Source organism: Gymnoscopelus braueri (assembly GCF_963280865.1).
Source record: "Gymnoscopelus braueri genome assembly, chromosome: 19".
NCBI classification, from domain to species: Eukaryota; Metazoa; Chordata; class Actinopteri; order Myctophiformes; family Myctophidae; genus Gymnoscopelus; species Gymnoscopelus braueri.
The window spans coordinates 31,398,860-31,642,457 of record NC_137621.1 but is presented as its reverse complement, the minus strand read 5'-3'; the positions used below and the strand labels follow the sequence as shown (position 1 = coordinate 31,642,457).

The following is a 243,598-nucleotide window of genomic DNA, read 5'->3' as shown; positions in this document are numbered from 1 at the left end:
CATAGTTGTCTCTGCCAGGCCGAATGTTTTATCCCCTGTCTGTCTGTCTGTCCGTCCGTCCGTCCATCCATACGTGTGTGTGTGTGTCATTATGTCTGTGAGCAGCTTATCTCCAGAACCTTTGGACCGATCGGCGTGAAACTTTGCATGCACACTCCCTGGCCAGAGCAGAACCTCTTTTCACATGGGCCTGTTATAGCGCCACCAGTAGGCCGAATTTTGCAAAAACGTTTTTTATATATTACTCTTACAGATTCTGTCCAAACATCACGCCAATTGGTACACATTATCTCTGTACTCATGTGATCAAGAAGGGTCTGTCCAATTTTGGCTTTCAAAGGAGTGGCCCGTTTTGAACGAAATGCCTCAAATCATGAACGCAGCGTCCAATTGCCGTGAAACTTTGCACACACATTCCCAGTAGGCCAAGGTAGAAATGCCACCCTACATTTTTTAAATCGCCTCATGGTGGCGCTATAACAGGCATATTCACGTTTTGGCCTATAGCTCTTGAAACGTAGGTCAAATAATAAAAAAAAAATCCCTTGGATTCCTTGGATCATTACGCAACTTCCCAAATAAGCCACGCCCATTTCCACCAGACACGTTTTCCGCCATGTTGCGGTTATTTGCAAAACACACCTTTTGCTTCTACTCCTAACAATTTTGTCCAAACCTCAACCAAATTGGTACACCATATCTCTGTAGTCATGTGATCAAGATGAATCTGTCAGATTTATCGTATTCCATTCCGATTGACTACGATCGGCTTTCAAAGTTTGCAGGAGCCCATTTTGCACGAAATGCCACAAGCACCGCTGGACCGAACGGTGAGAAACTTTGAAAGCACACTCCCAGTAGGCCAAGGAGGGACCTCCATCCCAAATTTTTCAAATGGTCCTGTTATAGCGCCACCATAAGGCAGATTTTTTTGCTACTATTCCTACAGATGTTGTCCGAACCTCACACCATTTTAACACCTTATCTCTGTCATCATGACGCATCTGTCAGATTTCTCATATTCCATTACGATTGGTTATGATTGCCTTCCAAACTTTTCAGGAGTGGCTCGTTTTGCACAAAATGCCACAAATCATGAACACAGCTCCCGATTGCTGTGAAACTTTGCACGCACACTTAATATTTTAGATCCCACTCCAAGTAGCTATGACTGCCTTCCAAAGTTTGCGGGCCCTGGGTAGGCAACCCGGCCTGGCGGAGACCTGTGCTTCGAGGAGCACACTTTTCTAGTTTAAAATAGATTGTCTTTTGATAGAATTTCACAATATTGCTCGGCATATAGTCTAAAATACGTACATTGCAATCCATTGATAACTGTGTAGGACTGACATTTTTTTCAAATTCTGTTTTCTTTCCTCAGTCTGTGAGACAAGTTCAGACATTGAACCTCCAAAAGAAGATGTTCCAGAGATGGTAGAGGCACACAATGAAGATGAAACACCATTAGAAAATGCTGAGATAAATGAGAAGGAATCAGTTGATCCCGACCAGGCAGCACCACCAAATATGAGTGAAACTGAGGTGAAGCTGAATGAAATCAACGAAGGTTTTAAGAGATTCTTTAGTAATATTGGATTGAAATTGACAGTTAAGAAAGACTCGGGCACAAAGGCGGAAGTACCATCAGATGTATCCACTGAACCAAAAGAGGTAGACCCAAGTGACAGAAACGATGCCAAGGACACCATCGAGGAAACGAGTGATGAGATTGAAGAGACTGTTAACGTGGCCCAAGATACCCCTGACAATGATTCAACAACATGTCCAACCATGACAGACATGACATCATGGGAGTTTCAGGACGCTGAGGAAAAGCCCACAGAAACAGCAGAGGCTAATGAAGAAACTTCAGCCAATGAGGTTGCAGAGGCACCAACATCAGCAACTTCTGAAGGTGAAGGGGATGCAACACCTGCAGAGGATCCCGAAAAAGAGCCAGAGGAAGCCCGACCATCTTCTACCAGTCCTAATGAAGATGAGGAGGTCATGTCTCCCATTAAAAAGTTTTTCACTACAGGAATATTTGCTGGTTTGCGGAAGAAGAAAAAGGCCATAGAACAGGAAAAAGCTAAAGATGAGGTGATGGAGAAAGAACTTTTAGACATGGGGACACAGGACGATGCAGCAAAGACAGAAGGAGATGGACAAGACCAAGAACAGATCAAAGACATCACTGTTGAGGCAGCTACAGTTGGGGAGGAAAAAAAAGAAAGTGAGCTCAAAGTGGAAATCACACCTGTGGACTCTACAATGAAAACACATGTTCCTGAAGTTGAAGAACTCCAGAGTTCTCAGGAGAAAGTCAAAGTTCAAGGTAGTCCACTGAAAAGGCTGCTGTCTGGGTCTAGTCTTAAGAAAGTCTCCAAAAAGCAGAGAGGAAGAAGATCAAGTGATTCAAAGCTGACTGACTCTGGTGAGCATGATTCTGATCACCTCCTGTCATCTACTGAGTCAGCAGAAGATCAGAGAGGTAAGAGTCCTGCGCGTTCCCCTGAAGAGGCAGGAGAAGTGGAAGACGGTACCTGGGCTTCCTTCAAAAAACTTGTCACCCCCAAGAAACATATGAAAAAGGCCTCCCTCAGTGATGAGGAGGCAGTAACCTCAGGTTCACCGGAGGACCCCAAGCTAAGTGAAGAAGGACAAATATCCGATGCCACCACAGAAGACACAAAGAAAGCCACATGGGAGGCATTCCTATGTGGATCTGGAAGGAGAAGGAGTCGAAAAACATCTGATTCTGAGGATGAAATACCCAAGAATGAAGGGGGAGAACACAGGCCTGACAGTGAATCAAGACACAATGCAGAGTCTCCTCTAGAAAGTTCTCAGGAGGGTGAGGGCCATCTAGCCTCTTCCCCTGACCAAGCAGGAAGCCCTTCAGAAGATGATGGAAGTTCAACTTGGAAATCCCTTAAAAGACTCATGACCCCAAAACGGAAAGCCAAAGATGAAGAGGAAAAAAAAGAACACATACCATCTGATAGTGAAATGAATAAAGATGAATCCTCCTTCTCATTAAAGAAACTCCTCCCAGGACGCAAAAAGAGGAAGTCTACTGAAAAGCATGAGCAAATATCTTCAGATGAAGCTGACAGGGGAGAGGGATCAGATGATGAAGACTCTGAGACTCCAGCTGTGGTTCCTTTGTCTGAGTTTGACAAAGAGGATCAAGTACAAACTCAGGCACTCATAGAAAGTCACACACCTGAAGCAAAAGAATCAGAATCCCAGCAAGACCTCTCCAGGCAGACAAATGAAGCAGCTCTCCCTAGTGAGCCAGTGGTAGCCGAGACAGGAAAGGGTGAAGATAGTGACATTGTTTTGGAAAATCAGTCATCTGCAATTCCTGCTTTGAATGAAGACTTTGAGGATCTGACAGAATTAAGCAAACATCAGCAACTTAGTGACATCCCTGAGGAAGGCGTTATTGAGGAAAGCATGACAACTGCTGCCGAAGAAGCAGCAAGAGATGATACTATAGCGGAGGATATAATTGAGCTGACATCTGAGGCCATTACTGCACAAGAGCCTGTAGACAGCACACAGACAGATGAAACCGAGATGGTATCAGCAGTCTCCCGGCTGACAGAGTCTTCAAAAACATCTGGAAACACAACACCAGTACCAGCAGAATATGATGTGATGGAAACAGAGGCTCTCCTACAAGAGGTTGTCGAAGCCATCAATGTAAACCCAAATGCTGTGGCACCGTGTGCACAAGATCCAAGTGTAGAAAGAATATATGGTTCTGTCTCTCCTCAGATACAAGAGACATCCATACTACAAGAAACAACAAATACAGAAGCATTCCACAAATCAGAAGCCCCCATTGCAGAAGACATTAATGCAGTTGATGAAATTGGTGGAGCCCAGCCAGAAAGTGTATCTGAAGTCACTGAAGCAATTTCCGAAGATACCACTGAAGAATTTGATACGGCTGTGATTTCTGTAGATCAAGTACAGCCGGCTGACGTTTCAGAGATATATGAAAGTGTGAAGGAAGAATTTATGGATAAAGTAAATGATGATGCCCCCACAGAGCCACTGCCTGAAAATGAACATGTTGACATGGCTACAGTCAATCAAGGAGAAATAATATCCACTGAGGTGGACTCTCATGAAGTGGACTCAACAGCTGCTGTAAAATATGGAACTGTGGATGAAAATGTCGTGCATATGGCACAAGCTCCTGAGGAAAAAGATCAGATCAATGACAAAGCCCCTGACCAAGTCCCACAACATGCAGAAGTTGAGGATGAAGACCAAGTAGCTGAGGTGGTGGGTGAAGTAGAGGCATTAACATTGCTTCAAGTAGCCAGTTTAATTTCAGAGGAGGGTAGTGCTCAAGTTCTTGAAAAGCAGGTGATATCAGAAGACATAGCGGCCCCTGACAATGCAACCGCCTCAGTTACAGATGAGCCTATACAGGAAGTGCATATCACTGAAGTAAATGTTGAGGTGAAGGAAGGCGACCTGTCAGGTGCTGAGATGGAAGCTGCAGAAGCTGATGTCATGGCTGAAGTCGACACTGAGTTGCAGACACTCACAGTTACACAAGTATCCCTTGAAGATTTAGGGGGTAGTAGTGTTGAACTTGAGAAGGAAACTGAGATTCAGACAGAGCAAATGGTGGAGATGAAAGAGGATCAGATTTGTGTACCACAGCTTGCACAAGTACAGGATGAAGACCAAATTGCTGAAGTGGTCGATGAGTTGCCAGCAATAACCGCTGTCCAAGTTGTTTCTGTGAATTCTGAGCCAGGTAGGGCTGCAGTGCTTGAGCAGCAAGTTATATCTGAAGACATCCCAGAAACTTGTGGAGAAAATGTTACCGCTTCAGTTAAAGATGAAATTGAGAACAAAACTGCGATTCTGACAGCGCAAGTTTCTATGGAAAAAGTGAATGACATAGAACAAATTCCACAACATGTCCTAGTTGTGGATGAAGGACAAATAGCTGAGGTGGCAAATGAGCTGCACGGAGTAACATCTGTTAACTCTGCCACAGAAATGTCTGTGGCAAGTAATGCTCCAGTGTTTGAAAAGCCTGTTATTTCTGAAGACACGCCAGTGCCCGACACAGAAAATGCCTCTGCCTCAGCAGCAGATGAACCTATACAGGAAGCACATATCACTGAAGTCAATGTTGAGGGTGAAAAAGAAACTGACCTCCCAGATGTTGCGGTGGAGGCTGTGGAAGTGGTGCATGCCCCAGTGATGCAAGCACTAACTTGTGATGTAAAATATGTGATGGCTTCTATGCCTGATGCTGAAATAGCTGACACGTCTGATATCACTGAACCACTGACAGAGGTTGTTGCGACTGAAATACAGTCCCAAGAGGCAAACGAATGTGTGAGTGATTTACCACCATGTTTGATGGTTACATCAGCACAAGAGAGCGACGTGGTTGTCATGATGCATGTGCCATCACAACAGGTTGAAGACAATCATAGAATTCAAGTGCAAGTGGTGGATGTTGACATGAAATTAGTCAAGCCAGTTGTTGAGTCAACTCTTGATGTAGGAGTAATGGATACTGCAGGAGTGATAGACATTTGCAATGACATGGATGATGAGGTAGATAAACTCTCTGCTACTTTACAGACTGAAGAGGAGATAACTGATGAGGCAAATAAGCTTACTATTGCTCAGGGAGTCATCCCACATGAAAAGCCAAACTTGCCAGAAGTTGTAAATGAACCTATAGTTGCTGAATCTTGTGAAATGTCTGAAAGTAAATCAAGGGAGCCTGCTGGTGAAAGACAAGCTGAAGAGATTGCCTCCATTGATGCACACAAAGAGGAAGCTAAAGTTGAGCTACAAAAGGAACCTGATGTAGATGTAGCAGAGGATTCACAATGTACACCAGAGCCATTAGTTGAGGGGGAAATGAAGGATGTTGTTGTGGAAGAGGACACACCTCCAACCACCTCTTACCAGGTGGATAAAGCAAGCAACGCTGAACTAGTAGTACCTCAAAGCTCTGGATTAATCTCATCAGGCAATATGGAGGCACCTGATAGCCTTTCTTTAGAATTTAAACTTAACATACTGTTTGGGCAGACAAGGGATTCAGCCCCTCAACCATCTGTAGCAGAAATAACTGAACCCATGAAACAAGTAGAAGTGTCTGACGTCGGGGTTCAGGCAACAGAGAAAATAGAATCAATCAGACAAGCAGACGTTACAGAACAAGCCAAGACCCTGGTTCCAGAGCAGTCTGAAGCTGCTGTCCAAGTGACAGAATCAGCTGAACTAAAACAAACAGAAGTAAACAAAGGAGGAGAGAGCCAGAAGCAGCCGGAGATATCTGAGGTTGCTGTCCAGGCAATGGAAACCACAGAACTGGTAAGGCAAACGGCACCAACGGAGAGAGCTGTGATCTACAGTCAACCAGTAATGTCTCAACTTGGCATCCACACAACAGAAACGGTAGATCTAGTACAAGAAACAAAGTCAACAGGAACAGCCAAGATCCTGATTCAACCAGAGCTATCTGACGTTACTGTCCAGGCAACGGAAACCACTGAATCCATAAGTCAAGAAGCACCAGTAGAGAGTGCTGTGATCTACAGTCAACCAATACTGTCTCAATTTGCAATAGAAACAGTACAATTAATACAAGAAACAAATTCAGTGCAAACAACCGTAATCATGAACCAACCAGAGCTGTCTGAGATTGGTGTCCAGGCACTGGAAACCATCAAACCAGTAACAGAAACAATAGAAAAAGTTGAAAAAGTCTTGAATCAACCACTGCTGGCCGAAACCTGTATCCAAAAAATTGAGACAGTGCAGCCCGTGCAACCAACAGAGGAGGAACCTGAACAGGATGTTTGGCTGGACGCTGAGGAAGATATCTGCGATCAAGGGGGGACAGGGAACCGAGGGATTAAAGCTGTGGAATCTGTAGAAAGTCCGAAGGAAAATTACCAACCAGAAAAAGACATACTGGATCATGATGAGGTGGCTCAGCTTTGTCACACGCAGGAGGAACAGAGACAAGAAGAAACAGCCCAGATAGTACAAGCCATTGAAATGAGTTGTGAGAGTGAAGAAGAGTTTGCCATTGCCTGTGAGCCTCTTGAAATTGCAGCCGCAACAGAGACAGCACTCTCTACCACAGAATTCAACTAATTCCATCCAGCTCTAATGTCACCATCTGGTAAGTCCTGTGTTATATTGTCCTATATTTAATTTACTCTATACATAATCTATTATTTATCATCATATCTATAATCATGTTCAAATAAAATAATGTTGTTCTTCTGTTTTTTGTATTATGTTTTAGGCTGGACAATTGAAAAGACAGCAGGTCTCCAAGCCTCTAAAAGAAATTCACAACAGACCATCATGGAGAGAAATCATCATCGGAGGACAGCTGAAGGGGGGAAGCCATTACATTCAGTCATCCCTAATACTCAAAAGTATTTTCCTCTTTGTAAAATAATTTCTATGCATCTTAATGACTTTTATTCAAATGGTGGGCTTCTTGAGTGGAAGACAGAGTAGACGAAGCAGTGACCTGAAGTGCTCAATTACTCATCTTCTCAGGGGGTATACACAGTATGTGGCTTCAGCAGTGTCATGCTGGAGGACAATGCTGTCTAACTGCACAGTGTACTCTTTCAATACAATCACACAATTGTATTTGCTATTAATGCAGTGCAATAATCATTCATATAAGTAACCGTATGCACTACCTGTAGTTCCGAAATGTTAGGGCTGTATTTGAGACCACCTATAATGACACCAAGTCAAATCGAGGGGGGGCCCAGACCTAGTCAAGACTAACTCAAAACCGAGGATATTATAAGAGTGTCAAAGTCTTCAATGTTCTAACAGTCTGTAATCAAAGTAGTAATTATGGACGTAATTCAAAAATAAATCAGAGAATGAACCAAAACTAAAATAGTGCCTTTAAACTTACTGTACAGTAAAAGCAGCTCCATTCAGTTTTGGAGAAAATCCTAAAATTACAGGCAAGTCCGAGATCATCAGAATGTGATTTTGAAACCGGACTCAAGACTGGTCTGAGTACTACAGCCCTATGAAATGTTTCATGTTTCTTTTAAAGGAACTACAGCTGTGTCTCATTCTCACTGTACAGTATATATGCAGTTAGTATTTGTAAAAAGAAATATTAATCTTGTTCATCTTTGCTACCCATACTATGTTTTATGGTGAACTGTTTCAGATCAACTTTTGTCAATGCTCTGACAACACACACAAAGATAGTTTACTAGTAGTTTATTAGATAACATCATGACTGTTTTGAAGCTGCACCAGGATAGACTGACAGAAATGTGTTTATGTATCTTTATTCATAAGTTCCACTGTTCCACAGTTTGCATCAACAGCATGATGACAAATGTTTGACTGCTTAGCTGGCATGGCGCAAAGCTGTTTAAAAAATAAAATGTAATATTCAAAGTATTTTTTAATCATGATACACATGCATAGTGAATACATAGCAATCTTTAATATCTATTTAATCAACAAAGCCTTAAATGCAATGATGGCAGCTTGATTGTACCAGTTATATCTCCTTGTTCTAGCCTGTATTACTTGCTGTGCTTCCAGTAGCAATGAGATTGCTGTGTGGAACAGGTCAATGAGGCATTTTACCCAGGAGAGGCCTTTGAGTTGGCTGCTTTTCCTCCTTTTGATATTTTGTATCAGTTATGAAACTGACATTTGTAGAAAATGACATTCCTGCTGAAATTACATAATGTAACTAATAACTAAATGCCAAATATAAAAGTTACGTGTGTGTTTATACATATTTCCAAATGTTGATAAAATCAAATGTAGTCATAGTAATTTTATTTGAATAAACAACTATCTGAACAAGTTTGAGTACTTCTTGCAAATATCTCTCCCAACATCCCTTATTTTGGAAAATGAATGTCAATTTCTGGCCAAGAGACTCACAAATTATTGCTGGACACATAAATAACATACAAATATATTCAAGGTGAACTTAGCCTTAAAAAATAACTTTCACATATTCAAAACAAATGGCAAAATGTAAACTTCACAGCTTAAAACTATACCACACAGAATTATCTTCTGCAGAAAAATCTGTGAAAAATCAGTAGAAAGAAATATTAATGTTTTGGTGTGGAAAGTTATGTACATGAACTTCACAGACATTTTATCATTTCCCATGTCCGTCCAGAACGTGTGGTGGTAGAGCCTTTCAGAAGATCACTCTTGCAAGTTCAAACATGACCTTCAATAAAAGCAATAAAACACATGAGTTACAAATAGGAAGTTAGAGGAGTGGGCTTAGGAAAGCTACCAATTCATACTGTAGCCCTCGATAGGAATATCCAGACAAGGTACAGTAACTGAAACTGATTGAGTAGCACTATCCCATTCTTCAAAAACTGTATGCCCATGGGCAAGGCACTAAACACCCAACAGTGTCAGGTAATCAAGGGTCAACAGGAGAAGACTTGTACAGTGCAGCTTCCATGTTGAAATACTTGAAACTGTAATGATTGTGAAGGAAGGCATCGTGAAAAAACAGATGCATCAACCACATAATCCCGGTTCCATTCGGACCCTTCCCCTCGTGGCCCTCCTTTTCCTCTATCTACTTTATCTAAATAAAGCAAATACAAATGTAAACCATTCAGCACTATTCATACTGTGTCCGTTAAGTAATTTGGTCATTCTTACCTCAATGGTGATGAGGATTATAATCATCCACTCTAACCTCACGCTGTGTTTCTCACTGAGGTGGTTCCGCATGAGATCTGCCAGTTCTGTACAATGCTGAAGTTTCTCATTCACAACCTGAAACAGGATAATAATAAAGCTAAGCTAAGATCTTATCACAATTGCTGACTATTATCAGTTCTCCTAGTGGCCCTTGAGACTCATCACAAAGATTAGATGCATATCATAACAGAATTATAACAGAAGAAAGGGAAGGAAATGTCTGGACCTACTATATAAAAAAAGAAAAAGAAAAGTTTTCATAAAATGAATTCATAAACAATTAATGTAATTCAAACTGCGGTAAATAAATTTCAGCCGTACATTTTGTCTTTAGTCTTTTTATTCTAGGAGCCACCTTGACACTTAACAAACCATTACTCTTTTCCCATACTAAATAACATTCAGCTGGTAAAACCAGTGACGAATGAACCCATCACTCATTCTGATTGGCGTTTCCCTGACCCGCTGCAAGCCCCTGTAGCTTTATAACCAAAACTTTTGACGTGTTCAGAAACTGAGTCATGAGATCATCGTCAGATCATCTGACTCACAAGGTTAGATAGATATACAGTTGTATACAGAACAGATGCTGCACAATGACTGAGGAAATGACAAACCTTGACTAATGAATAACAACATGGCGCTAAAACGTTGTCATAATCAAATTTCCGTGACTTTACCATGACATGTAGCACAATCTCGATGACCAATCTTTGCTTCCATACCGAAGCATTCATTCATTTGTTAAGCAGTTGGTTCTAAAGGTCTTGTCTTGGATGTCAACAACCATCACATGATGCTGGTCAGGTTACTTACAGTACATGGACAGTAATTTTACAATTAGGGTTATTACTTTCCTCAGAAGGGTAACCCCATTTAGCAGTTAAAAACATTTCCAACACTTTTATCAGTCTTTACAACTTTTATAGGCCTGGAAAACTTCTCTTTAATGTTCCATGACTCCTCCAGCTTTCCCATGACCGTAGGTAGGTATTGTAAACAGTACTCACCTTAACCCTGCGGTCGATACTGAGAAACCGGCACGTCTTATCATAGAGCTGTTCCAAGGTCTCTCTGTCCCAGTAGAAATCAGGTGCGATGAGCAAGTCGGAGCTCAGGTTTATGCAGAGCCTGTGGTTTCAAAGTATAACATACTGTAAGAGGTTTTGATGTGTTAACAGAGCATTGCTACCAATGATATGATATATAAGATACATTTACACAAGAGTAATAAAATAGTTGTGGGCCAAACATTGTTTGGAGATGTTACTTACAGGTGCCAGGTGGGTGATGTTTGACATATGGGACAATACCATCAGTATGAGAATGTTTAGACAATCACCAGAAAGTTTTTGATGTCAAATTATAATTTTAAAAGATTATGTATTACACGCACACACGCATGCTGTAAGTACTGGAAGTTGATGGTAGGTGTTGCGTTCCACCTGAGCAATCCATCTCCAGGGGGTCTAGCACATTAAAAAAAAGGGTATAGACTCCCTCATTAGGCTGATAACGACAATAAAGCCATGAACTTCTTACTTACGTACTTACTTACGGTGCAATAGAACAAAGTAACGCCCACCTGGCACTCCAAAGCGTGTTAAAATAAGTGTAAGCAATTATTTGCCAATGTGACACCCAAACATACAAAGGGTTTGGTTGTTGAAGCCTCCCGACTCAAAATAGAAATGCTCTAAATAGATATCCTGGGAATACTGAACTAACCTTAGAGCAAACAGTTCTCCTATCTTCTGCATGACCTCTGCCCGAGACAACTTAACACTTTTACCAGACTTAAGCATCTGTTTTGACAAAAGAAAAGAAAGAAGAAATAAGGCAATTAAGTCAGTAATAATGGGCGAAGTGAATTTCTGTCCACATACAGTGCTTGGCCTAGGCACAAACATCCATTACAGATAATCAATTATTTATAATTGTATGGAGGGTCGCTTTTAAAGTGTACACTGTACCTCTGGGATTGATTGAATTGACTCAACAAAGTTATCTACAGAGATCTCCCATATAGCAAGTTTCACTGAAGGAGAACACGAGACAAAGAGAAAGCATTGAGGTTACGAGTACAGTACACCACATGGTATCTTGTTTTTACACATTGTTGTGTGCTTCTAACCTGATAGAGAGAGAGCATTCGAGAAAGCAAACTTCTCCAACACAGCTTCCTCTTGATCCATCTCGACATTCAGGAGGAAATTACCTCGCTCAAGCTTTGTATTCCCCCTAGACAAGAAAATAAATAAATCCTCACATTTCAAGTTTGACAAAAGGGAAGGGCCAAAGATCCACTTTAAGGTAGATTTAACATTAACAAACACCAATACACACATTTCCTTTCATTTTCCAGCATGTACTGTACATCATGGAGTGATCAATACAACGTACTCTCCAATTTTGTAGCTCATCTCTTCATTCTCCCAGTGGACCAATGCTACCTCATAGGGCTGGATCTCATGGCGCTCCAATATTCTCATGACTTTCTTCTTCTGCAAAGACAATGGGGCAAAAACATAATTTGCTGCGGTGAGGAAAAACAGGTGACCGATATACTTGAGGTGTTTAAAAAGATTCAACTGCTATAACAAACAAAATACACTACAAAACTTTATTAAACAAGCAGAATTTTTTTCAACTGTGTAATTTATATATTTTATTTACCGTTTTTTCTTCAACGTTCCAGAAAACTACTGACCCTTCCCTGAAATTGCACAATAGCCTTGTCAGTCATCCCTGACACAACAACCAGAATAACAACACTGACTTTTGTGCAGTATTTTCTACACCTGTGCTTCTCAACTTTTTCTGGATCAGGGCCCACTTGAAAGTATTCAAGCTTGGATCAGTGGAACTAATGTAGTATACTTTATTTAAGTTCCTATTTATTGGTATCACAAAGAAGGTTCCCCCAAGGTTTAAAAGGATATTACATTTAACATTTTTAAATATTAATTATATATTATCATTACAATCTTAGTGTTTTGCCAATTATTTGGGCACCCACTTTCACAGCCGTGTATTCCCACAGGATTTGGCATCTGCATGAATCAAAGCCTTTAGGAAATAAACACAGGTCTACTTGAAACAGTCCTACCTGAAGAAGAATATTAGTGCAACGTCATCTGCCTTTGCAGCCATGTCTGTGCTTATCACCAGTATATTTGAAGCATCTGAAAATAGAAATGTGACATCATGGGATAAATGTTGAAGACGCTTTTTTTTTAAATTGTTAACATCCCATATACTGCACAGATATATTATTTAAAAAAATAATAATAATACATTTCAATAATAATAATAAATATATTAAGCTCTTTTTGAAAACAGTTACAAAGTGCTTTACAATATAAGATGAAATACAGCCATGAGGATAAACAACAAGTCAATTAAAATTCAAGTCAAGTCAACAATAAATAATAAAATATCAATTTGAGAACAAACAAATTGTGCAAGGTAATTATATGCACAAAGCCAATCAAATCTAAAAATATGTTTTCAGAAGTGATTTAAAAGATGACACTGACTTTGCTAGCCTTAAATCCTCAGGCAGAGCATTCCAGAGATTATGGTGATGAGGCAAGTCTTGGAAACAACCAAGGGAACCCTACCTGAGGATCTGAGGCTGCGCACAGGCGCACAAGATGTAGCTGGGATGCTAAAAGGCATCGGTGTAATATGGTATATCTATTAGAGTTTGTGAATAGCCTAGCTGCAGAATTTTGCACCAGTTGAAGATGGGAGATAGCCTTTTTGATAAAACTCTTGGTTTCCAGCTCTTTGACATTGCAGCAAGTCAAAATAACAAAGAACAGCGTAAATAGAAATAATGAAAATACAACAACAATAGCAAAGTGAGGTGTCTTGATAGGTGCCTGTGTGTGGGATGTGTTTAAATAATATAATGTGTGCCGTCTTTACGGTGCTGTACGTGTACATGTACGTGTACGTGTGTGTGTGTGTCCTTGTGTATATCTGTATGTGGTTGTTTCTCTGTTTGTGTGTGATTATGTATGCACAGCTGCCTCTGAGTGAGTGAGTGTGTAGATAGATACCTTTATTGATCCCATGGGGGGAAATCAGTGTGTGATGTGTAGGTCCTTGTGCATATGTGTATGTGGTTGTTTATATGTTTGTTTGTGTGTGATTATGTACGCACAGCTGCCTCGGAGTGGGTGTGTGCGCATGCGTGCGAGTGTGTCAGGCAGTTCATGCTTCCCTTTAGCATACTTCATGGTTAAAACCTCATTGAACTAAGTGTTATGGATGATGTACAGTACAAGTCTTACCTCTAGGCAAATCCACTTCATGAAAACCATGACCCCTCAGGTCGTGGCAAAGGGTTGGCAGATGGTACTGATCAGCTGTTGCAAATGCTATACACTGCATCATATCCTACAGGTAATGACAGGTTTGACTGAATCAACTTATTGAAGTAAAAAGTGAAAAGATAATATCAGTATCAAGTAAGATGGATGACTGAATTACCTTGTCCTCAGGCTGATTGGTTCTCGACGGTTGTTTAGTCCGAGGCCCTTTCGGAATCCTTTTTCCAGGGAGTGCAGCTGATTTCAAACCCGATTTTAAGACCGTTTTCGCAAGATTTGTGGAATACAGACGCTTCCTTGTAGTCTGCACGCTCTGTGCGCATTGGAGAAACATCCCACGGTCAGCCAATAAGGTCCTGTGGTGGCACTGCGACCCATGAAAAGCCTGTGTAACATATCTTATGTAATATTGCCATGGGTTATGAATGTTTAAAGAACAGTTCCTTGGAAGGGTCACTGATGTCATAGCCAAGGTGGAGGAAGTCGAAGGTTGAGATGCATACTTATGATGCTGGTCAGGTTCTGAAAGACTGGAAAGGGCAAAGGAACGGATGGATTTCCTCTCCAAAGGCCGTGGAACTCCAACTTTGCACCATAATGTCCGTATAAGCATCTTAAAGGGACTGTTCATAGAAGAGAGGAAACACAGGGTGACAGTTCTTCATTAATATTGCATCATGTAAATGCCATATTATAGTAGCCTGGTAAACCCTCCCTCCGGAAATCTCATTTGCATTTGATTTCAGGAAGGAGTCTGGCATGATCGCCCATTCGGAAATGTGGCTGTGGGCTGGAGTTGGGCGGGAGTAATACTGTTGACTGACAACCCCTTCAGCCAATCAGCAGTGTTCCCCTTCAGCCAGTGCATTTTTACCACCATGTAAATGCCATACTATAGTAGCCTGGTAAACCCTCCCTCGGGAAATCTCATTTGCATTTGATTTCAGGAAGGAGTCTGGCATGATCGCCCATTCGGAAATCTCATTTGCATTTGATTTCAAACCCTCCCTCCGGAAATCTCATTTGCATTTGATTTCAGGAAGGAGTCTAGCATGATCGCCCATTCGGAAATGTGGCTGTGGGCTGTAGTTGGGCGGGAGTAATACTGTTGACTGACAACCCCTTCAGCCAATCAGCAGTGTTTCCCTTCAGCCAGGGCATTTTTACCACCTCCAGACTAATGTGACGCAACGGGACTTTTGAGACGGCCATGCCCAAAATAGGTTGTCTTATTCGGTTAAATGCGTGTCACTGCCCGTGTCACCCGGGCGGGGCGGAAAAGTGTCACTGCCACTTTCTGTACGGGCGAGGGGCACGACTTGAGTGAAGGACCAAATTTACCCAAACATCTTGTCATCACAAACGTCATAACAAATTGACACAGGGAAGCACAAACGAATGGGGCACACAATTGACAGGTGCTTGTGATTGGTGTGGGGTAATGAATCACTCCATCTGCCAATTGTGTGTCCCAAACATTTGTGCGTCCTTAAGGAAGTTTACATATATTCAGCCCTGCACTCATTCCAGGCCCCTCACCCGTACAGAAAGTCGTCCGTGTGCAGCTCGTGGAAAAGTGGAGATATTTGACTAAACACACGTTTTCTGGCAGAACTTTCAAATGGATATGAAACTAGAGGACAATATCTGACTCCAAGTCTTAGGAATTAATTATTGGGTGAGTACAGACGGAGTTTAGAGCACTTTTACGGCCGCGCAGATCATCACTACACAGGGCGTCGTCCAGGGTGATCTATGACTGTGTATTTGGAATACATGAAATGTATGTAAGATCACAGACATTCTAGGGCTAGCCAGACTCCTTCCTGAAATAAATTACAAATGAGATTTCCGGAGGGAGGGTTTACCAGGCTAATATCATAGTGCCCCTGTGGTCTTTACAGCAGTGGTTCTCATTCTCAAACGTTTTAATTTGAAAGACCCCCATAACTCTCAGAGTTACAAAGTCCTGTATATTGAGGGTCCCTTTGCAACCCCCTCAAGGAACCCTGAGGGTCCCTGGAGCCCACTTTGACAACCACTGGTCTAGCAGTCTTATAGGATTATTACATAAACATAGCCTACATTTTACGGTTGGCATATTTGAACATCTTCATTTTAAATGAAGCAAATAGTTCAGTTCACATACTGTCCACTGCACAGCCAGCAAAATCATACAAAAACTGACCTTGCATAATCTTGAAATGTCACTGAATAGCACATTGCTACCACAGAAGGAGAATTCCTCCCTGACACAATACAGTGCATTTGTGTGAATAAGTAACAGATAGTGACATAGAGTAAAGAGCAGGCTCCATTAGAATAAATAATAAAGGTGCTACTATAGCCTTAGAATAGCTGTGATATTACATACATTTCATGAGCCCAGCAAACAGTTCCATAGCAAATGAAAGAGCCGACACAAATGACTCACCACACCAAGCTTCAGAAACGACACACTTTGCTATAAATGCCGCGTTAAGTTAAAGATCTGATTCTGAATGACATTCTGTCAGCTTCATTTCCAGGATAAACTTCCGTTGATATTAATAAAGTTTCGTTTGAACTTCTTCTTTGTTTATTTTTATTGGCGGAAAAGCGCATACTGCCACCTACTGGGAATAGAAAAGAAAAACCTACTTACAGTGTACTCCTACTCTATGACTCCTACCCAGTAATGCTAACTAGACCCTACCTACCATAGCCTTCATTTAAATTATAGAACATATCGCTGTGTCCTTGATCAGTTTCCAAATGCTCCCTTAGTCCCTTCATGTCACGCAGAGCAAGTCTCCTTCTGACACTCATCCTGATCCAAAGTCAGTTTGTTCTTATAGCACCCCCTCTGGTAAAACATTGGTACATGTTTTCTGTTGCTTGGAAACTTCTTCAAACAGTACCATCAGCACATTTTCCTTAACCACCTCTAATTATGGAAGCTACTGAAAAACATGATGAGGTAGGTTATAAAAGGTTATAAAAAAACGATTTTACATGTGTGCTAACTGGGTAGGCTATTGGGGTCAAAAAAAGAATTATGTCAACAAATTGTAGGCCTACACTTTATATGTGCACAATAGTTGACATGATTCATGAATAATCATAACGACATACATAATGTAAGTAGTAGGTGAAGGTTATTTTCAGTGGGTGTAACTAAGTACATTTACTCAAGTACTGTACTGAAGTACAATTTTGAGGTATTTTTACTTTCTTCAGTATTTCCAATTTTCAGTACTTTTCCACTCCATACATCTCAGAGGTAAATATTGTACTTTTTACTCCACTACAATTATTTGACAGCTTTAGTTACTTTTGTAGATTTATATTATTATCACGAAACATACAAGCTAGATCTCCTATTTTCTAAATATTTGTATACACTTTGAACTTGTGAAATGGGACATTCTGCACAATGATAAACTTCTGTATACAGTATATATATATATATTTTTTTTAACTGCATGTTTTGCATAGTAGTGTATATTTGTATTTGTATTGTACATGGTTTGTCATTAAATGTTTCGATGAATTGAGTGCAAAGGACCCCAATGGAAACAAGCCATAGGCTTTCTTGGGTTTAAAATCCTCTTAGCAAACCTTGTATTGAACTGTACTTTCCTGTGCTTTTTTTCCTTTTTTTGCAAACTGCTAATAAAGTATTCAATCAAACTTTGACTTGTGGTACTTTAAGTACCATTGATGCCAATACCTTTTTTTTTTACTGAAGTACATGTAACAGAGTACTTCTACATTGCAGTTCATTGATACTTTTACTTAAGTAAATCATGTGAGTACTTCTTCCATCGTTATTTCATAGGTGGACCAGTGCCATGAGAGGGACAGGCTGAGGATCAGGCTGGCTGTGTTGGAGGAGAGTATTAAGTCCTATGAAGTGGAATGTAAAGCCAGCAGGCAGACAGTGATGAGGCTGGTGACAGAACTGGACTGGGAGAGGAGGAAGGCTGTCAGCAGTACCGAGATGCTTGATTCACTCAAAGTGGTGAGCATTGCTGTATTGAAATTTAGAACATGAAAAAAAAGTGAAACTACAGTATATATAATAATTGCCAGAAACTTTCAAAAATAGTGAAAATAGCAGATCTACAAGCTCACAACGCGTTGAGATGTGACACGTTGTGAGCTTGTAGATCTGCAATTTTCACTATATTTGAAATAGGACTCAGTGGTTAATTCATAATGTATTTTTGTAACCCATGAGTTATACAAGCTACACAAGCTTGTAGATCTGCTATTTTCGCCAAATGTTTGCCCCAGAATAGGGACACTATAGGGTTCCAGTGGTTAATTGTGCAATGTGTTGGCCAGGAGTTTGAGGGCATGGTGTTGGGGAAGAAGAACACAGAGATGGAGAGGCAGAGCCTCACTGAACAACTTGAAGCCAGCAAGCGTGTGATCGAGGCAACCCAGCGCCAATCTGAATGTTTGGAGAAACAGGTGGAGGAACTTGAAAGGAAGCTACACATAAGCCAAGATGAAACTCAGTTAGCTCGGGCGCAACTGCTGGCACTTCTGGAGAAAGTTTCTACCCTGCTGCAGCACAGTGATTCTGAGGGAGACATCCCACCCACAGAGAAGGACATTCTGCAGAAACTGGAAAACCTCTGCACCCGAGAGGGAAAATCACAAACGGTATAATATTATAACCTGTGACTTTTATAAAGAATACAAAATACAAGCACTCATAGATTGGTCAAATTTCAGTATGACGGCTTTGTTGACTACTGTCAAGTCACAATTTATTTTGTATGTGCGCATTGTACGGTATGCGTTTTATTTCTTCATTGATACGTACAGTACATACACAGATAGATGGGCATTTTGTTAATCCTCACTCGACCAGAGAATTTGAATTATTTTTGTTGCTAGGTATGTTTTCACATATAAGGAAATTGTCTTACTGACATTGGAGCACTACACTGAACATAACAGTATTAATATTTACACAGCAAGTTTAAAAATATTAATGTAAACATAAGGATAGATGGGAACTATATGCAATGGACAATATAATGTAGAGGCTGATATTGACAACATGGCCGCATAAATATGGAGTAGAAACCCCCCCCCCCCTCCTATAAACTACAAGCTTATGGGGGTATACAGTAAATGTGCAGTATATATCAGGTTCTACAGGGGTAACATTATGGGCCATTACACCTTGAATATTGTGCTGTTCACCAACAATTTCTGCCCTATAATAGACAGAGGAATTTCCACTCTAAAATCAGCAGCTCTCTTAGAGATGAAAGTTCAGTGAAATTGTATTACAGCCTGTTCTAACAAGTTCTCATTAATTGTGCTGTTGTTTTTACTGTTTCCACATTTCACTACGCAATAATGAAGGTGGTTCCATGGGGAGTTATTACATGGCATTGTGTTTAGGGACTCATTATTACGGCTTTGCGCATTCTCATTAATCTTTGCTGGTCTAAGCCAAAACCAAGCATTGTAACTACAACTTCAAGGGATCCTTATAGATTTTATTCCCCAATAACTAACCCTGCAGACCATGGCAGAGATGGAACTGAGGCTGTCCCACGCCTCAGAGGAGCTGGCCAGGCAGACAGAGCTTCACCACAGTGCTCTGCAGAGGGCTCAGCTTGCAGAGCAGCAAGTCCAGGACCTGAGGCGGAGACTAGAGCAGCTTGAGGGCGAGCTGTTGTCGGCAGACGTTCATCGTGATGGACTGAGCCACGGCCAACAACATGTGAGTACACTGGCGGCAGGCCCATGGGTCATGATGTAGTCGAGTTATCACGTCCAGATCTAATCACGCCAGCTGGTTTTGGAATAACAAAAACATTCACAGACTATTGTTGTGTAAAAGTTTATGAATTAACAATAACTCTCATTCATGTACAGTATTCAATATATTTATTACGAAGTACAATTCTCAGTGTTAATTCCGTGTTAATTTAACGCTGAGAGTGTATTACTGTGATTCTCCTTTTGCAGTATCAAAAGTTCCTGGAACAGTTGTCAGAGACCATGAAGGTTGACAGCATTGCTGTGGACCTTGGCTTCGATATGAGGCTAAAGCTACTTCTGTCCCGAGCAGAACAACTTGTTAAACAGGAAGGGACTGCTTTGGCAGAATCCCAAACTCTAGCCTACAGCCTGCAAAGAAAGGTATTATTAATATAACCTATTGCCACATATAGTCCAGAGCTATGCTGTTGATGTTAACCAGGGTTGTTTTGTTGAGCATGAATTCTCTTTTTCATTGATACCCTGCTTCACATTCAAGTTACACACATTCACAGCAATTTTTTCCCATGATGACATGCCAAAAATACGGACACTACGTTGAAAGTGGTTAATTGCCTAGCTCAAGTAGCCTGGTATCCAGCCTGCTTCGCTACGTTCGGCTGACTTTTTTTTCTCTCTTCGCGAAGAGAGAAAAAAAAGTCAGCCGAACGTAGCGAAGCAGGCTGGATACCAGGCTATAGCTCAAGGGCACTTCTACAATGGGTATTGAGGGAGGGGTGAGTGTTGCTGAATCAAATCTCCACCCTTTTCCTGCTACAAATCTATCAGCTCCTAAAACCTTTGATTTAGGACCACTGTTTACCCAAATTGAATGTGCATCATGGTTGCTTTACTTCTGGGGTGGAAACACCAGTCACAAAATTCACAGTCAGACCTTTGACCTAGGATTGACGGTATAAGGTGGGTATCATCTTGCAATGACACTGCAGCTTAATGTAATGTAATGATAGTTACTTAACCACTTTCAACCTGGAGTCCCTACTTCTGGGCATGTCATTATAGGTGAATTTAGTTTTTTATTAAATTATTTTCAAAATGTTCAAAAATAGCTAAAATAGCAGATCTAGAAGTGATGCATTGTGAGCTTGTAGATGGCCGATTTCGCTATTTGTTTTAGAACTAAGTATTTAGGGCTTAAGTGAATAATTGTGTCAGGCTATTTTTTCTCACTTAAATTCAAAGAAGTCACGCACATCCCAAAAAAACTTTTGGAGGCAGGTGCTGGACCCTAAATGAACAGAGATCAAAGGCACAAAAGTTGCCTGATGGATGCCTTAATAAATGTCACTTAAGGTCGCTAATGGTGTGCGGACATATTTTGTGCCTTTATTCTTCCTCCATTGACTCATTTGAACAAAAGTCATTTTGTGTCACTGATGGCTTCTGTGTCACAGTTTCAGATGCCTCAAAATAAAGGAGCAGTGTTCTGGTGCTACCAAAAAGCAACTATTTTCTCAGATAAGGGTACTTTCCAAAAGAGAAATCAAGGCAGTAAAAAGGATCCCATGTCATGATGAGCTGACAGCAACTACAGAGAATGTAAAGCAATAAATGTTGAAATAATTTGGTGCTCTTTTGTCATTGAAAGAAGACAAGCTTAACATGTCGATCATGTCTTTGCCAAACACGAAAAACGTGTCTTCTTTCAATTAAATGAGCATTACACCATCTCAGTTGCAGTGCATTCTGGGGGGGTTGCGGTCATCCCATGGCATCAAAGGAATACAAATTGGAGAGTAGATATATTTCAGTACCACACAGAAAAGTCAGAGGGAACTCTTAAAATAAAATGAACCTGTAAGAATAAGGGAAAATGTATATATTTACATTTGCAACCTCCCTGTTTAACAATAGTTAAAGACACAGAAAGGTCGACTGGAGGGCAAGGAGCTCCACACAGAACTTCTGAGGAAGAAGGTGGCAGAGCTAGAGGAGGAGAAGAGGAGCCGATCAGCTCTGTCTGTGGAGCGTGATGATGCTCACCTGGAGGCCAGGAAGCTGCAGAAGAAGGTGGAGCGTCTCCAGGGCGAACTCAAGGCCGCCAAGTTCTGCAACACTGAGCTCCAGGCTCAGCTCTGCCACACCAACGAGCTCAAGGTAGTGGGGAGAACAGCTTGGGTCCACACTCCATCCAGAGGCAGAGTCACAAGGCCAATAACCTTGTGACTTACATGCATTTGTGTTATACAGTATACATTCATATACTGAACATAAAGTATACTGTATTATATATTCAAACCCTGTGGTCAAATACTAATGCAATGTGAGAAAATAATTTCCTTCCTTGATAAAGTTGTTGAACGTTTTTTGATTCAGTGTTTGCTCAGACATTGACAACTGGTTCTTTGGTCCTTGCTGTGTCATTGACATTGCTAAGCTTAAAGTCATGGAACAGAGTCAGGCCATGCAGGAGCAGAGTAAAATGCTGGAGGACCTGGTGGATGGGAAGGCAAAAGTAGAGAAGACCTTGAGCTCAGTTAGCTCAGACCTACAGAGCCAAGAGAAGGCGGCGGAGGAAGGCCAGCAGCAACTTGTCACACTCAGGCAGACCCTAGCTCAGCTCTCTGAGAGGGAGAGAGAGGTATTGATTGATTATATTTTTGCATTAAAATATGTACATTTGTACAGCCTAGAGCTTGAACACGTTCAAGTGGTCAACACTTGTTTACAACATGGTATGAATATAGATTTCTAAACACATTAATTCAAAATCTAGAAAGCCATAACTTAAAAAGAGAGGGATTATTTTTTAAATTGTTAACAAGTCATATACTTTTAGTAAATAACTTTGATTATGTGTCACTTCATACACACTTGGCACTGACACCTTTCACAAAAGTTTTACTTCTGTTGATTTTGTGAATGGCTCTATACTGCACATTTTGGTTTTTAATCCACAGCATTTGACTTTATTATAGACAGAGAAGTCATTTCAGATTCACAACAATTTTTTTCTCTCCCTGCTTTAGCTATTTGACTTCCGCAGGGTGGTTTCGCAGATGCTAGGCCTTGATGCCACAGCCTTGGCTCTTCCAAATTATGAAATCATCAAGTTACTAGAGAGCCTCCTTCACCATCAACACTACCACCACCTTCATCCCCATCACCATGCCCTGCCGTGGCACTGTCCTACCCACCAGTACCCCTTTCTCCCCCAAATCCAAGCAACATCCCCATATCCTGACAGTTCCTCCACCTTGAATGCTTCTACCTCTAGGTCCTTTGGTCCTGATGATGCAACATCTGTCCATGAAAGTTAAATTACTATCATAACTACAGTATGGCTTTGAAATTATTCACTGAACAAGCATGAAAATGAATAAAACAATGTGTGTGAAAGATCAATAAAAGACTAAATCAAAATAAGGATTTGGCATTCATTGTTTGTGATATTCAGATATACAGTACATACAATATTTCATATTGATTTTGATCATTATATACACATCATGTTAAATACTCCAGGACTGTTATATTATTTGATACTGGACGGAGAGGGCCATACAAAATATACAGTAATTCTGTTCTTTCCTCATGATTCTGAATGTTGTCATGTTTCATCTTGTTAAAAAAATAAAAACGATGTATACAGTACATGGTTCACTGAATTGTAAATGTTGGTACAGTCTTCAAACTCTTCATAGAGAATGGTTTCCTTTCTTCTTAAGCAATCAACACACAATTTGGCTTAAATGGATATTCAATCAGTCATTGATATAACATGGAATTCATGTTAAAAATAATTGAATTTTGATGACTGACACACTGAGCGATATGTAAGTAAATAAAATCAGAGGTTAGAACGGCATGCCAAAATACAAGTAAAAAAATAATTGCAATATAAGATATATTAAATGTTATATTACAAAATTTCTGTTGTTACAAGCAAATTCACAGGCTATAATTAATTTCTGCTTTTAACTTAGCTTATTTTTTCCCCAACAGTTCCTTCAACAGTCCGTGTCCAAAGAATGTAGGTTTTCATTATTTCTTTTATTTTGTGAGGGGGATTCTTAGTTTTTCACACCAAAGATGCTTCTTAATTGACACAGAAATATACAGCGTTAAGACAGTGAAAAACTTGTTCCTAGATGCTACACAATGAGATTAACTGGAGATAGCAGCTGTTATTTTGTCAAAAACAAACGCATGACCGAGATTGAGCTCAAGTGTTTCCTGCTGAAGTAACAGACCATTCTCGAAAAGTCCAATATCGATTGTTAAGGTCAAATCAAGAGTAACCCAAATTGTTTTAAAAACTCTGCAGCAGTTCTGGATAGCTGCACACACAGTATGTTCCTCAGAGTTCATTTAACTCAGTGACTGTAAAAATGGACCCTTATAGTTCATTCTTACGCTCTCCGAGTTAAATGAGAACTGAGAATGTTGCCGTGTGGATATCATTCATTGTCCGCCTTACACAGGAGGCGGCCCGTTGGTGTAGCTGAGCATGGGGTAGAAGGAACGAGCAAAGTTGTTGAGCCGAGCACAGCCGGAGTCTCCGTCAGACATTGGCACCAGGCAGGACAGGCCCACCAGCAGCAGCAGCAGGAAGATCTGGAGAGGGAGTGCCACCCAGAGGACACGTCGCAGGAGGGACCATCTACGAGCCGGGGAGGACGGTGACGTGTCCGACTCAGAACGGGAGGAAGCGAACCCAGCGTCGCTGCGAGACCTGGTCACGTGACACCGTCCGGAAAAAAAAACTGGTTTAGTTCAACACACCAACAAGTTAAGGTCATATCCGTTCCCTCCGTCAGCCATTTGAGTCATCAAACTCACGATGTCAGGATTACAATACACTGGCAGCCGGAGAGATCGATTTACTGTGGCTACAAAGATAAACTCATATAACATCTACAGTATCAACGTACTGTAATTTAATAAACCAACTCCACTCAAAATTCATTCTAATTCAATTGCCATTTTCCCAATAGTGGGTCAGTGTGCAGTGTACCAATTTTCAATCCAAATAAGATTTCAGTTCCAGCAACTAGGGAACTGTATGTCTGTGCTTGCCAAAACTGGTGTATTTACAAGGCAATGGTGGGGACACCTGAAAGCAATGTTTACACAGTATTTGACATTGGTGATTTACACACAGAGTGGTTGGCAAAACACAATAACAAAGACAGTCACAAAGCAAATCTCCAGGCATACATACAGTACAATCCTACATCACAAAACAGATACAGTATGTATGTGAGGTAGCATTCCCTTGCAGGGGCGTTAGGATAAAAGACAAAGGGCATGCTGCAAGTAGCAGTTGAATATTCTGATATTCATAGAAGCTCTCTTTGGAGGGTTGTGTCCATTGAAAAATGCAAAGCATGCCAAGACAAGTAGCATAGCAATAAAAATAAATAAAAAAGCTATTTAAGGGTAGAGTAGCTTTCCTCAGCTTTTGTTAAATATATTATAGTTCACCATCTGAATACACCACCACCCTCCATAAAAACTGTTTTCAACTGAAAGAGGAATGTTTACAGTGCAGCTCACGGATACCTACCGACTGGGGAAACACAAACACCTGCATTTGTACTTACTAAACAGACACAGAGGCCTGGTATACTCTCTAATTGGGTTACACTAAATCGATATCCGATTCCAGGAACGCAGGGACGACATTGACGCCTGTTTTACACAGGTGGTCCTAGGTGTTTGCAAAAGTGCCTGACCCCCCCACTAACATTTTGACAAATGGAGACCTGAGAGGCAAGAATGGCAGATAAAGGGGGGGATGGTGAATAGTCAGTGAGATAGAAAAAAGAGAGCAAGAAAAAGAAGAAATGACACACAAGAGAGAGAGATAAAGAGAAACTGCAGCCTTTGCATTGTTCATTGCAGACATTTACTGGCTTGGCGATTTGAAGGAAAGGGTGTGTGCGCTCAGTTGTTGCTCAGCAGGGAGTGTTAGATCAAGAGTTATTTATGCGATATACATAGATAATAATGCCCTCTGGTTAGCGGTGTTAAGCAGCCGAGGGCATTGGCAGAAAAGAGGCCTTGCACCATTCCTTATGAATCTCTTATGAAGGATGTGTGGGCTACCACACTTAGCTCATCCCCTAGCCTACACATAGTGTCTAGACTTAGAAGATGATGGAATTCATTGTCATGAGCTATTAAACATGGTATAACTACAAATAGGGAATATTATTTTAAAAGAAACAGTTATATGAGACTCGGGGTCATTCAAGGTTAGTAAGCAGTGAACCATTGGGGTGGAGGGGGCTCCAAGTGCATCATGGGTAGAGTTCCATTATCTTCTGGGTGTTCTAGAAACCAACAGAAAGGTACCTGTGGTGTGAACCGCTCACAGGAGGTCCAGGGAGTGACAGACTACATTTGCCCCGTTGCTGTTTGCAATGAACACGGGGGAGTAAAAGAAAGAAAGTATGTTTCAGTCCAGGCAAATAAAGACAAAAGCTACCGATGAAAGAAATCCCAAAATGAATAAAGAGCAGCAACAAAATCATACGTGAAGGTGTCGGTGATAGATAGTAAACCGTGATTTATCAGGAAACTGGCTTTCCAAAGTGCACGGCTACTGTGACGTGTTTGTGCTTGAATTAAGTGCTGTTACCAACGAACCCAACTCATACCGAAAGCTGAGACGTATGCCTTACGATGTATGATTTGCCTTGGTAACAGACTTTTAGTGACATCAAGCACATCTTAAAAGCATTAATATGCTTATTTGGATTGACAGAGATAAGCTTGTTGAAATGAGCATATTAAGATTTCATCTTCTGATGAAACAATAATCTGCTCCCTTGTTTTACAGATAAAGATATACATGTTTGGTTGACATTTCTGCATTTTGAGCAGTTTTAAATAGCCAACATTCCAGGGACAAAGAGGGAAACCAGAGTGTGAAGAGATAAAAGGAAGAGTCCTCCAGGACCTCAAATTCATGGGGTAGAATCATTTTGTGTGGGAAAAACTAGACCGATAAAACTGAAAACTAAAACTGAGTAACAAAACAAAACAAAAGTCATACAAGAAAAGGATGAAATAAAGTGGGGGGAAAAAAATCTCCAGTGCTCTGGTGGGGGCTTGCTCTGGGAAGAGACAACGTGCAAGAAGAATAAAAGGCTGGGGGAAACAGTTCAGAGATCAGAAGGAGTGGGTGTGTGACATGTGAAGAGGGGAGTAGAGGTGTGGAGAGATGTGAGGTGAGCTCCTGGGATGAGAAGAGGTGAATCTGGTCTTCAGCTGATGCAGTCAACGCACCGGTGATGCTCTGTCTTACATGGAGGGGGGGGGTTTAACCAAACACCTTGCTTCTCAGTGACGGTGCATGTGCCATGTGCAGCTATACGTTACCGATCGTCGTCGACTGGGCGTGCTCCTTCCTGACAAGGGACTGATTGAACCAGAGGTGTCCAGGTCATCAGCAGATGACCACGAAGACAGATCCTGAGGCAAATGGAATAAGAAATAAAGAGGGGTAGAGAAGGTGGAGATGATGAGTGAGATGAGTGAGAGTGAGAGAGAGAGAGACATAGGCATCAAGAGCCATCAGCGAAAAGGAAGAAGTTTAGATGCCGAACATGGACGTGGATAAATAAACAATATGCATTGCATTTAGTCTGTACTTGTGTGCAACAGCATTGATAACAAAGATTCCTTCAAGTTCTCTTTGCATTACACTCAATCCCACAAATCAAAAGAGGCACACCACAGAATTAACACAAACAATGCAAATGACGGCCAAACGGCTGATTACACTGCAATAATGTACAGCTGAAAAACAGACAAAATATCATTAAAAAATTATAAAAATTGTTAACAAATATATAACTTACAAATAAATATCATTTACAAACCAACAGCACACTGTGTGTGTGTGTGTGTGTGTGTGTGTGTGTGTGTGTGTGTGTGTGTGTGTGTGTGTGTGTGTGTGTGTGTGTGTGTGTGTGTGTGTGTGGGGGGGGGGTGTATGTGTGTGTGTGTGTGTGTGTGTGTGCGCGCATGCAGCATTAAGTAGTTCTGACCTGTTGACTGCTGGTGATATCCAAAATCTTGGCCAGTTCCCGCAGGTCTCGAGTCACCTCCTTCAGCAGCAGTTTGAGGCGGTTCCCTATGACGTGGACCTTCTCCTTGGCTTCCAGGCAGTCACTGCCTTGGGAGTTCACCAGCAGCTGCAGGGACATGTCCTGGAGAGATGCTACCTTCAGCTGGGAGTCCAGCAGCTCCCGTCGGATTTGCTGTGGGAATCAAAAAGATGAGGATTAGAAGAAGTGGATTAGAATTAGAGACCGACAGTAGCTGAGCGATTAGTGCATCGACCACATCATAGCAACGTCCCCAGTTCGATTAAACCTGTGATGTACTGTCTACCTTTGCTTTGCTGTCTCTTTTATCTAAAAGCAAAAAGTAAAACAAAAAAGGTTTAAAATTTCAGTGGTAAGACAAAGAAACTCTGGACCAAAAAACACTTTATGACAATACAAAAAGATTTAAAAAACAAACCAATACTGTGGCCTACTGGCAATGTGCACAAAATAATTGGCACTGGTCGGTTCAGTGGTTGGCGAGATTAGCTTCGGAAATACAGACAGACACAGACCAACCCTAATAGATGGCTAGACTCCAGCAGGGCCACGCTGTAAAAACCCCTTCATACCGTGAGTGTTTTGTGATGGTCATGTAGAGTGTCGCTGTCCTGCATGGGGTCGATGGGAATGATCTCATTCCTCCGGCGGTCAATGTTTTCCAGCCACAAAAGCAGACCATGACTCATCTCATGGAAGTCCTACAAATGAAATTTGCATAAGGAATGTATATAGAGCTTATACTTTACGCAGTCGAGATTTAATAATCACTACACTTAATTAAACACCTTATGAAACTTTAATTATGAGATCATGTATTTCTGTGATCAACAATACAAACAGAAGATATATAGGCATTTGAGTAATTTTTTTAATCGGGAATTAAACTAAACCAAATTCATATATAACTCAGTTTGGGGTCAAACATTTGTCTTACATGGCACTGCATGAGGGCTTCCTGAAGAGAGGACCTCCACTCCTCCAGTGAGTTGCCCAGTTTGTCCCAGTGGTGGTTCATATCTTTCAGTCTGGCCTGCAGCTCTCGTGACTCCTCTGAGTCAGGCTGCACAAACTCTGCACTGCACAGGTTAATGGACAGAACAATAGCCTTGCGCTTGTCGAAGGACTTCTGCAGCTCCTGTAGACAATCAGAAGAAGTCGTTAATGAAATGGAAACTGCACAGGGTGGAACTAAAAACTGTCTAGATGCACAATGGCTGTAATAGAACACAATAATAGTTGAGAGTTGAGAAATTAGGGTCTCTCAGATGATCCGTGTGCTAGGGCTTTTTCCTTTTTGAGAAGGCCATGAAACTTCATAGACTGTAGATCTCTAACTCAATATCTGACATAATGGCTTAATTTGGTCAAAGGTCAAGAAGGTCAATTATTAATTAACATATAACTTCACTACTGTACTGTTCACTGTAGAACAATGAGTGATTGTAAGCTTGTCTCAAGTCATTCCCTTGGATACTGAGGTCATCTAGCGATGAGCCACGTAGCTCAACTACGCACACCAGCTAGTTTGCTCTCGTTTGCGTTGCACTTCTCATACTTTGAAAGCACATAGACATGTATAACATTTTAGGAGGAGACAGAAAGCACAGTAAAGGAAGATTATCAAAGAGCTAGAGACACTATGAAATTAGTCTTGGGTTACCTTGAGTTTCTTGATGCGCTGCTCTATCATCTGGAGGTCGGTGCTGAGGTCCAGCCTCCGCTGTTCCTCCAGTTGCTCCTCAGTCTGACCGAGCCACGCCCACACGCTGTTCAGGTCAGAGATTAGCTGCTGCCACTGCTGCTGGTTCTGCTTGGTGCGGAGCCCTTTGCTGAGGTCCTGAGCCTGCAGCAGCTCCCAGCGCTCAATCACACCTGGGGTACAGAAAAGTAAAGAGGGACAGCTGCTAAGGACTTCCTGAGCATATTATCATAATATAAACACAATGTAATAAATATAATCAAAATATAATCAGAATCTCTTTCTTCTGTGCGGAAATTAGCGCCACCTGCTGGGCCATTAATGAGAACTGCAGCGTTTTCAGTAGTTCCGCATTAGCTTCATTCTGAACGGAAAAACCTTGGTTCTTGGAATGTGTGAATTAACACACATTCACGTTATTATTTAAACCCTATACTATTGACCATAGCCCAAGGGCTCTATGCAAAGCCCCCTCATGTTTTCGCTCTACACCAAATCTCTGGCTAAAAATAGCCAAACTACAAGCTCACGAGATGCAATGTAAGCTGAAAGTTAGCCTCAGAATATGGACAACCTGGTCATGACATGACAAATGACATGACAGCAGTACCTGATGTTTGTGACTCTGAGCTGCTGGCGTCTGCCAGTCCAGACCCAGGGTCCTCTTCCTCCTTCAGCTCGAATCCCATCCTCTTCACTGCATCAATATTGCCACGGCACTCTCCCAACAACCGCATCTACAGGTCAGGCAGTAGATAGGTAGATATTTTTTTATTTCTGTGTCCTGCACACAAAGTGCCCAACCCTCATGGAGTATAATGTAGCTTGTCAGTGAAATTGCCTTGTAGGGCTGCAAATTATAGATTATTTTCTTGATTATTTTAGTGATTCCCTTTTCAATTAATGGGATAATCAAGAAGCTTTATTTGTATTACTCTGATTAACTTATACTCTTTTTTAATATTTGTCGTATAATGGTGTTGCACAAAAATAGCGGAAATAGACACACTATAAGCTCACAACGCATCATATTGCAACGTGTTGTGAGCTCTATTATTTCTAATCGATTCAATGGATTAGTTCAATTAACTATTGCACTCCTATTGCCTTGTATAAAGTCAGTGGCACGGACGGCAATGGGGCTGTTTGGACATAAATTATGGTTTTGTAAGGGTTGATCAAACCCGATACCTAATAAGGGATGTATAGGGTTTATGAATAATACGATTATTTAGACTATCTGCACATTGGCTATTTTGATGTAGCCTGGTAAACCCTCCCTCCGGAAATCTCAATTCCATTTCATTTCGGAAATGAAATGGAATTGAGATTTCCGGAGGGAGGGTTTACCAGGCTAATTTTGATGGGCCAGGTGTAATAGAGCATTGATTCTTAAAGTGGGGTCCGGGCACCCCCAGGGATCCTTGTTGGGGTACCAGGGTGTCCCCAGCACCCCAAGTTTGTTAATATAGTGTCACAATCATTAAAACCACTTTAACCATGTTATACTTTGTCTATTCAAAAATAGCAGATATACAAGCTCATAGCTTGTAAATCTGCTATTTTTGAGAAATCTTGAACATTGTGCAAATCTTTATAAGCGAACATGTTTTACTCAAATCTTTGCTTCTGGGGGTCCCTGGTACAAAATGGGGGTCCGCAGCCAAATACACATCACTTTGGGGGTCCTTGACATGAAAAAGTTTGAGAACTACTGTAATAGAGTATCACTCACGTATCCCATGTATGACGCATCCAACTCCGTACTGCTGGTAGGGGTGCGACTGCCTGAGTGATGCAGGTGGAAGCGGCTGGTATCCACAGAGCCAATGTCTCCTGCTGACATAACATCAAGGGGTCATACGATGGAGGATGTGACCTAATGTTGCCTATAAAAAGGTTCATCTAAATGTGTTTACACATTTTTCAGTTCAGCATCTCCGGGAACAGGCAAGTCAAGTTTGCTGTAAACCAGTGGTTCTCACAGGGACCCTGGGAGCCAGATTACTGCTAGTGTTCTGTTCCACCAGGAAGTTAATTGCCCTCACCCATTGTCCCGGCCAGGTCATAATTAGTTATACAATGAGAATGAAAACCAGCAGTACTGCGGGTGCCCAGGTACCCGATGGTGAGAATATAGGAACAACACATCAATCATAAAATAAAAGTGTCCAGTGTTCCTTGCAAACGTGAACATCATGCTTATCTGAAACACAGTATGCACGTGAAAAATCTCAAAAGAGGTTAGCTACAAATAACAACACTCTAAGTCAAACAAAAGTCAGAAAAAGCAGGTTAGAAGAAGAGTTGGGATGAATTCCATTTCAATTCAGCCCATTTTTGGAAAATACTTGAATTGAACTGACAAAATAGAAATGGAATTGACCCTAACCCCATGTTAGAAACGTGTTGCTTTGTTACAGTGGCTGTTGCTCAATCTGTGTGTGTGTGTGTGTGTGTGTGTGTGTGTGTGTGTGTGTGTGTGTGTGTGTGTGTGTGTGTGTGTGTGTGTGTGTGTGTGTGTGTGTGTGTTAGATATGAAGAGAAAACAACAACAACACAGAAATCAAAGTCCAAATCAATGACCAAGCCAGTGAGCAGATTATTATTGTGTGATTTTAACTCAGATAGGTGGCTGTTACTTCTAGTCCCCAAACACTTGTGGCATGCTGGGGAGATTTCTGTTGCCTACCAGTGGAAGATCTCAGTGTTTGTTCTGTTATTTTAACAAATTCCTCAGGGCTCTCTGGGATGACTACACCTGGAAGAAACATTATACAGTACATACATTCAACATTGGGGTATTATTACAATAATGAACGGGTAAGATCAAGGGTGTAGACAATGTTATGATCAAACAGGAACGCCAGGTCAGAGGGTTTTTAGAGCATCAACACAATACTTTAGACAGTAATATGGCTTAAATTATAAACTTAAAGCAATACTTTTCATTGGTTGTCAAGACCTATTAGGTCTCACTGAATTGTCCTATGAAGAAAACCATTTTGCATCTATAAATAAGCAAAAACAAGGCAAGATATCTTTGTACTGCAAATACTTTTTTTTTTCTTAGACAGAAAGTGATACATGGCTACGGAGTCAGTCTTTTTTTTTTTAAGGATAATTCCTTTTAACAGGACGTTCATGAAAGTCCTTGCGGGCTTGTTTCCAATGAGGGCCTGTGAGCAATTAGGGGTTAAGAGTCTTGCTCAGGGACAAATTTCATTTCATCGACACATATGCTGGCGTGGCCTGGAATCGTACCTGGGGCAACCAGGGCCTCTGGCTCCCTAGGCGGGCTCACTAACCACTCAGCTATGGCCGCCCCTATAAGTAATGCTGCATATATGGCCGCCCCTAAGTCAACATAAATTATGTCACTGTTCTAAAGTTAACAACATAGTTCCGTTTCTTATTTGATTCATTACAACCTGGGAGTTGTTTCAGTTGATCGGTGTCTCTGAAAAATCCTGTTTACAGTAAGTCCTTCCATGAAGAATTGAAACACTTAAAAGGCTGTCAAAAGACACTAGACGTACTGCAAAAGTAATTGCATCTGCTTCCAGTATCTCAGCAACCAAAACATTCTTGGACAGACTGAATGGACTTCCAGCATGTAATGAAGCAGCTTATCCTTCTTCAAAATCCCATGCGACGTCCCTCAACCTGAAACAGGACAGGGTGTTTGTGCATACTGACCTGACATGGCTGAACTGGAGCGTTGGAGGAAGTCCCCTTCCTCGCTCTGCTGCTCTCTCAGGGCCCTGCTGGCACTCTCCAGCCCACGGCTCAGGTCGTAGTCGTGGTCCCACTCCAGGGGGATGGAGTCCACGCTGGCCGGGGTGTCTCTGCCGGAGCGCTCGGTCCTGAGCGGGGCTGCCAGGGAGGTCGAGCGGCTGGAGGAGGGCAGGGGGGAGAGGAAGCCGTCCCCCAGTCGCTCGCTCCATGGCAGGCTGGACAGGTCACCGTGATCGTCCAGCTCCAGCTCGCGGTCTGAGAACGACACCTCTGTGTCATCGTCAGTCAGCTGAGGAGAGAGGTGTGACACTGTGTGCTTTACATATCTGCAGATAAAGCGTTCAGCGCCTGACCTCGGTCCTTCATGCATAACAGCTGTTCTTTCAATGTTTTATCTCCCTTTGTATATTTGTCAATTTGTCATGTTTTGTCTTGTGTGCAATGACTTGTCTCAAAAAGAAGTGAAAGTGTTCAGCCCCGAAACGCTACCATTTAAATGAAAAAGCATCCTAACATCCTTAAAAAGTGCTTAGGTGAACAATATGCAGAACCTTCTGGGTCCATTTTTACACTCAGAGTTCAAATCAACACAGAATTTTAGTCAATACCACAAATGAATGAATGTGCGATGTAGAATAATCGGTGTGGTGCTGTCTTACAGGCAGGCGGATGAGCTTCTTGTAGTAGCGCTCCACTCGTCCAAACACCTCTTGACAGTAGCGCTGCAGCTCCTCCAGCTCTTCCTCGATTACAGCAGCGTCCAGGGGTTCGCTCTTCTCGATCAAAGCCTCTCCCTGCTGGAAGATGTGCTCTATCTTTGCCGTGGTCAGGGAGATCTCCTGCTGGAATGCCTGAGGGACAGACGGATGAGCTTTAATCAACTCTGTGGCTGTGGCCAATGCTACGCATGCACACGCATGCACATGTGAGCGTGCACACATATGCACCCAAAATCATTTAGTAGATCATTTTAATGGTTCATCTAAGCCTAGTTGCCAGATATGTTGGGTTCTACACATGTGGCCAATGGCCATATATTGCCAATTATCAGAAAGTTTAGACAATTACAGGAAAGTATATCATGGCTTCAGATTCAGCTTGATTCTGACTCGGGGGTATTCATTATTTTCAGATATACAGTATAAGACTGTGGTTGTACTGGTCAGCTCACAGGTTTTAATGTGGTTGTCTGTGTGCAGGGCGTTGCTAAAAATGAGCAGCTGTGGGTAATTCCCTGGGTAGGTCCAGAAAAAAAAGATACTGTTGCTGCACACCTTTGATGTAGCGGCCTCATCACTATTCTAAATGAATACCCATAATAGAAATTATACAGTATTAACGGTTATTTAAGCTAACATTAGCTACAAGCTATCCTTCTAAACATGGATTTCAATTTTCTTTCTTCTAGGCTTCTCCCACTTGCTGGAGTAGTAAGGTCAAAAGGTTGACGAAGATAGTGTTTCTACTGTATTTAAAGAGGCTTACTTACCCTTAGCTGTTTGATCTTGGCCTGAATGTCACACTCAGAGAAGTGTTCAATATTGGTGAGCTGCAGGTCCATCTCTGTTAGCCACACCAGGACACTGTCCCTGGCTGTCTCGAACTCCTCTCTCTGTGTAATAAAGTGCTGCATGAACAGAAACGAGAAACTGCAGTTAGAACCAGGTACACTTGTACAGCACATGCTTCTACACGCGCTGGGCAAGACATAGCCGTTTGAGTGTCTAAACGGAAGTACCGGAATTTGGCAGAAGTACCGCCCAAGGAAATGACATTGACGCTTTACAAATCTGTTTACATTCTCCGTGAATGAAATGAGTGTTGTGATTGGTCAAAAAATATAATTTCTGGGGGAAATGCGTACAACGGAAGTCCCGCCCCAATAGACACTCTCTGCTTTAGGTCATGACCAGGCTTTTCTCTTCGCAGATGAGTAAGGCTGGGAACGAGGCTAACTTCTACCAGGTATTCTAAATGGCTTGGATCTGCTAAACAGCATTTTTTGATTGACAATTAACTTAATTGGTTATTATCAAATGTATTGTTGTTATTATTAGCTCCTGTAACGGATGCTATAGGGGCTGCAAACTATTCTGAAAAGGTGTCAAGAGATGTAAAAAAAAGAAAATGTTTTTTTTGTCTTTTTCTGCATCTGCACCTAATTTTGACCTTCTACGCTTTTCTACCAGAATAATCAAGCCTTGTGGAGACAAAGACTAATATACCTTAAGCCTGCGGAGAATGGATGCCACTCTCTTCTGCAGGTTGTCCCATCGCTGATTGGCGTCGTGGGCCATTTCCCTCAGGCGACAGGAAGAGTCTGTGCGGTTTTCCCTGGCAAGACGACGGTACTGCTTGTTGATCAGTTCCAGGTGAGTCAGGCTTTCATGGACCTGCCTCTGAAAGGCCTTAACGTGCACATAAAAGAAGCTCATGAGTTCACAAGTTGCCAATGACATATGGTCCATCGGGAACAGCTGCAGTTAGAAGGTAAACGTTCTAGTGATAATCAAAAGTACTGCAAACATGCTATTAACCCATTCAATCCGGGAACGCATATACTGTGTCATTTTAGATTTTTTAGCTATAACCATTATTTTACACTTTCTATTCAAAAATAGCAGATCTACAAGCTCATAGCGCAGCACTGAGTGCCGCGCTACAAGCTTGTAGATCTGCAATGTTTTGGGAAAAATTGTTAAAATTATTTGTGCAAATCTTTGAATATATGTGTATTTTAAAGCATTTAAATCTTTGTTTCTGGGGATTCTACAAATGTCTTCTAAATCCTAACAGTTTTTTTGCTATAATATCAGTGGTTCTCAAACTTTTTTCATGTCAAAATGATATGTATTTGTCTGCGGACCCCCCATCTCAAAATATTTTGTTCCAGGGACCCCCAGAAGCAAAGATTTGAGTTAAAAATGTATATATATTCAAAGATTTGCACAATTCTTCATTTTTTTTCAAAAATAGCAGATCAACAAGCTCAAAGCACGGCACTCAGTGCCAAGCTATGAGCTTGTATATCTGCTATTTTTGAATAGCCAAAGACATCGAAAAATGACACAGATGCGTTCCCGGATCGAATGGGTTAAATAAACAGCCTTGTAAGTGGAGCAATTTTGGCCCAGACTGAAATGATGACTGACTAGTGATGGTTTCCACTGGGGTTATCAATGCTAAAAAGTGAATGAACTCAAGATAATATAAGGTGCTTTCAGTAGAGTCCACCGGCTTACTTTTACAGGTAAATAAATAGGTTTGAAATAGACGTACCTCAAATTTTCTTTTCTTTCTTTTTAAAAATGTTGTTCTGATTTTCTACAGAATCATTCAACATCAAAAGTTGGTACTATGCAGATACGCAATAGCTTCCACCAGTGCAAACCATCAAATACAAAAATTGTGATAAACAGATTGAATTAACACCCAAACACTCACCCAAACATACAGGAAATACAGGTTAAATAAAAATAAATATTAAACAAACAGATAAACACAGACAGATAAACAAAACAAAACAACATCAGTCAAACAGTACATATCCATGACACATCTATATTCCGCGTAACGGCACAACACCCCTGCCACAGCAAGCCCATCACATCAACGTTCCACCAGAACTCACATATCCTCCATCAGGGATGGATTTAAATTATGGACAAATTGAAAGAACAAGACCCCATACCTTCCCACACCTATTGGAGGAGCCACTTAATGAGAATCTAATCTTTTCTAGTTTTAGACAGTACAAGATGTCTCTTATCCAGTGAGTGTGACCGGGGGAAGTAGGTGATTTCCAATTAATCAAAATGAGTCTGCTAGCCAATAGAGTGACAAAAGCCAAAACATCCTTAGTTTCCAGTACCTCAAATTTTTTTAGCTCTTCCTTGGCTACAGTGTAGAGAACTCCAGAGGATTTTGGCAGTGCAGCAGTCTTCTCTGAAGTGGCCAGCCACTCCTCGAAGCGTGCAAAGTCATCCAAGAACTTCTGCCATAAGCGCCATGTCTCCTCAATCCTGGCAAAGAGCACAGCAGATGTGTAGGAGTGTAATGCAATTAAATACAGTATATATAAAATGATGTATTTTTTAAAGTGTTCATTATGTAATAATCGCTCATCCGCTTGAGTGCATTAGCTTCTTACTTGAGTCTCCTCTCCATAGACAAGGCACAGATGCTCCTCCAGCGGCGGTCAAGGCTGCGGGTGGCCTGCTGGATGGAGTCACACTCCGCATCGGTGGCACAGGCGTCACAGTCATGCAGCAGCACCTCACACAGGTTCAGGACAGACGCCACCCCAGTACTGTGTTTCTCTATGTCCCGCTGAAGCTCCTGTGGAAAATCAAGAGTGCCAATACATAGTACCAACAGATAAAAAATGATCAAATCTAATGTGTGATTCACCTATTGTTAGAACAGCAGTTTTTGATAGAACACTTTTTGGTCATAGACATACTGTATGGTAAGTGGATAAGGTGTGAGAGGCCAGCATGAAAGTCCATAACAACAACAAAAATATTTGGATGCAAAAATTTTCTTTTAATTACAAAAGTGACATAGTGAAATAAAGTGACACTAAGAGTGGACTTTTCGGTCCTCAGACCATCATCAACACTGAATGCAGGTTGCCCATGTTGGCTATAAGTAGGCAGTAGGCCTATTTGAGGTAACCAATGGTAGAGAGGCTGATCGAAGAGTGCCATCAATCAGCCCATTACCACTGTTGTGGCCCAATACTAGATAGATAGAACTTTATTGATCCCATGGGGAAATTCAGTTGTCAATGGCAGGCCAGCAGTAAAAACAGGACAGACACAGAAAAAGGAGATGCAGCTAAGGGTAGCGAAAATAATACTAATAATGATAAAGATTTAAAAAAGGGTCAGCAGGCAGAAGTATGAGTTTCGACATTTTACCTGCTGTAGATCAAGCTTCCTTTGGATCTCCTGGAAGTCACAAGTGTCGTAGGTGATGGGGTTAGACAGCTCTGTCTCGATGTGGGCCAGCCAGGAGCGCAGGCTGCTCATGTTCTTGTCCAGTTGCTGCACAGCCACCAGTGTCTCCCTCAGCTTCTTAACTCTAATAATACAATGAATACAACTCTATACAATGAATGCAACCCTCTATGATAAATGGAAATGGAATGAATGAAACTATATACAATGAATTTACAGTAACTCTATACAAGCAACTCTATTCAAAGAATGAAACACACTGACTGGAGTGGGACAGGCAAAATATGAAATTCTACTCAGGGATATTAAAATAATATATTAAAATATTTATTATAGAATGACGATTCTTATTGACTTTCAACAACAGCAAGTCAACAGGCACCAAACTGGCGCAAAATACATGAGTGTTCCTTTGAGCTTTAGGGTTAAGGTGTGTGTCTGTGTTTTTACCGAGCTCCGATGAGGTCCAGGAGATGCTGCCAGCGATCGCTGACTTTGCCCAGTTTCTGCTCAATTTCTGAAGCTTTGGTGTGATGGCTCGCCCTGGCCAGACGCTCTCCCAGTTCATGCAGTTGCTGCTTGTTCTCCTGTGCCACAGCTACCTCCTCCTGATAATCCTGAAGTACAGTAGTTTAGCACAAAACAGTGAGTACAATGTACAATAGGAGAATGCAGCATAGGCTAAACTAGTACAATGACTTGGTGTATTGGAGCACTGTGTAAAATACACATGTGCATTGACTGACACATTTACCTTTCGGAGTTTCTCAATCATCTCCTCAATGCTGATGTCTCCGTTCTGGGAGACCTTGTTCTCCATGTGGGTGAGCCACTCGCACAGCTCCTTGTATTTCTCATTGAAGACCGACCATTCATTCAGCTTCTCACTCACCTGCTGCCTGCGCAATGACAGCTGGAGGGGCAAAACATCCTGTATTGTCAATGCTATAGTATACACAGTATATGCATACATTCAGTTACACGCAATCATTCACTCACTCGCTTGTTCATGCACGCGCACACACACACACACACACACACACACACCTAAATTACAATGCATTTCTACAAATTTCTTTAGATTTCTTCTACAGCAATGACTTGCCTCATTAAATGTAAGTAGTGATATAAAGACGTCCCAGTATCGTGAGTGATCACACAGCTAGCATTTCATTTCCTGTGTGTGACTCGCTCTGCTCTACACAGGATGCAGCAGTTGAAAAATCCATGTCCTGTTTAGCATTGAGGTTTCTTTCCGTTTGTATACCTCAACTCTACTGACACTGTCCCCAATTTTTCTAATTTGAATGAGGTCTAAGCAACTGCTTTTGGATATGCATTTGCGTACTGTAATAGTGATTAAGTTTGATACTGTTTACACGGTAACATGAAGTTTCAGATTTTAGTTGCCTGCAGCTGATGGTATCAAATAACACATTTACATGGGAGATTTTTAGAACATAATTTGAGAACAAATTCATTGTGTAAAATCTATAATTTCTGACTATTAGTCAGTGTGTATTTGCCCCCATTTCAGATACCTTTTGATCCCATGTGTCAAGCTGATCACTGAAGTCAATGACGATGAGAAGGTGCTGCTTAAAGCTACAAGCATTTTTGTGGGACATCAGTGCCACCATCTGGTATCACATGTAACTGCACACACTATTGTCTTAAGTGTTCTTCATAGTAAACTAAAACTGAAGACACTCATCCCTAGTCAGAGTCATCCTAAGCTTTATGTTGGAACATTTTAACCATTTGTTTGCTTTTGACAAATAATTAGATTAGGTTCATTTGTGGCACAAATGTGGGTGATATTGACTTTCCTTTCATTAAGAGCTATATTGTTAAAAGGGACTAGGATCAGTGCTTGTCTAATGTCAGAATTAGGAGTTCAAATCTGACTAGGGCTCATAATAACTCACAATACTCATAATACATAACAGCAAATGAGTCTATCCAATGGCATTTTTTTACCCGTTATAACATAGTTGCTTGTGTATAGCATAATATACCTGGTGACAGATTTCTTCCCACTGCCGATGCAAGAGCTCAATGCGCTCCTGCAGAACAGACAGGTCTTCAGCACTGATGTAACAGGACAGAGACTCTCTCAGCACAGTCAGGTGGGCCATGTCCTCAGTCCAGCCGTCGAATGTGTTCTCCAGGTCCTGATATTAATAATAATAATAATAATGTCTTAGTGTTTGAGTGTTCCATAATCCGTCACTTGTCTACTTTCACTTTGCTCACATGCCGTATGCACACATAAATTCTTAGAGACATAGTTAATAACACATCTATCTATTAATTTACGAAACGTCTGTCTGTTGGTCTGTCTGTACCAGGCATAACTTGAGCGCTGTCCGACCAAACGTTTTCTTCCAAACAATATAAGTAGTAGCGTGTAGTGCACAATGGAACTCCATTTGTGTATGCTCATGTGTATTTGGATTTGAAATGGCGCCCAAATAATCTCTCACTGCTGTCAACCTTGTTCTGAACAGTGTGGTACCCTGTGGTTGTGGCGCTTCCTAATGATATTACATTACATCCTCACTCTTTTGCACTCACTGTCTGTAAACATACAACTGCATGTCTATGAACAACGATTTTACAAAAGGGTCTATTTATGGTGAAACACTGAACAGCAAACAGATGCTGGCATCTGTGCAGGGTCAGTGAAGGCCAGGTATTATTAGGTTAGTCCCTAAAAGGTAAAGACTTCTGTTTTCTGTAATTCCATGATACTTCCGGAAAAACAGCATTTACAGCCAAGGCCACAGTTACTGTAGCAAGGGTTAGAAGTGCAAAAAAAAAGCAATTCGTTTAAAAAGTAGAGCAGGCTACCTGGCAGCGCATCTGCTCAGCCTGCAGGTCCTCGTGGTGATGGGGAAGATGCTGACACAGCTGCCGTTTGAAGGCTCGTAGCCTCTCCAGGGATCCACCGATACCTCTCTCACACCGCTCCCAGTCCTGTACACAGCACACACAAATGAAAGGTGAATCAAAGTTCAAATAAATCGCTGCACACTCCATAATGTTGGCAGTGATGTTTGAAATAAGTGAGCATGATAGAGTGTGGGACTTCTACACTTTATTTATAGTAGGCCTGTCCCCGACTAAGGATTTCTATGGTCGAATCTGATTGGCCAATAGTTGCATCATGATGTACATACTATTTTTGGCAAACTATTAGTTAATTAATATAACAAACTAGGCCAATTTCTCAGTCGAATAATTAAAAAATATATATATATTTCTTCTTTTCATAATTCGACTGAGAGATTGGCAGTCGACTCAGACACCCCTCGACTGATTAGTCGACTATTCGAATAATCGAGTAGGTATCGTAGCGACGCATTGAAATGACAACAATGAGCATGGTAGCAATGATGACATATCCAGACTCAGGCCGGTTATCATGTGTTGGGTTTGGCGCTGGCTCTGTAAACAACCTAGCGTTGAGCGGATCCGTGGGGTTCCCCAGGCTATTCTTCACACCATGCTTTCCCCAAACCGTAAGAATTCACCTCATACTGTATTTGTAAACCACAAACACCTATCTGTGTCACCTAATGTACCTTTAACAAGGTGGCTAGCTCTCTCTTCTGTTCATCCAAGCAGACGTTGGCATGCATCCAGCGGTCCTGGATGTCGGTGAGCTCCCCCTGCAGGGCCATCTCTGCTCGGCTGTCTGCCGACAGGAGGAGCTGCCTGCCCGCCTCCACTGTCAGGATGTAGCTGCCCTGCTGCCGCTGTAGCACCTTCTCCTTCAGCTGCAACAGTAAATAAATAATGAGTCAGTCAGTGTTGGAGATTAGTGAATGTACACTACTGCAATCAATAGACAGTAATCAAGTGTTATATACTGTCCACAATCACAAATGGGCTAAAATACGTATATTTCTTTTTAAAACATTTGCTGTTTTTTTTTAGGACAGTGGGGAGAAACAGGAAGGTGAGAGCAGTGAAGTGGGATTCCAAATAATGTATTTTCACTACACAAATCAACATTTCAATACCACAAGACCATTATCATTTACTCATATTGCTCTGATGGAGACCCATCGGGACAGAAACATTGATCAATACGGGGAAAATAATGACCTTTCTGTAATGCAGTCTGCTGACTATTTAATTATGTTTGACAACCATGTTTTCCAAATAAGTATTTTTTCTTGTCCCTCAAAACATGTTGGATATATGTATGTACTAATAGTACATCATCTCCACAAAGCATGACAGTATCTGTACCTGGACAGCATCCAGCATGGAACGGGCCTGCTGCAGAGGAACAGTAGTCCCTGCCTGCAGGGCTTCTGCTGGGTACGAAACCTCCACCAGCCATTTACGTAGTTTCTCCACCATCTCCCTGTAGCGCTGCCACTGGCGGATCAGCCCGTCAATGATTCCCCGCCTCTGCTGGGCACGCCTCACAACACCCTGCCACTGGTTACTCAGCAGTGCCAACTTCAAGTTGAACTCATGTCTGCAGGAGAGGACAATAGTTTCATGATTCATATAGGAAAGTTATGAAATACTGTTAGAAATAGCCGGTACAACACAATGCATTTGTTATGTATTATTGCACCTGGGTAACATATAAAGACTGCATGTACTCAACTAAATCAAACTTTACTTTGCTATGCAGCTGATGAGGGTTCATTCATTTTCTGAGAATGATGGCCATTCAACAGCAAGTCAAAGCTAATATTTTCCTGTTAATCATTGGAGTGTCTTATGGCGAACAGACTTATGAAGAAGTGTGAGTGAAGTTTGGACACTGTACCTGTCATCTACTTGTCCCTGCTCTAACATCCTCTGTCCATCGCTGATGATAGAATGAAGAATCTGCTGACGACTAAACATCTCAGCCTGGAACAGCTATAAAGAGAAGGGACTCAATAGTGTCATTATTACAGGCAAATAATAAATCATTCACTAGCTGCTTCCACTGGACAACTTTTATGTTTATATACTGATTTCACAGGGTCTAAGGCTACAGTCATGCTTGTCAATGAATGTGATTCAGTTCTCATCATAAAGATTTTATGAGACATACCGAGCGTCCGCACTGGTTCCGCAAAGGCCTTTTGGAATTGTATTAATTTCAGTCGGCATAAATGTTACTTTTATACACTCGATATACATTCGATAATTAAGCAAGCTTGACCAGAACAATATTTAAGAGCAACATGAGAGCAAAATGACATATTTCCGCATATAACATGTTACATTATGCATCCAGGTATGATTAAATGTAAAAGAAATTGCAGTATAATCATAGCAGTGGATAGATAGTTAAGACTATCATTGACTCAAAACTCTAACCTCATGGGCTTTCTGCTGTTCCATCAAACTCTGGTAGTTTCCAGAGATTTCCACGGCCAGGTTCTCCTCTGTCTGCACCAGGAACTCCATCCATGTCTCACACTTCTCCAGGAAGGTCTGCTGTTGCAGCAGGAAGGACTGAAGTTTGCTGCAAAGTGACAAAAACTGATTGAAGGGATTTGTTCAAAATGAGATGCCAACAATCTTACGTAACGACAATTCTCACAAAATAATTGTTGACATTAACTGAAATCTCATTTGTATAAATGAATTCAAGGGATTATTTCAGATCAGAATAAGCAGAGTAAGCATGAAATCTAGTCAACAAACAACAAGGTAAAGTGTTTGTGTTTGTATTTGTATTGTGTTATGTTTGCATTATGTCCTACCTGAACCTCTCTGAGGTCTGGGCTGAAGCAGAAGACCAGCTCCTGTTGAGATTCTGCATACGTTTGATCTCAGAGTCGTTGAGCGGCAACCGGTAACCAAGCTCATTAAGACGCTCCAGTTCAGGAGACATACTGCTGAATTTCAGTATCAGTCTCTAAAGGAAGACAACAGGAGAAGGTGGTATTGCACTAAACCATCAGTAGCAAATAACAGACAGATGTTAAGGTTGCAAGTAACAGACAATAACAGACAGATAAAGTAAAGACAAGATTACCTTGAGGTCCCCCATGCGGTCCTGGATCAGTGACAAATCAGTGGAGCCATTGGGATCCTGGACCTTTAGACCCTCCTCAGCCTCCACTATCCAACGCCCCAAAGAATCCAGCTGGTCACTGAAAGTCTCATAGTCATGGACTCCAGTCTGGGGAAAAACAAATAAATAGAATCCCAGCATAATTACTTTGCACACATGACAAGCATTTCCTTGCTTACATTATTGGTTATTATTTAGTAATGTTTAGAAAAGTAAGTAAAAAAATCCCAAATTTAGAAGCAGCAGGGTAAAAAACAAAAAACAATCCACAAATCCGTGTGTCAGCACCTGTAGCGTGGTGAGTTGCCTGGTGAGGGACTGTTCCACGGAAGTCAGGCGCTGGCTGAGAGACAGGTGGTCTGACTGTACAGCCGATGCTGCTGAGGTGTCCACCTGCTGTTTGAGCTGGTCGCCCAGCTCATGGAGGACCTGCAGCGAGGCCAGCACTGGAGCCTGAGACCGCAGCAGTTCCTGAGACAGACGAACAGTTTACATCTTAGCTGATGCTCTGATCCTGAGCAGATCATAACGAGTGCAGCTCAATTCCTGCATCAGCAACATTTACAAGCAACCAATAACGTATAAATATACAGTAAGGAATACAAGAACAAGTGCATTTGATCCTCAACACAAGTCAACTGATAAGGCTATAAATATCAATATGCTTTTCATTCTGTATATGTTTAAAATGAATAAGGTACCATGAATGTGTATGCAATTAAAATCCATCCCTCACTTGTGTAAAATGTTATCAACTTTTGAAGACATCCTCAGTGTTCTTAGGAATTTTGTTTCCATTACTTCTTAGCATATCACAAGACAATATCCCTGCCCTTTACAAATAAGTAAACATGGTGAGTGCAATTTTAAAAGCACAATGTGCCGTAGCTTAACTCACGCTGCATTCATGGATCCAGTCGGACACCTCCTCGTCAGCGATGTCTTTACTGCAGGCTGTCTTAAGGAGCTGGTCTGCTTTCTCCTCCTGCAGCTGGACATTGGTGGAGCTCTGCTCGTACAGCTGCTTGTAGTGCTGCCACAGCTGCAGCAGGGCTTTACTGCTCCTCAGACGCTCCGCTATCTCCTCCAGCAAACACGTCCACCTGAACACAAATACCAGATGGTTGACAGTCTTTGTCTCTGTGAGACTTGTAAGGGTCCATTTGGCTATATTTGTACACTCAGTCACATTTTACAGTGCACGCACTCACCTTGCGTTGACATCCTTTAGTGCATTGTTGAGGGAGTCTGATACTGAAGGATGGCACTCCTTTAACAGTTGATGCGTCACTGCTCCAAACTTCCTCAGACTGCTCTCCTGTTTCTCCAAATCCTCTTGCAGGTTCTTTACAATCGACAAACACACCATAAAGAACACAACTAAACCAACCACAGCACACAAAATGGCTAATACAGTAGAGGGACAGATCTGAAGACATGATTCCTGTCCAATTAAGTTCCCGTACAACAATTGGATGTGATTGTGATTGGGTTTTTATGGTCACAGTGATCTGCTTTTGGTAAGCAACACACTGCTTTCCCATGTAACCATATACCAAGTTTGGTCATCCTAAGCCTTATGGCATATAATAGCATACAGGTATGTGCTCCAGACAAGATCTCAGATAGACGTAAGGACAGATGGATGGACCAGGTGTAAAAGTAAAGTTCTCTTTGGACGACTGGTGGGCATCTCATAAATGTACAGGAAATAGGCTTGCTGCAAAAATCTTTTACACCTAAATTGTAATTCCCAACTCACAGAACTTGATATGCAGACACTCAAACTGTAGGACATAGACAACACAGTGCAAGACATGAAAAACACACTAGACCAAATGATCTCTTATCCTTGCATCTCAAATCATACACGCATTCACTCTGACATACATGTAGACTCTGCACTTGGAGCTGGACCGCCTCCAGGGAGCCGGTGAGGAGGCGGAAACGAGATACGGAATACCTCCCCTCCATCAGGTAGCCGTTGATCTCCTCTGAGGCCCGCTTGTACAGACTCCACTGGTCCAGCACTGAATTCAGGCTTATCTTCAGCTGCCCGATCTGTGGAGAGACAGTTGATCACATCAGCCCCAATATATACACCAAGTGCAAAAGAGTACAACAACAGAAGGAAGCAATTGTTGTTCAATCAAGGCTGTTCAATCATTCTTGTACCTCGGGTACAGTAAAAACATGCAGTGACTGGAGGATTAGGGCGCTTACCAAGTGGTCCAGGTTCGCCCAGGTGTGATTGACACCCTGCAGCGTCTCCATGACGATAGCACAGGCCTCGTCTGTCTTGCTCTGAACGAGTGCAACGCCTTGCTCCTCAACCCTCTCCAGGTCCCTCTCCTTCTCCTTCAACAGCTCCTCCATTTCCTGAAAAACATTTGAGAAATCAGTTAAAGGTGCTGCTTGTTTACCATAGAGTACAACAAAATGCAAACAGCAGTGATCTCTTTTACAGGTAAAAGTTTATGAGTTCAGGTTTGGATTTCAAGTATAAATGAATCCACTACATTAAATGATTTATCTGAAAATAATGCACAACCTCCAGGTCTGTGAAACACATTGTGATAAAACAAGGATAAATAAAGGGAGACGCTTGCCTGGCAGTCTTTGAATGCATTCTGTACTGAGTTCAAGTCCTCTATTCTATGTTTCCTCTTCAGTCTCTCCTCCTGAAAGGACATCCAGGACTTCAGTGCCTGGACACTGCTCTCATACTCCAGCCACCTTTCCAGTAAGTTCTCCAGGAACTGGATCTGAGAACAGAACATGCGAAAACGGTTGTGATTCTTAGTTTGTGTGTTTTCACCATAGCTAACAAACCACTCTAATGGCACATACCAAAATAGTGCAAAACATTTGCCAAGAGAGAGTGAAAACTTTTGCAGAGGAAGTCCTGCAGCAATATTATCTGTAAAGCACTGGCAACATGCTGCAATACAATTGCCATACTGTATAAACCAATGTTTGCTGATTTCTGTTTCACTTACTTATATATTATTAAGTAGGCAGACTTGTGTGTGGGGGACATTGATTTATTATGATGTTTTTGTATTGTGCTGCTGATGTTTACATCTGACTCTTGCTTTCTTCTAATTCATCAGTGGTTGTGTTCTCACCCTCTCTGTGATGCGGCCCTGCAGTATCTGCCACCGACGGTTCATGGCTCCCAGCCTTTCAGCGAAGTCTGTCTTATCACTGCGCTTGCTCTCCACATCCTGACCGCTGATCTGCAGCACCGACTGGTTTACAAAGTCCACCGTCAACTGTTTACAGCTTACATCCACCCTGAAACCCTGAGCAAGCAAATGACAGCCGATGCAGTTACGATTACAGATTTAAAATGTCAGATTAATTTCATAGCCTCAGTTTGTATGGATTAGCAAGTGTATACAACATATATTTGAATAACGTTCTTAATCAAAATTGTGGGCATCTAAAGATATATATTTGGCAATTTTGACATGTTCTGTATGTGGAAAAGGACCACCTACTTAAACATTTGTTTTCTCTAGTGTTTCAGTATGAAGTATGTTATCCCCTCTGATATACAGAGATATGATACTGACAGAGAGACAATATACTATTGCCTATACTATTTTATACCCAATACAATCAATCAATCAATCAATCAATCAATCAATCAATCAGAAAGCACCAAACCAAACCAGAGTGAAGAACACATCTCTGAACTAGAAAAAGTGCTCCTCGGAGCACAGGTCTCCGCCAGGTCAGGTAGGTTATTGTGGCCTCCTGGTGGCGCTATAATAGGCCAATGTGAAAAGGGTGCCATTTCTTCTTAGGCCTTGCACGGCAATCGGACACTGCATTCATGATTTGAGGCATTTTGTTCAAAAAATGTGTTTTGCTAAATTAGACCTGCTGGTGGCGCTATAACAGGCCAATGTCAAAAGGGTGACATTTGCTCCTCAACATAGTGTGAATGTGCGTGCAAAGTTTGACCGCAATCGGATGCTGCATTCATGATTTGCGGCATTTTGTTCAAAACAAGCCACTACTGCAAACTTTAGATGTCAATCTTAGCCAATCAGGATGTAATGTGAAAAATCAAACACATCCGTCTTGATCACATGACTATAGAGATCATGTGTACCGATTTGCGTGAAATTTGGATCAAATCGGAAGGAGTAATATACAAAAATGGGTTTTACATAAGTCGGCCTCCTGGTGGCGCTCTAAAAGGCAGATGTGAAAAATGCAGGGCAAGGGTTTTTCCTTGACCTCTAGGGAGTGCGCTTACAAAGTTTTACACAGATCAGTGCAGTTATAGGTAAAAACACGAATGGGCCTGTTATAGCGCCACCATGAGGCTGATTTCAACATTTTCAAGTGGCATTTCTTCCTCTGCATAGTGGGAATATGCATGCAAAATTTCAAGGAAATTGCATGCTGTGTTCATGATTGGTGGCATTTTGTTCAAAACGGAGCACTCCTGCAAACTTTGGAAGCCATTTTTAGCCAATCAGGATGGAATATGAAAAATCTTTGCACAAATCGGCCTCCTGGTGGCGCTATAAAAGGCCCATGTGAAAAATTTGGGGCAGAGGTTCTGCTGTGGCATCCAGGGAGTGTGTGTGCACAGTTTCGCTGCGAGCAAGCCAACGGTGCCGGAGATTAGCTGTCCACAGACAGAACTAGAAAAAGTGCTCCTCGGAGCACAAGTCTCCGCCAGGTCAGGTAGGTTATTGTGGCCTCCTGGTGGCGCTATAATAGGCCAATGTGAAAAGGGTGCCATTTCGTGCCTTGCACGACAATAGGACACTGCATTCATGATTTGAGGCATTTTGTTCCAAAAATTTGGTTTGCTAAATTAGACCTGCTGGTGGCGCTATAACAGGCCAATGTGAAAAGGGTGGCATTTCTTCCTGGGCCAAGTGGGAATCTCTGTGGAAAATTTCACGGAAATCGCATGCTGCGTTCATGATTTGAGGCATTTTGTTCAAAATGAACCAATCCTGCAAACTTTGGAAGCCAATTTTAGCCAATCATGATGGAATATGGAAAATCAGACAGATCCGTGTTGATCACATGGCTATAGAGATACTGTGTACAGAGTTTTTTGGACAAAATCTGTAGGAGTAATAGCAAAAAATGTGTTTTGCAAAAGTCGGCCTCATGGTGGCGCTATGACAGGCTGATCTGAAAAATGTGGGGCAGAGGTTCTGCTGTGGCATCCAGGGAGTGTGTGTGTGCAGTTTCACAGCGACCAGACCAATTAGCTGGTCACAGACAGAAGGACGGACACACACACACACGGACGGACGGACGGACAGGGGGCAAAACATACTCTCTCGCCATGCCTTTCGGCCTGGCGGAGACAATTAACAGATGACTGTATAAACAAAACCCAACGCTGGGGCGGCGGTCTACAGTGCCTTCCCAAGGTAGGTACTAATTGTATTTGTACGTACCTTATACTTCTGCAGGTAGTCCTGGATGACCGTTGACCCCACAGCACTATTTAGGTTCTCCTCATCCTCCTCTATGACATTTTCCATCAGGGACATCCAATTAAACAGCTCGGAGATGGCATGGCGGGAGGCCAGCTTCTCCATTTGCACCTGAGAAAAAAACAACACCATCAGAACAGCAGCATATCAACCTTCCAGAGCAGGGACAGAGCATGGCCAGAAGGCAACCTTTCACGAATAGCGTCTAGTGAAATGAGAAAGCAGCAATCTTCTTTGCACCGGGAACCAGCTAAGCCTGTTCATTCTGGCTGCATGTGACAGGTACTTAGCCTGACACTCAGCCTGAATTTGTTTCACTCCATTATTCAGTCTGAAAGCCCTCTCAGTGCAGCCGTTTTCTGAGATGGGGGCGTGGCCAAAGTGGGACTCTTTAGCGATTGATTCATACTGGATTAACCCAATCCCGATTGGGCCGGGCCGCCGGTTAGATTTTCAACCGAGAAAAACCCCGCCTGCTACAGCGTCACCAGCCCCTGAATGCGAGGCTAGCGATTTCAGGGGCTGGAGCCAGGCTAGCAGGTACTATACCTGATGCAGCTTCTCCTGGACCACTGGGATGCGTGTAAGCAGCTCTGCCCAATGGTTGTCGACTCGTGCCAGTTCAGACCGAAGCACTGCTGTGTCCACTTTCTTCAACCGCAGCAAGTGGTTGCCCTCAGTTACCACTGAACTCTTCAGGCAGGACTTGCCCTCAACTTCCTTGGAGAACTCCTGCGGACAGAGAAAGAGAGGTCAGCTCATACATGCTGTTGTTATTAATGAATTTCTTCCATGGTTAATTGATTGTTTAATAATTTTACATAGTGTAATGCCTTAGTGCACTGATTCACAGACCGCTCCATAGATCTAACTGAATTGACATTTCATACTGATATGCACACAGAAGAACGTCTATATTCCTCACCAGGAATGCAGACAGATGGTCTCTGACAGTCTCCAGCTCCTGTGGAACCAACAGTGCCTGGGTGTTCCAGAACTCCAAACGCTCCAATGCAGACTGCAGCCACTCGTTTAGCTCAGCACTCTCCCTCTGATACCTGGGAGGAAAGAAAAAATACCATCACAATTTAAGCACAAATAAAACTGAATGTGATAATAACAATATCGGAGTTGGGAAGTGCATATGCACGGGTGGTGCTATTATGAAGGTCTCAGGCTTTTAAACAAGCCATGATGTGAGTCAATTCAAGAAAGAAGAACATTTAATGTTGGTCATTTTATAATAACAACAGATAAAATACAGTAAGCCTTTGGTTCACAAAACTGGATCCACTACATTTAAAAACATCAGGGTAAAATCAAACTTAATGTAAAGTTCTGTTGTCTTTGACCTGGTCCAGTGCTTGAGGATGGCCTCGAGGCGTTGGAGTTCCTTGTTGACCTTGGTGGTGTTGCTGAGCCAGTGTTCCCCGAGCAACGTGAGCTGGTTCTCCAGGCTGGGACAGCACACTGACAGCAGCAGACGCTTGCCTTCATCCAGGACCTGGTACAGCTTATGTTGGTGCTCTGTCAGTCTTGCCTTAAGACCCTAAAAAGAGATCAGAAGAACACGCTGTAAATCAAGAGAGTGATGGCTAGATCAAATAGAGAAGAGTGAGTTTGAGACAGAAAGGGTGAAGCTAACATCGCCTGGTGGTCAAATGTGAGATTGCAAGAATTCCACATTTAAAATGCTACCGCTCGCGCGTCTACTGTTTGAAACTCAAATGCAGAAGACTTGAGCACCAAATTTGGTGCTCAAATGCCGAAGAAGAGGGTACTTCATGCGCTGGGTGAGCAACTTCATTGAAATGAATACGTGCTCTCTAGATATATTATAACTCTATGGACAAAACTGATAATAAGCATTATGGGTAAATTAGGGTAAAAAGAGATTAGATTCTACATATATGCCCAGGATGGAACAAAACTCACCAAAACCAAATCTCCATTTTCTGCACACCGGCTGTATACCGCTGTTGTAATACTGTAAATCTCAACCAGTATTCAAGTTTAAATATATTGTTGTAAACATGATACAAACCTGATACAATGAGATCCTGTCAGAGAGTTTCTCCTCTGTTTCCTCCAGCAGGTCAAAAGCAGGGAGACTTCCCTCTACTGACTCCAGCTGTCTGTTTAGGGCCTGGTAATCCTGCATTAGACGGCACCATGTCTGAAAACACATGTACAGAACAACACATGAGGCAACTCTGAAGCAGGGTTGCCATGTCCGCTTATTATAAGCGACTTTGGGCTTGTTTTTCTGTAAAGTTGCTTGAAAATATCGGTAGTTGCGGGTTGCGTTTTTTGGGGCTTGTCTCTAAAGTGTAGTTGGTTATTTTGGGCTTGCTGTGTAATGCTGTTTAAACCAGTGGTTCTCAATCATTTTCATGTCAAGGACCCCCAAATTGATATGTACTAGTCCATAACCGTGGGGGGATATGCGCACATGATCTGGCAACCCGGGAGGCAGTTCGTCCCATAGCTCGCGGGGCCATCCCACAGCTGGGCAGCTGTAACCATGGCGACATTCTTTTACACAAAAACGCTAATAAACAGCTGAGATTTGGTGAAATCGAAAAACGGGCTTCGCTGTTCCGTGCACATGGTAATGGTCAAATCAGATCAATTGCTCCAGCCACTGAGGAGAACCGGGCAGAACAAATTTTGGCCTCACCACCTCACCACCTCACCACTACAGAGCTTTGTAGAATTATAGTAGGATTTGTCTGCAGACCACCATCAGAAAATATTTTATGCCAGGGACCCCATACAAGATTTGTGTTGTTAAAATGATTCAAAAATATTAAATTTTTTAAACATTTTCTCCAAGATATTTTTTTTGTGCAAATCTACAAGCTCACAATGCGACGCGTTGTGAGCTTGTAGATAAAGCTTGTAGAAAGCTATTTACAAATAGCCGATGTATATAGGTTTAAATGCCTCATGTAGCCTAGTCGCCTCTTTTGGTCTTGTTTTCATAGACCTGGTTGTTTGTATCTCTCGCAAAACCTGGCAACACTGCTAAGAAGCTATGTGTGGCATAGCCCGTAGCACTTGCCCTAGCCTTGACGACCTTGCAGGATTATGCAAAGGCTAAAATGCAACTTAGATAGCATGTTATATAGACAGATGCCAGGTCATTGTTGACCTGGTATCCTATAGTGTGTATAGTTTCAATGTAGGCTGATGATAGGTTCTTGGTTTACGTATGCATTAGTTATTATTAGATTATTGGTTAACTTAAGTATTACTTTATTATTAGATTACTATTTTAATGCATTTGATGTATTATGTGTATTATGATGTATTATGATGTAATATCTTGTGTCCTTGCTTACTGTAAGTCGCTCTGGATTAAGAGCGTCTGCTAAATGCCTAAACTGTAAACTGTATAGTAACTTTTAAAACACATTTAGCTTTTAAAAACCAAAATAAATTAGTAAAGGAAAAATGCAAGGAGAGGAAGAAAAACTAAAGTCTAACTCATTTATTCAGCAGTGGATGCACATGCTGTGTCAGCTAATTTAGTGCTTAGCAGATTTATCAAAAATTAAAAAAAACTGTTAAGCACTAAATATGCTGACCCAACTGAATTTTAACATTTGGGGTCTCACGGATAGCTTCTCATATAAAAATACATGGCCTTGATCCTCTACATTTATATGTAGGCCATCTAAATATAGTATGCATTCACCTAGTAACATTATCACTTGGGACTTGCATATATCATCAGGACTATTTACTTTCTGGGTCATTTTTGGGGGATTACTAAAGGTTAGACATACCAGAAGGTACACATGATGTTGAACATTATTTAAACCTGTAGTTTTCTTTTTTTAAACTAGCTACAACAAATTAAAAAAATATATTTAGAGAAAAGTGAAAAAGAAAGTTACATGTAGGAAGTAGATTTGAGATATTTCCATGACATTTCTAGGGCTGGGAAAAGTTTTTAAATTGCATTCACTTTTCCAGACGTGTTATGAATGTCACATAGTATACAGTCATAAGAGCTGTACTTCCATGCTCACAGCTACTTAGTTTGCAGGGGGATCCGATTATGCTTATGGATACCAAATAACCAACACAATACAGTATAGAACAAACTGTAGAGGCCCTCATTACTTCCTCTTCCATGAAGGTATAAACAGGCGGCATAAGGAAATTATAGTTTGTTTTGTTTTTTTTAATTTTTATCCCACGATTTTGTAACCCTATTTTTTACACCCAGTGCTAATTGTCTATGTAATCCTGGGCACTACCTTCCCTCTGCCAACCTAGGGAGGCCAGGGCCGAGCTCATGCCTCCTTCAATGCATGAGAGCCAACTGACCTTCTTGTCACCTGACAGGGGAGAGTTTCCCTGGTTGGACGTAGCGCGTGGAAGGAACACGTTATTCCAACCAGTTCCCTTCCCCTCCATCAGGCGCCCCGGCTGGCCAGGGGGAGGCAGTATAGTGACCAGGATTACTGCATGTTTTTGTGAGGGTACGGGGAGAACATGCAAACTCCACACAGAAAGGCCCTTTCGCCAACCCCACCTAGGGTATGGGCACTGATGACGCGGAGGAGAGAACACGCCCCCAGCGCCCACAGCGTCCCCTGCGGGAATCGAACCCAGGACCTTCTAGCTGTGAGGCGACAGCACTACCGACTGTGCCACCGTGCCCCCTAGGAAATTATAGTTTTAGATATTTATTTCTTACCTCTAGGATGCACTCCAGCTCTACACCTCTATTGTGAGCCTCTTTGAGGACACCCTGAGCCTGGACCAGAGTCTCCTCCAGGACCTGTCTCTCCTTAGGCAGCATCAGACTACTGATCTTCCTGAAGAACGTTTCTGTTAGGATCATATGGGACTCCAACCCCTGGAAGAACTCCTGAAGGACAAAATCAGCAACTTGCTTACTTACTGAATTCCTTAAACTCAGCAACACACAACCACAGACATGACAAATATGGTACAACATTTTGGGTGTACAAAGTCCTAGGTCATGTTGAACAAATGAATAAATACCCACTCTCTCATATGGGATGCACACACAAACAAACATTTGGGAATAAAATGTAAATAATATATGAATTATTCATGTGTTGTACTGCCAGTCAATCTTTATTATCTTAGACCATATCTTTTTTATACTGCAATATTGCTTAAAGCCTTAAACAAAACTTACATCTGAACTTGAATGTTTACTCCACAAGTCTCTTAGTCAAGTCAAGTGTAAGTTTTACTTTACCTTATGTTTGTCGAGTAGATTCTGGACTTCCTCTGCGGAACTGGCGATGATCCTCTGGTTGGTGGCCATCTTGTCTTGAGCCGTGTCCACCAGGTCGGTCAGGTCCTGAAGGGCCCGCTCATATTGACCCTTCAGAGCCATGTTCTGGTTCAAGCCACTGCGTCGTGAGCCCACTGTCATCACCAGCTCCTCATAGCCATCCTGGAATACATACGGGAAGAACACAATTTGTCACAGTCATGACTCCATTGATTTTCATGTTTACTGACTAGAGTTGCTGATCTTCCAAGGACATTTTGGTAATTTGGTAATATTTAAATTCTCAATGCAATGAGAATTGGTCGGGGAGGGGTGACCGCGGGGGGTGCCGCGGGGGAACCCGCGGGGGGACCGCGCTACAGGACGTGCAATAACCCCAAGTTTGCAACTACTTTCGTCTGCGCCCTTCACCGGGTATGGTCTAGTAGTCTGAATTGCACATTATAACATTATTTGACACAAGGTTGCAACAATGCAGTGTTGAATGTATTGTTTCTCTCCTTACAAAATAATGAATGGTTGGTGTCAAAGAGAACACTGTAAGTCAAGTTCAGTACCTGTAGCTTCTGCAGCTTGTTGGTTGATATTTGATCTGCTTGTAGAGCTGCTCCTCTGGTTTTGAGCTCAGAGATCTTCTGTTCAAAGTCTTTCAAACTGCTTTCTGCATCTGCAATGACCTGAAAGAAATTACGACACTGTTGAATGGTTGAAATATTGTTTTTGTCTTCATTCCCTCATCTCGATGAGAAAGAGTATCGTCAATGTACTGCATCTGTACAAGCATTTTAAAAGGTGGGTGATTCTTACCTCCAGCTGTTTAGAAGCCGACTTATCCATGGCCCCGGCTAACGTCTGTAGAATCTGGCACTTGGTTTCAATAAGAGCAGTTTGGAGAAGTTGTAGCTCTGTCTGTATTTGCGAAAATAAGATTTCTTCAGAGCATGGAAACCTCCACTACTTTACAAATGATAGGTGTAATACAGATGGCCCATATTATATAGAGAGAATTCCCACACACATACAACCTATGTAGTTCTAATTGTGTGTTTTGGTCAAAGATTTATGTGTTGACAGACCAAACTACATAATTAAAGAAGTGCATGAGTGTAACATGCTTGACAGAATTATGATCTAATTTCCTCTCAATCATAATGTGACAGATTGACATAAGACAGAAGCACAAAAAATGCAAAGACCTGGTAGGCTGTGAGCTCATGCATCCTGGCCCTCATGTGTTCACAGCGTTCTGTCAGAGCTGAACCCAGGGCACGTAGTCTCTCTTTCAGGCAGTCCAGGGTATCTTCCAGCAGGACCCGTTCCTCCTGCTTCAGCCCTGCTGGCACAGCCAGCAGAACCTTGCTGTGTCTAACCTCCTCAGTCACATCCCTCACATCAGTACCCAGCGTCTGCAGAGAAGAGAGAAGTTTAAAACCATTCTGCAGTATTGTGTAGGGGTACAATGCAAAAAAACAAAGGCACTGTGCAGAAATGTTCATCCATTTTACTGTATAAGTTATGGTAAGTTATGCTTTGTTGATCCCTGTAGGAGGGAAAACTATTCAGACAGACACTGGGCAGCACCAGAGGATCTGCTCCAGCTCTAAGGCTGGTGCCTTAGAGTGCCTCTCTCTTAACATGCATGTCTTTTGGTGTGGTAGGACACCAGAGCACCCAGATTAAAAACATTTTAAATTGTGGAGAACCTGTAAACTCAACACAGAGAGGCCCTGTTTGGGTTAAAACCCTAGGATATCTTGCCGTTAACCCCATGATCCCTATTCTGAGCATGTCATAATAACCAATATTTGGCAAAAACTAAAATAGGGAAACAAAAACAGCAGATCTACATTTGGTGTAGATGTAAAGGTGTAAAGGAGGAGGCCAATTATAGACCTCCAGGGGACCCCTGTCAACGAAGTAAGTTTTACATGTAAGTGGTTAAGCAACAGTGCTAACCCCTTAGCCACCCAGCCAGTATAGCTATGGTATATTGTACCTCCTGATTGTGGAGCTGCATCTCAGCATTCTCAGTCAGCAGCACCGACCCAGAGAACACAGTGCTCTCCACATCATCCAGCCAGGTGGACGTGGACGTCACGGCAGTGAAGAGCTGCTGCTCCATCGGCGACACTTTTCTCTCACCACCAACAGGCTACGTACATGAGAATGTTTCAACAATTAACTTTGTGAAAGTCAATCTTTTTTTTCTTTCCTTTTCCTGTTTATACAAGACATGTTATACAAAGGATTTTGTTGGCATTACTGGTAAAGAAATAATCTAACCTGGGTCGATATCTCCTCCATTGTGTGTCTAAAAGTGTCAAATAGAGACTTCAGTGTGGTTCTGTCACTGGCCTTGCTCTCTCCATTAAACAGTGGCCCAGCTGTGCTCACCCTGGAACTTCTGGAATAAAGCTGTGACAAGTCAAATGGATTAAAGCCTGTTATTGCATACATAAAAGTAATAATAATAATAATGATAATAATAATAATACTGGTATTAATGCTACCATTACTATTATAACTGCAACAACTAATATTACTAGTAGTAGTACTGCTACCTCTATTACAAAACCAATACTAATAGATACAATACTATCTTGAGTGTATTTTAAGGTAGTCAGAGACACTTTACCCCACTTAGGCATATAATATATGTTTACACACTGACTAGGTTATAAGCAACTAAGCAATAATTTTATTTTGCTACAGGGTTATTACCGGCTGCTTGTATTCAGTTTCCAGGGTCTTCTGCAGCAGCTGTAGTTTGGTTTTGAGCTCTAGTCTTAAAGTCTCCCATCTCTGCTTCATCAGCTCCCGTGCTGCCTGAGCCTCCCTCTCAACCAGAGCCTCTGGATTGAAGGGCTCTGTTGTACTGCACCGTGAAACAACATTCATGTTCAATAAACCAGTACCAATGTATTTTTTTAAACGTGTATTCATACAAATTCCAACAAAGAGCTAGCACTGCTTCAGTCTGAAGAGACACAAAAAAATATATTTTAACATTCATCTATGAAAATAATTTGACTCATATCTGGCTTGTTTTTGGAATAACTTGTTTTTCCACATCTGGGAGTTTAGACAAATGTGTGATGAAACATCTTTCGTTACTAATATGTTGAGAAGATTGACATTAGGTAGATTTTGCTTAGATGCACCTGAAAGCGTGTTTTACATCAATTGTCTGTCTCCCTATCTCGAAGAGAGGCAATCACAAAGATGTCTGAACTACAATAAAGACGACGGCGCATCTACAGTAGTGTCTATTTCGGGGCACTGTCAGCTTCAAATAACTTTACTGACATTGTCAAACAGTAGGGAGACCACCTCCAACGACTGCAGCTAGTTGTATTGTATTAACATACTCTACCATACAGATTGGTTAATACAATGTTTTATTCATTGATATAAGTCCTGGATTGTAGCTTTAAGTTCATAAGGTCATAAAGTACCTGGCGCTGCTGGGGGATGCCTGCTGGATAAGGATCTCTTCTCCTCTGCTGGCGACTGACTGAAGCAGCTTTTTCTGCTCTGCTAGTTGTTCCTCCAGCTCCTGCAGGACAAAGCAACACAGCAACATCTACCTATGCTCATCCATTTAATGCTGACAGTTGTCATCGATGTTCTTAAGTTCTACTTGTAGTGGTATGATACAGTACTATTGCAAGTACTGACCATTTTTGCTTCTATATACATTCTGTAGCTTCATGCCAATTAAGCTAGAAGAGAATAAGAACTTAGTATACAGGCCCATAAAGTTTTATTTTACTACATTAAAAAAAGAATAGGCTGCTATGCAGCTGCAGGAGCCACTGCAGTAAGGTAGATCATTTATGGTGTCGTGTACGGTGGCCACCAGTGTACATAAAAGTTGAAATATACTAACATTCTGGGCAAAATTACCAGGAAACATACCTACCAGGTATCAAAAACTGAGACTAAACATACCGTAAGTACAAATACAGTAAGAGATGATGCAGAGGTATTAGATGACCTATAATGTTACTCACTACTCATTAAAACATTATACAGGGTATGTATCATATGTTGTCAAACTGTACCCTCTGTCTCTGAAGGCTGTCTTGGTGCTGTTGTGTCCGTGTGGAACGGGCCTGGGCCAGCCAGTCCTGAACATTGGGACTCTGAGACAAGCTGGACTCAGATTCACTTTCCTCCTGCTCTTGCAGAGAGCCCTGGGAAAAGACAAGCCATTGATTTTATTACTGAAGGCATTTCGGTTTTACACAGAAGATGATTTGGTGGCATGTAACAAAAGTTCACAGTAAAATCCTATGTAATTAATTCATTAATCTCAGAGACTGTACAAATGGACCAGTAAGGGTCCATTTGGTTACATTTACACAGTCTCAGAGATGCAAATGTATAAATGAACACTGAGGATTTTACTGTGTTGCATACCACAACTAATCTAGGATTCCTTTGCGCAGTCCAAGAATATTACACACCATGCATTCTTTCAAAGTCAGCTCTTCAGCCAGATCATTGTCATCATAAGCAGTGATTCAACTGATTCACATTTGCAAAATTGAACAACATTCAACTTAGAAATGTAACATGTGAAATCATTTACTCAGTAGGACTGGATATTCAGTGAAGGAATGAAGTCAAATCAAAGTTGTTAGGTCGACTAGATGCTGCTGATTGGCTAATGGAGTGGATATCTTATAACATCGACTCATCATACTGTAGATTGAACTATTGCAACATACATGGAATAATACGTGTTGGAATGATATTCCATGTGTTATACATATTACGTTAAACTTGGCACTAATGGCTCTGCTCTTATGATGCTCCCTGAATTAGACAAGCAGCATGCTAAGCTAAACCAAACCAAACCAGGGAGAGTGATGCTGACACCACCCATGGGTATGCAAGAGCGTGCCCAAAGCAAGACATTTATTTTCGGTTTAATCTTTGAGCCATGCAAGACTGAACTAGAAAGGTGGAGGCCGGGGTGGTGCAGGCAAAGCTTTGCCAGCAGCAGTGTGTGGCAGCATACTGAAAGTGTAGCAGAGATCAAATGTACGAGGGAGCCATATTTAAATGGACCTGCCTTGTTGTGAGAATGGGTTGTGATTGGTGTATAGAAATGCATGGCTGACAGTTGATTACAGCTGGGGCATATGACTTCCAAGTCCTGCATGAACTGTAAGTTCATGAGAACAGTAAAGAACTGATAAAGCATACAGGTTCCACAGAGCTTAATAACACAGAGCTTAATAACATTACATGTTCTCTCGGCTGGCCTTTGAACTCTTCCCATGCTAGGGCGGCCTGCAGACAGATAGCAAATAAGCTGGTCATTAAGTCAATCTAATCTCTTACTGTAAATCAGTCATGATTAGCATGGTCTGAATGGTAATAAACACAAAAAAAAATTAAAAAAATACATATACCCAACCATTTGGTGGGTGCTTTTATCCAACGTTACCATACAATATAATTATAATACAATTCTCTTTTTTAAATGTTAGCGTCATGATGACATCATTTATCTATCCGGGATGATAAGAACCTGGAGTTAGGGGCCGTGTCCACCAAGGCGTTTTTTTACCGGCTGAACACGCAAAGCACTCGCCTAAAAACGCTTCCAAACGCCCGAGTTGAAAATATTTCAGCTCTCAGCAAGCAGATAAAAACACTACGAGCGCAAAATAAACATTCAGCGCCTCGTCACGCTGCTGGGGTTTCCAAGTACGCTGTGCCCCCATTGTAAACAATTTAAAACATATGCTGCGATCAGGAAAAAAAAACCTCTTGGTGGACATATGGACTTATGTAGCCATTACCCCCCTCCGTATTTCAGGTGTGAAACCAGCCACCTCACCTGGATGTTGATCTGTTTGTCTTGCAGCATCCTCTGCAGCTCCAGCAGACCGCCTTTCAGATGTCGTAGCTTCCTGGCCAGCTGCTTGGCTTCCTCCTGGGTCTCTGCCCGTCCCTCCAGCAGCAGGCTCTCGCTGTGCATGGACAGCTCGGACAAGGCCAGCACCTTCTCCTCGATCTCCTGCAGCATGTTCTGCAGCACCAGGAGGAGAGAGGCCAGTTCAAACATGGCGTCTCACACCCACCTCCACCACAACCAGTGACTATAACTCCTCTTTCTAAAGGTTCCTCAGAACAGACCCTCCAGGCACCGCCAGTAAACGAGGGGGGCCAGGGCCGGCTCAGACCCCCCCCCCCCCACCCCCCCTACACCAGCAGTTCTCCCTGGGCACGGGAAAGGGAGAGCAGTCCCTGTGCTCTCATCCTTGGCCTATCTCTTCTGTGTCGCCTCCAGTGCAACATATTGCCACTAATCCTTTACGCCTCATGCTCTGCATGCAGCCTACGCTCCTGGACAAAACCAGAAGTAACAACTGTGTGTGTAAACCCTGTGGTGTTTGTAATGAGAGATCCAATCCAGTCCAATCACAGATGCTCATCAGTGACAGTAATTCCAATAACTGAACGAACAAATCTCTTTGATTTTGCTGTAGTGTAGCCAATAACCTGTCATCAGTGGCTTCAACAGGTTACTCCAAGGTGCCATAACTGTCCTGTCATCTAGGATTCGCCTACTTGAATTATTCTAGCAGGCCCGGCCCAACTCTGTCACCTACACCAATCTCAGCAGTGCAACCTCACAAGTGTCTTGAAGCCACCGCCTCTAAACCCACCCCTACGAAGCTAACTGGCTCCCTGCCCATAAGGGCTTAATCTGCTTAAGCCTAGTGTCACAGCCGCTTAGGAGCCTAGCCATCTGAATGCAAACCTCTAACTCTGCTAATACACTTGTTTACCCTCTGACAAGTTCCTGCCCCCTTGGCCGCATCCATACATCAAAAGAGGAGATAAGACAATTTGACATAAATGAGGTGTAAATAATGCAGCTGTTGCTGCTGATGTTTGTTTTGTGCATGGACCATCATAATCTAAAAGCTCAGATGACTGAGCATCTAGATGATGACCATTCAGTCTCAAATGTCACATCTCAACTCTTTTAATTAGTTCCTGTTTGTTCCATTTCACTCACATATCTTGTATATCAGCAGGCAGGTTTGATACCACTTACTTTCCAGTCATACTGTAAAAGTAATTAGAAATTTGAAATGGCCCCCTCAGTTCCAATGAGAGGGCAGTAGGGGGCGCTCCTACCTGACATTCTGAGAGCTCCTCCTCCATGTCTGCCTCCTCCTGAAGATTGGGCTCCAGAATGCAGGTGATGGTGCTGCGTGCATTGGCTAACCATTGGTCCAATTCATCAGCCTGACTGTGGTAGCGCTGTATAGCCTGCTCCTGTTGCTGGCCCTCCAGTTGGTCACTCATATGCTCCTGGGACACAGCACAGAACATATTGTACATCAGGTTAGATTTCAGACAAAACAGGAATATGTGGGGTTCTCCATGACAACTACTGTAACTCAGATAGTGTCAGGTGAGAAATTAGTGGCTAATTACAGTAGGTAATATTTATTGCACTGTTTTTGTCCCTTGTGGCCAACTCCGCCCAAGTGTAAATAGCCTACATGTGAATACAATTTCCACTATGGTCTGATTTTGTCTATTTGTAAAGCACCTTTCTTACAAATTAAAAACATGCAGCTCAAAGTGCTTTACATTAAAGATAAGGGGGAAAAAACAAGAAACATACATTAAAGGGAAGCAAACAAGAAAAACGAAATACTTTGCATTAAAATAAGAAAACAAGACAACGGAGCTAGCTAAACACAAGTAAAGCACATAATCAATAAAGAAATAAAAATAAAAGGGAAATAAAATGAAATAACATGCTTTAATGGCAAGAAATGATGCTATAGCAAGGCTTGGTTAATACGATTTTAAGTTTATGTTTTTAAGTGTTGTTTAAAGACTTCGACAGAGCTAGTCTCTCTAATGTAAAATGTATAATTTGGGAGCATAATTGAATTATATCTCCAATTTTCTTTTGGGTAGGGGTATGCATATCTAGCAAGCCTGCAGTTGAGGATCGATGGGCTTGTGAAGGAACATAAAACAACAAGGAGTCTGTGATGCAGGCCAACCCTAACTCATTTATAAACAAGTAGTAGGACTTTAAAATTGACTCTGAAAGACACAACGAGCTAGTAGTCTAGCTAAAACTGGAGCGATGTGTTCCAAGCCTTATAGATTACAAGTGATGAAATTGACTGAATGTATACATACACCATTGGTTAATTTGAGCTGCCTGGCCCTTTAGGCTCATCCTTAATGGCTTTGGGGCAATATTTCATTATTTGTGTCTTATCCTCAATTAACTTGAGACAGTTCCTGCATAACTCATCCATTTGTTGATTGCAGACAGACAGGTGGTCAGAGAGCTTTGTTTGGTTCAACAGATATGTACAATTGTGTACCATAGTTATGTAAACTAATATTATGTTCTCAAATGACATCACCTATATATACTGTAGCATATATAGTGAGAACAGCAAAGGCCCAAGACCTGGTGCAACACCAAAGGTTATCACATGACACATGGCCTCTGACTGATGTCCTGACGTATGTTTAGAACCAGGTTAGAACAAATTCTTAGAAGCCAAACCAGCTCTCAAGGCGTTTTATGAGGATTTAATAGTCGACGGTATCAAATATTGCAGATATTGCAATATGTAATATTTGCAATATACTATATTGCAAATATTGCTAAAATGGTGTTTCAAGTGACTAACAACTACAGTTGTTAGTTTTAAAATGCGTCAGATTTAAGAGGCTACCTCCAGTAGCTGCCATCTCCCTGAGGCCTTCATGTGGATGGTGGCCATCCTTTCAGCCAGGACAGCGAGGGATGACTGCATGGCCAGCTGGTCAGCCATGTCTGAGTCTGCACTATCACAAGCCAGTTCTTCTGTGGAGCTCGCCTGCAGCCTGTCTATCTCTTCCTGGAGACTGTCAATCTCTTTCATGACAGCCTATACAGAAAAACAGTGTGACGTTAGAGCTCTAAAACACTGGTTCTCAAAGTGGGGTCCGGGGACCCCCAGGGGTCCTTGAGGAGGTTCCAGGGGGTCCCCAGGAAAATGGAAAATTTTAAATACTTAAATCCTATAAAAATGTTCGGCTATTAGAAAATAATAGCCTAGGAAAACAAACTCACAAGGTTGTTGCATTGCAGCGTGTTGTGAGCTATCGGCTATTTTCGAAGAAATGTAGTCAAATTTTTACAAAATTCTTCTCGTATGGGGGTCCCTGACACAAAATCTTTTCAGATGGGGATACACAGCCAAATACATATCAATTTGGGGGCCCTTGAGATGAAAATGTTTGAAAACCACTGCTCTAAAAGACCTCTCACTCAGGATGCACTGACACAGATTGTATAACTCACAACTGAACATAAATATGATTTGACATGGTGAAAATAATACTCGCATCGCATCGACAAAATAACACCAATACCAATGTAACCCTTTTCCACATAATAGTGGAGAGTGCATCTACTTAAAGTACATAAGTAAGTAAGTAGCCTAATTTACTGAAATAGGTCTAATTGAGTTGTAAAGAAATGGAAAAGAGCTCTGATGAAGTATGTACAGTAAATAAACAGAAACATATGAGAGTGCCATGCACTGGTCATTAAGCTACAGTATGCAGAACCATTATGGTCAGTCAGTGTTTCACCTGATGGCCATCCATATGACTCTCTGGGTTCTTCTCTGGCTCCACAGGCTCACTGAGTTTGGCCTCCATTGCCTCCATCCTGGCAGAGATGGACTGGAGGGATCCCTGGTAGCGCTGCTGCTTCTCCAGAGCTTCATACAGTGACCTCTGCTTTTCACTGATCTGTAACCAGATAGATGGGATATTGCCATGGTGGGAGCTTGTTCTACTAATCTAATTTATCAGCCGCTTGACAGGTATAATTCTGCTAGGGGTCCTTTTCCGTCCTGTCTGTTAAAGTTGCCGGTGGAATCTGGAATGCGACAGCTACTGTAGACAATAGTCATTATATTCCTTCTCTGAACTTAACAGTGTGTCATGAAATAAGATGGTAAAACAATGTGGGGAGGCAGAGTAGATACTCATGTTTCAATCAAAGATTCTGTTGGGTTCCTTAAGATTATCTGGAATCAATAAACCACAACGCTGTGGTCTCGTAATAAACACATACCACGTTCTTCAACGTCTCCCATGAACGCTGCAGGTCATCTAGGTGAGCCACAGACTCAAATGTGGGATCATATAATTCCTGGATGGGAGCTCTTGTGAGAGTTCCTTGACTCATCTGAAAGAAGACACAAAATAGTCATATACTGTAATGCAATGTACTGTACGGAGATTGAGCGCCACAGCTTTTACTGTGTTGGTGTCCCTATTTTGGGCATGTCATTATCTAAATCTTTTGAGATTTTTCAAAAATATCGAAAATATCAGATCTATTTTCGCTACTTTTGCACGACACTGTCATAGAACGAAGCATAAAATAAGCGATATAAAGATGAAATATGTATGTATGCAACAGTCTACCAGAGTTACCTTTAAAGCCAATAAGATGACAGTTTGGGAAAATGTTAAATCATGAATGTAAGAGAGAGAGAGAAAGCAGAAGGATACCTTGTTAACAGATGCCTCAGTGTGAGAGACAGGAGAAGGGGAGCGACAGACAGGCGGAGAAGAGACCTCACTGTTAGTGCCCTCCTCCCCAGACTCCTCTGTGACAGGAGACAGGAGGGTATGACAGCGACCGGCAGTCATCTGTCATAGGAAATATTCAAAGACCATAATAACATAGCCGCAGCCATTTTGTTGTAGTAAGAGGGAAATGCCCACCAGACGAATATGGTCAGTAGCAACACAGACACAAGCAATCAGGGAATTGAAAAGAAAGGTTTACTCAAAGCCAGAAAGGTTAATATTAACTGCATTTTTAAATATAAGAGTTTTTATTAAGTTCACATTAGGCATTCAGGCATTGAGAAAATAAATACAGCATTGGTTTCAAACTATTTGAAACCAAGCAAAACAATATTTGTGTGGTATGTATGTATGTATGTACATATTTTTTTTTGGGCGGTCAATAAGTGGGGTTGGGACACCTCATTAGTACACCCTTCGCTGTACTGTGATTGGCTCATACATTAGTACACCCCTACATTAGTACACCCCTAGCTGTACTGTGATTGGCTGACTATTGGCTGACTCTATTCAGCACTGTGATTGGCTAGCGAGACACATGATGAAATGAATAACCTATAAATAGGACTATGCACTAAAAAATATATATATTTTTTTAAGTGAGCTTCCATCCCTGTGATAACCACTGTGATGACCACACCGCCCACTTCACACTGGGTGTGATTTTTGGGCGGTGAAACCGCCCCTATAAGTGAGGTTTGGAAATTTGTACAATTATCCTGCGCTGTGATTGGCCAAAAAGTACCCCGCCTAACCCTGCACCGTGATTGGCCAATCACAGTCTATTCAGGACTGTGATTGGCCAGTGTCACATGACACATGTGCATAGCCCTATATAAGAAACCATAACTTAAAAAAACCCATAAATTTGTTTTTTTTAAGTTATGGTTTCGTCCATCATAAAGAGTGTTTCAATAAATGTATTTATTTTTTGTACATGATTGGTTGACTCCATTCAGTATTGTGATTAGCTAGCAAGACACCGCCCACTTCACACAGGGTGTGATTTCTTTTTATCTATATATATCTATATCTATATATATCTATATATATATACTTGTGCACATTATAAACTATTAAAAAGAATTGTGAACAAATAGCATCAATGTTAAATATCTTACTCTCTTACCATGATAGCTTGTGCTGAAGATTTCTTAGGCTTCTCTCCATCTGTGTCCTCCAGCCCTTCAGGCAGTGCCTCCACATCCGTCACAGTCAGCAGCATGGTGGCATGCTTGGCTTTCACTGCCAGCATTTTACACTTGGAATTCAGGGATGCAATCTGCTCCTGGTAACCTTTGATCTTCTGAGCCAGCTCCTGTTTCAGGAAAATTACCAGTGGAAAATAATGGACAATAACATTATTTGTTTATTTCTTTATGACTTATTTACAAAATCATACTCCATTTCATACTGTAATGGCTTGTAGTTTGAGGGCGGTAACGTTAATGCTTATCAGCAGCGCAAACGATGGGTTCAGAAGTTTGACTGATCCCACTGAATTGGTACAGCTGATGCACATGGGTGTGTGGAGCTTGACGCAGTGCATTGAGGTCAGCGCCCAGACAAAGTTCAAACTACCTATATGAACTTTGGTGAAATCCCTCTGGTCCAATAAAACAGTCCCAATTCATCATCATCATCATGCCCAAAATAGGGTTTTATAAATATTAACCAATAAAAAGTATTAACAAGAGCTTGTAACTAATAAATAATAACTACATGGGATCCATTTCCTGAAAAGTACGTTTTGGTCATACAAGGTTTACACTCAACAGCGACACTATACTTTAGATAATATGTTAGACAGAACAGAATGCAGCATACCTCATGGTGGAGGATCTGGGCCTGTAGTTCCTGGATGTTACTGGTGGCAATGGGAAGGTCCTGGATGACCCGGTGGGCTTCCTCTATCAGCCCCTGGAGGTCTCTTACTTCCTGTTCATACTGCTCATGCTGTACCACTGCCTCCTAAAGGGGACACAATGAAAGGTTTAGTTCTAAAATGTTATCTAATATTTAAAGAAAATGACAAAGTCTTGTTTAATAATTGAGAGAAAACAGCGAATATCCCCCGTTTCAATTATTTGTATTTTTACAAATGACAAAGTAAATGTTTACTTTCCAAAATTATTATAAAGTGTTAAATAATAGAACAAATCATCATACATTCTTTATGTGTTATATAATTGTCATAATATTATAACTGCATGCTGACACGATGTGACATGATTCATTTCACTGCACCTTGTCATATTAATATTATCATGCAGCGATGGCTCCCTCTACTGTACCTGCAGGATGTTGCACTGCTGAATGGCGACATGCTGCAACTGACTGGCTTCCTGCTGCAGACGTAGAGCCGTGCGGCAGATGGCGAGGTTAGGCATTACTTCCTCTGGGACCCGCAGAGCGCTCTGACACAACTGCACCGCTTGTACCTGCTGTTTGAAGCCCTCCATGTCAGCCAGCAGACGCTGCCAAAATAACAGACTGAAAGTTTAGATTCTTCACAGTTGAAATGAGTATTCCTTTTAACCCTCTTCTTAGCTCTCATCTGCTTTTTTAAACTTCTTATATTCTTTATTACAAGACAATTCCTTAAAATGACTTTTATTCTGTAAAATGAAGATTATTGCCTGTTCACTCCGTATTTTTTTTTTTTTTTTTTTCCCTTTAAATTTTTTTATCCCACGATTTTTGTAACCCATTTTTTTCACCCGGTGCCAATTTCCTAAGTGATCCTGGGCGCTACACCAGCCCTACACCAGCACTACACCAGTCCCCCACAGTAGGGAGGCCAGGGCCGAGCTCATGCTTCCTTCAGGCATGAGAGCCAACTGACCTTCTTGTCACCTGACAGGGGGGAGTTTCCCTCGTTGGACGTAGCGCGTGGAAGGAACACGTTATTCCAACCAGTTCCCTTCCCCTCCATCAGGCGCCCCGGCTGTCATGGGGGAGGCGGTATAGCGACCAGGATTACTACATGTTTTTTGTGAGGGTATTAACTACCCTAGGAGACACGGGAGAACATGCAAACTCCACACAGAAAGGCCCTTTCGCCAACCCCACCTAGGGTATGGGCGCTGATGACGCGGAGGAGAAGACACGCCCCCAGCGCCCACAGCGTCCCCGGCAGGAATCGAACCCAGGACCTTCTAGCTGTGAGGCGACAGCGCTACCGGCTGTTCACTCCGTATTATATACAGTATATTTTCATCTAGAGTCAGTAAGACCTTTGATTGATTGATTGAATACTTCATTAACTAAAAAAATTAAACAGCACAAAGGTACAGTAAAGCATTTAGGCTAAAAGGATAACACAAAAAAGTCCTGGGGACTAGTTTCCATTGTGGTCCTATACCTCACAATCAGGAGCCTGATCAAAAAATGTATCAGTGCTTTGACATCGCCTGTAGTCAGTCAAGTTCAAACCAATCTGCATACATTTGATTAGAGTAGGAGCTTATAATGGACTATTGCTGTTAAGGGAGTTTTATATTCACCTGTCTTTGAGTCAGCTGCTCTTTGAGGCTCTGGCGAGCCAACTCTGGGGAGGTCAGTGTAGCTTGGACTTGTTCAATAGCAACATGTAAGGCCTTCACCTCGTACTCCAGCGCCTCCATACTCTGCAGGCAGATCATGCCAGATGTAAATCATGTATTTATTAGTATATTAAATATTAACTGAAAAATAAACGGGCTGTGCGGCACATGTTAACAGTTATCAGGAGCAGTATCACATTTTCTAAGAAAGAAAATAAGAATGAATGAAAATGTACAATTGCCACTACATTATCAGTTCAAGGGAATTAACATGAGAGAATAAAAACTAGACACACATTGGAAAACAACAGTGAAAACGACTGCATGGAGACATTAGATCCATAATTGTGTTTCTCTGTACCTTGTCTGCATCCTGCAGGCTCTGGAGACGAGTCTTGATGCTCTGCTGGAGCTCCTCAGTGTGGCGGCTGAGCTCACACAGCTGCTGGCTCAAGGCCTCCACCTGCAGCACTTCAGAGAGGAGCTCCACCTTCTCCCCCATCGACTCCAGGTCTCCATGGAGCTCCCGAGACTCCCGCAAGACGGCCTGAACACAAAGGGCAAAGGATAATGAAATGAGACAGGTGGGTGAAAGGCCTGGTGGTTAGAAAGACTGTCTGCAGGTTCAATCACAGATTAGTTGCTTGTAATGATCACATAATTCCATGCAGGTTTTCTTGTATAAGACCTTTTAATTATACATGATACTGAAGAGTTCTAAGGAGAATATATCTCAGATTCTCAAACGTTGCAGTGAACTAAAGTGCTCGCTTGCTTGGTGAACATGTGTTAACTAGTAAATGTATGGATTTTAAGCTGACTCGTACACTACTGCTCCATGCTTCAATCTAATAGCTTCTGGAGATTTATTTCTACAGTAAATCAATCTAAAAAGCTACTAATAAGGAGGTTTGAGTGCCGACTTGTCCTATTTTAAACATACAATCTCTAGGATTAATTACTAAACTAGCTCCAATCTGCAGATACATGACTGGATTTCCAACCTACCTGGTACATCCTTATCTGCTCCTGCAGATGAACAGAGGAGTTCCAGATGATGTTTGCCCTCACCAGGCTTTTGGCTTTCTCTGACCACCTCACAATGAAGTCCAGCATCTCATTGTACTCATCTAAATAGCACACCGCCTGCAAAGCCAAGATAAGAAAAGAGACACAAGAGAATGAGGAACTACTGTACAGATATGGTACAACAACCATTTTCTTTTCCTCCTGCGAGGACTCTTGGCTAATGGATTAAAAAGAAAACCAGACACCTTCTATTTTTTGCCAGCCAAGTATGGTTTTAAGATATAAAAGGCAGCTGTTAAAAGACAGCCAGTCAAAATTAACCAGCATTTTGGCTGATGGATGTGACTACTAGTGTCTGAAAGTTGGCTCACCTAATGTCACAACTCACTGATAGAGACACCTTGCATGAGCAAATAGCCATAACACATGGAATAAATAAGAAATAACCACTGACCTTTTTAAGCCAGTTGTTCCTGCAGTCACCTAGCCGGGTCGTGTGGTGATGGATTTCGGACAGCTTATTGATGGCATCACTCAGCTGTTTGGCCAGTAGGGGGTTCCGTCGACCAAACTCTTGTACAGCAGCGTCCAGTTCTGACAGAGTGCGACCACAGCTGTCCAAGTCCTCAGCCAGGCTCTGTGAAAGTAAAAATGGGTCAGACATGCATAATGTCATGTCATAATAGTCTAAATCACAAAGGTATAATATCACATTTAAGGTGACATGTACACCTTTAGGAATTCACGTTAGTTTAACCACAAGTTATCTACAAGATCACAATCTACAAGATCTACAAGCTCACAACGTGTCGCACTGTGACGTGCTGTGAGCATATATCTGCTATTTTCAAAATATTTCGAAACATCTTGAAAACTTGAGATAATCTGAAAATATTCGGCTAGCCTATGACATGCCCAAAAATAGGGATGCCAGGGTTAATGTGGTTAATTGTATTTGCCTATAAATGCATTAAGACTACCATGGTGAGATAAGGAAAGAAGGAATTGTATTACATGTTGTTAACTTTGGCTAACCCACCTTGACTTCTTCTTTGGCGTGATCGATGTCAGGGGATTTCTCCTTGAATTTGGCAGAGACTGCTTTCAGTTTCTCAGAAGCATCATGGATCCGGGAGCTGAAGTCCTCCTTAATGTCTCTAGTTTTCTGAATTTCTCTCTCTTTGGAAAGAACCTATAACATTGACATGAGATATGAAAAGACAAATGTATTGTTCTCTTTTGCCTACTATCCTACTCTACTGTAGTTGGCCTTCCCGTCTCTATGGCCTGGTACACAGTAGCTTAACGATACAATCCGTACGTTTTATGTCCGTTGTCTCCCTCTCCCAACAGAAGGGGGTAAACGTCAATGTCCAAACTACAATTAAGATGACATCGCATCAGTGTCCAATCCGGCGTGTGGTCTGCTTCAAATACCTTTACTGACATTGTCAACCAGTAGGTGTCCTACAGCACCTGACACAAGTGTCTAAATTGCTCAATAGAAGAGCAGGGAGACCACCACCTCCACCCACTGCAGATGCGCTTGTTATTGTATTAAAATACTCTACCAGACAGATTGGTTACCATAACGTTTTATTCATTAACATAAGTCCCAGATTGTAGCTTTGATGAGTAGAGCATGAAATCAACACATTTAGTTTTAGTTTTTGTTTAATTTGTTGTCTATTTGTAAGTCTGCTTCTTGTGTTTGAATTTTTTGCTTATGTCCTACTTTTTAGTTTAAAATGTAATAAACATTGAGTCATAAAAAAAGCATTGTATGTTACTAGCATGCAGTAGCCTACTGTATTTTGCATATAAATGGCCAGTAAAAGATATATCATTGTTTACTGTTTTAGTGACATTAAATGGTTGATCTTTATACAGTACCTGGTCCTCAATGGCACCTAGAGCAAGGGACACCTCAGCCAGCTGCATGGAGATCTCTGACGGCAGAATGGTGTAGAGGTCCAGGTATTTGCTCTGCTGCTGCTCGGCAATTTTATCCACATTCTGGCGGTAGGTGATGACATCACCATGTACTACCTGTGCACAAGAAATAACATCCAACACAAATATATATGTTTTTTTTGTTTTAAAATCAAAATATTTTGAAACCTTATTTACTCAGGTAATTAATTAATTCAGTGCCCGGCTTATTTATGGCAGTTTGGCTCTGAGTGCCACAGCCAAAATTCATTGTAAAAAAAAAGTGCTTAGGAGCGGAGATACAGCCTTTTTCAGTAAGAAGTTAAACAAAGAGTGAATGGAGCAGAACATTTTCAAATCATCATATCTTGGGTTCTGAATTAAAAAAAAAAAAAAAAAAAAAAAGTTAAAACTGACGTCTTAGACGTCCAGTGGCACTTAGAGTAATACTAGGTAACTTTTTCAACAAAACTAAAGTTAAATTGTATATCTTTTGTGAGTGGCAAAAGTTTCACAACACCCACTCCATGAATTTCACCCCCGAAAGCCTTTTATTTATATATTTTCTATTGAACGGTGGCTCGGTGAGCCTTTCCCGCGAAAATGATGTAATCTGGCCGGAAAACGGAGGCCAGGAACTACCGCACCGGTTTCCTGTTTGGCCAGGAACTACCGCGCTAATAACAAAAAGGAAACTCACGCTGATTTAAGAGATTGTATGATTTGAAGGTCGAAAAACAACAGAAAAAGAAAACACAGCTCACGGTAACTAAAGCTCCACTGGCTAAGAGAAACGATCCACAGATCGTATAAAACAATTAAAAGAACGCTTTTTGAAACGCTTCCGTCTTCCGGTGAAAACAAATGGAATTCTGGGTAACAGAGGAATAAACAAACGGCCTGCAGTGACGGTAATGACCAGCATAGGCTGCTAAAAATTGTGGACCTGCACTGTATAACTTTAAGCAGTTAAGAACCATGCACCATGGAAAGGAAATAGATGAAAATGCACCATGGAAAGAAAATTGATGAAAACAACTACCGGTATACAACCTACAGTAGCAAAGTCAACTGGTAATGTAGTTGTAATGTTATATGCATTTTCACGATGTGGCTCCTGTGTGTCTGTCTATGTGTATGTCTGTTTTTTTCACACCAATGGACCAATCAACGGCACATGTCTTATGCATGCTGCCAAAATATAAACCAATTTGGATAAGCCAACAAAGCCTTACCTCCAGTTCTTGTAGCAGAGCATCAATATCTGGGGTGGGGTTGAGGAGAAGCTCTCTGGTCTGCTGGATCCAGGCTTTTACAACACTGAGGTCCTTCTCCACCTCCTCTCTGTCCCTGAGCTCATGGCCTGTCTGGGCACGCTTGGTCCTGGACTGTGTCAGAAGGCTGGATGGAAACAAGCAAAACACTGCACTCAGTATCCTAGACTACAAAACATTTGAAAATGACAGAATTAGACATGGGTCAAATATTTGTATTAGTAAATTGTTAGTTTATTCATTTGTTTTCATCTCATTTAGGCATCCGATAGGTGTAGTTTACCAAATTAGTCCATCTTAGGTATAATCTGTTAACCATTGACTTGACAAATACGGTCAGTATCACATACATGGAAAATATATTTTTCCTTGAATTGTCTAAGCTGAGCGAAACGGTACTCCAAGGAGGTCAAAACAAACATTAAGTTCTGACTTACAACAAGTCGTTTTGCAAGTTAACTTGTCATTACCTTTCCAATTGGTCTTGTACAACTCTGATCTCTTTCAGACTGGGTAGCTCATCCTGCTCATTGGTTGGTGAAGGCACTTCCACATCGTGCAGCAGGCTGAGGGCATACTGCCGTAGCAGCGTGAGGGAGGAGAGCTCTCGCTCGATGTCCTGGCTCAGCAGGTCGTGTTGGTCCAGCAGAGACTGCAGGGTGGCTTTGGAGGCCTTCTCCACAGCAGTGTCAGGGACACGGCTCTGTAGCTCATCAGACACGTCTTCCAGCTTCACCATCTTGACAATAAAAAATAACGAACCACATGAATCATGGCATCACTATTCTGGGGGCGAACATTTGGTGAAAATAGCAGATCTACAACGTGTAGCGAGCTTGCAGATCTGCTATTTTCAGTGAAGATATTTGGTGTAGAAGGAAAAAAGAAGGGGGCCTACTAGTATAGAGTAGACCCCTGGGGGACTAAGTGTTTATGACATTGAAACAAAAGATTTTTGAACACTATAGTCTGAACACTATACAATACACTGCATTTTGAACTAGCAACTGCCAGGCCTAAGCTTACTAAAGTAGGTATAGTGCAAAATAAAACATCATAAGTGGCAAAGACTCATATTGGATTTGCTTATTATAATTTTTTTTTAAGACATGCAAGTTGCACAGGTTTCGAGCCTGGTGGTGGGTGACAAACTCTCCGGTCAGTTACCGGTTAACCAATTTGTACTTCTTTACTGTAATTCATGTGTTCTTTGTAGTACAGTACCTTCTCTCTGAAGGTCCTCCATTCCTGTGCTGTGTCTTCTAGGACCCTCTCCTGTCCCCGTGCCACGCTGCGCAGACGCGTCCAGCGCTGCCACACAGTGGTCATGGAGCGGCTGATGGTGGCCTTGCTGGCATCACTCCCTACCAGCTCCAGCTGGGCAGCCTGCTCCTCTAAACCACTCAGCTTCTCCTGGAAGCCATTCACCAGTGAAACAAGAGACTGGGGAGGGCAAAGAAGAAGAAAAAGAGAATACATTCAAATGTTAAAGATGTATTGGAGGCATGTTTTCACATTCTTGTTGGGTTTTTTAAACAAAACAAATGTAAATTAAAGGACTTTACTAGTGCTATTGCAAGCAATGTTTTTTCCCATTAATCCTAAATAACCAAATGTGAAGAGATTTTTTTTGTCAATTTCTTCATAAAAATGTAAAACTTTGGTATCATATAATGACTGCATAATGTAGTCCATGATCCTTTTATTTTATTATTAAAATTAATGCATTGGCCTCCCATACTCTATGGCTGCACAGCCTCTCCTCTGCCTCCTGGCTTGTGGCTGCCTTTGCAGTGGAGAACTCAGTCAGCTTCTTTTCTGCCTCATTCATCAGCTCAATGACAGTCTGCCTGGCCTCCTGGTACGACTTCCACTGGGCCACACAGCTGAAGACAATACAGTATTATGTTAGAGAACAGCTGCCTGTCTGTTAACACTTCTGTCTGAATTTGAATTTAAAACTAAAAACTAAAAAAGGATTTCAGTTAATATTGCATTTTTTCAACAATTCACATGACTCATGAATTCATGAATGCCATTATCTTTTCAGAATAGGTGTTACATTTTTCAAATGCGGAAATTAGAATTTGTACATTAAAAGGCATAGCAATATAACACAACTATTGTATAGTCATTAGTCATCTCTCTTATTCTCCCTCTACCTGTGCAGGACGTCCTGGTGACACTGGAGCTGGTCTCGGACCTCCACACCTCTCTGTTGCGCCGACTCTACACTCAGCTTGAGCTGCTCTTTAGCCATGGGGTTGACCAGTTTCTCTAGCTGTGGCGGCAAGGCCTGCAGCTCCTCCAGGTGGATGAGGAACTCCTGCTCAGTACCCATGATGTCCTCCTGCTGCCGGACACACTCCTCGTAGTTCTCCACGTCTACGCCCAGGCTGGCCTGCTGCAGGAAGGACACGGCGTCCTCCAGCCACTCGCAGGCTGACTGCATCCTGTAGTGATACGTCTGGCACAGAACAAGTGCCTGCTCCAATGTGATCTGGACAATGAGATATACATACAGTACTGTAAGGCATTTACACATCAAATGAAAGCTATTCTTTAATAGTGATGAACTTTAGCAATCAAATATCATACAATCAAAGTGTTTTATTTCTATATTTAATTTACGGAATTAGATTCAATTTAATCATATTAACCCTGGAGTCCCTATTTTAGGCATGATGCCACACGTTGTGGGCTTTTAGATCGGTTATTTGCCGTATGACTACAGTATAACGCTTAAGTGGTTACATGTCAAGTCCAACAAATATTAAATAATTTCTCCTAGTAACATTGCTGCAGAGAAATATTCACGGCCAGTTTCACAGTACATATTGGCACACATACTCTAAGTTAACATGGAAGCCCACATACAGACTATGACACACAGCAGACCATACCATGCACAATAAATACAAAACATTCAAAAGAGCACAGCATAGCAGTATGATCAATATGAGGACATCTCACCTGTTTGGAACTCAGAGCTTTTTGTACATCTGCCTGCAACTTTGCCATCTCTTCCAGACTTGTATCCACGTGGGCCGGGACATGCTCGTTGGCACTGATGTATTTCTGTTTCTCCCTGCTGCTCAGGGCAGCCACGATCCTCAACATGGACTGCACCTCCTCTTGCATGATTTGCTGCTTCCGGATCTCCTCCTGAACCTTTTCCACCCGCACATCCACAATCACAGCACAGCCAAGATCGTCCCTGACCTGTTGCAGCCAGTCCAGCGTTCTCTTCATCTCCGTCTCAAAGTCTTTACTCTGGACGAACCTGTTCTCGCACTCTTCAATCAGCTCTCCCACAGCAGCTTGCAGGGATCGAAGTTCATCCTGCCACAACAACACCTGGTCCTTGGATGCATTGTGACAGGCCTGGTCTGGAGCTAGGGTGTCCATCTGCTCCATCAGCCTGGACAGGTGAGAGTCGGCGCTCTGGAGACTGCCTGCCAGCGTGTGGTAGTTCTTCAACCTTTCCTCAGCCGATTGGGTTTCTGCACTGACTTTAACTAGCTGCTCTTTGGTGGCCGTCAGCTCTGACTGGACTTGCATGCCCATGGCCTTCTGGTCCTCAAATGACTCCAAGGTGTCCTCCAGGTGCTCGACTTTCTGCTCTACCAGCCTTTTGAGGCCGTTGTAGAGGCCGACAAGCTGGGTCATCTCCTCTGGGCGCCAGGGTTGACCGGTGCTACGGAAACCCTCTTTCTTCTGGTTCAGTTCACTCACAGCCAGACCCAGCCCGCTGAGATCTGCCTGAATTCTTTTGTAATCACTCTGCATACTGACAACCTCTTCTGTCTCCAGGCCGACAGGCTGAGATCCTAGATCATTGAATTGTTCCTCCAGCTCTTTCAGTGCCTTGTGAGTGACGTCTATGAAAGAGGCGTACTCCTTCCTCGCTAGAATAGCCTGTTGGATTTTCTCCTGTTTTTCTTTGGCCAGTGCTAATATGCTGTTGTATTGCTGGGGGAGAGTATTGAGTTTTTCATCCAAGTAGCAGTGGTCCACTTCATTCAGAGTCGGCAGGATCTCCTGGCCAGCTCTCTGTACAATGAGCAGGAGGTTCTCATATTCAATCGCCTGCTCTATGATTAGTTGATACTTCCGCAGCTGCACTTCCAATTCTGCATCGCCATTCATGAGGTTGATTTCAGGGAATGTGATAATATCGGCTTGTTTCAACCACTGGCATGTTTTTTCCAGGTCTGTCTTGAAGTACTTTCGGGACACAAGTACTTTTTCTAGCTCCTGTAGTCTTTGGCCGCACCTGTGCAGTGTTTTCTCAAAGATCGTCTGCAACTCCTGCAATTTTGTTAGTATTTCGTTCTTTTCATCCTCACTGGCATCCCTCATCAGGTCCCTCCCTTGAGACCACAGGGAGTTCAACTCGCTCTGATAGGCCTTCAGACTACTCTGGATATTCCTACATGTCCGCACCTGTTTAGCCAAGTCATCTGGTAACAGAGCAATATACTCCTCTGCCTGAGCCTTCTTCTCGTTCTGCTGGACCCAGTTGATGGACTGACCAACGGCCATCAGGAACTGTGTCCTCTCTGTGAACGCCTTGCTGAGGTGCTTCCTGCGCTGCGATACCTTCACACTAAGAGTCTCCACCTCCAACTGGGTGTCTGTGATCAGGTGCTGCAGACGCTGCCTTTCGTTGAGGCCGAGGTGAGCCAGCACCCTGTCAGCATCATTCATAGCTTGGGCCAAAAGGAGCTGCTTGGCCTCCAGTTCACTGCAGATGCTCAGGTGGTCAAACAGGAAGCTCTGAGCCAGTTCCGGTGGAGGGCTCATCTTCATGGCCTCAGACAGCGCAGGCTGCTGCTCCTCCGCCCAGTCACGAGCCTCCCTCAGACGAGCCTCCACCAGGGCCATATCCTCCAGGGTCATCACTGAATCTTGGATCTTCCTTTCTATCAGGCTTTGCAGCTGGGACCAGCGCTGCTCAAAGTGGCTTATTTGTTCCTTGACAAGCTCTTTGTCATCCAAGTTCAAATGCTGGATGACTTTCTGCCGCTGGTCCTTTAAATCCTCAAGAGTTCCTCTTTGGTCTTGAAGAACTACAGCAAGTTTCCTTAGTGCCTCCAGGTGCTCAGATGAACTTTCAGCGTCCGTTCTATGGTACAAGAAAAGAGTCATATAGTTGTGAATTCAATGCGAGTTGTATAATTATCTTTGACTGATGAAAATAAAATTGTGGGGAAAATGTTGCCATGGTATTCAAAAGGTTTCTCTGGAGTTCTAATTCATAATGTCTTGACAAACCACATTATTTTTGCTGTATTTCTTTGCACATTTTTTTGAATTGAGGTCAACCAAAAAGGGTCTATTTCAGTCTTTTTATTTTATTTTATACTTTGTTGTTGCTGTTCTTTCCTTTTGTTTGTTTTGAAAAGTCATAAGTAGCACCTGATAACAATAAAACATTGATTACTAAACATCTACTTGAATGCTATAGCCCCACCTTGCCAGGTTGTCCCACTCTTTGGACACCTGTTCGAACAGCGCCTCCATGGCAGTGATACAGTCGTGATACTCCTTTGCCCTCAGCAGGTCTTCCTCTCGCTGAGCCAGCAGTTTGTTGACTTGGTGACAGAGCTCCAGCCAGGAGTTGCTCAGACGGCCTATCTCTGCATGTTCCGGTGAGTCCTGGCCACCTGTCAGTCTGCTTACACTTTCTGTCATTTTGGTGAGGACACCCTGTTTTGACTGCAGCTGTTGGCTGAATTCCTGTAGAGGTAAACAGATTGGATTGGATTGAATTCAATCATGGTAACTAGCCAGTGTGCTGGCACGCAGGCACTACCCCACCAAAATAAATAGCTTATTTTGTTTTATATTTATTTTATCTAGAGTAAATCAGAGCCATTAACAGTTATTGTGCATGTAAACATACTACTGATCGAAAAATCGAAAATGTACAGTATCAGCAGGATAGCCATACACTTCTATGGTGTCAGTGCAGGGGTGATGGCGACATTTCTGATCAATTAACCCCTTATGAGCCTCAGCACTATATATATATATATATATATATTACTACCTTGGCCTGTGACAGCATGTTATGAGCTATCTTGGTCTCCAGCTCGGCAGGCCTCCTGGAGAAGCTGAGAAGCTGCTGCTCCATATCCTGGAACAAACTGGAGAGCTCCTGCTTCTGTTCTTTGATCTCTCTCCAGCCTTCAGACAGTTCCTGGGCAGTACACATCCTTTCCTCTATCTGGGGAGCAGATAGACCTTTTAACTACCTCCTACAGTCTCCAAGCCCATTCTTACCATCAAATGGAAGATGCCCTTGTCTTGCACACAATACAAGGACATGTAGGCCTTCCAGAACTCACAATTTATTTCATGTATTTCATATTATTCAATATAAGCTACTATTATTATTCAATATATTCTTTGTAAAAAGAACTGTGCCGATGAATTACTGGTCTTTGCTCTACAGTTGCCACCATTGTGTACAGCATGCAATGCATTCTACACATGATGTTTGCATGTTGAATTTATACTTGTTAAGAGTTCTCAATTTCTGCCCAAGCCCGACCCGGCCCTCTGGCCTAAAATTATGATAATTGTTCGGGCTCAATTTTCCGGCCTGTTGAGAACTCTAATACTTGTTGAGTGCTACTGTATGTAGGCTATAGACTATTTTCCGCAACAGGCTTTTGCAGGCGAGATCCTGTTGTTTTTGTACGGTATATACATACATACATACATACGTATACATATATGTCAGTATGTACTGTTAAACTGACATCTGTATAGAAACCAAGGCCACAATAAAATGACTGACCACAGCACATTCATTGTACTGACTGTGAATGATGAACAGGGAGTTAATGTATACGGTACTGACCGTGATTTTGACTCTCTGGACTTCACCAGCTGTGACTCTCACAGCCTCATCAGTCAGGTCACAAACAGAACACACCAAGTCCAGGTAGGTACTGGCCTGCTCCTGGAGGGCCCTATGATGTTTCACCTGTACATGGAGAAAGTAACAGATCAAAATGATACAATTATTGGTAAAGGCACAGATTAAGCTTCCATGTCCTATGAAAATCTTAAGGTTCTATACCCAAATTATACTTTATACTATTTCTATGGAATAAAGAGAATACATTTTGTACTCTCCATACTGTATGTTAATTTTACAAAAATAAAACTAGGGTAGAACTAGTTGTGAATAATCCATTCCACTTTTCTTTACGACCCAAAACAAAATTAACAAACCCAGAGAAACTTGTTTATATACAATCCAAAAGAAAGTCTTCATCTTTATTTAAAACTTTAATAAATGTGTGCCAAATGTTTTAATTTTAAAACAATGTTCAGAATTGGTTGGAAACTACTGACTTAACAGATGGTGTCATACCATTCCAATGCTTCCAGACAGTATAAAAAGGGGCGCACTGGCATTCAGCTGGTCATTTACCTGCTTGAGTGCTTCCTGGAGCCCTGACGGCGGCTGGTCGTTTAACTCCTCGTACACCGTGGAGAGCCATGTCTGGCACTGCTGGAGTGTGTCCTGGTGGCTCACGTGTTTCTGCAGTTCACGATCCAGGCTCTGGTACACCTGGGGAATCAGTTACAAGTTGAATGAATATCCTGTCATGAATTTTATGAAACGATGAATCACTTCATAAACAACTCCTGAGGAACAAGGTTAGGGGCCGCGCACACAGTAAGTGCCAGATTTTCAGTGCACTGGTTTTTAAGTATATACCATTAAACATGTATCAGATGTTCAGCTTTTAACATCATGTCTGACATCTTTAAAGAGGTGGTGCCATGGTTTTGCACTTTTTCTGTTTTTCATGTGTCTATGAGGTTGATAGAACTTCATTAAGCCCCCTGGTGGTGTTTTTATGGTGTTTTATGTCTTCTCTGACAATTTTGAGTTTCTACCTGGAGGCTGAAACCTTGAGGGTCAAACGTGCCAATAGAGAAACGGCGCTTTAGTGACATAGTAAAAACATACCCTCCCCCTCATTATCATAACACAACAGGTGTGGGCATGAGGAGGAGGAGGGACTAGGACAGGTGGGTGGTGCTAAGGTGGTGGAGGAGGTGCTAAGGTGAGAACCAGGTATACTTAATGAACTGGAGGCGTGTCCACATAAAAACAATTTTAACAATTTCTGTACACTTTTTTGAAAAAAATCTTTCTCCTAGTATAACCATAATACCGGATGATTATGTTTTAGGGGGGGGGAAATCACTGAAAATCACGGCACCCCGTCTTTAAAAACGTATAACCCTACTGTATATACTTTTTTTTATTATCCCACGATTTTTGTAACCCCATTTTTTACACCCAGTGCCAATTGTCTATGTAATCCTGGGCACTGCCTACCTGTACTCTGTTACTGTATTCTGTATACCATGCACAAAGAAGGTTATTTTAGCAGAGAATTGTACTGTATTAAGTCAAATTATTGTTATGAACATGCTCAAATTCAGCATGAAAGTATTTAGGGCTAGTATCAAGTATATTGGAAGTATTTAAATTGCATGTACAATCTATATACAATGAACCTAACAAATAAAGTAACAATGTACAGAAATATATAAATTAAGTAAGTTACATTACAAGATACATACAAGATGTCTAGCATAAGATGATGAGATACAGTACAGTTCAAGTTAAAGGTCAAGCCCTCATACAACATAATATTTTATCACAGCAAATAAAATACTGTGAACTAAAACAGACAGTTAAAACTATTAATTTACTGTATTTATTCAAGACATTCAGGGATCAGCAACCTTTTTGACATGAAGTGCCATGTTTTCATTTTCTTGATAGTCAGTGTGCCATATCAAGTTTAATTATGACACCACATCAACATTTAATATTCCAACTGATTTTGATTGTCCATAGGCTATACATAACCTTTATTTTTATTTTCACATCAGGATGTAATGCTCATTAGACTCAATAACCCAGAGTCAGAGTTAGGAGTTTTAATGAATGTAGAATTATGTGCAGGGTGTAATTTGTATATAGATGTGAGGGGATTAATTTAACTGACTAAACTATTTTTTTGATATTTCATTTTAAAAGAAAAAAACCTCTCTCTCACACTTATGCCAGTGTGCCAGTGATCAACCTCCCCTGTGCCAATGTTGACACCCGTGCCTAAGGTTGCCTACCCCTGCATATGGTATTTGCTTTGCTCCCCCAGTAATGTATTTACTGGGGGAGCAAAGCAAATCTGATCATGACTGAGAGGAAACTGATGATGACTTCTGCTAAGCATTAAGCAGCAAGCTATATCCTATATAGATTTTTCACATGGCCTGTTATAGTGCTACCAGGAGGCCAATTTTTGCAACAAAAAAAATGATCCCACGATTTTGTAACCCCCATTTTTTTCACCCAGTGCCAATTGTCGAAGTAATCCTGGGCACTACACTCCCTCTGCCAACCTAGGGAGAGCTCAGAGCCGAGCTCATGCCTCCTTCAATGCATGAGAGCTAACAAGCCTTCTTATCACCCGACAGGGGGGAGTTTCCCCGGTTGGACGTAGCGCGTGGAAGGAACACGTTATTCCAACCAGTTTCTTTCCCCTCCATTAGGCGCCCCGGCTGGCCAGGGGGAGGTTGTATAGAGACCAGGATTACTGCATGTTTTTGTGAGGGTACCTACCCTAGGGGACACGGGGAGAACATGCAGCAAAACAATTTTTTGACAGAACTCCTACAGATTTTATCAATATTTCACGGTACACATGATCTCTATAGTAATGTGATCAAAACGGGTTTGTTTGATTTTTCATATTCCATCCTGACTGGCTAAGATTGACATCTAAAGTCTGCAGGAGTGGCCCGAGAGACTACATTGTGTATGATCTCCATCTCTAAAGTGTTGTTGTGTGACTCACACGCTGTGCAGTGCTGCAGATGGCAGAGTAGCTGTCTCTGGTTCCCTGTTGGTGAGCCTGGACCTGCTGGGTAATCTTGGCTTGCACTTGGCCTGTGCAACTTGCAACAACATCCTCTCCTTTCTGGTTTAGACTGGTCAGACGTTCTTCAAAACTGGATATCTCCTCCATTATGGCCTGAGGAAAAAAACGTTTGATTATTGTTATGAAAATAATGGAACTATAGAAAAAATAAACGCCAATTAAAAACAGGTTTGTTGAAGTCCTACTGTGTAACCTTTTCAATTAAACAAAATGTTATTCACAACTGTCTACCCCTGACACTCTAGCAAAAATTACAAAGGCCTGGAAATGTAAATTAATGTTACATAGTATGACTTTAAAGAACTGGCCTTCTAATTGACATGTGGGATTGGTCACCTTATGTCGGGCCAGCTGCTGAGTGGCCATCTCCATACTGCTGGTCTGCATGGAGTCGGAGGTAACCAGTCTACTGGACATCTGTAGGAGCCACTTCTCCACCTCCTGAAGCTCACTGTTGTAATCCTCGTGCTCTTTCACCCACTCCACAAGGCTCTGGACCTGAGTCTGCAGGATAAGATGATCCATCTCAGATATATTGTACTACAGCAACCCACTCATCACAACAGGTACAGTAGGGAGGGCATTTTGTCAACGGACCAGGTAAGCACAACTCCTTGCGTCTGACAGTCCGAGTCAGAGTCCTGCTGAATTCATACCTTAGCCGCTATGCAAATGTCTTGGTAGTCCAGCCGCAGTTTGCTCATGTTGTCACCGATGGTGGGGTCCCGCACTATGTCGAGCAGGGCCTCCCCTTTCTCAATGACTGACTTCACCGCTGATTCGTGAGACTGTACTGTCTGCTGGATGGTCTACATATGTACAGGGGGGGGGAAAAAAACGTTTCACTTTGGGTAAAGGTTGTTTTACGATTTAGGTGTAAATGTGAATGTTAAATTATTTTTGTTATGTTTCATAGATCATGTTTTGTAATTATTGTGTTGTGTTGTGCCATGTTGTATAACATCCTATCATGTTTTATTATATAGTTTTGTACTCTAATTATTGTACTGTATTGTATACATTTTGCTCTGTACTTTAACACTGTATTCTATCTTATCACAACATCCTATTGGATTGTGTAACCCAAAAGGCTATTGTGTTATCCCATAATGTGTCTTATATTCATACTGTATATACCGGTACTGTACCTCCAATCAGTGACAATTTTAAACATAAAACAAGGAAAACTAAATATTCAGATTACAGTCCCATAAACTACCTTGTACTTGGCAAGCTGAGCCTTCTTCTGGTAGAGTTCAGCTTTGGGCTCTACGGTAGATGCTAAAAGGTTTTTGGTCTCAGCGACCCACTGTGCCTGGGTCTTATATTTGTCCAGGAAGTCTTTGCACAGTGAGATGCACTTCTCTAGGGAGCTGTGCTCCGTGCGCAGAGACCCTGTCAAGAATTCCAGCTGGGCGAGGCGGGCTTCCACCTCTTCTTTGAGCTGCTCTGCCTCAGGCTCCTCTAGGAAAGTCATGGCCCGCTTTGTCTTCTCCCTCATGGTTTTCAGGAAGGTGTGGCCTTGCTCCAAATCAGCTTGCAGAGCCTCAAATGCATAGAAAGTGCTATTAATTAGGGTCATTAATCAGAAACAGCACACTAAGGGTCATTTATGTATTTGTAGATCGGCTATCCCAGATCCCAGTGCGACACCGGTGTGCAACCAAGTGTAACCAAGAGTAAGCCTTTTAGTGTCATTTTAGTGTCGTTACACAAACGAAGATATTACTACTCTACATTATAATACTGAAGCATAAACCCACCTCTATGTTGCATAATAGTGTAATGTAATGAATTAGTAATATGTAATATATATTAGCAATATATCCTATATTTTTGTAACAAGTGTCATGGTGAATTATATTTTATACTATAGTTTACAATATGAGGCAATAGCCTCATATCGTATCCTAACATATTGTACTATATTTTATCCTATCATGTCATACTAACAGATTTTACCCAGATTCTTTTCAACAGGATAATCATACCTCCAGTTTCTTCATCTTTCTGTCCATGGCCATGCGGTCTACTATGTCAATGCTGATTGCCACGGTGCTAAAGTTGTTCTGTGCGGTGCTTAGCCAGTCTGAGAAAGTGCTGAAAACATTCTGGGCTTCTTCAATACATGACAATTCTTCCTGGAGCTGTTTGTTGGTCTCCTGATGAGAAGAAGGAAACATATATTGAAACTAGAAAGGGCGCTTCACAGAGCACATCAATATACATCACCTATATAGCACCTATCAATTGAAGTTAGGCTATTTAATATCATATCCATCATCAAAACCATTTCATAAATGACCAGTTTTGTGTCTTAAGTGTGTGCAGATTCAATGCATGTATACAACCAAGTGTATCATATGGTATAAGGTATATTGATTGATTGACATATTTTTTGACAAAATGCATATGCATGAACAAATTTCTAAACTTCTGTCAAAAGGATAAAACAAAATAAAGCTTAAAGCTTACAGTATGATACACATTAACCGTGTCTAAGTGTATCTGTATTGTGTATCCATGGTTGTTACCATTAAATGCAAAAGTAGAGCATGGTAGCGTGCTGTGATCTGGGTGGCTCTGGCGCAGATCCGGCTGCTGATATGGGTCTCATCCAGAACCTGGTGAGCTAAAATACTCAGACCTTCCATTTCCTCCTGGTACACCAGAACCTCCTCTTGCCAGCTCTGATTAAAAAGGAAAATAATCAAATTAGAATTAAGTGGCATGCCAACCCTTGAATCACTCTACAGTACATCTAATAATCAACGCAGCATCATCAGTCAACTTTCTAACACACACACAACAGTATCTGACAAGAGCTCAGTGTTCGATTTACATCTTGGCTTTCAGGGGAACTATTGAGTGAGGTTACCGTTTTTTTTTGTTCTCCGCTGAGAAACAAACAATTTATTTTCCAATGCACAGTGGACAGGCTATAGTTTGCATTACTTTGTTGCAGACCATGACAATTGTGAACATGACCACAGACTCAAACATCAAAAGATGTTCACTCGAAAGACAACATATTGAGTGTGCAACTGTACATGCATGGATAGTAACAGCAATAGACAACATTGGGTTTATTAGAAACAAATGATTCGGAATTGCTATGCACGAATAAACACGCACATTGACAAGTGCTTTACTATTAAGCCGTTATTTATTTCAGGAAGTATTTTCAACAGAAAGTTGTGTTGAATCGGTTGACAATTCATCATCTTTGTCAAGTGAAACGAAATGGTTGCGAGAACCCCTGCTGACCTTGATCAGCTCCAGCTGGGCCTCTTTAGTGGCAGCGTCGGACCGCCGGTGGCTACGCAGCTGCCCCTTGGTCTCCATGCCCTTGAGCCAGCTGTCTAGTCGCTGGAACTTCTGCTCCATCTGTCGGAGCTTTGCCAGAGCACTGTTGAGCTGCGCCCGGGTGTCGCCGAGCCGGGCCTGGTACAGCTTCCAGTCCTGCTGCACGGTCTCCAGGGCCCGATCCTCAATCTGGGGCACCCCCCAGGGAATGACCAGCTCTCGGCTGACCTGCAGGGTGTTGAGCAGCGCCTGGCCCTCCGTACAGTGAAGTTGTAGTTCCTGAGATAAAGGGGTTATCAGTATTGTCAGGTCTCTATAAACAGTACAATAAGCCTTTGTATTACAGCCGTTATAACTGCAATATTAACAAGCTACTGTTTTTAACCTTGACTTGATTTTTGTGGTACACTTGAATTTCTCTTCTGTGTATTATGGGAACTTCAGTGTTGCTGTGTGCTTCATAACGCCATGAAATTCTTAAGATGGGCCTGCACAATTAAGAACTTCACCCATGTTACTTGTAATGTGATATAAAGTTTGATTCTCTGATTCTCTCTGATCATAAACTTAATAATGCTCTGCATAAACTCCTCAGTGTTCATTTATCTGTTTGGGTCCCCATTTGGTTATATGTGTACACTCTCTGAGTAAAATGAACAATACAATCAATACATTTATCTACAAAGAAGAGCTCTTGTTGGACCTGTAGCTTCTGAAGCGTCTCCTCCAGTGTGTCAACATCTCCCTCCAGCTGGGTGTAGCAACTCAGCTTCTCCTGGTCTTCCTCCAGCCAGTCCTCAAATGCATGTAGACCACGCTGGTACTCCTGATGGGCCTTCACCAACTCTTCTGCCTTCCCTACTGCCCTCTGGAGAGTAGAAGTACATGTATTAATACGAAGATATTAGCTATAATAGGACAAACATAACGCACACATACTGTAATGATTGAAGAAGTGATTTAAAAGATAACACAAGTTTTGACATTGTGTTGCGGCCTGGCACAGTATGAAACAGTGGGAAAATAGCAGCTCTACAAGCTCATAACAGATGGGCTATTCTTGAAATATTTTTTGCCATTACCATGGCATTGTCTTTGGCGGTGTTATATCGCTCCTGCAGGTCTTGAAGCTCCAGCTGAGTGACATAGTGTTCTGCCATACTGTCACTCTTGGTAGTGATGGTGTCCAACAGCGTGCTGTGACTGAGCACTTCTTCATACAGCAGCTGAAAAAGACCACAGGAGAACAACATCTTCCATAACTTTGTTTCTTGTTTCTGTCAGAGCTGAGCCAAATAGTTACTATAAAACTTAAGATTAACAGTATGCAAAATCAACACAATTCAAACTGTGTAAACCTCGGTCAACCATTGTATTGCACAAATGCACTAAACTAACCCCTGCTTGCTACAAATGTAAGATGACGGCAGTACCTTGGCTTTGCCCAGATTGGCGGTTTTATCTCTCATTTCCGAGCACTGTTTGTCAGTAGGATCCAGGCTGTCCTCTACTCTCTCCACCCATGCCACAAACTGACGCACATCCTCTTGGTAGCTGGTCCATTGAGAGAGAGAACCCTCCAGCTGGCTGTGAAAACACAGAATACAGCAACACTGTTACTCGCTGATCTGACTGACCACCTGAGATAGGAGGCTCTGGTGTAACACTGTTGATTTCACCAATTTTAGTCTATTAATTATTGGCATGAATTCAAATATTTGAGTTGTAGCAGGTTCCATTTACAATACCCATGATGTTTAGTTTTTTTTGCTATTTTAGTTGTGTTGTTGGACAATAAATGGATTGTTTTAATGCACTTATTATTGAATATTTCTTTCTGTATTTCTCTACTATCAAAGGACCACAATGGAAGCTCTCAGGATTTTTGTATCCACGAAACTGTCCAATTGAATAAATGAATAAAAAATAACTCCACTCTGCTACTTGGAACAGAATCATTTTCAGATGGTGGGTGGACTGGATGAGATGGTGTGTAATTAACTTTCATGGTCACATGGGAAGGGCTGGATGATAGTGACTGCCAGTCAACAAGTAATCATAGTGGTGTCATGACCCAGATAAGTGCATCCCATCTACAAGCTCATAGATCATGTGAGCTTATAGATCAGCTATTTTTTAAACGTTTGGAAAGTGTGTGTTTTATAAATATTGAACCAATGAAAAGTAGCAAGAGCTTGTAACTAAATAATAACTACAATGGATCCATTGGAACACAAATCTTTTTACCATTTCCTGAAAAGGTACATATAAGGTTTCCACCCGACACCAACAATATGGTATTAGTCTCTTGGTGTAAAATTCAGTGTTCAGTTGATATATCTCCACTTTGACAACTGAAGAGGACATTTTTAGTTGGGGAAATGGATGAGACAATGTGTATTAAAATGTTGTGGTTTAGTGAGTTCTCTTTCTATAGAACAGTAAATAATGAAAACAAGGACAGTTCTGTAAAGATGGGTTCCAGGTGGACAGACAGCCCCATCAGTGAGTCTCAATAGTGGAAGAATGACCTTTTGCATTGTATGGAAGCAGAGAGGAGGGCATCCCAGGAATCCCTTAGGTCCTGGATGTGTTTACAGACCACAGGCACTCCTTCAGCTGAGGTGTTTCTCTGGACCGACTCTCCTCTGGTTGTCAGCATCTTCAGCTGAATCTCCTTCTCCTGGCGAGCAGTCAGTAAGGCCTGGTGCATGAAAACACACATTTAATACACATATATACACACACGCACGGTCGCACGCACACACTCTAAAGTCTGCAGTTACATTTTTGGTAAAGCACCAAGCCACTCGTCTATACCAGTGGTTCCCAATCTTTTTATCTCAAGACCCAAAAGAGAAAACTAGTGAAAATAGCAGATCACCGCGAAGCACCGCGTTGTGAGCTTGTAGATTTGCTATTTTCACTACTTTATTAAACTTTAAAAAAATGTATTTATGGAAATTATTTGCTTTTTTCATTTCATTTACCAAATACTTTTCATTTTTGGGGGGGAATTGATGAAAAGTTGTGATTTTTTTTTACTTTAACTTTTTTAAATCTTTTTAACACATCCACCGCCAGAGGTTAATCTCATAATGTACTCACCAGTGCCAAGGTGTTTTTGTTGTTTTTTTGTTTTTTTCATGTCGCCATAGATCTTGTTAAAATCCTTAAGATTGAGCCGTGAACGGTCTGTTTACATCCGCGAGATCTCCCTGTATCTCCCAGTGAAGACCGCATGTCAAACGGACTTCCATGACTGTAGTTAGAGCGGATTACGTTAAACAGTGAAATGCGAGGAGAAAAAACTACAGGAAGAGAATTGAGTTTCAGTTTCGTCTGTAGAATGGGAGCGGGCGTGATCGTCGAAACCGGATCCCAAATAATTCTATTTCCTGTCATCAAACCGGAAACGGAAGTGGATCAAAAAAATTCCGAAAGTGCACCCGGACCGCGCATGCGCGAAAAGACCGCAGCCCGTAGGACTACGGGCTCGGCGCTTAACCGTTGGATTTAACGGCCCGTAGAACTACGGGCCCGGCGGTAAAGGTGTTAAAATCTTTAAAAACAAAACAAAAAAAACAATATTTTTTCATATGTAGGAAGAAAATGATATTTACTGGCGACCCGTAAAAATTGGTCCGCGACCCCACTGTTTCCCAGTGGTCTATACAGTACCTCCAGTTTGATCATCCTGCTGTCTAGAACGTTCTTATCAGCAGTGGGAGAGCAGTAGGTCTGCAGCATGTGGCTGGTGTCAGCCACCCAGTTCTGCAGCTCCTTCAGCCCCTGAGAGAACAGCTGGTGCTCAGTGACGATGCGGTCGATTCGCGAAGCCTTCTCCTACAGAGCCACAAAGCAGGCAATAACCAGGAAGTTACCATCTGATGAAGCATTGCATGGTGTAATTTGATGAACAATTCAACGTGATATTGACAGACGAAAGCCCTTGAGTACAATATTTACAGTAAGTATCTAGTCAGTTAAATGACTAGGATCCTCTATAGATTCTATAGCAGCCCTAACAATTTCATTAACAGTACTGTTAACAGAAAGACAGAGCTTGTCTCCAGCCCCAATGTGAGCCATTCTTTCTATGGGGAAGAATGTCACTTCAAACTGTAACTCTGGTATGTACAGCACTGTAATAATACCTTCTAAAACATAAGGATTTTGGTAAATGTGTGCCATTGTATAAATGTAAGTGCTGCTTGGTGAATTACATACTGTATATATGCCAAATGTGTGAACATACACTCTTATCAAAACCCCTGAAGTCATGATTTACAAGGTACAATAAGCAATGTTGACATGGCATTCTCTCCCAAAGACAGAAAGGTCGATATCAGGGCTTGGCCTCATCCACTCTAGTGTCTCAGTCTCCTTCCTCCAGCACTACCACCCCAGGGGACAGGTACTGTAGGCAGACTGGTAGCCAAGTGTTACTGTACCTTGGTCAGGTTGGTTAAAGCTAGGTACTGAGCGGAGAGCTGCGAGACACGGTGAACAAAGCCCTTTCCGGCCGCGTGTTCATCCCACAGCAGTTGGGCCTTCTCTTTCAGCCTGATCAGCTGAACCTCCAGAGAGGCTAACTCCTCTAGCACAGACTGGAAGAGCAACAAGCAGGTTATCACAGAACAAGCAAGTTATCACAGATGCATGCAAGCAAAAATAGACAGACACAAGGCAGTTGACTTTAGACACTTAATGTTAGGCTGGGTTAGAGATGGCAACAAGGCTGAAAAGAAAATCTGTCCCATGTTATGGTGAAAAGAAACCTGGCGTCTACAAAAGGCTGTTGGTAGTTGTGAAATGCAGTCAAGGTTTCAAATATAGCAGACAGGTTGAAGCATTGAGCAGGTTCTATGAAGAATATCAGCTACAAATAGCTTGAGAATGATCTGATTTAAACAGCGTTAAAAGTAGCAAGATGAGCAAACAAGATGGCAGGAGCAGACAGGTAAGCCATCAGTGGGGTTAGGACTAGCTGCAGAGCTTTTGAAAACAGCACCTAAACCCTACACTAATGATTGGGACTCTCTGTAGCAGAGCTGGAATGGTGAGCTTCTGTTGTGACGGCGGTACAGTGCCAATGGTACTATTACGCTGGCTGGTGAATAGTTCTTCATGGAGCAGAGTGATGGAAGCCCACTGATCCATGGGCATCAGTACCTGTAGTTTATGCAGCTCCTGCTTCTTGGCTGTGAGGTCATGGAGCCGTGCGCTGCTCTCCTTCACAGCCAGCTCTGTTGCATTCAACCAATCCTGAAGAGGCTCAGCGCTCGCCTCAAAGTCTCTCATTTGACACAGAAGGTTCTGGAAGATATAAATTAAATAGTTATTACTTACGTAGATAGTGCTATTATTAGTTTTATTTGCGGCAAAGCCATGACCTTTTTTGTCTGCTCGTCACACTGCCTACTTGTCAATTGGCTAGGTTTAAGAAAGTTCCATGTGCCTACTGTGCAGTTTTACATCCGACACTTGTTGTATTACCTGCTGTATTGTACTGTATGTATATGCATCGATCCATGAATCTGCCTATGTACTGTATTCCATCATGCATCTATCTACCCTATCGTATCTTTCCTTCTGGAATTAATATTTCAGCAGAAGTTGATTAGACAAAATAGATTTTCCCCTCTATGAATAATTAACATTGCACAAACATAATGGTCAGAGAAAAAAGCTTTGATGTTCACTTGTAAATTTGTCTCTCTGTTGTGCAGGTTGGTCATTAGGTTTTTCCAGTCTTCTCTGGCGGTGTTCATTTTAGCCCGAACCGCATCAGCTCTGTCTTTAGCAGTGATACTAGTGACCAGTTCACCGTTCACCACCACAGCATTCAGTTTAGCTTGACCCTGCTCTCTGTCACTGAGGAACTCCTACGGAGGAGAAGCAGTACAGGAGGAAAAAGTGGTTAAAACTACTACTATAATAATAATAATAATAATAATAATAATAATAATAATAATAATAATAATAATAATACAGTAACTATCTATGCAGTATGCAATAACTTTCACAGAATGTATTTAATTTCCAATGTTCTCGTATTTTACACTATCATACTAGCTAGCATGCAGAACTTCCCTGCATCTTTTGTTAGGGAACCACCGTCCCACTCCCTGCACTCCTTACTATTTCTTGCATGTAATCTTAGTGATACGAAATGTACACTTATTCTACAGTTCACTGTAAGTCAAACTAATGTAAAGATTAAGCTTTCATGTTATGGATGGTCCTTGAGCAATTCAGGATCCCCCATACATTTTAAGTCAGTGTTATACCTGGATCTTCTGGAGACTGGATGAGGCCTCGCTGAGATTCTGAGGTACATCGAAACACTTGGCTGTGTTAATCTTGGCGTTGACCAGCCACTGCTGGAACTCTCTGAAGGCCAACCGGAATCCCTGTTCTAGTATCTTTTCTTTGTTCTGACACTCCCAGGAGGCCTGCAGGCTCAGACTTTGGGAAAGGATTTATGGTACATTTCTATTAAAATAAACTGCCTTTTTTTCAAGCTACACAGCTAGCATTATACCAGTAATTGTTCCTTCAATTGTTAGGGTGCTCTTTCACTTCATGATACTGCCATGCAGTGCTGGGTTTTTATTGAAAGTAATGTTTTCTATTCTTATGGGAAGCATGATGAGCTCAATAAGGTGTAGTAAAAGGTATTTGGTGTCACTTGCCTGTTGTACTCTTTGATGAGAGAAGACACTCTCTCCGATTGTGTGCCTAGATCCCTGGAGAACCGACAGAGGTCATTTAGCTGAGTCTTCAGACTATCAGACATGGGATCAGCTTTGACAAGCCCCTCCAGAGTATCCTGAATGGAAAAAATAATAATATAAGCAAGAATTAAAAAAATTACAGTGAGAATTTCCCAAACTCATGGATATTTCATAAACATCATTCATCATTAATTTACTATCACACGGACATCTGATTTATTTTGCTGATTCAGAATAATACAATTTTGGCACTGGGAACCACACTTTAAAGAAGACAAAAAATGTCCTCAATCAGGAAGACAAAAAGTTCTCAAATCAATATTGCATATAGCCTGACAGCCTGACATACAGTAGACCCTTACGTCAGCCAAAACGTACCTTTGCAATCTGCCAGCCCTTAACAGCCTCCTCTCCGCTGTATTTGCCCTCTGACTGGGCCAGCCGGAGTCGCCAGTCCTGTAGCTGACTGCTGAAGTCCTGCAGATCCTGCTCCAACCGGATAGCCAGACTGTTGAACTCCTGCTCAGAACTGGCTATCTGAGAGAGAGCAGTCTCCAGACCAGCACGTGTCTGCAGTGCCCCACGCTCCCACTGCTCCCAAGAGGACAGAAGGGCAGCCTCTTCTCGCTCCACAGCTTCAAAGCCCCCAGAAGCAGTGTGGTCTCTGGCTGCAGCCCCACACCTCTGGACACGGTTCAGCCTCTCTCTGCCACGTTGTTTGGAGTCGATGAGCTCCTGGAAGAGTCAAGACAACACAATTACTACAACCATGGTCAACTGAAATTGTATTTGCTACTCACCCATAAGCTGAAAGACAATTGAATAGAGGCAGGGCATAGAATGTGTATAACGATAACACCAGTGGTTAGAAAGCACAAAAGGAAAATAAAATATTGCCACTAGCGCTATTGAACATTTAATCCATCCCACCATCCATCCCACCAGGCTGTGCTGTCTAGAACTCTATACTTTGGTGAGCTCCACTTGACAAACCTAAGTTACCAAAATTTGTGCTCGAGTTTAATGCAACTTTGAATGCAACATCATAGTAGCTTTTTTGCATATGCCTGTATTATTGCAATATTGACTTTATTTAATACTTCACTTTAAAAAAAATCCTATTAAAGCATATTTTATTTATTTGCAAATGTAAAGTGCACTGATGCGTTGTACTCTAGTAATGGAAGGTTGGCTATCATGCTTTGTGAATTCTTACCTGCACTTTACAGAGCTTCCTCTTTATGGAGGCTGAATCTCCTGAAAGGTCTGACCAGCGCTGGAGCTCCTCTTTGGCTGAGATCAGCCAATCATTGAAGTCTCTGACGGCATCCTGGTACTGCTCATGCTCAGACACAATCCCCTCCATGGACTGGACTTTACCCTTGGACAGAGGTATCAGGACAGTGTAAGCAAGTACGACTGGACATCTAGGCCCTAGATCAAATCATATTTGAACATTTGGAAATATAATGTTTTTAAGGGAAAGTGTATAGAGACAAGAAAGTGAGGGCAGAGAGAGAGAAGACATGTGAGACCTAACCTATATTTTTGCCAAAGGGGTGGAATACTGTATGTCTCATAGGACCTCATAGGAATCACATGAAGGTATTGAAAATGTATTTTGGTATACTTTTCTGTGACTGCAAAGTTGGAGTATCTGAGCTGTGCTAATGTGCAAGATCCTACCCTGTCACAAAAAACGTCAGGGTTTGATCTCCATCACAACAACTGCCTTTTGAAAGTGTCCATGAATGATCAAGACACAAGAGAAACTTCAAAACCAGTTCCAGAGATTTGTAGCCAACACTGTACTATAGTTTGTCTGATGGTGGGGGCAGGTGAAGGGATCACGTTTTACCAAGTAGGTTAAGAAAACTACCCTTACAAACACCTTTTGAGGGTCTAAGTCTAAACTACCTTGACAACAGCGGAGATATCTGCGAAGTGAGCGCTGAGTTCTGCCCTCGGCTCTGGTCCAAAGTTCTGGTCGGCAGTTTTCTCATGCAGCTCCACAGCTTTTTCTGTAAGTCGTGACAGCGCTGTTGCATGGGCTTCTACATCAGCCTGGATGGCCCGGAGACGCTCCAGCATAGAGGCCTTCTCCTTTAGGCCTGGCTGCTGAGGCATAGCCATACCAAACTCTTGCTCCACCGACTCCATCCACTGTTGAAGCTGGCTCTTGTTCTCCTGGAAGCAGCTCCACTGAGCCACTGTCCACTCCAGACGGCTGTAGAGGGTGTGTGTGGGTAATTAGCAGGGCAAACACTTAATGGACACTCCAAGCACATTTAAACTAATACCAGTAAACCAAGGATCCAGTGAAGGGCATTGGTTTCTCACCTGTGGCAACTCATGGCGGTCATCAGCATGTTAGCCCAAGCATCTTTCAGTCTCTGTAGCTGTGAGCGGATGGCCTCCTGTCCCGCCACGCTGTTGTGCTTAAGGACCTGCTCACCTTTCCCTACCGTCATGTTCAGCTTCACCTCGCCTTCCCCCTTCATCAGAAGGATATCCTACATGTAAAAGAGGAAGGGGGGATGAGAACAACATGGGCCAGATCCCATTTTGAATGTGCAACATGGATGAGCATTACAGTGACTGCACCATAATGTAAGTCAATACTGTTTAAACCCTTATACTGTACATTAAAAAGAAACCTTGTAAACATGTGTAGACCATTCTAAATAAGAATTAGTTCTTAATCTTGCCTGCCTGGTTAAATAAAGGTAAAATAAATTTAAAAAACTGCAACAGCCATGTGCTCTGTTGAAGCGTCATTGAGCAAGTCGGTGGTTCTCAAACCTTTTTTGCTTCAGAACACTGATTGCTGAATCCAAATATCCCCTTTACCCTACTACAACCTTCTGCTAGCATATGATGCTATGAATGAACGATAATCCACCTTTTGAAGAATATAACTTTACAAATAAATGGAGTGAAAGACTTGTAACTAGTGCTGCCTGAACGGATTCATTTTAAACAGTTGTGCTGGCCCTGTACAAACATAATTGACACAAGGTATGAAAGATCAACATCCTTTAACATAGCATTTGCCCTGTGCCTTTTCATACATGAGCACAAACCCAAAACAATGACATCATCACACGGACCACACACACACACACAACAAGAAAAAGGAGGTAGGGGCATGCTCCAATGAGCCCCTTTCTAGTTGTTAAGTAAGTGTTAAGTAAGGACAAGGACTTTGCGAAGCGTATTACATAACTACTGTACATGAATAAACCATTATTTTATTCATCTGTATGGGTCAGTATGGTAAGACAATAAAACTGGCACATATTTTCCATGGTTAGAGATGCTCTCCATAGACACCCATGGTTAGTTACTGTAAGTCTGCTGTCAGAGTGCAATATTTTTTATGATCATATGGTATTATAATGTATGATTTCAGTAAATAATATTATTACTATATACTATTATTAATATTGTTCACAATTATGCCATTTTCACTCAAAAGTTATGGAAGCTTGCTTAAACTGCGATTGAGATGTTTTTTTTTGTGCCAGATATTACGTTACTTACCTGTATAAGACCGAGTCTCTTTTCTAGGGTCTCTTTATTGCCGACGGTGCTGTTGAGTGAAGCCAGGCGCTCCTGGACCCCATTAAGCCAGATCCAGGTGGTCTGCAGTGTCTCTTCAAAGGCCTGTTGTTCCTGCAAGGTGAGCTGGCAGCTGCGTAGCCTCTCTCTGACACGTCTCAGCAGGGCCTGGTACTGGGACTGCAGCTGAGCCGATACCCGTGTCTCACTGCCGTCTCCTCGGCCGCCCTCATTCAGTGCCTGGCCCTCCTGGCCCAAACGCTCAAATGAGTCCCTGTGTGTGGAAGGACGTCAAATACTTGCATAAGAAATGGTATGGTTTAAAAGACAATACAGTATATGGCAAATTATATGTACACTCCACTTCCTGAATTGACCATTATGAAATATAAAACGCAGATACAGAACCTTTCTTTGAGCACCTCCTGTTGGTATTCCTCGACCTGCTCCAGTATGGCCTTCTCGGGACCTCGCTGTTTGGCTTCAGGCATATCCGTGGTCATCCGCTTCTCCATGTGCTCCAGCCACCACCTCAGCTTCTTCAGACGACCCTCAAACCTTTGGGCATTGAAATTCCATATTAGCCATTACTTTATCTTAAACAGATCAGATCTTCAGCAGTGTAAATCAAAGGTTCTTGACCCTTTTAATTTCAAGGACCCCAGTTTGGTATGCATTAGGCCACAGACCGCCAAAACTCTGATAGTTATGGGGGTCTATCAGAGTTACAGCCCTGTATGGGTCCATTTGATTCCCAACTATCAATCTTATGCTGGGGACCCCCTGGAACCCCTTAAGCCCCAGGACCCCTGGGGGTCCACAGACCCAACTTTGAGAACAACTTAGTAGTGCTATTACAAGTGCTATTGTAAATAATGTTTTTCATTATTTATCCCAAGGTACTACTAGGAGTGAATAGATAATCGAAGACAAAAGCAACTCACTGCTCTATCACTGAAGTGGCTGTACTGTAGGAGGATCTCTTACCCTTTCATGAGAGATGCACTGTCTTCCAGAATCTGATGGTTCTGTCTGCACTGTTCTACGAAACTGTCCCAGTCCTGCTGGATGGAGGATAGGTGCTGCTGGACCTGCCCGGCACTGGCCTTGGGGAGGTGCAAGAGGAGCTTCTCCCCTTCCTCACAGACCTGAGTCAGACGCACCTCGCCCTCCTCCACACGCTCCAGCGCCCCCTGAAGGATGAGGACAGAATCAGTGTGCTGGGGACAACAGAGTTGACCTTTGCGTTCCTTACTATTGGCTGCAGGCTGCCTGCAATGTTGCAGATGGAGGAATCTGAGGTTAAATTGTTCTACATACATTATAAAATGTGCAGTTTAACCACTCAAACCCTATAAATACATTGACCGCGGTGCCCCAGAGGTCTATACTTTGTCCCCTCCTTTGTTCCCCTCTGCACCAAATCTATTCGTGGAAAAAGCCGATCAACAAGCTCTGGTTTACTTGTAGATCTGATATTTTCGCAGAATAATCAGCTATAGTGATATACAATCAAGCTGGAAGGTTTCACAGCCGCACACCAATAGTGCAGAGGTGCTGACCACGGTGCAAAAGCATCAAAATGAAAGAAGAGGTCGGACGGCTCGCAAAGGTTAATTTATTAGCATACTAAGAAAACAAAGTTTTGCCCTGATAGAAGGTCAGGGATTGATAACATCAAGAGTGAACCTCACAGGAAGGACACAGGTGAGTTTCATTTGGAGGGGTGTGTCCTCAAATCAGGGTACCCTAACTAAGGAGGGGCATTGCCATTACAACATCCATGATATACAAACTTTTTTTTTCAAAATACATGATCTACAACTATATTTAAAAAACACTCGATAAACACCTGAATAGCCTAATGCAGTGGTTCCCAAACTTTTTAGCTCAAGACCCAAAAGAGAAATTAGACCTTTTCCCGGGGCCAAACAAGTGAAAATACCAGATCTACAAGCTCACACAGAGTCGCTTCCCACCGCATTGTGAGCTTGTAGATCTGCTTTTTAAAATTATTATTTTATGGAAATGATTAGATTTATTTAATTTCATTCATTCAAAGCGTTGGAATTGTTTTTAATTGACGATTTCTTTTGTTGTTTAAAACGTGTTCGTTTAAACTTTTTTAAATCAATTAAAATAATATTTAAAAAAGTCACTTGCGACCCAAAATAATTAGTCGGCGGCCTAAAGATGGGTCCCGACCCGCTGATTTGGAAACAGTATCTATCATACAAATGATGAATGTACAATCAATGTAACACATATTGTGACATGCCCAGAATAGGGACGCTAGGGTTCATGTGGTTAATGCTTAACATGTAAATGTCATATACATTTTTGTTTGCTGAATTAAACTACAACTGATATTGTATTCACAGAGTGGATTTAGTATCATTTGAATCAGTTCTACCTTTAGTTTCTGCAGTTTCCGCTCTACAATGCGTGTGTCTCCAGATCGGTCTGAGCATTCTTTAACTATCTCCCTCTGTTCAGAGAGCCAGCGATGGAACTCCTGCACCAGGTCTGAAGAACAAAAGAGAGCATGTTTTCCATGGAAGAAGATGACATTGATAGATGAAGATCTGTCTACAGTAAATTTTACTCATGTCATTCATGGGAGCACAACACACGCTCAGTGTAGCCTTATGGATCATGTCTGTCACCAATTTTCTCTGGTGCATTTTCTCTGTTCATTTATCCGTTTGTATCTCTTGCGAGTGTACAAAATGTGCTCTCTCAGAGTTAAATGAACGCTGAGGATTCTAATGTGCAGTACCCCCATGTACAATATAATTACACATCTGCTCCAGAGTGAGTCATCAGAATCCTCACCGTTAAAGTGCTGCTGCAGACAGTGCTGCAGTGATGCCAGGGTCCTGGCCGAAAGCTGGTTGACAGACTCATAACTCTTAATGAGGTCGGTAAGAGCAGAGCCCAGGCCAGCCAGCTCCTCAGAGGGATATTTCCTGCACAGCGTGTTGAGACTCTCCCGGGTGGAGTCGATGCTTCCCTGCTGATTCTGCAACTCCTTCTGCAGATCCTGTCATCCAGAAAAAGTTATGTACAGTAGATTAATTAATTTTCTACTTCTTTCTTTTCCCATAGTGTTTTCTACAACCTTAGTCAGCAAGGAGGAGCTGGGCCGTATAATAATAATAATTATTATTATTATCGTTATTATACACATTTTTTGGTTGGTGAATAAAAATTTTATGAGATTGGTGAAAAAAATTTGAATTTTGATTTATTTAAATTAAGTTAATCTCGTTCCCACGAGTTAGGAACTCTTGGGAACGAAATCCAAACTTGGTCAGAAATATAAATGTTTGATCAATAATGCCCCTGTCAAATATTTGTCTCAGCCAAAAAACATCTATAAAGGAGTTTTATAGCACCTTGAACTTGGCTCTGTCTGTGCCCTCATTAACAATTCTAGGATCTATTAATTATGCCTTTATGCCATGCCTTTATGCCACGCAGTAACGACCCCTCATGAATATGCTAATATGCCACATCCCTGGAATCAACATGTAGACCCCCCCAAAATAAATAAATAAATACATTAATTACGATGTAAATATTGTATTGTATATTTCTCTGATGCAGCATAAACATTCTATGCTGCATTCAGCTTTTTCTGTTGTGTTCCATTGTGTTGCATATTTATGATCAATAAAACATATTTATTCAATCTTAAAGGGATACTTCACTTTCACATAAAATAAACATTAAAAAAATATATTAAAAAAAATTAAAGAAGTTATGGCAAAATAAAGGCCCCCTCACACATTAGTAGGACACTCTAATGCGTGAGGGGGCCATGAATTTTCCATAACTTCTTTCATTTATTTTTAATATATTTTTTTAATGTTTATTTTATGTGAAAGTGAAGTATCCCTTTAAGGCGGTTACACACCGGCGAATATGCGAATATACGCAAAATTCGGACTCGTTCCGAATAATTAAAAGACTCTTTTTTCGCTCCGCGAAACTGGTGTGGAAGCTTGCATTGACTTTATAAGGTTTTAAAAAAAAACGTATTATTCGCATGAAAAAAATCGCCCCGGTGTGTAAGGACCTTAAGAGTTGTCAGACTGAAATCACGTTATTTTATGGTCTTACATTGCGGTGTTGTGTTGTGCAGCATTACATTGCCTCACGTTATCTTGCATTGTTATGCTGTGTGAGTTAAGTTCACACATAGTTCTTACCTTCACTCTGCAAATGTCCTCAGGGTCTGATCCAGTGGGTGAGGAAACCAAGGAATCCTCCATACTTTTCAGCCAAGCAGACATCTGGGAAATGTAGTCTTCCAACTGTTTCCTCTGTGAGCTGAAGTCCCGCAGGTTTCCCCTGGCTTGTTCACACAGCTTCTGAACACTGCTGATCTTTTTTCGCAGGTCAGCCTCTAGCACCTGACATGAGCAGTTGTTGTATTGCATCATGTAATTAGTTAAGAAAGACATTCATCATCTGCGCTACCGTTTGCTTGGATATTAAGTTGCTGTGAACATCAGCCAAAATGTCTCTAAATTCTCTAAATAATGGTCAAAAACAATAATAATTTTTTGCAATACCTGTAGTTTAGCAGGAGTCTCTTGACTTCGACTGCGCTGCTTCAGTTCTGTCACTTTCCCTTGCAAGGTCTCAAGTTTCTTCTCCTTCTCGCCCATCTCCATCTGCCAATAAATAAAAACACAAAAGTATGTTTTATAGATAGCTCAGGGTCAGCATATGTTCTTGCTACATAAATAGTGAGAAACTGCATCGCTGGTAAAGAGTGATATACCGATTGATCATTGCTACACAGTGAGGAGGTAATATGTGTCTGGAGTCATAGTGGCCCATAATTCTCAGGTGACCAGCAACTTGATCCTCAGCACAGGATTTCTAGACCCGTACCTGATCTGAGTGATGGAAATAAGCCGCTAGCTTTTTTTTCTATCCTTTTGATAATGGTGTGACAATGTATGTATTTTTACATATGTTTTGTTATCAATAAAGATCCTGGGTCAAACAGTATTTGCAAAGGATTTGTATTTGTATTTTTGTATAGCTTATACTGAGTGACAGGTGAATGAGGGTGTAACATATTGGAACGGTTCAGAACTTCAGATACTTTCAGGAAATGTTCCAATTATTAACAACTTGAGCCCTATTTTATACTTTGTTGTACAATGATTTTAACTCTATAAACGCCATTGACTCGAAAACGCGTCAATAACTACTTAATCCACCCACGCCATTGACGCGTTAGACGCGTTGGATTTGCGTTCATTGTTTAATCTCTGATCGCGCTATGCTGCTTAAAATTCAATGTTATTCTCGAGTTCCACTTACTTCACCCATATCTGCATCCGGTTTCATGTCCTGGGTTCCGTTTCCGGTTTTTGATTATTTTCCCCCGGTCATTTCGTCCAAAATAGGTAAACAAACGGTTTTTCACACGGTATGACGGACAAACGGACAGTTTCTCTTCTATAATCTATGGTCTGGGTGACGATCAGTCATCGCCGTCGTGTATCACAACGTAATTCTGACGATCAAAACAATCTGGGAGGACGTCACATCCGTTTTCATGGTTTTCCCTGTCTAATCGCCCAAGAAGGGTAACAGTGACACCAGGAGCTGATCAAGCTATCATGTGCTGCTCTCTGGTGGCGGATTTGTGCGGCGTCTTTAAAAAACAGTCTGACCAATTATTTTCATGAAAATTTTCAAAATATAAAAATAAAAAAAACACAAAAATTGCTGGCAATGGGGGGGTACTTTATGAAAATACTCTGGCAGTCAAAGAGTTAAGTGGCGAACATAGCCGATCTTCATGTACAAGTTGGGTGAGCTTTTAGATCGGCTATTTCCAATCTTTTTGAAAACGTTATAACATTTTCACCTATAATGGTAAAAATAGGGACAGTAATGTACTTATTTGACTTTCGCACTTTCCTGGGATGATAAACACTCAGTGTTTGCATTGCACTGTATGCCTCCCTCCCTTATCAGTTATCTAAGTGGGCTACAAACCAGGACAAACTAGAAAAAGTGCTCCTCGGAGCACAGGTCTCCGCCAGGTTAGGTAGGCTATTGTGGCCTCCTGGTGGCGCTATAATAGGCCAATGTGAAAAGGGTGCCATTTCTTCTTAGGCCTTGCACGACAATCGGACACTGACTGCATTCATGATTTGAGGCATTTTGTTAAAAAAAATATGGTTTGCTAAATTAGACCTGCTGGTGTCGCTATAACAGGCCAATGTTAAAAGTGGCATTTGTTCCTCAACATAGTGTGAATGTGCGTGTAAAGTTTGACCGCAATCGGACGGTGCGTTCATGATTTGCGGAATTTTGTTCAAAACAAGCCAATAATGCAAACTTTAGATGTCAATCTTAGCCAATCAGGATGGAATATGAAAAATCAAACACATCCGTCTTGATCACATGACTATAGAGATCATGTGTACCGATTTGCGTGAATTTTTTATAAAATTGGAAGGAGTAGTATAAAATAATGTGTTTTACATAAGTCGGCCTCCTGGTGGCGCTATAAAAAGGCAGATTCTTCAAATTTTCTTTTTTTTTTCTGCAAAATTTCACGGAAATTGCATGCTGTGTTCATGATTTGAGGCATTTTGTTCAAAATGGAGCACTCTTGGAAACTTTGGAAGACATTTTAGCCAATCAGGATGGAATATGAAAAATCTGAAAGACCAGTTTCGTTTAATGACTATAGAGATACTGCGTACCAATTTGCGTGATTTTTGGACAAAATCTGTAGGAGTACTGTCAAAAAATATGTTTTGCACAAATCGGCCTCATGGTGGCGCTATAAAAAAACCATGAAAAAAAATTGGGGCAGAGGTCCTGAATTGGCATCCAAGGAGTGTGTGTGGACAGTTTCGCTGCGATCAAGCCAACGGTGCCGGAGATTAGCTGGTCACAGACGGACGGACACACAGACACACGGACACACGGACACACACACGGACGGACGGACAGGGGGAAAAACATACTCTCTCGCCATGCCTTTCAGCCTGGGAAAATAGGATTTAAAACAGTCTGGCTGCAACAATGCCACATATCTTACCTGTAACACAGAGAGCCTCGCAGATATCTTCTGGCTGTCATTGAGGTTGTTTAGGCACTCGCTCAGCTCCATCATACAGCTGCTTGTCCAGCTCTCCACGTCTTCACTGATTTTGCGCACCTCATCCCACACTGCCAGACTCCGGCTCAGGCAGTCAATATTTTCATCTATCCTCTCAGACAGCTGAAAATGAGATTGAGTCAGTTAGAATGTGTGTCCACTAGACACCTAGTAGTTAAGAAGACTACTAATGATGCTAAGCCCTTGGGAAGTGCACAAAGTATGTAATGTAACACCAAGTCAAGTCTTTTACTTTTATTCAGTGTGTGAATGTGTGTGTGTGAATGGGGTGAATGTGATGCACATTGTAAAAAGTGCTTTAGCTCCTATATAAATGCACAATTTACTATTTAGATTGGTATCACAGTCTGACAAGGGTGTGCTTTGTCTCATTTAAGGAGAGATGTTCTGTTGTCTTTGGAAAATGGATTCTGTGATTTACTGTTGTTTAGGTGCATAGGGCTGCAGCAGTGCAGACATTCTAGATAATATAGTGGTAAAATCATGGTCGTGCACGGCTCTACATTTTCCAGTCAATCTTTGTTCCAATCTTATCTATGGTCGTCACAGTGTTCACCTTGTGTTATAAGGTGAGAAACTCAGTGATCCAGGAGACATTAATTGAGCTGCAGTCCCTCCAGATTTAAACACAAGGGTGTATTTGTTTACATTTATAGTGCTTTAAACTAATACTTTAAGCAATTTTATCAACAATTACGTACATATTTGTTCCATATAGTATCACTATAATATGAATATACATAATTAATAATAATATAATAATCAATTATTACTGGTTACTGTACACGATCTTGCTTCAGATGTCAGACATCAGACTCTGACAAGGAGGCAGACTGCCCCCCTCCAAGTCCAGTACTTAATCTCGAGGTTTTCATTCACAAGTTAAAAGGGATCATGAAAATGCCTGTTTGATGCGTAGGTTTAATCGCCATTAATGGAGCCACAAATCACATCTCCAATTTACTGCTCAATATATGTTCCAAACATCACCTCTGGTCAAAAACTTCTCTCAGCGACAGAGAGAAGTTTCTTCCCAGGATGATTATTACAGAGTGTGGACCTGGATATATAGGAGATGCTCTGAGATGAGCAAACTGAGACCAAGTTAAGAGGACTCGGTTGAGGTAGTAAGATTTGTCTGTTGGTGCCTCTTTTTGGATATGTACCAAGCATGGCCAACCAGGTAGGGACTCCAGGGCAGACCCAGGACACACTATTATTACTATTATCTCCAAGGTGGCCCAGGAGCTCCTTGGGTTTCCCTCATGTGAAAGAGATGCTGAGGAGAAGAACGTGCTCTGTTGCTGCCCTGACCCGGAGAGATGGACTTAATCTTATTGTGATTCCAATTACTCTGAGTGTTATTCCATTCACTTACATCGAGCCACTGATCCACCAGGCTCTCACTGTCCTTCTTCATCATCTGAGAATCACAGTCTTGAATTTTCTTCAGCTCACTCAGCAACTGTTTGCCTTTGCTGGAAAACTGGTCCAATTCACGCTGTTTACTCGCCATTTCTGCCTTAGCTGCCTCATGCTGCACATGAAAATGGAAACATTTTGAACATCTGACATCACTTCATATATTGGAAAAATTCACTGATGACAAAAGAGTTTACTGCCTTCCATTTGAAAGTAATGAATTTAAAAGTATGTATTTAAGTACACAGTACACAGCTACAGAGTTTAACCAGATTTGTCACATGTTGAGTACCAAACAATGAATATGCATTAGTTCTGACCTTGGACAGTGATCTCTTGGTTTCCTCGTGGTCCTTCAGAGCGGAGCCAATCTCCACAATAGCTTCAGTGTTCTCTATGACGGTGTTGATGGAGGTTTTCAGACTCTGGTAGTCTCTCATCAGCTCCACAAGAACACTGCACTGCTCCTGTCTGCCAGTGAGAAAGTGAGGTCATTTACAATGATGTGTTTACAGTACACTCACATCAGTGATAGATGTGGAAAAGAAAATATACTTTTACAGTATGCTTTTGCTGCATAGCATTTCACAATTTTTTATTATCACTCTCTGTATGCTTTATCTCTACAAATTAAATTCATAAATTGTAAATTGTAGTTGGTTACAATTTTGGAGGCGAGTAATCTTCCACCATCAAAACTATGCTCAGAGATTTACTGTGCTTGCTTTCACTTTGCTTACAAACCAAATCACCTTCATGAGTATTGATTAAGTCCACCTGATTGCAATAGCAGTAGCAGCCTGACAAATTATTTCCAACCACAACCATATGCAGTTTGATGAGAAAATTAGGGAAAAAACAGAAGGTAAAATTGTCTAGAAGTGGGCTTTAATATGACCCAGGAGTGACATAGTACCTGTCAGTGATGAGTCTCTTGGTGTCCTCCCATGTGGTTTCCAGGAGGTTGATTTCTCGAAGCACTTCTCCAGCCAGCTCTGCGTCTCTCTGAGCCAGCTGCTGGCCTTTGTCCCTCAGCCACTGTTCCTCATGCTGGTGAGACTGCAGCTCATCCTCCTGCTGGTTAAAGAACCGCAGCCTGGCAAATGGAGGGGGGAAATGTTGCTTTTCTCAGTCTCATACAGTATATGTTCAAACACATGCATACAGTACATGCTTCCACATGTGCATGATATGACTGTCCACAAACATACTTTACACAGATGCAAGCAAAAACACTCATGCTAGTTTATTTCTGTATAATATAACGTTTGTTTGTTGTAAGCCAAGATGTTTTCTAAAAAGTTTTGATCTGACTTGATACGGGATGTAATGTTGATCTAACAACCACAGAAGAAACTCTGTGCACAGTAAAATCCTCAAATGTTGGGAGTGTACAAATGTACATTTGTACACTCTCAAGAGTTAAATGAACACAGAAGTTACCTCTGCTGCAGAGCATGTAGGCTGGGTTCTTTGAGGTTCTGGTGGTCGGCTTTATCCTCAATGTCCTCCACAGTTTTGAGCAGCTGCTCTTTGCGCTGTCTGAATGAAGCCCACAGAGACCCCAGGGCTTCTGCTTCACTCTGTTTCGTACCCAGCAGGTTCCTTACTGTATCCAGCTCGGTGCTAAGAGTGTCAGCCAGCACGCGGCATGACGTCCGAGACCCCTCATCGCCGCTGATGTGGAGGTGACCTTTGCAGAGGCTGCTGTCCAGGCCGACAGCCAGTGTTTCCAGTTGGCTGATGTCGGGCACAATGGTGGCCAGCTCCTGTTGCAGTTCCTCCACCCTGCCCCGGTCCCAGCTCCCAGCGCTCTCCACAGTCTGTCTCAGACCCTGGAGGACCCCCGCTGCCGCTCCATGGGTTTGCAAAAACGCTTCCAGTCTCGCGAGACACTCTAGCTGGAGATCGGCTATATGCTGGGCCTCTAGGAAGGGCTGGAGACAGCTCTCCAGCCTGCTCTGGAGGAGCTGGGCATCGCCAGGCTCGCAGGATCCACACAGTCTCTCCGTTTGCTGCTCCAAGCTCTTCCTCGTACCAGCCTGCTCCTGCAGGGCTGCCAGGGTCTCCTGCCACAGACAATACAGGAAAACACTGAAGCCACTACCTGCTCACTCACTGTGAGTTCTTCTGGATGCGTGAACAATTATTTCATCTCACCAAATCCACATGGTGATGGCGGATATTTTGTTCTCGTCACACTCAGGGGAGAGGGGTCATTCTTACCTTTACATGGGTCACAGCAGGTTGCAGGTTGGTGGTGTTGATTTGTGAGGCTGAATGGAGAGAGGAAAGCATGGTCTCACTCCACTGGGAGAACTTCAGCAGGGTCTGGTCAAACTGCTCCATGTGGGAGAGGTGGTTCTGAAGCTCTCGGATTCTGGTCGAGAGGATGGGAATGTGGGGAGGTAAATGTGAAGACATTAATAAGAAGTCTTTGCAAAATGTAGTCACATTAGTATGTGGATAGGGCTTGAAAATAAGCTTAGATTATTTGTCAAATTAATAGCTTACTGACATTATTTTAATTGTTGTGTACCGCAACAATACAATTAGTAAGTATGTTAAAAAATGAAATGCTAAGAGTTATGCACAAATACTGCTTGACCGGTATGGTACAAGCAACCATCTGGGCCAGAACAGTACAGTAGAATATAGTGTTTATTCATTCACTTATCCATTTGTAATTATTATGCGTCCATTTAATTACAACTGTACACTCTCAGAATTCAGATTTCAGGATTTCACAGTGTAGAATCTTAAGCTTAACCTGCCATGTGAAACTACAGGTTGGCCTAAATGAATGGCAAAGCTTCTCTGCAGTGAGAATCAATCTTACCGGTGAGGAACGGCTTCATTCTGACACTGCAGTCTCTTCTGCAGCATCTCTAAGTCTCCTTTAAGCTGCTTTACCCTCTCCTCTGAAGCTGTTGGATACAAGGATCTCTCCATGGATACCAGTCCAGCATGAAGGGGCTCCAGGGACCTCACTTCATGGTGCATTCCCTGCAAAGATCATGAGTTTTTCCTCAGTATTTGATTCATTGTAAACTGTATATTGAATTACATTGAATTATGTTTTTAATTACAGCATATGTATATGTTTATGTACTTTACCTGCAAATCCTGTATCTCAGTCTGGAGCTTGGTTTTATCAGCTGATAGGCCGTGGCTCTCTGGTTTGGATGCACATTCACTTCTCTCCATGCAGGAAACAAAGTTGGAGCGATCCTTCTCATACCTGAAATGCAACAATAGATATGCCCATAAATGTGAATTCTACTGAACTATGAACTTATCAAAAATGTGCAGGGTCAGGTGGCAACTATCTGAGCACATGGTGCAATGTTTCAATCAATACACCCTGATTTTTCTGCATACTAGCAAAATCCTATGTGTGTGTGTGTGTGTGTCTATATACTAATACTGTCTTAACATGTCTTACCTTTGCCAAAGAGACAGCAGGTTCTCCAGGGTGCTTTGTTTATCTTTTGCCTGGTGTATATTTTGTTCATAGCTGGTTAGTAGAGCTGTAACCTCCTTCTCTGCATGTTCCCTGTCACTGAGTCTTCTGGCCCCAGCAGACAGTGACAGCAAGGCCGACTTCAGCCTCTCCAGACACTGATATACATCCTGGAGAAAACAACACAACACAGAGTCACATTACATTAACTGAAAGGAAAGCTGACATAGAGAGGAGGAGTTTACTTCCAAATATAGTAGGTGAGAATAGAAGAGAATGTAAAGACTATTTAATTACAAATTACCATGTGGTTCTGTAGAGCTTTATATGTCTCTGATGAGGAGTCACATGATGTGACAGGATGTTCTAGTTTTATATGCAGGTCACCAAGTGTTGTCTGTGCCTGGAAGACATCGGGGACCACAAACTGCATCATGTACCCATCATTTTCCAAACAATTTCAAACATTTCAAAAGATTATTTCCCCCCCAAACGTTCAAAGATTTTCAAAACTTTTCAAAGCTCACAACGTTTGTAGATCGGCTATTTTCGCTGTGCAACACCGTCCGATACAATAGTGCTTAGGTGGTTATTATTAGCAACTAAATCAATTCCTTTATGTATCAGTATGTACAGTACCTCCTGCAGGCTGATGTTGAACTTCTGCTGGTGAGAGGAGCTTTCTTCCAGCTGTCCGTCAACCTGCTGCACGCTCTCCTTCAGTTCCTCCCAGTACCTTCCAATCTGGGTCAGACGGGCCTTGATGCGAGCTGCCTCCCCTGAGGACACAAACTGGGCCATTGCCTGGGAGTGTGCCTCCAGCTGAGACAGAACCTCCGCCCGTTGTTGAAGTTCTGCACTGACAGCCTGGACACAGAGTGAAGGAAGACCAGATGGTAACTAAGCCAGTGAAATGACCAATGAAAAATGCTTAGATAGGTGGGTAGGTCGGTATGTACGAGTACAGGGTACGGTAAAAGATCACAGCTTTGTAATCCACAGTACCTTCACTGTATGGATCTGCTGGTCAAGAAGGGCAGTAGAACTTTTCAGAGTGTCCAGTTGTTTCTCTTTATCAGATATCCATACGGAAAAGGCCTCAAAACCACTACCAAACTCGTCCCACTGAGTTTTCATTCCTTCAAGAGCCTTGACACTGGAATAAAGGAGCATCCATTATAGTTTAAAAGTTACATACACCACTAATAAACTGCCAATACTGTAGCATATAATGATATGATATTGTAATGATAATATTGAATCCAACTACTGTTTAATAAAAACATTTTTTAAATAGTGGGTCGAGGATTAAAATACAGTATGACATTGTTAGCTGCTCGTCAGTTAAGAAAATGCTAACAGCTAGATAATATAAGACACCTGTTGAATAATAATTAACAATAATCAAGTGGACAAAATTTTAGGATAAGTACTTGACTCTCTGGAACCTTTGGACAACAAGCCATGGTTAGTCTTTACTTAAGGTCTTACTCTTTTTTTAGGCCAGCCTCCACTTTGCCCACTTGCTCACTGAGAGAGCGAGCTTGGCTCAAGAGCAAAGTCTTGTTCTTTGGACCAAGTTGGATTTCTGTTGCCCTCCTCAGTAAGGTGTTCATATGGGATGCCTCAGCTTCACATTGTTTTAACAGAACCTATTGAGGAAGGAAAGAAAGACATTAGGTTTAGAATTAGCAACCTGTATTAATCTCATAGGGCTCTCTCTCATGAGTGTTAATGTTGAAAGTCAGACATTATTCCCCATTGAAGTGAACCTGATCAATCACAACCTGTTTGACTCACCTTGGCCTGGTCCAGTTCAACACCCAGGCTCTCTGGACTGCTAAAATTGAGATCTCTCTCCATTGCAGATTGGGCTTTGTTGACAAACCCCTGCACTGCTTCCTGTTGACTGTCAAACTCCTGCCATGCTGCCAGTGTGACCTGAGGATAACATCAGCTGACAACCATTAATGCATTGAAAAAACACAAACGTGTTTACCATGGACAAGACAGAGTATGATTTCTATGCAATAGCCTCAACGTCTTATCAAGGGTGGTAAAGCTGTTTAAAACACTTTTTAAACAGGATCAAAATGTATTGGATTGTTTACAAATAACGTCCCATTTAAGCAATACAACAGAATATTGTAGTTAATCCAAAAGGTTGCCCTCTCTGTCTTTCAATGCTCTTTAGGAAAGTAGTGTGTCAGCTCACCTCTAGGCTTTGCTCCTGTGAGTCCATGTTCTGTTCCATTTTGCTGAGTGTGTTCTCCAAACTGTGCAGGTCCTGGTGTAATGTCTCCCCCAGTCCCTCCTCAGCCTGGAGCTGCTGACCCCTGGATACCAACTGCTGCACATCCTTCCTTTTCATCTTCAGACGTTTCACAAGTTGCTTTGGACCAAAAATAAATCCATCAGGAATTATTGTGTGCTACGATTTGCAATTTGAATAATTACTAATCCTTTTCTCGTATTTATTTATTTAGTTATGGGGGAATTGTTTTGAATTCATATGCATTTGAATAAAGAAAATGTAAATTCACTTCAGAAGGTCCATTGATCCTTGCACTTTTGCAGTTTTTGTTTTACATATTAAATGGAGAAATATTTAAATAAGACTGAGAGGATAGGATAATCTAATCAATATGAAATCAAATAAGTTATCTAAAAACAACAATACAATCAATCAAGTCTATACAGTATACCCAATACAGTTTAGCTCAATGTTAATTGATGAGCATTGTGAGCTTCATGGGTCTCTCACCTGGTGTCCAAGCAGTAACTGCTGGGCCTCTCTAACTGTCTTACAGTCCAGTATCCTGGTGACTTCAGCATGGGCCTCCTTCTGCCCTTGAACCAGCTCATCCAGAGTGGTTCTCACCTCCTCCCTGAACTGCACACAGTCCCCCACAGCCAGTACCATCTTCTCAGCCTATGAGGAAGAACAAGGACACAGACCCATAATAAGATACAGAATAGTGTTTGCGCCCTGCCTCCACCAATCAATGAAATACTATTCCAAGAAAGCATGTCTGATTGATATTAAAACCACAGTGTGCAACAGCCAGCCAGGGCGCAGTGTGTACAGTATAATGAAATGTAGTTCCTCTTGATATAGAGATATAAAGATTGTGTTACAGTTCTCTCTACCTTACTTGAGGCACTACAAGTTTGCTTAGTTATCTAAGTGATAATGCACAACGAGGTGTCCGTTATTGGAAAATAATGGATGAGTTGATTGATGTTTTACTGCATATACTGTACATGAACTCTTTTTGTGTACATATCTGTCAAAAGGATAAAACACAAAAGAGCTTGAATGCTTATTTCCATTACTTTAAGTTCCCTCTGCCAAGTCGGTTATTTTCCTTCTTTTTTTTAATGTTTTGTTTATTAATTTTAGTTTTTTTTTACATACTATTATACATTGGGACACTAATAACATGCCACTTATCAATGAACAAATGTTGTGGCTAGCTGAGATGATACACTTAGAAAGATACCAAATTAGCATTTACTGTATGTGAGGGGGGAGAGCTCACCTTTTGTGATTTATTTAAAAAACTGCTCTAATGTTGAACATTGCTGAAAGACCTTTACCTACCTCTAACAGGGAGGAGAGGAGGCCCTTAAAATCAGTAGAGAGTTTGCTAAGCGTTGCTGCTTGTCTCTGGGCTTCACTGTCAGAACTGATCTCAATCAGAATGGCCATACGAGCCTTGAGCCAGCCAAGGTTGCCTTCCTGTAGCTCTGCATCATTCCTCAGTTCCTGCAAGCATAATCCATGTGGGTTAGACGACATAGTAGTGACAAAAAAATACCAAATCTAAATTAGTGACTTTTTCTTTTTACATTGATGGCTCAGTGTAAAATAGGTGGAGAAGTATTCATTCATTCATTTGTTTATTTGGACAAGTATGAATGTGTATGTGCATGTGTGTACTGTATGTACATTCTAAGCGAGAATGTGTGCATGAAGAAGACTTACTGTGATGGTGGCCTTCACCTGCCCATATTTATTGGGGTCGCTGGCACGGTTTCTAAGCAGCCTGAGCTGGCTCTCTTTTGATATCAGCCAGCATGAGAGCTCTGCATACCTGTAAATAGAGAAAAACACATAGAACGCATTGTTATTGCTTACTTACTGTAGTAATGCAATTACTGCTATATGCAATTATGTAATTACTTTGTTATTTATACCTTGAGTGGTACTCCTTCCATTTATCTGGGTGATGCATTAGTTTCTGATGCGTGCAATCAATTTCCTCCCTGACCTCAGAGAAGGCCTTTCTGGCGGCCTCCAGGGTTTGGTGAGCAGGGTCACTATCAGGAAGTTTCTGACAGAGTTCCTCCATCAGTTGTAATCTCTTCTCACAGATGGACTGAGGCCCCTTTTCCCTAAAAAAGGCCTAAAGAAGGATAACACATTCACTGCTGTATATAAACAGGATGGTTATTTTGCACATCCTGAAGACTCAGTGGGCTGCTGTTTATTGTATATGATGTACACCATCCAATGGCTTTGAATATGACTCATTGATATGGAAAGAATAGATAGGACATGCATATCCTACTTCTGTTTCCACAGCCACCTACTTCTCTGGGGCACCTGAGGACGCTTATTGCTATGGATACCATGAACAACACGTCTTGATATTTAACAAACGCGCCACCGAGTGGCTTGATTGGGAATGCATTGAGTACTTCCTATGAAGCACGCCATTACAATGAGTGGAAATGTTGGTACTATGCATTCAATTCTACGGGTATAATCTTGTGGATATACATTTATAAATGTCTACATGTTTTGTCATCATGTTTTTATCCCGACAGATTCTGGACAACTTTGATATTATAGTAGAATGAATCTTGAATGTGAACACAGAACTTTACTGAAGGGAAAGCAGACAACTGCCACTGAATGAAGACACTTAAAAATAAGTATATCCTTGACATCAGAGCAGGCTCCCCTTTCTCTGCATTAAGTGAAACTAAACCTTCGCACTTGTGGGCTGAATGTGCATTGAACTCTGTCACAGTCATTGATACATGATACGCAGACAGCCTCTTACCCTGTGCTCCTTAATGAGCCTCTCACTCCCCACGCCAGCCAGGTGGCGGTTCTCCCTTGTCACCTCTGCCTGGCACTCCTGCAGGGACACCATGAGCTTGCTCCTCTCCACCTCCACCTTCAGGTGCAGGAGGTGAAAGGGGGCATCGGTCTGAATATCCTGAGAGAAACAAAAGAAAAAGACAAAACAAAGGGGAGGCAAAGGAGAAACGGAGTACAGGTTGAAAGTCAGGGCATGGGCATGTGTACATGGTGCTGCTTGATTTTCTGCCATCAATTATATAATTTACAGTAAGATATGTCATAATTATTTATTTATTTTAACAAGAAATCATGATATGTGATTAATACAATTATTTTGACCCTATTTATTATTCGTTTCTAACTAATAATAATATGATTGTTAGAAGCGTTATTATTTTAACCATGACAGTGACCATGGGACGAACCTTCCAGTGTTTATGCAGCTTCCTGACGGTTTCCTGTAAGGACTGTTGTTCCTGGTCGGGCAGAATGTCTGTCAGCTCATCGCAGGCCTTGAGGAACGCATTCAGGACTCGTTGATCCAACTGCCCAAAGAACTCCTTGAAAACATTTCAAGAAAATGATCACATTTCAGAAATTGATCCTCAGTGGTCATTTCACTTGGAGAGTGTACATATCTAACCAAATGGTCCATTTGGTTACTTTTGCATACTCTAGGAGTTAAATTAACAGTGAGGACATTACTGTAAGCTGATTTGGATACGTGGAAATGAAGGAATTTTGCACCAGCCACAACCTAGTATTGTCTAGTTTGAATAATTCCTACACCCTAGCAAGGTTTTTCACTGCAATGGTACCATGGTGTACCTGTGCACCACCATTTGGCAATTATTTGGCAGTGTGCCAATAAAAACAAAAAGGTCTTTATGTAGGAAAATGGCACAGAGATATAATTAGCACTGACACACTTTGAAAGTGGGTCGAGTATTATGTACAGAGTGTACTACTTAATGGGAAAACATACAATTTAAAATAGTGGCAGTATAAATGGACATGGTATACTGTACTGTGCAATACAAAACAAGATGGGGTCTAAGACTGGTGTGGCAGCCATGTGGATCTTGAACGTCATGTGGCCAGTCTATGACGTGACGCCAGTCATCTATGACTTCAGTAATATTTCAATTCAATTCAAAGGAGCTTTATTGGCATAAGAAAACATATAAACGTCAGTCATCTCATATTTGGGCAAAGTTTCAGCAAATCGAACCGAAAATACACATAAAAGGTCTGCCACCCCACTGTGAACGCTATGGGGTGGCAACTGCCATCCTCTAGGACCCAAAATTATGCTCTTGGTTGTGGGCAAGCAAGGATGAGTTATTCTCCTACTGTGTGTTTCTTCAGCAGTTCCTCTGGGTTGCCTCTCTCAGTCAGACAACTCTGAGCCATCCTTAGAACCTTCTCCAGCTCAACCCGGGACTCATCAAACCTCTTCATTAGACTACTGTTGGCCTCCACATGTTTCCTCCACTCTGTGGATTCTTTGATCATGCCCTGAACAGACACAGCAACCCACATGTTCAAATTAATTCTCAATAATGAATGGAAATGATGATCATCCATCTCATTTACTGAATTCCTAACTGTGACCCTCACAGACATGTTATAAATACAATAAATGGTGCACAAACCATAACACCTACTGCAAAAAAGGCATTGCATACCTGTGAGGAAGACTGCAGATCCGTTACTCTTTTCTGTAGAAGACCCATGTCCATGTCCTGCAGGGTCTTACTGTTGTCCAGAAGTCTCTGGATGGTCTGATGGTTCTTCTCTATCACTGTTAGGCACTTCTTACAGCTCTGTGTGAAGGTCACCAGCTCCTACAGTATATAACATGACAGCCACTCAGTGGGTTAGCCCTCAACTTAATACCCTGGGACTATGGGACTTAAGTAAAAAAAGCATTGTCAGCTGATAATGACAAGTGATAAATGCTAAAGTGAAAAATGTAACTCTGAGAGTGGACAAATGGGAGCAAATTGACCAGTAAGGGTCCAGTTGGTTCCACTTGCCCACTCTTGTGAGTTAAGAGTTCAGCATGGTAATACTGTAGTACAGCTATCGATTTCATTATTTTTTTCCATTCAGATAAATACATAAAACACAAAAGATAAGATAAGCAATATAAATTGAGGCATAAAATCAATAAATAAATGCATAAAAGAACTGACACCAATTTTCCTAGCCTAAGTTCCATAGGATGTTCACATCAAAAGCCCTTTTCTCAAGGTCACCTGGCATTTCTGTTTGAAGTCTCCAGGGCCCTCAGAGTCCCTGGTGCTGGTGATATAGCTGGCCTTCTCCAGAGCCTGGTAGAAACCTGTGATGTTCTTCTCCATGTCCTCCAGTGGAGGAAGGAGTGAATGGGACTCCCTCAGCAGAGGCAGACATCTCTCCCTTATCTGATCAGGAGGAGAAAAGGATAATGCATCACATTCGGTTGACTCTTTTAAGAGAGGACTAAAGACCTACCTTTTTAACAAAGCATTTTTGGGCGGTGAAACCGCCCCTATATGTGAGGTTTGGATATTTGCACACCAAATCCTGCGCTGTGATTGGCCACAAATGTACCCCCCCTAACCCTGCACCGTGATTGGCCAATCACAGTCTATTCAGGACTGTGATTGGCTAGGGAAACATGACACATGTGCATAGCCCTATAAATAGGACCATAACTTAAAAAAAACAATAAATTTGTTTTTTTTTAAGTTATGGTTTCTTCCATCACTTCTTCCATCACTTCTTCCATCACTTCTTCCATCACTGTGATGACCACTGTGACCACACCGCCAACTTCACACTGGGTGTGATTTTTGGGCGGTGAAACCGCCCCTATAAGTGAGATTTGGAAAAATGTACATTTTCCTGCGCTGTGATCTGGGCCCAGGAAATTTGTACAATTATCCTGCGCTGTGATTGGCCAATCACAGTCTATTCAGGACTGTGATTGGCCAGTGTCACATGACACATGTGCATAGCCCTATATAAGAAACCATAACTTGAAAAAAACCAAAAATTTGTTTTTTTCAAGTTATGGTTTCGTCCATCATAAAGAGTTTTTCAATAAATGTATTTATCTTTTGTACATGATTGGTTGACTCCATTCAGTATTGTGATTAGCTAGCAAGACACCGCCCACTTCACACAGGGTGTGATTTTTTAAGCTACACTGGTTTTACCTCTAGGCTTTATGCCCTAAACTTTAGGGCATAAAGTTTAAAATGTTTTTTTTCAGTTTCTTATATATTTTATAGTGGTGTGATGATTCATTTTTTAATGCAAATGCTTATTGTAGCACTGTAAATTGTATTATCAATAAAATCCATTATTATTATTATCATTAATGGTCTTGCTGCTCTTCTATTGAGACATTCAGATCTTGTGGTCAGGTAGGACCACTGCCAGTTCACAAGAAGTATTGCATGAAGTAGGGCATTCACAGAATAGTCGAATATTCGAATATCAAACCGACTATTCGACTATCAAACCACTATTCGACTATTCGAAAAAAAAAAAAAAAAAAAAAAAAGCATTTTTTTTTTTTTTTTTTTAAGATTTTTTTTTTTTAGTGGCTTTTCTAGAGCAGACATGCAGCTGTGAGCTCTGGTGTGACGTCAACTCGCATTCCTTGAGTCGAGTCATCAATGCAATTGAAAAAAAAAAAAAAAAAAAAAAAAAAATTAAATTTTTTTAATTTTTTTATTTTTTATTATCAAATCGAATAATCGAATATTCGAATACTTTTGGGTCGAATAATTCGAATACCATAAATCACTATTCGTTAATGCCCTAGCATGAAGCTCAAAGCGTAATACCCCCCCTCCCCACCGCGCACACACACACACACACACACACACACACACACACACACGTACACTGGAGAGAGACAGCTATAAGCCGGACATACCTTGCTCAACTGCTCTTTAATAGAGGCCATCATAGCCAACATGTGTGAAACCTCCTCCTCCGGGGTGTCTTTGGTTAATAACTGAACAGTGCGACCAGCTGCCTTACATGCTGCCTCCATCGCTGGCACTTTATGCTTGATCTCCTACACAAAGAGGATACAAAATAAACCTATTCATGCACCTTTTATTATGCAAAGATCTACACCAAATGTGATAAAGCATCGAAGCAGAACCGAAATGGGCGATGGAACATGTTACGGTGGCTTAAATGGCATAAACTGCACATCATAGTGCTGCACTGCATCAAGGGGTGAAGTGACAGAGTCCAGCTTGCTGCTGACTACCTGGACGAGACAGGACGTGTAGGTCACGTCAAATCAATGACTGTCACAGTCTGTCAGGATGCATCGTCATTCACTAAGGTGCTGTCTGAGGTGCAACACATTGCATCATTCCCCTCAGGATTTTACGGTGTAATGCCACAGTAAAATGTTAGTGAAAGAGTTTTCATTTAACTCTGAGTGTACAAATGGAAACAAGTGGACCCTTAAGGGTCCATTTGTAGTTTTGTACAGTTACAAATGAAAAAATTAACACTGCAAATTTTTGCTTTGAAGAAATGGTTGCAAATGAAGTTTCAATGCAAAATGAGACATCCACTGTTTGCAAAAAGTGACCTACTCTAAAATGACTGGTAGCACACACATATGGCACCTTCTAAGGCAGGGCTACTCAACTTAAGATGGCTCAAGGGCCACACAGCAAAATACCAAAAGTCCAAGGGGCCGCCATAAAAATGACGGTCCTATTTTGGATTTTTCGATTTTGTAACACACAAGAAAATGTACATTTTGGCGGAAAAATTTGGGGGTCAAACCCACCCAAAAACCACGGGTTGAGTAGCGCTGTTCTAAGGGATAGGAGGAAACGTAACGGCTTGAAAAGCCTTTGGTTTATATTTTGTGGGTTGGAAAATAACCCACAAAATAATTCTGCTACCTAAAAAAGGTTTTTTTCACCCGCATAAAGAATTATTCACCAACTTTTTTTTCCTGCACCCTTAAAAGAGTATTTACATACAGTTTGTACTATGTACTGTATGCATGGATGTATGTATGGATGGATGGATGGATGGATGGATGGATGGATGGATGGATGGATGGATGGATGGATGGATGGATGTACGTACAGTATATGCATGCAGATACATACCTCAACATCCTGAACAAACGTTCTGACGTTCAGGAAAGACACCTGGACGGGAGCAGTCATCTTCTCATTGGTGCCATCCATGAACATTTTCAGGGTGCTAATTCCCTCTTGATAGTCTTGTCTCAACTTATCCACCTCATCTGCTCTTGCATACTGCCATGGCAACAGAAAAGCACAAAACCTGAGCTGTCAATGTGATGTATGAGCATCATTACACGTTCATCTAATTTGGTTGAGTATTTATTCATAACCGTTACTTTCTTGTTCAAAATGAAAAGGCAAAACCAATTTAGAATTTACATGTTTGACTTTGACAAATAGCTCCCTCCATCGCCCGTTGAGCAGGAGAAGCTGCTGCTTCAGATCTCGCGAGATGGTGTCGTCACAGGTCTCGATGAGGAAGTTCCCGGCGTCGTTCATGTCCATGTGCTGCTGGATCCAGTAGGAGATGCTTCGGAAGAACTCCTACAGCAGTGGGGAGGGTAAAAGTCATAGTTGTTCAATGCTATACATTCATTAATCATATGTTACTGCAGTTATACTGTACATATACTGTACTCAGGAACTTACAGCTGTTTCATTCAGAAACAGGTGTTTCTGTGTGCCAGCACAAAATTAACTACACAAGAGCTGTCCATGCTGATACCCAGTACTCTTCTCAACCTTTGTTGAGAATGAATTAGGCCTCCGTTCGATTTTCGTTTTTTTAATCTCTGGGACCCCAGTGTTAAATCTGACAGTATACAAATTAAACCATAAGGGCCCATATGGATCAATTTGCAAACTCAAACTTAGATAGTTAGGGCACATTTGGTTCCTAACTATCAATTTATCATTTAGCTGGGGACCCCCTGGAACCTCCTCAAGGGCCCCTGGGGGTCCCCAGACCACACTTTGAGAAGCAGTGACCTAAATGAAACATACCAACAGTTAACCTTCAGCTGTATTTACCCATCAAAAGGCTTAAATTAATTACATTCACAGGTATTTACTCAAAATATATTAGAAAGCCTTTATTGTCTCCGCCAGGCCGAAAGGCATGGCGAGAGAGTATGTTTTCGCCCCTGTCCGTCCGTCCGTGTGTGTGTCCTGTCTGTGTGTTACCAGCTAATCTCCGGCACCGTTGGCCCGGTCGCTCCGAAACTGTGCACACACACTCCCTGGATGCCAATTCAGAAACTCTGCCCCATTTTTTTCACATGGGCCTGTTATAGCGCCACCAGGAGGCCGATTTGTGCAAAACCCTTTTTTTTTTACATTACTCCTACAGATTTTATCCAAACGTCATGCAAATCGGTACACAGTATCTCTATAGTCATGTGATCAACACAAATCTGTCCGATTTCCCATATTCCATCCTCATTGCCTATGGTTGCCTTCCAAAATTTGCAGGATTGGTCCGTTTTGAACAAAATGCCTCAAATCATGAACGCAGCTTGTGATTTCCGTGAAATTTCACAAACACATTCCCACTAGGCCGAGGAAGAAATACCACCTGACATTTTTCACATCAGCCTCATGGTGGCACTATAAAAGGCTGATTTGTGTTTTTAACTATAACTGCACCGATCTGCGTGAAACTTTGCACGCACACTCCCTAGAGGCCAAGGAAAAACATCCGCCCTGCATTTTTCACATTTGCCTTTTATAGCGCCACCAAGAGGTCGACTTATGTAAAACACATTTTTGGATATTAAGCCTTCACATTTTATCCAAATTTCACACAAATCGGTACACATGATCTCTATAGTCATGTGATCAAGATGGAACTGTTTGCTTTTTCATATTTCATCCTGATTGGCTAACAATGACATCTAAAGTTTGCAGAAGTGGCCCGTTTTGAACAAAATGCCACAAATAATGAACGCAGCGTCCGATTGAGGTGACACTTTACAAGCACATTCGCACTAAGTTGAAGAACAAATGCCACCCTTTAACATTGCCCTATTATAGCGCCACCAGGAGGCCGATTTTTTCAAAACTTTTCTTTGTTGTATTACTCCTACAAATGTTGTCCAATCATCATGCAAATCGGTACCCATTATCTCTATAGTCAAGTGATCAAGATGGTTCTGTCCGATTTTTCATATTCCACCCTGATTGGCAAATTCCGAACATTGTTGGCCCACAATAACCTACCTGACTTGGCGGAGACCTGTGCTCCGAGGAGCACCTTTTCTAGTTGTCACTGTACTGTACATACAACGCAATATAAAGAAGATAACTAGAAATTGATTCATTATTATTGTTCCATTGCTTTTATTTGATAGCAATGTTTGGACCTTATGTATCATTCTATAATACCATAATACATTTAGTATACAGTATTATAGAAAATGATAATGATTCATAATTCTTCTTACTCGTTTGGCGTTCTCGGACTGGTTCGCCATCTGTTCAGCATCCTCCAGCCAGGCCTGCAGACCGGCCACCGTGCTGCTGTACTTCTCCCAGTTCGAGATCACCTCCTCCAGCATGCTGCGGACACATCGCACCTCCACCGACAGGCTCTTCCACTGGGCCGTTGTGTCATTCAGGAACTTACTCACCCCCTCCAATTCATCCACTGTGGAGAACATGTTTTGAAAGATTTATTTTTTGGCTTTTTATGCCTTTATTGATAGGACAGTGGGCTGACAGGAAATGGGGAGAGAAAGCTGGGGAGTGACATGCAGCAAAGGCCGTCGGGATCGGGACTCGAACCGGCGACACGCTGTCAGGCTACACGTAGCCTAGGTGCCTGGACCGCTACGCCAGCGGCCCAGGCCCACTGTGGAGATCATGTTAATGAAGTTAGAATGTATCCTGAACACATTTAAAGGGTTTTCGTCTTCTTTTTTCTCCCAAATTAGTCCTGATTCAATTCCCGATTCACTGTGTTTTGTAGTCCTTTGTCACTGCTACTCCTACAGTTGGTCCTAGTGTAGGGAGAGCACAGACTATCACGTGTCTACTCTGATACACAGAGTGAGGAGTTTCACCAGCAGGAATTAATGCGTAGTAACACGCCACTCTTCTCAGTTCCATACCCCACTGAACAGGCACCCTAACCAACCTGTAGGAGTCGCTGTAGTGACAGAGATTGCCCCCTTCCCTCCCATGAACATGGTCAACTGTGTTCATATATAATTCAAACCTCTAATCTCCGCGGTGTAAGGCAGGAACTTTACCCCCGCGCAACCCGAGCACCCTTATTCACTGTTTAAATTAGATCCCACCCCAAATTTCAATAACATGAAAAATACAATTACACTTCCATTTAATGATTACATTTTAAGTGGAAAATATCATGCCAAATGGTTTCCAGCATTCCAGCTACTTTAATATTGTGCCATGCAGATAGAAATGTTGCAGCAATTTAATTGAAGTTTCAAACTCTTTGTGTGTTAGCGGCATATTAGAAGACAAAACTACATTTTCCTCATACTTTTCAGGATAATAGTTTAGGAGACAGGCAGAGAATTGTGGTGTCAGGGATTAAATAAAGAAACAGAGGCAAGGAACTAATCAAGGCAATGGCTGAGCATTCCATCAGTCTATTATTATTCAAACTGGGGCACAGGGATTTTTAGACTTACCTCTGTTACAGGTTTTAGAGCCTGTAACATGAAATTGATGAAACAGTGAATAATTAGAATGCTTGCTTTATGCCTGCAGCAAAAACACAATCACCACAAAGCACAAAAGTGAGAAAAGAAAAAAGAAAATAATCTCACCTGAACTATCAGATTTGACATAAACCTCAGCAGATTGTATGAGGGCTCTGAATGTTATCTCATACTGCTCAAAGAACTTGTGGCCTTCAATGAACGCCTGGAAAGGAAGACAAAAACAGAAAAGTACAGAAATATTTTTGATAAACCTGGGGAAATATGATTATATAATACATATAATATTATATTCGTAGCCATAATAGCATTTCCAACTCACAATGTAGCTTTGCAACAACAGTTCAACTGAGTCCCGTCGTCCGTATTTGATGATCCAGGACTTGAGCTTAGACTCAGCCAAGGTGAGGAATGCCATCAGACGGTACTTCATTTCCCAGAATTCCAGTTTGATCAGGTGACCATAAGATGACGTGGACACAAAATTGAACCTGTACATAAAGGTTTATTTTGAGCAATCATTAAATTGTTAACTTTGATTTCTGATGCAGGGTGAAGACAGAACCAACACAAGGCAAATACAGGATGGTTGAGGTTCTTTAATCTTTAAACTTCATAATCGGGTCTGATCTGACTGGAGCCAGGCCTACTAGGGAAGAACCCTCGTCTTGCTTTCATAACATAGTGTGGTGGGCTATATGTACAATATATTAGAATAATCTCCGTGTGAACTACAACTACCTTCATTAGTCGCTGTAATGTCATACTTTGCAAAGACATCAACTAATAATCATTCAGACCATTATTCAATACAAATAGGTGTGACAAGTGGCATACCTTTCAGCCATGTCTTGAAGCTGGTCAGGGGGGACAGGTACACCATTGACCGATCTGTCTCTGTGGATCTGATGGAAGGTCTGTCTGTGTGATTCTAGATTCTTTAATACTTCCTGAAACATGTAAACACATTATGTCATACTCAACCCCATGCCTCTTTCCTCCATCACATGTTTACAAGACAGGCACCTGTTCAATAGAATAAGGGACAGAGTGCTGGTAAATCAATCGTCCGTGTGATATTTGCCATACCTTATGCTGCTCCAGTTTTCTATGAATGACATTGGCCGTCTCCTCGTGGGCTTGCTGGATAGGAATTTCCTCCCTGAGAGCGATCTCTGCTCGATGGAGCCACGCTCCAATCACCCCCAGGGGGCCAGGCAGAGACTTGTCCAGATGAATGTGCCAGTCCAGCAGCTGCATAGGACATGGACATCCATTAGAGCCAGTACTTTACAATTATAGCAAAGATCCCAAGTTAGACAGTACACCAATCTGAACCACGTTTCCACATGGTGTCAAGCATTTGCTCTGCGAAAGAGTTGTCTGAGTAGACAAGCTGTGACGGTCCAGAGGGGCAGTCTGCCCAGTGAACAAAAACCTGCTCTGTTCCCCCCCCTCCCAATAAACACTGATTCAAAGCTTTGCGCCCCAATGAACACTTTATTGCGGGCAAGGAAGAGAAGGGCACTGGGTTGCGCTTCTCTCATTATGACTGGGATAACAGACCGCTAGTTCTGCAGCTAACAGAGAGAAAATAAATCCCAACATGAATGAAAATAATAATGATAATTAGTGTAATAGACTAGTATTGTGTGTGTGCTGTGAATAAGTCGTTTTGTGCCATAGTAACTGTTGCTGCGATCTGAACAAGTGGTCCTATGTTTGTTAAGACAGTCTGTGGTGACTGTGTACTATTACTTTACTGTACAAAACACCACACTCACCCTGATGGACACGCGGTCCCAGGCCTGTTTGACCAGGGCCTGGTCCACAGACAGCTTCCCGTCCCTATGAACTGGCTGCAGCAGCGGCTCCGTCTGCTTCTTCTTCATCTCATATTGAACACGAAAGCTCTTGAATGCCTGGCATGTTGAACAAGGGACAGAGAACACAGCAAGAAATAAGAACAAAAAGAGAGCACAGGCATGTACAGGGTATTTGTAATATGCACTGGAATCTCTGTCATGTTGTCCTGATGTCTTCTGAAATTAGATTACTGCGTTGATACCTTGTCCCCTATTCCAATTCTAGCACCATATTTTGTGGCCAATAAAGTGTCCATTCTATTCCATTCCTTTCTATTCTGTTGTATTTCATTCCATTACTTTCTATTCTATTCTTTCCCCAAGCAGAATGTTATGCAATTGATGTAGCTCTGATTCACCTGGTACTTGTCGGTGAGGTTGCCCTCGGCCCCCTGGGCTCGCAGCACGTCTCTCTCCAACTGATCCAGGAACACCTTAAGCTCTCTGAGCACCTTCCGCTCCTCTCTCTGCCAGCATGCACCCCGGGAACCAGACAGACAGCATGTTGTCAAGGGTAAAATGAATAAAAAATACTAATCTAATCCGCTTTTTAAAAAAACAAAACAGAGATACACTCCCACCATACTGACATTCCAGATGAAAAAAGAGATGAAACAAGAAAATTCACAGTTACAGTATTAACAGATATAGATTAGTTGTATGTAAGTGGGAGGGATCATGGATACTGAAGATATCTTCCTCAGATCTCGGATTAAATTTAGTCACACATACCTCAAGCATTTGCTCTATATCGTGGGGACCAAACTATCCAGGTAAGCAGCACACAGAGAGATGCAAACACAGCACAAAAAAGCGTTAGGAGTAGCAAGGGGAAAGAAGAACAAAATGGATGTGGGAGGGAGGGACGCAATGGAAAGGCTGAGATGGGGGATGCACAGCAAACACACACATGCAACTACTATGAACACTTACCTGCAAAACTGGGACTGTGAGTGCAAAAGTTGGAATTGAGCCAAGAAGCAGCTTAATATGGCCCAAAAAAAACAAAAGTGAATAGATGGAGAAATGAAATGAGTGCACAAGGACGGAGATTTCAGTGGTGGTGATTCAGCTACAATCCGGGACTTATTTGAATGAATACGATTTTATTTAAACAAATATGTATGGTAGGGTATGTTAATACAAAAGTTCGACCCTGTTGGGTAGGACACCAACTGGTTGACAATGTCAATAAAGTAATTTAAAACAGCGAACTGCACCCCAGATTGCAGAAAACGTGGCACTATATGGGGCCGGCATCATTATTGTTGTTCGGATATTGTTGCAATTACCTCTCTCTGCTGGGAGAGACAACGAACATAAAACTTACGGATTGTAGCTTTAGCAGATTGCAATAAAAAAGCCGCAAGCGCATTGCACAACAACTGAGAACCACAATAGCAGGTTTTCTTAACATGATGAGAACATACTGTATATACTGTATCTATTGGCTCTAACCCTGCAGTAAAAACAATAGAGTTCTCAGTTCACAAGAATGTACAGGAGAACAAAGTAATGGAGGTACCTCATCCTGCCCGTCAGTTTCAGAGTGGTGAGGGTTGGGGTAGTGCTTGAGGAACTGAGCCACATATGTCATGATGGATTTCTCATCTGGCTTGTCGACATCCACATCTACAGATGAAAACACAGACAGAGTCTGGTAACTGGTGGCTAATTCTGACCAGCCCTAGTACATGACAATGCTCTAGTACGTGCAAATAGGGGAAGAGAATCACGTAAGTGTGTTTGAGATGCAAACAAAGGTACATCTTTGGCGGACTTTGTTGTGGCTCGGGAGCTTGAGAGAATAATATTTGAACGTCCTGTCTTCATTTTTCATGTTGCAGGTCCATGCACTATGATACTTAACCATAGTTTTGCACTAGAACATACATACACATATCACTTTATACGATCCATCTCACAAACTCAAAGCTGATAATCTATGTTTTGCAACTCCAAGACAATGGAAGCCACGCCCCCAAATAATGTACATGTCATGTATACGTCTCAAAGAATACGAATTGGATGACAGGGTTGTTCATTGTAATCACAGTCTGGTGCATAAATAAACAAGAGATAAGACATGTTTGTATGACGTAAATGTGACATGAAAAAATACTTTAATATCCTGAAGGGGAGTTAAATTTAGTATTTCCTGAAAGCTACTTTGACACGTCTACTCTCATCTCCATCCATGACCTTATCTTTGTTGAAAATCAGGGTTGATCTAAAAGCAGAGATGTTTCAGTGTGCCTCCTCTCTTAATAAAGCCTCTCACGACTCCTCCACCCTCCTACCACCCTCCCCCGCTCTCTCTAGACATGACTGCAGAGCTACTGCTGCAGATTGCCTCACATCTACAGACGTTCTTGCACAGCCGCAAATAAACTGGGAATAATAAATTCTGTTCTTCAGCATGGATACTAACAGTCACCATTCATCATGCATTGATGTATTACTAAGATTTATGTATCTAATAAATTGCATTTTCTGCTGTTCGGTTTGAATCACAGACTTGACATCGATGCACATAGAAGAAGCAGTAAATATCTAGGTTATTATGGGTATGTTTACTGCTATTCTGTCTAAGTCACCAGCATTGTCAGTATGAAGAGAGAAAAGGGACCTTCTGGTTCCAGCAGACGAGGGATGCCCAGGTCATTCTCTGCGATCGAAAAGGCCTCCTCGAGGTTTTCCCTGTTGCTCCTCCTGCATACCAAATCCATGTCCACCAGGTCTGGTCTGATGGCGTGAACCACGGAGTGGAAGGCGACACCATTGCGCCAACTGGCACCAAAGTCCCTCACTTCAATGCCATGACGCCTTAATAAACATACAGGGAAGTATTCATTTAGTTCTAATCTACATGCATTCTCATGATGCATTGCTTACAATGTATATGTACACTATATAGTTATAAACAAATGAAACATATTAACAACATAGAAAGTACATATGTTCATATAGTCACACATAACAGAAATTATAAAGTATTATGATGGGGTGTATATATATATATAACAATATGTATATATCTTTGGCCCATTTCTTTTGTTTGTCTATTTGTCCATTTTGCTAAATAACTTGAGAATGGATGGACGGATTTTCATGAAAAAGGAATGGTCAATAAACTGCCCAAGAAATAATATAAACCTTTGGTTCAAAAAGGCTCACGTAACGTGCTGTAACTTGTGAACAGATATCAATTGTCCTGAAACTCGAGAATGATCAGTATGCTGCCCCAAATAGATGAATAACTTTTGGGTAAAAAAAGGTCAAGGTACAATATCAAGGTCACAGTCAAAATGAGACTGAAATCAGTCATATCACAGGTGGAAATAGTGTTGGTGGAACATTTTATAAACAGCAGCAAGAGCCGTACTTTGCAGCTGTGACCTGAACCCATCGGAGCAGGGACTTCTTGGCACTGCCCTGGAACTTGGGGACTACCTTCCTTTTCATAGGAGGGCTGCCGGTCTCAGAGCTGGCCATGCTATCCAGAGAAGAGTTGCTGCTGGACAGGGCTTGAAGGGCCGGCAGGTTACTGGTTAATTCTTCAATCTAAAAATGGGAACAGGAAGCAAGAAGATAGAGTTTACACTGTATAACCTCAGGAAGTTAAGTCTTTGAGCCATCTCTAGACCACACACACACACACACACACACACACACACACACACACACACACACACACACACACACACACACACACACACACACACACACACACACACACACACACACACACACACACACACACACACACACACACACGATGAACAGCCACATCAGATCAAACTGTTTAACTACAGAACACTATCTATTCAAGTTTCTACACAAACAAGGGGATTTCCTATAGATTTGACTGAATATATTACCTGGAAGTAAAGAATGACAGTCCATATCAAACCAAGCACAATTGAAGGTCGTCCGTCTGCGATGTCTGTGGCATGAATGTTAACTAGTTTGATCTGGAAGAAAAGGCACAAAGGATCATTAAAACATGCTAAATATACAACAGGAAATACAGCTCTTACCCCGAAAGGGTACATTTGTGTTTACTGTGTAAGCACACAGGCAGAATTATGTATTTCAAGCTTCTTTACTTGAATTCATCAGTCACCTCTCCAATGTCATTAAGTATTCAAAAACCAGCTGTGTAGCCAAAGCAATTAGAGGCAGAAAACAGCCACAGTGAATAAAGAGGAAATGTAAAAAAAATAAATAGAAAAATGTTCAACAAGACAAAAGAAAAGTAGATGCATTGTAGCAAATAACACCACTTCAGATATTACACTAGAGGCCATAAATACACACTGCATTTGCATTCTACTGTACAAGTCAAACTGTCACCAGTTTATCACGTAAGGTAGTCAGAGACATCACAAACAATGTTCTTATCAAAATAGCACAGCAATGGTACACTAATACTTGTAAGAGTGAGAGTAACATAGGCAGAATGGCTCAATCCAAGCATCGCTCCAGCCCATACACATCATGCATCAAACAAGAGCTATGTGTAGAGTATACATGAACACACAGGCTGTTTAACGGCAACTGACCGGAGATCCTCGATACACAGACTGAAGGCAGAGATGATGGGAGAGAGGTCACAAACACTGTAAGTCTCCTTAGGGAGCCCAGTGAAAAGTAGAGCAACCAGAAGACCTAACAAGGGGTTATGCAATCAAGAAAAGCTCTTCATCTAACTCAAGCCTCTCTCAAGGTAGTGCGTGAAGTGCCGTGGACAGGGAATCTATTATTCCCCTTTGAAATCCGTTTTGAAGGGCATACTGTAAGTTAAATCATACTCTGAGACACTCAAATCACATGTGTGTTTTCTTTCTGTTATCTTCAAGTTCATCAACAGCTAAGTAGTGTAGATCCGAAGAAAATGTAAACAGTACAGTACACAACTCGGCGTGACTTACCCGCCTTCCTTCAAGGAACTTGAGTGCAGTGCCAATGTTGGACACCCAGTGGATCCTCTTGAGCTGGCGGCCTTGCTCGCAGGGCTGAGGACATAGAAGGGATTAGTTGAAACCGAGCAAGATGCGGAAGGGAGGCCATATCATGTTGAGAATTTAATCTACAGCATAATGGCTTCACGTCGGCATTGGAAATACTAGGCACCATCCAAATGCAAGTGATCATCAGTGGACAGTTTAGTTTGTCTAAAATGAACAGCCATTTTGGAAGGAGATCATCCATCATTTGGAATGCGCTGTTGTAATCTAATTACCTATTTGGCTGGTGAAATAATACATGACGGACAGATGATGAGATGTACCAGCCGTTGTGACCAGAGGACAAAAAGGTTAATCCCTGGTCCTGATTGGAACCTCATCCTTCATTTTGCGTCTAGCTGCAAATGAAGCAGACATTGTTGACAGGCTGATCCAACATTGTTACTCACAAGTCTCTGTCCAGACAGCACCTCCAGAAGAGCCAAGAGCTTCACCCCATCTTTGATGTCCTCAAAAAGGTCGTTGACCTCTAGGGGTGGTTTATGCTGGCAGAGAAAGAGCACGGTTTTACAAAGTTGGCAACAAACAATCAATTCAAACAATTTTCACAATTAAGACAGGCATACCGGTATTCATATGATCAACAATGCCTTAAAGCTTGTAATAGCTCACATTAACACTGTAACCCTGTACTGATGGGCAGGAGAAACAAGAGCAGAGCTTGTTAGCAACGACCACAGTGCCTCCCTGCAGCTGAAAAGATGGTGGCTTTGCCTCAGTGGTGGCATGGTGCCCAGTGCTGAAGCCACGCTGCTCAGAACAAAATCAGTGCATGGGCTCATTTAACCCTAAGTGGGCACCATCTACTGATATCACATCCACATGCATATTTACAGAATCTTATAATCTCGCAATTAAATGACTTCTCAACACCTCTAGTACTGTTTTTGTTGTCTCAGTTTTAACTGTGTTCATTTAACTCTGAGAGTGTAAAAATGTGTTAAATATGTGTTCAATTAACACTGTGATTTTTGTGTACTGTGCTTAAAATAAATCCAAAATTGTTTCAATCCACACTGGATATGTATCAGATTGTACACACCTAAACTGTATATGCCTCCATCTTTCTATTCTTGAGTATGAGTTTAATGACCGTCAATCCTACAGCATTGCGCGCACACTGAACAAATGTAACTAATACAACAGATGCGTGGATTTACACGGGCAAATGAAGCCTTAATTAAAAGCTCAGGTTGGCAGGGCAATTCTTTATTTGGCACAGGAAACAGGTCATTTCACAACTCAACACATATCATGATTCATGACAGGATGCAGTTGGCTGGCTATGTGGGGCACAGCAGTGTGAAAATGGCATTTCTCTGCCCTGTGTTCTGTACATCAGATGTTACTTCTGCTTCAGGGACAGTGACCATGCAGCAACCATGCTAGCGGGATGCCTCATCTTCGTCAATTAGTGGACTGCTCATGAGCTTGTTTCTGCTTCAAAGACATCAATCACAGAGTCAAAGAGCTACCAGGGTTTATGTTATGACTGCGCTTTCTCTTAGGAAACATTACAATAATTTAGGACAAGCACATTTTCAGGAAAAAAAGTATAGCCATAAAAGCCTATGACTATTATTTGGTGATATCCATACTGGTGACATCCTTTATGCCAGTGTATATCAACCCTGGCAAACGTCCCAATTTTGGGCCGGGGCTACTGCTGAGGTGTGCCGCGCCGTTTGAAGGAGGTTTGAAAAAAAAAAGATTTTTTTGTTTTTTTAAACAATAATAATAATCAGGCATGCAAACAGCCCCAAGGTGAAAATGGTGACAACATGCTGTTTTTTTTCGGGTCAGGTGTCACACTATTGCCCTATTTGGATTCAAAACGGCTAGTGGAAGCTGAAAAGCTACAAGTTTGCATGTCTGAATAATGCAAAAACAGAAATATTTGTTTGCATTTGCTTTTTTTCTCCCCCATATATTTTCATGATAAAAAAGTGCGTATCGTATCGAAATCGTATCGAAGTTGTGTGCCCAATATCGTATCGTATCGTTTCGTGAAATGTGAAAATCGGCTATATACCGTATATATCTATATATACGGTATATAGATATACCGTATATATATATATAATTATAGATACCGTATATCTAGGTGTGCCCTGGGATTTTTTGGCTATGCCAGGTGTGCCTTGGCACAAAAAAGGTTGATAGACACTGCTTTATGCTATCCACAACTAATCAGGATTCAAGTCCAGGTCTAAAAATGTCTGGCACTCTGTAATAAGCCATTCCTGCTTGGCCAGGGGAGATACTGAGCTATGGGTTTCAGGCAGAACTACTTGTCAACCAGTAGGTGACGGTGTCCTACCCTCAATGGAGACCACCTCCAACCACAGCAGATGTACTAGTTATATTGTATTAACAAACTCTACCATACAGATTGGTTAAAATAAAGTTTTATTGATTCAAATAGGTTCCGGATTTCAGCTTTAAGAGCCTTACTAGTAAACAGGAACACATTAGTAGCACTAACAAACATTTTACTTTTACTCTTTAATATTTTATTTTGTCAACAATTTTCACCAGTACAATCACTCAAATAGAACGCTTCTACAAAACACACATCCTTCCTGTCCTGGAAAATAAAATAAATAGCAGAGTCCCACTATCACTGTCAAAATAGTGAAAGCTAATCACTGGAAAGGTGCCTAGTGATACAATATGAGAGGAAATGGACACAATGGAAAAGTGACAGCTGGGGGAAACTGAGAGTGAACTGAGATAGCATGCTTTTCCTACAACTGTGAATACAAAATACTTCACAGGAGGGGAGCAGATCTATCAAGTCTAAATTAACTTTGATCATCAAAAGCTTGTGAGAAAATGTTATAGCCGTTTCCTCTACCGTTATCTACTAACTGAGAGACTGGTCGATCGCTGTTGACGCGAGTCTCATACGGTAGCTGCCTGCAGTCTGTGACTATGACGACCGTTTCAGAGACGTTTCATGACTTGGCTTATTCTACACTAGTCCCATTGGTATGCAGTGAGAGAGACCAGGGTGTGATGCATGAATAATGAAGAATAGACCAACTTGATGTGTCTCTGCCTACAGTACCACATAACTCAGATTCCTTTAATGTTTTGAGCTGTTATAGGATCAGATCAGGCTGCAACAAAAGAGCCGTCAAAGACGACACTAACACAGAAGGCAGGCACACAGTGCTGTGTCATAGCAAACCAAAACGTGTTTTTGCTGTATAATGATTTCCCGTTACTTACAATTTAACATTCCCTGCAATATTCCGGATTTGGCTATTGATCTGTCAGTGTAATGTTCAATGTTATACATTGTGCATATCGTTGCTGTCGGGTGGAAACCTAAACGTCCTAAACCTTTTCAGGAAATGGAAAGAAGTTTTTCATAAATAGTGAAAATAGCAGATCTACAAGCTCACAGTGCATTGCGATGTGACACATAAGACACGTGAGCTTGTAGATCAGCAGTTTTCACTACTTTAGCTTGACACTCTCTTGTATGATGTAGGTAGGATGTAGGGTGTTAAATGAAGAAAAACATTTAGAGTTGAAATGTGGCGATATGAGGTTTCTGCCCGACAGCAACGATAATGCTTATTGCAGGGTCATTCAAGCCTGATTAGAGTCGGATTCAGTGATCTCTAAAACATAAATTTGTTTTGTTTTGCTCACTGCCTTGCATGGACCTTAGGAGCAGACTGCTGCCTGCAGGGAACTGTCCTCACCCTCTTACTCTCCATCTGCACAGTGCAGCATTCTCCCTGCCAATCCTGACCACACACACACGCCTACATATTTACACAAACAGTATGGACATGTACATGCAAATACATGTACACTACAGACACACGACACGAATACAGAAGCACTTACAGAGAAATACCACACACACACACACACACACACACACACACACACACACACACACACACACACACACACACACACACACACACACACACACACACACACACACACACACACACACACACACACACACACACACACACACACACACACACACACACACACACACACACACTTATGCCCCGACAGTAAATGTCCATAAATAACACACTGCTCCGCAGGTAGTGAAGCATATCTGAAGTTTCCTGGGTAGGTGATTGGCTTAGATGGCTCTGTGCAATGACACAGACCCTATTGCTTTACTGTACGTCATCTTTACTAACTCAGTCAAAATGTCTCAGTAAAAACACATTCTGAAGCCAGTCAACAAAGCAGCCTCTGGCATTTTTTTTTTTTTTAAGCCTTCCTTGAGAAAATAGAACAAAGAATGGAGGCATATAGAGGCCAGTAGAATAGGAGAAAAATGATGCGAGTTAAACGGATCATAGGAAAATTATTCTAATCTAAAAATAGATTAGAATAGATTAGAATTCTAGGCAGACCTAGAATTAGGTCTGCCTGTCCATAGCCATAAATAAACCCGATACGCCCAGATATAGACAGGACCACGTCTGACCATGTCTGAGTCACTATGACTCAGTCTCAGACATAACCATAAACAAACCCAATACGCCCATATATAGGCATATATGGATAGCCGGTTGTCCAGAGCCACAGATCCGACCGCTACGCCTATACAGTATGGTCATGCGCATCTATGGGGCCGACTGACTTCAAACTTGGCGTGCACATCGGCAAGGACTCCATGGCGTGTGGTGGTTGAGTTATTCGGATATACGGTTGTCCAGAATTGTAGATCCGACCGATATGCCCATACTGTATATGGGCATATACTGATAACATCAGGGATCTCTATATTTGCTAGATTTTGCAGATACAGAGATTTCCATATATGGGCATAAACAGGGCACAGGTAGACAGACAGATACAGAGATCTCCATATATGGGCATAAAAGGGACACAGACAGACGGGTACAACGGGTACTTTGACAAAGCCCTCACACTAGGACTCAAACATATCGGGTCGGTGCGGTGTAGGTGTGAGGGCCGCAAACTCTAGATGTGAGGGCCGCGTAGCAGCCTGAACCTCTAGTTAATAGAATAATCATACGGTCCACATAAACAAACACCAGTAATGTTTACAGTCATATAAATGCTTCAGAGCCCTGAATGGCATTATTAAAAATGTGTCAGTTATTTGGCATGATTGTACTTTGAGGTGCCTTATGAGTGGCTATTATGATTGCATGATGAAGCTTGTGTCATGCTCCATTATCTCCTCATGCATGGTGGGTCAGCAGTGGCTTAAATGCCACTGCCCTGACAGACAGGACAGGTCACACTATCATCATGAGAAGTCAGATAAACACAAACAATGGAAAAGGTCATGATAATATTGGATTGCCTCATGTTCCAAATGTAACTTCATAAGAGTTTTACTGCAGCCCTGAGAGATCAATGACCACTGTGTAAAAGCCTATTTTCTTTACACCTACAATATGGTATCTCAGATCCGGTTAAAAGCCTTGTACTACAACCATGTGAAATGAAAGCAGCACAAGCACATGGATGGAATTCCGCTCTTACCTTCGCCAAATGAGAATTGATCCATTTCGTGAATGTTCGCTTCTGCACAGCCTCTTGCTCATCTGAAAATGAGACAGACACGACACACGTCAATACATGATGGATGTCACATGCTAAAGCTGTTGATTCTGCATGTTATCCGCCTATCTTCCTTATTCACCGCCGGTCCATGAGGCACACAGAGTATGTACTGCAATTATTCAATTCTTCAAACAACACAAATGAGTAGAACAGATGTTACAGCACCCGATCGCTACAGATAAGGAAGCTGCAAATGCTCAAAGACACCATAAAAAACGATATTCTATACTGCTGACTCAATGTCTACAAAATCTAGCCTAATGCAAAAGCTGCAAACGCACAGTTTTAGCCATGGTAGGAGTCGCCCTCACCCTACAACCTAGAATAATGCTGCAGAATTTGGCAAACAATTCTTGGGGCTTCATGCAACAGTTCAGCTAATAATTAAAGTGTGACCAGTGAACACTGCACCAGCTAGATATGCCCAATATCAATGGCATAAAAAGTGACATGGATGACATGGTCTGCATTCCTTCTGAGTCAACATGGTACGCAAAAGATTGCCCTCACTGTCAACATGTGGATGCCAAAGGGACCATGACAAGTAGGGGTGAGAATGGGATCGCACAACATTAAGCCAGCGCATAATTGCCACGGCCATCTGTGAATGTCATCTTATTGACCAATAGGCTGATGGCAGTCAACAAGGAAATACTGGTCGAAACCAATGTACAGCTGATAAATCAGTGCATCCCTATTCCCTACCCATACAAACTTTAAAGTATCACAGATGCTTGTGACATGCGCTCTCAACAATGAGGTCAAATGAGGAGATTAAAGACTGATGAGTGCGGGAGGAGATTTCTGCTAACACATCTTGCAGACCCCCGATAATGACATGCGTGTGTGTGTTCAGGTCACCTCCAGCCCCTTTTGTGGTGTACTAATATATTCAGTCATGGTGCCACATGCATTATGCAGCATTGCATTCATATGCATAACAAAACATCTGATTTGGTGATTTCACTCATGCTGCTGTGGTTTAAATAAGGGTGAGACGCAGATTTCATAGTGAGAGCTGTGCCGGTATAGGCCAGTGCTGCCCACTGCATGGAGTGGCCATTTTTAAACATCCACCCTTATAAATATAGTCTGAAGTCACGTGCTAAAGCAAGCAATGCTAACTCTACAACAAGAGCGAGCACATCACATTAACCCACAGGCAAATGCTTCATCACTGATGCACAGGGGATGCCCACTGAAGCATAGCACACATACACAATCACAACAGACACACGTTTACACACAACATGTACACACACTGCACACAGCTGACTTACACATCTGTCTATGTGCACCATATCTGTCTCATTCAACGGTTTCACCTACTAAGCCAGCCTGTCTTGTTTCCCTGTAATATCCTAGAACAGGAAAAATCCTAATGGATGAGACATATAATAAATAAAAGGTAAACACTGCTGCCGTACTTACCACGCAGATACTGAAAGAATCCAGTCACCAGGTTTAAAGAAGAAGTCTTTTTGACACATACATCCTTATAGCGAGCCATTCTACACTCCACTCCCTGTCTCTCTCCCTTTGCCCTTCATGGGTGCCTGTATGCTCCTATGTTTGCGTGAAGATGACATCCACAGTGGAAAAATTAGGAACACCAAAAAAAAAAGAAAACAGTTATTTTCCCTTTTTCCCTGGCAGGAAGCAAAGCAGATCTGGCTGCCCAGTTTCCCCGGTGAAAACACAAGAGCTGCTGGGGGCTGCGCAGATGAATCGCTGTCCCCTCCTCCCCCAACACTCTCACTGACACAGACACACACACGGCAGAGCAGTGGAAACCCCTCTCTAAGAGCGACAGCGATTTGCAAGCCAGTCCTTCCCTCCTCCAGTGTTATTGCCATCCAGAGGAGCCATGCTTGTATGGCTGTGCCCAGCCCCCGCTGCACTGGCTCCCTGTATCATCCTATAGTCTGAGGATGGGAGACTGATCAGCTCAGAGCTCTGCTCCACCAATCAAGACCCTGGAGGCGGTGATGTCACAGCCATGGCTGCCTTATCACTATTATACACTTTCTACCTGACATTTTCCAAAGAAATTTAAAAAAAATGTCAATTTCTAAAAGATTTAACAATTTTTTGCTATTTCGGAAATAGGGCTTAAGTGGTTAAGCTTGGTATGATTGAGTGTGTGTGTTCATTGTCTCCGCCAGGCCGAAAGGCATGGCGAGAGAGTATGTTTTACCCTCCGTCCGTCCGTCCGTGTGTCCGTGTGTCCGTCTGTCCGTCTGTCACCAGCTAATCTCCGCCACCATTGGCTTGATCGCAGCGAAACTGTGCACACACACACTCCCTGGATGCCAATTCCGAACTTCTGCCCCAAATTTTTCACATGGGCCTTTTATAGCGCCACCAGGAGGCAGATTTGTGCAAAACATATTTTTTGACAGTACTCCTACAGATTTTGTCCAAAAATCTCGCAAATCGGTACACAGTATCTCTATAGTCATTAAACAAAACTTTTCTTTCAGATTTTTCATATTCCATCCTGATTGGCTAAAAATGGCTTCCAAAGTTTGCAGGAGTGCTCCATTTTCACCAAAATCCCTCAAATCATGAACACAGCATGCAATTTCGGTGAAATTTTACACGCATATTTCCACTATGCCGAGGAAGAAATGCCACTTGAAAATTTTCAAATCAGCCTCATGGTGGCGCTATAACAGGCCGATTCATGTTTTTACCTATAACTGCACCGATCTGTGTAAAACTTTGTATGTGCACTCCCTAGAGGTCAAGGAAAAACCTTTGCCCTGCATTTTTCCCATCTGCCTTTTATAGCGTCACCAGGAGGCCGACTTATGTAAAACACATTTCTTTATATTACTCCTTCCGATTTTATCCAAATTTCACGCAAATCGGTACACATGATCTCCATAGTCATGTGATCAAGACGGATGTGTTTGATTTTTCATATTCCATCCTCATTGGCTAAGATTGACATCTAAAGTTTGCAGTAGTGGCTTGTTTTGAACAAAATTCCGCAAATCATGAACGCACCGTCCGATTGCGGTCAAACTTTTTGCACGCACATTCACACTATGTTGAGGAACAAATGCCACCCTTTTAACATTGGCCTGTTATAGCGCCACCAGCAGGTCTAATTTAACACAAAAAAAAAATGCACAAAATGCCTCAAACCATGAATGCAGTGTCGATTGCCGTGCAAGGCCTAAGAACAAATGGTACCCTTTAAACATTGGCCTATTATAGCGCCACCAGGAGGCCACAATAACCTACCTGACCTGGCGGAGACCTGTGCTCCGAGGAGCACTTTTTCTAGTTTCATGTTCATTTACTTCTTGTGTTTAATGTTTTTGAATTCCTTTCCAAATGCGTTTGGTGTGTACGTCTGTAATGTTTGTTATGTCTTTTCTTTTTCATGTATGCTTGTTTTCCTGTTCTACTGTAGTGTCCATGGACACACAAGAAAAATACAATAAAAAAAAAATGGAAGAATTCCTTTCCAAATGTAAAAGTAAGGTCTCTAAAGTCCATTCCGGCTGTCCTATTGATTGATACTGCCCCTTTAAAACATGACACAATTAAAAGATGGCCATAACAATGCCACAGCATGGTGTGCTACACAGCTTAATAATTCATGTTGCTCCCACTGATAAATGACAGCAACCACCTGCTCTCCCTCGGTCTCAAGGAAAAAGACACACCCACCACAGGATCCCCCTTTCAAACACAATATCATGTAATAGTCAAGTCGATTCATTTTTCTCAATGCTCATTGTGTGGCACAGCAATATAATTTTACCTAATCAGACCCTATTGTCTTGGGCTGTTGAAAGAAGCTGGACAGTAACTAATTACTGTTTAAGAAACTATTCCAGGGGAACAAATGTTCTTTTGCCTCCTGTGAATAATATAACACAATAGCAAAGCAAATATTTTATTATTTCAAGTCCAACATACTGTATATTACACTTCTTCTGAAAATAAAGCTGAGCCCATGATTCCATCCATAATTCTTACTACCCACTGAGCTGATGACCGTGGGACCTGCCTGGAAAGTGGAAAGGCAGTAAAAATTGCCATTTTCTTTCTTTTACATCAAAACTGTAAAAAGTCAGACATAGAAACACCAAAAGCGATGTTGACAGCTGATTGAGAACAATGAGCATGTAATGAGAACTTTTGCAGACCCTGCGAGCTCAAACTAAAATTGTCCTCTGACACAGAACAGAACAGAAAAGTTAGAAAGGTACAAATGGACAAAGGGATGTGTGAGCCACTACAATGAGTAGTAATTACTAATTAGTAATAAGCATATACTACAATACATCGTAAAAAAAAGTCATTGATTTTCCCCTGCTCAGTGAACACCCAAAGTACCTGCCGTGGAGCTGTCCACAGTCCTGAACTAAATAATAATGGTTACTGTTCTACATTGGCTTCTTTCAGAACGTCCTTACACACCAGGAGCGGAACAGATTGATGCCTTTATTCGCTGTGAAAAATCAAACACATTCTGTGAGGATATAATCATGTGACAAAAAGCAGTTTAAATTAATGGGAAATAATCGCACGAAATAAGGCTCTCAGTGTGTAAGGACCGTAAGCATGAATGCAGATCAAGTATTTTCCTGGAGTATCATTTACATATGATCATTTCATTCAATATTGACAATTTGTCAATATTGAACAAATTTAAGTTGATGTCAGACAACTAGTTAAGTGCCAATTAAAAGACAGAACTAGCAACAAACACCATGTCGATGTGAAGCACCATCAAACCACTCAAGCATTTGCAATTCATATGAGTGATCAGGTACTTAAGGTGATCTTAAGACACATGATATCTTTGGCGGTAGTACAGCATCATAGGTGCTTAGCTTCATTGGCCTCTGCAGGTCACCTGGGACCACTGTAAAAGCCCATTCACTGTTGTTGTTGTTGTTGTTCCATGTATTTGAGAGCAGCTCCACTTTGTAGCTCTGACAAGCTGACAGCAATTACACAGGACCAGAAGTGATCCTGCTGTTGGCCTCAAGCCAGCCCATTCTGGAATGCTTGAGGTTTATTACACATGGAACAGTGACATCTACTGCTACATGTAGTCTTCAAAGTAGCAATAGGAATAGCAAAAGGAAAATAATTGCTTTATGGTGCTAAAAATGGACGTACTACTTTGACACTTGGATATTGGTCATCATTATATTGCTAGAAACAAATATTTTAGATTGTACTGTAATTCCATATCTAAACAACCAGCCTAGCACAACAAAGAAGACAATAAGACATGATAAAGAGGTCATTAGGTTCACTGACCAGAGAGATTCTCTCTCGTGGTCTCAATTGTCTGTCTGTCTCTCTCTCTCTCTCTCTCTAGTCACAAGATCCTATCAGTGTGTTTGCTGTCTGTCCTAAGAGTACCTGGCAGCTGCTACTGACAATGTTGAGATAGAAGCACGTCTTACAGCTGACAACAAACACGTCTGTCTCTCCCTAGGCTTATATACGACTTTGTTGCTTGCAGAAAATAGGAGATTTCCCCGTCACAATTTAGTGAAAATATGTTATTTACGGTGAGCAGCACGGTCATGCAACAAAGTATATACAGTAATAAACATTATTCATATCATGAGGTAAGCCAAGAGATAAGAGCTCTTTTCCCTGTTGGGAAAATAAATTGCTAATGGGTGTGCTATAGCATGCAACTACTGATGCAGTAGGATAACACAAATTAATTTGGTAGAAATACTGTGATCACTATTTCTCTAGAATGACACTGGCATTGGGGAACAACATTATCTTATCATCCTACCGGTGAAACTCCCCACTACCAGTAAGGAATTGGGAATTGGCTTAATAGCAATATCGGAAAAGAAAAAAGCGAATTTTATCGTGGTGAATTTATCGGGAGAATCGGGAGTATCTCACATGAGCCGCGTGAATATTCTGATGAGCGACTTGAAAAAGCTGTCTAGCTCAATGACGTACCAGTGAGAGTGTTTTGTGTCAGATGGACTGATCAGTGTCAAACCATTCATGCACACTACCAGCAGGCCAAGGAAGACACTTGACCTAAACTTTTTTCAGTCAGCCTCATGGTGTGTCTGTACCAACCAGTCTGCTTTACATTTTGGGCTATAGAATAACTCTGTACTGTAGATCAAAACCTTGTCAAAACCCATTTCCGCTTAACTAAATTGTCCACCACTTTCACTGTATATAATATATATATAGTCCTTATGTCTGAAACCCACCACTTACACAGGCCTGGCTAGGCAACCCAGCCTGGTGGAGAAATGCACCTTTCTAGTTTAACCATGTGAATATTTAGATATCAGGTTGATAGGTAGATTTGTTTTGTGGTTACCTGCTGGGTGAGTGAATCTGTCCTGGTTTACTTTTCACTTAAAAAGATGTTCACAAAAAAGAGTATGTGTCCTATCATAAAATAAAAATGTATGTTATTTATCAAATTATAAGGTAAAGTCATTCCAGTATATTTTTTAGATATATTTTTATAATTATTGGGATATTGTGAATCACAATAATTGCCAGGATAATCGTGACATTTAATGTCATATCGTCCCATGTCTTGACGATTCCTAACTACAAACAGTGAATTAAATATTTCAGTATTTGTTAAATGGCTGCACTAATTGCAGCCCTGTAAACGTCAGCCTGTTTGATACGAGAAGCCTAGACAACTTGACCGCAAAACCCTTAACTTAACCAGCGGTCTTTTTTTCACATCCCTTCAGATACACATTACCAGCTCATCTACAGGGAAAACCACAAAGGGGCCAGTCATTATGAAAGCGAGAGGTGTGTCACGCACAATCGCACATCACTCCAGCAATGAGGAAGACATTATTGGAAACCCGAGAGCGTGTCTGAAGCCACAAGCTGTTGCCATGTTACGGTCTCAGAGTGTTGCTTTGCTTGTGGTTGGAATAAACACATTGTCTCTGCACAATGGTTATTGTACTATAGCCTAAATTTGGTCAACAACACAAAGTTAATTAATTCATTTATTGATGATATGATGTTGTAACGTGCGCTGCTTGTGGCCTTAATCCTTGCAGAAAAGTTCAGTATCGGATACAGTAAATGCCTAAAGTATGAATGCGGGGCCTAAATTGACAATTATTACTTTAGTTATTAATGTCTCTTGGCCAGGTCACTCTTGAAAAAGGTATTTTAATCTCAAAGAGTGAGACATTTACCTGGTTAAAAAAAAAAGGATATGATGATGATGCTACTGAAGACCACCTGATGTCAATAATTCATCAGACAGATTGAGTCAAACATGCACTAAACATCCCTCCAGGATGCTGTAAATGACAGGAAGTCATGTTTAATAACCAGTGAACCCTGTGAAGCCCAGCAGACCCGTCATCTGCACGGCACCTAAAAGCTGCCTTATTAATGATGGCTTCCAGATGTGACACTGAATTCCAGTTACAAACCTTAAGGACTCCAGTACAGTCAACAGTAGCTTGCATTGAGCATATGTTATGCTGTCCATATTGTGTGTGCTCACTGCTCAGGTGAAGGATGTAAAAACTACAATAAGTGATTATTTTTTGGTTTGGTTAAGGTAGTTCATGTTTCATGGGCATCTTCTTAAAAATGTTTAAAATCAGTTAATGACAATTCTGTTTGTGTGTGTGGGGGGGGGGGGGGGGGGGGGTTGTAAACTTCATAATGTAGCATAAACAAGCTAGGACCTCTATTCGCACTGACAAGTCGTATCACTCCAATTTGTCAGCATGTGTTAAGGGCAATGTAGCTTAAACATTCGTTAATCACTATGTGTACAGCTCAATCGGTATAGGTCATCTAACTGCAGAGACAAGGGTCTCAAATTAAATCTCAAATTGCATGCTTATCTCCATGACTGATATTGAAGCTTGACAAGAGCCCGAGCTCCTCTGAAGAAGAGCTTGAACTCGGAACGTCACTCTTTCTGTACATGTAATGGCATGCCTGACCAAATTTGAGTTTGGGCAGTTCACAATGTAGACAAACAAAAGGTTACTCAAATGGCAAGTGTCCCTTGTGAAAACATGTTCCCCATTCTTTATTATGAGTAAAATTCATTCTGATGAATGCAAATGAAAAAGCTGTTGAGCGCACAGGAAGTAGTCTCTCTCTCGAATAGAGAGCAGGAACTGGGGAGAACTGGCACAACCGCACACAAATGTTTCACAATAGTAACTATGGTAACAAGCTACTGCAAATAAAAATACCCTGATATAATAGTACATCCGAAAACAATTCTACAAAGTAAAATCTGGAGTGTTACTTTATCACTGAAAGTGTCAAAATTGATCTTGACAGGTTTGAAAGTCTTTCAGAGTTAAATTAAAACTGTGCATGTTACTGGTTAGAATTATCTGCGGATGTATATCTGTATACCCCAACCCATTCCCTTACCAAGGGCAGAGCTGGTGTCGAGTTTTAGCCCTGTTCAGTACTCAGTCAGTACATTCATGGTGTCTCGGTTGTTGTTTTGACTCAATATCTCATGTCAGGAGCCAGACCAGTTTAAATGTTTCTTACACAGATGAGGCTGTATTTAAGAGTAGTATTAAAGTATAAGGCCAATAGCTTTTAACAATGGACTGGAATCAGAACTGATGATTTGCTTGTGTTAGCCAAGCTCAACAGAATTGCTTGACATTCTGATGGTTTGCCTCTAATCTTTGAACAAGCTTTATTATCTGTGTCACCACTGCATTTCATTTTAATCACTGGTGTCAAGATGATTTTACAATACTTGGACCCTGGGATGACATGCAAATGCAGGCTGCTTTGCAAGCAAGCAAACAATGTACTTAATAGTATGTCTACTCTGCAGTCCTAACTACTAATGCATAATATTTATGGAAATGGTATGAAAGATATAAAGAATAACTAAATGAAGACCAGTTTACAATCACGTTGAGATCATGAGCTTCAAGTGTGGCAGAGAATCTTAGAGAAATACACGGAATTACATTCTCAGAATGCACTCTGTTCATCAACTGAATGGAATAAATCATATTACTCTGAGTTTCATTTAGTCTTAACTGCCTCGTGAAGGACAGCAAACAATACAGTACAGCTCTTTGTGCCTCGTCACAAGACATCACAAGAATGGAAATGCATTTTTATTATCCAAAATGAATTATCTGTTGCCTTAGTGTGGAAAAATCCGACATGATTTCAGGTGTGCTGTAGGCATGTTATCTAGTTATTCAAAAGGGTGATCCTATTATGTAGAGACAATTTAAAGTTGTACTTTACTTAATGGTGAAGTTCACCTTTAAAGGAGGAGTTCACCCAAAAAATTACTTATTTTCTATCAATTACACACCCCATGAAGCCTTGATTTCATGGATTTCTTTTTGTGGCATTCCTAAGACAATAATTTGATGACCGTGTGTATTTCCGGTAGGAGACACAAATAATCTACTCCTACCGGATACATTAGCCGGTAGGAGACGGGAATCAAATTATTAGCTTAGGAATGCGACAAAAACAAAAAATAATCCATGGATTCAAGGCTTCATAGGGTGTGCAATTGATAGAAAATAAGTCATTTTTTGGGTGAACTCCTCCTTTAAAGAATTTTGATGCCCAGACAGTGCAGTGCAGTGCTTTAGCCCCACCCCCCATCTCTTAAACCACATGTAGGCTTACTAGGCTACCATTGATATGCTGAAACAGAATCCTTCCTACCAGCTTACTGATTGTCTGTGTCAATAAAGACACATACTGTAGCCTGCTAAGGCTACATATATTGGAATGCCCATTGCTAAATAACTACTCTTATTTTGTCTACATTTTGAAAACGCAAGTGTCAATAAAGAGTATAGAAGGTAAGAATACACAATGTGCACTTCCACAACTTATGTTTTACACTTCTGTATCACTTAATTATATTCCTTCATCCAGTTAGAAATTGTTACATTAATGTTTGTATAGTATACACAATTTCTTTCAATTCCAGCTAAGGTTACAAATACAATTAAGATTCCGACTTGGGGTCAGGGTTAGAATTAGGCATTTACTGTAGGGTTTGGGGTTAGGGTTAGGGTTAGGTTTAGGTTTAGGATTGGGTTGGGGTTGGGGCTGTGGTTAGGGGTTGGGTTTAAGTGTAATGTGCCTACAGACACATACTGTAGGAAAGGTGAACTTAGGAAAGAGAAATGACTCAATATATTTTATAAAGAGAAAAGACAAGCATCAATACATTTCATATACATAACTATCTTATATATTAAAATTGGCTTAAGGGAGGACCGCTAGGAGGGCGGGCCAGCGGACCACTTCATCACACTCATGTCACTATGACTCAGCCATAACCATATAAGGAGCTCCCAATGCAGCAATGCCCAAATATGGAGTATTGTGTATTGTCTAACCTCAATGTGTCGTCATGGCATCAGGCAAACAAGTCAGCTCTATATATGCGCACAAAAGGGGGCATGCCCATGGGCATATACTGATGACATCAGCGATCTCCATATATGGGCAAAGAAGGGACAAGGACATACAGAGATCCAGTTGTCCAGAGCCACAGATCCGACCACTATGCCCAGATATGGTCATGTGCATATATGGGACCGACCAACTTCAAACTCTGCCCGCACAGCGGCAAGGACTCGAGGGAGTGCGGTGCCCAATGCCCGCCGTCGAGTAGTTCGGATATCCAGTTGTCTAGAACCGCCGATCCAACCAATATGCCCTTATATGGGCATTCCAATATATGGGCATATACTGATGACATCAGGGATCTCCATAAATGGGCATAAATGACAGATATAGAGCTCTCCATATATGGGAATAAAAGGGACACAGGTAGACAGACAGAAACAGACATACAGTATATGGGCACAAAAGGCACACAGACAGACGGATACAACAGCTACTTTGGCAAAGCCCCCGACACTATGACTCAGACATATTGGTCGGATCGGCGGTGTGACGTAGACCTCTCCAGACAAGTATGCCCTAACATGGCGATGCCCAAACTGGCGCGCGTCACAGGTGTGTGCTGTGATGACATCATAGACAGCACTCTAAGTACTCTGACATAGTATATAGTGTGTATATGTGTACGTGTACGTGTACGTGTACGTGTACGTGTATGTGTACGTGTATATATATATATATATATATATATATATATATATATATATATAAATAATGCAAGTAACTGTGATTCTGCACTGTTGTACTATACAATACTGTATGTGTATATAAAAGCATCTTCATCCTTCTATCTATGTGTATCAAACTTCAAATGGGCATGCAGCCCAGGTATTGAATCAGCAGAACATCACAGCTGCACAGAGATAATGTGCTGTACGTACAGTAACGAGGCCACAGCACCCTATAGAAGCAAAGGAATGACACTCACCTTGCAGTTTTTGCATCACATTGTGAATATCCACTGAGGGCCGACCAAACTGCTTTGGAGAGGCCATGTCGACAGATGACTCGCTGTGACTGCAAGACACTCGGTGGGGCACTGATGCTGATGCCAGAAGCTCACTCACAACTGTCCTGAGTGGGGCATCCCCTCACCCTCCTCCTCCTCTTCTCTGCTGTTCTTTTACACTCTCGCTTTCTCTCTCTCACACACACACTCTCTCCTAAAGTCACTGCAGAACAGGCTCCAATTGAATCTCAGGTTTCAAGCGGGACAAGCAGTTTTACTGTCCAATAGCAGCACTTCTTCCATTCAAGGGCTGCAAAAGAGAAGTGTGTGTTAGTGGGTTTCAATGGAACACAGCAATTATCATATTACACCATTTAACTTATAGTATTTAGTAAATTACACTATCAGCACGTTGTAAGCCTCTAATACAACACAACCCTATGCTGCTGGTCCTTTTTTCTTAATGTTGTCAGGTCAGGTCTAATTTGAAACGATAGCTGTTTAACATTGATGACATTCACATTTGTATTCAACAGTTCACTGCGTGGGTAGAACATATTGGCCAACCATATCCACCTTAAACAGGAAGCAGTGGTGGAAAAAGTACTCAAATGTATTACTTAAATAAAAGTATAATTACCACCACAATATAGAAATACTCTGTTACAAGTAAAAGTCCAGAATCAAACATTTACTTGAGTATAAGTACAAAAGTATTGGTATCAAAATGTACTTGAAGTACCAAAAGTAGAAAGTACTCATTATGCAGAATGCACCATTTCACAAGTTTTCAAATCATTTGAAAATAGCAAATCTACAAACTCTCAATGCGTCACGAAAGCGACACATTGTGCGCTTGTAGATCTGCTATTTTCAAATGGCAGAAATATATATAGGGCTGAAATGGTTAATGTGTTTTGTAATAATAATAAAAATCTACAAAGTAACTAAAGTTTTCATATAATTAGCAGTGAAGTAAAAGTACAATATTTTCCTCTGAGATGTAGTGGGGTAGACCGTAGAAGTAAAAGTATTGGAAATTGGAAACACTCCAGAAAAGTAAAGACACCTCAACAAGTACAGTACTTGAGTAAATGTACATAGTTACTTTACACCACTGACAGGAAGAAGAGCGAATTAAACTTCAAATGCCCATGCAGTCAGTGTCAATATAGGACGCAGACCAGACGCAGTGAGATATTGTTGTAGCTAAGCATTTATACCCTGAACTTAACAGGCGCATGTAGATTATGGAAACTATTTGCAAAGCTAATTTAATTTGATTAATTCAGATTAAGCTAGCAAGAATCCAGTGAGTGCTCGCAGCAATAACCCGCGTCACTAAAACTTAAAAACATCGCTAAAACACAACATGTAAACATTTTAACGCGGCGGGGTTAGTGAGAATTTGCCATAGGAATTTGCACACAAAGAACTACCACTCCAGTGGTTCCTGTTTATAAGTTTCTTACCACTTTAAAGTTGGAGCCCGCCGGAGCATGACAACTTAGATGGAGGAAGTGTCCGTGTGTGTTACTTAGTTGCCACGGGTAACATTCAAACATTGTAGCATCCATCTAGCGGTGGCCGTGTGTAGACAGCAGCAGCATGATGTGATGCAGCCATGCTGCAGAGGGGGAGTGGTGACTGTGGTTCACCAATGGTTTTTTACCTCGCTTTCTCGAGGTCGGTATACTTTATGAACATTGTTATTCTTTGTACAAAAGTGACAGAAAATTATAGTAGGGCAAGTAGGCTACATTACATCAGTGCGGTTCTCAAATTGATATCCAGGGTCTCCCCAAGCTAGCATAAAACTATTAATATGAGTTGGTTTATTATTTTATGTGTTGTTGAGTAGGTTTATTATTTTATGTGTTGTTGAGTAGCCTATCTTATTATTATTTATATTTGTTTTGTGGTAATTTATGATTTGCAACTGTATTTGTTTGCATGTTTTTATGTGGACCCCAGAGCTGGTTGCTATGGCACCATGCAGCTAGATGATCCATAATAGGCTAAACTAGAAAAAGTGCTCCTCGGAGCACAGGTCTCTGCCAGGTCAGGTAGGTTATTGTGGGCCAGCAATGTTCGGGATTCGCCAATCAGGATGGAATATGAAAAATCGGACCGATCCTTTCTTGGTCACTTAACTATAGAGAATGTACCGATTTACGTGATGTTTATGGAATTCATTTGTAGGAGTAATATATTATTTTGCAAAAATTGGCCTCCTGATGGCGATAATATGGCAATGTTTAGCCATGGTGCCGAGTCCCCCTGGTCTAAAGTTGTGTTCGATTTTTTCACATTGCCATCTCTCACATAAACATAAACGTTCAGATTTCAAATATAAAGTGCTTACCACCGAGCCACGGATGTTACAAGGCGATGCGGACCGCGACGAGTACCCGTATCTCCCGTATTGTTCAATAAAAAGCATTTTAATCCCATCGCCGGCCATTTTCTCCAAATTGTCTCCGATACTTTCAACCATGCGACACTAATGGTTGGGAGGTGTATTGCACTCTGATACATTACAAAACAAAAAAAAACAAAAAAAGAAAATGGCCGGCGATGGGATTAAAATGCTTTTTATTGAACAATACGGGAGATACGGGTACTCATCGCGGTCCGCATCGCCTTGTAACATCCGTGGCTCGGTGGTAAGCACTTTATATTTGAAATCTGAACGTTTATGATTATGTGAGAGATGGCAATGTAAAAAAATCGAACACAACTTTAGACCAGGGGGACTCGGCACCATGACTGTCATGGTATGACAGTCATGTTTCAGGGCTAGGCAATGTTAAAAGGGTGGCATTTGTTCCTCAACGTAGTGTGAATGTGAGTGCAAAGTTTCACCGCAATCAGACGCTGTGTTCATGAATTGCGGCATTTTGTTCAAAATGGGCCACTCCTGCAAACTTTAGATGTCAATCTTAGCCAATCAGGAATCAGGATGGAATATGAAAAATCAAAAAAATCACATGACTATAAAGATCATGTATGTAACGACTTGGGTGAAATTTGGAGGAGTAATAAAAAAGAAATTGTTTTACATAAGTTGGACTCCCGGTGGCGCTATAAAATAACCTCACTCCGTCAAATGGAAGAAGCTTGCGACACACATTTTGTTTCACAGCGTACTTGCATCTGAGACTCCGGGCGCAGAATCGATGACAGACGGAGTTTCATTTTTTCAAGCTACTATGCAGGTGATTGGATGATCCCGCCCCTAGCAGCCGCTGATTGGTTCGGACACGCAGTGTTCGGGCAGCCTTACTCCCTACGCAATCCCAGACCTCCCTGAAATCAAATGCAAATGAGATTTCCGGAGGGAGGGGGTTTACCAGGCTAGCTATAAAAGGCAGATGTAAAAAATGCAGGGCAAAGGTTTTTCCTTGGCATCTAGGGAGTGCACATACAAAGTTGTACACAGATTGGTGCAGTTATAGGTAATAACACGAATTGGCCTGTTATAGCGCCACCATGAGGCTGATTTGAAAATGTTCAAGTGGCATTTCTTCCTCGGCTAGTGGGAATGTGCTTGCAAAATTTCCAAGACAATCTTAGCCAATCAGGATGGAATATGAAAAATTTGAATGACATGTTTTGTTTGATTTCTATAGAGATACTGTGTACCGATTTGCGTGATGTTTGGACAAAATCTGTAGGAGTACTGTCAAACAATGTGTTTTGCAAAAATCAGCCTCCTGGTGGCGCTATAACTAGCCCATGTAAAAAATATGGGGCAGAGGTTCTGCTATAGGGCATAGCAGTGGCGGCCATTTTCTGGTTCCACTTCAAAATACTCAATGCATTTTTCCCATTGACATTTCCAAAAATATTTATATCAATTCATTTAAGCCTAGAATCAAGCCATCCAGGGTCCTGGTGAATCATGACCATATATTTTTTTTCTGTGATTTTATTTTATTTTATATTTAATTATATGATATACTGTATTTAATAAATACCCTTTGTTTTTTTTCACGGGAATCGGACGCTGCGTTTATGATTTGAGTAATTTTGTTCAAAACAAGCCACTCCTGCAAAACCTTCGGCCTGGCGGAGACAATAAAATTTAAAATGTAAATGAAAAACTTTGACCCTATGTGCATAGGCTATTTGAAAATCTACAAGCTCACAACCAACAATATTTAAGAAACATTTTCTTGTTTTGTTCTTGTATAGGGGTCCCTGGCACAACATATTTTAAGATGGGGCCAAACGTTTATTGACACTTTGAGAACCACTGCTTTATGATTATGAACATTTAGGTTTTTGTACAAAAGTGACAGAAAATCATATAGTATATATATAGTACATTACATTATATTGTATGGTGTAGATAGTGTGTATGTTGCACTTTACTGTAGGCTGTATTATATAATTTACATCACATATTGATTTACACCCAGTTGCATTTCCATTACTTACAATCTCATTGCATACAGTACATCATACATCTCAATTTAGGCTCCTTCTGGCATTGATCTAACTAGAAGTTCGGGCCGCTGCGCGGCCCTCACATCTAGCGTGACGCGTCGTACACTTCGCATCGCAGATCCACCTTACAGCCACCTCACAGTGTGAGCGAGAGTATTGCGTGAAAGTAGGGCAAAGTCGCTTATAATCAGAGGACATGGCAACACTGAGTGTCCTGTGCTCCCCTCTGTCTCTGTCCCTGTGTGTTTGTCCCCCTGTCTGTCCAATAAGGTTCGGTCCCACATAAAATTGCCTAGTTGGGTTCCACCTAGGGCCCAGGTAGAACCCACCTAAAGCCCACATGGGCAACCCAGTTGGGACCCACCTCGGTCCCACATATAATTTCCTAGGTGGGGCCCACCTAAGGCCCAGGTAGAACCCACGTATAGCCCACACGGGAAAGCCCAAGTGGGCCCATATAGTTCAGCCCACCTTGAAACCATATGGGTCCCATGTCAGCCCCACATAAATTGCCAAATTGGGGCCCACCTAGGGCCCAGGTAGTACCCACTTAAAGCCCACATGGGCAAACCCAGTTAGGACCCACCTGAGTCCCACATAGAGTTGCCTAGTTGGGGCCCACCTAGTGCCCAGGTAGGACCCACCTATAGCCCACATGGGCAACCCAGTTAGGACCCACCTTGGTCCCACATAGAATTGCCTAGGTGGGACCCACCTAAGGCCCAGATAGAACCCACTTATATCCCACATGGGCATCCCAGTTGGGACCCAAGTGGATCCCGCTGACATTGCCGACATGGGGCCCATATGGTTTAGCCCACCTTGAAACCATATGGGACGCAATGGGCGTGCTGGCTGGGTAGGCTGGCGTGAAAGTGTATAATATTTAGAGAAATTGAAAGTTTCAAATAGGGAAGTAGTAGTAGAAGTAGTGAATTAGCAAACTGGAGATTTAGTGATTTAGACAGAATGTTTCCTTTAGCCTCATTGTGTGCTAATGCACGCAAATGTTAAGGCAGGTTTAATTTTTGTTGTCTCATAACATCCTTTGTCCGTAAACAACATAGGCGACCCGTCTGTGCCTTGACTTCACCCGGCCCCCCGCCCCTTTGCCTGCAGTGTGTGTGTCTCTCTCTCACACACACACACACACATACACACACACACACAACACGGAGAAGTTCTACAGAGTTCGAATGAATTAATAAGATAATATAACAGCGTATCCGCGCGCCTGGTGTAGCCGGTATCATTGATAATCACTTGGATCTAAACAAACGCGCTGTGCGCACCACGCATACGCTCGCTATGAAAAGTCTGGTGTAGATCGATCGGCCGTGTTGTGCCCCCCCCCCACCCCCCGAGTATTTTTTTCTCTCCGTGTCTCTGTCTCTCTCTTTTGTAAATCGAATGCTAAAATTGCCATTTGAATGTAGTTTAAAAAAAAAGATATATATTTTTTAATGTAATTTTAATTGTATTATAGTATTATAATTTTTTTCCTGACCTACCAATGCGAAAACAAATGCTTTCATCATGTTTCCCCCTATAAACGTCACTTGAAAGTTACGTTTTAGAAACTTTAATAGTTATCACAACAGCGAACGCTGAAAATCAGCTGTGCAGCCTGTGCTTCTCCCGTCTGTCTGTCTGTGCAGTCATTGCGCACAGCTGTGTGTTGTTCCTTCATCATCTCTCTCTCCCCCTCCCTCCCTCTCTCCCTCCCTCCCTCTCTCTCTCTCTCGCGCTCTCTCTCTCACACACACACACACACACACACACACACAAACACACACACACACACATGCTCTCCTTGTCTCTCCCCCTCCCCCTCCCTCCCTCCCTCCCTCCCTCTCTCTCTCTCTCTCTCTCTCACCCCTCCCTCTCTCTCTCGCGCTCTCTCTCTCACACACACACACACACACACACACACACACACACACACACACACACACACACACACACACACACACATGCTCTCCTTGTCTCTCTCTCTCCCCCTCCCCCTCCCTCCCTCCCTCCCTCCCTCACTCTCTCTCTCGCGCTCTCTCTCTCACCCCTCTCTCTCTCTCTCTCTCTCCCCCTCTCCGTGCTCACTATCTCGCAGATGATTGGCTGTTCAAAACGGAACACCCGGAAGTAAATTGCGAGATGAAATATAGAGCACTTTATGATTATTATAAAAGGAGACACATGTGAAGGTGGAAAATAAAATAGAAGTACTTCTATACTTTTGCATGAGCGATTTTTGTAGCAAGTTGGGAGAGAAGTGGATCAGTGCTTTGGCCGTGAGTAGTACCTAAGAGGTTGAGGTTCCAAAAGGGACACCTCTCCATTTGTGTTGTGAGATTCTTTCTTTCTCCAATGTAAACTGGAAGAGCTCTAAAGAACAAGCTGCATTGGAAGTATTACAGTGCCACCCTCTGGTAACATATTTAATTAGACATCAATTCCAAATGTTTACTTTTCTCATATGGTCTGGTCATCAATTCTAAGAATTGAATACCAAGGCCCTCATTGGAAACAAGACCGCAAGGACTTTCATGAATGGACCTGTTAGACAAAGTATTTTAAATGTAATTGTGCTGTTTTACATTTTTTGCCTAATAAAATATTCAATCAATCAATCAATACCCCATGCTTCTTTCTCTGGTAGCCTAAAATTGGAAGTTAGCATGCTCAAACTAATATTTTCTATAAATTACAATACGTTACTTTACTTTACAATGTATTATATTACAGCTTTCATAACAGTACAATGTATTATATTACAGCTTTCATAACAGAAACGGTTGCATATCAGCGGTTCAGCTGGTGCTGGCCTACAGAGCTTTGATGGGAGGAGTGAAGAAGTGGGGGCCATGCAACAATTGAAGGAAATCCCCACAGAGTCTGAGAGCTTGATAGCCTGTAGACTCTGGTGAATGGCCAGTTTTTCATTGGTAGGTTTATCTAGACACGGTTGGAAAGAATGCCATCATTGTTTTGGGTCAGCAAGAGGTTGTGTTTTTAAAGGGGATGTCTGTTGTGTTCTTATGTGACCCTACAGTTATCTCCAGAAACACACATTAGCATGAAGATTAAGTTTTCATTTCATCGACAATTAAAAAAATGGAGCCACTAGCCAGCAGTGACTATTGTTAAAAAAATGTTTTATTGATCCTAAGGAAATGATGCAAAAGGAAACAACCCCACTTCCCATAGCTGTGCTTCACACAGATAAGCAAAGCATTGCTAATTTTAAAAGTCACAAAAGGAAGGAAGCATGACAGCAAAGCTTCCGCTATAGCAAACACGGCAGGGGGAAAATTAGGAAAAGCTCAGTGTTCGTCTGACTTCACAATCAGTGTGGATTCTCACGCCATCTTTGGCCAAAATGGCTTATAATGAAACGCATCCCTTGTTGGAAATACTAAAATCATTTAACCTAGGTAAGTGTATTTAAATTAGCTTTTAGAACAGTTATTCAGTATATGAGGAATTGTTGTTGGTGTTGTGTATTTATTGACCAGCTGTGCTTTAGTCTACAAGTGTTGTACATTGTGAAATGGAGAACTTAACTGAGCTGTCTTAGAAAATGTAAGCATCCATTTCACTAAAAATGTACAAATACCTAGAATTGGATTTGGAAGGATTTTTATGCACCAACAGTGATGCAGTCCTTTTGGTGTTGCTGGTTGTTGTGGGTTGGGAGATGAGCCATAAACAGTGAACCTACACAGTGTGATGTAAGATTTTATGTAACTTCATGCCCTCAGCAATTTCTCTAGGGATAGCAAATCAATAGAATAGATCAAAATCACTTAGGCGACCAACTTAGGCAGGCCAACCCATTCCACATAATCTCAAATATCAACAAATGTATTTAACTTTTTTTTCCTGATACTATTCAAGTGCCAAATATAAGCTAATGCATTTTTCTTTATGATTCTAATCAGGGGTGGACTGGCCATTTGGCGTACCGGGCAAATGCCCGGTGGGCCGCTGGCCAGTGGGCCGCTGGGCCACCCAAAAAAATTAAATATTTTCGTTCCCGTTTTAGGATTATTACGGTCATTTCAGGGTCGCGTGGCCCAATTATTAGTTACGTTAATGTTTGGGCTGGGATGCTTTCCAGCAGGGGCCTCAGTGCGGCTGCAGAGTTCATGTGCAGGGCTGGGCTGAAACAGTGAAACGCAACGCTCCCCTCCCCCCCCCCCCCCCCCCCCCGTTGACAAAACGGTCCGGGGGGGGGGGGGGGGCCGGTCCGGACCAAAATGCCAGGGCTGAATTTCGGTCCCAGTCCGGCCCTGATTCTAATGTAACTACAAATACAGAGCTTCCCAATAAGAAAATTACATGCAAGAATAAAAGCACTGAAGCACTCAGGGCTCTGGGGCAACAAGAGTTAAAAAGCATTTACAGTATGGGTACTCCGACACCAACTTGGTGCCTTCCATGGACTTTTGAAATTACTCCAATCATCATTGCAATGCTCTCATATTTAGTCTGGCATGTAGATTCCCTTTAGAGCGAGGTTAGATTCCCTTAACATGTCTCTAACATTTATTATTCCTTTTCTTGTTACAGGCAATTTGATTCTAGCCTTTTGCTTGTCCATGTTAGTGGGTCTGATGCTGGGTGCTTTGATCTACGTTCTCTTGACATGGGCATCCAGGCGCACAGCCACAGCCATGATCACCAGACGCTCTAAACGGCAACCTTCGCGAACACCAAACCCTGTGAACAGCCCCATGGGCCTTTACCGAAGCACTTTCCTGAATGTCCATCGGCAGCCGTCTCTCGAACCGGTGGGCCCACTGGGAATCAAGCCCGGCGCTGAGTCCTCCACCTTTCGCCCGCAGCCAAAAGGAAGCAGGGCTGGCCTGGAGACAGGGGGTGACACCCAGATCACCTTGCCTGAAGACACGGCTGCTTCAAGCTTTTCGGATTCTGTGTCCCTTGTGCCAAACAAGAGACATTCCTTCTGGCTGGGCAGCAATGGTCTTAAGGGCTTTTTGCCATCACAGACTCCTCCTCCTGCATATGACAGTGTCATTCATGCCTTTCAAGAGACTTGTACTTGAGACAGTGGATTGTTCTACAGACTATCTAGTGCTTGATCTGGTAAAGCGAAGTGTCACTGTATTTGGGAGTGCAGGCCATTGCTTATGTCTTTCGGTTCTCTCCTCACTTTAAGTCCAAAGCAGTGGTTCTTAAATCAGGACCCAGATTTTATGAAGCTGCAATGTATTACATTAAATACACAATATTCCTCAGTCCAAGTACTTTATCCATGAGTAGAATTGAACTTTTTGACCCCAAACCACCAGTTGAGAAACAGTGGCCAAAAGAAGAGGTTGAGACTGGGCAGGTTGCCCCATGTGCATGAGGAATGTGTTTTAAGAAAGAAAAGAAAAGAAAAAAAAACAGTGTCCAAGAAAATATATTTAGATAGACACAATGCCTCATAGTTTATTATGTAAAATAACAATAAAGTTTTTATGGTTTTTATTTAGTGTCTTTTCTGTGGCTTTGTACTATAAATATTAGCCAAAGTGCAGGTTAGAAAAGGACAGTTGGGTCAGTTTAAGCACAACTGAAGCAATAACAACTGTTAACATCTAAAGATCTGTAATGTGGGAAATGTAAGGTACATGTGTCTGTTAAAACTAACGACTCAATTCCTTGGCATGGAATCTAAATTGTGAAAGTGGATGCTGACATATCAGCAGACAACGTGGTATGGCTAGAGCTATATTTTACAGTTTATGGAAGTGGTTCTCAAACTTTTTCATGTCAAGGACCCCCAAAATGATATGCATTTGGCTGCAGACCCCCCATCTCAAAAATATTTTGTGCCAGCGATTTTTCAAAAATAGCAGATCAAGCTCATGAGCTTGTAGGCTATATATATGCAATTTTTGAATATCCAAAGTAGAAAATATGGTTAAAATGATTGTGAAGCTATATTAACTCATTTAGCTGGGGACCCCCTGGTACTCCCCCAAGGACCCCTGGGGTCCCCGGACCCCACTTTGAGAACCACTGGTCTTTATGGGCTCGAGTCGTGTGAGGTTGCCAGTTTGCTACTATGAAAGAAATCCCCCTTCTGAGGTGGGCCTATTATAGGCCTTACACAGTGTTTAAGTTGTGCATTATTATTAGTCTACGCAGCAGTCCGCCGTATGCGTCCAATACGCACTTTTTAATTCACATGGAATTATGCATATTAATATGTTTCAACAGGTTCGTGAAGACTGTGTGATGCACAGATTCCACACGATTCACATGAAACACCGGGTCTATTTCCCTACGTGCCCGTCACATGGCAACCCGTTTTGGAGCCATCAAGCAAGTGCGCCAGCAGAAAGCGCCTGGCAACACGACTGCACAGCAGTGTTGCCATGTCCACTTATTATAAGCATCGTTGGGCTTGTTTTTCTGTGTAGTTGCTTGAAAATATTGGTAGTTGAGGAGGGTTGTGTTTTTTCTGGGCTTGTTTCTTGTTTCTAATCTTGCCTATTTTGGCTTGTTTCCTAGTGTTGTTTAAACCAGTGGTTCACAAACATTTTCATGTCATGGAAATCCCCTCAAATTAATATGTATTTGTCCACAGACCCCCCCATCTGAAAATATTGTGTGCCAGGGACCCCCCATACAAGATTTGTGTTTTTAAAATGTTTCCAAAATGTTCCAAAATCTATTTTTTCTTATTTTTGTATTTAAAAAATAAATAGCAGATCAAATAGCCATAGTAGTAGCCATAGTAGTCGCTTCTTTTGGGCTTGTTTGCATAGACCTGGTTGCTTGTTTCTCTCACAATCTGGCCACACGACTGCACAGAGCGCTGACTGCTCACATTAACGGGAGGATCAGGTAGGCTATACGTTGAATTACATAATGTTATCTATGTCTTCCTTCAATGACTAGAGATTCATCTTCATTCCCCCCCGATGTTGTTTTTTTCTCGCCTCGACAGCTTTAGATTGCTCAGACTGGTGCATGCGGTGAGAGATAAAGACGCCTTTGAAATACAGTCATTTGATGTAATTCGAATTAGTCAAAAAACCTCACCCAGTCAGCAGAGGACGGTCCTTGAATATTGTGTGAGCATATTATCTGGTGTAAGTAGACATATGTTTGTTTGCCGGTTTTTGCTACCTGAAATAGGCCGATGCATTTCTTAATCATTTTGAATAGAATAGCGTTACTGTCCGTACATTTATTTTTTACTCATCATCATCCCTCTCTAGTTGGTAGGCTATAATGTCTGGTGTTTGACGTAAGATAAGAAGAAGGGAAAAACCGGTCTATCTATTCTGTACCCATGGAGACTGAGTGTGCTGATCTTCAATGCAGTGTTGCTGTTGCATAAAGAGACTGTGGAAAACTGAATTTTCAAGGTTGATGCACTGAATGACAACGCGGCTATATTAAGAGGGAGCCATCTATAGCATTACTTGTTGAATAAGGGTCTTTCTCTTCCTTTTTAACAGAATTGTATAGGCTATAGGCTACTACAGTTACCCAGAACCACACACCACTGGAAGATATGGGATGGGCTTGGTATTAACGAAGCCTCACATCATGATGACAAACTTTGAAGCACAGTGTTCATTGATCCACTAAATTGGGAGCTGGACACACTTTGGCTGTATGATTTCCTTTACCTCCACATAGATTTAATTTCAATGCACCACGAAGGAAGAGATCAGTCATACCACTTCAGTGCATCATCTGAATAGAAATATGGACACCTTCAGAGGATACATTCTGACCAAACATGTCCAGGAACTATGAGGTACAGTATGTTTAACTGCTCTCATGTTAGCACAGTGGTTCTCAAACATTTTCACGTCATGCACCCCAAAGTGATATGTATTAGGCAGCAGACCCTAAAATAAAAAAAATATAATTTGTGCCATGAGATATATGTGTAATTTTCCAAATTATTCAAAGATTTTCAAAGTGTTTCCATATGTTTTGGGAATAGCTGATCTACAAGCTCACAACCCATTGTGGGCTTGTAGATTTGCTGAAAATAGCCGATCTACAAGCTGTCGCAACTGCTATTTTCGCTGAACGTCTCCCCCCCATGGAGATGCTATGGTTCAAGTGATTAAATGACTACATAAACAAAGCCAGCAGTGTGATGATGACAGCATTTGAACAAACACCTGTTTCCCTTTTAACTCACCTCTTCCTCTTTGTAACCCATTACAGCCTGGTCACTCAGTAGGGATGTTGGCTGCTGTGGAACACGGTCCAATCCTCTGCAGTGACTCCAACATCCTATGCCTGTCTTGGAAAGGCCGGGTTCCCAAGAGCGAGAAGGACAAGCCAGTGTGCCGGAGGCGCTATTACGAGGAGGGCTGGCTCGCCACGGGGAACGGAAGAGGAGTCGTTGGGGTGACTTTTACATCGAGTCACTGCAGGAGAGACAGGAATACCCCCCAGAGGATCAACTTTAACCTACGAGGACACAACAGTGAGGTGTGGCTTTTATTTATTTTATTCTTATTAATTTTGAAGCCATTTCTGTTTTGCCTTTAATAACAGCACAGTGCATAATGACCAAAAAAGAGGATGGCATATTGACATTGGCTAATACAGGTTATCAGACTTACTGGTATAGCTGTGAGCCTGCCATACCAGCAGTATCTTAAGTATGAAAGTTGTCATATGCAGTTTTGTAGAAAGGCTTTCTATTCAGTTGTTGAAAAGCATTCTATCCCACAAATCAAACCTATAAGTCACACAGTCACACTCATGCAATGTGCATTGTGCACAATGGTTTTCATTGTATTCATGACTTCACGATACAAAAATAGGGAATATTAACACATTAGATTCAGAAAGGTAGATTTGTCTATTAATTATATAGTTGTTCAATAACATAACACATAACCAAATGAGCATAAGAAATAATATTCACTGCTGATGATGTTATGATGTTACTATTTATGTTTTATGAGTAAATGTATAGCAGTTCTAATTGTAGCTGATATATTCTTTCCCCTTTATAATATTCTGTACATACGAGAGCCCCTTGTGTTTGTGAAATGCAATAACCCCTTTTTGGACATTGGCAGGTTGTTTTGGTGCGCTGGAATGAACCCTTCCAGAAGCTTGCTACATGTGACATGGAAGGAGGGATTTTTGTTTGGATTCAATATGAGGGAAGATGGTCTGTGGAGTTGGTAAACGATCGAGGTGCTCAGGTATGCCTTATCTACTGTACGTAGAGCCTCAATACTGACAAGAGAACAAGACTATTCGACTGAATGCCATGTATTTATGTTATATAGGGTGGCAGCAATCGCTTCAGAATGTCCGCTTAGAACAATAGTCTGAGTATAGTAACTTTCTCACTGTGGTAAACACTACTACTAAGTCATCTAGAGTGTAATGTTACTCATTGTTTGAGAGTACAGCAGTCAAAGGATAACATAAAACAGACTTAAAAGGTTCTTAATTTGGGGAATCCAGTTGATGAAACAAAAACAACACTTAAAGGATCTACACCATGAATTTAAAAAATGATAATAATATTTTATATCATATTGTTTATGTCCCTCAAACGTTTTTCAAAAGGTTTGAGCCTAAATCAAGCCTCAGATATACTCATTCCTAACTTCTCTCTGGCTTATAAAGCACTTTCACCTGCAATACCACATTGTCCTGTTTGGCACGGGGCGCTATTGAGCCAGTTTGTATGCATGTTATCTCCTGGTTCTGTGTGGAAAAAGTAAAATAAAGAAATAAGAAAAACAAATTTAAAAAATAAAATCTTTTTATTTCTTTTTTGGAAAGAAAAATGGGAGGTATTGTACCCTGACGTGACGTCACGTCAGGGTGCAAATCAGTTTGGCCTGTTTTGAGACCAATTTACAGAAAACCGCTGTGAGAGCCTGAGTGTTCAAACTGGGGTATTTTTGGGGATAGAAGAGAGGTAGGGGAGACCAAAAACACACACAAAAGAAGAAAAAGTTAAAAGTCATGGTGTAGTCCCTTTAAGCCCTATTTAATATTTTGGCTACTCAAAAATAGCCAATCTAAAAGCTCACAACACGTCGCAAAGTGATGCGTTGTGAGCTTCGGTTATTTTTGAAACATTTGCGTATTTGGACCTGACACAAAATCCTTTCAAATGGGGGTCCACGGCCAACTATGCATCAATTTGGGGGTGACGTGAAAATGTTTGCTGTACATTCAGAGAATTAATTCAAAGGTGAACATTTTTGTCCACTAGGTGAGTGACTTCACTTGGTCCCATGATGGCACCCAGGCTCTCATTGCCTATAGGGATGGCTTTGTGTTAGTCGGGTCAGTCAGTGGCCAGAGACACTGGTCCTCAGAAATTAACCTGGAGAGTCAAATCACCTGTGGGATCTGGACGCCTGATGACCAGCAGGTAGGCCCACAGAACCTTCAAACTGAATAAAAGTCAACACAACTGTAGGACTTTCAATCATCGATGAATATTTTCATTATTTGCAATTATGTAATGATCACAATTGTGATGTAGCTGGTGGATATATTTGTTGGGAAGGATGTTTAATAGTAGGGTTGCATTGCTCATGCAGGAACCTATTTGACCAGGAGCACGCGCAGGCACATGCATAGATTTAAAACAACTTTAAAATTCACACCTCAACAAAGTTTACAAAGGCTCCCGACTCACACCAGGTGAATTAACATAGGAATGAAGGCTCATTCCTATGTTAATTCACCTGGTGTGAGTCGGGAGCTGCATATCAATTGTCCATTGTGTGACCTGTAGTGTAGGTGTTAAGCGACGTGCGCGTCACGTCATTAAAATAGAGTGCAACCACGTTCCAATTCAGCAATGCAACACTGTTTAATAGACAACACTGAGTGCTAGTATACCAAAGAGGTATTTGGTGGACAGTCATGGCTGAATGGATAGAGAGGCCGCTTGGGAAGCAGAAGGTCCCAGGTTCGATATCCAGCAGCCGCTATGTGTTGAGGTGTCCATGTGCAAGACTCTTAAAACCTATTGCCCCCCCACGATCTGCTATTTTTGAAAAATGTTGGGGGGGGAATACGATTTTTGGAAAAATGTGCCTATGGGTTTTATAAATATTTAACCAATGAAAAGTATTAATAAGAATGTGTGTACTACATTGGATCCATTGTAACAGATCATTTTTTCCATTTACTGAAAAGTAACCGTTTTGAATATACAATATAAGGTTATGCTGCACAATGCTCCCTTCAGGTGTTGTTTGGTACAGCGGATGGTCAGGTCATAGTGATGGATTGCCATGGACGGATGTTAGCCCATGTTCTGCTCCATGAGTCTGACGGCATCCTGAATATGTCATGGAACTGCCCTAGTTTCCTGGTGGAGGATAGTACAGAGAGTGACACCGACTCTGATGACACTGTTCCACCTTTAGGTACAATAAATGCTTTCCCCCATAATATACAGTTTAACCACACCCAGGTTGTACTGTGGGACAAGTTGGGCAACATCTGACCAAGCGTCAGATGTTTGACGGGACAGGCCTTCCTGTGGCGCATGTTGATGTGGACCTCCTGATTTACTATTCTAAGCTTATTGACAACTCAAACGGTGTTGAATCGGCAGATGCAGACACTGGCTTGGCTAGTGCCTCGCTCAGGTTGCCTCACGGAGTTCAAGTCCACTTGAACTTGTAGGTGCACCTACCTTGTTTTAAATGTTTTTTACTGGTGTGTCAATGAGTTGGAAGTGAGAACCCATGTCTACATTCCATTGTCAGTTACATGACGCAAGACTACCGGGAGCGACATGACAGGAGAGCCTGTTTTGTCAAAGGTCTGACGCGACAGTAGATTTTGCCCAACTCATCAATATATTACGACCTGGGAGTGAGAATGTGTAGGTATAACTTTCCTATAGTCACTTGGTGCAATAATAATAATAATAATATTAATACATTATTAGAATTACTTACTGACTAAGCTGATCATCAAGCATACCTTACAATAACTAGGGTTCTCAGAGCTAGTGTCATAGCATATTATAAACATGTAGATATTAGACATTAGAATTATGTTTACAAGATCGGCATGTGTTAAAAGGGATGTTTATGTGCCTTGCTTTCTTTTAAGTGCGGAGAGTGAAGCCTTTGTTGACAGTCAGCTTCTTATCAGGAGATATCAGTTTAATGAACAACTATGATGACCTCTCCCCCAACGTAATCCGTTCAGGACTCAAAGGTACTGTACTGTATAAATTTAACTTTTGGCGATGTGAATGCATGAGAAATACTGTTTCAGTGACACAGTAAAATCACTAGAAAGTTGTGCTGAGTAGAGTGCAAATCTCCGCCTGGTTGCATGCCCTAATAATAATAACACTGTAATGAATCTTGGTTTCTGATCCAAAGGAGTAGTCATAACACTCACTATGGAGCACTGAAGGGGGGAGTGCTCCCTGAAACACCCCAATCGCTCACGGTATTAGCAATTAAGACACTTCCCACAACAGACACATAGACAGCGTTGAAAACATGGTCTCCTGGCAAAGATGGATAGAGAGGGATTTTTGTTCTAAGCAGGCTGAAATAACCTCAGATTGGCACTGATAAATGATGCCACTAGTGCTTAGTTGAAAATTATATAAGATGATGTTTCATTTGCTGGTTTGCCAACAGCTCTAAGCAGTGTGGCCCCCCCTCCCTACATTTTAACAATAGAAACTCCCCTTCACTAAGGCACTCTTCTCGACAGATGTTGAGGTCCAATGGTGCTCCCAAGGAGATCTCCTGGCAGTGGCTGGGATGGAGAGACACGGGCTCCCTGCTGACTCTGCCTGTGCCTCCATCACGAGGAATGCCCTTGTCAAGTTTTATAATGTCCAAGGGGAGCACATCTACACTTTAGAGACACCTGCACAGGTTAGTGCTCTGGAATAGGACTTAATACCTCCAAGGGGTTTTATTCCTTTAATTCTTCAGCCACCCAACTGTATATTATCTTTTTTTGTTCAAGGTTTCTTTATTTCATATTTTCACATACAGGTCAATAACAAAAAGCATACAAAAACAGTGAAATAAAAAATACATACAAAATTATAATACAAAATACAAATACAGTGGGGTCGATTTATGGGTCATTAATGTCAGCAGCATTCAGCCTCTCGATACTGTAAAAGGTTGCCAGATGGTGTAAAATTTCAGAGCACACCCCCTTGTGGAGTAGCGAATTTTCTCCAAAGTCAAGTGATGCATAATATCATTAACCCATGATTTGAAAGTTGGTGGGAGTTTTTCTTTCCATTTAAGCAGTATCAGACAGCTAGCCAAAAGGGATGCAAAGGCTATCATATTCCTTTCTTGGCGACTAATTTGTACATCATCTCTTTCTTGTGGAACAACTCCAAACACTGCAATAGAAGCAGAAGGTTCTATGGGCACTTCTAACACTTCTGAGAAGGTTTTAAATATTAATTGCCAGAATATGAATAACTTTGGACAAAACCAGAATGCATGTGCAAGGGTGGCTTGATCATGTCTGCAACAATCACATATTGGATCCATGTCAGGCACAAATTTAGCTAGTTTTACTTTGGACCAGTGGAGGCGATGCATAACCTTAAACTGAATGATAGTATGTCTTAGACAAATTGAAGAGGAGTGTATTCTATCCAAGGCCTCCATCCAAACATCATTAGAGATCTGTGTCCCCAAGTCTCCCTCCCATTGATTTTTTAATAAGGTTAGTGGTTCCAAATTTAATTTAATAAAGAGTAAACTGACCCAATCACTGTATATTATCTTGAACTTTTTAGATATAAACACATTTGCCTCGTTCGCTAAGCTCGGGTCCGCACATAATTTGTACTTATGCGCAAATCCAGTCCACACCTTTCCACGCTCAGAGTCTGATTAATCAATTTGTTTTGGTCCGTGGATTTTGGCGTACTCACGTTTGCTCGGAAGCAGACTTATATGGCTCAAACGTTACATATAAGTTATTAGAATGCCTTATTCTTCATGCAAAATCAATTACAATACTGCCAAACCCCAAATAAAATTTTTATGTGCCCAACATTTGTCATTATTCAATATTTTAAATATAGTACACATTTTTAAATCTAGTGTTTAATCAGCATACTTGGGGGATTTAAAACATACTGTATTCATGCAGATACTGCACTGATAGTTTTCTTTATGCTTTCTTTGAAATTAATACATTATAATAGAGAATGGAACACAGCAGGTTTGGAGGGCGTTTGCTTTGGCAATACATTTTTGCTCATTCAGGAACAGAACAGATCACAAATAGAACACACAGTGAATTTCAATGCCTGTCTTTCAGAGACCCATCACTACCATCTGCTGGGGCCACAGAGATTCACGTCTTTTTCTGGCATGTGGACCAGCATTGTATGTGGTGCGTGTAGAACATAGGGTGGCCAGCCTCCAACTGCTATGCCAGCAGGGCATCGCCAGTGCACTGCGAGAGGAGAGAGACGTGGGCAAATTGAACATGCCCTCACTCCTGTGTTCCTACGTGACCACTGCTTTCATACCCACCATCAAGGTATACTGACCAATACATAACTGTAATGTTACACTAACTTACAATGACCTTTCTTTGATTTGGTTTGGAATGGGATGTGCCCCATTAGATTTTTTATAGAACCTGCACACTTTTCTAATTTTTAATTCTGTATTTCTTTCATCACTGCTTTTATTATGTCCCTTTGTTTCTGGGTTTTGTCATTGTGCACATTAAACATTCAAAGCAGAATATGCTATTCTGGACTAGCGTGTCAATAGAAAGAGTTGTTAATTTCATTCACAGTGCATTATGTACTCAAGGTACAAGTCTATTCAAGATACACGGTAATATAGTTTTGAAGACTGCAGTAATCTCATATGCAACTTACTGAACAATCCCAGTACTGCAATAATGGGATGACTTTGTTGTGAAACCTTTGGTCCTAAATGACCACCACCTGGCATGCTTTCCTCTCTTTGTTATAGCCTCCGATTCCTGATCCAAACAACATCCGTGACTTTGTCAGCTACCCTACTGCTGGGAATGAGCGTCTCCACTGCACCATGAAGAGAGCAGAGGAGAACCCTGAGACAGGAGGGCCCTGCTACACTCTCTACCTGGAACACCTGGGGGGACTGGTGCCTATCCTCAAAGGACGGCGCATTAGCAAGCTAAGACCCGAGTTTGTCATCATGGACCCAAAAACAGACAGCAAAACAGGTTGGTTGAGACTTGAAAGCAGTGAACTGTCTGTAAAGCACTAAGCATATTAATAATTATATGTTAATACTTTCTTACTTTAATACTACTTACCGTCTTGTCATCTGCATTTGGTATGGTATTTATCTTTTAATGTCAGCTTAAGTCAAGTCAAATCAAACTACTTAACACACACACACATGCACGTTAGGGGTGGGACGATATGGGTACCTCACGATACAATATATATCACGATATTCGACGATATTCGATATATTGCGATATCACGATATTCAATATATATTGCAAGAAATTTCACCAACGATATATCACGATATCTGAAAATATCGATATATTGCGATATCACGATATATTGCATGAAATTTCACCAACGATATATCACGATAGTCCTTGTATTCAATTCATAAACACATAAAATAGCACCAAACAGGAGGGACAGCGAGTGCATTTTCCGGCAGCGGCTGCTGCCGAGGCAGCTCCGCGGAGCTGCCGGCGGCGCCAGCTTTGGGAGTGTGCTGCGTTTGTGTAACGCAGTCCCCACCAATATTATTTACGATTCTGTGCCTATCGGTACATAACTCGGACGGCGCTTAGTCGAATAGCAGACCATCGGCCGGTCGTCGCGGGCACTCGCGCCTGGAGGCGCTCGGGTGCGACTCCTTGGCCTCAAGGTCTGCTGATTCGGCGCGCCTCCGTCATGGTCCAAAACTATACTTTATCGGCGGAAAAAATAAGTTGACTGCCGCTCCTCCACCGGCAGTTCCGCTGCTGCCGCTCCTCCACCGGCAGTTTCCGCGGCAGTTCCGCTGCTCCGCCGGGAGCTGCCGCTCCTCCACCGGCAGTCACGTACTGTATCACAAACTTTTTTTTTTTATATATCGATATTGTTCGGCAGTATATCGATTAGTTATCGCGGGAGAAAGTATCGCGATATATCGCGATATCGATATATCGTCCCACCCCTAATGCACGTACGTACAAAGGCACGAGCGCACGCACGCACACACACACACACACACACACACACACACACACACACACACACACACACACACACACACACACACACACACACACACACACACACACATCTTTTGCCAGGCATTAATAACCAACAAAAAAAGTGTTTGTATCTAACTATGTTTTATTTGTTTAGCACATTTCAACAACAAGGCAATTCAATGTGCTTTACGCAAAACATCAAGCAAAGGAAACACAATATTGAGATAATAAAATGACATTAGGATGCATAAAACAAAAGTTACAGTGCAGAGGAGAAAAGAAAAGAAAAGAAAAATACCTCAATCAAAGGCAGCGGCTTTAGTTGTGTTTGTGTTTTAAAAGAAATAAGAGTGGCAGCAGACCTGCCGTTTTCTGGGAGTTTGTTCCAGATATGTGGTGCATAAAAACTAAATGCTGCTTCCCTACGTTTATTTGTGGTTGTAGGAACTATAATTTCAGCCTCTGAAATAGTGTCATAATTGTGTTGCTTCAAAACATGGGATTTATTACAAGAGCACACCCCACATTCACATTCCATGTCCAACATTCACCTTGAGTAAAAATGAAAGGAACCTGCAGAGTGTGTGATCCATGTTATTTTATATAATAGGGTCTGGGATATAGATTGTGTAAGGAGGTAGGGGACATTTCTGGGTATACAATACAGAAATAGTCTATGTGATGAATTCGCTGCTGCAGTTGCTACTGGCCTCTGGTCCCACAAAACACAAACAAAATCTGCTTCTGTTAAGGTTATGTAAGGCATTTCTGCTTCGGCTGAGAGAAAAAGAAAAGTAAGGACAGAAGGGACTCACTCAACTCAACACAAACTGAACCAGATCCAGGATGCTGCGTTTATTTTGCACACACACAGAGCTGATCCACCACGACCCTCAAATGTCCTTTTGATAATTGTCTTTAAACTACAGATACAGTTTGCCATTTATTCCTGTCTGGGGCAAATAATGATATTAATTAATAATGCAAACTCACCTTCCATGTAATTTCTTTCATTTTTCTTTTTTCTAGATGAGGTTTGTGTGAATACCATGATCGCCTACACTGACAGCTGTAACTGCTCGGACTCCAGTGACATTGAGCTGAGTGATGAGTGGGTTGGGAAGAAATCACCGAAGTTATCACGAGGAAACAGGTTACCTCTGTGATTCTCAACCCTTTTAATTTCAATTTATTTATATGCATTTATATGCATTATGCCACAGACCTCTTATCTCTGGGAGCCCAATCCACACGATAATAACCTCATTGTTAATTTAACTCTGAGAGTGTACAAATGGAACCAAATTGACCCATAGGGGTCCATTTTCCATTTGTACACTCTCAGAGTTAAAGAACCATAAGTGTCCATTTGGTTCCTAACTATCTGGCTAATAGCTGGGGAGCCCCTGGTTCCCCCTCAAGAGAACCAGTGGGTTACCTAAACTTGCTAGGTCATAAAAATTGAGAGAGTTCATTCACACAATGTACAGCCATCATACACAAGGCTGAATGGGTGGGATGTTACTAGATCACAACAATTTAGAAAGTGTAATACTGTATGTTGTCAGAAGTATGTAGACTTTCTGGGTCTTATTGTATTTTCGTATGGTGCAAATCCCAAACAGATTCCAAATGATGCTTCTACCATGTTAAAGTAAACTATAAATAAATGATTAGGAATTACATACTATACTTTGGTTTGATTCCATAACGTATACAATGTATCTATATACTTTGGTTTGATTCCATAACGTATACATTGTATCTATCATCCATCAGCAAGTTGTATTCTGATTCTAAAATGCCTCATTGAAGGTACAGATGATTAACTCCTTTGTTTTGAAGGATGAACATGGAATCTAGAAAATCTCCCAAACTCTCACGGGCTCATCAGGAAGGCCCAAGATCTCCAAGGCTGCCAACAAAGAAGCCTCCAGTTCGGTCCCCCAGTCTGACACGTAGAGAGTTCTCAATGGATGGCATCACAGAGGTATCATAGTACAATGTGATTCATGTAACCACTCAAGCTGTGGTGGTTTCATGCTGTCCCTACAGTCCCTTCTAGTGATGAGCGGGCCGACCCGTAACCCACGGGTCCCGTGGCGCGGGTGGTCCAGTCAGGATTTCAGAGGCAATTATGCGGGCTGCGGGTGAGCGGGTCAGCCGCTCTCACAAAAACGACAACAAAAAAAAACTATTTTGAACAATATGCTTGTTTATTTAGCCCATGACAATGTTGTGCTACTGTAGACATTTAAAGCGACTTTGGGTACTTAAAAGAGCGCTATATAAATCTGAGCTATTATGATGATGATTATCTTTTTTTTCCCACCGCGGGTCGCAGGGCGGGTTGAGCCATAGATTTATATATGGGTTTGCGGGCGGGTTGGGTTCCGTGGCGGGGCGGGGCGGGGCGGGTCATGAAAAAACCCGACCCGCACATCACTAGTCCCTACCCTTATGTAAGGGTGGTAATACTCTTAACAATGAGTGATGTTTCCAGTAATAAGCAAGGTGGAAATGTATTCAAACAAACTGCTCATGATAATTGCAGCTAAATCCTTTCCATACCACTGCAAAAACACAAGACAAAGCAAACTGCATTAATATAGTATGTTATATCCAGTGATTATTACAATACAGCCTTTAGACTGAATTCCATTTCTTTAGTGAGTTTCTTTGTCATTAATGATAATTCCTTCTTTGTATTTCTGCTTTTACTTTGCAGCACAATTACCTAGCTCAAGTTACATCAAACATCTGGGGGACAAAGTTCAAAATTGTTGGACTTGCGTCCTTCCTGCCTGCCAATCTTGGCGCAGGTAATTATGGCAAAATAAGCTCATTAGACAATACACAAATCTTTGTCAATTTGTGAATGAGAATGAGAATAATAGAGGAGTTTTGCGAAACTTTTGAGGTCAAAGTTCTAAGGAAAGTTAACAAGTTAGATGATATTCCTAGAGTTCGTCTTTCAAGTTAACAACCACTTTCATGTCAGAATAGGTGTCATATAAATGGTGAATTTCTTTGTTTCAGTAATCTACAAGACCAGTTTGCTTCACCTGCAACCAAGACAGATGACCATCTACCTCCCAGAAGTGAGAAAGATATCCCTCGACTTCATGAGCTTACCTGTTTTCAACCCCAATGTCTTCAGTGAGGATGAAGATGACTTGCCAGGTAATGAATAATTGAATAAATTAGTGATCAGATGAACATTAATTAATGCACAATATACTTTTTAAACACTGGGAATCTCTTTTAAGCCACTTATTACGCAGTACATGTATTACTTATTATGTCACCTATTACATACTCTCTGTTTCTTTCCAGTGATGGGTCCCTCTGGGGTGGCAGGAGACAACCCTCCATGTACAGTCAACATACCTATTGCTCCTATCCACAGCCCCGCCCAGGCCATGTCCCCAACTCAGAGTATTGGTCTAGTCCAGTCTCTATTGGCCAATCAGAATATTCAACTTGATGTTTTGACCAATCCCACCGCCACTGCAGCAGCAGCGGCTGCGGCTGCGGCTGCAGCTGCAGCAGCCTCTGCACCTGTTCCTGATCACAGCCAGGATGCAGTTGCATCACCGTACCCAGTGCCAGCTAGATATCCTAACCCAGGACAAGTGATCTTCAATGGGCTGGAGATGGGTCCTCTTCTCCCTGGTACTCTACCGCCTCCACCTCCGCCCCACCATCTTCCACCCCAGCCACATTCACAAAGGTCTCATCCACAGCAAACTCACCAACAGCAGTCAAAGCATTCGCAGCAGATGCAAACACAACAACAACAACAACAACAACAGCAGCAGCAGAAAATGCAGCATCCACAAATACAGCAGCAACAACATCATCATCATCATAATCATCATCAACAACAACAACAGCAGCAGCAGCAGCAGCACCATCATCATCAACAGCAACAACAACATCACCAAACACATCAGCAGCAGCAGCAGCAACAACTGCAAATGCAGCAGCAATTGCAGCAGCAACATCAACAGCTACAGCAACTACATCACCATCAACAACAATTACTACTACAACAACAACAACAGCAACAGCAACAGCAACAACAACAACAACAACAACAACAACAACAACAACAGCAGCAGCAGCAGCACCAACAAATACCACAAAGCCAACAGCAGGTGCCAACTCAACAGCAACTTCAGCACCAGCACCAACTAGCGCAGCAACAGCAACAGATGCAAATGCAACATGAGCAGATGCAGCAACAGCAACAACAGATGCAGCAGCAACAGCAGCAGATTCGGCAACAGATCTTGGAGATGAGACAGCAGCAGCAGCAGCTTCAGCAGCAACATCAACAAATTCAGCAGCAGCATCAGCAGATGCAGAGGCAGCATCAACAAATGCAACAACAACTGAAGATGCAGATCGCCTTGCCCCCGCCTCCATCTGGCTATCCAACCATTTCCCTGCAACAGATTCACCTGCTGCCACAGATCCCTCCTCCCCCTACCACAGAGCCTGGGCTGGACAGGGGAGAGCATGGGCACACGTTGAAGCCAAGCCTGCCCCGGTCCTTACCACCCGCCTTCATCGAAACAGATGGGTCAATTGAGATCCAGATGAGAAAGGTGAATCCGCCTCCTCCGTATCCAGGCACTGTGGTGTCTGCACCTGCGGCGACCACCTCGGGTCCTCCTCAAACCCTAATCACGAACTGTGACAGTCCGAGTGTCCTGGCCCCCGATCCCTGCCTGAAAAAGGACGAGTTCTTGCTTCACCCTATCACTCTACAGTACCCAACACCATTGGGATATGAAAGGATCACCACCTTTGATAGCAGTGGGAATGTGGAGGAGGTTTGTAGACCACGCAGGCGCCTCATTCGCAACCAGAACACCTACACTGTTCAAGGCATTGGGGGCTCAGCAACACTCAAAGTCACCTCATCAGAGAATAAGAAAATACAGCTCCCCTACAGCTCAGCAACTCTAAGCCGTCTCTCTGTACCCCGTTACTCAATACCCAGTGGAGACCCACCCCCTTACCCAGATCCGGCAAATCAAGTCACAGCAACACTTCCTCCTCCCCAAAGAATTGATAACAGTCTGATTCATGCCACCCTAAGACGTGACCGCAGAGACATAAGTCTCAAAGTACCTCAGATGATGGAGAGTTCAAGAACCCTTCCCACCAAGGCTAAGATGAATAGTGCACTGGCTCATTCTTATCAGCAGAGGGTGGCTACTGCTTTGTATACATGCACTCAGTGTAGCAGCAATAGCAGCAGCACAAGTGTTAGTGTCAGTGGTGGTGGGACCAGCAGTAGTGGTATTGCTGGTGGTACAGTGGTTAGGCAGGACTTCCCACCAGGGAAAGATGCCCATCACAGCACCATCATTGTGCACTCCAAAAGTGCCTCACCTCTGGCCTCCCAGTCATCTTATAATCTCCTGAGTCCCGTTGAAAACAGTAGGGACAGAACAGTGTATGTCAACTCTGCCTTTACTGAAGATGAGTCTTTAGGTCAGCAGTGTCAACTTGAGAAGTCTGTGCGTCACCTGACTCTTGGCGATGTAAGCTTAACGGTGAAACGCCCACCCCCATACCAGTGGGACCCGTCCACCACAGAGGAGTTCTGGCTCTCCCCAGAGCAGACTATGTTAGCCCCCCCACCGGCACCACATAAACCACCCCCGCTCATCTTCAGTCAAGCTCAGCACTTGGACATGAGCCGAATCCCTTTTGTACTTACAACCAAGCCTCCAACAAGTCCAAGCACTAGCACTCTCACTTTCCCATCAGGTTACCAGATATCTCTCTCACCTTTTCCTCCAAGTGTTGGCCACAATGGATCCCCACTACAGACTGTACAGAGCCCTCCATCACAGTGCCCACCAAATGAGGGAGTAGCCCCAGTCCCTTTTACCCAACAGGACCCCAGCCTGGTCTTGCCACCGGGCTACCCGCCCAGCCTGGCTAACCTGGCTTGCTGCCCTCTCCCTCCGATGTACCCAGGGGCCAGTGCATGTGCAGGAATTCAGCTACACTCTGTTAACTTGCACCCCTGGAATCCTTACCCTTGCCCGCCTCCCATGCAAGACCCCCCAGCTCATCCAGGATCCCATCCCCCACCCCTCCCCACCAAAACTCATCAGATGTTAGAGAAGCCGATTCTGTCCCCACCACCTCCAACTGCACCACCTCCACCACCCCCTCTACCCCCTCCACCTCCTCCAACTGAGCTTATTCCATCGAAAGGTGCAACAGAAGACCTGGCAGAGTCTGCTAATAACTTCCCAGAGCCATCATCCCTAAACGAAAGCCCCGTCCCACAGGAATCTGAGCGTTTCAGCAAGAAGAGCCGCAAGAGGCTTGACAGCAGAGCCGAAGAGGCCAACATACCCACCGTCTCAGAGGGAAAATCGAGAAAGGAGGGACGCGCACTCTCCGATTTCAACACTCTCATATCCAGCCCAAGGCTTGGAGGCAGAGAGAAGAAGAAGCCTAAGGGCCAGAGAGAGCCACTCAACAAGACAAAGAAGATGAGCAGAAACACCAATGAGTTCCAGGACAGTTCAGAAAGTGAGCCAGAGCATTTCATTAGTGGCGATGAACTCATGAACCAGAATCAGAGTAGTAAAAAAAGCTGGAAGAGCAAGCGCAGCCTGCGCATGGCAAACGAGCTGGAGGAGATCAAGTGCCGCAAGGCCAACGAGAGAGAGGACCGCAGTTTGGGGAGTCAGGGATTTGTCTATGTCATGGCCAACAAACAGCCCTTATGGAATGAAGCCACACAGGTCTACCAGCTTGACTTTGGAGGTCGTGTTACCCAGGAGTCAGCAAAGAATTTTCAAATTGAGCTGGATGGCAGACAAGTATGATATTCTTTTTAAGTCTTAATCACTTGATGCTATAGTAAAATGGAAATAATTTATTGTTGATTCCATGTTAATTATATGCTATTGTGTAAGAAATGTCTATGGAAGCTTTGTATTCTGTGTCCCTAATGCGTTTTTCTTTATATTTCTTTAGGTAATGCAATTTGGGAGAATTGACGGGAATGCATATATTCTGGATTTCCAATATCCTTTTTCAGCAGTGCAGGCATTTGCTGTGGCCTTAGCCAATGTTACTCAAAGGCTTAAGTGAAAATGTGATCTGTCTGTGATGTTACAAAGCAAAGAAATATTTATTATAAAATGGTTATGGATTTGACCTATAAATGTTGGAGCTGTCAAATACAAGGTGTCGGTGGTATTTTTGCAAGATCTTACACATGCAAATGACTTACAAACAATCCTTGCAAGGCAATGGTAACCTACTGTATGTGAATGCTCATGAAAGAAAACATTACAAATCATTATAGGCTAAGTGATTATAATTTTGAAGGCATGCAAGCCAGTATTGTTAAATTATTCTGTTAAATTCACAAATGAAACACACTGCTTAAGCAGGACATTGCAGGAAAAACATGATTCATCCAGTCATTCTTGACTGGATAAATTTAATTAATAAAGAGTAAGACAATAAAATGTTAAAAAGGGCCATTCCTGAATGGGACTTGTGCCACTGTAGTGCCAATGACATCGATTCACTCTTTAGTTGACCGACTGGTTATAATAGGACTAGTCTTGTGCTAGATTAATAGCTAATGATTATTTTGAATTATGGACGTATCTTAAGTCCATTTCCGGCAGCAAGTCATACTGTATTTGACATAATCATGAAGAAGAAAAAAACATCTGGTACTGTATCACTATTAATTGTTAATTAGGCCATTAATATCTGTAAGAACAGTGGGTTGGTTTTTCTGAATAAATGAATCACAACTTTTTATTATACCCTATCAAACTGATTTTGATTAATTTAATTTAATGTCTTTATTTGTGCCAGTATTTGTCATTCATATATTCCATAAATTAGTTCAAGGGCAAGCTTTTCCATGTGTTTTGTATTTTTAATCTTTCATACAGTATTATCTATTTCAAATGTTTGATGTGCAATGGGAGACCATACTGATTGTGTAAGTGCAACATGAAATGTTGAGCAACTTAGTCATAATGTTCTATGTTACTTCTATGAAGTGGTCCAGTGGAGATATCTTGCCTTCTTTTGGCCACTGTACTGTGAATCATTAATCATTATTCATAGTCAAGTACCACAATCTGTTTTAAATCCGTGCAATCAATCATTTTGTACGTTTTTAGTGTCACTTTTTCAAATGGTTGATGGCGAATATTGGAATGAAACTGATCATTTATTCATGTGAGCTTTTAATTGAATGTGTTAGTTGATACTACATGATTCTGTCCTTTTTCATTGAAAAAACTCCACCGCTGAAGTGGTCCATGTTTTGAGAGATGGAAGAACATTAGGCTATGTCTCTGTGTGACCAGGTAGGCTACATGGGACAAAAAATATAGATGCCCTGTCTTTGATCAGAGCTCTGGGTTTTCTTTAGCTTGGTTTGCGCTGTTTTTCTGTCCGTTGGTGTTCATGAAGCTACTTGAAAACTGCATTTGAATGTGAAGTGCTTTGCCTCTTTGGAGTTCATGCTGCTTCAGTTAGATAGAGCTTTGTCTGCATTAATGCTCCCTTCTTTAGGATTGAGGTTGTACTTGCAAAAGATAACAAAATGCTGCTTGCCTTGCACTCTATATTTAGTAAAGAGCTTAATATTATATGCTAAATGTGTGTTGATTTGTTCAGAATTTAAGTAATTAAACAATTTGCCTTTGCTTCATGATGATATTGAGAGCTATTGAATGTTACACTTAAAAAAGACAGAAAGCTGCTGGAAACATTGCATATTAATAAATGTTAAAAGTGTAAAGATGTGAACATATCCAGTAACTGACATTTCTTTTGTGTTGTTTCAAGTTTATTTCAGAGTAACTGGAGAAATTATCTGAAGAATCATTCAAAGCAGCAAATTTGCATTCTAAACTGCAGCTTTAGAGACTTAACAGCCTACAGTGTGTCTCAATTATCAGCATTACTGCCCAATGAATATTTGGTTGCCTGAAATGATTATTTCTTATTTTGTAAAAGAAAATATATGACTATAGGTTCATATGGACCTACTGTAGGTTCCCCAACAATAACGTAATAAAACATTTCATTTCAAAGTATTTTGTCTTACTTCCAGCTGATATTTTCTTTCTCTGTTATGTCAAGTTTCAAGGAGGCACCTGTGTGTTTTGGGTATATGTAATTGTGCAGCATCAAAGATAATTGATTATATGCTTTTTGGTTTGACAAAATGCCACATCATCCCTGCCCCTGTCACTTTCTGCCATTTACCTAAGCATGTGCCTAATGCAGTGGCTCTCAAAAATGTTCATGTGAAGGACCCCCAAATGTATATGTATTTGACTGCGGACCACCATCTGAAAAGATTTTGTGCCAGGGAGTCCCATTTACAAGATTTGTGTTAAAAAAAACTAAACATTTTAAGACTGTTCCATTGTCTAGCGGTAGGGGGAGGTGTAGAGGGGGAGAGATGAGAGAGCTCAGCTGGGGGAGACAGCAACTGTCATTGATTGATTGATTGATTGATTGATGTAGTTTATTTAGTAAGACATGAGAATAGTACATGACAGTACATAACAGTACATGGAAGTACAAATTCACAATACAAGGTCTACTAAACTGGAACTCTCATTAAGCACTAAGCTTTTGTTTAAGATGAGAACCCCATGCACACAAATCATGATGACATATAAGAGGCAGTCAGATATACACACTACTATACAGAATGTCATACAATCAGCTTTCAGGTTACTGGTATGAAGAGAGAGAAAAAATATATAAGTATATATATATATATATATATATATATATATATATATATATATATATATATATATATATATATATATATATATATATATACAAAAGAGGAAAATGAAGGAGGGGGGGGTTAAGGTTAAGACTTAGACAGGGGCCATTTTCGAATTGCAGCCTCCTGAAGGTGTATCTTTAGGGCAGTTTTGAAAGTGAGTACGGTTTTACACTCCTTTATTCCTTTTGGTAGGGCATTCCACATTTTTGATGAATAGCATGAGAACGAGTTAATTCCCTTAGTTGAGCCAAATCTGGGTTGAACATGATTTGTGGAGCTGCCTCTGGTGTTATGATGATCATGGACTTCATTAACATTTTGGAAGTATTTTGACAAATACAGGGGGGATCCCAATGTTGTGGTGTATCTTGAAGACCAGGCCCATAGCAAGTTGCTGTACAGATACTTTTTGAAAAATCTTGAAAATATGAAACATTTTGAGGGGGGGGGGGGTCTCGAGGGTTTAAGTGGTTAATGTAACATGTTTTCTTTTCTCTGTTTCTACTATTGGTATCTCACTGCAGCCTTCGTGGAGCATCGAAGGTGTTTACACCCCTCGCTACCTACCGTGTAGAAGGAGAGCTCCTCCGCCGGTCCAAGAACATTCTTGTTGCCTTAAGGTAATGTTTGATAGAGGATTTGTTGTTGTTAAAATGCTGCACAGTGTATTGTGAGCATGTAGATCTGCAGATGTAGATCTCTGGTTCAGTTTACACAGTGTAGAGGGTTTAAGAGATTAACATGTTTTCTTTTCTCTGTTTCTGTTATTGGTAGCCTATCGGTCCGTGTATTTCCTGGCAGTTGGATTTTCTTTTGGTAACCACAAACAGAAATCCGCCCATTGCGCTCGTTTTTCATTTTTCATTTTTCATTTAGGGTCGCGTCGGTTCTTTCGCTCCCGTTCGCTCCCGTGTTTCATTTTTCATTCTTCATTTTAAAACAAGTTACGTTCGTTTCGCTCCCGTCTTTCATTTTTCATTCTTCAATAAAAAATAAAAAATGAAACGTAAGAAAACAGGGTTTTGCTTTTTCATTCATTCATTTCTCGATCTTAATCAAAGATACTGTAAAGACAAGACCAGAAGCGGAAGTAGATTTAGTACTTAAAAATAAAAGTGATATATATATATATATTAAATATAATTTTATACCGTAGGCTACATGATTATAACATTACTATGGCTACATCAATGTTAGACAGATGGACATATATATATATATAGATAGATAGATAGATAGATAGATAGATAGATAGATAGATAGATAGATAGATAGATAGATAGATAGATAAAGATAGATAGATAAAGATAGATAGATAATATAAATATATTATACTGTAGGCTACACGGTTATAACATAAACATAATTATGATAGGCTATATTATTATATTAGGCTATTAACATTATGCAAGCTAATTATATTTACCATGGTTACGTCAATAAGAAGACAGACAGATCTATATCTGTCTGTCTGTCTGTCTGTCTGTCTGTCTGTCTGTCTGTCGGACGGACGGACGGACGGGCAGATATAGGCCTACGTGATTCTCTTCTTTTCATTTAGACATGCTCCAAAATGTGTGTTATATTTATATTATTTAGTTGCAGCATGATTAATTAATAGCAATATTACGGAATAGGAAAACAGAAACAAATCTACCTATATAATTTGAACTTGGAAAGTTGGGTAGAGACTTGAGAGCTATAGGCGTCGCTACTCATTGAACCATCGAAATTACATCTCTGCTGACGTTTTAATCGGATACAGCATAGGTGGACACTAGGGACATCTGGGCACCAGGAAGAGTGGGTACATGTGTGCACTGCCTGCAGAGATTGAATTCTTTATTAACAATGATTATTAACACCAGTTTTCCTGGTGCCCAGTCTTCCTGGTGCCCAGATTTCCCTAGCGCCCACTCTTCTCCACCCCTAAGTGCCCACTCTTCCAAGTGCCCACATGTCCCTAATGCCCACTCGTCCAAGGTGCCCAGTTATCCCTAGTGCCCAGAATGTTTTGGTGCCCACCTATCCTGGCTGTTACCGTTACTAGCCTATACATAAATACACACTGCAGTTATTTCCACACAGTAGCCTACAATTGAAATGGCCTATATAGCGGAACAGATTAATATCTTCAAATAACTGGTAGCTGCTTTCACTAATTGACAGATTGATAAGTAGACTTGATTATATTATATTATTTTTCATTTTTCATTTACACATGCGCCTTTTCATCCAAAATGTGTGTTATACTATTTACTTGTAGCATAGTTAATTAATAGTCCCTGTTTGCGTAGCCCCCAAATCGGGCTCCCCAAGTTTTGCTCGCTGTGTGAATGATACTGTGATTCAAATACAATGGATTTTGTCTTTGAGATGTTCAGGACCACCACCCACTCTGATATTGGTTCCTTGTTAAGAGCTACAGACAGGTATTCCACATAGTAGCAGACAAAGTTGTGTCGTCAGAATACATGGCTATAGACGCCTTAACAGACGACGTCACACTGATACGAAACAGTATGCGCGCGCATGTCGGCAGCAAAATAACCCCACCGCTCATAAGATGCAATGTAAAAGTGGTCACAGTCTCACGTGTAAAAATGCATCCCATCAAACTTTCAGATGCTGTTTCTCTCCCAGTGTGGAGGAAGAATGCTTAGGATTTTTACTGTGATCTCTCGCTCTTGAAATATATAATCCTTGGTTTCTGTTGTGTGTAAACAATAATAACAATTCAAAGCAGTTGTCCTCAAAACTCCACCTCCAGTGGCTGTCAACTGTCATATAAGAACGGAGAGAGCGCTCTATGATCATGGCACCAGAACCTGCTTGGCTCGCGCAGCAGCAGCCCGTCAAGACTAATTTATGCTCCGTCCCGCGAAGGTGTCGCGCACAGAGAACGGCCGAGAATAGCAGATCTCCAAGCTCACAGCGGTCGCATCCGTGACGCGGTTGTGAGCTTGTATGTCAGCTGTTCTCGGTGCGCAATGCCGTTACGCGATGGAGTATATATGTGTTGCCTGCAGGGCGCACTCCACTAGCCTACACACAGAAGAGGTTGAATGAACTGAAACAAGCTCACCCCAAAACAACAGGTTTGGGGATCTGTTGGGAATTGATTACATGAAACAGTTACCTGTGCGTCCAGTCTCAATGTTTGTAAACAAATAATTGGTCTATTGGCCCTGTCTAAGACCAGTGGCATGTCATTTGTAAATATGTCACACCAATATGAACCCCCCCCACCTGGCTTCCCAATCCCCCACAGAGCTTTTATAAATGTGGCAACTGTGCTCAGTGCTCTAATTCGTCAAATACCAAATGTTTTACCCATCCACCTACTGGTAAAAAATATAAAATATCCTTATTTATAAATTGTAACTCAACCCATGTGGTATACATGCTTAAATGTCCCTGCATGTGGACTGGCATACATTGGTCAAACTAAGAGACCACTTAAACTCGTATTGGTGAGCACAAAACTGCTATTCCTACTAACAACCCTGAATATGCCATGGCAGGCACTATCAACAAGCAAAGCATGGCTCCCCAGCATCCCTTAAATTCTGGGGAATAGAGAAAATCTTGCAGCCTCATCACGGGGTGGTGACATCATTAATAAATTGCTTCGCAGAGAAGTACTATGGATCCACAACCTTAACACCCATGGTCTACTCTAAACGAAGAGCAGAGCCTTTCTTGCTTCCTGTAGACGGTCCCTGAGGCTTTCATGTGTATTTTGTGTTTTTGGTGCCTTTCATTTTTGAAAATGTTCTCTTTTTTGCATTGTGTCTTAAAAAGATCTAACATGTTTTGGTATTGGCCTAATATTTTCCGTCCCTTATTTCTATATGTACACTGCTTTAACTTTATCTTGATATGGCATTATATGGTTTTACTATTTTGTATATATTTTGCAATATGTCTAATAGTCCATACCCAGAGCCAACCCCAATCACCACTGATTGTCGCTACCTTGAGGCTGTGACGTGTAGTACTAGGTAATTACCATGAAACAGAGGGCCATCTATCATTGGCTCAATAAATTATTTCTATTCATTTTTGGCACATTATTCCTTAATTTACAGTAGATCTGCCAGTCATCCAGACTGACAGATTCACTTGCCTTTTGCTTTGCAGTGTTTCTAAAGCCATGCAGTTCTTAATTTCCAATCCAGTTAGTTTGTTTTCTATCTGGAGCATGCTTGTCAGCTATTGACAAAAATAACTGCATAAACAAATTCAAAGCCTTACGCAGCCGCCAGTTAGCTGGCTTGTTCTTTCTTCCTGGTGGTGTGTTGTGCGGGAGCATTTCATTGAAGGTATAGGCCTACTGTAAGTGCTTTATTAACTGTTTATTTTCTTATAAATTAGGCTAAGCAAAACCCCGAGTGTAGTCCTGGCTCTGCAGGTGCTCGTCGTCAGTGGGATACATTGCCCCACACACCTGTTGAACAATATATCAATGCGGACGGTGCTGTTTATGGTACGAAATGCCTTGTTTTTAGCACGCACTATTAATGAATTAATGAACGCGCCTATATATAGACCCCTTAACAGACGACGTCACACTGATAAGAACCAGTATGCGTGCAACCAGTATGCGCGCAATGAAACCTATTCTATCAGGTCTCGCTAAGACGCGTCTCACCACCAGCCAACACACAAGAGGGGGTTGGAGGGGGTTGAAACAATCACCTGTGCGTCCAGTCTCAATGTTAGTAAACAAATAATTGGTCTATACACTGTAGGATAACATAAATTAGGATGCGTAAAGGTGCGTGCCTGGATAGTGTCGCTTCTGATCACTTCGTGCGGCTGTAGGCCATTAATAGAGGTAAGGGTTGGCCTGCGTATATTGTATATATATTATATAGATTATAGCAACAACTAACGATGTCTGCTTTCAAATAGGCCCACTAATGGCCAACTGAACATTTTTAACCCAACTGTTATAATGTTTTTGAAATCCCCAGCAGTTACAAAGGTTGTTTTTCTCCTTGCAACACTATTATGAATCAGATATATCAAGATGCACATGTACTTTAGCCAATCTATTTAATTTAGACATCAGCTTTTTCATCCAAAATGTGTTGGCTTTAGTTGCAGTATGATTAATAGTAATACAACCTGACGACTTTAAGTCATACAGTGTTTTTACCAACCATGGCAATCGAGGAAACCGAAAAGAACAGATCTGCCCAGACTAGTGAGATGTGAACCTCTTAACTGTGGGGGGTAGTTAATATTGTATTGGTAGGAGGTGGCACCAAGAGCCACGGTAGAACATTGAAGCGGCCATCGCCTGGTGGTCAAATCTGGGATTGCAATAGTTCTACATTTAAAACGCCACTGCGCATGCTTCTACCGTTTGAAACCCACAGGTTGTCGAGGCGCAAGCCGCGCAACGCTATTGATTCTCACCAGTAGAATATGTAAAATGTATTGAATGAATCCAAAACCTGTAAAATGACATCCTGCACATTGCCGTGGCCCGTGGGTGATGATTTTGTATTACTTTATTATTTTTACACAAATAATGCCAAAAAAGAGGGGGAGATATTTAACCAATAGAGCTCTAATCATAATGATTAGAGCCCTATTTGTTCTCTACTGGTTTAACAATTCCCCTAATTTTTTTGGCGTTATTGACCATATAATGCAAGAGGTTATTTGTGTTATTTGTGTAACTTGTAATCAATGAACAACCAAACGTCCAGACTCCAGTGCGCAATGGAGGGGAGAGATTGAGCTCGATCGTTCATGGTGATTATTCCAAAAGTATTACAATTATGACAAACATAGGCTACAACCGTATGTAACCATTTGTAAGGAATGATCCCATCACGGGCACTGTGTGCCATAGGGCAGGGTCTGAATATTGTAGCGTAACTATTATACATCCAAGTTCATGAGATTCCAGATTTCCAGCCAGTTGTAAAGACTCGATTTAAAATTACTACTGCAATATCAACATTGTTACATTTGGACACCTGGATTTCCTAGGTCTATATCCTTCTATAGGCCTACTGTGGACAGAGTAGACAGACAGACAGACAGACAGAAACGGTCAGAGACGCACCAGTACCACCGAGTGCTAGTATGGAGCTTGTTGTTGCGTCTTTGAACAGTTCACACAGCGAGCAAAACTTGGGGAGCCCGATTTGGGGGCTACGCAAACAGGGACTATTAATAATATAACACATTTTGGGTGAAAAGGCGCATGTGTAAATGAAAATAAAATAATATATTGGCTATAATCAAGTCTACTTATCGAATATTGATAAGCTCTGATGTACCAGTCCAAAGTTGCATTGTATCTTTTGTATTGATAGTATTCACGTTTTGTTTATACCGATTCTGAAACACTTGATGACAATGAGTGGCTATTAATTAATCATGCTGCAACTAAATAATATAAATATAACACACATTTTGGATGAAAAAACGCATGTCTAAATGAAAAGAAGAGAATCACGTAGGCCTATATCTGCCCGTCCGTCCGTCCGTCCGTCCGTCAGACAGACAGACAGACAGACAGACAGACAGACAGACAGACAGACAGACAGACAGATATAGATCTGTCTGTCTTCTTATTGACGTAACCATGGTAAATATAATTAGCTTGCATAATGTTAATAGCCTAATATAATAATATAGCCTATCATAATTATGTTTATGTTATAACCGTGTAGCCTACAGTAGGCCTATAATATATTTATATTATCTATCTATCTTTATCTATCTATCTATCTATCTATCTATCTATCTATCTATCTATCTATCTATCTATCTATCTATCTATCTATATATATGTCCATCTGTCTAACATTGATGTAGCCATAGTAATGTTATAATCATGTAGCCTACGGTATAAAATTATATTTAATATATATATATATATATATCACTTTTATTTTTAAGTACTAAATCTACTTCCGCTTCTGGTCTTGTCTTTACAGTATCTTTGATTAAGATCGAGAAATGAAAGAATGAAAAAGCAAAACCCTGTTTTCTTACGTTTCATTTTTTATTTTTTATTGAAGAATGAAAAATGAAAGACGGGAGCGAAACGAACGTAACTTGTTTTAAAATGAAGAATGAAACACGGGAGCGAACGGGAGCGAAAGAACCGACGCGACCCTAAATGAAAAATGAAAAATGAAAAACGAGCGCAATGGGCGGATTTCTGTTTGTGGTTACCAAAAGAAAATCCAACTGCCAGGAAATACACGGACCCCTATCTCACTGCAGCCTTCGTGGAGCATCGCCTGGATGAATTAATGACTGCAACATTCTCAAGGAGAAGACAAGAGATCATTGGTGATGAGCCACTCATCTCTGCAGTCAAGGACAGATGGCCTGCATTGTTCAGTGAGAGAGAGGTACTTTTGTCAACTGAGTACATAGATTTTTTTTTTCTCACGTGAGCATTTATAAAGTCAGAAAGCATCTTTGTTGCAATCATATTCCTAATACCTTTGTTTGTACCTATATAGGTGTATGCTGCTCTTGTTTTCCGTCACTCATACACTTCTCTACTGTTTAAAAAAAAAATCTGTTTCAGTTTCGTGCCGAATTCAACAGAATTGTGTCAAAAGACCTCCTAGCATCATTCATGGATGCACTTGATGCTGTGGTGCCCAGCCTTATAGATGAATATAAAACATCTGCTTACTCTGGCAAGAAGGTGGACCTGGCCAAAGTCCTGCATTGTCTTCAAAAGGAGGTATGTACTGTATTGAAGACATTTCAAATTATGGATTATAACTTGGGTATTTTCTACTCTGTCTGTGTATCACGACTGTGGATGCTTCAGAAACCCACCTACTAATGACATCATCGTTAGGCAGATTTTAGATTTTTACCAATGCGATAACAATGGCTTCCATTATAGCATGCTAACTTCCCAGGAATAGAAAGCCTGCACTTTCTATTATCTTGGATTTCACATCAATGATGTCACTGGTAGGCAGGTTTCTGAACTGTCCACAGCCCTCCTCTGAGACACAGAGTGAGTAGACTGATAAATGAGGCGCAGTTTACGGAGCTAGTTCAGGCCAGGCAACTCAAGGGATTGGGGCAACCGATCAGGTGACTAGTCACATGCACTTTCCTCCTGATCGGGTGGTTATAGGTACTGCGTTGTTACCTGCTCACTCTGGCTGCCCTGTCTTGCTGAGCTGACGTGTGTCGCTACTGCTGCTGCTGCTGTTGCTGAGATCCTGCTACCGCTGCTTACCTGCTGCTGCCCATGAAGTCATATAAACTCATCTTCTGGTCGTTCGTACTCCTCACCATGTCCTCCTCCTCCGGACACCGGGATCGCGTCCCTCCCCCTGGGGGCATCCCGGGTTCCCCCGGCCAAAGAGATCGACTCCGGTAGTCCAAAAACAGCTGGGTATCTACGTATGCTGCTGACCATGAATAGTCTCATATTGTTCATGTAGGTGGTCATACGGCGTCGTTGGTTCTTGGTTGATGGTTGTAATCATAGCTACTCAGCTGCGTGCTACTGGTTCTAATCGTGGTATTACTTTCTTACTTAAGTAAAAAACTAAATTAAATTATGGCTAAATCTCTTGCTAAACGCTCAGCTCAAAAGCAGTAGCGTTCGTCATTGATCGATATCAGTATGGTCAACTAGAGTGTAGAAATAGAGTAACGACACGCTTGATTCCGCCGCAAACGGGCTCCTTGGGCTGTAGTTCCAAACATTGAGTTAGACGGAGCACTTCCGCATTCCGGGCTATAGTTCCAAACAATGGGACTGCCTCATTGAGTTAGACGGAGCACTTCCGCATTCCATTTTTACAATGGGAGTCGACGCTAGTGTCAGAACTCTCTCTATGGCACTGGGTTGACGGTAATTCACCAACAGTGTTGCTTAAGTTGCTATGTTTTCTTATCGTAAGCAACGATGGGCTTGGGGTTCTGTTATGGTCCCCAGTTTAGCGTGTATTTTCAAAGTAGTTCACTTTATCTCAAGATTGGGTTTCTAGACCTGGCTGTTTACTTCTCTCTCAAGAGATGACGTCACCGATCTGTGCGCACTGATATGGCTGGTAAGTGCTACTGCTTGGTAGAGAGAGGGCATGGCTTCACTTTGTGATTTGCTTTGCTTGTTCTGGCTCTAATGTTCAGATTAATATCTTTATGTACTGGTTAAAACACGGATATGCTCAGTTGGCTGCATCTTGCTTAATTTATAGTTTAATGTATCATGGTTAGTTCAGTGGCTTTAGATGGTACTCTTATTCTGAAGAGATCGTCCACCGGATGTTGTTTGAGGCTTATAGTTGATGACAGAACACTTCTCTACCCATGCGAAGGAGAGATGGGAAGCTAACTTGTGAGTAGCGTTCAAGAAGTAGTTGTTAATGCTGCTAGAATTCATTGAAATTGATTTAGCAGTTATCTATAGGAGGTTCTGTTTTGGCGTAGGGCTGGAACGGATGAACTATTACGTTATGGGATAAAGGGATACGTTTTGTTCCGTAGTCATGCTGTCTGACTCTATGATTGGTTGACTTTTCTGGTGTAACCTGGGAATTGTAGTCTCTGCTCAAGCCTCCGGCGTCAGATCAGTGGTTATGATACAGGCAGAGATTTTATTCACGTGCCAATCGTGGCATAAGCTATATTTATTATTTTATGTAGTCTGCGTGGTAAAATAAATTTCAATCAGGCTGGATGGCATAAGATGTTAAGTAATCTCAGTAAGCCACAGCAACTAAAGCATTATATTGATAAAATTATTATACGTTATGAACTTGCTTGTGACTTGCAAATACGTGTTAAACAGCAATAATACTAAGTATCACAGCGTAGGATTAATAAATGTGCAAGTCTAGTTGGTGTTAAATATCATAGGTTACGGGTCCGTTCGGATTCCAATCATCATTTAGCAGTATCTTTATCAGAAGGCTGCGAGCATGTTGTAAGGATGTGCATAGATCATTCTATGCTTAAAGCAGTCTGTAGTTGTGCAGACTGGCATTATATCGCGTTAATTTTATTTATGGTGCTGATGGTGGCTATAGTTTATCTCTCGTGTAGCTATGTCTGGCATCTATTTGCAGAGTAGGAAAATGGCACCAGACGTTGTCAATTCATGTAGCAGTTCAATTGCTCTAATATGTGGTGGAGGTGAAGTAGGCCGTTCATATTACGATGAAATAAACAAATGAACTTGCAGTGCAGATTAGACGTTATTGGTTGCATTCTATCGTTGTTATGCTCTTGTATTGCTAAATTACACTTGTTAAGGATCAGGATGAGCTAAAGGGATTCTCATTTTGCTGCATACACTTGGATAAGAGATGGTAGAGACGTTGTAGCACAGGCTAACACAGTACGTTTGCTTCTTTGTGGAAGCTTTAGATTGTCGTAGCACAGGTTAGCACAGCATGTTTGCTTATGTGGAAGCTTTAGATTGTTTGTAGCACAGGCTAGCTCAGCATGTTTGCTTCTATGTGGAAGATTAGAGTCGTAGCACAGGCTAGCACAGCATGTTTTGCCAACGTGGAGGCCGAATTCTTAGCACAAGCTATCTCAGCATGCCTTGCTACGTGGATAGCTCTGGATTGTTTGTAGCACAGGCTAGCATAGCATGGTTTGCTTCCCACGTGGAAGCTCGAATTGTCTTAGCACAAGCTATCTCAGCAGGCTCGCTACGTGGATAGCTCTGGATTGTTTGTAACACAGGCTAGCATAGCATGGTTTGCTTCCCACGCGGAAGCTTGGATTGTTCGTAGCAAAAGCTAATTCAGCATGTTTGCTTCTCATGTGGAAGCTTGGATTGTTGGTAGCACAAGCTAAACACAGCATGTTTTGCTTCCCATGCGTAAAGCTATCAAATTGGTTGTAGCACAAGCTAAACTCAGCATGCTTACTTATGTAGATAGCTCTGGATCGTCGTAGCACAAGCTAAACACTGCATGCTTGCTTCCATGTGGGAGGTACATGGTATATAAAAAAGTTGGCTGCCAAGTGATGTCATGTTATGAGCATCAAGATTACAGAAGTAAAGTTATTGCAACAGGATAGATAGTGGGGCTTCAGTAGAGTCAAGATATCAGTCATTGTCCATGATTGGCTGGTGCGCATCGATTAAATAAAATATATATATTTCGCCGCGACATATCTCGCAGGACGGATAAAAGAGGGACTCCGATCCTGGCTGCTCCTGTTATCAATAGTTACACTATGTTGATGGGCTTTGCTTGTCTCATGCTTATCAAAAGCTGGGTGACTGGAAGTATTTGTCCCCGTATAAGAGGCGCTGCGGTATCCGCCAGAGTGGGATGCTCACGGCATATTTAGCACCACATCACGGTGTGTTCATCACTGGTGACGAGTGTTGCAGTGCAACCAGCAGCTTGCGGTGTGCGACTGACTGTGTCAGGATTGAGGCCACACTCGTGCATTGATGTGCAGCATGCGTCCCCACTCATCCACAGTGAAGCACGCACGCTTCACCGTGGATGTGTGAGTGGCTTCAGGAAGTAAATTCCTGTCCCAGCGGTCTATAACGGCGTCATCTCGTCCAGGGTGGCTCATCATGGTAATTGCAAGGATAATTCTGCTTCTGGTTCTAGATTCCAGGTTGAGCTACCTACGCTCTTGGCGGCACTGTGAGCTCTCAAGGCAGCGTGAGAGAGCTGCTTGAGATGTGGGCTTCTCAATGTTCTCAGCACTATGCTGCATCATCTACTGTGCTTGAGATGTGGGCTTCTCAATGTCTTCTCGGCACCTATGCTGCATCATCTACTGAGCTGCCTAGCCTTGCTGCTAAACTCTGCTAAATCAATTCTGCCAACCTCTGGCGTCTGGCTCTATTGGGCCGATCCAGACTTGCAACAGATGGCATTTCGTGCTAAATCTATTAGGCTATGGATGGAGAGGGATATCGGCGTTAGTTAATATTATTCACATGTCTAACAATCTGCGTCAAGCTCTGCAAGCTATAATTTAAGTTGTATACCGTATTCTTTCTGCATCAACTGCTATGAGGCTAATTGCTAATATGCGCCACAGGGCGCTTAACCAATTTAGACCGAGGCCGATTCTAAAATCGCTTTCTAAATTTTGACTAAGTTCTGGAAAATTTCAAATAGTTATTCAAAAAAAATACAAATGCATGTTGCTATACGGTAAATGGCAACATGAACCCAAAATGGGTTAAACTGGTCATAGGATGGCCGGGCTAATCCAGAATTGCAATAACATTGTGTTTGTCTCTCCATCTGTAGGCCTAAACTTGAACTGGTTCTCTGCAAGCTGCGAGAGATCGGCTCAAGCTGTGGGCTTTCTCCAACCTCCGTATTGATGCAGCTACATCTACAGCGCTGCTTGTCTATGCTTTTCTTAAATCTCGGGGGCAATGGTCCTCAGGAGCTTACGTAGATATTGGTTAAGGATTACATTCTGCAGGCTAAAAGCTCATGAGTATGAGTGCTCACGCTGTTCTATCGCTAATTCAATAAATGCTGCATGCGTATTATTGACGCTTTAATTACAACTCGGGTGGATTGCTGGGGATTTAGTTTAGTGGTGATGTCATGGTGCTAAAAAATGTTGGTTTATTCCTATAGCGCTAAAAAGTTTTTCTATGGCTACGTAGTCAGGCTAATCATATCAAGCTCAGTCTATTAGTAATTGCTGCTCAGGTATCGTTGGGTACTGATTCAGATGTTAAGTAAAGATAGCACGTCTTTACACACATAGTCAGTACACTTTATTTATTATGGATGATAAACAATAGTTATCATTCATCATAGGATGACCTCATTTATATATATACGATATATATATATATATATATATATATAGCAGATTTCTTTGAAAAAGAAATAAATATAGAATGTCCTTTTCGAATCCTACTCGTGGTGCGGTACAGCAGTGGACACTGTAGTGTTAGGATACCGTCTAGGACTCCTGGTTTCAGGATCAACAGGTACCTGGATTCATCAGGCTTGTTGAACACATGGTTGCATGCTGCATTTGTTTAAGTTAAAACTTAAAAAATTAAATGTGAGGAACACTATCATGTTAGTAAGAAACAAGTCATGGAGCTCCACCATTCTCACAGATGGTTGGTCTGGCGTCAGGCCCTGTGCTCCCAAGCCGTTTTGGGGGTTCTTGCTGTTTTGGGGGTTTAATTCATTCCCTGTAAATGCTAATTGGCATGTAACATTCATTAAAATGTTATCCTTACAGGGAATGAATGGATTCAGAGGCCTGACGCCAAACTATGCTTCCTCTTGTTTTCTATACCATGCTCAAGCTTGCAAATATATATTGCTAATAAATATATATTCTAATCCAATCTAAGAGTTGTCTGACTGAAATGAGGCGCAGTTTACGGAGCTAGTTCAGGCCAGGCAACTCAAGGGATTGGGGCAACCGATCAGGTGACTAGTCACATGCACTTTCCTCCTGATCGGGTGGTTATAGGTACTGCGTTGTTACCTGCTCACTCTGGCTGCCCTGTCTTGCTGAGCTGACGTGTGTCGCTACTGCTGCTGCTGCTGTTGCTGAGATCCTGCTACCGCTGCTTACCTGCTGCTGCCCATGAAGTCATCCCACCCGCCTCCCCGGCATCCACCTGTAGGCTCTGTTTCTAGATCCCCTTGGGGGTTTAATTCATTCCCTGTAAATGCTAATTGGCATGTAACATTCATTAAAATGTTATCCTTACAGGGAATGAATGGATTCAGAGGCCTGACGCCAAACTATGCTTCCTCTTGTTTTCTATACCATGCTCAAGCTTGCAAATATATATTGCTAATAAATATATATTCTAATCCAATCTAAGAGTTGTCTGACTGAAATGAGCATTAGTGAGGACCAATTATATGAAGAAAATGGGTGAAGTTGTCCCTTAAGTAAGGTGGGCATGTATTTACAATCTCACTAATTATCTTTGACATAGTCTAGTGTGTTCACCTTATATACTATTGCGTCTACTATTGAATCTATCTATCAAAACATCACTGGGTCCAATAAAACCTGTCTGCAGTGTGCAAGCTTTCACTCGCCTACCCTTACCTGTTTTGTAGGACACAAACCAAAACAGGAGGACATCTGCCCTACTTGGTCTCCCGTACTATCTGTCAGAGGATTGCTCCAATATAATCAAGATGTGTGATGTAAGGCATTGCATTTATACATTTCATACTACACTCATTAAGTTGAAATGTGACTACAGGACATTTTTCTTTTTCATTAGCGGCATTACCATACCCATGTATTTTTGCAGTAAACATGTAAAGATACTTTACTATCATTGTGATAATAATTATATAGTGAAAATGGCAGCTCTACAAGCTGTATAGTGACGCTGCCATATAGCCAACTAGGTATGTAAGTGCTGCTATTAAAATGCAAACTATAAAAATACTAAAATTGCTAAATACAGAAAATGAATGGTCATTAAGTTCATAAAGTTTAATTCCTAATTTCATGATATAAATATTTGGGTCATAATTGATGTCATGAAAGGTTAAAAATGTAAAAACTTGATGTGATTAAAACTTCTGGGGCGGAACAAAGGTTCCCTGTCTGTCAGTAGCACACCGGACCATTACTGATTGATGCATTGATTGCATGACATTACTGACAGGTGGTGCAAACAAACCTGTGGACTAAAGCTCTGTGAACTTGCAGCTCATGTGATTTCATGCTGCTAAAGTTATTAAAGACGTCTGAAACCATAGACAGACGGTCAAAAAGACATTCTAAGGACTTAAAGCAACCCAACAACGAAGAAACTCTTTTCCACAACAAGCGGCCAACGAGGTATTCTATTGTTTTGATTTAGCTTTGATGTTACCGTTGTGGTTAACCTGCGCGTTGCGCATTTCTACATGTCATTGCATTTTCATTTATGTATGCTTTGATCTATGTTGTTATTTACTGTGCAAGTTATTGATTGTATGCTTATTATTTTTGTGTGTGAACATATAGTTCTCACGGCATGACTGAGGGATGAGGAGAATGCCTGAAGCAATAAATGCCCGTTCATAAAGAACCCGACCTGTGTCATCATTGTTGTGCGAGGAGCTACAGTGAGAACTCGACTGCTCATCACAGCACGGGTAGGCGAGACGACGAGACCACCGCGGATGACGACGCGACCACCGCGGGTGCGACGCAACGAACGTCCAGCATTAAGAGAAGCAAGCCCACAAAGTAGGTGTTGGCATAGCCACAGCAAGCAACGGTGATAGACTGTGTTAAAGCGCAACGTTTCAAGCTATAGCCAAGAAGTTTTCTACCACAATCCTCAAGTTAAGGTGGTCTGATAACCAAGGTTAAAGGACAACTCCACTGTTGTAAAAATATTTCCTTATTTTTAGAATAAGTGATTTAAGGTATTTCTAAGCATATTGTATCTGCACTTAAGGTTAATTCTTGCATTTTTGCCAAGGTTATTTCTTATTTTGATTCTAAAATTGAAGTTAACTTAAAGGCTACCTAAGTTTCTCACATACAGTACTCTACACAGTGCACACAGGATACATACAGTCATATTTATACACACTACTAAGAAGACAATTTAAGCTAATTATTTATACACATTCTATGCCATACAAATTCATTCAACATGTCTGACCCAAGCGCCGAAACCGCCCAGGAAAACGCCAATCCACCTGTGCAACCCCAGGTTACAGAAAATGTCAATGCATCTACTCTATCTGAGGCTACAGCCACTGAATCAGAACAAGTGGAGACACTACGAAGAAGTGAAAGAAATCGAACCCTGACAAAAGGGAAGAGAACTTGAAGAAGAAAAGCTAAAAGGTGTACAACGTAGGTACAGAATGACTTTCGCAAAGTGGAAGTATCATGTAAAAATAAGCAAGGAAACGTTGGCTGTTGAGGCCCCCGAAGAAGAATTAAAGGTACTGATTCAGAACATGGAAATCATCCATTCTGAGGTAACGTCGATTTATGAAGAATTACGTCGACTGCAAACCCCTGAGCCAGACATACGGCGTACGGTAGACACCTGCGTGTCTCTTTCAGAATTTATTGTTAAGAAGGCAACAAAGAAACTTCAAGGGCATACGTCAGAAGAAGAGGAAGATCCATGGCCTGACGTTGGTTCAATCCTAGACTCAACTGGTTCCTGGTTAAGGTCACCGTCTCATAAGTCAAGTTGTACTTCTACCGGCTCAAGCAACACAGTCAAAAGAAATGAGGCTGCAGCTGAAGCCGCTGCATCCCAAGAAGTTTTGGCAGTGTTGGAAGAACAAGAGAGGGAAACAAGAGAACTTCTAAGGCTACAGGCTGAAGAAAAGGATCGACTGGCGCAATTTGAAGCTGAGAAGCTAGCCAGACAACGATCAATGGAGGCCGAACACCTAAGGCTACAGGCCGAAGGAAAGGATCGACTGGCGCAATTTGAAGCCGAGAAGCTAGCGATGGAAGCTGAGAAGCTAGCCAGACAACGATCAATGGAGGCCGAACATCTAAGGCTACAGGCTGAAGAAAAGGATCGACAGGCGCAATTTGAAGCCGAGAAGCTAGCCAGACAACAAGCGATGGAAGCTGAGACGCTGGCCAGAGAACAAGTGATAAAAGAAAGGCAACGGAAGATTGAACGCTTAGACGAAATGAAGAAGTTGAATGCTGCACAAGCTCGAGTGAGAGTCTATGACCTAACCGAAGGAAACTCTCTCAATGCCCCAAACCTCCCATCCACTTACCAACCTCTGCCAGTCCCAACACACACCCTCAATATTTCAAGCCCTCCATTCATTCCCCAATCTCCGCCATTTACAGCACAAGCCATACACGCCTCAACCCCCTCATTCATTCATTCCTCAAGCCCTAACAGTTACGACGCAAGCTCCGCACCTCTAACCCCTCATTCATTCCTCAAGCCCTACCAGTTACGACGCAAGTTCCCCACCTCTCAAGCCCCTCATTCATTCCTCAATCCCTAACAGTTACGACGCAAGCTCGGCACCTCTCTAACCCCTCATTCATTCCTCAAACCCTACCAGTTACGACGCAAGTTCCCCACCTCTCATTCATTCCTCAATCCCTACCAGTTACAATGCAAGCTCCCCACCTCTCAAGCCCCTCATTCATTCCTCAATCCGTACCAGTTATGATACAAGCTCCCTATGACTCCAGCCCCTCATTCATTACTCAATATCAACAAGTCACAAGTCTAGCCCCAAGTCCCCAAAGTCTACCTCAAGCTGCAACAAGCGCAACGCCCCTGCCCCAAGAGCAGAACACCCTTGATTTCATCAGTGTGCTAACAGAAGCTATAAGTACTAATCGTCTTCCAGCTCCAGAGCCCACAGTATTCACTGGAGATCCTTTGAAATACAAAGAATGGCAATTGTCTTTCAGAACATTAATAGACAAGAAGAACATTTCAAAGGAAGAGAAATTGTACTATTTGAGAAAGTACGTAGGTGGTACTGCAAAGAAAGCCATTGAAGGTTTCTTCCTACTAGGAAATGAAGAAGCATACGACTCAGCCTGGCAGCTGTTAGAAGAACGGTTTGGAAACCTATTAGATTGGGAGGTCCTTCACAGACAAGCTGCATGCTTGGCCAAAAATAAGCGTTAAAGATGGCCAGGAGCTAAGAGAATTGTCTGACTTCCTTAGGGCTGCCAAGCCGCAATGCCCCACATTAAGACGTTGGAAATCACTTTAATGAGAATCAAAACCTTCTGCGGAAATTACCAGACTGGTTGGCATCCAGATGGAACCGCAGAGCCATGAAATACAGACAAGTAAACGCTGAGTACTATCCACCATTCAAAGAATTTGTAGACTTCCTGGCAGAAGAAGCAGACCTTGCTTGTGATCCTGTATGCTCAATGCAAGCACTCAGGAATACTGAAGGTGAGACACCAAGACAACCACGAAGCCAACCCATTCAAGCAAAGACATTGGCCACAAACACAACACTGAGTGATACCCTGTCATGCATGCTCTGCGAAAGACCAGGACATGACCTTGCAAAGTGCAGAAAGTTCCAAGAAAAGACAGTTCAAGATCGTGTTAAGTTTGTGCAAGCAGAGAAGCTTTGCTTTGGATGTTTGAAGACTGGTCATCGCTCAAATGTGTGTGATGACAGAGCACATGTGAAAAATGTCAGAGGAGCCACCCGACATGTTTGCACGATGACAAGTTCAGTGAACGACAAAGCTCGAGACCTCCAAGAGGAGCCAACTCAAATGATGAGGCAGACACCACAGAGATAATTGTAAATGCAACTGCCAATAGAGTCATACAAGAAGGTCTAAATACACACGTGTCCTCAATCATACCAGTCTGGGTCTCATCCATGAAACAGCCAGATCAAGAAGTTCTTGTCTACGCGCTCTTGGACACGCAGAGCGATACGACGTTCATCCTTGATGAAGTGGCCCAAGGTTTAAACGCAAACAAAGAGAATGTCAAGATACGACTATCCACAATATCTGCAAGGACAACAGTCAAACACTGTCAGAAGTTGACCAATCTACAAGTGAGAGGTTACAACTTGGAAAAAAGGATTCCATTGACACCTGTTTACGCACAAGAGTTAATTCCAGCAGGCAGGTCGCACATTCCAACTTCGGAAACTGCTCTAAGGTGGCCTCATCTGGAACAATTGGTGGATAAGATTCCACCACTGTTGGACTGCAAAATAGGCCTACTGATCGGCTACAACTGTCAACAAGCCCTCCTACCAAGAGAGATCCTGTCAGGTGAAGATGGTCATCCATATGCACAGCGGACCGATCTCGGCTGGAGCATCGTCGGCTGCTCACATCCGGTGGACAACTGCAGTGATGTAGTGGGAACCAGTCACAGCATCATAGTGCAACAAGTGACACCTGCCGTGCAGCCATCGGTTGAGTTAAAAACAGAAGTGCACAAAGTGTGCAAGGTTCAAGTTAAAGGTATCAAATCAACAGACAATAAACAATACACAGTTCAGTCAAAGGAGTCTAACCAGCTGAAGAGGCCTGACTGTTCTGGACAGCAGAATCTTCCACATGGAAAGAAAATGGTGGGAGAACTAGAAATGACCGCTGAGCTTTGTAAAGTTCATGACAACAAAGTCAAGACAAAGGAAGTGAATTCAGTGAGGAACCACTTCACAAAGTCTTCTAACTGGTCCAGAGCACAGTTCCACAAGGAAGACCTCCATCTGAACAAGAGTTGGAGAAGAGTGCACTTCCTAGCCAGTGAATTCTGGCCAAGATGGAAGAATGGATACCCCAGTGCAGATGGCATGGTGCAAAAGATCAAACCACTGGTCAGTGACACCACACTTAGAATAAGGCACACCACACACAAGGCCAACTTGGTCACATACATACACACTTAAAACACGTAATCATACTGAAGGTCACACCCACTCAAGTTCGTAATTTGTTTTTCATAATTTTGGTTACAAGAAAATCCCACTTTTGTAATAACGAGTGATTTGGTGGGAGTGTAAGTGCTGCTATTAAAATACAAACTATAAAAATACTAAAATTGCTAAATACAGAAAATGAATGGTCATTAAGTTCATAAAGTTTAATTCCTAATTTCATGATATAAATATTTGGGTCATAATTGATTTCATGAAAGGTTAAAAATGTAAAAACTTGATGTGATTAAAACTTCTGGGGCGGAACAAAGGTTCCCTGTCTGTCAGTAGCACACCGGACCATTACTGATTGATGCATTGATTGCATGACATTACTGACAGGTGGTGCAAACAAACCTGTGGACTTAAGCTCTGTGAACTTGCAGCTCATGTGATTTCATGCTGCTAAAGTTATTAAAGACGTCTGAAACCATAGACAGACGGTCAAAAAGACATTCTAAGGACTTAAAGCAACCCAACAACGAAGAAACTCTTTTCCACAACAAGCGGCCAACGAGGTATTCTATTGTTTTGATTTAGCTTTGATGTTACCGTTGTGGTTAACCTGCGCGTTGCGCATTTCTACAGGTCATTGCATTTTCATTTATGTATGCTTTGATCTATGTTGTTATTTACTGTGCAAGTTATTGATTGTATGCTTATTATTTTTGTGTGTGAACATATAGTTCTCACGGCATGACTGAGGGATGAGGAGAATGCCTGAAGCAATAAATGCCCGTTCATAAAGAACCCGACCTGTGTCATCATTGTTGTGCGAGGAGCTACAAGGTATACTACTTAATTAAGAAGTTGAACTAAGACCTTTTACATAACCTTATTTATTACATTGGTAGAAAAGTTTTAAACATGGGAGATGTCCGTTAAGGAAGTACATGTCTGTTTCAGGCTAATGGAGAAACCCTTGATGTGCTGATGAAAGGAATGGAGGTTGGACTGTTGATTGGACATGAAGGCCCTCTGCATGATGCGTTTCCTTTGGAGGTCTTCAATGTAGCTGTGGTGGCGGAGGAGAAGATCATCCTTCATGGCCTCAAAGATGTGCCCACAGCCTTTGCTATGTTAATGGCTGCAATGTACTGCCTTAACCTACAGTACCCCCCTTGCATGAAGCGCTCCTTTGAATTCCTTCAGAAGGTTATCATGGAGATTGACCCAGACACATGCTCAGCAAGAATCCGTGGGTTCAAAAATAAACTGCTTGGACATCACCTGTAAACACTGAAGTGCATATCTGAAGTGGGGGAGTTTGCCTCCAACTCCCCAGAGACCACAGACCTCAGCCCTAGAGGAGGGGCATCTGTACTGCACTGATCCTATAAGACTTTAGCCCTAGAGAGGAACAGCATCCTCTGCACTGTTCCTCAAATAATTAAGCCCTAGAGGAGGGGCATCTGCACTGTTCCTCAAAGGGGCATCTATTGCACTGATCCTCAAAGACTTCAGCCCTAGAGGAGGGGCATACTGCACTGTTCCCCAAAACTTAAGTTACTTTATAGATGTACTTTTGATTACTAGACATGCACTTTTAACAGAGTTTCTACATAGTAGTATTGATACTTCAGTAAATACCATTTTAACTTTTTCCACCACTGATGGAGAGGGTGAAACGAAAAAAGGGTCCAAATTGGGTCAAACGATCCACGGCCAACATGTGGATACTGCCAAACTGTATTTTAACATAAAACTACTTGTAAACATTATCCTCAATGGCAGTTGCAAGGAGTTGCATTGGTGTGGACTGGCCTTGAAACTGTTCCGTTGCATTGGTGCGGTCTGGCCGTAAGACTTGAAAATGGGTCAAATCTTTGTTCAAGTTGCCTGCAGCCCATGACTAGTATTGTGACACAAGATCTTCATATAATTGGTCCTCGCTAATGATCATTATATGGTACCATGTTTGTCTACTCACTCTCGGAGGGCTGTGGACAGTTCAGAAACCCATCCTCCATTGAAATCATCGATGGGAAAGAGTTTAAAATAGGTGAAGTTGTCTAACTTTTTGTTTAAAAAAAAAAGAGCAAATGTTTAAAGTTTTAAAACATTTTACTATGAATTTCAAGTTTTTACTGTTACAGTAAATGGATGAAGATGGATGGACAGACTGATAAGAGTTTTGGTCATTATATAGTAACATAACAGATCATTAATGCTGCTACCAAAACAAACGTTTGCCTAGCTGGCCAAACCTGACGAGATCTATTAAGAACGTATTTGATCATTTCTCCCAGCTTTGTTTATCTCAACATTTTTGTTTCATCACTAAGTGATTGAAAGCTGATTTGATTTTAAGCAGTGGCGGTTGGTGTCCAATGGGCTTATTAGACATGACTTGTGACTTCTTAGTTAAGAAATTGTGTGCCCCAATTAGTGCACAAACTCTTCCCTACATGACTCTCGAGTTCCTGCCTTCATCAAAGAAGCTTCTCACATCCTATTGAAAGAGAAAGCTGGCTGGGATAAGTTAGGGAAATGTGGATTCCACATGATTAAATTTCAGTCATGCCTGGGAAATGGGTGTGGTAGCTGATTAGTAACTGCAGCTATACATGTACGTGCTAGAGCGCCTCACTGGAACTATAGAAAAACAAGGATGGATTTGTTATTGGTCAATTAACATTATTAAGCATGCATAGCACATGCTCTCGGAGCGACAAGTTAGCCAATTTTGACGCCAGTTGCCAGTTTGTTGAGAAGGAAGAGTTTCACAAAGCTTAATTTTTGGGCAACACGTACTCAAAGCGTGAACATATCCCATTATTTCCTGCCTATCGCTGGAATAACAGCTAGCAATAATCCAAACTCGGTTAAAGAGGCAAAATAATCTGTAAGGGGATGATGTGGTTGCTTGCTATCCCCCTGAAACACCTGTAATGAATAGATTTCACATTCTTCGTCTTGGCTCAGCCCAAGGGTAATAAATAACTTTCTATGTGTAATGGCTCACGCCAGCTGTTAATTACAGCCAAATGTCTACAAAGAAAATGACAAAATTGCAGATAGCGGACAGTTTTTGAGAGAGACTTACTCAGTTATTTTCTTAGAGCATTTTTACCCCATTGAGTAGCTGAAGCAAGCCTCCCATCCGTCCTTTGTCCATCAGCCATCCTGGAGCTCTGGAACCTATTAGACGAGGAATCTCCACATTAGCATTCCCTCTGGACTAACAAAGCAGTCGGACAGCTAGAAGTAGACAGACAGACAGATAAGACAGACAGCTGTGGTTCTTGTTGGGGAGACGTCATTGGACAAGGACTAATTAGTCATTAGTGGTGACTATATACTACATTAACTACTGTCAAGGAATGCTGTCGGCTGACTATGGTCAAGAATATGACCTGCTGTCATTGGGAATGTTTGATTGTAATTGCACACTTCTCTATCTCTTCCATTTCTCATAATCTCTGTCTCTCTCTGCCTGTCTCCGTCTCTTTTTCTATCTCTCTCTCTCTCTGACTGTCTTTCTCTTTTTTAGGATGGCTGAGGTGTCACAACAGGAGAAGCGCCAGGCCATCGCTGTAAGTCATTTCTTCACCCTTACACACACACACACACACACACACAGAGCACACGCTGCATTGATGGCTTTAGAAACAACCAATCATTGCTTCATGTAGGGTCTGACCAGCAGCCTTAATGACTCTCAACCTTTTAGGCCCCATCTCCTCTGACCATTAGCAGCCAGGCGAGCTGTAATGCACTCATTACAGCTCTCTCTCTCTCTCCCTCCCTCTCTTCTAGCTTTCCTTCATTCTCATTATGGGACTTCCTTATCCCTCTCACTCTTTCTTTCCTCTCTCCATGTCTTTCTCTATCACTTCCAGTCTCTTTTAATCTGTCTCTTCCTTCTCTCTCACTGTCTGTTGTTAACTTTTAACTTTTCTCTTCTCGCTCTATTTGTCTGCCTGTTTGACAGCTGTTATCTCTAGGCATTTCTCTCTCTTCCTCCTCTCCTCAGACACACACACTCACACTCACACTCACACACACTCTAAAAACTACATGCACTATATCAATAAAGTGACTCATAGTGCTCTCTCCAGTGATTGCAGTCAATCAGATAACTGCTAACAGCACAGGGATGTCTGTGCTGGAATTTCGTTTAATCTCTTGATGATTTTTATGAACACAATGTGATGACTGTATGTTTGCATGAGTGCTGTGTGTGTGTGTGTGTGTGTGTGTGCGCGTGTGTGCGTGCGTGCGTGCGTGTGCGTGCGTGCGTGTAAATTAATAAATGTACTCTCTTTAGAATGTTGCCGGTGGATAATAGCCAGCAAAGCATTAATTACTTATTGATTAAATTCAATGTTCACAAATGGCTGTGTGTGTGTGTGTGTGTGTGTGTGTGTGTGTGTAACAGGAGAAAAGGAAGAAGCAGAACAAGAGGAGGCAGCTGGATGATGACCGACGGCAGCTCCAACATCTAAAGGTACACACACACTAAATACACACTAAACACAAACCACCACAAGATGGACATATACACACATTCTATGAATTCTGACTTTTGCCCACCTGAGTACCTTTAGCGGTTGCGTCCACCAAGGATTTCATTTCCTGAGTGCAGTGTATGTTTTGAATTGTTTTCAATCGAAGAGACGCGTATTTATGCTATGCTGTACTTACAAGTTACTTTGTAGATTTAAGATTATTACAAACTGTGCATTAACCAATTAAGACATATTTTGTACCTTGTCTTTTCGAAAATAGCCGATCTACAAGCTCATATTGTGATTTGTTGTGAGCTTGTAGATCAGCTATTTCCAAAAGATTTTGACACATTTTGAAAACATTTTGGAGAAAAATTACTTGTGAAATGGGACAATCTGCATACTGTACTTCTACTTTTGGTACTTTTTGTTTTGATGTCAATTTCTACATTGTGGTATTGCTACTTTTATTTAAGAAAAACGAATCTGAAAAGTTTTTCCATTACTGTTGAGTGGCCAGATATTATAATAATACTGGCTTTGTTATTAATGAAATGCATGAGCCCTCTATTGACTTGATTGAATGGAGCCAGTAAACTCATATTAATGATTTGGCCTTTAATATCTTGTTAATGTAGTCATGAGAAAAAGTATTGACATAGATGGAGCAATAACAAAATAAATGTGTTCTGCTTTGTTCTGTCTGCAGGGCTTATGGACCGTTTCATCACAGAGAAGACCATGAAAGAGGCTACCTCTGCATACAAAGTTCTCCAGGTGCCCTTTGAGCAAGCAAGTGAACACAAGGATGCTTCAAAGGTGGACATCGGTTTTACAGCAGAAACAGCACTCAGTAAACTGAAAAAACAGAAAAAGATCTCAGAGGCAGGTGCTTGAGATAAAAACAGATTGTAAAAAATTCCTCATTTCACTCTTGCGCAAGTTTGTTAACAAGTCACCTGTGCAGTACCCACTTGTTAGAAACATGCAATGCCTAGATCCAAGACAAATGGTTGCAAACAAAGAGCAGTGTGGGAACAAAATGAAGAGAGTCCTGCAGACCCTTGTGGCTGCAAATCAAGTGCAGGAGTCAGTATGTGATGATGTCTTGAGAGAGTACAAGGAATTCTGTGATTTCTCTCTGATCACTCCAGGGTTCAGAGAATTTGACCCCTCCTCAGATAGAGTGGATACTTTGTTTCATGAGACTATGGGCTCTAGTAGTAAATTCAAACATCTGTGGGATGTGGTGAAGGTGCTCCTTGTGATGTCCCATGGACAGGCAAGTGTGGACAGGGGATTTTCTGTGAATAAAGAAGTTGTGGTGGAAAATCTGAAGCAAACGTCTTTAGTGGCACTGAGACTCATCATTGACCATATCAGGGCAGTTGGAGGGGTTTGTAAGGTTAAGCTCACAAAAGAACTGCTCGCATCAGCTGCAGGTGCAAGGCAGAAGTATGTTGCCCACCTTGATGAGCAAAAGAGAGAGAAAAGTAGACAGACTCTTGCTATGAAAAGACAGACTCACATGGATGAATTAGGTGAGCTGAAAAAAAAGAGGTCTAGAATTGATGCTGACTCCAAAGCCATGGAGAAAGCTGCAGATGAGTTTGCAGAAAAGGCAGAGACCACTAGCAAACTTACCTTCATTGCAAAGTCCAACAGCCTCCGCCGTTCAGCCAAAGAAAAAAAAAACAAGCCTGTTTTCCAGCGTAGTCAGTTCACGAACTGCAAATTATTGCTACTAAGCTGAGATGATACCATCTTCTATGACCCATGTCCCTGACCAGTTGTACCACACAAAACATTTGCATTTGATAATGTTCATTATATCTGGGGTGAGTAGAGTCTCTGACTTCAAAATTCACAAATTTCACAAATTTAAAGCTGTGTAATTTGGTTAGATTAATTAAATGGCTCACCCTTTCACAATCACACATGTTCCCGTTTGCAACCCGGGCAGGTGACATTTTAATATAAAGAAATCTCTCTTTAGTTAAATCGTTTTTATTTTTGCAAACAAATGCTCAAATTCACAAACAACTGCTGGAAGCTCAAGCTCGAACAAATGTGCCTAATGCTAGTTTCTTGAGCTCCAGAGGACTTATCAGTCGCCTCCAGCTCCAGGCTCCATGGTCGTCACCGGATCTCCCTCCTGAGATTGGCCAGACGGGTCGTCCTGGTCAGACGGCAGCTCGTCCACAGCCTCCTTAGACATAGCCAATTGATTGTTCGCCGCGAACAACTCCCACACCTCGTCACACACCACGTCAATCTTTGATTGAATAGAGTGAAACATTTATTTAGAAGTTTGCAGAAAAGGTCACCATGACCTAGTTAATTGCAACAGATTAAGCCCTCACTGGGCACAGGTGTGCTAAAGGGTCACAGTGACACAGTACAGAGCTACAAATTAGTCCCTCACTGGGCACAGGTGCGCTAATCATACCAGGGTGTGTCAATCAACCAAACAAACTTTTAACATGAAATATATCCCCACAAACATGAATTAAACCCCAAACCCACATCATGTCAAGAAACACAACAAAAGCACAGCAAAGTACATCTACTCACAGATTGTGCCGGAATCAGGGCAAACATTCCAACATAAAACAATTAAGCAGTGGCAGCATTACACACTCCTTCCCTCTCTGGGTCTGAATGATGAATGAGCATTTTCTAACATTTGGAGGCTTAAATACCCTAACACTAGGGGGCAGTGTTGGTACAATTACAGAACTGGGAATTACAACACTGGGGCCAGAATACATTTTCTACTCAATTCATAGTGCATACCTCGTTGTTCACTTCTCGATCCACATTCTCTGCCGCCTCTTCTTCATCCACCTCCTTCGCAGAGCCTTCAACCGAGCCTGTTGCCTCGTCCTGCGCCACCGCCATCTTTGACTGAATGAAAAAAGCACATGAAAGCACAGTTCAAATACAAGGCCAATTAAATCAAATTAAAACGCCAAAAAGCCTATGGCTTGTTTCAATCGGGGTCCTATTGTACTCAATTCACAGTGCATACCTTGATTTTTTCTTCCGCGAGGATACGGAGCTTTCCGTATTCATCGGTCCCCCGAAATTCATCCTGCCACGCTACTTTGATCCTTTCGAAGTCGTTGTTGCTGTATGACTGGCCTGGCTTCAGTCCCATGAAGATCTTCAGGTTGGGGTTCCCAGCCTGGTTCATTTCTTGACATACATGGGTGATGGAGCGATGTGAAGCAACCTTTTTGAGGTCTTCAAGCTGTTGTTGTATCTTCGCAGCCCTCTGGGCGCTCTTTTCGGTGTGCTTTAACACTATCTTTGGTTCAACGCGGCCCTTGCCATGCTTGCTTTTGTCAGAACTCATGTTGATTCCTTGAAGGTTGGACGGAAAGACCTGCCGTGCGGATAAACACGCACTTTATAAGGAACAAATGCTCCACCCCCCAGGATACCCAAACCATACAGATTCTACCATTTTCGTTCACGTGATTCACATACGACGGCCCCCGCCTGTAGTAGCCTGATTATCACAGAGAGTGGGCGGGGTCTATGGTTTGTAACCAGGCTTGCTATGAAAAGACAGACTCACATGGATGAATTAGGTGAGCTGAAAAAAAAGAGGTCTAGAATTGATGCTGACTCCAAAGCCATGGAGAAAGCTGCAGATGAGTTTGCAGAAAAGGCAGAGACCACTAGCAAACTTACCTTCATTGCAAAGTCCAACAGCCTCCGCCGTTCAGCCAAAGAAAAAAAAAACAAGCCTGTTTTCCAGCGTAGTCAGTTCACAAACTGCAAATTATTGCTACTAAGCTGAGATGATACCATCTTCTATGACCCATGTCCCTGACCAGTTGTACCACACAAAACATTTGCATTTGATCATGTTCATTATATCTGGGGTGAGTAGAGTCTCTGACTTCAAAATTCACACATTTCACAAATTTAAAGCTGTGTATTTTGGTTAGATTAATTAAATGGCTCACCCTTTCACAATCACACATGTTCCCGTTTGCAACCCGGGCAGGTGACATTTTAATATAAAGAAATCTCTCTTTAGTTAAATCGTTTTTATTTTTGCAAACAAATGCTCAAATTCACAAACAACTGCTGGAAGCTCAAGCTGTAACAAATGTGCCTAATGCTAATTTCTTGAGCTCCAGAGGACTTATCAGTCGCCTCCAGCTCCAGGCTCCATGGTCGTCACCGGATCTCCCTCCTGAGATTGGCCAGACGGGTCGTCCTGGTCAGACGGCAGCTCGTCCTCAGCCTCCTTAGACATAGCCAATTGATTGTTCGCCGCGAACAACTCCCACACCTCGTCACACACCACGTCAATCTTTGATTGAATAGAGTGAAACATTTATTTAGAAGTTTGCAGAAAAAAGCACACGAAAGTACAGTTCAAAAACAAGGTCGACTAAATCAAATTATACAACATGTAGTTCCGACCAAGAAATCTGATTGGTTGAAATAGCTATCTAGCCGTGCTTCAAACCAGCATGATAGCACGGGCCAAATCAGAAAAGGCAGAGACCACTAGCAAACTTACCTTCATTGCAAAGTCCAACAGCCTCCGCCGTTCAGCCAAAGAAAAAAAAACAAGCCTGCAAGACATTGAAAAGCAAATTGATGAGAAGCTAAGAGAAATGAAAGAATGAGAATCCCGAAGTGGTCACAGTTTAGCAGTTAAATTGCCATGGTTAATTGTAAAAAAAAAAAAAGGGAAGAAAAAACAGACCATCTCAAGGCATTACGTGCAGAAATTGTCCATGGGACACTTTGACTGCTGTTTATTGTTGTGCTGTTTACTTACTTAGACTTAGTTCCTCCCGTTCCTGTTGGAATGTGCTGTTTGACTGTAATTGTTGTGCTTAGGATTAAGTTGACTTATTTTATTTTATTGTGTTGTCCAGGGGAAGCCAAATATGTAAGCATTAACTTAAGGCACTTTAACATTACCAGGAGTAAGCAGTTTTTTTTATTTTATTATTTTATTTGACTGACTTACTCTACCTGTTCAGTGTTTTTAGCTTTTTGAGCATTCATTGAAATATTGTAGCATCTACTGGTCTGGAAATACTGTACTGTTCCTAAAATAAATGGCACTTTAAGTTTACCACTCTTGATTTGTTTTGCATAATTATGTTCATCCCTCCTTGTGGCTGACAGTATCCTCTTGTTGATATTAACTTAATAGGAAAAACATAGGAAAACCAACAACAAAAGTGTAATTTAAAACGCCCTTGCATCCTTCATTACTTTTGAATTCATAAATGGGGCAAATGCAAGGCAATATTTAAATAAAATAAGTCATACGGATGCCATAATGAATCTTCCAGTGAGCTATGCCCTAATTTTGCACGAAATTTTGAATGAAATTGTACTATTCTATGCTTTATTTTTGCTACACTGCCTATCTTTGGGCATTCTACATAGGAGTAAGAGACACATTATTGCGCTGAATGATTGTTATATAGGCCTGGAAATTGGGCTAAATAGTCTGGAAAAGTTTTGGAAATTCATTGCTAAAAATGTGTGGGGACCCTGAATGTATGCTGTATCTTGTTAATGCCAGTGTTAAAGCAGAATCTTAAAGCCTGCGTTCAAGAAGAGACTAAATGTTGGGATAGTTTTTTATGGCAGGTTAATGCACTGTACATGTTTATCAATGCATGTAGTATCATTACATCAACTGCTGCTTCCTTGCTTCAGGACTGGAGGTATGTTCAGAAGCTGAAATGTTCCTGAATGTTTTATTTTAGTTTCCTTAGTAAAAAGTTGAATACATTGTATCTTTCAACAGAATTCAATAATTCAGTGATTTATTCCTTGAAACTGAGTTATAATAATACAGCAATATGCTTATTCAACACGGTAAGGAAAGTTATATTGCATTGATGTAAAATAATTTTGATTTAACTCAGTAAGTTATTGCAAGTTCAATCAACTTTGATAATTTAAAAAACAATGTTGAGACAACTAGAATATTGTAGTTGAGTCAACTTTATAAACTTAAATTTTTGAGTTGAAATGAAGTGAATAGTGAGGTTGTCTTAACTTGAAATTTCTCAGCAGCTTTTGAACCTACTATTTCAAGTTCAATTGAGCTCACATTTACTGAGGTTTATTAGGAATAAGGTGTTTTGGCACCATTTTACTGAGGTAAAGAGATTCATATAATAGAAAGCTGGTCGTCGGGTCCATCCATGGAACCGATCCGGCTCGATTTTCCAGTTCTGGGCGGGAGGTGTCTTTTAGTCTTTGTTTCGGCAGGTTTTCCCTGCCTGCATGACCTATTGTCCCGCTAAAATATAGACTAGGGATTAAGTAAATTTTAATTGTAATTAATATAGTTCTATGCCCACTTCCTATCAACGAAAAAGTTGTAGTGTAGTCAGTTCACGAACTGCAAATTATTGCTACTAAGCTGAGATGACACCATCTTCTATGACCCATGTCCCTGACCAGTTGTACCACACAAAACATTTGCATTTGATCATGTTCATTATATCTGGGGTGAGTAGAGTCTCTAGACTTAAAAATTCACAAATTTCACAAATTTAAAGCTGTGTAATTTGGTTAGATTAATTAAATGGCTCACCCTTTCACAATCACACATGTTCCCGTTTGCAACCCGGGCAGGTGACATTTTAATATAAAGAAATCTCTCTTTAGTTAAATCGTTTTTATTTTTGCAAACAAATGCTCAAATTCACAAACAACTGCTGGAAGCTCAAGCTGGAACAAATGTGCCTAATGCTAATTTCTTGAGCTCCAGAGGACTTATCAGTCGCCTCCAGCTCCAGGCTCCATGGTCGTCACCGGATCTCCCTCCTGAGATTGGCCAGACGGGTCGTCCTGGTCAGACGGCAGCTCGTCCACAGCCTCCTTAAGACATAGCCAATTGATTGTTCGCCACGAACAACTCCCACACCTCGTCACACACCACGTCAATCTTTGATTGAATAGAGTGAAACATTTATTTAGAAGTTTGCAGAAAAAAGCACACGAAAGTACAGTTCAAAAACAAGGTCGACTAAATAAAATTATACAACATGTAGTTCCGGCCAAGAAATCTGATTGGTTGAAATAGCTATCTAGCCGTGCTTCAAACCAGCATGATAGCACGGGCCAAATCACATTAATAAATCACTCCGCACTGCAGTGCGCACCTGATTAGACCATATAAGGCACAGCTGTGCTGTGACGTCACGCTGTCCGACGGTGGGAAAACAAACAGACGAAAACAAACAGCACGGCGAAAATAGCCGACCTACAAGTTCACAACGCGTCGCCAGGTATCGCACGGCGAAAATAGCCGATCTACAAGTTCATAACGCGTCGCCATCCCGAGGCGTTGTCAGCTTGTAGATCAGTTATTTTGGCCACGTGACACGGTCGTACGACGGAGCATATAGCCTACTGGAATTCATTCCACTACGCAAGTATTCATAGCTCAGCTGTGCTGATGTAGCCTGGGATCCAGCCTGCTTCGCTACGTTCGGCGGACTTTTTTTCTCTCTTCGCTTCTCGCTTCTTTCTTCTCTGAAAAGCGAAGAGAGAAAATAAAGTCCGCCGAACGTAGCGAAGCAGGCTGGATACCAGGCTAGTGTTGATGAGACGGTGCCACAAAGCGCTGCTACAGGGACTATTTAATGTCTCAGTCAAATAAACTCTTCTCTTTACAGGGAAACGCATGATAGCGGAACATTTTTATTATGAATTGCCCCACAATATGAATACATTTGGATGTGTTTTGTTGGTAACTGTTGTATAATCGCAATATTACACTCGAGGGTGTGTAATATTGCGATTATACAACAAGCACACTGTGCTTTACCTACATTATGCTCGCGGAATGAGGCGAATCACTGGCGTGCCAATAATGACGGTTAAGCACACCCTCTCATTGCTTAATTAAAACCCCCAAAAGCCTAGCCTATGGTTCGTTTCAATTGAAGTCATTTTCTACTGTCCTTAGCTCTTAGGTCAGCCTTGACAGGGAGTTAAACAGTAGTATCCATGCAAAGAAACGCTGAGACAAGGCTTCAGATTCCTTATGGGTACTTTATATTGTGAAACTGTAAATAAACAGAAACATACAGAAAATGAGTGTCAATGAACTAACACACATCCACTAACATGACATTTCTCATGACATATTAACTCAAAGGGTCACCATGACCTAGTTAATTGCAACAGATTAAGCCCTCACTGGGCACAGGTGCTAAAGGGTCACAGTGACACAGTACAAAGCTACAAATTAGTCCCTCACTGGGCACAGGTGCGCTAATCATACCAGGGTGTGTCAATCAACCAAACAAACTTTTAACATGAAATATATCCCCACAAACATGAATTAAACCCCAAACCCACATCATGTCAAGAAACACAACAAAAGCACAGCAAAGTACATCTACTCACAGATTGTGCCGGAATCAGGGCAAACATTCCAACATAAAACAATTAAGCAGTGGCAGCATTACACACTCCTTCCCTCTCTGGGTCTGAATGATGAATGAGCATTTTCTAACATTTGGAGGCTTAAATACCCTAACACTAGGGGGCAGTGTTGGTACAATTACAGAACTGGGAATTACAACACTGGGGCCAGAATACATTTTCTACTCAATTCATAGTGCATACCTCGTTGTTCACTTCTCGATCCACATTCTCTGCCGCCTCTTCTTCATCCACCTCCTTCGCAGAGCCTTCAACCGAGCCTGTTGCCTCGTCCTGCGCCACCGCCATCTTTGACTGAATGAAAAAAGCACATGAAAGCATAGTTCAAATACAAGGCCAATTAAATCAAATTAAACGCCAAAAAGCCTATGGCTTGTTTCAATCGGGGTCCTATTGTACTCAATTCACAGTGCATACCTTGATTTTTTCTTCCGCGAGGATACGGAGCTTTCCGTATTCATCGGTCCCCCGAAATTCATCCTGCCACGCTACTTTGATCCTTTCGAAGTCGTTGTTGCTGTATGACTGGCCTGGCTTCAGTCCCATGAAGATCTTCAGGTTGGGGTTCCCAGCCTGGTTCATTTCTTGACATACATGGGTGATGGAGCGATGTGATGCAACCTTTTTGAGGTCTTCAAGCTGTTGTTGTATCTTCGCAGCCCTCTGGGCGCTCTTTTTGGTGTGCTTTAACGCTATCTTTGGTTCAACACGGCCCTTGCCATGCTTGCTTTTGTCAGAACTCATATTGATTCCTTGAAGGTTGGACGGAAAGACCTGCCGTGCGGATAAACACGCACTTTATAAGGAACAAATGCTCCACCCCCCAGGATACCCAAACCATACAGATTCTACCATTTTCGTTCACGTGATTCACATACGACGGCCCCCGCCTGTAGTAGCCTGATTATCACAGAGAGTGGGCGGGGTCTATGGTTTGTAACCAGGCTACGCCATAGTTAAAAATAAGGGCTACGCCTGTAGCACACCTTCAGCGTCTGTGGCACACGTGAACAGTGCATGTACAGCTGAACCAATCGGGTGAAATGAATTGGAGATTGTCATGTTCAATCAGACCTCTGATTGGTGTAAGTAAAATAAATAAATGAATACATTAATTTATAAGCAAGAAATGCTAAAACAAATAAGTAAATGTGCAGAGAAGTATACAATTAATATTGAAATGTATTCATTTATGTGACTATTTATCTATTTATTCATGTATCTATGTATTTATTTATGTATTTATTTATGGACTTTTTATGTTTTTATTTATTGGTTTATGTGTATATTTATTTATTGTCTCCGCCGAAGGTGGAGAATATGTTTTCGCTTTGTGTGAGCAAACATTGTTAGCCAAGCTAACATTGGGCAAGCTCCACGTGACACGTGTCAATTTGTTGACACCAATGCCTCTGATTGGCTAGAGGGACGCGTGACGAAATAAAATTCTATAAATAGGTGTGTCACTTCAAAAAGCCCTTACTTTTTGAAGTGAGGTAAAACAGGATCAATCAGACTTGATTGGAACAGTACCTTCAGTAAGTCCAAGTCACCCGTCTGTGCGTGTGTGTTTCCCTCTGAGAACACCTAACATTGGTCAAGCAAAGGCGCAGAAGGCCAAAGCTAAGAAAGCATACTCATCTACAATTGTAACGTAGAAGAGGACTAGAGTTGAAATGATCCCACAACAAAGCCGAACTCTTAATACGTGTCAATATGTTGACATCAATGTCTCTGATTGGCTAGAGGGACGCATGACGAAATACAATCCTATAATAAAAAGGTGTGTCACTTCAAAAAGCCGTTTACGTTTTTGAAGCGAGGTAAGACAGGATCAATCAGTCTTGATTGGAACAGTATCTTCTAGTCCAAATCACCCGTCCGTGCGTGTGTGTGTCCCTTTGAGAACACCTGACATTGGTCAAGCAAAGGCGCAGAAGGCCAAAGCTAAGAAAGCATACTCATCTACAACAGTAACACAGAAGAGGACTAGAGTTGAATTGATCCCACAACAAGACCGAAATCTTAATACGTATTAATATGTTGACACCAATGCCTTTGATTGGCTAGAGGAATGCATGACGAAATACAATTCTATAAATAGGTGTGTCACTTCAAAAAACCGTTTACGTTTTTGAAGCGAGGTAAGACAGGATCAATCAGTCTTGATTGGAACAGTATCTTCTAGTTCAAATCTTTCAGTTCAAATATTTTTTTTTAATAAATATTTCTTTAACATACACCTTTTTATTTAACTACAGTATATATCTTTTACTCTACTGTATCTCATTAGTTATTGCTATGATAATATAATTGCTATAGTCTGCTGGCGGAGACTTGTGCTCCGAGGAGCACATTTTCTAGTTTATATATGTATTTCCTTATTTTTTCCCGTATTTAATTATTTAATCATTTAATGGCCTATTTCAGGCACAACTGTGTATTTCATCAACGGTATGTTAATGATGGGGCGGTCCATATATTGTATAATTATTGATAAAATTGTGTTTCATATGTATTTTTATACAAACTTTCAATTCTGCATGAGTACTTTCTACTTTTGGTATTTTAAGTACATTTTGTTACCAATACTTTTGTACTTTTACTCAAGTAAATTTTGAATTTCGGACTTTAACAGAGTATTGCAGTATTGATACTTTTACTTAAGTAAGAAATATGAGTACTTTTTCCACCACTGGAATCTAGTACAGTAGACGCAGAATACAAATGTCAGGTGGGCACTAGAGACATCTAGGCACCAATGGTTTTGGGAGGTTTTCAAATAATTGTAGTAGAGTAAAAGTACAATATTTGCCTCTGAGATTAGTAGAAGTAAAAGTACTGAAAATTGGAAATACTCCAGTAAAGTAAAAATACCTCAAAACTGTACTTAAGTAGAGTACTTGAGTAAATGTACGTAGTTACTTTACACCACTGATTGTAGGTATGTGTTCAAATGACATATCTCCTATTTACATTCAGATATTGACATCTTTTCTAGAATGTAGAGGGATGTCCTGACTTCAAGTTTGACACATTTTAAACCTATCAGAGCTTCCATTGTCAATCTAAATGATTATTATGCCCAAACACCCAGACGGCCTGGCTTTATTTTTTAGTTTGGGTTGTATAACTTTATATATCAATTTCACCTCTTTTGCAGTAAAATATGTGTATACAAGACTCCATTTCCTGTATGGGAGCATTGGGAGGCCTCAGAGATAAGGGAAAATGTTGTGTTTCGTCCTACCGCCAGTGGGGGTATCAACATCGTTTGGGGCCTGTTTTTGGGGCCTGTCTCCGCCAGGCCGAAAGGCATGGCGAGAGGCATGGTGAGAGCATATGTTTTGCACCCTGTCTGTCCGTCCGTCCGCGCGCACGTGTGCGTGTTTGTGTGTGTGTGTGTGTGTCATTCTGTCTGTGTAGCCTACAGCTAATCTCCGGCACCGTTGGCTTGATGGGAGAAAAAAAAACGGAATTACATCTGGACCACCCCCCCTGGTAAATAACTTCCAGTCCCTAAAGGTTACATAAAATATCAAGCCCAGGATCGAATTCGTAGGGTGAATTAACACTTGCTTGGCTAATAGAGTCATGACATGCAAGATACATTTGAAAATGTTTAGTGATATTGCGGTTCATAAAACAAAGATGAAGGCTATTTTGTTTGTCATTGACATGCACGGCGACAATGGGACCTCTGTCAGTTTTCATTAACAATCCACACAAGATAAAATCCACTTTGGTGTAGGACTAAATTATAACTGTCAGTTACAAAAACATACCTACTATTCATATTTGTATTTTATTGAAAATAAATACCATAATGTGCATTTACATTTCCGCAAACCTTAGATGATTAGATTTGTGATTTTATGATTAACTCTTAAATTCAACTGCAATAGAAATAAAGTGCATTATTGTCCTTCACTCCTACCACTCAATATTATCATCGGGATGGTTTAAGTTGAAACATGCACAGGGAGTCAAGACTCTTAAGGTGAAATTGTGGGTGGCACTTAAAAGAGCCTTTGTGGGGTTTGTTGAATTAAACAGATGTATTTCTTGGCGGCTTTCTCTGTCTTCTTGGGGAGCAGAACAGCCTGGATGTTGGGCAGCACACCACCCTGAGCGATGGTAACTCCACCCAGTAGTTTGTTCAACTCCTCGTCGTTGCGGACGGCCAGCTGGAGATGACGAGGGATGATACGAGAGTTCTTGTTGTCACGGGCTGCGTTTCCAGCCAACTCCAGGATTTCAGAGGGCTGCGGTCAGATACTCGAGCACAGCCGCCAGATAGACCGGGGCGCCGGCACCGACACGCTGGGCACGATGGGAACTGAAGCCTGGCACGAGATGAGTGGGTCTTGGCCTTAGCCCTGGACTTTGGACTTTCCACCATGTCTTGCTTTATATAATATACTTTATTGCAATTATTTAGGCCAGGGTTTACAATAAATATACATTTACATGACATGTTAATAAACATTTCAATACATGTTAATAAGCATTTCAATACAAAAAATTTGTTTTTTGTTTTACATTGTCAATATGTGCCATGGCTTTAGCTTTTTATGTCTGGAGTCAAGTGTTCTTTGCCTTTTTAGTTCAGTTTTAATTTGTTTGAAGACCACCTCTCCAGAGATGGACTCCTGCATGGTGTGACCTCTCGAATTTTCCATATTTGGTTGACCACAGTGCACACAACAGACCCATGGAAATCCTGATCCATGGCAGATATTTTTTCCTCACACACTCCATTGCAGCATTATATGTGACATTTACATTAAACCCAATTTGTGCCATTTTCCTCAAAACCTATTGACCTCTGACAGTCTACAAGCAGGTGCTCAATATTCGTCCTCATTACAGTTCTCAATAGGGCATTTAACAGTTTAAACAAAGCAGCTCCATTTGACTACTGCTCTTACAGCCAGTCTCCTCACTGAGACCAGCCACATGACATCCCTCTTTTTTCAGTAATCCAAATATTTTTAATACACACCTGCTTTTGAGAGTCGTCTAGACGTTTGTAGGGGAAAGTGCCACCATAAAGATCATCACACAGCTTAACATAAATATTTTTACTTGACATTTCAGGCCAGTCAATATTTAAATGTGCTTAAAATACAGCACAGAGCTCATTGCACGACCCTTCTTTTTGTTCCAACTCAATGCCTCACCTATCCACGAGGCTCTTCTTTTCATGCAGATGCAAAATTTTTGCAAAATGAAATTCTTAATGTGAGTTCAAAGTCCACATTCCCAAGTCCTCCATCCTTTTTGTTTTTATACAACAGGCTTCGTTTTGCCTCCTTAGTTCCCCATATGAAGTTAAAGGAAGCCAAGTGATATTTTTTGGTACAATATTCTTGCAACCAATGGGTCAAAAGAATTTCATTAATACATTTAAAAAATTCGACGAAATTTCATCAATTACTCTCTCACTCATTTGAACACTGTGTGTGTGTGTGTGTGTGTGTGTGTGTGTGTGTGTGTGTGTGTGTGTGTGTGTGTGTGTGTGTGTGTGTGTGTGTGTGTGTGTGTCAGACAGTGGGGTTGTTTGTATGTATGCATATGTGTAACGCCTGGGATTTGAACTCTGGTCTCCCGCGTGGAAAGCCAACAGCTTTAACAATATCTAAAGTTAGCTAAACGTCCTCGCAGCGCACAAGATTCTGTGGCGAAGGTTTAGCTGTAGTATACAACCCTCGTAGACGTATTTATGATTCATTGAAGACGTCAGAATCATAAATACGTCTACGAGGGTTGTATATACTACAGCTAGCGAAGGTTCACGTTTCTCAAACCAATGAATCGATGGTTATGTTGCATTGCATGTCATCGCTCTTGATATTGTTAAAGTAATACTAGGTAACGTTTTCAACAAAACTAAAGTTAAATTGTATATCTTTTGTGAGTGGCAAAAGTTTCACAACACCCACTCCATGAATTTCACCCCCGGAAGCCTTTTATTTATATATTTTCTATTGAACGTGGACGGGGGGGACTTTCCCGGGAAAATGACATTCCTGGCCAACGTCATGACGTCGTGGCCGACGTCCTCAGGAACTACCGCAACGGTTTCCTGTTTGACCAGGAACTACCGCGCTAATAACAAAAAGGAACCTCACGCTGATTTTAAGAGAATGTAGGATTGGAAGATCGAAAAAGAACAGAAAAAGAAAGCACAGCTCATGGTAACTAATGCTCCACTGGCTAAGAGAAACGATCCGTAGATAGTATAAAACAATTAAAAGATCGCTTTTTGAAACGCTTCCGGCTTCCGGTGAAAACGAATGGAATTCTGGGTAATCGAGGACTACGGAAATTGTATGCAGTGACGGTAGTGACCAGCAGAGGTTGCTAAAAATCGTTATTTGTGATTCTGCATTGTACAACTTTAAGCAAAATGTAGGATAGCTTTAAAAATGAGCAACATTATGTAGTTTAGATTAGAGTAACTCATAATAACTGTGTTTTGTCCTCCACAGAAATACTACCCACCAGATTTTGATCCATCCAAAATCCCAAAGCTGAAACTTCCCAAAGACCGTCAATATGTGGTCAGATTGATGGCTCCATTCAATATGAGGTATATCTTGCTAATGTTCTCATTGACCTATTATTACTGTACTGTAGTATTGTTTGTGTCGTGTTGTGGCCTGTTGGCACAGTTTTGCAGACCTTGCCACACTAGCGTCTCGCTGCTTTTACTTGTAGGTGACAAATACATTCTCTTGCCTCTTGAAGAGTTAGAGGGTTATTTTCTTTTAAATTAACATTCTTATGCTTCTCTGACTGGCTGCAGGTGTAAAACATGCAGAGAGTACATCTATAAGGGGAAGAAATTCAATGCCCGCAAGGAGACTGTTATGAATGAGCTGTACATGGGTCTGCCCATCTTCCGCTTCTACATCAAGTGTACTCGTTGTCTGGCTGAAATTACCTTCAAGGTGAGGGTTTCTGTTAACCTATTTGTTTAAATCTTTATCAGACCCCAGTTCATTTTCATGTAAGACATTGAAATCAAAACACTTTATCAAAACAAATGGACAAATTGTTAATTTAAGGCTTGTAATTCTAAAACGTAAGCCAGAATATAGCATTTCCATTACTATGTAATACTACATAGTAATGGTACGTAGAATTTCACAATAGAGACGCAGTATTAATTTGTGAATATAGTTTAGTCTCTCTCTGTAAAGCGACTTTAAGTACCTTTGAATAGCACTATATAAATGTGATGTAATGTTATTATTACTGTATGTAACTGTATTTAAAAACATGTTTAAAAAGATACCATGCACTTTTAAAGAAGTAGGACGTGACATAATGATGTAAAATGGTCCACAGAAAAAAAGGCTGTCTCAAAACAGTCTCCACTTGAACCCCATAGCATTCCTGTTCTGGATGGAACATTCGCCAAAAATAGCAGATCTTCGAGCTCACTGAGCTTTGATCGTCTATTTTTGGTGAAGAGATTTGGTTAAATGGAAAAAGTCAGGTCTGTTTTACTAAGAATTGGTTGTCCCCCTTTATAGACTGATCCAGAAAACACAGACTATGCCATGGAGCATGGTGCCACAAGGAACTTCCAGGCTGAAAAACTGCTTGAAGAAGAGGAGAAGAGAATTGTGACGGAGAGAGAAGAGGAGGAACTGAACAACCCCATGAAGGTTGGTGTAAAGACAATTTTGGTCATGTTCGCTGTCATTCCAAATATATTCTAAAATTTGTCACACCTAAATAACAATATATCCATAATGCCTTTATGTCATTAGTATTTGCCAAGCAATGTTTATTCACCGTTTCTCACAAAAATGTCACACAATGAAGAACCATATTGAAACGGTGCAAGAAGCATCACTTTAAAAGTGCAATTGTAGAGGATTCCGGAATAGCCTGAATGAATGTATGTGGATACTCACTGGCTGCGGTTACATGGACATCATATATTCATTCATGTAGGAAAGCCCTCGTTGACACAGCAGTCCTCGTTTGACATAGAAGTCATGTTGACCCAGCAATGCTTTGATGCATCTAATTATTGAATAGTTTCAGCTGGCGTCCCTTACCCAGTCAGTTAATGCAGACCGAATGAGTGATTATCTTTAGCTTGTGTGCTTCACTCAGTCAGTCTTTCTTTGTTTGACATGAGGAGCAGTGCTATTTCTCTGACTGTGTGTGTGTGTTCATGAGAGTAAAAGTAAGTGTCTTATTGTTTGTTTAGAACATGGTGCTTTACTTTATGTTATTGTCATGTGCTGTTTATATTGTGTATGTTTGAATATATTACCATGACTGTACTTTCTGTGAATTGTTTGTTGATAGCTGCTAGCTGTGCAGTACTACTGTTGATTTGAACCGTGATGTTTTATGTAACAATAATTTGATTGTTGACTTAAGTTATATTATATGCTAAAAGCGATTTGTATTCTGTGTTTTGTAGACCGCACGTATCAGAAGTAAAAGCCACTGAACCAAGCTCCTCTCCTGTGAATCTTTTACCGGAATCACGGTCTATAGTGTACCAGCTCTACTCTAGCAACTGTAGAGGTCCTAGTCCTCTGTTTCAATTCAGAATGAACTCATTCCGAATAGAGGAATCTGTTCCACTCACCTGTTTACATGGGACCTGAATAAAAGTATTCCGCGTTTACATGACCCAAAGCATTCATTCAGAATTTAACTTTTGACATGTGCAAAGTGGTTCCCGCCTACGACCGGGCATGGACCAGGGGCCGCCCGGCTCCACTATACCCGGGACGGAGCTTCCCCTGGTGGGCATGGGGCAATAGCCCCCTTGTGCCTCCGCGGCGGAGGTCTGACGGTCGTAGGCAGGCCGGGACGCAACGCACCGGCAGCGTTGCATGCGGTGCAGTTTCTTTTTTGTATTGGTACCAGACACGGTAAAACTTATGCTAGCTTATACTACTTGTCACATTTTTCATGTAGGTAGGATGACGCATTCGCACGTGGTCATTATAATGAAATAAATGGAGTCGAGTATGAAACAAGGCACGCTCAGTTATGGCAAAAGTAGCCTACAAAGGTATTGGCATCAAAATATACTTAAAGTAGAAAGTATAGGCTACTCATTATGCCGAATGTCAAGTTTTTCTTGTATTATTATGAAAAAGCTTTGAAACATGCTGTAACTCATTCACTGTGACGAAAACCCTCTTTCTGCGCCGAGTAGCGCACGGTGTGCACACGGGTTGAATGCGGGGTCTGTCGTCCTAAAACACAATCGCCCCGGGTCAAAATCCAGCGACCATGGAGCGGCCCACTCAAAAGGTGCGGGGTGTTTTGGGGCGACCTTTCCGTCTGCCCATGGAATGAATTGATGTAGTAAAACTCATCTGTTTGCGCTGCAGCTGCGCCCTAATAATGTTGTTTTCGTTTATATTTGTTCACGTATGCTACTAAAATAATGCAGCTATTGCAGTATTGGGCCTTAACATGTGATTAAAATGTATAGGCTATGTATTTGGCCCCTCATATATAAAATAAAAGTAAAATCTGATTAAAATTGAAACGTGCAGCTGGTCAATGCGTTTCTGTGTGAACAGGGATTTGTTTTAAAAACGGAGGACTAAAATATCCGTTTAGAAAAAGATCCATATAAGTGTAGCCTAGTTCTCCTGGACAAGTCTGGGCTTAACCATTACGGGCTTATTAAATGATGCTATAGAATAGAATCATTAATTTTATCCCGCAGGAGCGAGCGCTTCTCAGCACCAACCGTGGCCGAATTAGATATTTGATAGGTCATTTTTGGACAATTCTGACAGCACTACTAAGCACGGACATGTGCAAAAGAATGCATGTATTCCAAACAGAGAGGAGCGTTCGGAATAAAGTGTTTATATGGTCAATTCCAATTGGTATACCGACTCAAACGGTATATACCACCCCTCGAAACCCGAATGAAAATTCATTCGGGTCAGACTGGAATGGAATATTCTATTCCAATTGAGGTGTTTACATGAGCATTTCTATTCTGAATGAATTCATTCATTCATTCCGAATAGAAGTGTATTCATTCCGAATAATACTGTCCATGTAACCGCAGCCACTCAGTAGGTTGGTATTCAAACATAATTCATTCAGATTCTTAATTTAACTCTAAAGACACATTTGGGAAAATAATCTGCCGTGATCAGAATGTATGAAAAGAAACTCTGAAAAAGAGTTCTGGATTCATTAATAATGAACCGGCTGTGAGAATCAGTCCCTCCCAGGATCTTGTTGGGATCCTCCCAATGGTGGCACCCCAAGAATGAGGATTTGATGCTATTTGTGATCCTTTACCCAGGTGTTGGAGAACCGAACTCGGGATTCCAAGATGGAGATGGAGGTTCTGGAGAACCTTCAGGAGCTGAAGGAGTTAAACCAGAGACAGGCCACAGTGGACTTCGAGGGGATGATCGACCAGTACAGAATGATGGAGGAGAGAGAGATGCAACGGCAACAAGAAGAGGATATGAGAGAGACAAAGTTAGTTAGGCAGTTGAACATGCAATATACATATTCAGGGAATACAATTAGCACCCGCCAACCACCAATGGTGTGTAGATTTCCTCTTTTGCTGGTAAATTACAGAGGCTATTCAGCCACTCTGATGTGTAAAAATATTAGGAGCCAGCCTTTTCTTTTAAAGCTGTACAGCCGACGTGTGTGTGTATGTCCATGTGTCCATTCATAGCATGAGATGCATAGCCTGGAAACCAGACAAATCTGCCAGTGCAAAAAGAAAAAAAAAGCCCTCAGCAGATTGTCTGGCCCGCTCGGTTGTGATTGGATTTTGCTGCCCCTGAAGTTGTGGGGTACCAATCAGGGCCCAGTATGCAAATATGGGGCGTATTTTTTTTATCCGCCCCTTGGAAATGCAGGTTCCACTCAGAGATTCCAGACTAATATCTACGCAGTAATATTAGTCTAGCCATGCCAGGCTATGAGATGCATGCGCCACACCTATCAGTGAAGTCAGTGATAATTACCGGGAGGGTATCATGTCGGCCATACAGTGGGGGTGTCTTCTTGGACCCCTCCTTTTTCCCTCTAAACTAAATCTGTTAGCCAATCTGCCATTTTTGCCAAATGTTTGCTTATTGTGACATGCCCAGAATATAACTAGCGCCTCTGTACTGTTGAGATGATTGACAATGCCACTAAAGTTATTTGAAGCAGAGGGCACTGGATTGGACGCGCCTCCATATTTATTGCAGTTCAGACATTGTTTCAATTACCTATCTCCATCACGAGAGGGAGACGACGTTTAACTGTCAAATGATTCTAATATAAGTTGTTCATTAGACTATTTTATATAATTAAACATGGAATAACCAGAAATGACCAGCAAGCCAGAGGTTTCAATATGATATGAAAATCAACTTGCACAGACATGAAACTTTCCAAAGATTTTTGGCTGATGTAATCATTAAAATCATGTGTTTCTTACAGAGAGATGTTGGACCGGGCTCTAGTGAAGAGACTGAGGGATTCAGACTCTGATTCAGACCTGGATGAAAAGAGTAATGATGTACAACCAAATAGATCCAGTACGGACAGACCTACAGACGTTCACCACTGACAAAACTACAGATGCACAGGTATTGCCCCTGATACTACACAAAGTGTATGTACTCACATTCAGTGCTATCATAGCACATGGGTGTGGTTATTTACCTCATAGAACAGTACATGACTGCCAGAATTTGAGTGATGACAACTTTAATTGCCCTTATGCTGTACCCATCTGCTGCTTTGTATCCACAAGTTTCCTAGGGCGTTGTGGGCATCCCTTTCTGTCGATTTCATTGGATATCATTGGATTTCATGGGATTTCATTGGATCAAATCGACAGGAAGTGATGCCCACAACTCCCTAGTTGGATATTGCTGATGTAATCAGTATATGCCCATTCATGGGCATGCCCCCTTTTGTGACCAACTGCCCATATGTGAAGCTGACTGATTTGTTTGCGCCTGATGCCATGATGACACATTGAGGTTAGACAACACACTCCATATGTGGGCGTAGCTGCATTGGGAACTCCTTTTATGGTTATGGCTGTGTCATGACATGAGCTTGACAACGTGGCCTGCCCGGCCCGGCCATAGTTTTACTCGACGAAATCAACACTGGCAGAGACTTATTCCCTCCCCCAATCCAATCCTTGATGCTGAGTGCCAAGGAGGAAGGCATTGGGTACTATTTGTTTTGTAAATCTTTGGTTTGACTCGGCCCCGGCTGGAATTGAACCCTGATCTCCCACATGTAAACTTCCTTCATTAATGAGCACATTATGTATGGAGCACACAAATCGACTGATGTGTTGTGGTTGGTGCGGGGTCATTCTACTCACAATAGTGGAGATATGTTACTAAGTACAGGTTTTCTGCCTGAACTTTCAAATGGATGTAAAACGATGACAACAGCTGACTCCACATGACTAGTCACTAGTCTTCAAGAGACATAAAAGGTGGCTGCACACACTGGCAGCCAAAGTGCCAATATTTTATTATGGATGCAAAGTATCTCCACATGACAGTAATAAATGATTAATAACAATAATAATAATAATAATAATAATTTATTTGGATAGCACTTTTTCGAAAACAAGCTTACAAAGTGCTTCACAACACAAACCACAACAACAAATAAAGTGTAGGAAATAAAAACAGCAAACACGGCACGCCACAATTTAGAATGCCATGGAGATTAATCCTTCCACTAAATTGCATTGAGTGTTATGTGGCAGATGTATGGAGTACTTACTATGCACTATGCATCAGTGGTGTAAAGTAACTTAAGTACATTTACTCAAGTATGTACTTAAGTACAATTTTGAAGTTCTTTTACTTTACTGGAGTATTTCCAATTGTCTATACTTTTACTTCTACTCCCCTACATCTCAGAGGCAAATATTGTACTTTTACTCCACTACAATTATATTAAAACTTTAGTTACTAGTTACTTTGCAGATATAAATGATTACATTATAGAACATACATTGACCACTTTAGCCCTATTCTATACCTAGGCTATCTGAAAATAGCTGATCTACAAGCTCAAAGTTGTGAGCTTGTAGATCTACTATTTTCAAACATTTTGGTACTTTTACTTTTGGTACTTTAAGTACATTTTGATACCAATACTTTTGTACTTGTCTTTTACTCAAGTACATTTTGAATTCCGGACTTACTTGTAACAGAGTACTTTCACATGCAGTATTGATACTTTTACTTAAGTAAAACATTTGTGTACTTTTTCCACCACTGCTATGCATGCATAACGTGTTTCGTAAAGCGTTCCATTCTTTCCCTCCCAGGTGCAACGGGATCAGGCAGCCCGTTGATTCATGAGGTGAGGAAAAATGAGGACATTTACTCCCCCATTTTACGCAAACTCTTCAACGACTCCCATCTCATCTTCGTTGGGCTGCAGACCATCCGAGAGGACTTGCCCAGCAAGAACAAGAAGCCCCAGTAAGATCCACACTCTACATGGTCACTTAGGATTAGGACTACAGCATATCAAATTAATCAATTTAACCCATTGCAAGAAATAGTCCATTCTTATCAAAATAATCAATACACGTTTTTATTTATTTATTTTAGTTCATCCTAAAAAGTCATGATTCTCTGCTTTTGGTATGACATATATCTCTTAATTCCTCAGATTTGTCAGTATCGGTAAGAACTACAGGTCTGTCATACGAGCCTGCATGGAGGAGCCAGATTGCAGGTACACGGTTTGATCTGTCATAGTCACATAATTTGACTCTTATGCATGTACACGGTTTGATCTGTCATAGTCACATATTTGACTCTTATGCATGTACACGGTTTGATCTGTTCTGGTGACATACAGTACATTAATCTTTTAGTCTTTTATGCATTTACTGGATGAGTTGAAATATGTATTTAATCTCTTTTACTCTAGTTTCAACACAAGACGCAGAACTGGCCAACAAGTACGGGAATCAGGTATGGATGTTACAGTATGTACAGTGCACGCGCACACACACACGCAAAATATGATATTCAGACATTCACACCCTTGCATTCAAATTCAATTTCTAAGGATTACGGCAATACCTCTCTATTATACGAGCGTACATTTTTCATTTGGTAAGATATGTATCTTTTCAAATACTGTATGCATCGTGTATACAGAGTAAATGCTGCACATTAGAGGAGATGTTTTACGGTTACCATTGTCACTCTGGTTTGTCATGGCCAGGTGTCCATTCTGATGGCCATAGAGCTGATCTGGAATCTGTGTGAAGTGCTGTTCATTGACGCTGCTCCAGGTAACAGTCCGGCCTTCTGTGTAGTTCTCAGGACCTCTGTTTCACACATGTGTTTTTTTGTTGTTTTTTTGTTTGTGTTGTTTTGATCACCAGTCTTAGTTTGAATCAGTGGTGGAAAAAGTATCAATACTGCAATATATAAATACTCTGTTACAAGTAAAAGTCCAGAATTCAAAATGTACTCGAATAAAAGTACAAAAGTATTGGTATCTAAATGTACTTAAAGTACCAAAAGTAAAAGTACTCATTATGCAGAAATTCACAAGTTTTCAAATGTATAAAATGTATAAAAATCCTTTGAAAATTACATTACATTACATTACATTACAGTCATTTAGCAGACGCTTTTATCCAAAGCGACTTACAATAAGTGTATTCAACATAGGTAGGGAACGAAAACTACTAATCACCAGAAGTCTTTAGTGCATTTTCTGCATAAACAAGCAACCAAGAGTATACCTAGCGCTAAGGTAAAAGTGCAATATATCAGCTACCTATTTCCTTAAACAGATGAGACAAAATAGCTAAATCAAATGAGCATGAGCTAAAACAAATAAGTATATCGACTAAACAAGATCCAATAAACAATCCAATAATCCAATAAACAATACAGCAATAGAAAACAAGCGTTCGTACAACTAGTTAACAACAAGTAGGTCAGGCAGAGAGGAAGGGTAGTGTTTCCTGAAGAGGTGAGTTTTCAGCCTGCGGCGAAATAAAGCGACACATTGTGAGGTTGTAGATTGGCTAATTTCAAATGGCCGAATTATATAGGTCTGAACTTCTGAAGTGGTTTTGTAATAATAGTCAAAAAATAAAATCTACAATGTACCTAGTAACTAAAGTTTTCAAATAATGGACCCTTCGCTAAGCCCCACCCACTCCACTCTGTGACTGGTGGTGCGAAGTTTGCCAGCGCCTGGCAAACTTCGCTTCTCACCCATTGACTTGCATGTTAAATGATGGCTTTTCCCCTTAAAAATAATCGATCATTTCAGGAGCAAGAGCTTCAAAATCTCTTCTAAATCTAGTCAACAAGGCCTGCAGTAGGCTATGCACTGGACAAATGTGCATGACATTATTTCAATAAACTAAAAACATGGGAAATGTTAGAGGGAGTAATAGCCATGGATACACGACGGTCGACTGTCACGACCGTCATGGATGAACTTCAACCTGGTGTTTGCACTTTCTCCATTTATGGCCCGTACATCTACATAAACGTTCATATTTCAAATATAAAGTGCTTATCCCATGGCCACGGCTGTTATATTTATTTACGGGCTCTCAGAAGTACCCGTATCATCCGTATTGTTCAATAAAAAGCATTTTAATCTGATCGGTGGCCATTTTCTTCATGCACTTTCAACTGAGCGACCCTATCGGTTTGTAGGTGTATTGCACTCTGATACATTATGAGAAAATGTTCACTGATCGGATTAAAATGCTTTTTATTGAACAATACAGAATATACGGGTACTTTTGAGAGTCCCGTGCATAATTTTAGCATCCGTGGCCATGGGGTAAGCACTTTATATTTGAAATCTGAACGTTTATATAGATGTACGGACCGTAAATGGAGAAAGTGCAAACACCAGGTTAAAGTTTATCCATGACTGTAACAGGAGTTTTCATTTACCACAGGGTAAGACTGCAGCAGGAGTTAATAAATAGACGAACAAATGAATTAATATACTTTAACGTGCGGAATCCGAAACAGGCAGCGCTGTGATTCTGAATTTTGTTACGATTGTGGTGATTAGTAGCCTATTATTGACACCACCTGGGCGAGTGAGTCGTGTCGTGTAACTTTCCTGACGTTAAGCTGTGTATGTGTTCAACACACCCTGACCCGGTCTAAGTGCAGATTTCAGCTTGGGAAAAGCAGCCTCCAACGGGTTTGGGTAGGTGGTTCATAGTCACCATTGCGTTATCGTGGTATTTCTATTCTTGCTATTATGTTGCAAATGATTGTGTGTGTGCGCCTGTGCGGGCGAAATAACATTGACAGCTATGGCAGGTGACGAAAGCTTGCCAGACCTATGCCAGGCTAACAACGGTTGCTTAGCTGGCATTGGACAATCGCTTTTGGGGTGGGGTTTAGCGAAGGGTCCATTGTAGTGGAGTAAAAGTACAATATTTGTCCAGTAGAGTAGAAATACCTCAAAATTGTACTTAAGTACAGTACTTGAGTCCATGTACTTAGTTACTTTATACCACTGGTTTAAATCCATTTGATGAACCACATTCAAGCAGGAATAAATCCTAATATATTCAAACATAGTGTGATGCTGTCACTTGAAGAGAGAACTGATCTACAGCTCATTGTGACACAGTCACTTGTAGATCTTGTTTCTTTTAATATTTTGAATATTTTGGTGTGTGTGTGTGTGTGTGTGTGTGCGCGCGCCATCAGCGGGCTGGGCTCTCCGTTGCTCCACCTGCTGGACTGGGTGAGGCTGCACAAGGCCGATGTGGAGGAGAAAGCCAGTGAGGTTCTGCAGAGTGAGAGCCCTGCTGCACACCACAACTACTGGGACGTGGTAGGTTGTAATATTAACGCCACAAACCTACCGCACGCAAATGCACACACACATGCACACAAACCTACCAACGGCACGCACACACACACATACACCCAAACCTACCTACCACACTCACGTTGTACGCACAGCGCACAAACCTACTGCTTGCACGCACACGCACGCTCCCCCACACACACACACAAATACACACACATCTTTCCACAAACACACGGCAGCAGTGGCTCAGGAGATTGGGAGCCTTATTTGAAGTTTGTTGTATTCCTGTTGACATTAAAGGGGGTGTAAGTGATATTGTTTTGTTAAAGTAAGTGTTAAATATCTCTATATTGTGATATCATTGCTATACAATGTTTGTTCAGTAAAGGGGGTCTGTTGACTCCCCAGTTCTTTAGTAAACAGAAAATACTTTTTCAGGTCAAGATATGAATTTCATCCTATCACAGGAGAGAGAACTCATACAGGATAAACAAGTGAAATTGGAAGTGATGAAACAAAACAAAGATCAACAGACAAACTTGAACTCGAGCACTGATAAATTAATTCACTCGATTGCATGAAATTGAATGAAAATTGGTGTTTACTAAAGAGCTGGAGAGACGGGGAAACCCCTGTTACTGAACAAACTCCAACACAAAACTTTGTTTTAAAAAAACATTTCACTTGCAGCACCTTTAACCCATTAAGAAATCCTACACCTGCAGTCTGATTCATTAATGTTTTTTGGTCTGTGTTTTGAGCGTGAGGTGCGCACGTTCTCAAGTCAGCCCTGAGGCTGTCTTACCAGGGCAGAAATGTGCGTATGTCTTTAGAATGCTTTATTCTTCATGCCAAAATCAATTACAACAGTGCCAAACCTCAAATAAAATATATATGTGCCCAACATTTGTCAACACATATATATAAAATTTTAAAAAAAAGGTCAAACGATGTATTGCTTGTAGCCTATGCATAATATAGACATGATGTAGATTCCACCGCTTTTTATTTATTTTCTGGGCTATCAGTTGCATTTAGAGCTGAATTATTAGGTCCCTCAGTGTGTTTGCCAGCGGGCCATCTCAGCCAAAGTGTCACGTAATAATGAAAATAGGCTATGATGCCTTAATGTCACTGCGGAGGGACTGACTTGCATCCGTGTCCGTGCCGCGGTATTAATTTGTAATAGCCTACTGTAGGCTACTGTATATTGATCACATGAACGCTGTGTCCAGAAGATCCATTCCCCATTCCGACATAGGACAGTGATATATTAATCCAAAATTAACTAATTTAATCAATAAGTAATCAATAAGCTCTGGTCCATGATCGGATAGCAGCGTTCCACTTGTATGCTGGATTTCATCATCTTTTTACCTCGGTAAAGGTGCGCAATGTTCATTAGAAAAGGCTTATATAATATCCTTTCCACGTTTTATTAGCCTTTTATTTGGTAATGGGGTTAAACCTTCTTTATTCTCATTACACATGAGAGCATTTATTACGCGATCCGCTTCCAGACAGAACAGTAAGTTGTCAAGGCGATGCGACGCTGCATCTGTTATCTTTAGACGAGGGACAGTGGAGTTGAACTTCAAACTTGCATCAGCTTTGCCAGATGTTGTGAGAGAAATAAGCAACCAGATCTAGGAAAACAAGCCCAAAAGAAGCAACTGGCACTTAAGTCATTATAAGCACTTTAATTAAACCGTTGTGAGCTTGTAGATCTGCTATTTAAAAAAATAATCTTGTAATAAAATGTGGAATATTTGGAAGATTTTTTTTAACATTCTAACAACACAAATCTGGTACGGGGCTCCAGCTGGCACAAAACATTTTCAGATGGGGCTTATAGGGATAAATTAGCCTACATATTAACTTGGGGGTCCATGACATAAAAATATTTGAGAACCACCGGTTAAAATAATTGAACAATTGTGAAGGAAGCCCAAATAACCAACTACACTTTAGAAACAAGCCCAAAAAACCGCACCCCACAGCTACCAATATTTACAAGAAACTTTAGAGGAAAATAAGCCCAAATTCGCTTATAATAAGCGGACATGGCAACACTGTTCAGTATGGTGATGTTGAAGTTTGATGCTGTTGAATGCAGCCTTCCAGATTAATCATGTCCTACACCTGGTCATACGCACGTCTCAGGGATATACGAACCCCTTTGAGAATTGCACGTCATTTTGTGAGTACAGGAAATACGACCTCCTTTAAGAACTTTATTTACCCCATATTTACGACCAGCTTAGTGAATTAGGGCCATTGTCCTTATGTACATACATGCATACACCATATTGTTTTCTGTGATTTTTCCACTAGATGGCGCTGTTCGCTCGCCTATATGGGTTACCGTTTGTCTCCCAGTGAAGGAGAGAAGCAGCGGGTCACGTGATCGCAAAGAAACCAGCCCGTTCACTTCCTTGTTATTCGATTTTGGCGAAAACAGCCTACTTTCAACTGCCCATATATGCCCATAGTGATCGGGGGATCGGTTAGTGAAAACCCTCGAAAAAGAAATGATGTTTGATTTCTGCCAGTCAAAGAGCTATGCACAGGTAGTGCCATACTAGATAGCTGAGCCAAAGTCTTGATCTTATTGACTCTGCTACAGTTCAAAGTGCAAACAGTTCAATATCCACTTTGTAGATGTACCGGGAACAATGCAAGTTGGGAATATGCAATACCCGTTGTACCCATCGTCAGTATACCCGTCTGTCTGTATGTCATCATCATCATAACCTTTATTTCAACTTGGAATACAGTTGAGGGTCAGGCCCTCAGTTTCAATGTAGCCGAGATACAGAACACAATATCAACAGAGATACATGTATATACATCAATATTAAATAATCAGAAGACAGAGAATACTAAAAAAAAAATGCAAAGAACTAAAACAGATACACCAGATAATGTATTAAAGAAGTTACAGTTTAAGGACTTCTGGAGCTCATTCCTAGCAGATGGAGCACTATCAGAGAATGCTGCCTTGCCTAGCTCTGCAGCAAATAGAACCTTGAGCGGGTCTGGTAGGGACTAGGGTTCTGATCCAACATAGCACAAATATAAGAGGTATGTGTCCCTTTTATGCCCATACTGTATATGGAGTTCCATGTGAAGCATGCCCAAATAAGTCCAAGCCAGTCTGTGACATCAGTACTATGATGTCATATTGATGACATCAGGGTTCTCCATTTATTGGATTTATTTATTTGCAGATTTAACGATATTATTTTGAGATCCGCTGACCCGACCGACTTCCTACTCGACGCATCTCTCCCTCGGGTCCTCACACCACGTTTCAAGTCGTTCAGTCAGGCGGCCGGTAACCTCTGTGAGCTTGTGATATCACAGAGCGATGTCAGAGCATGACATCATCAGTCGTATAACTGTCCAATGCGTCAGAATAGTCTCCATATATGGGTACTAGGGGCGGAAATCGCTAGGTACCTGACAATTCGATTCCGATTCAGAGGGCTACGATTCGATTATATTGCATTGCGTCCAATACGTGATTTATTTCCCCCTCACTGTGTGACTAATAAACAAAATGCTTTCTAATGATCCATAATGAAAACAGATTAATTTACTTCCATTATCTTTTATTGATAATAAAAACAAATGGAAGAGATGTGTCACTGTCAACTGGAAGGTTGTATTTGCCAACATCAACAATTGCAGAAAACCAACAAAAAAATAAATCCTTTTTTTGTGAAATAATACTGACTTATAACAAAGGCTTCTCAAAATTCTGATTCTACCAAAATGTGGCTTCTGCTCTGTGCAATTAGCAATATGATGAAACGAGTGCTCCATCGATTCATAATCATCCATGTCAGCATCGCGATTAATCTATGAATCAATTTGATTTTCCACCCCTAACTCTTTCATCTGCAAAGGCTTTAATTAAATTGTTTTATAAAAGATCGCGCTGTTCTCTATAATCCGGAGTGACTACTTTCACTGTAACTCACACGGATACGGAAATAACGTCATCCAAAGATTTCTGCCGACACACAGGGGATCGATGGATCATTATGGATCTACATTTTCTGTGACCGGTTGAAAAGGTTATAAAACACGAAAATCTCTGGCGGTGGGTGATTTTATTAATGTATATACTCTGGCAGTGAAAGAGCTAATGTGCACGTTAAGTAATTCATTTGTGTGTATGTGTGTTCCAGTCATGCATGTTCCTGGACTCGAGGAGCGTCCCAGAGCCTCTAGACAGCATTCTATTGGGAGCTTTTGAGTTTGACATCCACCAGGTCATCAAAGACTACATACACACACACACACACACACACACACACACACACACACACACACACACACACACACACACACAGTATACTTGTGTGGACATCAACATTTTCGAAACGGCATTGAAATTAGCCGTAAATATTCCCCTAGAAATAGCTGAATAATAGTTTATAGATCGGCTATTTTTCGTTCTGTGACAACGGCGTGCAAGTTTAAATCCGGCATAACTCTTAACACTAACCCCTAAATCTAACCTCTTAAATGTCTAATGCTAATCCTAACCCCAACCTGAATCTTTTCGTAATTGTAAGACTTAAGACTTAACCATAAAACAACTGGTCTTCACAATGTCCATTTCTCTAATTCTTCTAAACTTGTGGGGATATTTGACCCTCACAAGTATAGTAATCACAAGTGCACGCACACACACACACGCGCGCACACGGTCTGTCCACATATTTCGTCTGTCCTCTTTGGCCCGGGTAGGAGTCTATATTTGGTCGGGACGGGCCGGTATTTGGACTTTATCCTCCTGTGTGATTGATGAGGCTGGGATGAGATAATATCCGCCAGCTGATCTGCTTCCTCGACCACATCGTTCTCATGTTCAGGTTTAACAAACTCCTCTCACGTTTTTAGGTCCTTCTTCAGACATCTGTACGGTTCCTTCGGTGCTGAAGAAGAACCATTATGGTTCTGGACCAGAATGTTGTGGAAGAGGTGGAAGTGGATTTATGGGTTGTCTTTCTTAAAGCTGGGCCCTATTTTTAGATCATATAGACCACAAATGATGGGTGGGTGAAAAATTATTGGAATTGTGGAAGAGGTTAAGGTGCTAAACACCAGGAGCCAGTTGCGCCACCTCACACTACGTTCAAACTTAGCCTAGTTATAGCTTAACCCATTCAGTCCGGGGACGCATCTCTGTCATTTTAGATTTCTTTGGCTATTCAAAAACAGCGCGGCACCAAGTGCCGAGCTTGTAGATCTGCTATTTTTTGAAAAATCGTGAAAATGTGTGCAAATCTTTGAATATATATTTTTAAAGCGAACATTTGTAACTCAAATCTTTGCTTCTGTGGGGTCTCTGGAACAGAAATATTTTACAATTTTTTTTTTTTTTAAGATTTGCACACATTTTCACAAAAAAAAAAGCAGATATACAAGCTCATAGCGCGGCACTCGGTGCCGTGCTATGAGCTTGTAGATCTGCTATTTCTGAATAGCCAAAGAAATCTAAAAACGACACCAATACTTTCCCGGTCTAAATGGCTTTTTAAAAGTCAACCCTCGGAGGGTCTTCGTGTTTTAGTCACACCCAGGGCTTTCGGGTCACTTTGACCCGAAGGCCCTGGGTGAAAATTTTCATTTTCATGAAAAAATATGTAAAAATATCACATGTTTAGTACAGTAAATAAGGCAAATAGAAGAAGTTTCATAGAGAACAATTTTTTTTTTACATACTTTTAATTCATGTTGAAAATGTTAAACCGGGTTAAAAGGACCAGAGGACCCTACGAGGGTTAAGCTATAACTAGGCTAAGTTTGAACTTAGTGTGAGGTGGTGCAACTGGCCCCCTGAGGTGTGGATGAATCCAGGTGCTAGTTCCCAGACTTCCTTCATTGCACTGTATGTAATAAAGCAATAAGCCACCAGAGTCGTGGTTTAAGTGGATTCTAAAGCAGCTAGGGGGCGTTGTTAAGCCTGACGCAGTGCTGAGGCTTGCTTGTTGTGAGCTTGGAGATTTCAGTTATTAGTCATGTTAAGATTAAAGAGTGTTTGAAGTGGTCAAATTAGCAATAGAATACATTTTCAGGAGGACCATCTTCCAAAGCAATCTGATTTCTTCAACTGGTTGGCTGTATGTAGAACAGCAGCAACATGTTTAGAATGATATATGAATGAATACCTAAACATTATTTTTACATCACGTGATTTCTGGGTGTACTCTTCTTTGGTGGTGCTTGGATCATTCACAAGGAATTGCCGGCATACTGCATTATCTTACAATTCAGTAACTGGCAAAAATGTCTTAAAAACCCTACATGGTCAATAATCATGATACGATTATGAATCATGATCCTGCCTGGGGAAAAAAAGAAAGTTGTCAACAGTGCTCTGAACCTGTGGCACCAGTACCGTTATTGATGACTTGATGAATGAAGGGATCATTGTAAACAATGATCATTTTGTTTATGGTAAGCTTTATTTATTTAATTGTGTATTCATTCATTCATTCGTTAATTTCATGGTGTTTTCTTTTTGTTCCTGTTGTCATGGCTGCCAGTTCCCACCTGATGTTGTGTGGGAGTCCCGACTGCTGCAGACCATACTGAATAACTGCTAGCTTGCATATCATCTTAAGACTAGGACTTAAGTCTAAGATCTGTAAGACAGGCTGTGCATGTTCTCTGTATCCTCCAAAGAGTATGATACGATCTCCTACCACGCAGCAGAACTCACCAGAACTCCAATCTTGGCCTTTCCCCTTGGGCTGAACCTTCTGCCAAGAGAAGGTATTGGAATTTAACTTCCACAGATCATTGAACTGCCATACTGCCTCTGTCATGCTGAGGACGTAACCACCAAATATGTACAGCTCTCCATTGTACTCAAAAGCTGAATGACCCAGACGTCCTTCTGGAATAAGCTGTGCAGAAGATGTGTTCAGCCAAAAGTTGGTCTCTGTGTCATACACACTTAGGTTGTTGTAGTATTCCGCCTGTTCCCCACAGCCTCCAAATACAAACATCTTTGTCCCGATGATGGTGGCAGAGTGAAATTCTGAAGCAGGTGGCCGGGTGCCTCTGGTGTTAATTAAAGACCAGACCATTGTACAAGTGTCCAACTTGTAGATGTTATTAGTTAATCCAGTCACCTTGTTGTGTCCTCCATACATGTACATGACCTTCGCCATGACACAGGCTGAGTGGCCGGCCCTTGTTGCAGGAACAAACCCAGAAATCTTGGGCTTTAACCATCTGTGGGTGTCGACATCAAATGCATAAAGAACGTTGTCCCAGTAGTCCCCATTGACGGTAGGCAAGGAATCTCCGGCATAAAGTATACTCTTACAATTCACTACACCCCCCCAGATGTAGATGATAGATTCTACCAGCACTGCTGTGTGGCCCCTGCGCATGGAGGGAACCTCAAGAGGACGTCTTCCTCCCCTTCTAGGTGTCACTGGGGGCAACTTCATCCAGCGTAAATTCACTGTGTTGAAGACGCTCACATCAATCTGATCCATGGTGTAGGATTTGTTGTTAAAGTACCCTCCGAAGTAGTACACCTTGTCCCCCGCTGGTTCAGCAGCACAATCAAGTGGCTCAAGTGGCTCGAGAAGGCTTCTTTCCGGATGCACAGGACCTTTTTTCGTGGGCAACGTCCAGCACAACATGTCTGTCTCTGTCTCCCTCTCTCTCTGTCTCTGTCTCTGTCTCTCTGTCCCTGTGTCTCTGAGCTCCTCGCTGTATTTGTATCTGTCTCACTCGGCCACCCTTCATATATAACAGTTGTCTAGATCTCTTTCCTGGCTGTGTGCATCTCTGGTCCTGGATGTGTGCATCATCTTATATAAGTTGACCAGAGCTCTATTCTGATGTCACCCACAACACAAACCATTAAGCAACAACACTGATTCAGGCAGGCGTTAATATCTACATACAGTTATTAGAGAATTGTGAAATATTTGTTTGTCAGTGTGTCCGGGACATCATTTCGCATCCACTCTGGTAAAAGGACAAAGGACAATATATAAAGGAGCCGAGATCACTCTGCGAGCAGATCTGCCCCCCATGTGTGTGTGTGTGTGTGTGTGTGTGTGTGTGTGTGTGTGTGTGTGTGTGTGTGTGTGTGTGTGTGTGTGTGTGTGTGAGCCCCGTGAAGGACCACCGAGGGAGCTAAAGCGACCGAGTTGCCGTCCTGAACGGTGCGACGTTCGCCTGAGCCTACTCAGCGCCGTTGGAGTTATGTACCGATAGGCACAGAATCGTAAATATTGTTGTGGGGACTGCTCCGCCTCCAAGTAGGTCAGTAGCTCCTGATTACGCCCAATGAATGGTCTGACAAATCGCGGGTAGGTCCGTGTATCGCCTACTCCTCGCCTACTCGCCCATTCAATGGTCTGATAAAACGTGATAATCTCCCATTCAATGCATTGATAGCACTCGAAGCCGTGTGTGTGTGTGTGTGGACATTGAGGAGAAGGGTGTTAGCTGACAGTCATCGACACGCCAGGCTTTGGAGACCAGATCAACAATGAGAACTGGTGCGTTTCAATACAGCTGCTACACATCTTAACACAGCCCCTGTTTCTGTTGGCTTTCTCAGCACTTTTGTGGAATAATGGATTACCTGCAAGTCTTAACCTCTGGAACACCAGCATCCATAATCTGGGGGAAACATTAGCCAAAAATAGCAGATCTACAAGCTCACAAGAGATTTGGTTTAGACAGAAAATAAAAGCATTTCTAGTTTAGAGCCAAGTCGGGTCCAGTTGTCCATTTTAAACTTGACGTCCTCCACAAGTGCTGGCTGAATAGCAGCTGGACCTAACCATCGATTAGTAGTAAAATGAGTAGCTTGTATATTGGCTATTTTCACTACTTTTGTGTGACACTCTTGTATGAATGATTCAATGTCTTTATTGCAGACTCAAGGTCCATAGATACATACAAATACATACTCCCAACAATGAGCATGAATTAAAAACAGTCCTTTACACAATAAATTGGGACAGTTATAAATACAAGCAGTTAAGCCAATGTCTCCTAAGACTAGAGGAATATCTCATGCAACTCTTCACAGGGTTATTTATATTGACAATGATACTATTATACAGGATCATTTCCATCACTTAAGACACTATACTTGCCAATGCTATGGGCCTGTATTATCTAGACTGCTAATTTTCCCAGTCTCTGGAACGGAAGGTCCAATCTGCTCAGCTCAAAGCTTGTTGGATGCGTGACTTTGAGGACATTAAGCACACGATGACATTTTCGGGTTATTTGGGTTTTCTAGGGGAGGCGACCACCTGTCCTGCCTATACAGTGGGTACGCCACTGGTCTGTAGCAGGTTGTTCTGGTGGAGTATGCATTGTGCTTACATGTGTATCTCTCTGTCCCAGGTCCCACATGCAGAACATCAAGGACATCACCAGCAGCATCCATTATGAAATGTACCGCGCGCCGACGCCCAAACGAGAACAACACACATGCCAACGGAGTCCCAGAGCATGGCTCTGCATGTCTCCCCTCCTCCTCATCCTCCTCCACCACCACATGAGTCATCATGATTTGTGTGCATGGGGTTCTCATCTTAAACAAGCTTAGTGCTTAATGAGAATACAAGAAGACTCACTCCAAAACCAACTCACCCCAACTCAAAAAGGAAAACTCACCCCGGAGCTAGGAACACTCACCCGGGGGATGGGTAAACTCACCCCAGGACCTGAGAAAACTCACTCCGGAACACTCACCCCGGGGGTAGGAAAACTCACCCCGGGGTAGGAAAACTCACCCCGGGGGAGACGCACTGTGATTGGCCAGTAGTCACTTTGAGTGGCAGTTGGGGAAAACGCAGTCAGTGGGACAAACGCAGTGAGTGGGGCAAACTCAGTCAGTGGGGCAAACGCAGTCCCCACCAAAAATATTTACTATTCTGTCCCTATTGGTACATAACTCGGACGGCGCTGATTCGACTAGCAGACCATCGGCTGGTCGTTGCGGGCACTCGCGCCTGGAGGCGCTCGGGCGCAACTCCTCAGCCTCAAGGTCTGCTGAGTTGGCACGCCTCCGTCATGGTCCAAAACTATACTTTATCGGCGAAAAAAAGAAGTCCGCGGATGACTGAAAAAGTTTTACCCCAAGCATTCTGTGAAAATGGAAAGCTCACAAAGTTAAAAACCATTGGGGTGAGTTTTCCGGAGTGAGTTTTCTCAGGTCCTGGGGTGAGTTTTCCTACCCCCGAAAATCTTGGGGGTGAGTTTTCCTACCCTGTGGGGTGAGTTTTCCGGAGTGAGTTTTCCTAGCAATGGGGTGAGTTGGTTTTGGAGTGAGTCTTCTTGATACCCTTAAGAATAGTTCCAGTTTAGTAGACCTTGTATTGTGAACTTGTACTTCCATGTAGGCTACTGTTATGTACTGTCATGTACTATTCCCATGTCTTACTAAATAAACTACATCAATCAATCAATCAATCCCTTTGTTTGGCCCGCAAAACCGTCAGCTGTCCCGAATACGGTCCAAACAAAGTAGTGGAGGTGCTAAGCAACATTTGACTTCAAGTCATGATACAAAGGTCCCCTTTGGTATGGAAGTACCTTAGGGCCATAGGAAAACATTTATCCAAAGAGACGAGTTAGATCACCCTTATTTATTTATTTTTAGGCGTTTTTTAATAATGGCCGCAGACAATTAACCACTATTACACCAGACCCCATATCTTTGCTTCTGTTAGAGCTATAATAATAATATTGGTGTCAAAGTGTATTTTGCATTTTTGTGCATTTTTGGGGTCAAGGAATTCAATTAAATAGGTATCAATGCAAAAAAACGATTACTTCATTAATTGCCATGACAGCGGGGGGTAAAATATGAAAATTTAATTTAAAAAAATATGTTTTAACGGGGTAACTTCTGTTAAATCGTAGGTACTGAGTAATGAATACGAGACAGAAGGTTGTAACTATGTTTGAGACTTTAATCGAGATTTACAATCCAATGTCTCCAATGTCTCCACTGTGGGAGCGTGAACCATGACATCCGCAGAGAGACATGCATGGCTGCTTCTGCATGCAGCATTTGAAAGGTGCCTTACAGTCTGTCTTGCATTTGCAAATAACCAGTTCTGGCAAGTCCCTTGAAATAATCGAAGTTGTAGTGTACACAGGTGTTGGTGCAGTGTCTGGGGAATCCTGCTGCCATCCCCACTGTGAGGGTGAGACAGCAGCAGAGTCTTTGACCAGCATGTTGCCCCAAACATGATTAGTGATATACATAGTGAAACTTAAATAGTAGCCTATGCCCTCATGCATGGCTGTCTTACCAAATACTATGCCCTTATGCATGGCTGTCTTACCTGATAAGCTACTCGGAGGAGGTGCTGATGGAGTGCATCACTGCTTGGCCGCATGTGATCAAAGTCTCTTCCTTTGTAAAGGAAGAGGGAGAGTCGAGCAGCATCCACAGTCCTGATGTCGTCCTCGGACACACCATACAGCTTCAGGACAAATTTCTGGAGTATGGGTGTGCGGGTTGTGATCATCTCAGTGGTGGGGCTAGGGCCAGAGAGCAGCTGAAGAGGTAAGGTCAGTTCAGGCATGGACTGCCACACAGACCAGGCTGTCTTCTTGCCCTTGCCAAAAAAGGCTGAGGTGGTGTCGCACCCCGTTAAAGCATGGAATGCTGGCAGTGCCATTGCCTTGGATGGTCCCAGACTGTGAGCAATGGCATGTGCTGGAATGTACCTGGTAAGGGAAAAATAAATTAGTTACTCATTTGCCTAATGAAATAACAGCTAATAGCATAAATATAACATACAGAGAGGATTTTACCTGAAGTGACGGCGTACTCCAAACGCAATCCAGAGCTCATCAATCCTCTGTTCGAGGGCCACAATAGCGGCAATGGCCAACACCACAACATCGCTATCACTGCTGCGGACAATCACTCTACGATGTCCAGCGAGTGTAGCTGCAGCCACATGTAGAAATAACCGAGTATCGGCTTCTTCTTGTGTGCAAGTGGCCAATGCATCAATGTTAATGCCAGCTGGTGAAGTTACACAATCCTCAAGCATCGTGGTGAATAACTCCTTGCCCTAAAAGTATATAATGTAAATGAAGATGTGTCAATTAAGTCAGCCTTCATCATGAGTACATACAGAGCAGCTACAGACACACTCCAGAGCAACTTCTCTGTGTGCATTGCCCCCAATGTAACTAGGAAGGAGTCCTCACCAAGCTCTGTCTGGGGGAACTTCCACTGGAGTTTTTTTGGCAAGTGTTTCCCTTTCTCTTATGTGACGACTAACACTACTGCCACGTTTCTTGGATCTGCTTGTCACAGAGTTGTAAATGATTTGCTGCCCAATTGATGTAGCAACCTGGCACTTCTCTGGTTCAGGGGCTGGCTGGTCAATACCTGATCCATCCAGAAGCATCTTTAGGAATGATCGCAGCAGGGGAGGGATTGAATCAGCTTCACAGGAGGCTGTGAAGGAACCTGTAAATGATTGTTTCATAGGAAGATATTCTTCCCGGAGGATTTTAGCTGCCCTGAAGATGATGGAGACATCAGTAGATGTGTTGCTTTTCATGTCAACAACGGCTTTCAGGTCATCATCAAACAACAGGGACCAGGCACGATCCAGTTGCACAGATCTGATGTCAGGGATTAGGCGTTCAATATCCTCACGAAGGCGCGTGGTGTTACATTTAATATCTGGGAAGCCTAGGTCAGCAATACGTTTGTCATACAGGGCTGTCAAGTCAGACATTGCCAATGACTCTCCTGACCATCGTTGATCATTGATTGACTCAATCAATTCATTGAGGACATGTGCTCTGATGACCTGTGTTGCCTTATTTTCTGTTGTGTCACATCCAGCGGTTTCTACTTTTCTATAGAGCCTAGTCAGGCATGCACAATGATACACTGCCTCCATAGCTACCATGTCACCAGCAGCTAGTTTAGCTAACAGACGATTGTCACCCAGTACCTGAGCACATTCTTTCACTTTTCGATCCAATCCCAGGGTGGAAGCCCTCCTTAGTTCCGTTCTGTTGCCCACTTCACCACAGAAGAAACACGGCGTAGTTTGTTCACATGAGGATGATGAGGTTGAGGATGATGATGAGCATGAGGGTATAGCCTGTGTAGTGAACTTGCCACCTCTATTCATGCGTCGTGTTTTTACAGGGCTCACAAACTCTTCATGTCTTTTTCTTGCTCTGTCCACTTTTTGATCATTAATGGCATCCCTGCAGTTTTTGTGCCACACTACTGGATATGACATCATCTGCTGCACAGCATCCTGGACACCACCATCAATAACCTCATCCACTACCACAAAGTCAGGCAAATCACCTAATTCTTTCAGCTCCTGAATGTTGGCAATAACTTCTGCGAAACATCGGTTCAGTTTTTCAGGGCAGTTTCTTAGCTTTATAGATGTTGAGGGACAGGAAGCTTTTTCATTAGTTTTCTTTAGCTGACATATGAAGCATAAACTCCAGTCACGAGTATCCATGATGGCTACTCTGAAATGAAAAAATGAGAAATGAGAAATAAACTTGCTAACTTGTTAACAAGTTTACTATAACAAGCATTCACACAAAAAAGCATTCTAACAATTAAGCTTTTTTGTTGAATAAACAATGAATTGAAAATAATAATAATAATAATAATAATAATAACTAGAAAATGTGCTCCTCGGAGCACAAGTCTCCGCCAGCAGACCCGTGCACGGGTCGTCTTGGTAGAATGCGCGTGGTTTTTGGTGTTCTGCAGGGGCGACTGAATATGTAGTGTCTGCATCTAAAAAAAAATCTTCTTGAAGCAATGTGTCATATGGGAGTCCTCGTAATTGACTGGTTTGTTCAAATGCTTGTCTGTCTTCATCTTCATTGTCTTGAACAGTTTCAGCAGTTGATTGGTGTGTTTGATCTATGTCAGTTTTCTCTAGTGCTACATAATGTATTTGATCAAGGTGGCCAATTGTTACAGTATTAAAGGAGAGATCCGGACATTTTAAGTGTTATCTTTGATGTGTCGCTTATCACTCACCATCCTTGAAAGGGACGTTGAGTTATTTCAGAGAGTCCCGTGTCGTCATTTTTTCGACCCCCTCCGTTGGCATAATGGGAGCGCGTGCCTAAGTGAAATTCGTCTATTATAACCGATGCAAAGTTATTTTTTTCTCTACTACTACTCATTGTAGAGTCTCATGATACTCAAACATGCACTGAAAGTTCCTGAGAAGCTAGCGCTAATGCCGAACGAGCTAACGCTGTTTGCTTATTTCTCTCCCTGGCAACACCGAGTTGCCAGGTTCTGGGAGAGAAACAAGCAACCAGCGTTAGCTCGTTCGGCATTAGCGTTAGCCTGACGACACGGGACTCTCTGAAATAACTCAACGTCCCTTTCAAGGATGGTGAGTGATAAGCGACACATCAAAGATAACACTTAAAATGTCCGGATCTCTCCTTTAAGACTTCGGCCTTGTTGTGGGATCAATTCAACTCTATAGTCCTCTTCTGTGTTACTGTTGTAGATGAGTATGCTTTCTTAGTATGCTTTCTTAGCTTTGGCCTTCTGCGCCTTTGCTTGACCAATGTTAGGTGTTCTCAGAGAGACATTTGTACTGGAAGGTACTGTTCCAATCAAGACTGATTGATCCTGTCTTACCTCACTTCAAAAAACATAAATGGCTTTTTATACGAAACATAACACATCAAATTCTGTCAGTGTTGGATCTTTTTTTAGGTCAGGTAAATGTTGCAAGTATGATCTGATATTCAGCATGGCGATAGTTAGGGTGGAGTCATTTGGAGCAAGTGGGATCTGTTGGGATACTTGTAGTTGTGTCTTGCGTAGTCGAGTCATTTCTTCGAGTACAGCATGATTAGACACACACGCACGGACGGGTGATTTGTACTGGAAGGTACTGTTCCAATCAAGACTGATTGATCCTGTCTTACCTCACTTCAAAAACATAAATGGCTTTTTGAAGTGACACACCTATTTATAGGATTTTATTTCGTCATGCGTCCCTCTAGCCAATCAAAGGCATTGGTGTCAACATATTGACACGTGTCACGTGGAGCTTGACCAATGTTAGCTTGGCTAGGAGGGAGGTGAACACACAGCGGGACGAAGCGAAAACATACTCTCCGCCTCCGGCGGAGACAATAATAATGAACCTACCTATAGCTAGCTAACTACAGGTAGTTAGCAATGTTATGCTTGCCGTAATTCAATAATGAAGTGAAGCTAGTTAATAGCTAGCTAACTAACTAATTAGCTAAACAGCTAGCTAGCTAGCTGGCTAGTTAGCTAACATTAAACATTTTCTGTATTCAATGAGAAAGTAATACAAACCTCAAATTGAACCTCAAAGTGTCTCAGATTTTCTGTCACCTATGATTTCATCCAGCTGTGCAGTCCCTGGTGCAGAATTAATGTTTTGTGGCAGCAACAGGTGTAACTCTCAGGTGATAGCAGTCTGTCAGACAGCTACACATACAGTCAGACAGACACACTTAGAGTACATGGCATGTACATAAGAGGTTGTACCTCTTAAACAAATCTAAATTGTAGTTTTTTGTAGGGGGAAAACATGTTATGTCACCTTGTTTTGTTATTTTGTTAATGAAATGTGCATATTTTACCCCCATTTTGAGGGTAATGAGAAAACTATATATATATTTTTGTCTTGGAACCTATTTAATTGGATTCCTTGACCCCAGAAAGGTACACTTTGACACCAATATTATCATTATAGCTCTAACAGAAGCAAAGCTGTCGGCTATATGCTGTATTGCTGTAAATGGTGGCAGCCATTTTTTTAAACGCACATATTTTAGAAATGACGTCTTATCTAATGTGTGTCTTTGGATAATTTTCCTATTGCCCTAAGGTACTTCCATGCCCAAGGGGAAACTAAATTAAGGTTTTAGAGTGGGGAAAAAATGGAAAGTTACCCTGTTAAAACAACATTTTCCAATTAAATTAGCATATTTTAGCCCTGTTTTCATGGCAATGAGAAAATGATCGGGGTTTTTTTGCCTTGAAACCTATTGAATTGGATTACTTGACCCCAAAAATGTACACTTTGACACCAATATTATTGTTATAGCTTTAACAGAAGCAAATATATTGTTATTGCTGTAAATGGTGGCGGCTATTTTTTAAAACATGTATATTTCAGAAATGAAGGGTGATCTAACTCGTCTCTTTGGATAAATGTTTTCCTATGGCCTCAGGTACTTCCATACCAAAGGGGACCTTTGTATCATGACTTGAAGTCAACGGCCTATTTTTGGGTCCTAACACCTCCACTAAAGGTGCTTATTGGTCAAAAACCCGGATTAAAAACATAATTAGCCTACCTGGAGAGGTAATACCCTTTAACTCTATGGGTAATACATGTATAGGCTATTAATACTTAGGCTATTTGAAAATAGCCACATCGCTTCATGACGTGTTGTGAGCTTGTAGATCTGCTATTTTCAAAATATGTCTATACATTTTGAAAACTTGAAATGGGGCTTTTCTGCATAATGAGCTACTTTTATCTTTTGGTACGTTTTAAGTATATTGACTAATACTTTTGTACTTTTACTCAGCACATTCTGAATTCCGAACTTTTACTTGTAACAGAGTATTTCTGCATTGTAAAATTGATACTTTTACTTAAGTCATTTCATTTGAGAGATCATAATGAGATCTCATGCTATGCTCCAGACCAGGGGTCTTCAACGTTTTCAGGCCAAGGACCCCCTAGCTAAGAGAGAGATGAAGCAGGGACCCCCTCTAGGCTCTATAGTCTATATTGTATAAAAATTGTGTTTCCGATTTTTTTTGTTTACTTGGTCTGCTCTTTTTTCCCTCTACACCAAACACCTCTTTGCAAAAAAAATAGCCGATCTACAAGCTCACAACGCCTCGCTGTGAGGTGTTGTGAGCTTGTAGATCTGCAATTTTTTG

The 243,598-nt window shown here is 41.7% G+C and overlaps 7 protein-coding genes across 11 annotated transcripts; 5 read left to right on the top strand and 2 right to left on the bottom strand.

Annotated features, from left to right (window-relative positions):
- Positions 1-8,436: 8,436 nt before the first annotated feature.
- rmnd1 (required for meiotic nuclear division 1 homolog) lies at positions 8,437-16,628 on the bottom strand. 4 transcript variants are annotated; one of them, XR_013932070.1, is made up of 12 exons: positions 16,528-16,628; positions 14,254-14,716; positions 14,055-14,160; positions 12,863-12,938; positions 12,430-12,469; positions 12,157-12,257; positions 11,888-11,994; positions 11,727-11,791; positions 11,482-11,558; positions 10,764-10,884; positions 9,043-9,828; positions 8,437-9,006 (listed from the first exon to the last, which is right to left on the bottom strand). XR_013932070.1 is itself a non-coding variant. In XM_080413527.1 (12 exons), exons 2-12 carry the CDS (start codon positions 14,704-14,706, stop codon positions 9,227-9,229), a joined length of 1,296 nt encoding a protein of 431 aa, XP_080269653.1. In that variant the 5' UTR covers positions 14,707-14,716; positions 16,528-16,628; the 3' UTR covers positions 8,437-9,226. The 4 variants fall into 4 exon arrangements, 3 of the variants coding, with proteins under 3 accessions (XP_080269653.1, XP_080269654.1, XP_080269652.1); XM_080413527.1 differs by having other exon boundaries at positions 8,437-9,259; positions 9,712-9,828; XM_080413528.1 differs by having other exon boundaries at positions 8,437-9,828; positions 14,254-14,460; positions 14,597-14,716.
- Positions 16,629-17,025: 397 nt separating this feature from the next.
- ccdc170 (coiled-coil domain containing 170) lies at positions 17,026-23,146 on the top strand (the record flags this gene model as incomplete). The annotated part of the gene is made up of 8 exons (XM_080414270.1): positions 17,026-17,052; positions 17,914-18,096; positions 18,423-18,746; positions 19,624-19,824; positions 20,073-20,246; positions 21,741-21,983; positions 22,264-22,467; positions 22,856-23,146. The coding sequence occupies 8 exons, from the start codon at positions 17,026-17,028 to the stop codon at positions 23,144-23,146; spliced, it is 1,647 nt and encodes a 548-aa protein (XP_080270396.1).
- Positions 23,147-23,249: 103 nt separating this feature from the next.
- syne1b (spectrin repeat containing, nuclear envelope 1b) lies at positions 23,250-147,119 on the bottom strand. 2 transcript variants are annotated; one of them, XM_080415010.1, is made up of 145 exons: positions 146,951-147,119; positions 135,487-135,548; positions 130,371-130,466; positions 129,886-129,969; positions 128,833-128,925; positions 128,337-128,515; positions 127,581-127,777; positions 126,477-126,583; positions 125,311-125,418; positions 124,871-125,008; positions 124,176-124,340; positions 123,924-124,036; positions 123,409-123,577; positions 123,195-123,291; positions 123,057-123,077; positions 121,842-122,044; positions 119,779-119,943; positions 119,479-119,631; positions 118,266-118,409; positions 116,593-116,760; positions 116,020-116,178; positions 115,685-115,849; positions 114,757-114,891; positions 114,309-114,467; positions 113,437-113,645; positions 113,225-113,333; positions 112,841-113,005; positions 112,001-112,168; positions 111,452-111,628; positions 111,037-111,177; positions 110,728-110,888; positions 110,242-110,392; positions 109,876-110,103; positions 109,541-109,639; positions 109,219-109,406; positions 108,891-109,014; positions 108,613-108,779; positions 108,000-108,153; positions 107,217-107,842; positions 106,690-106,869; positions 106,094-106,244; positions 105,730-105,888; positions 104,271-104,453; positions 101,767-101,868; positions 101,401-101,604; positions 100,022-100,229; positions 99,600-99,712; positions 98,174-98,379; positions 97,595-97,744; positions 97,169-97,460; positions 95,966-96,138; positions 95,543-95,852; positions 94,842-95,006; positions 94,004-94,360; positions 93,584-93,720; positions 93,179-93,356; positions 92,591-92,773; positions 92,061-92,204; positions 91,340-91,495; positions 90,567-90,731; positions 89,417-89,589; positions 88,319-88,472; positions 87,968-88,111; positions 87,589-87,753; positions 86,847-87,164; positions 86,114-86,269; positions 85,571-85,741; positions 84,799-85,125; positions 84,236-84,388; positions 83,916-84,083; positions 83,496-83,672; positions 81,044-81,184; positions 80,465-80,590; positions 79,649-79,825; positions 79,070-79,335; positions 76,567-78,721; positions 75,756-76,093; positions 75,335-75,479; positions 74,818-75,036; positions 74,064-74,332; positions 73,555-73,720; positions 72,281-72,436; positions 71,427-71,579; positions 70,842-71,024; positions 70,367-70,504; positions 69,720-69,905; positions 69,320-69,442; positions 68,108-68,290; positions 67,641-67,784; positions 66,943-67,131; positions 65,733-65,873; positions 65,290-65,403; positions 64,800-64,961; positions 63,896-64,090; positions 62,316-62,492; positions 61,006-61,197; positions 59,216-59,347; positions 58,607-58,707; positions 57,873-58,026; positions 57,435-57,566; positions 57,148-57,303; positions 56,348-56,557; positions 55,959-56,060; positions 55,709-55,828; positions 55,113-55,313; positions 54,579-54,752; positions 51,912-52,043; positions 51,220-51,416; positions 50,793-50,925; positions 50,417-50,599; positions 49,829-49,978; positions 47,516-47,692; positions 46,997-47,152; positions 46,611-46,766; positions 46,278-46,448; positions 45,599-45,732; positions 45,286-45,490; positions 44,676-44,858; positions 44,349-44,495; positions 44,074-44,228; positions 43,685-43,832; positions 43,143-43,237; positions 42,608-42,842; positions 41,935-42,129; positions 41,201-41,326; positions 40,366-40,521; positions 39,102-39,260; positions 38,798-38,964; positions 38,309-38,471; positions 37,537-37,724; positions 37,258-37,408; positions 35,612-35,794; positions 34,876-35,013; positions 34,046-34,237; positions 33,348-33,675; positions 32,341-32,409; positions 31,384-31,487; positions 30,259-30,385; positions 29,610-29,821; positions 28,884-29,084; positions 28,519-28,647; positions 27,887-28,099; positions 27,216-27,308; positions 26,187-26,245; positions 23,250-24,561 (listed from the first exon to the last, which is right to left on the bottom strand). In XM_080415010.1, exons 1-145 carry the CDS (start codon positions 147,015-147,017, stop codon positions 24,303-24,305), a joined length of 26,325 nt encoding a protein of 8,774 aa, XP_080271136.1. In that variant the 5' UTR covers positions 147,018-147,119; the 3' UTR covers positions 23,250-24,302. The 2 variants fall into 2 exon arrangements, with proteins under 2 accessions (XP_080271136.1, XP_080271135.1); XM_080415009.1 differs by lacking the exons at positions 40,366-40,521; positions 41,201-41,326; positions 41,935-42,129; ... (121 more) ...; positions 135,487-135,548; positions 146,951-147,119 and adding an exon at positions 39,453-39,521.
- A 7,617-nt stretch (positions 147,120-154,736) lies between these two features.
- myct1b (myc target 1b) lies at positions 154,737-157,072 on the top strand. Its single transcript, XM_080414404.1, has 2 exons — positions 154,737-154,854; positions 155,993-157,072. The coding sequence occupies exons 1-2, from the start codon at positions 154,800-154,802 to the stop codon at positions 156,487-156,489; spliced, it is 552 nt and encodes a 183-aa protein (XP_080270530.1). The 5' UTR covers positions 154,737-154,799; the 3' UTR covers positions 156,490-157,072.
- A 2,574-nt stretch (positions 157,073-159,646) lies between these two features.
- On the top strand, positions 159,647-176,121 carry tulp4b (TUB like protein 4b; the record flags this gene model as incomplete). The annotated part of the gene is made up of 14 exons (XM_080414269.1): positions 159,647-159,898; positions 160,498-160,626; positions 161,658-161,819; positions 162,648-162,883; positions 163,533-163,633; positions 164,147-164,313; positions 165,737-165,961; positions 166,408-166,642; positions 168,674-168,806; positions 169,490-169,634; positions 170,373-170,466; positions 170,684-170,827; positions 170,981-174,504; positions 174,662-176,121. 14 exons carry the CDS (start codon positions 159,647-159,649, stop codon positions 174,776-174,778), a joined length of 5,664 nt encoding a protein of 1,887 aa, XP_080270395.1. The 3' UTR covers positions 174,779-176,121.
- Positions 176,122-214,407: 38,286 nt separating this feature from the next.
- On the top strand, positions 214,408-221,362 carry LOC308074759 (splicing factor YJU2-like; the record flags this gene model as incomplete). Its single annotated transcript, XM_080414268.1, has 6 exons — positions 214,408-214,422; positions 216,258-216,358; positions 216,575-216,719; positions 217,308-217,442; positions 220,085-220,266; positions 221,233-221,362. The coding sequence occupies 6 exons, from the start codon at positions 214,408-214,410 to the stop codon at positions 221,360-221,362; spliced, it is 708 nt and encodes a 235-aa protein (XP_080270394.1).
- Positions 221,363-223,105: 1,743 nt separating this feature from the next.
- Positions 223,106-230,896, top strand: LOC308075184 (uncharacterized protein). The gene is made up of 5 exons (XM_080414856.1): positions 223,106-223,259; positions 223,453-223,518; positions 223,717-223,760; positions 224,017-224,086; positions 230,805-230,896. The coding sequence occupies exons 1-5, from the start codon at positions 223,148-223,150 to the stop codon at positions 230,870-230,872; spliced, it is 360 nt and encodes a 119-aa protein (XP_080270982.1). The 5' UTR covers positions 223,106-223,147; the 3' UTR covers positions 230,873-230,896.
- The last annotated feature ends 12,702 nt before the right edge of the window (positions 230,897-243,598 follow it).

Coding starts and splice junctions, on each gene's coding strand:
- rmnd1 (XM_080413526.1), bottom strand. CDS start 14,706: ATGCTTATACGGACATTATGGTGCAAAGTTGGAGTTCCACGGCCTTTG. Junction 12,939..14,054: donor TGAAGTGGATTTGCCTAGAG/GTAAGACTTGTA, acceptor TTCTATTTTCAG/ATGCTTCAAATATACTGGTG. Junction 9,829..10,763: donor GTATCGACCGCAGGGTTAAG/GTGAGTACTGTT, acceptor ATCCTGTTTCAG/GTTGTGAATGAGAAACTTCA.
- syne1b (XM_080415010.1), bottom strand. CDS start 147,017: ATGGCCTCTCCAAAGCAGTTTGGTCGGCCCTCAGTGGATATTCACAAT. Junction 64,962..65,289: donor GGGAGACGTTGAAGAACGTG/GTATGTGTTTAT, acceptor ATCTGGTTACAG/ATCAGTGAAAAGCAGAGGTC. Junction 45,733..46,277: donor TCCAAGTGCAGAGTCTACAT/GTATGTCAGAGT, acceptor TCGATTGTAAAG/AACCTGCAAGAGGATTTGGA.
- myct1b (XM_080414404.1), top strand. CDS start 154,800: ATGGCTTATAATGAAACGCATCCCTTGTTGGAAATACTAAAATCATTT. Junction 154,855..155,992: donor ACTAAAATCATTTAACCTAG/GTAAGTGTATTT, acceptor TTCTTGTTACAG/GCAATTTGATTCTAGCCTTT.
- LOC308075184 (XM_080414856.1), top strand. CDS start 223,148: ATGAGGACATTTACTCCCCCATTTTACGCAAACTCTTCAACGACTCCC. Junction 223,519..223,716: donor ATGGAGGAGCCAGATTGCAG/GTACACGGTTTG, acceptor CTTTTACTCTAG/TTTCAACACAAGACGCAGAA. Junction 224,087..230,804: donor GTTCATTGACGCTGCTCCAG/GTAACAGTCCGG, acceptor TGTGTGTTCCAG/TCATGCATGTTCCTGGACTC.